This window comes from Haliotis asinina, chromosome 5 (assembly GCF_037392515.1).
Source record: "Haliotis asinina isolate JCU_RB_2024 chromosome 5, JCU_Hal_asi_v2, whole genome shotgun sequence".
Classification (NCBI taxonomy): Eukaryota; Metazoa; Mollusca; class Gastropoda; order Lepetellida; family Haliotidae; genus Haliotis; species Haliotis asinina.
In genome coordinates this window covers 57334227-57542436 of record NC_090284.1, presented here as the reverse complement: position 1 = coordinate 57542436, position 208210 = coordinate 57334227, and the positions used below count along the sequence as shown (strand labels likewise).

Sequence of the window (208210 nt, the reverse complement as noted above, 5' to 3'; positions counted from 1 at the left end):
AACATTTGGGTATTATACTTCAAATACAAAAACCCGATTCAGTTGCCTTGGTTACAAAGACAACGTATTCAACATGTAATTCTGTCATTAAGAAGCAAAACAACGTGAACCCAAAACTACTTTGAGTCGGAAGCATAGTAAAACAATTTGGACATCAATTGTGTTTGAAGACACGTGATTATGAAAAACGGCCTCATTATGAGGCCAATTGTGGTCCAGTCATCAGCCGAATTTCCCAATAACATTCGTTGCCAGAACGTGAAAACATAACACTGTAAAGCCCTTTACAAACATGTCCCTTGTTCAGATACCTTGGGGATCGTTTTACTGCAAACGCACCACCTCGATCGAACTACTGATATAAAGGCCAAAGTACATAGATACCATATTTGCTAAAGAAAATATTCATAAAAATAGATTTTGCATTTTCACACTGGGGCAAGCGAAGTATGTTCATATATGCAATGGAGGACAGATGAATGTGAATCTATTTTATATTTTTTGTTTTTAAACATTAAAATAATGTTGTTAAACATAACTTTTTATTCAACCATCGCACATTTTCGAAACCGTGTAAGCGACATGTCTTTATTGTAGGCAGAATGATAATGACACAACGTCTAGAGCTTTACCGCAGGGGCGGTGGGGTAGTGAGTGAGTGAGTGAGTTTAGTTTTACGCCACACTCAGCAATATTCCAGCTATGTGGTGGCGGTCTGTAGATAATCGAGTCTGGACCAGACAATCCAGTGATCAACAACATGAGCATCGATCTGCGCAATTGGGAACCGATGACATGTGTTAGCCAAGTCAGCGAGCCTGACCACCCGATCCCGTTAGTCGCCTCTTACGACAAGCAAAGTCGCCGTTTATGGCAAGCATGGGTTTGCTGAAGGCCTATTCTACCCCGGGACCTTCACGGGTCGCGGTGGGGTAGCATAGTGGTTAAAGCGTTCGTTCTTGACGCCGAAGACCCGGATTGGATTCTTCCCAATGGGTGTAATGTGTGAAGGTCTTTTCTGCTGTCCCCTGCCGAGATATTGCTTGAATATTGCTAAAAGCGGCGTAAAACTGAACTCACGCATTGAAAAACTAGCTAAAGTTTATTCATTGACCTTAATTATCGAGCCATGGTATTCATATATTAAAGAAACGAATAATGAATTCTAGTAGAAGTGTTATTAACATATTCTGAGGGAACAAAAAATAAGTCATCACATGAGAGCGCAAGGGTTCCTTTATGTTTTTTTCAAGGTTTCTTCACACACATTGTATCGCATAGTTTGTGAAGAATCTTGGACAAAAAAGGAACACTTGTGCTTTCATGTGATCCCTCATTTTTTCCCCCGGTATATAACTCATCTACAATCAGTAACTGTAACGACTACAGAAACACGAATGTTACATTGACGATTCAGATTGCTTTGCCATGACAATATTAATAGTGAGGCATTGTACAATGTTCTGAAAACAGATCATACATTTGCAGTTTGGTTCTGACAGCAACACATCTTTGGTATGCCATAGTATGGCTGCTTTGTAACAGAAGCTCTGATCGTTTATAAGCACCGATTTGCCAACTAGGTCACAATTGTAGCAGAAAATGTGGTATTTGTTTTCAGACATGATGTATAGGATAGGTGTATTCAAAATATCAACACCATCGAAAAATCAGTCGGGAAAGATGTCTTATTTAGGGCACATAAAACAAATAGGGATGGAAATTATTTGAAGTGAAACGTAAATGTCAGTGAAAAAAACATTTATTCGCACGTGAGCATGTTTTGCAATACCGGTATACACTCCACACACAACTTTCATCAAAAGCAGGCCGAGGTGAAAATGTGAGACACCGACACATACCTTCGGTAGTGACCAGCATCGCACACATGCATGTTCACATTCGACTATCATAGTAATTAATATAACTGCTTTGGTGTCAGCGATCCTGGCATAACGTAATCAGACTTCCTACTGAAGTAGCCATGATTGTCACTGGTTGCCAAGTTCAGGATATAAACCGTTATAGTTGCCAGGGTCATTAATACCACATGGTTAAAAACTCTTTTAATCTGTTTTAAATAGCGCGATATCTCAATACATGTTAGACTAATATCAAATTGTTATACCAACTTGATATATCCAAACATCTTACCTCTCTCCATGAGGACAGACTCCGAGTGAAGATCGCAGATTTTAGCTAGGTTGGAGTGTTTTATAGAGACGGCGCCTGGGTAGACATGTTTGATCACATGCTTGATTGCCGGGCCTCCGGTGGGAGGGGTCTGTGGTACTGTGGGTTTCAATTCACCAGTGGGTGTACAGTGCTGCAGTGCAGACACACAGACCGCTAACCAAACACAAGGGTAAACAAGGATCTACACTCGACACACGTCGGGAACCACACCACACATTAACCCTCCCTCCCGGTTGACATCTCCACATTTTCTTCATTCATTCCACAGCGTAAAAGTTCGCGGTCGTCCGGCATAGTGTATAGGGCAAGGATTTGTATCGCAGTGTCTGTATATATTTACTTAATGACATCTGAGTAAACAAGAAAAATGCAATAGTGTCTACTGTTAAAAACAATAGCTTTTCTTGTGTATATTAAAGTGTATGCACTTCTTTACATTTGCTTTGCATCGAGTAGACAAGTATTCATATAGGAAATGAACTCTTCCCTTGGACACTTAATGTAGAAAGCTATGTCAAATCTTTAATGAATAACAAAAGTGACATTGGAATTTAAAATAGAAATGGTTTTGTTACGATATCTAATTAATTAAGCAGATAGACTGATGTTTGAAGCTTTCTCACCTCGATGGTTCGGGTTTGGTTTTCCAAATGGCTAAAATGTGTATAAAGCAATATGTGTCCTTCTTGTCACAAGCTTGGTTATTGCCAATGCAGTAGCAATCCCACCACTCTTATCAACTTGTGCAACAGGTAGGTAAGTGGATGGCTCGATATTTTACCAAGGGTTCATCCTTATGTGGAGATTTGAACTTCACTCTGGCCATCGGTTATATAACAGTGCACTACTGCATTCTGGCGTGATCCCTGCTCGAGGCCATCTGTCTGTTCACTTACATAGAGGGCGAGGGCTCAAACCATTTGTGACAATGATCTGCCATTCACATATATTCATTTCAAAATGTGTTTAATATGAATCTTGACTGTTAATAGAAGATCCGCAATTCTTGACTGAAAGCACGAGTGTGCAATTTTTACTCTGCAGAAGAAGTGGTATGGATTTGTTAACATTTCACAAATGCTATGTAAATGTAAGGAAATTTGTTTGATCTCCAGCAGTCGTCCAAAATTGGATAAAGCGAGGACATTGTCAGCTGGTGTGTCAACTTTCACTAAGATTCGTGATGAAGATGGGTTTCCGTGAAGATATGAAGTGACATTCTGTTACCTACGTTACTAAATATACCGAACTTACTCATACTCGATGTCGTGCTTCCTGTTTCGAGAACGAATCTTGCAGGACATCTATTTTACACCAACTAACACGATTTGATGAGTCACAGAATAAATACTTTGACCTGTATTTGTATAATAGCTTTCTCGAGGTATTCTAGGGATATCTGTAAACAGATATATGTATCTGAGAGATTAAAATTCCAAACTGGGCTCAGTGTTTGTTGTTTAGCGCCACACAGAGCACCTGGCTATATGGCATCGTGGCGGGCAGACAGAAGTACGCAGGACCAAAGTTCCATAGACAAAAGCCTCTCGAACAAAAGTTCTTTGGGGCAAAAGCCCCATTCTCAATGTGGACTGAGTAGGAAATTGGTCTTAAGAAGGGTAATCAAGAAATTGGGTTTGAGAGGGATTAACTAATTGGGTTTGAGAGGGATTAACTAATTTGGTTTGAGAAGGATTAACTAATTGGGTTTGAGAAGGATTAACTAATTGAGTCTGAGAAGGATTAACTAATTGGGTTTGAGAAGGTGGCCTTAAGGAGGAAGGTGATCTTGACTTTGGTAATCCAAAGGATGATAGACTTAAATCATAATGTAAAAACTGTTCCAGAGTTTCTCGTGAATGTTGGACACGCTGTAAGACTGGGATAAGATGTGACTGGGATATGTCACATATATTATCATATGGAACTTTTGTCAGAGATGTCTGCGGCTTTTGTCCGAGAAGCTTTTGTCTGTGGGGCTTCGCTCCTGTGGTGTTTTTATTAATCGAGTCCGGCCCAGATCTTCGTAGTTGGGATCCGCTGCCAATTCTAACCCGGATCTTCACGTTTAAGGGCTGACTAACTTCCGATATGTTGCTTCAGAAAACTGCGGTTATACCGATCTCAAATGAACCACTCGATTTAATACGTCAAAACCGTACTTTGCCATACGCATTTCACTATTATATACAGTACGGGGCAGCGAATGAATATGCTGCAGCAGAGCCTTGCAGCAGAACAGAACAAGACAAAACATGTATTGTGACCAGTGCGGGATAGGCATGATAATCAAGAATACATAGTATGGGGGAATGGTCAGCTTGAAAGATTGCACAGAGTTGATGATGGTATTACAAAATATAAATAGTTTTGTAAACCCTTATTTGATTACAGTTAAATAAATCTTTAAATATTAACATCTTTTCAAACAAAAAAGGTTAAAAACGGGGCATGTATACTTTTTTTCAAATGACGAGAAATGAAAATGAGAAAGGGCAGAGACGAATGAAATGGAATTCGTCCTATTTTGGCTATATATTCTGTGCCACCTAATTCTATACGTAAACTATGACAGGATGTTCTAAACAAGAGCCAAGAAAAAAGTGATACATGCCAAACAGTTTTCAACGAGACGCTCAGATTTGAATATGCGATAAATTCTACCTGAGGAAGAATTCGAACTCCCTGTTTGAGTTCCTGTATCATGTAACCACGAGGCGATGATAGATTTAAGTACATTTGGTACATTGACAGTTGGTTGACTTAGCCGGTACAATCTCTAGCCAGTTTCAGTGAAAACTGCTTCCGCGGATCCTGTCCCATGTTTTATTGCTATGGTTTATATAGTCTTCATTGTAGAACATATATAGAAATCGTGACATCTTAGGTCTTTTTATACCAGATGGAGAGAGTTTACAATAAAACTTTGAATTTATTTAATTAGGGGTATACTCCCAAGATCTCCATACAACATGTAAAGTGGTGTGCTTCTCTTGACGGGATGTAAGTTGCGACAAATAGTTAACATGAACAGGTTCGATTAATTTACAGTTAAAACCCAAGCCATATACCAGAATTGGTGTAGCCATGACATCGTAGCGATATAATTGCATTTATTGACAGGTGATGGGTTCGACTTTTACGCAGTACGAAATATATTTGCCTTGATGACAGATTCAAAATAACGTTTTAAAATGATTATTGTTTGTAAAATGGCTTGAAATATATTTATAATCACTGCATATGCCATGGGTGAGCACTGTCATAGTAACTGTTGGTTTTTCCTCTCTTTTTGTATCACCAATAATTACGACTTATGTTTTACTGGTGTTGATAACTAATTCCCATGTTTTACTGTAAGAGAAAAATACTGTAATAATACTGTATCATCGACGTACATAGATCAACTAATACTGTATCATCGACGTAAATAGGTCAACTAATACTATATCATCGACGCACATAGGGCAATTAATACTGTATCATCGACATACATAGGGCAGTTAATACTGTATCATCGACATACATAGATCAACTAATACTGTATCATCGACGTACATAGATCAACTAATACTGTATCATCGACGTAAATAGGTCAACTAATACTATATCATCGACGCACATAGATCAACTAATACTGTATCATCGACGTACATAGATCAACTAATACTGTATCATCGACGTACATAGATCAACTAATACTGTATCATCGACGCACATAGATCAACTAATACTGTATCATCGACGTACATAGATCAACTAATACTGTATCATCGACGTACATAGATCAACTAATACTATATCATCGACGTACATAGATCAACTAATACTGTATCATCGACGTAAATAGGTCAACTGATACTATATCATCGACGCACATAGGGCAATTAATACTGTATCATCGACGCACATAGATCAACTAATACTGTATCATCGACGTAAATAGATCAACTAATACTGTATCATCGACGTACATAGATCAACTAATACTGTATCATCGACGTAAATAGGTCAACTAATACTATATCATCGACGCACATAGGGCAGTTAATACTGTATCATCGACATACATAGGGCAGTTAATACTGTATCATCGACATACATAGATCAACTAATACTGTATCATCGACGTACATAGATCAACTAATACTATATCATCGACGTAAATAGGTCAACTAATACTGTATCATCGACGTACATAGATCAACTAATACTGTATCATCGACGTACATAGATCAACTAATACTGTATCATCGACGTACATAAATCAACTAATACTGTATCATCGACGTAAATAGGTCAACTGATACTATATCATCGACGCACATAGGGCAATTAATACTTTATCATCGACGCACATAGATCAACTAATACTGTATCATCGACGCACATAGATCAACTAATACTGTATCATCGACGTACATAGATCAACTAATACTGTATCATCGACGTACATAGATCAACTAATACTGTATCATCGACGTACATAGATCAACTAATACTGTATCATCGACGTAAATAGGTCAACTGACACTATATCATCGACGCACATAGGGCTATTAATACTTTATCATCGACGCACATAGATCAACTAATACTGTATCATCGACGTACATAGATCAACTAATACTGTATCATCGACGTAAATAGGTCAACTAATACTGTATCATCGACGCACATAGATCAACTAATACTGTATCATCGACGTAAATAGGTCAACTGATACTGTATCATAGATCAACTAATACTGTATCATCGACGTACATAGATCAACTAGTACTGTATCATCGACGTAAAGAAACATATGGACATTTCTAGAACTCCGTCGAGTGACTCAACGAAAGGACTTAAGCAATTCTGAAAATGCAGATACTGTTCCAAATCATTATAGAAATAAGGAGAATTGCATTGGTATAGAATGACCCCTTGTCGGACACCAATAAGGCAGGGTAATGTCATCGTACAATAATTCGAATGAATGTGCCATCACTGCCTTGTGGTAATAATCTGTTTCCATAAAGTAAACATTGTCAAAAACTTTCGGTAAATAACTAAACCACAATACAGTTGTTTCTTTCTCTTTTAAAGTAGATTAATAATATTTTTCAGCATAATCGTTTACCATTATGTTGGGAACTGAGGAAAGTTATAACATCTACTGGTTGGGGACTCCGGAGGCATCTTTACTTCCATTATCCTTCTTGATTGGACGGATGTTACTATTCAACCATTCAGGGAAAATCTCTCAGAGTGAATGAAATAGCGGATTAAATCAGCCTAACATACAAAGATAAATAAGCAGGCGTCAGTGATTTAATATCCTATCAAAAAAACCCAAAACCACATAGACGAAAAATCTGTTGCGAAAAAGTAGCATTTTCAAGCATGTATAACTCGTCCACAAATAGATTTTAGTGCCTGGAGCTTTACACCAGATTAGTAATGTCTATACAACCAAGTGGATGTTGAGCGCGATGGTGACGACGTCGCAAGACCTCGACGTCGGGTTTCCTGGCTCTCAGACCAATTTCTTTCAACTTGTTCCGTAAAGTTTGACTGGGTATGAAGAACAAGTTGGCGGTTGGGTAGCCTTGTGGTCAAAGCATGCCCTCATCACGCCAAAGGCCCGTGTTGGATTCCCCACATGGGTTCAATGTGTGAAGCCCATTTCTGGTGTGTCCCCTGCTGTGATATTGATGGAATTTGCTAAAAGCTGCATAAATCGCTCTCTCGCTCCCTCCATCCATCTCTCCCTTACAAGTAAATAATTTGTTGTGGCCTTACGAAGTATCACATCCCAGCTAATCTCAGACAGCAATAGCTCAAATGACTTGTCCCGTAATACCAGTTATAAATCACTAAATCGAAGAAGTCAAGCCAAACAGGAAATTGTTTGGAAGTACATAAGATTTATGATAATGTCTCAGAAGTTATCAGCTACTGTGGAGAAGCTGTGAGTATGATCCCTGGTTCAGTGATGCCTGGATGTTGTGTGTCAGAATATGATCTGATTGGATGGCATACTGGTACTTCCAAATTTGTCACTGTAGTGGGTCTGGCACTTTGATGGAATTGAGTAGGTCACTTTAGAGTTTGGTATTTGTTCTTTCTGTCACGTTCATTTAGCATAATGCTGAGGCTTATTTCAAAAGATTGTTTGAGCATTTTGAAATAGCGTCAAGATTGCAAATCTATTTTTGGTAATCAATTTTTTTTTCTTTTTGGTGTGCAAAGTCTTCATGATTATGATCTGAAAGTGTCGGGAAGATAAATATAGCATGTTGTTTTATAAGCTTGCACAGTATGTAGTTTGGATTTGGTATCAGAAGTTGCGACATATGCTGACATTCTGTCACAGTTTAGTGTTACTTGCACAGGTAAAATAGGTCCAAGTATGTTTTTATATCACAATATTTATATGTGTACTCTATTTTTTCACTGATGTTTTTATTCATGTTTTTCAGAAAGCTCATAATGTTGGCCATGGTAGGAGCACCCTTCATTTAAAGAGAGGTATGTATATTGTCATTATGGCTCCTGAAAGGGGTAGAATGACTAACCTGTGAGGATTCAACACCAGATTGATTTCGATCAAATGCTTGTTTTCTTAGTATTATTCAGTTACAGAATGTCTCTCTACCACTCACCTTCTTTGAACACACCTCAATCCATCAACTGCCCTCATCTTAAAAAAACAACCTTCATCTTCACACACCCCCACCTTCATCTTCAAACACCTTCACCCTCATCTTCTAGAGGACACCCCAACCCTCCTCTTGAAAACATCTACACTCTCTTCTTATAGAGAACAAACACACCTTCATCTCCAGAAAACCCCCACCCTCATCTTCACACATCCTACCCCTGTCTTTGAACACAAGTTACTTATCTTCAAACACACCCACCCTCACATTCCCCCACAACCTAACCTCATCAAAACACCCCTTCACCCTCCTCTTCCATCATCCCAATCCTCTTCTTCAAACATCCCAGCCCTCATCTTCACACAGTCTCACCCTCATCTTCAAACACCCCACCCTCATCCTCACAAAGAACAAACACTTCATCAAGTGTCCTCAATTCTGATCATCTTCAAGAACATTATCCTTCATCACAAACCCCAACCACATACTCCACACGCACATTTGTCTGTATTATGCTTAACGTAAGACGCAACTAACGGGATTGTGTGGTCAGGCTCGCTGACTTGTGCTGACATGTTATTGTGTCCCATTTACGTAGATCAATGCTCATGCTTTTGATCATTGGATTGTCTGGTTCAGACTCGATTATTTTCAGACTGCCGCTATAGAGCTGGAACTTTGCTGAGTACAGTGTTAAATAACAAACCAGCATACACAAACACATCCACACCCAACCCTTTAAGTTCTGATACTTGAATGGAATAGAACTGTAGTTGTTACTCTCTTGATGACCTTTTGTCTTCTAGCTGCTTTTAATGGTATATTTCGAACATTTATGAGATCGTAATTTCTGGTGTTTTTCATCAACTACAAAATTACTTTGGCAAATGCTATTTTGTATGCTACATTACTGTTTATCCAGTAAGAACCTTTTCATTTCCATATGAGCATTTTCTCATTTCAAGATTGAATAGCCAATACTCTAGAATGTTTTTGAACATTTCTTCAAATTCTCATCCATAACTAATCCTAAGACAATCACAACAACCCAGACTGAATGCACAGTTCATGCATATGAATTGAGATGGTGTGGTGGTCTTATTTGAAGAATAATGCTCTCCACATCCAACCATTTCTTAGCAAGTCGATTTTTCATGAAATGTTTAGAATGGTAATAACATTCTAAAAGGGTACAACTGAACAAATTTTAAGATGGCTAAATGCGAGCTATCTTCAAATACTGGATATCATCAAAATTGATCAATCGTAATAATTTTGATGAGGTCTGCTTGAAATGTTAACATAGAAAATCTTATATTTGTTCTCATGTCATTTACTGTTGGAAGTCTACTGTTTGGCTACATTTATTGGAAATGTCCAGTCCGAATCCTGAATGTTGTAGAATTCATCCAGATCTTCTCTCTCTTTCCTTACTTGATTTCATTTGGCATCTTTGTCTCTTTTGTCCTTGATAAGGTTCTTGTTTGACCATGTTACAAGTATGGGTGTCTCTGCAGTGTCAGGCTGCAACTGTCCAGAGGGCCAGGTGTGTGTGGAGGGCTCTGCCACCAGGAAGCCGCTGTGTGTCAACAGACACTTCTTGAAACAAGGGTGAGTTCTCTACAGTAAACATCACATCCACAGGGAGTGGCATTAGACATGTAACACCAGCAGCTTCATACTGGGGGATTTCAGGATCTTTACAAGTGTTAGATTTGCAGCATCATGTTTTTTCAAGGTGTTTCTGAGGATTAGACGAAACCAAATACATAATGTGTCAGTATCAATTAATCATTGGGGATTTCTTTGTTTGCTTTGTGAGCGGGTTAGCTAAGATCACAATGATTGTTTTCACTTGTTTCACTGATTTTTATAGATGTTGGTCACTAAAAATATGCAGAAGATTTTGAGGATGACAAAACTTTATGGATGATCAACTGCATTTTTACAATAGCAACATTTCAGTATAGCTGCCCCGTGATTCCCCAGTATTATTTGAAAATGGTATAACGGCATTGCAAACTCCTGTCTGCCCAACCGTCCAGGACGGTCTGTTTTAAAAAGTTGCACGCCCAGTGGTCTTGGACGAATCTGACATAGAGTGTAATGACTAAAGCCTTGATTGAAACAGAATTGAAAACATTAAGCAGTTTCCCTCCTCTTATTTACCTTCTTATTGTTTTATTAATCCAGAAAATCCTGGACTGACAACTTTCCAACTGGTCAGGTAACTTTTGAGAGTTAGCAAACCAGTTGTCTGGCTGAAATTTTGGGGAGTTTACAACACTGGGTATAAGACGTTGTACCGAAACATTGCTATTGCGAAAATGGAAGTTGATCACCTATAAAGTTTTGTCATCCCCATACCACCAGCTTCTGAAATGCCGGGGACACCTGCAGTTTATGGGTCCCTGCCTTTGTGCAGCGCGTCTTACATAAAAGAAAAGCACGCGAGAGCGGGCTGATCTCTGGTGTGAGGCATTTTAGACGAATTTAGAGGTCATTTTCATGTTTACTGGCAAAAACTTAATTTACAACTTCCTCTGAAAGACGAGATTTTTAAACACGAATTTTAGCACTGCTCCAATCGTTAGTAATCAAAGGGAAATCCTCATGACGTTCCTTTTCTCAGATTGGTCAAATGTGGACGCACGTGTCGAATGTTCCAAATAAGGTAGTGGGTTACTAGGAATGCCACAACTTGAATGAGATGGGATATGAGCATGTGACAGTAAATCATAGTAAGGAATTTGTGAATGCAGAGGATGGTGCGTGCACTAATAAAACTGAGAGTACGTGGAGAGTGGTGAAAGCGTCCCTGCCCAGGTATGGAACAGCGAAAGGATTGTATCATGGTTATTTTGTGGAGTTCATCATGAGGTAAAAATATTTACGTTGTTCTGATGATAATTTTGTTACAAAAAAACCCCACACATACTTTAAAATGAATGAAATTGAAAATAAAGAAAATGGTGTTCAGGATTCGGATGAATGTAATGCAAGCGGAGATTTGTAAACAAAAAAAATGGCGTCAGCGTTACTGCTCGCTTCAATGTAAATATGGATTCTGCGTATGCCTGTCACCTACACTTTCGGGGACCTGTAAAGTGCAGCTGACCCAAATGCCGCTCAAACAAAGGAAAGCATTTGTCGCTTCATTACTCGTATAGTTCTACAAGGTTATATGCTTAAATCAGTACTTGATTTATTATGTGTCATTCACATTGACTATAAACATTTGTCATCTTACTTGTATGGTTCCCGAAGTGATAAAGTTTTAGCTTTCTTTCTATAAATCAGCATTCATAGCTGAAAATTCTGTAAACAGGGGTTGTTGTGTAGATTGGTGGTTGTTCAGTTTACATTTTGTGACAAGGATCCAGTCACTCTCCATATTGGTGCAAGGTGTGAATCCAATTTCATGTGTTCCATGCAGTTATATAGCTAGAATACTGGTAAAAGAGGCATAAACCGGAACTCACTCACCCTTGTTGAGCCTGCCCATTCAAGCAATTCATTTCCTTCTCTACTGCACAGCAGACATGAATGTCTGGATTATAATATTGGCCTTTTCTAACACATGCTTGTCACAAGAAGCGACTAATGGGATCGGATGGTCAGGCTTGTAGACTTGGCTGACACATGTCATTGGCTTCCAGTTTTTTATTTCTGGATTGTCTTTTCCAGACTCAATTATTTTACAGACCATTGCCATATAGCTGGAATATTGCTGAGTGCCACCTTAAACTAACCTCACTCACTCTGCTGCAGAGAGAGGCTGTTCAGAGACTTCCAGAGACACCATCCAGACATTAATTATATGGGGGACAACGAACTAAACACCATGAGGTCTAGCCCCATATTGAGAAACCTCACGATGTCCACATCAACGTCCATGCCAAACATGAGGCTCAACACCCCAGCAACATGCAGCAGGACGCCCAGCACTCAGTGAGCAGGCATGAAGAGATGCAGCATCCCCACAGCATGTACCCTAGCAACAAGCACCACGAGATTAAACATGTCAGCGACAAACATCACAATGAAGTTCATGATAAGGTACGTATCCATATCTCTTTGTTTTACAAGATATTTTATGGTTTTAAGCATCTATATTCTTTCCCATGCAAAATTTCGGGATCATTACACATCACTTCATCGGGTGAATTGACTGTTGACACTATGATCAGTCCCTCCTGGATTCTGCGATTGTGCGGTTGCAGAAAAAATCACACAATTTACCTTTCCATGCAGACAAACGTCTGGTCCGTGAAATATGCATTTTCTTGCAGAATCCGTGGAGATTTTGTCACTTTTCTGCCGTGGAATTTGCTTATTTTAAAATTTGATTGAAAACTGACTGACAACTGAAATGAAAAGTAGAGTTAATGTCAAAAGTAGGATCGGTTTTGCATAAAATGAACTGACATATGTACTGTGACAACATTTTCAAAATAATCATGATTAAAGATACTTTATTAATGAAGTAAGTTTTAGGCATCTTTCAAATATTACAATATATCAATCTGACACTGCAACTACGTTCTCAAAATCGATTATTCTGAAAATTGAGATTATTTCAGATTTAGTTTAAATATGGACGTTAAATATAAAGACGTTGGTGCTTTGTCATCAAACTTACTCAAGATGCGATGTGTACTGTCGACTTAACTTTATATCTGTGTTTGAGACTTCAGCTATGAAGGCCTGTACCCATGCTTGCCATAAAAGGCGACTATGCTTGTCTTAAGAGGCGACTAACAGGATCTGGTGGTCAAGCTGGCTGACTTGGTTGACACATGTCATTGGTTCCCAATTGCACAGCTCGAAGCTCATGCTGTTGATCACTGGATTGTCTGGTCCAGACTCGACTGCCGCCATACAGCTGGAATATTGCTGAGTGTGGCGTAAAACTAAACTCACCCTCCCACTCAACCATAAAGGTCTGTATGATGTTTTTACTGTTTTTCCTAAATGTTTTAAAAGCAGAATTTTTAGCAGAATATTGAAAAATAAAGTGCAGAATTTGCTTAACTTTGACGCAGGATTCTTAAAAATGATGCTATGACACTTTGATGCAATAGTGTTGACGTCATAGTGTCAACTGTCACTGTACCTGATGAAGGGATCTGTAATGATACCAAAACTTTGCATTAGAAAGAATCTAGAAGCATAGATCCATCAAATATCTAGTTGCTGCTAAAAGACATCTCAAAAGTCTGAACGGTTTTAATTTGAAAGCCCACTGACGAAAAGGCCCATATTTTATTTTGCCCTAAAAGGCCCTTGTTTCAATTTGCCTTGGAAAAAGTTCTACTTATGGCTTACAGAGTGGGTTAGGAGGCTGACTGTATGTGCTGGAGATTAGGTGCCAGACTCTGAGGCCAGAATCTGTGTTTTAATGAGAAAGTCTAATCCCAAATATAGCGTATGCTTCCATGAAAAGGTAAAAAATACTTTCACAATGTCTAGATATGGCCTTCAAACTGATTCTGTTCTGAATGTCCTAATTTTTATCTACTGTCTTGATACCTCTTCTGTTATTAATAAATCAATTTTCAAGTGAACTTCAATTACCATTTTCTCCAGGATAGCTTCATGACATTTCGACCATGAAATGGTATTTTAAATTCCTTTGATATTAGACCATGGTATGACTGTCAGTATGGACCTATCCCTATGAACAATTAAGTAAGGAAGTGTGCAGGAGTAACACTGGCCTTTGGTTCGTCTGGGTCAGGAATTAATTTACCAAGCATTGCCACCAAAGACTGAAAGTGACTGCATGAAAGCACATTTGTTCAGTCACATGGTATGTATAAACATTTTGATTGATTGTTTCAGAGTCATCACATTCTGGAACATCATCAGAGAACTGGCAGCATGAACCATCATGCTCATCACAAGAAGGTTGCAGGTACTCTTTCCTTTACATCCTGGTTAGAATTTCTCCAAGAGACGATTCACAGGATTGAGTGGCGTTTTGACTTGGTTGATGCATGTTGCAATCCCATTTGTGTAGATCAATGTCCGTAATGTCATTTTCTGGATTGGCTTGTCCAGACTTGATTATTTACTGACCCCCTTGAATATTGCTGAGTGTGGGATTTAAGGTATGTCAGGCACAAAACACATTTTAGTGAAGCTGAGAAACATATGTCATTTTTTATATTAACTGTCTGACAGGTTATATGTAAATCTAATGGTTAATGATTGTCTGTAGTTAGTGTCTGTTCAAACAGTGGATCAGTTATGTCATCTTGATCAACCCGTGATGATCTTGGTTGGAATTGATCTTCTGTAACCCATACTTGTCATTAGAGTTGTATAAGGGGATGGACTTGTCAGACTCTCTGGTCTGGTTGACACCTTTCATCGTCGTATCCCAGTTGCTTAGATCGATGCTCAAGTTTGTTGATCACTGGGATGTCTGGTTCAGACTCCATTGTTTAGAGACAACTGCCACAGAGCTGGAATATTGCTGAGAATGGTGTTAAATCAAAAGTCACACACACACATTCGTCGAAATGGATAATGTCCATTGTATATTTGGCTGATAAAACTGAAGTGTACCTGCCTACTCAGCTCTACTTTCATTGAAATGGATTATGTCCGTTGTATATTTGGCTGATAAAACTGAAGTGTACCTGCCTACTCAACTCATGATTGATCATTCATAATGATGTCTGCTCAAGATCACAATATTGTATGAAATATTGACTACCATTGTATGTAATATTGTGGAGTATGTATTCAAGATCAAATAAATTGACAAGTCTTCTGTAACTCCTCGTCAGCATCTGCCTCGAAATCTAATATAGTAGTCAAAAGCAGTTAAATAAGTGCCGAAGATCATGGTTTGATTCCCCACATGGCTTCAGTGTGTAAAGCCCATTTCTTGTCATCCCTGTCATGTTGCTAGAATATTGCAAAAGGCTATGAAAAACTAAACTAAACTCACTCTCTCACTTGTGATATTGTTGTACCTACTGAGAACAACACTATACAGCAAGCAAGTCCATTACATATCCACCTTATTCAGATTAAAGCCTTCACGAAGCTCTCTGGTAGTGCGCCAAGAGTTGATGTACCTCTGCTCCAGACTCTTCCAAAATGTTTGTAAATCTCATTAAGAATCTTAATTGCTTTTGTGTTTAGTGCATTGATTTCTTTTAACTTTCCTCCAATTTCCTCCAATTCAAATGGACTGATAATGCTATTTTGACCAAATATGTGCCCTGGTGACATTGTACAAAGTGATTTTAGCACTACGGTGACCACAACTCTCATACCAGAAGGTTGTCATAGTGCTGAGGAGTATGGTGGAGTAGCCTTGTGGTTAAGGCATTCTCGCATTATGCTTAAGACCCGGGTTAGAGTCCCCTCACAATGGAACCCATTGCTGATGTCTGCAGCCAAGATATTTGCTGGAATATGCCATGATATTGGCTGATCATGTAGCCTCTTACACCAATGGTGTGGATTGTTTCTCGCAATATTAGTCACTGGATTATCTGGTCCAGACAGGGTCATTTAGTGTCCCGTCATGGTGCTGGATTATGATAACTTTGGTTTTTAGCAAGAAGTGAGTAAAGAATCATAGCCTTGGCCTTTGTAGTGAATTAAACTGTTGTTTCAGTGTGCACCCAGGATGACTTTAGCGACATGCGTCAGCGTCTCACAGGATGGTTCCGCTTGCTTCATGCTGAGGACAAGGAGCATCGTCGTAATCACCATGGCAACCATCACAAGAAACATCACCACCTCTCTGTCAAGAAGGAGCTTAGAGATCACCATGGTCTGCAGATTTTGCTCAAGCATTGCTGGATAGTTTCCATGGTTACTGGCACTTCACTCAAATCTGTTAAATATATCATGTATGATAATCAGGGCATGTTAGCCTCGTCTTCGATACTTGGTTTTAAAGACCTGTGAAGATCTAGGTTAGAATTGGTCTTTCAGCAACCCATGCTTGTTGTAAGAGGCACCTAATGGGATGAGGTGGTTATTCTCGCTGACTCGGTTGACACTTCATTGATCACTGCACTGTCTGGTCCAGATTTGATTATCTACAGGCGCCATATGCCCGGAATGTTTCAGAGTGAAGGGTTACACAACAACCTAACTTCAAACAGGTTTTAAAGGACATGATACTGTTTTTGTACTGTATGCTACAAATACTTCATATGATTTAATGCAGGTTTGAACATTTGCTGGAGAATACCAATAAGTTTTGACCCTGTGAAATGAAACTGTATTTTGTTGATACTGAATTGCCTGCTTGACTGGTCTCTCTATGCATGGAAGTAGCTATGGGTCAAAGGGAGGCTACTGGGAAAATATCTTGACAGAGAGGAACTCACGTATCAACTGGGGTCAGTCAGTGTGATAGGCTGTTTTGAATGTTTGTTATACCTGACTTCTTTTTTTTTACTTGGTGTTAGGGGAGCCTTGTGGTTAAAGCATCTGCTTGTCAATCCAAAGACTAGGTTCAGTGGGTATAGTGTGTGAAGCCCGGCCGTTTCTGATGTCAGTTCTGTTTTGTGGAATATTGCTAAAAGTGGCATATAACCATACTCGGGGGTTCAAAAATATTTTGAAAAGGCACTTGCCACAGGGCAAGTGACTTCAAGAAAGTAACTTGTCCTGACACATTGTCCTGACACTTGCCCTGATTTTATGACACAATGCGTGATGTTAATGTTTACTGGACTATTTATCGAAGAGTGATAATTTCACTCTCTACTAGCTCTACTTTATTGTTATTGCAAACTTTAATAGCTTCTTTATGAGCAGATATGAAATGAAATGCAAGATGATTTGTAGTTTGAAACCATAAGTGGAAATTATCTAGTAGTCCACAGACTACCATTATTTGATTGCCCGAAATGAAAACTGACCAGTCCTGGGCGTCGGGCGATGGGATTGTTTAACCTCTGCATACTCACGCATTGATGCTCGTGTTGTTGATCACTGGAATGTCTGGTCCAGACTCGATTATTTACAGACCGCCTCCATATAGCTGGAATATTGCTGACAGCGGCGTAAAACTAAACTCACTCACTCACGCACTCAATTCTACTTGATGCATCATGTACCGAGTCCCCTATATTTAAAGTTTAATGTTTGTATTGATGTAGGGGATGTTTCCCTTTTCTGCCCCCCGATGGAAAATGCAAGGCCCAGCCCTCTGTAATGTGGAAGTTGCGCACTCTGGATCTGGACAACGACCACCACCTCACCAACGCTGAACTCGCCGAGATGGAAAACAATGGACGGGAGCCATGTCTGCGACCATTCCTCGAGTCCTGCGACACAGACAGAGATTCCAGACTTTCTGGCCATGAGTGGAGATGCTGTTTTGCTGATGCCAGTGAGTACAATTCCGATGCATTAATGGAAGGGAATTCTTTGCTGGTTGCAAGTTATTCAAGCCTGATGTATTCCAATACAAGTGTCTCTTATAATTCTTGGCACATTGCAGTGCGTGTAGGTGTTCTGCCATGTCTGATCTGCTCCCAGTATTTAGTAGCTGAACAAGACATTTGTTGAAGTCTTGTCCAGGAGATGTTGTTCATTTCTATTATGTACCAAGGGAGGTAACTTCTCAGATAGATGTTTTTATATGTACATCAGTACTGTACACAATGCAAACTAATTTGTTAAACAAATGGGATTTGAAACTTGAAATCTGGATAATACACTTGATAAGTCTATTATTTTTCTCAACTCCTAATTTCAAAAGGGACTCTATTGACTTGGTAAACCTCTTGCCATGTCAAGTGCAAAATATGTTGGATGACTATTTATAACAACTAGATTGATTTAGAAATGTTTTAGTCCACATTGTGCAGACGGACAGTCTCAACTGTCATAGAAGCGTGATCTATTACCTCATGACATAACATTCCTGTGTTAATTCCCTTTTATTTCAGATGTTATGTCTGCTTCACTGTGTATCTTGTATGTCAACAAAGCTTCAATTTTTTTGTCTACCTCCTAATTGGTATTTCTTTCCTGTATGCTCATGACTAGAACTGGTCTTCAGTAACACATGCTTGTCATAAGAGGCAACTGATGAGATCGGGTGATCAGACTTGCTGACTTGGTTGACACATGCCATCATATCACAACTATGTAGAATGATGCTCATGATGCTGATCACTGGATTGTCTGGTCCAGACTTGATTCTATACAGTCCACCACCATATAACTGGGATATTGCTGAGAACAACATAAGACTAAACTCACTCACTCCATCACTCAGTCACTCACCTTTGTGTTTAATACTAGCTGTGTTTCTTACAATTCAAATGCCTGCTGCTGTGTTTCCAGTTGTTCCTTGCTATGCTAAACTTCGAGAAGTACAGAGGAACCACCAACTGGAGACAGGTGAGTAGACTTTGGAGATCTCAGTGTTTACACTCATCAATTTGGACAATCCTAACTATGAATTGAGCATACAGTTTCACACACATATTTATTTTTATTTGTGTTAAAGTAAAGTCTTGCTTTACAAAGGTGATCTCTTATGAGTGATATTTTAACATAGGGCAATTTTCATGTTCAACTTTCATGAGCCTATGTGGCTTAGGTATTCTACGTAGAGTAAGGCGAATTATCACTCCTGTTTTCCATATTAAGATGTCACAAAATAGGTGCACATGTTATCTATGCAGTTCTATATACTTAGACGCATGAAGATCTTCAGCAACCTATTTGGGGCATAACAGGTGACTAACGGGATCGGGTGGTTGCTGTCTTGTTAAACACATGTCATTCATTACATACCGATTGCGTAGATTGACGCTCATGGTGTAAATCACTGGATTGTCTGATACTGACTTGAGTATTTACAGACCGGTGCGCTATGATTGCTGATTGCATTTTCTCAGTTGCATAGATCAATGCTCATGCTGTTGATCACTGGATTGCCTGGTTCACCTGGAATGTTTCTGAGTGCTACGCTGTACAACAAACCAACCAACCAAACCTGTCTCCATGCTGTCATTTAAGATATCACTGCCTAATATAAATAGTAGACACGTGAGTGTGTGTCATGGATAGTTATTTGGGTTGTTTCAGCGGCTTACATACCCCGCTGTGACCGTGAGGGATACTTTGAGAAGGAGCAGTGTCATGGCCGCACCATGGAGACAAGGACTTGCTGGTGTGTCGACCTCAATGGAAATGAAGTCCCGAAGACGAGAGCTCGAGTCAGGGCACATTGTGGTATGTGGAGTTTGTGACTCTCAGCACATTGTGAAATGTCCAGTAATCTCACATCCATGACGTGGGTAAAACTACAATGCAGAGTATGTCGAATCAGAATAATTGCTTACACCAAGAACCCTGGAAGGTGCACATTAGAATTGATCTTCAATAACCCATGCTTGTTGTAATGGGTCACAATCAGGATTGGGTCATCAGGCTCAGTATATCCGTTGAATATATCCTTATGAGAACTCAAGAGAATACGTTTGAATCCAGAGAATATTTTTTACCTCATTGTTTGAAATTGCTTCTTATGAAACTGGCAGATCCTTTTGCATCTTTTAATGTCTTAACAACGAAAAATGGTGTTTAATTTGCCATAACAGCATAACATTTTAGTCCAGTTTGATATCATTTTTACTTGAACTGATTTGGTATCTACCTAATTCACCGTAATTCATAAAATCTGATAGTAATAACTGTTTTAACTATAATTAATATAAAAAAAAATTCATTAACCTTTGACTGCTCTTTTAGATCAGTGTCATATGGCAGGCCTTGAGCAAGTACTGATGTTGACTTGTCTGCCCCATATCTCTGATGATCTATTACATTATTTCTGTATTTATCCATGTTCTTTATTGGAAACAGTAAATTAATTACTGATTATTAATTATTGGTTGATGCTCTAAGTTTTGGTTGATGCTGTAATCATTGGCTGATGCTCCTATCATTGGTTGATGCTCTAATCATTGGTTAATGCTTTGGTTTGCTTTTCAGAAAAGGTTGATGTCCTTGGTCACATGAAGAAGCACTTAGCAGCTTGGGGAGATGTACAGTTATAATATCAGAAGTTAAATGTACTATGATGTATTGGTGAAGATAGCACTAGTTCAGCAGAATCTACCATGTGTTTTAGACACCAAACAGGAACTAAATGGAAAGTTAAAGGTCACACGCTACTTGAAGATGTCCACCCACATCAGCCCAAACCGAAGGAATTGTGATTCACACAGCATGACTGCTTGACACATTCAAGTTGAAGACAGTCTGAAGTATGAAGTCTAACAGGCAGTGATAATTCTTTGCCAGAACCTCTGAAGCTTCATGTTAAATATTAGTGTGAATGCATATAACTAGACAGTTAGTTTTCTTCTTAATTATGCTACCCAAACTGTATCCTACTGTAGCTGATCTGTCATATCATGATTAAAAACTATTGTAGTATGAAGTAGTTTTTCAGTAGTATGTTTTTGTAAAAAATATGAATGGTTAATCAGTTAAGAACATTGTCTGTCACATTTTTGTTGTTACCTGTTTTTGACTCTTACAGGTTAGTTTGATACAAAAGATGGAACTTAAACAAATATTGACCTTTCTATACAGAATTTTTTAATGGATATATTTTAAACTCCAAGCAGGCCCCTCCTGTTGTGTGTGTCCCACGCATTGACAGCATTTGTTGGTATGTCTATGCAATGTTGTTGTTTTTTCTATGTACTTGCTGCTGATTTTGTCAAGTGGCAACAATTAATGTTTTTCACATTTTATTTTCCCCAAAAATAATCTTGTACAAGAATTTGTTGTTGGGGACAGGTTAGTAAGTTTTGGGTGTGTGATATTTCATTTTTCAGATCGTATAGACAGTGAAATTAGTTGAGAACTCTTTTCACCTGTACATATTGGAATCACAATATACACATTGGAATCAGTTGTACCACGAGTAGAATCTTTTTGTAATCTATTACAGTATGGCATAGTTGCAACACGGTGCTTCTCTGTGCAGGCTCATGTGTTTAATATGTGTGACGGTACCACAGACTTTGGACATCATGCATCGTAAAGAAGGAAAGATAATTGTATGTGTACATCTATGGAGATATTAGCACAATGTGTTTCAAGATATTTCATACAAAGTCACAGCTGTGTCTTGTGTTGAAAAAGAATGTTTTGGATGAATAATGTCACACAGTTATGATGATCATCGAGATAGGACTCATGATTATGATCATAAATATGCTTTACTCTTGTATGGTTGGCACTCTTCCTGTTTTAGAAAACTTTCATGTACTTTCATTAACTTTCTGTGTTAGTATCTAATTTGTCTTGTTCTGTGAAACTGATGTATGAGTGCAAATAACATTTGTATAACCAATGAGCTGTGTTGAAGGGTGATGCACTCATACTTAGATATACATAAGTACGTTTTTTGAGATGGTATCTACTTGTTTTGTAAAGGTGAAGATTTGTTCTGGTTCCTGACAAGTCCATCAACAACCATTTTCAGTAACCTCTTGACAAATTGTATTTTCATGGTACCTTTGCAGGTTTAATTCTTTATGAAATACTGCCATACACTGGTAACTGTCTGGCTCCTGATCCACAAAGTGTTCTTCGTCCTACAATTATTCGTAAGCAATTGGTAAACTGTAGAGTTACGACAGGTGGTAATAATACGACTGCTTTGTGGATACGGTCCCTGAACTGTATCTAATTTCAAACCCATGTTTTGGAACCTTGACATTTCTTAGGTTGTGAGATCACCTGATTTCATCACTGAATATAGCGATAGACCATATCTGTACCTCTTTGTCTATTTTGTTCTCTTTGACTTGAGTAAAACAAATGTGTTTCTGTTTAGATGTACTGTTGGTTGTGACAAATATTAGAGTGCCAGGGTATATGTACTTGGCTTCTTTTCAAGTTTTAAATATGATAAAAAAAAGTATTTTACCATTTTTAGCCTTTTTAGCAATTCATGGATGAAATCCATTGTTTTTAGAAGCAGTGCACAGTTTCTTTGTCTGGATACTGTGGAGGTTTGTTTTTCTGAACCAGTATTTTAATATTTTAGGATACTTTTTAGAAATATGAAAACAGTGATTTGCATCACAATTATAAACCCTGTCACTCTGTAGAAGGTGCTCGTCTTGTTAATAATTGTTGATAGGTCATGCACAGTGAGTTTGTTATTATTTCTGATGATATTTTGATGTAAAGTGATCAAGTTCGCTACTGCAACATGCCTTTTATTAGAATCAACAAATATTGAACACGACAATAGTTTGAAGCTTAACATTCTGTACATACAATTGTCACTGTTACATACTAATTAATTTTATTATTTGATTTTGAACATATTGGAGATGCTTGTTACATTTTGAAGAAACTTAAGTGCTATGTGAAATATATATAATTGTTACATGAATATTTTGTGCATTTCTTGAGTTCTAAAACTGTGTTGCAGACCTCACACCTATCATTCCCGTTCAGAACACAGATCTTCCAACTCTTATTCATCATGTTTTTTTGCCTTCCTTTACATTAGAAATAAATAAACGTTTTCTTCTAATATGCTTTGGTTGAAATTCTTCACATTTATCTGCTCAGTGGGAATGTACTGTTTCACTAGTTGAAAAGTAACATAAAACAGGTAGCGGATCTGTCCTGCATAGATCTCTTATATCTGGGTCCCGTTTCACAAAGCTGTCATAAGCCTAAGATCTCAGAACTTTTGTCGTAGCATTTTTACCTCCAGTACTGTAACATAGGAAGTAGGAATGCTACAAGAAAAGTTATGAGATCTTAGGCCTACGAGAGCTTTGCGAAACGGGACCCTGGCTTCTATGTTTGCGTTCCCAGTGATACCAGGTGTCCAGGAACCCATGACTGGAGGCATATCTTGTCCAAATGAATAGCATCCAAACAGTGAATATCGATGCTCATGCTGTTGTTCATTGGATTGTCTTGTCCAGACCCAGTTATTTACAACCGCCATGTAAGTGGAATATTGCTGAGAGAGGCGTATTAGGCTTAGCTGACTTGCTCACTCTGGATGACAGAATGTGGCCTGGATCCCATATCCAGGGCCTAGATTTTCGAAGCTCTGTTAGCCATAAATTATGTTAATGTAGGGCACTTACGAATAGCTTAGTGCTAAGAGAGCTTCGAAAATGTAGGCCACGAACTCTAGTGTTTGTTCCCAACAGATATTCATTGTGATGCCAGGTATCTAGTATTCCACAGGCATATTTTGTCTGCCCATGAGAACCTGTGCAGGTCCGCAGAAACCGATGGTCGTAAAAGGCGACTATTGACAGTGTCAGGTTGTCAGGCTCGCTGACGACGTGTCATTGTAGCCCAACTGTCTATATCAATATGTTGATGATGCTGAACACTAGATGCTGTCTCCTCCAGATTTTACTATTTACAGATCCTGCCATATTTTCGAAGTGCAGCTCTAAACAATATACACACATGAACAAAGGACATTCCGAATGACACAAGGATCATTCAATGATATCTACAGTGCGACATTTGTTAAAGGCCGAAGACCATGTTCCATTTCCGAGCATGAGTACAATGTGTGAAGCCTATTTCTGGTGTCCATTCCAATAATATTGCTTAGAGGTTTAAAAGATTTGTTATTGTGAATCTGCTTTCCAAGTTGCGTAAGTTGGCCGAGTTCTGATACTCATTAGCTGTAGGCGTGCCTCTTGTGTGAACTGATCATATAAATGATTTTACAGCATCTTCATATATTTCACCAATCATTCCTCACGTTCATAGACAACAGACACAGAAATAAAGCAAACCATTTATTCAAATGAGGGAAAATTGCATATCTACAAGTTATCTACAGTGAATGGATGATCCTTTGGGCACATTGATTTCTCCGAGCTGCTTCCATGTACACGAAAAGGTGTAGCGAAACTTTGATTTCTCATCACAACACATTTGAGAAATTTGACGTTATGCATATTTCACTTTATAACTTATACATGGTCAATGTGGAATAAGTAACTATCTTGCATGGAATTTTTCGGGAAACAAGATCATTTCAGTATGTGCTGTGAAAGGAAAGGGTGAACAATTCAGAATATATGAAAATTAAAAACATTTTTGGTACATTCGTCACGGATAGATCGGGCTAGGATCGTGAAGAAGAAGCAGGTTCAAGTTGTGACAGACATAGTGAGTGGTGCAAGAGGGTGCGAGCCAATCTCTGAGAGAGAGGTGAAGTGCAAAAAGAGAGTGTAGCACCTCCTGTGCCCGAATCGGGATATGGGGATGGTAAAACACGAGGACCAAAAATCCCTCCTTCTCCAGCGTACCAACAGTGCCAAACTGCCTGCCCTAAACAGGAAATGGAGAAATCGTGTTGGGCTGATGAGGGTTAATGGTCAGGACATCCTGAAGATGACTCCTAGACGATCGTGATGCGGACATCAGCTGTAGATGACCTTCGTCCTCCATCCTGAAATAGAATTGATATGATTCATATGTTTATATGTATCTCATAATATACAGTATATGTTAGTATTTGTCTTGATATAGCTGTAAAATTGTTGAATTAACATTGACATTTCAAATAAGTCTCCAGTGTTCTTAAGTTAACAATCACCTCCATCTATATACAGGTCATGACCTCCGGCGGACACATCTTCTATGCGTTTATTTATCTATAAGTACTGGAGAAAATAGATATAGAATATTTATTTTCATTTCCTGACATGTGTCCCCCTTTATGAAAAAAATATTTCCTTTCTCATAAGCGTCCTCTTCTTCTGAAGCAGGAAACATTTGATTTACAAATGCTCAATACAAGCATTAAGAACGTTGTGAGATGAAATAGGGATCAACCTGGTGTTCAAGATTATAGTATTTTTTTGTTTTATTTAGCCCCTTCGATAACTTCCGAGCCAACCATTCCTTGTTTCCATTTCCTTTTAAACCACCATAACAAGAGCCATTTTTCCAAGTCTTTCAGAATGATCTGTCCCGAGGTTCGAACCACTGTCCTTTGGACTGGCGCTCTGTTCACAAGTTTCCGATAACAGTTAGAGATGTGTGTGATTATACAGGCCAACAGGCGTTTTTGATTGTGTTATTTTCAGTAGTGACTATGGTTTGACCCGCTTATGACAATATTCCAGCAATATTACAACAGGGAGATCAGAAATGTGTTTCACATACTGCATCCATGTGGGGAATTAATATAACAACCAAATCCATTAGCTCAGTTGCCAAGAAAATGTGAATGAACATTAAGGATCTGAACGTATTTTACACTACTTCTTGTTCATTCATGCTTATATTTGAGCGAAATAACAACAACAACAGAAAAAAGAGGGGAAATCGACTTGCCAGAAATACATTTGGGTAGGGGTATTGTCCCGGTGAGGAAATGGTAGGACTGAACCCTGATTATATCTAACCCTAAATGGGCATTCAGCGACACTAGCGTGTGAACTGTGTATTCCATTTATTGTTTATCTTCTCAGTTATCCTGTCTAATTCGTCATTTTCACCACAGTAATGAAGAACAGATGAACAGATAGTCAATTCCTCACGACTCTATCTCAAATTCGGGTTAAATGTAGTACTCTGTGCTTACCGTTGCAGTTACTGTTAGTACCACGGCTGCCTGTCCTGACAGTCCAAGCAGGGATCTGGTTGTAACAATAGTGCCAGTTCTCCCGTCTATACTGAAGACTTGAGTGCCGACTGGGTTATTCGACTAAGAAACAAAAAATAAACGGTAAATCTAAATGTAAGTGTACCTCCTCATCAAGAACAACCTTCCGTCAATACACCTCAGCCCACCCTCAGCCTAATACTCATCAACCTCCCCCAATACACCTCGGCATACCCTCAGCCTAATACTCATCAACCTCCCCCAATACACCTCGGCATACCCTCAGCCTAATACTCATCAACCTCCCCCAATACACCTCGGCATACCCTCAGCCTAATACTCATCAACCTCCCCCAATACACCTCGGCATACCCTCAGCCTAATACTCATCAACCTATAATCAATACACATAAGTCTACCCTCAGTGCATCCTACTACTTATTGACCCACCCTCAATACAACTCAGTTTACGCTCAATACCCATCAATGTACCTTCAAATGAGAGAAAGAGAGAGTGAATTAAGTTTGATGCAGCTTTTAGCAGTATTTCAGCACTAGAAATGGGCTTCACACACTGAACAGATATGAGGTATCGAACCTAACATTTGGTAAGACGGGGCTATTCTTCTAACCACTTGGCTACACTACCGATCCTTACCTAAGAGGCAGGTCAATTCATCCTCAATGCACATCAACCTACCCCTACTCAATACACATTAGTTACCCTCGATACACATATCCTACCCTCATTCAGAACATATTAGTCTACCTTCAATACTCATATCCTACCTTCAATCAGAACATATTAGTCTATCCTCAATAGTCATATCTTATCCTCACTCAATACACATCAACCTACCTTCAATACACATACGCCTACCATCGTCCAATACACATCAGCCTACCCTCAATGCACGTACACCTACCGTCGCCCAAAACACATCAACCTACCCTCAATACACATACACCTACTGTCGCCCAATACTCATCAACCTACATTCAATACACATACGGCTACCGCCGCCCAATACACATCAACCTACATTAAATACAAGTACACCTACTGTCGCCCAATACACATCAACCTACATTCAATACAAGTACACCTACCGTCATGCTGTATGTGATTTCACCGAAGAGTCCGGAGTCTGCATCTAAAGCCGACACTTGGATCAACCGGGAGTTGACTGGCGAACTCTGAAAGGGTCATCATATACAGTGCACAACCAGACAGTGACCATCAAGATACGAGGGGTACACATACTGGGGTTTGTTTTCGTGTTGAATTAAACATATATTAACATATCATTATATTAGTATTATTATCATGAATTAAACATAATATTCTATTAAGTGAAAATAATGTGGATTAACCAATTCCAAACAACGCCAAAATGCATATTTACAGATTCCTGTACAGTGACACGTGTAGAGGGTTACACAAGTTTGTATCACGGGAAACGTGTTTGTGATAAACTGAAGTTAAAAGTCGGATTCGAGCCCACGACCACGACTCGCAGAATCAGAGATGTACGGACAGATAAAGGATCTGTCACCTCCCATTAATATATATTAGTGCAAGTTTTGACAGGTACTGACACAAAAAGGATATACCACCCAGCATAGAGCTACTTTAGTACAATTTTAGGCAAGTACTGACACGTAAACGATATACCAAGAAAACTACGTCTAGAACAAACACGAACTTACGGATATCACGAACTTACGGATATCACGAACTGAAGGTTGTAATGAACGTTGTTGGTATGGTCATTTGCTGTGTACTTGAGACGAAATGCGTCAAGAACTTCTATTATAAAGAACTATAATTAATGACTCCTTTCAGTTCTTTATACCTGTGCTTTACTGTACAACCGATTATTAAAGTCAGCCAGGTTAATTTTGTTTTTATTTTGTTTTATATTTATTCGAGATTCCAAACTGATTTTTGTTCTCTTCTTTCACTCTTAAGCTGTTGTTGGAATAGTACAGCGCCCTCTTCCTCGGGTGCTTCTATTATACAACTGGGGTTGCGTTTATGTATTTGTTTGGCTCAAATGCCACATTATTCTTGATGAATTTCACCAGACGTGGACGGATGTTCTCAACAATGAAACGTACACAGACTAACAATGTCTAGCGATGAAACCTGCTCTGTACATAGACTAACAATGTCTAGCAATGAAACCTGCATAGACTAACAATGTCTAGCGATGAAACCTGCTCTGTACATATAGTAACAATGTCTAGCGATGAAACCTGCTCTGTACATAGACTAACAATATCTAGCGATGAAACCTGCTCTGTACATAGACTAACAATGTCTAGCGATGAAACCTGCTCTGTACATAGACTAACAATGTCTAGCGATGAAACCTGCTCTGTACATAGACTAACAATGTCTAGCGATGAAACCTGCTCTGTACATAGACTAACAATGTCTAGCGATGAAACCTGCTCTGTACATAGACTAACAATGTCTAGCGATGAAACCTGCACTGTACATAGACTAACAATGTCTAGCGATGAAACCTCCTGAAGATGCAAATGCTAACGATGTCTTACTTCTTGAACAGTTGCCGTGTATGTAGTCTGGGGAAACACTGGTCTGTTGTCGTTCATGTCCTCCACGGTAATCATGACAGTTGCAGTGGTCTGAAACACCAAGGGCATTAATTTGCTGTGTTGCTCATAAGCCTGATCCAAAGTCTCGGTCCACAAAGCGTTCGTAACGTTACGACATGTCGTAAGTCTGTAGATTATCACAGTCTTCCGAATATCGTAGCGCTAAGAACGTTTCGTCGTGGATCGGGATCACTAAACGCTTCCACGACACGAAAACTATCTCCGTGTTTATTATGGGGAACGGTTGGGTAGCCAAGTAGTTGAAGAGGTCGCTCGTCACTCCGAAAACCTGGGTTCGATTCCCCACATGGGTACAATGTGTGAAGCCAATTTCCGGTACCCTTAACCGTGATATTGTTGGAAAATTCCTAAAACTGGCATAAGGAAACTAGGGATCGAACGCTTAAGCCACTAGGCTACCCTACCAACCCTTTGCCACACAATTGTTGCAGATTTTAGTGTTAGTATTTGTATGTTCATAGTATCTATATGTATACGTGTATTTGTAATCACACTAACAATTAAGAGTTAACACAATACGAGGTATCAGTTATAAAGAAAACACTCATACAAAAAGTCGACATTTCAGCTGCAGATCAGGAGCCTATATCACATGATTAGGAATCATTGGCGATATAGGAAGTGTGACTACTTTCAGGTCGAAACCATAGTAAATTGAACAATGCGAGGTTTTGCACACACTCGCATGAAAGATCTCACGCACTGACAAGCGAACAAATACACAAACATACCGTTATACCATTGGTCAGTCAGAAAGGTATACACACACACAAACACACACACACGCACACGCACAGACACACGCACGCACGCACGCACACACTCACACACACAAACCAATAGGCATACAAGCACTCAAACAAACACAGGCAGGGGGAGTTTACCTCAGCTGCACCATCACTGGCTATCAACAGCACAGTGTTGTTCTCACGGTCCTGGAACAATGAAAGATTATGTCACGTCACAAAATATAATTTTAACACGATTTTAAACACGATCACGATGTGATCAAGTTTTATATTATCTGAACGGACAATGCCCACATCGGTAAAAATATGATAATTACTTCTTATACATCGATGATGAATATACTCAACAAAAATGTGTCACACCATGCATCGTAGCATTATGTTACATCTTAAGAAGCAAAACTGAATTATTCCATGGCACAAAAATTCAGAGAAGATATAAATCTTCCTCGGTCTTTAAAAAGAATTAAAGAAAGAAAAATTATAATTACCCTCTCGCGATCGAACACTGTGTTGATGAGCAAGTAAACAGTGATGTAGTTATTAACCACTTGACCAGTGGTCACGGCTCTAATCAGGCTTGCGCCATTCGAAGCTGTGTCGCCCGCAACGCGCATAGTTAGACCCTGGGGACCATCGAGGTCCGAGGCCCGAATCATGCCGAGGAAGGAACCTAAAAAACACAGTATTTCAGTCGGTAGGAAAAAAGAGGCAACAAACGGGATGGGGTGCTCAGGCTAGAAAAATTTGTTGAAGCATGACATCGTATCACAACTGCGCTGCTTACGACATCAGTCATTGAATAGTTTGGTCCAGGCGGGTCAAATAGCTGGAAAAATGCGGCGTTAGACAACAAACAAACAATATTCAAGAATATACATTTGTACTTTTGAAGATTTCAGACTCGATTATTTTCGGAGCGCCGTCAAACAGCTGGAATATTGCAGAGTACGGCGTTAAACAAAGAAACGAACAAACAAACAAACATCGTTCATCGCGGCGCTTTACTACTGATGCTAATAATTAACAAACAAGGTAAAGGTTACGTACGAATACCAAATAGTCAGTCCTTTACGTTAACTCTACGCAAGGACATTTTATCTTATGTTACAAGCGGGCCTCATAGTGACCAGTTGGTTAAAGTTTTCGCTCGTCACGCTGAAGACCCGGGTTCGATTCCTCACATGGGCAAAATGTGTGACATCCATTTCTGGAGTCTCCAGTCGTGACATTGATGGAACATTGCCAAAAACGGCGTAAAACTAAACTCACTCACTGATTCGTGCAACAGATACTTACCGTTAACGTTGTTTTCCATGACGGTGAAGGACATGTCCTGTTGAGAGAAAGTCGGCGGCACGTTGTTCGCAACTGTAACACATTCAATCCGTTGTAACATATCAACTGAAAAGACGCTCAGTAAACTCAAACCTATCCATGGAATACAAGAAGGCACGCTGTTGGGAACACTGTGATAAAGATGCGACAAGGTAACAATGTTCCTCGTACTATTCCGTACTTAAATGATGACGTGTCCTACAAGTTCAGTGAATTCATGAATTTGGTAAATACAGCCCTCGGGTGAATAGTATGTCAGGAATAGAGACATTTGAAATGACCTCTGATGACGGTGCCAGCTAAGCTGTGCACCTGACAATCTCAGAACCAGTCGGAATCATTTATTGTCAATCTGAATGGCGATTTTGAATATTATGTGATGATTTCAACCTTAAAGTTGAAATGAATACAGTACAAATATTCGTAACAAATATTACGGCTTTAACAGCAAAGAAAAGATGCTTTGCAAGTGAGATACTATGTCAACACACACACGCACGCACACACACACGCACGCACACACACACGCACTCGCACACACACACACACTATATTTCACTTAAGGTAACAAGAACATGGAATACATTTTAATAAAATGCTGAACATATTGATAAAAGCTTTAATTGACTTCAAACGACGACGACAATGCTGTTGTTGTTGTTGTTGCTGCTGCTGCTGCTGCTGCTGCTGCTGCTGCTGATGATGATGCTGATGCTGATGATGATTACCTGTTACTGGACTTGACTGTATCGCTATCCTCACCAAAACCGACGCATTCAGTGAGAGTGGCACACCATTGTCCTGAAACATATGTTTATAACAGAATTTCAGGTCATGCTGCAGGATTCAGGTCTAAGGGGTATCTTTGTGGGATCCGATTATGCTACTTCTGCTGCTGTACGCCGATGATCTTAATTTATTTGATGATACTGTCATAGGATTGCTGAGAAAGATAAATATTTTACATAACTACTGTAGCTCTTGGGGTCTTTTAGCAGAAAGTGGTAGATCAAATATTTATGTGGATTACTACCAAAGGTGCATCATGTATTGGTGTAAATTGTTAAGGGTGTCTGAGGATCGTTACCCCAAACAGTGTTATTTACTTATAAAGAAATTAGATTCATCTGGTCGAATGACTTGGGCGACATCGGTTAAATATCTTTTAAATGCTCAGGGCTTCGGGTATGTATGGTATAATCAGGATGTTGGTGATATTCCCCATTTCATTTCCCTTTTTAGGAAAAGACTTCTTGATTGTGATATGCAACGCATTCTCGGTAATATCAGAGTATCTGTCCATTCAAGATATCTTAAAGAAGTTAAGTCCTTGTTAAATACTGAATATTATGTCTCTTCCATCAGTCAAATAGCTATCAGAAGACATGTATGTTTGCTCAGACTACATGCACTTCCTTTGAGATGTAATATTCGAGATAATAATTTTGATAAGATATGTAAAATGTGTGACTGTGGCTCGAAAGAAGATGAAATTCACTTCATGTTTGAATGCAAAGCATATGATTTTATTAGGATAGGTATTTTCCATATTCTAGGATTGATAGCATACAGACTAAATATTTTTGTTTCATAAGTAGTACTTGTATCCACACACTTTCTAACGGTTCTAAATATATTAAAGAAGCCCTTACTTTTAGAAATTCCATTACATCCTCTGCTACAAGTTAGCATAATTCCGTCTATGTAATTTGCTACTCATTATGTTGTAAATTGTTTTCCTTATTGTACATGGGCCAACGGCCTACAAAATCGAAATAAAGAAACTAAAACTGAAACTGAAACATTACTTAACTTTACTTAACAGGTTTTGTTGTTTGACACACAGGTGCATATCACATGGTACTCGGGTAGGGTCTATACACTTGTATGTCTTTCTAACACCATTTCTAAGCGATACGAGCCCCTGTGGTGCAGTTTCGCTATTTTACTTACAGGTAGATAGTTTCCTCTGTAATTTTGCATTAGTAAACAATACGCTATTCAATTTTCAGTTTTGAATTGCTGACCCTAAGATCACTGTTAAATAACTGATTATAAAGTAATACTTCCTATTTTTTATAGTTGCATTTGAGATCACATCATCTTTTTTTGTTTTACGAAATGAATTTTCGTAGTCAATCAAACAGAATACCAAAATGACATCATAAATGTTGTCCAAACTCTTATGTCTTTTAATTCTTTGGATAGACTTGCCGAAACAAGGTTATGACAAAAACACTTTGTAAATTGTTTTTCTTTTTTTTAATCACATCGATTCATTTAAGGGCAAACATGGTGAAATGATTCAATAAATACAGCCTTGGCAGTACATACCCTTGCCTCTACCCTCAGAGTGACTATCTGACCATCGGCGAGAGAACTCAGTGAATTCACAACAGAGATGACCCCTGTGTTCTGGTCGACACTGAAATAGCCAGGTGCTGTCGATGACTGAAACATACGTGCGTGTGAAACTATTCAATATTTTGACAATAAGATTGCATCATATGCCCTGTACAAGTTTTCAAGACAGCGAAACTAGCAATCGCAGTCCAAACATCACCTAGTCTATAATCATTTGAATCACTTGAAGTACGACAACAACTGAATATGTGTTAAGTTTGTTCTCCAAGGCACAGACAGACAAAGACCAAAGACAATCGGTGAAATTAGATATAACTTTCTATATTGTATACTCTATATCATTTTATGGAAATGACTATCCAATTAACTTCGACCGTATTAATGCAGCCAGTCTAATTCATTTACACTACCGTCCGGTAAACACTCATCAAGTTTCATACGTACGACTCTATTTTTCCAGTCGCCCCCACCCACCTCTGTAAACACCAGCTCTCCCTATGGTACTCACCTGGATAGAGTACTGAACAGTGCCGTTGTTTTGCTGGTCTGGGTCAGTGGCGGACACGGTCAGCACGGACGTTCCGACATTAACAGACTGAAAAATGCACAGTTTTCAGTTTGCCCATGGCATATCACCAGTTGTATCATCAGTTTGATCATGGCATGTGAGTGAGTGAGGTGAATTTTACGCCGCTCTCAGCAATATTCCAGCTATATGTCGGGGGTCTGTAAATAATCGAATCTGGACCAGATGAACCAATGATCAACAGCATGGGCATCGATCAACGCAATCGAGTGAGCCTGAGCACACAATCCTGTTCGTCTCTTTAAAAAAGCAAGGAATACTGAAGATCATTTCTAAACCAGATCTTCACGGGTTCTCATAGGTGAAGACCCAGAACACAATGTATGGTGCTGATAAACTGAGAAACAAAGCAGGGATACGAACCCACAAAGGCGTGCCAAAGGATGTAGCCCTACCACTCGTATCTCGCCATTTCGAAACAGTTAACGTAACACGTAATTATCATAAAGTGATAATTCCATACTTATGATCATTAACTTAACTTAAATTGCTCTATTAGCTCGATATTTTTGTTGATTTAAATAACAAAATGACGAATATGTAATACGAAACTGGACCATTTCATCTTAAAATACCAGGAAACTTTTACTGCAAGATAATTATACTCCCCAAGCTCCCATATAGTCGTTTCATATTTACGTAATTCATTTACATAATTCATGTGCCTGAATCTCCCACACATGCTTTGGTTTCTACAGCCATCTATTAGAAAGACCATACCTTTGAAACACTAGATTACACAAATACCTAGTCTCTGAAATGAACACATTCACAATTCCCAAATTATCTTTAAAAATGATAAAACTTAGGAGAGAACTTTTCTCCATTTTCGGAATCTGCAACTGTGATGATCTGAATTACGACTGACTCGCCAGACACTTACTTTGGACACGGTGGAAGAGTATGAAGACGATGTGAAGGTTGGGGGGTTGTCGTTAACGTCGTCGATGACGATGGTAACCGTTGATGTAACCTTAAAACAGCAAGCACACATTTCAATGAATGGCGGATACACATAACACTTTCGTAGTGATGAGCGGTACTAGAACCATTGGTCAAAAGGGGCTAGAATATCTCTAGAAGCTGGGTAAAGCTGAACTTACACATTCAGTATAACGTCAACGCACGGGAACCCATACCAAACTTCAACGTTGCGCTCTGGCGATTCTAAACCTTACAACATCGTGCAGGTACAGCGACAACGAATGGAATGGTTAGTGCTAGTTGAGTCTGATCGCTGCCGTTAAGCCTTTGAAACCTTCCACCTGACTGCTTAGAACGTATCGTTCTAATATGTGAAGCAATCAGTATGGAACTACATCGAACATACGGTTGGGGTTAAGGCGGGTACTTACTGAGTTTTGGCCGTCAAAGGCAACGATCTTGAACACCTTAGTCTGGTCCTGAAATAAGAACAGCCAATCAATAGCCTCACTGATCAGTGGAATTAGCAACTAAAGTACTAGTCAATATTTTTTAAAGGTCGATGGAAAAATCAGATGTGGGGATTTTTTCACGAAGCAACCTTAACTAAGATTAACCTTAACTCCCATTCTTTAACATCGCACTAAGGTTGCCTTAGTGACCCAGGATCACCTTAGTGCTTTGTGAAAGGTAGTTCTGCTGTAGAACTGACGATATGAAGAGGTACATATTAAAAACTAAACGCTAAAAGATTCTGTTAAATACATTTTATGGTTAATAAATTAAAAAATAAAACACTTACAATTTCTCGATTGAGGAATGTATTGAGGGTTATCCTGGCTAGTACAATTGTTCCGTTTCCGGCCGTACCCCCAATCTGGACGGTATCGAATGACTCTCGGTCAGGCAATGACAAGGTCAGCCTGTTAGGGCCATCTGAGTCCGAGGCTCCGACAATAAACAGGACACTCCCTGACAAGCAGATTACACGGGATCAATACACATAAATTATTCTACTAATTTCAATGAAATACCCGGAGTAAAGAGTGTTTGAAATAACTTTGAAATAGCAATTCTCTTTTCATTTCAGGTTATTAATTAACGTAACTCTATCTTGATTTACCTAGGCTGATACGTGAGACGTGAATATGGATAATATGCATTATCTAAAACCCATGACGCTGAGCAGTACGGTTTGAGTATATGCAGTATCTTGCTCCTCATTAATTAGGTTCCGTTAACAACAATATTGAAACAGTTAAACTTGAAAAAAGATTTGTAGATAATTTTGCACGAGACAGTAACTTCGAAAATTTTAAACTGCTTTTAGCTAATTCATATCTCTGTGACATCATTAAAGGTTATCCACAATGTTTCAGTAACTCATGAACGCTTTAAGCCATTTGATACTGTTGAATCCTGGGAAAATGCACTCTTTACCTTATAAGCATTATGAAAATGCTTAACATACCTATTGGGGTATTTTCTGGGATATTGATGCTTGAGGGAACTCCTCGAAGAACAGGACTCTGATTTTCGTCATCTGTAACAACATTGTGATAAATCGGGTGACTTTCTCAAGTGTGGAAACTAAGGCTTTCAGTTAAAATGTAACGCTCAAGGCTTAAGACATAAGCTAAAAAATATGGCAGACATGTGGATGTTTAGTGTTACTGATGGCCAAGGCAGTTCCTCATTTTGACGTGTACCATTTGTTCCAAAGTCATTTTTTTCAGGTGAACGATTTCCCTTGTTTCATAGAATTATGGAGAGGATATTGTCGCTATTAAATAACAAATGCCCTAGAAACAATACAAGAGGAACGTGCACACGATGTATGTTAGTATTAAGTATTCATATACACACCACCGACTACTCTGATGGTCACATTGACTGCTGACGATCGGGGTGGGATTCCATTGTCCTGGAGATAATAACACAAAATATAATACGTGAAGTTACAACAGTCATATACACTCTAGGAAATATTAAGAGTTGACACCGTTCTCTTAGCCTGTGGTACATTGTTTGTCGTTGATTTCATTTGGTACTAGTTCCTAAATTTGACGAAAATAAACGAACAGTTTCAGGTATTTTGCCTTCCCTGAACAATTAAGGATACAGTTGGTTTGACATTTTATACCGTATTGACCTTGAAGTATCAGCCGCCGAGTGCTTGCCACCAAATAAGTCAGGACTCGCAAGATTTAGAAATATAATCCTTGACATCAAATGTGTCAGCCTTAAATGATTAATTAAATATAATCCTTGACACCAAATATGTCAGGTTTTAATGATCAAAAACATATAATCCTTTACATCAAATATGTCAAGCTTCAATGATTAAATAAGAAAAAGATCGTTGATATTAACTGTCAAGATTTATTGATGACAGAAATATAATCCTAAACATCATATATGTCAGCGTTCCTTGATTGAAGTAATACTATCATTTATATCAAACAGTCAGCCATCATCACCGAGAGTTACAGAGTACTCTGTTGTTTGCTTAAAACAAACAGAATCCTTAAACTCGAAAGTGTCAGCACTTAGTAATTAAACAGAAAGAATCACTGATATCAAATGTTTGAGATCGTTAAGGCAATAGACACTTAACATTAAAACGATATTACACATTTAAAGTAAAACAAAAACGTCACATATTTAACGAGTTTTCTATTTACAACTCACCGTGGCTATGATTGTGAAATTCACAGTACTTCCAGCCAGGTTAGCAAGTGAGGCCACTTGGACGATTCGGCCACTGGAACGCTCTGCTTGGAAGGCCCCTGACAAGTCTTGGCCTGTAGTCGCCTGGGGAAAAACACATTACTTGTGACATTCTTGGGAAACGATGGAGCAAGTTCAAAAGAAGTGATACGGATATTCAGTGAAATCATGTTTGTATTTTTTCCCTCTTAATCGCGAGAATATTAAATAATCTACGGAAGGATAACAAGATATGGATGCACTATGATACAGTGAGAATGACATTTTTGTGAAATAACAGCAGGGGCAGATAGAGAAGGCCGAAGGAAGTTAATGCGGATATTCAGACAGTTTATGTTTTTAAAAGTCTTGGCTTTATCACGAGAGTATTGAACAATATAAGGACGGATAACTACATGGATGCACACCATCTGAGATTGACGTCTCGGCGGTGGTTATAACATCCTTTCAAGCGAGTGATGACCACATGTTGATGACAAATAACCTCTTTGAGATGCTAAAAATGACCTGTTCGATTTACTAATGGTAGAAACCGTAACAACACGATAACGTATGTTATGAATATTACGTGTAAGTTTATAATAAGTGTGTTCCAGCTTCCCGTTTACATCGTTATAATTTAAATCACTACTGTTTGTAGGTTATTCGGCTATATGTGCTTACATACGCACATGGGTTATGTTTTCATTTGTTGAACTAAAAGAAACCAGTGCTTTAGAAGGTATTCAAAGAGTTATATCTCCAGATCAGGCCGCGAACCAAGTGGATGGGAGTATAAACTATGACTTACTTGTTTCCTGTAGGTCACTTGTCCATTGGTGCCAATGTCATCATCCCTTGCCGTGGTCTGAAGGATTATGCTGCCCACTTGATTACTCTGCACAGAACACAAATCTGTATAAAGTGGACTCCGGTTAATCTTGACGGTAATATCACATAACTAACAATGATTATTCAAGTTTCGATTAAAGAAAGTTGATACGTGATAAAGTCCCTTACGAATCGATCATTAATATTGTTTGCACATTTGTGCAGCTCCAGACATTGTCTAGCTATAATGTCTGGAAAAAAACATCTTTTCGATTGTGACGGTGCTTAATACAGTGCTCGTTACATGTCGATTCAGAAATATTGATTAATGCAGGTGTACATGGAGCTGAATATATTTCTATTCTGCTGATGATGTAAACTATATCAGATTTGTCGGTGTATTATCACATCAATGTGAAAAAATAGCATCGCATATGGAATCACTCTGTTTACAATGAAGATGTCGGAGCCTTCAAACAGTATAAAGAGAGAGTGAGTCAATGTATGCCGTTGCGAGGAATACACATTGTAACCATGTGGGGAATCGAACCGTTCGTCAAGACGAGCGAACACTATAACCTTTAGGCTACCACACTACCCCTGAGGAGAGAATGCAGGCTTACAGCTGGCACGCTGGCACTGTACTGTCGCTGGCTGAAGAGTGGGGCGTTGTCGTTGACATCTTGCACCTGAACTGACACCGTTGCAGTAGCCTAAAAAACAACCAACAGGAAGAGTGAATTGACATTTGAATCTCGATAGAGTACCTTAGAAAGTTTTGTGGAGAAATAATCTGACGGGGACCCTAGATGTTTTCCATGCTCTGGAAATCAATGATCAGCGGATCCTACCGCAGCTAAGCACTAAAAATAAGGAACACTGAAACTCTATAGTAATCCGCGTAACCCAGCATTTTCAGTTGGCATCCAGGTAGTTCCCTGTAATTGCATTGTGCTTTCCATGAAAACTGAAACTGCATCATTTCCGAATGGCTTCCATTGTGATTCATTACCAACTACCCCGAGAAGGATTCAGCTGGTTTCTACTATGTTTTAGTCTACTACAGGCTTCATCCTTGCTTCCACCTGCAAGTTTCCTGGTTTTCATGAAGCTGAAACTTTACCTGCTCCACTAGAAAAGAATTGTTTCATACATCACACATACCTAATCAGGTATCTTCTACAACGGCCGCCTTTCTCAACCAGTGCGTATAGTGGCTGTCTATTTCGAACACCTGGCGTTAACACTGGCATTTAGTGATCCAGCCCAATCGTTTCCAATACACACTACCATGATCATATTACTGGTCCCACCCGTCTATCCTTTCTTGCCCAATAATGCGTTAATCCATAGTGCAATTTTAGTCACGTTCAGTGAAGCTTTGTCAAGTGATAAGTTCGATGCAACTATCCTAGTATGCTTGTGTACTGTTACTACCTGCAGACGTCCATCACTGGCAACAACTAGCAAGAGGTAGCTTGGTATCTGAAATATATATTTACAAAATAAAAGTGACATTAGGGGAATATTTTGCACATTATTTAATCAATGTAACGTAATTCAAACATATTTAGCAAATCCATGCTTCCTCCATTATGGCAGAATGCATGTTTATTTTGCTATCCAGTCAGGCGAGTTCATGAGTATGAGTCCACTTTCCAAAGATAGGGCAACATGCACGTGCAAATCATTGACATTATTGACAAATGTGCCATTTGTAACAGAATGCATCGGAGGTAAAGAACGTAACTATGACATTTCAACGGCATGAGGTCTTTTCCCATACTCCTTAGTTCGTAAAGCATTAGCTTGTAGATATTTACAATTAACTTTAGGAAATGGTGTGGACAACAGCTTGCCCTTCAATGGTGATGCCGAGTATACATTCACTATAATTCCAGAGCACATTAAATGTAACATCGTCATCTCACCATTTCTCTGTCCAAGGGTCTCGTTGTTATTATGGAAATACTACTTCCGCCATCGATGACAGTGGCTTGTTGAAGAGCGAATAATGAACTGACGTTTCTTTCCAGGGTGAATGTTATGCCACCATCGGGATCGCGAGCTGATAAGCTGGTTAATATGGTGTCTGAAAGGAATGAGTTGTATCAGAAGATCATACAAACGCAGATAAATTGTTTAAAATACATCACATACATCTAGTAAAATAGAACAACATTTGTAACAAAATGGAAGCATATTTAAGGCTGTTCATCAAGAGATAATTTACAATGTACAATGTGTAAGCAGTATGGCTGTTTTTAATAGATGTACATCAGATGTTTCCTTAGATTCCACACACGAAATGACAAAATGACAGTATTATGTATTCCCATATATCATAGTCAATTATTTCAGTTAAATCATGCATGTCTGCGCCGAGAAATAGCGCCAGCATCTCATCGTCCTCGAGTATATCTATTTTCATGTATATATCTCCATCAAGTTTATCAATCAGACTGGAGAAGAAATTGTTTCTGTCGGACATAAAACATTCACAGTGTAGGATGATATGGTTGTCATAGTCAAAGCAATGTCGATTACAGTGGTTACCTTCTTTTGATATTTTTGCTCTTAATCCGTATTAGGATACGTTGATAATCGTTACCAGAACACAGTGGTAGAATGGCTTGTCGGACTCTTACCAAACTAATAACTGACTAGAACAATACACATAGAAAAGCTGTCGCTACATGTATGATTGTAACATCCATAGGTTCATGTTTGTATGATTAGTTTTTCCTTTCAGGTGTACCATACATTGACTAAATGCACTGTTCATTGCATGATTCCCACTACGTTATGTGTCTGTGTGTCTAAGAATCACTAGGTGCTGGTGACAGTATATCTTCGCGAAATGATGAGCGTATCCTGTCCCCCTGGTACCCGTCATATATACATATACAGGTAAGTCAGCTGTTCACCATAAAAGTGTGGGGGATATAGGATTAGTGTACATGGATAATAAACATGCATAGGAAAGTATTAGCAAACCTTTATGATGGGCAAGGTGAAAATGGACTTATTTAACATTTAATTTTACAGTATCTATCTTTCTGCATAAGAAATTACATCGGACATAAATTTTGTCACTATCTACATAAGAAATTACTTCGGACAATAATATTTGTCACTAATGCGTCAGTTTTGGAACTCATATTTAAAGCGAAAGGTGGTATCCGCCATTTCAGGTGACAATCAAGCAAACCAGCAAGCCCGATTCTCTTAGTCGCTCCTCGCGACAATCAAGGGTTGCTGAATATCAATTCTTCACGGTGGGCAGGGCGAAGTCATAACTGCTCTTCGACACATTTGCGTTTTATCGCTGTTAGGAAGACTAGACAAATGCATCATCGTGGGTCATGTGTAACAAGGCTGCCAGGGAAGACCTGTCTAGTTAATCAAAGAGGCCCTGCTTTTGATGTAGTTATTTGCTAGTATTTTGCTATTGGACAACACATACTGGCAGGCTGGTTTTCAAACACGGTGACGAAGACTTGGGATCTGTCAAACACTGGCCCTGTGTTACCTCCGTCATCTGGAACAAATCAACGAACAAGACATGACTAAAACAACTGAAGGTAGGTAGAGAATAGGAATGTCTCAATATTATGGTATTGGTGTTGAATCTGATTTAAATGAACAGTTTAGGTTTTCGTTATGACTTATGGAGTAAATTTAGGTAAAACACGTATTTCGTTAAACATGTGCGATTAATCAATATCATTTTCCATTATATATGAAGTATATTCTAAAAAGGTTCTTATTCGGCGATCAAACTGACTTTATCACTACTGTGGTTTCTAGGGCGCAGATAGGATGGGATGTTGGCATGTTAGATCGTTATCCTCATTTTGACCATATGTGCCAGTGTGATTTTTTCAGGTGAGCAATTTCCTTAGTTTTAAATATTGGAGATACCATTGAAACAACACAAGAGGAATTTGTGCACGTTGTTTTTTATGAATACGTTTTAACATACACACCAGGGAGTACTCTGATTGTCACATTGGCTGATGACGTTAGAGATGGAGTTCCACTGTCCTGGAGATAACACAACATATTATACTTGAATGTTTCAACAGTCATATGCACTGTAAGAAATATTAACAGTTAACCTCAATTATTCTGTAAGCATATTTAACACTGTTTTCACTTTGTTGATTTCATTTCATTTCACAAAAAGGGGTTACATGCATTTTGCCTTCATCGAATAATTACGGAATAATCCTTTAACATCAGTTATGTTAGTTTTGGTGTTTGAAGTAAAACAATTCTTTACATCAATCAGGTTAGCAATCGTCAGTGAATCTTACCCAATCTTTGACAGCCTCCATTGATTAAAACACATGGTATCTTAACATGCAACATAACAGCCGTCAATGTCTGGAGCAATATAACCCTCGATACCCTTCATTGGTTCAAGTAATTCAATCCGTACCATAAAATGTTGTAATTACACATTGAATCTTACCCAATCTTTTAATCAATTAATCACAAGATGTGAAGGGGCACCATCTGTATATTAGGATGTAGAGGCGTGTCCTGTCTCAACGTATATTAACTACTCACTATCGCCATGACTGTGAAATTTATTGTCCTCCCTGCCAGGTTAGCAAGTGAGGCCACTTGGACGATTCGACCACTGGAACCCTTTACTTCAAAGACCGATGACAAGTCTTGGGCTGTAGTCGCCTGAGGAAAACACATTACTTGTGATATTCTTGGGAAACGATGGAGCAAGTTGAAAAGAATTGATACGGATATTCAGTGAATTCATGTTTGTATTTTTTTCCCTTTTAATCGCGAGAATATTAAATAATCTACGGAAGGATAACAAGATATGGATGCACATGTTCTTTGATACAGTGATAGTTTCAGTTCTAACACCTTTCTCAAGCAAGTGATTGCCATGTCTCTATGATGACAACCAATAACCTCTTTGAGAACTTGTGAGAATAATCTAGTGGATTTACTAAATTTAGGGTTGAGTTGAATTGGGCTTTACCTCACATCGGCATTATTCCAGCTAAATTTAGAAACCTTATTGATGTCAAGATGCGTTCTATGACTCATACGTCTAAGTTAATAATGAGACTATATGAATTCCCACTTTCCGATTTGCATATTTAAATCACAATTGTAGATTGATGGAATAGCAGTAGATGGAAGAATAGACTATGGTTTACTTGTTTTCTGTAGGTCACTTGTCCATTGTTGCCAACGTCAAGATCCGTTGCTGTGGTCTGAAGGATCGTACTACCCACTTGATAACTCTGCACAGAACACAAATCTGTATATAGTGGACTCCTGTTAATCTAGACGGAATCCTGCATATGCGTCCCGAATAAAGAAAGTTGACACGGTAATGTGTGGAACGATCATTTCGCTCTGTGAAGATGCTTAAAGAAATACTCGTATAAAGTCTTTTCTGGAAAAACGGGATTTAATAGCGAGAGCAGACACCTGCAGCTAAATATATTCTTTTTTCTGCTGATGATTGCATCAAGTGATGTAATATATATCATAGATGCACATATGTTAAATGAACGCTAACAGCATTAGAAAAACATATTTGTTCGTATACACATGCTAGCAAATTGAAACGTATTCAAATGACATCACAATCAGTTAGTTCACACTACAATAAAGATGGCAAACCGTCATCAGAAAGAGAACATACTCACAGCTGGAATACTGGAACTATAAAGTCCCTGGCTGAAGAATGGGGCGTTGTCATTAACATCTTGTACCTCAACTGTCACCGTAGCGGTGTCCTGGAAAACGTCCAACAAGAGGTGTGAATTAACGTTAAGGAAGATTATTCCGAGACGAGAACCTTAGATGTTTTCCATGAACACATACGTTGCGTTTACAACCTGAGGATGGTAATCAGGAACCGAATCCATGATCAGCATGATACATATCATGGAGCACAAACTCCTTTTCCGTGAACACCATTACTGACTTTAATTAAATACTTTCCACAGCTGTTGATTCCTAACACCAAAAAGTGTACTCCTTTAACTGTCGTTTCATATTTGCTTTCGTTCCCACTCAATACATACCCCTACCACTATGATACTATCATTACTACACTTGGACTTGCTTGTCTATCCCTTATTTGCCCTAAAACGTGTTCCTCCTTAAGACTCACTGCATTTTTAGTCACGTTTAGACTCGCTGTGCTCGCTTTAGCTAACCTATCTATTTGTACACTTCCTACCTGCGCACGTCCACCACTGGCGACAACTAGCAAGAGGTAGGCTGGTGTCTGAAACATAGTGACAAAACAAAAGCTAAGGCAAGGGATTTTGCTTGCATGCTCGTTAATTAACAATTCACAAGTATTCACCAAATACATGCTTCTGACAATATTATAAAAACGAGTCAGTGAGTGAGTATGGTTTTACGCCACTTTTAGCTATATTCCACTTATAGCAAGGCAGGGGACACCAGAAATGGGTTATACACCCATGTGGGGAATCGAACCCGAGTCTTCGGTGTGACGAGCTAAAGCTTTAACATCTAGGCTACTCCGCCACCACGCAGAAACGAATGTTGCGGGTTTGTTATCCATGTATTCAGGGTTTGTTCACTAACGCTTGTTTAGTGATGATGAGATGTTTATTCAGTATAATCCCAGAGCTAAAGGGTTTGGTCGGTTTGATCTATAACGCCGCGCCCAGCAATATTCCAGCTATATGACAGCGGCCGGGTCTTAACCTGACAATCCACTGATCAACAGTATGAGTGTCGATATAGGGCTCTGGGATACGATGACACGTGTCAACTGAGTCAGTGATCCTGACCACCCGATACCCTTAGTCGCCTCCTATGACATGCATGGGTTACTGAAGATCAATTCTAACCCGGTTCTTTACGGATAACACGCGAAAGGGTAACAGCGCCTACACACCACTTCTCTGTCCAGGGGTCTTGTTGTTATTATAGGAATGCTACTTCCGCCATTGATATCAGTGGGTTGTTGAAGAGCGAAGAATGAATTTGCATCTTCCGCCATGACGAATGATATGCCACCATCGGGATCACGAGCTGATAAGCTTGTTATGAATGTGTCTGTAATGGAAACAAGGCTATACATTAAAGTTTTGTAACCATTGTAACTCGTTGCATATGGAAACGTTGATTACCTGCAGAGATTGCGAGTTGCTTGACGGTCTCTTAGCCAAAGATACGGGTAGAACTATACACATGGAATAAGTAACCCTAAACCTATTATTTTTAACCTAGATATAGCCAATTATATCCACGTTATATCTATGCTTCCATGATTATTTTGACCTTTTGGGCGCACCTACAGATCCTGAAGCATATATATCCAAGAAAGTCCTCGCAAGTCTAGGAAATGTGGCAAGTCTAGATTTCCTTCGCTTTCATTATATTATCCTTTCTTTACTATGAACTTTTTTCAGTAAAATATGTTTATTTCAGAGATTAGTTGTTAGTCTAGGGCGCACCATACATTTACTAAACATATATATAGTCCATTGTGATTCCGACATCATTATGAGATTGTGTGTCTATGAATCACTATCCGCAAGTGAAGGTACATCTTCGTGATATGATGGCCGTGTCCTGTCCCCCTGCCATCCGTCTACATGAACAGATAAATTAATTGTTTGCCTTAACACGTGGAGACATGGTACAAGTCTCAATACAGAATTACATCGGGCATAACTTTTGTCACTTGTGTATCAAATTTGGAATTGATATTTAAAAAAAGTCACTATTTAGGAAAACGTATCTACTCATCACTAGTGGACAATGCTTACTGGCAGGCTGGTTTTCAAAAACGGTGACGACGACTTGGGATCTGTCAAACACTGGCCCTGTGTTATTTCCGTCATCTGGAACAAATCAACGAACAAGACATGACCAAAACAACTGAAGGCAGGTAGAGAATAGGAATGTCTCAATATTATGGTATTGGTATTGAATGTGATTTAAATGAACAGTTTAGGTTTTCGTTGCCGCTGTTCACTGACAAATATCATGGATGGGTTCACGGCTTCAAACGCACTTAACACATTTATATATGGAGTAGTATAAGTAACCATTACTTATACTACTTATGAAGTTAATTTAGGCAAAACACGTATTTCGTTAAACATGTGCGATTCATCAATATCATTTTCCATTATATATAAACTAAGTATATTCTAACAGGTTCTAATTCGGCAATCGAACTGACGTTATCACTACTGTGGTTTCTAGGGTGGAGATAGGATGGGATGTTTTGACACACATTTTGACGTGTACCATATGTGCCAATGTGATTTTTTCAGGTGAGCAATTTCCTTAGTTTTAAATATTGGAGATACCATTGAAACAACACAAGAGGAATTTGTGCACGTTGTGTTTTATGAATACGTTTTAACATACACACCAGGGAGTACTCTGATCGTCACATTGGCTGATGACGTTAGAGATGGAGTTCCACTGTCCTGGAGATAACACAACATATTATACTTGAATGTTTCAACAGTCATATGCACTGTAAGAAATATTAACAGTTAACCTCAATTATTCTGTAAGCATATTTTACTCTGTTTACACTGCGTTTTCACTTCATTTCATCTCACAAAAAGGGATTACATGCATTTTGCCTTCATCGAATAATTATGGAATAATCCTTTAACACCAGTTATGTTAGTTTTGGTGTTTGAAGTAAAACAATTCTTTACATCAATCAGGTTAGCAATCGTCAGTGAATCTTACCCAATCTTTTAATCAATTAATCACAAGATGTGAAGGGGCACCATCTGTATATTAGGATGTAGAGGCGTGTCCTGTCTCAACGTATATGAACTACTCACTATTGCCATGACTGTGAAATTTATTGTCCTCCCTGCCAGGTTAGCAAGTGAGGCCACTTGGACGATTCGACCACTGGAACGCTCTACTTCAAAGACCGATGACAAGTCTTGGGCTGTAGTCGCCTGGGGGAAACACATTACTTGTGATATTCTTGGGAAACGATGGAGTTGAAAAGAATTGATACGGATATTCAGTGAATTCATGTTTGTATTTTTTCCCTTTTAATCGCGAGAATATTAAATAATCTACGGAAGGATAACAAGATATGGATGCACATGTTCTTTGATACAGTGATAGTTTCAGTTCTAACACCTTTATCAAGCAAGTGATTGCCATGTCTCTATGATGACAACCAATAACCTCTTTGAGAACTTGTGAGAATAATCTAGTGGATTTACTAAATTTAGGGTTGAGTTGAATTGGGCTTTACCTCACATCGGCATTATTCCAGCTAAATTTAGAAACCTTATTGATGTCAAGATGCGTTCTATGACTCATACGTCTAAGCTAACAATGAGACTATATGAATTCCCACTTTCCTATTTGCATATTTAAATCACAATGGTAGATTGATGGAATAGCAGTAGATGGAAGAATAGACTATGATTTACTTGTTTTCTGTAGGTCACTTGTCCATTGTTGCCAACGTCAAGATCCGTTGCTGTGGTTTGAAGGATCGTACTACCCACTTGATAACTCTGCACAGAATACAAATCTGTATATAGTGGACTCCTGTTAATCTAGACGGAATCCTGCATATGCGTCCCGAATAAAGAAAGTTGACACGGTAATGTGTGGAACGATCATTTCGCTCTGTGAAGATGCTTAATGAAATACTCGTATAAAGTCTTTTCTGGAAAAACGGGATTTAATAGCGAGAGCAGACACCTGCAGCTAAATATATTCTTTTTTCTGCTGATGATTGCATCAAGTGATGTAAAATATATCATAGATGCACATATGTTAAATGAACGCTAACAGCATTAGAAAAACATATTTGTTCGTATACACATGCTAGCAAATTGAAACGTATTCAAATGACATCACAATCAGTTAGTTCACACTACAATAAAGATGGCAAACCGTCATCAGAAAGAGAACATACTCACAGCTGGAATACTGGAACTATAAAGTCCCTGGCTGAAGAATGGGGCGTTGTCATTAACATCTTGTACCTCAACTGTCACCGTAGCGGTGTCCTGGAAAACGTCCAACAAGAGGTGTGAATTAACGTTAAGGAAGATTATTCCGAGACGAGAACCTTAGATGTTTTCCATGAACACATACGTTGCGTTTACAACCTGAGGATGGTAATCAGGAACCGAATCCATGATCAGCATGATACATATCATGGAGCACAAACTCCTTTTCCGTGAACACCATTACTGACTTTAATTAAATACTTTCCACAACTGTTGATTCCTAACACCAAAAAGTGTACTCGTTTAACTGTCGTTTCATATTTGCTTTCGTTCTCACTCAATACATACCCCTACCACTATGATACTATCATTACTACACTTGGACTTGCTTGTCTATCCCTTATTTGCCCTAAAACGTGTTCCTCCTTAAGACTCACTGCATTTTTAGTCACGTTTAGACTCGCTGTGCTCGCTTTAGCTAACCTATCTATTTGTACACTTCCTACCTGCGCACGTCCATCACTGGCGACAATTAGCAAGAGGTAGGCTGGTGTCTGAAACATAGTGACAAAACAAAAGCTAAGGCAAGGGATTTTTCTTGCATGCTCGTTAATTAACAATTCACAAGTATTCACCAAATACATGCTTCTGCCAATATTATGAAAACGAGTCAGTGAGTGAGTATGATTTTACGCCACTTTTAGCAATATTCCACTTATAGCAAGGCAGGGGACACCAGAAATGGGTTATACACCCATGTGGGGAATCGAACCCGAGTCTTCGGTGTGACGAGCTAAAACTTTAACCTCTAGGCTACTCCGCCACCACGCAGAAACGAATGTTGCGGGTTTGTTATCCATGTATTCAGGGTTTGTTCACTAACGCTTATTTAGTGATGATGAGATGTTTATTCAGTATAATCCCAGAGCTAAAGGGTTTGGTCGGTGTGATCTATAACGCCGCGGCCAGCAATATTCCAGCTATATGACAGCGGCCGGGTCTTAACCTGACAATCCACTGATCAACAGTATGAGTGTCGATATAGGGCTCTGGGATACGATGACACGTGTCAACTGAGTCAGTGATCCTGACCACCCGATACCCTTAGTCGCCTCCTATGACATGCATGGGTTACTGAAGATCAATTCTAACCCGGTTCTTTAAGGATAACACGCGAAAGGGTAACAGCGCCTACACACCACTTCTCTGTCCAGGGGTCTTGTTGTTATTATGGGAATGTTACTTCCGCCATTGATATCAGTGGGTTGTTGAAGAGCGAAGAATGAATTTGCATCTTCCGCCATGACGAATGATATGCCACCATCGGGATCACGAGCTGTTAAGCTTGTTATGAATGTGTCTGTAAGGGAAACAAGGCTATACATTAAAGTTTTGTAACCATTGTAACTCGTTGCATATGGAAACGTTGACTACCTGCAGAGATTGCGAGTTGCTTGACGGTCTCTTAGCCAAAGATACGGGTAGAACTATACACATGGAATAAGTAACGCTAAACCTATTATTTTTAACCTAGATATAGCCAATTATATCCACGTTATATCTATGCTTCCATGATTATTTTGACCTTTTGGGCGCACCTACAGATCCTGAAGCATATATATCCAAGAAAGTCCTCGCAAGTCTAGGAAATGTGGCAAGTCTAGATTTCCTTCGCTTTCATTATATTATCCTTTCTTTACTATGAACTTTTTTCAGTAAAATATGTTTATTTCAGAGATTAGTTGTTAGTCTAGGGCGCACCATACATTTACTAAACATATATATAGTCCATTGTGATTCCGACATCATTATGAGATTGTGTGTCTATGAATCACTATCCGCAAGTGAAGGTACATCTTCGTGATATGATGGCCGTGTCCTGTCCCCCTGCCATCCGTCTACATGAACAGATAAATTAATTGTTTGCCTTAACACGTGGAGACATGGTACAAGTCTCAATACAGAATTACATCGGGCATAACTTTTGTCACTAGTGTATCAAATTTGGAATTGATATTTAAAAAAAGTCACTATTTAGGAAAACGTATCTACTCATCACTAGTGGACAATGCTTACTGGCAGGCTGGTTTTCAAAAACGGTGACGACGACTTGGGATCTGTCAAACACTGGCCCTGTGTTATTTCCGTCATCTGGAACAAATCAACGAACAAGACATGACCAAAACAACTGAAGGCAGGTAGAGAATAGGAATGTCTCAATATTATGGCATTGGTATTGAATCTGATTTAAATGAACAGTTTAGGTTTTCGTTGCCGCTGTTCACTGACAAATATCATGGATGGGTTCACGGCTTCAAACGCACTTAACACATTTATATATGGAGTAGTATAAGTAACCATTACTTATACTACTTATGAAGTTAATTTAGGCAAAACACGTATTTCGTTAAACATGTGCGATTAATCAATATCATTTTCCATTATATATAAACTAAGTATATTCTAACAGGTTCTAATTCGGCAATCGAACTGACGTTATCACTACTGTGGTTTCTAGGGTGGAGATAGGATGGGATGTTGGAATGTTAGATCGTTATCCTCATTTTGACGTGTACCATATGTGCCAATGTGATTTTTTCAGGTGAGCAATTTCCTTAGTTTTAAATATTGGAGATACCATTGAAACAACACAAGAGGAATTTGTGCACGTTGTGTTTTATGAATACGTTTTAACATACACACCAGGGAGTACTCTGATCGTCACATTGGCTGATGACGTTAGAGATGGAGTTCCACTGTCCTGGAGATAACACAACATATTATACTTGAATGTTTCAACAGTCATATGCACTGTAAGAAGTATTAACAGTTAACCTCAGTTATTCTGTAAGCATATTTTACTCTGTTTACACTGCGTTTTCACTTCATTTCATTTCACAAAAAGGGATTACATGCATTTTGCCTTCATCGAATAATTACGGAATAATCCTTTAACATCAGTTATGTTAGTTTTGGTGTTTGAAGTAAAACAATTCTTTACATCAATCAGGTTAGCAATCGTCAGTGAATCTTACCCAATCTTTGACAGCCTCCATTGATTAAAACACATGGTATCTTAACATGCAACATAACAGCCGTCAATGTCTGGAGCAATATAACCCTTGATACCCTTCATTGGTTCAAGTAATTCAATCCGTACCATAAAATGTTATAATTACACATTGAATCTTACCCAATCTTTTAATCAATTAATCACAAGATGTGAAGGGGCACCATCTGTATATTAGGATGTAGAGGCGTGTCCTGTCTCAACGTATATGAACTACTCACTATTGCCATGACTGTGAAATTTATTGTCCTCCCTGCCAGGTTAGCAAGTGAGGCCACTTGGACGATTCGACCACTGGAACGCTCTACTTCAAAGACCGATGACAAGTCTTGGGCTGTAGTCGCCTGGGGGAAACACATTACTTGTGATATTCTTGGGAAACGATGGAGTTGAAAAGAATTGATACGGATATTCAGTGAATTCATGTTTGTATTTTTTCCCTTTTAATCGCGAGAATATTAAATAATCTACGGAAGGATAACAAGATATGGATGCACATGTTCTTTGATACAGTGATAGTTTCATTTCTAACACCTTTATCAAGCAAGTGATTGCCATGTCTCTATGATGACAACCAATAACCTCTTTGAGAACTTGTGAGAATAATCTAGTGGATTTACTAAATTTAGGGTTGAGTTGAATTGGGCTTTACCTCACATCGGCATTATTCCAGCTAAATTTAGAAACCTTATTGATGTCAAGATGCGTTCTATGACTCATACGTCTAAGCTAATAATGAGACTATATGAATTCCCACTTTCCTATTTGCATATTTAAATCACAATGGTAGATTGATGGAATAGCAGTAGATGGAAGAATAGACTATGATTTACTTGTTTTCTGTAGGTCACTTGTCCATTGTTGCCAACGTCAAGATCCGTTGCTGTGGTTTGAAGGATCGTACTACCCACTTGATAACTCTGCACAGAATACAAATCTGTATATAGTGGACTCCTGTTAATCTAGACGGAATCCTGCATATGCGTCCCGAATAAAGAAAGTTGACACGGTAATGTGTGGAACGATCATTTCGCTCTGTGAAGATGCTTAAAGAAATACTCGTATAAAGTCTTTTCTGGAAAAACGGGATTTAATAGCGAGAGCAGACACCTGCAGCTAAATATATTCTTTTTTCTGCTGATGATTGCATCAAGTGATGTAAAATATATCATAGATGCACATATGTTAAATGAACGCTAACAGCATTAGAAAAACATATTTGTTCATATACACATGCTAGCAAATTGAAACGTATTCAAATGACATCACAATCAGTTAGTTCACACTACAATAAAGATGGCAAACCGTCATCAGAAAGAGAACATACTCACAGCTGGAATACTGGAACTATAAAGTCCCTGGCTGAAGAATGGGGCGTTGTCATTAACATCTTGTACCTCAACTGTCACCGTAGCGGTGTCCTGGAAAACGTCCAACAAGAGGTGTGAATTAACGTTAAGGAAGATTATTCCGAGACGAGAACCTTAGATGTTTTCCATGAACACATACGTTGCGTTTACAACCTGAGGATGGTAATCAGGAACCGAATCCATGATCAGCATGATACATATCATGGAGCACAAACTCCTTTTCCGTGAACACCATTACCGACTTTAATTAAATACTTTCCACAACTGTTGATTCCTAACACCAAAAAGTGTACTCCTTTAACTGTCGTTTCATATTTGCTTTCGTTCTCACTCAATACATACCCCTACCACTATGATACTATCATTACTACACTTGGACTTGCTTGTCTATCCCTTATTTGCCCTAAAACGTGTTCCTCCTTAAGACTCACTGCATTTTTAGTCACGTTTAGACTCGCTGTGCTCGCTTTAGCTAACCTATCTATTTGTACACTTCCTACCTGCGCACGTCCACCACTGGCGACAACTAGCAAGAGGTAGGCTGGTGTCTGAAACATAGTGACAAAACAAAAGCTAAGGCAAGGGATTTTGCTTGCATGCTCGTTAATTAACAATTCACAAGTATTCACCAAATACATGCTTCTGACAATATTATAAAAACGAGTCAGTGAGTGAGTATGGTTTTACGCCACTTTTAGCAATATTCCACTTATAGCAAGGCAGGGGACACCAGAAATGGGTTATACACCCATGTGGGGAATCGAACCCGAGTCTTCGGTGTGACGAGCTAAAGCTTTAACCTCTAGGCTACTCCGCCACCACGCAGAAACGAATGTTGCGGGTTTGTTATCCATGTATTCAGGGTTTGTTCACTAACGCTTGTTTAGTGATGATGAGATGTTTATTCAGTATAATCCCAGAGCTAAAGGGTTTGGTCGGTTTGATCTATAACGCCGCGCCCAGCAATATTCCAGCTATATGACATCGGCCGGGTCTTAACCTGACAATCCACTGATCAACAGTATGAGTGTCGATATAGGGCTCTGGGATACGATGACACGTGTCAACTGAGTCAGTGATCCTGACCACCCGATACCCTTAGTCGCCTCCTATGACATGCATGGGTTACTGAAGATCAATTCTAACCCGGTTCTTTACGGATAACACGCGAAAGGGTAACAGCGCCTACACACCACTTCTCTGTCCAGGGGTCTTGTTGTTATTATAGGAATGCTACTTCCGCCATTGATATCAGTGGGTTGTTGAAGAGCGAAGAATGAATTTGCATCTTCCGCCATGACGAATGATATGCCACCATCGGGATCACGAGCTGATAAGCTTGTTATGAATGTGTCTGTAAGGGAAACAAGGCTATACATTAAAGTTTTGTAACCATTGTAACTCGTTGCATATGGAAACGTTGACTACCTGCAGAGATTGCGAGTTGCTTGACGGTCTCTTAGCCAAAGATACGGGTAGAACTATACACATGGAATAAGTAACGCTAAACCTATTATTTTTAACCTAGATATAGCCAATTATATCCACGTTATATCTATGCTTCCATGATTATTTTGACCTTTTGGGCGCACCTACAGATCCTGAAGCATATATATCCAAGAAAGTCCTCGCAAGTCTAGGAAACGTGGCAAGTCTAGATTTCCTTCCCTTTCATTATATTATCCTTTCTTTACTATGAACTTTTTTCAGTAAAATATGTTTATTTCAGAGATTAGTTGTTAGTCTAGGGCGCACCATACATTTACTAAACATATATATAGTCCATTGTGATTCCGACATCATTTTGAGATTGTGTGTCTATGAATCACTATCCGCAAATGAAGGTACATCTTCGTGATATGATGGCCGTGTTCTGTCCCCCTGCCATCCGTCTACATGAACAGATAAATTAATTGTTTGCCTTAACACGTGGAGACATGGTACAAGTCTCAATACAGAATTACATCGGGCATAACTTTTGTCACTAGTGTATCAAATTTGGAATTGATATTTAAAATAAGTCACTATTTAGGAAAACGTATCTACTCATCACTAGTGGACAATGCTTACTGGCAGGCTGGTTTTCAAAAACGGTGACGACGACTTGGGATCTGTCAAACACTGGCCCTGTGTTATTTCCGTCATCTGGAACAAATCAACGAACAAGACATGACCAAAACAACTGAAGGCAGGTAGAGAATAGGAATGTCTCAATATTATGGTATTGGTATTGAATCTGATTTAAATGAACAGTTTAGGTTTTCGTTGCCGCTGTTCACTGACAAATATCATGGATGGGTTCACGGCTTCAAACGCACTTAACACATTTATATATGGAGTAGTATAAGTAACCATTACTTATACTACTTATGAAGTTAATTTAGGCAAAACACGTATTTCGTTAAACATGTGCGATTCATCAATATCATTTTCCATTATATATAAACTAAGTATATTCTAACAGGTTCTAATTCGGCAATCGAACTGACGTTATCACTACTGTGGTTTCTAGGGTGGAGATAGGATGGGATGTTTTGACACACATTTTGACGTGTACCATATGTGCCAATGTGATTTTTTCAGGTGAGCAATTTCCTTAGTTTTAAATATTGGAGATACCATTGAAACAACACAAGAGGAATTTGTGCACGTTGTGTTTTATGAATACGTTTTAACATACACACCAGGGAGTACTCTGATCGTCACATTGGCTGATGACGTTAGAGATGGAGTTCCACTGTCCTGGAGATAACACAACATATTATACTTGAATGTTTCAACAGTCATATGCACTGTAAGAAATATTAACAGTTAACCTCAATTATTCTGTAAGCATATTTTACTCTGTTTACACTGCGTTTTCACTTCACTTCATCTTACAAAAAGGGACTACATGCATTTTGCCTTCATCGAATAATTACGGAATAATCCTTTAACACCAGTTATGTTAGTTTTGGTGTTTGAAGTAAAACAATTCTTTACATCAATCAGGTTAGCAATCGTCAGTGAATCTTACCCAATCTTTGACAGCCTCCATTGATTAAAACACATGGTATCTTAACATGCAACATAACAGCCGTCAATGTCTGGAGCAATATAACCCTCGATACCCTTCATTGGTTCAAGTAATTCAATCCGTACCATAAAATGTTATAATTACACATTGAATCTTACCCAATCTTTTAATCAATTAATCACAAGATGTGAAGGGGCACCATCTGTATATTAGGATGTAGAGGCGTGTCCTGTCTCAACGTATATGAACTACTCACTATTGCCATGACTGTGAAATTTATTGTCCTCCCTGCCAGGTTAGCAAGTGAGGCCACTTGGACGATTCGACCACTGGAACGCTCTACTTCAAAGACCGATGACAAGTCTTGGGCTGTAGTCGCCTGGGGGAAACACATTACTTGTGATATTCTTGGGAAACGATGGAGTTGAAAAGAATTGATACGGATATTCAGTGAATTCATGTTTGTATTTTTTCCCTTTTAATCGCGAGAATATTAAATAATCTACGGAAGGATAACAAGATATGGATGCACATGTTCTTTGATACAGTGATAGTTTCATTTCTAACACCTTTATCAAGCAAGTGATTGCCATGTCTCTATGATGACAACCAATAACCTCTTTGAGAACTTGTGAGAATAATCTAGTGGATTTACTAAATTTAGGGTTGAGTTGAATTGGGCTTTACCTCACATCGGCATTATTCCAGCTAAATTTAGAAACCTTATTGATGTCAAGATGCGTTCTATGACTCATACGTCTAAGCTAATAATGAGACTATATGAATTCCCACTTTCCTATTTGCATATTTAAATCACAATGGTAGATTGATGGAATAGCAGTAGATGGAAGAATAGACTATGATTTACTTGTTTTCTGTAGGTCACTTGTCCATTGTTGCCAACGTCAAGATCCGTTGCTGTGGTTTGAAGGATCGTACTACCCACTTGATAACTCTGCACAGAATACAAATCTGTATATAGTGGACTCCTGTTAATCTAGACGGAATCCTGCATATGCGTCCCGAATAAAGAAAGTTGACACGGTAATGTGTGGAACGATCATTTCGCGCTGTGAATATGCTTAATGAAATACTCGTATAAAGTCTTTTCTGGAAAAACGGGATTTAATAGCGAGAGCAGACACCTGCAGCTAAATATATTCTTTTTTCTGCTGATGATTGCATCAATTGATGTAAAATATATCATAGATGCACATATGTTAAATGAACGCTAACAGCATTAGAAAAACATATTTGTTCATATACACATGCTAGCAAATTGAAACGTATTCAAATGACATCACAATCAGTTAGTTCACACTACAATAAAGATGGCAAACCGTCATCAGAAAGAGAACATACTCACAGCTGGAATACTGGAACTATAAAGTCCCTGGCTGAAGAATGGGGCGTTGTCATTAACATCTTGTACCTCAACTGTCACCGTAGCGGTGTCCTGGAAAACGTCCAACAAGAGGTGTGAATTAACGTTAAGGAAGATTATTCCGAGACGAGAACCTTAGATGTTTTCCATGAACACATACGTTGCGTTTACAACCTGAGGATGGTAATCAGGAACCGAATCCATGATCAGCATGATACATATCATGGAGCACAAACTCCTTTTCCGTGAACACCATTACCGACTTTAATTAAATACTTTCCACAACTGTTGATTCCTAACACCAAAAAGTGTACTCCTTTAACTGTCGTTTCATATTTGCTTTCGTTCTCACTCAATACATACCCCTACCACTATGATACTATCATTACTACACTTGGACTTGCTTGTCTATCCCTTATTTGCCCTAAAACGTGTTCCTCCTTAAGACTCACTGCATTTTTAGTCACGTTTAGACTCGCTGTGCTCGCTTTAGCTAACCTATCTATTTGTACACTTCCTACCTGCGCACGTCCATCACTGGCGACAACTAGCAAGAGGTAGGCTGGTGTCTGAAACATAGTGACAAAACAAAAGCTAAGGCAAGGGATTTTTCTTGCATGCTCGTTAATTAACAATTCACAAGTATTCACCAAATACATGCTTCTGCCAATATTATGAAAACGAGTCAGTGAGTGAGTATGGTTTTACGCCACTTTTAGCAATATTCCACTTATAGCAAGGCGGGAGACACCAGAAATGGGTTATACACCCATGTGGGGAATCGAACCGAGTCTTCGGCGTGACGAGCTAAAGCTTTAACCTCTAGGCTACTCCGCCACCACGCAGAAACGAATAATGCGGGTTTGTTATCCATGTATTCAGGTTGTGTTCACTAACGCTTGTTTAGTGATGATGAGATGTTTATTCAGTATAATCCCAGAGCTAAAGGGTTTGGTCGGTTTGATCTATAACGCCGCGCCCAGCAATATTCCAGCTATATGACAGCGGCCGGGTCTTAACCTGACAAACCACTGATCAACAGTATGAGTGTCGATATAGGGCTCTGGGATACGATGACACGTGTCAACTGAGTCAGTGATCCTGACCACCCGATACCCTTAGTCGCCTCCTATGGCATGCATGGGTTACTGAAGATCAATTCTAACCCGGTTCTTTAAGGATAACACGCGAAAGGGTAACAGCGCCTACACACCACTTCTCTGTCCAGGGGTCTTGTTGTTATTATAGGAATGCTACTTCCGCCATTGATATCAGTGGGTTGTTGAAGAGCGAAGAATGAATTTGCATCCTCCGCCATGACGAATGATATGCCACCATCGGGATCACGAGCTGTTAAGCTTGTTATGAATGTGTCTGTAAGGGAAACAAGGCTATACATTAAAGTTTTGTAACCATTGTAACTCGTTGCATATGGAAACGTTGATTACCTGCAGAGATTGCGAGTTGCTTGACGGTCTCTTAGCCAAAGATACGGGTAGAACTATACACATGGAATAAGTAACGCTAAACCTATTATTTTTAACCTAGATATAGCCAATTATATCCACGTTATATCTATGCTTCCATGATTATTTTGACCTTTTGGGCGCACTTACAGATCCTGAAGCATATATATTCAAGAAAGTCCACGCAAGTCTAGGAAATGTGGCAAGTCTAGATTTCCTTCGCTTTCATTATATTATCCTTTCTTTACTATGAACTTTTTTTCAGTAAAATATGTTTATTTCAGAGATTAGTTGTTAGTCTAGGGCGCACCATACATTTACTAAACATATATATAGTCCATTGTGATTCCGACATCATTATGAGATTGTGTGTCTATGAATCACTATCCGCAAGTGAAGGTACATCTTCGTGATATGATGGCTGTGTCCTGTCCCCCTGCCATCCGTCTACATGAACAGATAAATCAATTGTTTGCCTTAACGCGTGGAGATATGATACAAGTCTCAATACAGAAGTACATCGGGCATAACTTTTGTCACTTGTGTATCAAATTTGGAATTGATATTTAAAAAGTCACTATTTTAGGAAAACGTATCTACTCATCACTAGTGGACAAAGCTTACTGGCAGGCTGGTTTTCAAAAACGGTGACGAGGACTTGGGATCTGTCAAACACTGGCCCTGTGTTACTTCCGTCATCTGGAACAATTCAACGAACTCGAACTGACTAAACAACTGAAAGCAGGTAGATAATAGGAATGTTTCAGTATTATGATCCTGGTGTTGAATCTGATTTAAATGAACAGTTTAGGTTTTCGTTGCAGCTATTCATTGACAAATGTCATGGATGGGTTCCTAGGTTCGAACGCACTTAACACATTTACATATGGAGTAAATTTAGGTAAAACATGTATTACGTTAAACACGTGTCATTAATCAATATCATTCTGCATTAGGTATGAACTATATGCTAAAACGTTCTAATTCGATCAATCTGACTTTATGACTGCTTCTGTTTCCAAGGTGCAGTTAGGGTGGAATGTTGGAATGATGGATCGTGACGTGTATGAAGCTGTAATGCTTACCTGGTTGTCCCGTTATTTGGATTTCCACAAGAACAGAGGAACTGAGTGATGGTGTGCCGTTATCCTGAACAGAGAGTTGAGCAACTTTATTTCAGACTGTGTTTAATCTCTCATGGTATTACTGCCTTTAAATGATTGTAGTAGAAGAAGTGAAGAAAATAACATTTAGGAAAAACAGCCCAATGTCATATTTGTTTTTATTTCTTATCGTATAGTTCTTCTATTTGCCTAAACCAAAATGATACAATATCACACATGCTCATATGCAAATTTTACATTAACCCATATATGCATAGGGTCTTAAGTTTTCATCAAATTTCGTGAACTGGTTTATTTTATTTTTGGCACGCACTGAAAGTGATGAACTGTCATTGTACCATTAAATAACCTTTCCTACACTTTTTTACACTGCAAAAGTGCACCCCCAAAATGGGACAATACAGATAAGGTAACTTAAATTGGGGAATTTATCAGGCTTGGGTGAGGTAACCTTTCGTGTCTTACAATTTATTCTGTCCATTTGAAAACTTTCATGGAATAAAAAGAAACTGACTTTATGTGAATCAGTGAGTATTAACAAATTGAAACCTGAACATTTCTTGGGCATTCTTGATCTCATAAAATGACGTCACAGTTGATGAATGCATCCTTAAGTCATCTTCTGTCCCTGACAGATGAAAACCATGGTTACAGAGTTATTTTGCAGTGTAAGGTAGGTGCATTCATACACACATATGGAGTAAATGAGGGCCTTGGGTAAGCATTTCTTGGTATGTCACACTAAATCATGTAAATCTGTACTTGTGTTTCATACATGAACCACATTGTATGTCAGTTAGTAGATTATTGGTTTCAAAGTGCCAAACTAATTAATTACTGACCATGTGTTCCATGGTTCTGCAAACGCAGCTAGTTAGTGAAATTTCTCAATAAGTTGATGGGTTGGTAGCGTCAAATCCTGGTTACGGAACTGGAACAATTATAGCATCACGCCCCGAAGAAGACAATTCCACTCACGTCCAAATACTATAAAAATATTTCAGAGGGTTTCTAAATACGAGTCTGTAAGTGTTTCAGGAGTTGACACTATATGTTATAAGTCACCACTGCAGCATCTTGAGCAGGTTTAAGAGATTCATGAAGCTCATGAATAGAAAACATTTCATTATAATCTTCCACTGCAGAAGACTTAGGAATGCATTCATCAACTATGATTTTTAGATCCTCAGAAAACATTTCATGGAATCAAGAATTCCCATGAAACATTCAGGTTTCAATTTATAAATGCACATAATAACATATAAAAGCCAGTAAGGTTGCATTCCATGGAGCATTTGAATTAAAAGAGTCAATCTTAAGATTAAGAGTTTGATCTGCCACCACCTGAGCCTAACATATTACCTAATTTAAACTAATTTATCGGCGTATTGTCCCATTTTTTGGGACGGTACTTTAGTTGGAAACTGAGTTTGGAAAACAATGCAAATAATTTTCATTTTACTTTCCTATTTCAACAACGAAGGTTTCAAAAGCATTCTGGTGAATTTACATAGTTAAATCATAGACCAATAAAACTGCGATCTGTAAATAATCGAGTCTGGACTAGAAAATCCAGTGATCAACAGCACGAGCATCGATATACGGCACTGGGATATAATACATGTGCTAACCAAGTCAGCAGGCCTGACCATCGCCAATAGCCTCTTACGACAACCATGTGTTGTTCAGGGTCGATTCTGACCCGGATTTTCACGGGTCAGCGGTGAGTGCAAAGCGTAACAGCATTGTACCTGAGCTAGAACTACTATATTCCGAACTGTATTCGCCGAGAGTGAAAGAGTGCTCAAGGTTGTGATCATCCCAGTGTTGGCGTTGATAGTAAATTCAGTTGATGTCTGAAATGATATGAAAATATCACACAATCCCCGGACCTAATCGATAATATACAGTCATCCAATTATGCACACATATCACATACAAAATAATATCATTTCAGATATCGCAATGTCCTATGTTATCTTTAGGTGTTATCGATATGTTATTTACTGAATATGAAACCCAATAGTATAATAAGCCGGATACAAATCAAAATAACGATACATTTCGCGTGTTATGTAATTTAAATGTCAAAAGTGGTAGAATCAGGGTTTTGTAGTTTTACAGCATGTCTTAGGACATGAAACAGCATACCTGTTGAAGCATGTAGGACACCTGGCCAGCTCTCCCGATGTCGGAATCTGTAGCACTTACTAAAGCAACCATACTCCCTACAGGAGAGCCCTGTACCAAAATATATGACATGTACACGTGTTATAATCTCTAGTTTTTTTTCTTATTTCAGGGATTACAACAGCTACATCGTACAGTTCGTAGCCAATAAACATTCAAGTAGTCACGGTGCTGTAGTTGTGCAAACTACCCCGAATTGTGAGTGAGTGGGAATAGTTTCAGTAATATTCGGGCATTATTAGGACGAGGAACACCATGTCCAGAAATCTTCTTCCCAAACTCTACTCATGAGGGGGAGATACGAGTCTTCTAAGTGACGAGAGGGCACTTCAACCACGAGGCTACTCAAGCGCCCATTATCCCAAGATAAATCAAACAGAGTATCAAGTTTGTTAGCCAGTATTAAACTGATGTCGTTTAAAACTTGGCACAAGGTGCCTTTGTGTCTTTTACTCATCCGTTTGGGTAAGCATAAAGCATTAAGCACACAAACGGAAAATGGGTACCCGGTGGGATATGGCATATGCCAGTTTACTTCTAGGGCATCACAGGCAGTTTGATTGTGACTTCAGCGCCGTTGAGCACAACATGGTGGAAACAAATATACAATCCATACAAATCCACCATTATCATTGTTATTATTATTATCATTTTGTAAACATACCGACGCTATAGTTGCTGTGTATCTTGGGCTCTGGAATACTGGGCTGTTATCATTGACGTCAACGACCTGAATGGCGACGGTGCAGGTTGCGCTGATAAGCTGTTCGAGAAAGTGACAAAATTATTTGTATTTAAGGCCACAAGACCCATAGTGCTGTATATACAATACATAAACAAATCGCTGCTTCTGCAGTTGTATAATTGTATATGAAAGTTTATCAAAGACGATTTCTTTCCAAATACGATACCTTGTTTTTATTTATTGATGATATAAGCTGGTATAATTTAACAGAAAGACCGCTCTAATAATATGGCAGCAAAAAAACGTTTCTCTCCTGCTGGACATTCAAAGAGGAAGTGAAACCCGTCGTCAGTGAAATGTGAATACAACTTTTACAGTGAAAAGTAGTGTGGTTTAAACTTATGCCATGTATATAATACACAGTCACTCAATTGATCCTGAGAAGAAATAATAGTATCTCAGTCACGCCTTTAAATATAATTGCAAAATATTGGAGTAAGTCTGTACATAATGTTTTTGTGTCATGTTTTATTCACAAAGGAGATTCTAATATAAATATTCATATGAACTTACTGGTGGAGATTTGGTGGTTGCAATGACTACCACAGTCTTGCTGGATGATACCTGAAAATATTAAAACCTTGATGATTATTGTAACCATTTAAAGGATAAATAAATAAATAAATAAATAAATAAATAAATAAATAAATAAATAAATAAATAAATAAATAAATAAATAAATAAATAAATAAATAAATAAATAAATAAATAAATAAATAAATACGTACCTCTCTATCCAACGTTTGATTGAGTCTAAGCGATATGTAGGTGACGTCGTTGTTAATAGTGAAGTCCTCCGCATATACCGTATATGTGGGGTCTCGGAGGGACAATGTCCTGCCTACCAATCTCTGGTTAACATCAACCAAGGCCAGCTGGGCCAAGAAGGAGCCTAAACAGTAATACACGCTCACTGAGAACGGAATTCATGAGTTACCAATTGATCGACAGCGAATCAAGGAGTGCAAACAACCGAAAGAGGTTTATACATTAGGTCGACGGTACACATTAAAGGCTGTCTTATTTAATGAAGACTGGAATAGTTAAATAGTTAGATAGTTAATAATAGATTATTTTCATATAAATGAGAACTTCGCCACGGTGTCATCCCTACCCCTCTGAGTGGTCTCCATGATCGACGTTGAGTACACACTTGGCTGGAACCTCAAGGATGAATTGACCGGTGTTACTGGAAATAACATGAACTCACAGAGGTAAAAAAGTAAGCTTTCAGTGCATTTTCAGATAATGCTTCGTATACTTTCCTCTTCGAAGTCTTGAAGTGGCCTTTGAAAAAATATTCTTATTGGCTAAATTACAATGTTTCTGATTTAAAAGATAACACACTCCGGATGTCACGTTATCCGTGTTAAGAGTACGACAACGGGTTAGGTACCAAGCATATGCTATTTGTTGGGTGTTCAGGACTTTCATGAAAAATATGAATCGGGACATGTCAGGTTCTACAAAACAAAAGGACCCGTGAAGGTCCGGGGAGAAAAGATCTTCCGCAAACCCATGCTTGCCACAAAAGTCGACTATACTTGTTGTAAGAGGCGACTAACGGGATCGGGTGGTAGGGCTCGCTGACTTGGTTACCAAATGCGCAGATCGATGCTCACACTATTGATCACCTGGTTGTCAATTATTTACAGACCACTGACATACAGATGGAATATTGCGGAGTATGGCGTCACTCACTCACTAAACAAAAGCATGTACGATATGTTTCCTTGAGCGGAAGAAACAAATAATGTTCGGGTCTTCCTTTCGGAAACCTACATCCGTCTCTGACAAAAGTTGTCAACAGCGGTTATATCGAACTACGGTTATATCGAAATCCTAACGGGCCACTACAGTTAGTTATACAACATTTGTTCGTTATATCCATTTCCACTATAAAAACATCAAGAGACCAAAATTACTTCGTTATATCCATACGTTGGTTGAAGGCATGTTCGTTATAAACATAGTCAAATATACCAGGTTATTCTATAGAGGTGTACATGTAATGATGTAAAAGCAACGTCTAAATTACCTGAGTTGATGAGTCTGATGATGATGATTGCAGTTGATATTAGCCTTGGCATTCCATTATCCTGCATAGAAAATACAAGACAGTAAATGAGGTGATGTTCTTTTTTCCGTACAAAGTTAATATGTTGGGAAGTATTAAGAAATCAACATTAATGAACCAGTTGACGGTATATCCTAAAGCTGGAGATACTGTACAATGACGTTACCGTAAACAGTTGGAGACATACCGACGCCTGAATGTTGAGTGTCACGGTGTCGGCGGGGATGGTGGCGAGAGAACCATTAACGGATAACACGCCCGAGGTCCTGTTCAAGTAGAACCGATCTGAGCCAGGTGTTCCACCCTGTTATGTAAAATACACACAAAAAATCTCCTAGTTTGATTAATAAACTCCTTAACTCTTTTGATTCAAAACTTGCATATACTCAATAACACTGCAGAATGAAAAACGGACATGGATGTTACAACTAGTCATATTAATCTATAGGCGGTTTGGTAACTCAAACATTTATTATCTGATTTGATTAAAACTGGCGATGCGGGCTTTTGCTAATGCTTAAACTTGAAATTAAAGAAAACAACAATGAAACCAACAACGTGGTATTGATATGTCTGTTACAATCAAATCTGTCAAACCAGTCAGTTGACTTAATGGCTGAAATTTTCAAAAGCCAGTCAGTTTGGTAGCCGTCAGTCATTTGGTCAAATTACTAGTAAATTGATCAGTCATTGGTCAAATTACTAAAATGACCAGTCATTTCGTGACAAGACTAAAAGTTTCAGTCATTTGGTCAAATTACTGAAACATTAGAGGTGGCTAGACTGATTGCCTGAACAGTTTAAGTCAGTCCCTGAAGGTATATGTTTTGAATGCTGTCAGAAGTCAACACTGAAACTTCAGTACCCATATCTATTGCTGTTGGAGCCGAGTCTTTATCAGGAGGTCAGGGTTTTGTAAAGTGTAACTATACTGGTAGCAAGAGATGATATGATATGAAGAAAGACCAAGAAATACCAATGCTTTAAGAAGTCTTCTTGGCAACAACCAGTGTAATTCAAATGACTGTTCGTTTTAGACATTTGACCAAATGACTGATCAGATTGACAGATTGACTATAGCATATCTGACTTTATTAGAATCACATAAGATGTTTAATGAAAGTATAGTAATAACGAAGTTCTATACTATGTATATATTGCTGAGTCTACAGATTTTGACAGTTTTTTTTCACTCACATTATTACTGTAGGATATGTTTCCGTTCTGCCCAGCGTCCAAATCCGTGGCATTGACTGTCAATATCCTTGTACCAACTGGAGCTGCCTGTAACACGGAAATGTACTCTGTGCCACGGACACATTGTCCCCAAATTCAAATTTACGAAAGTCCAGGAACATGCAAACTTAATACACGAACGTGTTTTGCGACGACTTATTTCTCTGAAAAAGCAATATCCCTGGTTCTCCTTATTGGACTCTAGTAACAGTAAATACCGGATGTACTTCCATTTGCACCCTACTAACACAATCCTGGTCAGACAAAGATTATTATGAAAACACATGCTGAATGTGCTGAACATTTAACATCTCTCATCATATTTCTACCCAGACATACTTATCACGTCAAGTGAAAAAGAAGATTATCAGTTATTGGAAGGAAAAGCAAACTGCCTGGTATCTTGTAGGTAACGACAGTCGTTCCTTTTTACCACCGTTCTATATACATATATACCTTAGTCATCACTACACACGCCTAGCTAAAGGCACAGAAGTAGTGAGTGTTTGAGTTCAGTTTCACGCGGGGCTTTTAACAACATTCCAGCAATATTACGACGAGGGACACCAGGGATGGGCTTCACACGCTATGCCCATACGGGGAATCGAACCAGGGTCTCGGTCGTGACGAGCGACCGCTTTAACCACTAGGCTACCCATTGCCCAAAGTACAGAAGTAATCCACTCATTGATATGTTTAAAAAAGCAAACTACCAAATGTTTCTCTGATGTCTCAATTAAATAAAATACCTTCCACTAGACACTAATACTTCACGCCGTCATAACAAATGCAACAATCAATGTTTGTATGACTCCAGTGTGTATTCTAATCCGTTCGATTTCATTTTAGACCCATGAATTTCTCACCAACACATAATCGAATTGCACAAAAAAAAACATATTTTGCAGTCACAAATCGACAGACCAACTATGATGATTTAACTCATGATTTAGGATATCAGAACAAAAAAAAGTTGTTTAACAAACGAGCATTATATTTTGTTGTCGCTTTTAGATATTTTTTACGATGGAATCCCAATTAATGGTAAAACAGCCAAGTAATCAATAAGCGTGTATAGTAAAAGTTCAATTCCATACGTGCAACTCGGACACCTACCAAATGAAATCCACCGGACTGTACCTCCACGTGCCATTGCTGCTAGTTTTAAATACGTTCTTCCACTGTTGCACATTTTATCTTACTGGCTGCGGTTGTACCTCCACGTGCCATTGCTGCTAGTTTTAAATACGTTCTTCCACTGTTGCACATTTTATCTTACTGGCTGCGGTTGTACCTCCACGTGCCATTGCTGCTAGTTTTACCTACGTTCTTCCACTGTTGCACATTTTATCTTACTGGCTGCGGTTGTACCTCCACGTGCCATTGCTGCTAGTTTTACCTACGTTCTTCCACTGTTGCACATTTTATCTTACTGGCTGCGGTTGTACCTCCACGTGCCATTGCTGCTAGTTTTACCTACGTTCTTCCACTGTTGCACATTTTATCTTACTGGCTGCGGTTGTACCTCCACGTGCCATTGCTGCTAGTTTTAAATACGTTCTTCCACTGTTGCACATTTTATCTTACTGGCTGCGGTTGTACCTCCACGTGCCATTGCTGCTAGTTTTACCTACGTTCTTCCACTGTTGCACATTTTACCTTACTGACTACGGTTGTCCTGCGGGAGGTGAAACGTGGGGGGTTGTCGTTGACGTCAGTTATGTTGAGAATCAACTTTCTCGAAATCTGAAATTACATTGAACATAAGTCATTTTTAGGATTATATACCTTTTGCGTATTTAAACACTTTTCCAGCACTACGGATCAATTTCACGAAAATGTAATATATAAAAGCAATATTTTTTCAGTTCGGTTAGTAATTAGTATTGAAAGCGTGGCTATATATGTTATCGACTAGCTATGTTCTATCATTGTATGTAACTACTACAAAGCATAAACTATCAAAATATTCTTTCTATAAACCTCTTAGAATCTTTGAGGAACTTTAACGTGATCAGTTATGAAACTTAAATCAATACAATCTCATTAACAGATCACGGCCACGTTGGTGCCTTAATTACACATTTGTGGTTTACCGTCCAAAGTGGATTTGGGAATACCCCAAGTAAAATTACATTAATGTAATTATTTCGAACATACAAGTATACCTGTTCAAATGTTTTGCTGCTTTGTACAATGCCACACTCAGCAATATTCCTGCTATACGGGATAGGGCAGTAAGTAACCTTGTCAGAACAAGACAAATCAAGGTCAACATCATGAGCACAGATCTCATGTCATGCTGGGTTACGCTGACATGTGTCACTCAAGTCAACGAGGGTGGTTTGAGTCGAGGTTTAGACCGGATCTTCGCTGGTCTTTGTACGTTGTACCTACCTGGTATGCCCTGTCCGAGACGTAAATCGTGAACTCCAGTCTGTCAGCCTGAAACATACAAGCTAGAAATCACACCTGAGAATATGGTGAAAAAACAAGCACAAGACATTCATATGTTTTGGTTTCGATTCTTTTGGTTTATTGCGAAACCTATTTGCGTCTTCTGGTATTTGACACAGTGTTCTATTCCTGATTGTAACATCCAGGCCATTCAAACAGCAAACGTAACCCTGACGTGAAACGGTCACTGGTAACCAAAACGTTTGAGGTGACGCTATTTACTATATAGAGATTCCTCCCTTGGATATGATTACGGTTCTGGTCCCAACGCAGTAGCAAACGCCTGTGATATGAATCATTTCGGGTATTCTTTCCATATTAATCTGACGTTATGTGATGTCTGTTGAGTACTGCTCAAAGCCTTTTTAAATTGCACTCATTCACCTAATCCTTTAACATATGAAACAAAGGCATGTGTCAAGCAGCATTAATGTTGTGCCTTCGTCCTTGTGGGCAGAAACTTTGTGAACGATTACCACTGTCTCCTGTAACACAACCAGAAAATGATAACAGTAAAATACCCTCTCCCTGTCCAGCGAGCGGCTAAGAGTCACGGTTAAGGTGCCAGAGGACCCGTTCATAGACAGTCTCAGAGATATTGTCCCCGTTGTGTCAGTTGATGACACTGATGCAGATCCTGTCACTGACCGCACGTTCATCCTTAGAAGCTGCGTCCCTGGATGAGAACAGGCAATGAAAAACTGACATATACCTTCTAATCGCTTGAACACTGAATAGTCGCGTACAGCAACAGACATTGTTATTTCAACAACGATCATTGAGTTGAGTTTTACGCCGTTTCACACTGAAGGCTACGTTACCTTACATAGTATACGGAATAGCAGGTTTATTGCTTGACGCCCCACTCAGCAATATTACAGCTATATGACGGCGGTGTGTAACTAATGGAGTCTGGACCAGACAATCCAGCGACTGTCATCAAGATCTGAGCAACTGGGATACAATGACATGTGCCAAACAACTGAGCGAGTCTGATCCCGTTAGTCTCCTCTTATGACAAACATGGTTTAGATCAATTCTAACCCGAAGCTTCAGGGGTAGTTGAATTTTACGCATTCTAGTGTCAAAATTCATGTTATGTAACTTTAAACCTTCATTTATAAAGTGGTCGTACCTATCGGTGCATCCTCCCTGATGCTGACTGTTGTGGAATTGACGGTAGATGTTCCACCAGCTATAAGAAATATGTGTAAGCACAGTAAATTAGCAAGAATCTTTGACACAATATATAATACTTATTAAGAGACGCTCCAAAAGCAAACGATCCATTCTGGACCAGACAATCCAGTGTTTATCACCATGAGAGACGTATTTATGAATTACGATGAAACAGTGACGATACGCGGTGTCAGTATAGACATAATCAAGTCTAGTCTAGTCACTTGTTCACTAGGCCGGGAACGTTTGGTTTAAGTGAATAAATGAAAAGCAAATAATACGAACTTAAAATATTCTACTGATGCTGTTTACAGGAAGTTGTCTTTTTTTCTATCATCGTTCCGTCCTGAATCCTGTGCAATTTTAGTAAGGATAAGACAAAACACAAGAACCTGGGGGATGTTAATAGTCATATCAGTGACAGCGGATCCTGATACGGCTGTGGGACGCAAATGATACTTGAGTTCAATGAATAGCAGGGTTAAATCACAATATCAAAATTAAGTAGGCTTAAGTAACTTACTATTTTCACAGTTCACACCAGAGAATCCTTGAGAACAAAGACAGCTGTAGGCTCCATTGCCTCTGTCAATACAAGATCCACCATTGAAGCAGAGGTTGTTTCTACAGACATTGCTTGTGTTCCCTGGACAAAGAAAGTAGATTTGAATCGCACATAGACACGTTGTGAAAGAAATAGATGAAACCCACTTTTAGCAAGGCATAAGGCCAGATGTTATAGATAGTCGTTTTCAACATATCATATGATAACGAACTGAATTCTTTAACACGATGTCTTTTGAATAAAGGTATCTAAATAGGACTGAACAAGGAGCCATTAATTGAGAAGGTACCTTTGCACCCTTAACTCTGACTATGACATATAGATAGTACTTAAAATAACTGATAAGTAAATGAATTATGTACGGGGAGGTGTAAGTATCATCACCATAGCAACTAGGCACGATGCTCTTGGTATTTTATATACAATTATAGTTAATTGTTGCCCCCTATGTATTTTAACATACAGAGAGGTACTTCCGAAGATAATCACTTGAAGCTTCTGCACTGCTTATTCCGAAGCTCATTTCATATATCCCAAACATGAGACATTGCTAAAAACGGGGTAAAACATGACACAGTCACTTTCGTTTGTTCGTCACGCCAAAGACCCAGGTTCGATTTCCCACATGGGTACTATGTGTGAGGCCCATCTTCTGGTGTCCCCTGCCGTGATATCCCTGGAATATTGCTAAAAGCGGCGTAAAACCAAACTCACTCATTCACTTTCATTTGTCCTCCGATGTATTCAAAATGTCTCTAAAGATTCTATTGACACCTTACATGGATCAGTGATACTTACTCGTAGCACAGTTATAGCCTGAGTACCCATAGGGACAGAAGCATCTGTAAGAGTTGTTGACTCCCCTCACACACGATCCGCCATTCAGGCAAGGATTACTCAAACATCCAAAAGTGGAGTTTCCTGCAAAGACGAAATTAAAAGTGACAAGGATTTTAACATAAACTTTTCAGCCAACGCAACTTTTCTCAACTAATGCATTCGCGAAGAAAATGCTGAGTCGGAAGTACAAGTGGGATTGAGGAACAAAATATAATCACGTTCAGGAATATGCAATGGACAATGTTTAGTCCCAAGCCACAATTTCCATAAAATGTGTGTACCACTGGCATAATACTAAATATATTCACCAGAAAGGTATGTCCTAAGACGGGAACTTAGTGTTTCAATAGACCCATTCAGAAGCCCATTTTAGGTGTCTCCAAGCTGTGATGTTGCTGAAATCGTCACAAAACATTACGCACTCACTTTCTTTCGTCCTCCAATGACCGTCTATATGAAAGTTCATTTACTTTTCAAATTGATACCATACATGGATCAGTGATACTTACTCGTAGCACAGTTATAGCCTGAGTACCCATAGGGACAGAAGCATCTGTAAGAGTTGTTGACTCCCCTCACACACGATCCGCCATTCAGGCAAGGATTACTCAAACATCCAAAAGTAGAGTTTCCTGCAAAGACGAAATTAAAAGTGACAAGGATTTTAACATAAACGTTTCAGCCAACGCAACTTTTCTCAACTAATGCACTCGCGAAGAAAATGCTGAGTCGGAAGTACAAGTGGGATTGAGGAACAAAATATAATCACGTTCAGGAATATGCAATGGACAATGTTTAGTCCCAAGCCACAATTTCCATAAAATGTGTGTACCACTGGCATAATACTAAATATATTCACCAGAAAGGTATGTCCTAAGACGGGAACTTAGTGTTTCAATAGACCCATTCAGAAGCCCATTTTAGGTGTCTCCAAGCTGTGATGTTGCTGAAATCGTCACAAAACATTACGCACTCACTTTCTTTCGTCCTCCAATGACCGTCTATATGAAAGTTCATTTACTTTTCAAATTGATACCATACATGGATCAGTGATACTTACTCGTAGCACAGTTATAGCCTGAGTACCCATAGGGACAGAAGCATCTGTAAGAGTTGTTGACTCCCCTCACACACGATCCGCCATTCAGGCAAGGATTACTCAAACATCCAAAAGTAGAGTTTCCTGCAAAGACGAAATTAAAAGTGACAAGGATTTTAACATAAACGTTTCAGCCAACGCAACTTTTCTCAACTAATGCACTCGCGAAGAAAATGCTGAGTCGGAAGTACAAGTGGGATTGAGGAACAAAATATAATCACGTTCAGGAATATGCAATGGACAATGTTTAGTCCCAAGCCACAATTTCCATAAAATGTGTGTACCACTGGCATAACACTAAATATATTCACCAGAAAGGTATGTCCTAAGACGGGAACTTAGTGTTTCTATAGACCCATTCAGAAGCCCATTTTAGGTGTCTCCAAGCTGTGGTGTTGCTGAAATCGTCACAAAACATTACGCACTCATTTTCTTTCGTCTTCCAATGACCGTCTATATGAAAGATCATTTACTTTTCTTTCGTCCTCCAATGACCGTCTATATGAAAGTTCATTTACTTTTCAAACTGATACCATACATGGATCAGTGATACTTACTCGTAGCACAGTTATAGCCTGAGTACCCATAGGGACAGAAGCATCTGTAAGAGTTGTTGACTCCCCTCACACACGATCCGCCATTCAGGCAAGGATTACTCAAACATCCAAAAGTGGAGTTTCCTGCAAAGACGAAATTAAAAGTGACAAGGATTTTAACATACACTTTTCAGGCAGCTCGTAGAATTTAAGAAACGTTCCAAGATTGGAGAGCTCATTTCAAGGGAAACACTTCACCATGAAGATGAAGGAAATGTGAACTTACTGTATGTACAGTTAACTCCCGTGAACCCTGGACTGCATACACACGTGTAATTTCTGCTGCCTACTCTGACACAACGTCCGCCGTTCAGGCAGGTGCTCTTTTCACATGGATTGCTTATGTTCCCTGAAATAGAAACATCCTCGCTATAGGTATATAGATAACATTCTTTCTCGACTAATGCATTCGCGAAGAAATTGCTGAGTCGGAAGTACAAGTGGGACTGAGAAACAAAATATAATCACGTTCAGGAATATGCAATGGACAATGTTTAGTCCTAAGCCACAGTTTCCATAAAATGTGTGTACCACTGGCATAGTACTAATTATATTCACCAGAAAGGTATGTCCTAAGACAGGAACTTAGTGTTTCAATAGACCCATTCAGAAGCCCATTTTAGGTGTCTCCAAGCTGTGATGTTGCTGAAATCGTCACAAAACATTACGCACTCACTTTCTTTCGTCTTCCAATGACCGTCTATATGAAAGTTCATTTACTTTTCTTTCGTCCTCCAATGACCGTCTATATGAAAGTTCATTTACTTTTCAAACTGATATCATACATGGATCAGTGATACTTACTCGTAGCACAGTTATAGCCTGAGTACCCATAGGGACAGAAGCATCTGTAAGAGTTGTTGACTCCCCTCACACACGATCCGCCATTCAGGCAAGGATTACTCAAACATCCAAAAGTGGAGTTTCCTGCAAAGACGAAATTGAAAGTGACAAGGATTTTAACATACACTTTTCAGGCAGCTCGTAGAATTTAAGAAACGTTCCAAGATTGGAGAGCTCATTTCAAGGGAAACACTCCACTATGAAGATGAGGAAAATGTGAACTTACTGTATGTACAGTTAACTCCCGTGAACCCTGGACTGCATACACACGTGTAATTTCTGCTGCCTACTCTGACACAACGTCCGCCGTTCAGGCAGGTGCTCTTTTCACATGGATTGCTTATGTTCCCTGAAATAGAAACATCCTCCTCATAGTTTTACAGGGATACACAGTTTTGGGAACAAAAGCTGAAACCGACAGTGAAAAGGGAATATAGTGTTTTCGAAATAAGGATTACTTTTTGACGAATGTTAGGTTAGAAGTACGAGCAGGAATGAGACACACGACAACCAAATGTTGAGGACAACTGAACTGAAAAGGTCTAACAACTTCAATATAGTTATTATAATAACATAAATATTATTAACATAATACTAATTTCCACAGGGGCTTTTATTCAATATTAGTGCCTAAAACTGAAAACGACATATTTTTGTTTTGGGATCGCGGGAATGGCAATAGTATTTTTGTAAATAAATCTTTAAGGCAGCAGAAGCCTTAAGGAACTTTATTAAATTTTTAATAGCGCTTTTACTACCGAACAACAATAAAACTATCATTATGGTAGCATTTATTTTTTGTGGAACATATTTACAAAAAGGAGGGTCACGTTATGTGTCTTTTCTACTTCTAAGTATTCGAACAATTTATCCATATTCTGTGTAAACTGATACCGTATCTATTTGTATCACTCATACTTGACTCTGGCACAGTTGAAGCTTTTGTGTCCATGGACTCATTTTGACAGTGATATTCATTCGTTCGTATAATCAAATAATGGGGGATGTATGTATCTCTATGCTCTTTCGTTGGCGTTCCCCGTATAGATATTGTTGATCATATATTAGAACAAGGATGTTTTCGTAAATGCCACAAAGGCTTAGTTAACAAAATAAAAAGACATTTTGTGATTACGCCAGACTTGTTGCATAGCTGTACACCATTGTTCAGAACACTTGCTACATCAAGCAACAGGCATGTTCACACGAAGATTATTTCATTCAGCTTCATAAGCCGTCGATAAATAGTTGTTTCGCAAAGCATTCGAAACATTTAAACAAAGGTTTCTTTGGAATCTTAATCAACACATAGTCACTTGTTTGGAGAACCATATTCAAACAACCTGCCAGAATGACTATTTACACAAATTACGCACCCTCGTTGATTTTGCCAGGGAAATTACTGCGAAACTGGACACCTAGGTTTACTTTAGCCGAGTTTCTTCTGATAAAGGCTGTGTTTTTTTCATTAGCTTTATGCACTGCACAATCCTGTCTTTTTTCAGTCTTCAGAGAAATACTGCTGAGAATACTAATGGCAGCATATCGCAGTGTAATCCTCAATGCCGGCCGTGGCTGAGAATAGATTTAACGCGTGAAAGGAATGCAGGAATTAACTACGGCTCGACACACACGTGTCAGAATTGTGTTTTCCCTCTGAGAGTTGAATTTACGTGTGTGCCACTGGGAGTATCTGGCAGGTTATTGCTCCTTAGTCAGATCAACAGAACAAGTCGCCATTAGCCGCATTGGTAATATATAAGTCTTTAAGTCCTAATATATAAGAACACTGGTATAAACTAGCTACTAGGTTTCTACTCAAACTGCAACAGTTCCAGCGTACCCGGAATGTAGACAATGTCAGAATACATACACTTATTATGTAACATGGAAGATATTTCAAAGAAAGATAATTCATAATATCTAAAGCACTTGATGCGTGAAGGTCCGTGGGGTAGTCTAGTGGTTAAAGGATTGGTTCATAACGCCGAAGACCCTGGTTCGATTCCCCACTTACAGTATGTGAAACCCATTTCTGGTGTTCCCTCGCTGGGATATTGCTCGACCATTGCTGAAAGCGGTGAAAAACCATACTCACTCACTCATGATGTGTGAAAGTAGGGGGGTGCGTGTACTTCTTCCCATCCCAGGAACAGAATCAGAAACTGATTCATGTAAACAAATGAATCTGATATTTTTCAATTCCTATAAAAACTGTCATATGTGCATAGTGTATAATTAGAAACAAACTTTTACCATTAGATGTACGAAACAGCACTGAGACGTTGGCTGTTGCTCTCAGTCCTCCCCCATCCTGCAAACAAAAGAAAATATGCAAGGGCATTGTAATCACATCATAATGGTAATCATGACAAAATAATAATAATAATGATAATTTATGAAGCGCATATTATTGGCAGTATTTGCATGAGATAGTCAGCAATATTCAACAACAGGAAACAAAGGAAAATGTTATCACGTATGAGTTAATAAAGAACAACAGTTCGGATTGTTTTTGAAGTTTCCGGATTGAAAGTTATGACAATTGTGAACATGAGTTGCCTACCACTGCTGTGACAATGAGCGTCACATTTCGGTTTCCTTGTAGAGGTCTCTTCAAGTAGAGAGAACCATCGACGTTATTTAAACTGAATAATGTCTCCATGGATGAATTCACAGCCTGTAGAGAAACAAACGGTTATACAAACACTGCGATGAAAAGAAATACTAAAACTTTGTTCGATATTTCACTAATATATTAATTATTTGTACTAGATCATGTTTGATTTAGTAGATTAATATTCTGTTCATGTGAACATGATTCTGATGGAACATTTGTCTTAAAGGAAGACTCATTAAGCAATACACTAGTCGTTTTTCGAAAAAGTCAAGAAAAATTCAGAAATTAAAGGGAGAGAGGGAAGAATATGGTAATATTACCCCATATAATATTATATTAGCGCTGTCAAGATTAATCATTATATAATGTAGAGTTCTCTGCATCCCAAATGTGCATTTGGAAAGAACAGTAGAGGTCAGGATGGGTCGCTAAAGAGGAATATCCCGAACCCTCAGCATTTGTGTCTGTGGTGTGTATTTTGTGGTGGGCATATGTTTCGGGAGGGTAGAAGAACTGTGTGTGTGGGGGGGTGGGGGGTTGGGAGTGGGGGTGGGGGGGGGGAGGAAAGGATGTGTGGTCGAGATAGGGGAGATAACCGCTGTGCTGTTTGTAGCGATGATGGGTATGTGGAAGGTGTTGTATATTCAAATAGAATACCTACCCTGAATGAATATGTAACACGGCCGTTATTGCCAGAGTCCCTGTCGATTGCCACAACAGAACCAATCTTCAAACCAGGAAATGAGGGCTGAAACACAATATAGTCATGCTTACGTACAACAAACATCTTGATAAATCATTGTAAGAAGAGGCTAGTTTGATTTATGCGTAATGTGATTTAAACTCTTATAACAGTCGTTGCTCAAAAACCGCCAGAGTGCTGAAAAGACCATAGGCAGGTTTTAGGGGAACATCTATTGATCATGTCCCACATTTTGATCACAATATTGCTTTTTAAAACTCACATTTACAGACTTACATGAAATCCACCCCGATGGGTACATCGTGGACTGATTATTCTCAGGCGCTGACAATTCACATCAATTGCATTAGACAGTTTTGCCAAAACAATAGACTTCACAAAGTCAGAAACTCACGTTGCGAACAACGAATGTCCATCCCCTTTGGGTGAAGGTCGATGGGTTGTTTCCTGAACGTAGAATGTTCACGAAGACCGTTGCGGTTGACTGAACAATAAGAATGTTATAATAATCATAATTCCCAACTGTGTTATTGAGGAAAAACGACAACAAACATGTTAGGCTGGTATGACGACTGCGAAACACATTACACGTAACATTTCTGATGACGCAGCAAAAGAAAAACTATGACTTTCTTCAAGAAATTACAAATAATATCCGTCAATTAAACGTTAAACAGTTTCACGAAAGGTCCAACCTGTATGTGCAAGGTATTCACATGCTTCGCAGAAAATAAAAACAATAGAAATTTATATTGAAAATACCAAGCATACCAACGATGCGATTCAACATACATCTATACCCATTCATGTATGACTTGATACAAAAAAAATTACATATGCAGCCTGCATGAAGGTATTTTCCAGGGAATATTCACGTTATTCACCATGCAACACAATTCAAATACTTTTACATGGGGGTGAAACGGTGCGCGTTTACCACGGTGTAGTGCGTATTGTGGTACAACACCCTCGTTTCGCTACGGTTCGGGGCGATATATGAGATACTATCATAATGCAGAACACTGACATTAAGAGCCAAACCTATCCTGTTAAATTGTATTTGGTCTAAAACAACAATTATGGCGCAAAATATGTTAGCTGTCATACCGTCGCCAGACCATCATTCGCAGTTACTAACAGGACTTGAGGTGATGCCTGTGAAACAAAAAACAAACAGTGTGAATATTTCGAAAAATAACGAAATAACTGTTACCTGTACTATAAGATAGTGTACCAAGGGACTATAACTATAAAATGTCAAAACACTTATCGATGCTGGATTTGATCATTGTGTGAACTGATGCATCTCGTCCTGTAAACTGAATAGCTACAGGCAATCATAACATCTGGGCTTTTGTAACAATGAGACGTATGTTGGGACAAACTCCTTATCAAAATTGGATAATTCTATGCAACGTCCTCTTATCTCAGACCCGTAATCAAGACATACGTGACATCATGACGAGATCGTTTAAAGTAGGTAAATTTTTGACAACGTGAAGACTATGGATTTTCTGTTGATGGAACAAAATCGCTTTCAAAGCCATGTTTCGTTTCTTACCGGTTCACTGTCAAATGACTGACGAAGGAAGAGGCCTACACGACGACTCGATGAATTTTGACGTGATGTAAATCTCAGGTCGAAGAGTCCTGTGTTTCGTAGGTCCCGCATATTAAAAACGATTTCTCTGGGCCCATCGTAATCAATAGCACTCAGTCGTCCAATTTCAGAACCTAGTTAAAAGGAATTGTTTCATGTTGAGACGTTTTCAAAATATATAATCATATATGCTTACATCGGCATCTGTTAGACAATAGAAAACTGGTTCCTGCCTCTTACCGTTATGCTTGCACAAATACCATACAGAAAGGCGTACACAATGTTCCACAGAGCTACGAACGGTACTCATAGACATGTCTCCATATATGATGTTTATGAGATCGTGGTGCTCAGATCACTTTGTAAAACAGACTCAGTTAGGAAGTGAGTATGGTTTTACGCCGCTTTTAGCAATATCCCAGCAAAATCACGGCGGGGTACATAGGGTTGAGGAATTCAGTGAAGGGTTGTTGGTGCTGGGGTGCGCAACCACAACCTCCACCCTCTACTACCCCCAAACACCTCTCCCCCGACCAAAACTAGTCACTCTCCCCCCCCTCTCTCTCTCTCTCTCTCTCTCTCACACACACACACACACACACACACACACACACACAGCCTCACATCGACTTTAGTGATATTACTATCACTGTATGTTAGATATACCTATAAATGGAACACACATCAATCGGTATTTCATCATAGTTGCATAACTGTGTTTTGACTTGTTTCAGTGTGGTTTTGTCTGACGAGAAATGTTTAATGGTGTGATTTTTTTTTTGCCTAATCCAATTTTCGACTGTGAATGTTCTTCCACCTGTCAGCTAATACAGTTAGTAGATGTCACACGTCACAGATAATGTCGTTTAATCCACTCAGTCCCGTTAAAATATTTGTGTTTGCCTTTACCACGTGTACAGACTTAAGTACTTACCGGCTGGCAGGTTCCCGCTTACTGTGAAGGAAGTTGGGCCCGTGAACACAGGGGGCTTGTTGATAACTGGCACTGAACGAAATATGTGTATATTTCACAAATCATTTTATCAGTATGTGCATACAGGGCTGGATAAATTGATCGATTATCGGAGATTTTGACTGTTGGAAGGGTTATTTATGATAATCGATATGAAAACTGTTTCATCGATAACATATACATTAACTGTTGAGATAGAAAAAGGTTTTAATTTGTTCACACAACGTACGCATTTAGAACTTTATCCATGGTCTGTTTCTTTATTACATTTATGTTCAGAACGCTGTTGTCTTGATACTCCATGCAATAACCTATCACCACTCACAAGTCATATTTATTATCTATTTCAGATTTTTTTGTATTTTTGCTTAAAGTTGCGTCTCCGATACTTATCATATAATCGATTAATTATTTGTGAGATTATGTGGAGAGGAAAAAGACACCACAGGTTGAAGGACGCAGCTAGAGTTAGATGCAGTGTGAGAGGTGGGAAGATGCAGTGAGAGAGGTGGGAAGATGCAGTGAGAGCATTCAAGGGAGGAAGATGCAGCAATAATATCAGATGCAGGAAGATACAAGAAGCAATATTACAGGTAAATAAATAAATAAGTAAATAAATAAATAAATAAATAAATAAATAAATGAATAAATAAACAAGAAGAAAATACAGGAGAATCCCGAGCAGCAAAGCAGGAGGTGGAAGAAGTACTTGACAAATGACAGATAAAGTAAATTGCATAAAAAAATTCGATAATCCTAACTCCCTCCTAAATGAGAGTGTGTTTAGTTTTACGCCGCACTCAGCAATATTCCAGCTGTATGTCTGGACCAGACAACCCAGTGATCAGCAGCATGAGCATCGTGTCAACCAAGTCAGTGAACCTGACCACCCGATCTCGTTAGTCGCCTCTTACGACAAGCATAGAAGCCTTTTGTGGCAAACACCTGCTAAAAGTGCACAGGCCAGTGAGAAGTAAATAATGAATATGGGGACTTTACCTGGAGTAGTTCGTATCGTTTCGCTGGAATTAAAGATGCTAGGTGGTAGCTGACTGTACACTAGAAAAATGAAAAGGATAAATGTACTAAGTTATACTTTCATTTATTGCTTCTTACACGGATATATAGTATGTAGAATGACGTATTACACCCATATATAGAATGATAGATAACAGAGATATTTAGAATCGTGAGTTACCCTCTTGTGTAGAATCGTATATTACACCCATATTTAGAATCGTGCATTACACCGATGTATAGAATGATGTTTTACACAGATATATAGAATGATCGATAACACCGATATTTAGAATCGTGAATTATACTGATATATTGAATCATGTACATGTATTACACCTCCACAGAATCGTATTCAGCAGTCAGCATCAGCAGATACAATATTATGACTCCGACCCACCTGCATTGAAGAGGAGGCAGAACAGACGCAAGCGGGAGATCGATCCGGGTGCCGGGCTTTGTTTTGTGTAAAGCTGTGAATATTACCAAGCATACCAATACATGGCAAACAGTCATTACCCGAAACGTTTATTTTCTAGAAAAATAATTTAATCGGGTCCATAATCTAACAAAAGTCGTCAAGTTAGAAAGAAATTGAAAGCACATAGAATCAGCAACTCTCACTGACTGGTATATAACAACAATATACAATATATGAGTATGATTTTACGCCGCGTTTGCTTCATTCCAACAATTTCAAAGGGGAACACCTGAAACAGGACGGTGTTTCTTTGGACTCTTTGTACTCCTGAGGGGTTCAACCCCGAGCAGCAAACACTTTAATCACTATGCTGTCCCACTGAGTAGATAGGGGCTCTATTAGTAATTGCTGTCTGATCTGGGATCGATATATAACTTACTGTTGCATGGTTTTAGAGTTCTAATCTTGGTGGACACCAGTACTTACATCACATATAGTATTTGTCAGCAGCTGAAGGTTGGATGCGATAGTCTGGACATTAGGTGGATCTGAAGACAAACAACGTGAGTACAATGCATTGCATAATTACCGTTAGAAAGTAACATGCGGTTTTTAATGTATACGATATTGTTGATTATATGTGATATGACAAGAGATTCATATCTATCTTCTTTGTCCAGATATGTAGCTTCCGGTGATCCTTCACTTTCAGGTATGACCTCTACTGACCAGGATAGAGAGAAATGGACATTATGTCCATACGATTGGGCTTTCTATCCAATAAGAAGGTAATAATATAATGCGCACATCAGCTCGTGATATTCAAACGATCACCAGAACATCCTGAACCGACAAAGGGACGCAACTTAACATTGAAAATTGTAGCTTCTTACTCAACAGGGATATCCATATCTCTGCAACATTACAAACATCATGTGTAGTGTTACTAAGGCAACATAAACAGCGACAGTTTCTGTCTGAATTTGTCTGACATAGGAAGGTTCATAGTGTAAGTGAGGCAACCTACTTGAAATGAGCCCGGTGGTGTTGAGTCCAGCGAGGATAGGGGACACAGGGTTGATCACCTGCAGGGTTATGGTGGCAGTGGTCTGAGGTCAGGTGAAAAGCAAGCTCAGAGTTAATACACAGCACTAAAATAGCACCAAGTCAGTATAAATGGGTTACTGACGTGGACTTAATATCATTTGAAATAAATAAATAAATAAATAAATAAATAAATAAATAAATAAATAAATAAATAAATAAATAAATAAATAAATAATCTTCTTTGAGGTGTAATATATTATTCATATGCATGGATGAAAAGTCACGTTAATAAGTAACCTTACTTGCAATGGAGTGCTGAGCTACTACTAGGATATATCGTTGTCCCATGTATTATTTTACATCACTTGAAAACCATTTAGATGCGACTGAAAGTGAGAAAGTGTGTAACAAGATGACTACTGACCCTTGCACTTCCATCTGATGCCACGATGTACAATGATTTGATCGAAGGTGGCTGAAAGACGACATACCGCTTATAAATGTGTATACAATATCACAGAGGAGAATGCGAGATTTAGCAAATTGACAGCATATGGATGAAACTGTATTTTTAAGCTTGAAGAATGAGGGAACACGTGCTCTTATAAAACGTTATATACATAGAGAAGACTAAACTATGTCCCGTGTAATACCATATTTATGAACCGAGTGAATGGTTTGGTATCTAACGAAAGGAAGCGACTCAGATAGCGATACCATTCACGAGTTTCGTAAATGCTGTGTCACATGGCACATAGTTTAGTATTATGTTTATTACGCACTCAGCATTAGCAAAATAATATCGATAAAGTACTTCTTTCCTCAGACTCCAACGAGTGTGGTGACTCCGAGAGTCAAGCAAGGTCTAATACTACTGTGACAGAGGTATTAGTATTGTGACGTCATAACTTTGACGTCGTACATACGACATCACGCGATGGTATTACACAATGTGAAACAACTTTGTAAAATTATTAAACAGTGATAACTTCAACGGGTGAGTAATAAATATCTTTAAAGACGAGAGGCGAATACATTTACGTGAACTTGATTGAATAGACTTCTTTTGGAAAAAGAATAGTCACGTATGTAACAAAACTGATCACACGTGAAGCAGCATGCCTGTGTTGACTATCTTCCGAGGATTTAATCGAAAAGGTGGATTTAATCGAAACAGCAAACATTTTGTCAAATCGTTAAGTCGCCGAAACTGCCAAACAAAGTTCAAACTACAACTATATCAGGTACATCAGCATTTATTCCGTGTAAGTGATTGTGCAGTATCACTGCAATACCGTGGCTCGTAACACCAGAAATGGGCGTCTCATGCTGTACCCAGTTGAGGAAATGAACTCATATCTGAATGTTTGGAGATTGTATGCAGGATATAGGAATGCTTGTTGTACCTCTGCCGCCAGGCTGGAACTAAGCATAACTCGTCTGGATGAGCTCAAGCCGGGCACAGTCTTTAGCTGCACCAGCTGCCTGGTGGCAAAGTCGGAGATGTAGATGTTAACAGGTGATGGGCCATCGGTGTCGACGACGTTCAACGTTGTAAGGGCCGTAGTACCTGGAGATGTGATGTGGCAGATATGTTAAAGCAATCTTCGACACAATTTAGTGACGTTATGCATTTCGTACACACCCAGATATAGTAGCCCAGATCTGAAGGGACTCTCAAGACAGATATTCATCCTATTGGTCCACTGCACTTTCGCCATCAGTTATGTTATATTGTTAAAGCCGCTCTCAGCAATATTAAGTCCATCTATATGACGACAGCCATGAAACGACTGAGTCGTCACCAGACAAATCCCAGTCACTGACATGGTGAACCACTACCTGTACAATTAGTGTACACTGGCGCGTGCATCAACCAATAAAAAAGTGGTGACTATGGGAAACTGAACGCACTTATTAGCGATACGGATTGGTTGTCACTGTTAGTGACTGTTCTAATATTGACGATGCTTGCTGTGCATTTTACGAACGTTTAATGATTATACCAAACAATGTCTTCCTTCTAGAATTGTGATGCTAAGACGTAAAGACAAACCATGGTATGATTCAAATATTAGACGTGGAAGTAGGAACAGAACACAGAATAAGTCTGATATATTTGAAATACAAAAACAACAACAAGTTATGCAAAAGTACATGTTAATTCTAATCTTGATGAGTTTTTATTCGAACTTTATGGAGATAATGAAGTTATTGAGATATCCGACATAATCAAATGTCTACTTCTCAAGAAAGCAGCTGGACCAGATCAGATTAGTCATAAGTTACTTAGAAAAGCTGCCCAATACTGTGCATATTATTTAAAATGTCACCTAATTCATCGATATATCCTAGCTAATGGAAATATGCAAATGTTATACCCCCATTCAAGAAGCATGGTCACTCAGTTGTATCAAATTATCGCCCTATTTCACTTATAAGTTGTGTTCGGAAGCTGTTTGAAAGACTTGTATTTAGACATATTTACAATTACTTCGTGTCAGATGATTTGTTATGTAAATATCAATGTAGATTCCGGAGAGGCCACTCTACTGTACAACTTGTTGAAATTTATAACCAAATCTGTAGTCCCTTGATAACAAAGAACACTATTGTAAGGCCTTTTGCGATGTGTCTAATGACTTTGATAGAGTTTGGCATAGAGGACTTATGATTAAATTGGAGAGGTACGGAGTACATGGAAAGTTACTTGATTTGGTAGTTATGTAAGTAGTTCATGACTCGTTCTCTAAACCATTCGTTTTAAAAGCAGGAGTTCCACAGGGATCAGGTTTTGTCCCTTTCTTTTCAGTGTGTACGGTAAATAAGATAGCAGATAAACTACATTGTATACCTCAGATTTTGCTGACGACACGACAATGGGAGCTTTGTCAAAAAACAGTTGATGGAAAGAATAGTGAATGAAACTTTAGAAATATTATGTAATTGGGCAAAGGACTGGCAAATTTCCAATCAGGACGAACGGAAGCTATACTGTTTACGATGAAAGGTGGCCAAACAGACATTACTTTGAAACTTGACAATTGTCATGTAAATCTAGTTGACTTTCATAAACATTTGGGACTAACCTTTTCATGTAACTGAGGTTGGCGCCATCATATTGAAAGTATTGTTAACAAGACTTCTAAAATGACTGGAGCATGTCAAAAGTTAAAGTTTCTCCTGAAGAGAACAACATTGTGAAACGTAGATACTGTATTCATAAGACCACATTTCGAGTACGCATCCAAAGTCTGGGACTGGTGCTCTATTGAAGAATCTAGTAGATTAGAAAAGTTACAACTTGAAGCGGCCTGTACAGTTACTGATCTCTCGAGATATGCTTCTTCTAGATCATTATACTTTAAAACGGGATGGGAGTGAAAAAATATCGTTATTTAATAAGATACATACAGGCCTTACTCCAAGACTTCTTAACGATTTACTCCCTCCTGTAGTAGGTAATCGGACGAACTCCGAATTAAGAAGCTCCAGTAATTACCCCCACCCTGCACAAGACTACTATATTCGGCATTATCCTTTTTTCCATCAACAACTAAACTATGGAATAACATCCCCTTAGCTATCAGAAACTGTAACACTGCTGTGTCTTTTAAAACTGCAATTCAATTTATTTAGAATTAATGTTAGAAACGCTGCACATTGTCAGTGTGGCCATAATTGTGAAAATGCTTTTCACTATTTTCTTGAATGTCCATAATATATGATTCAAAGAGAACCAATGTTAACTTCTGTAAATACATTGTGAATCGTACAGAATGCATTGATATTATTCTCATCTTAAATGGCAATGCAGTTCTCTCGCTTAGTGAAAACCAGAATGTTCTTAAATCTGTACATATGTACATCACTATCACAAAACGATTTAAATAACTCTCTGCATATCCTTACCCTTTGTCTGCCTCTTGTAGAACTTTGTTGTAATATACTGTTGTAACTATAGGGAGAAGCATTTCCAAACGAATGGAATTGATTGTCACATTTTCCCTAAATTTCTCTTCATTGTCTCTTTCCCTCTTGGCTTCATCATTTGTATTTTATCAGTCTTGTAAATCCAATGTCTCATACGTTTTTTGAATGGTATATTATGAATAGCTAAAGATGCCACACAAGCTTACTACTGATTACAATAAGACTGCAATGATGCTAAAACCCAGGACATTTACAACTTATATGGCATGTGGACGAGGCTTTGCTTTCCCATAATATGTTTGAGGATGGCTCAAAGATATTTACATAAAGCAACCTAAACGTGAGAGATAAATGGCGTAAGTACCTCTTCATAAATAAACACTTGCAAGATGACACACAGTTTAACAATACAACCACATCCGTACATACTATCACTGTGTACTATGTTTGACCAGGACAAGCTGATGTTGTCTCGAGACCTGTGAAGCAAACAGGAGAACCTCTCGCTCTGCATAGGTCATTCAATCATCTAGGCTATGTAAGTTTGTTTAAGTGTGGGTGTCTAACCAGGGACGTATGTCCTGATTGTTTGGGTCTTGTGTTAGCCTTCACACAGTGCATGATACAGCATTTACATGGGTTGTGGACGCGCGTTGACATTGTCCACATTCTTTGATACCGACAAGTAGTTGCTTAACTCACAGGAATAAGAGGTTGATTACAAGACGGTGATGCATATGTACATACAACATTTACATAGGTATGTGAACATTCTTCAATACGGCTATGCAGATATGTGACTGACATACATATGCATATAATGAAACGGAAAAACTGCAGTTTACAACCATTCGATACACATTTTGCGAAGTGCTATTCAAAAGGGCCAAGGAGTGCCACGATTTGCGTTTATGGTGAGTGCGTGAAGATAATTTTAGCAGCATCTGAACCAGAATTCCCACGATGTACCAATCCCGGGGAACACTTCAAATTCTTTCACAAGGAAGGTTACTCTACATTACATAGTTCTCTGAATGTCTGGTTGTTAAAAGCCGCACACAACAACATTCCAGCTATATGGCGGCGGTCTGTAAATAATTGAGTCTGGACCAGACAATCCAGTGATCAACATCATAAGCATGGATTTACGCAATAGGGATACGATGACATATCTCAACCAGGTCAGCGAGTCTGACCACCTGACCCCGTTACGACAAGCACTGTCGCCTTTTATGGCAAGCATAGGTTGCTGAAGGCCTATTCTACCCCGGGACCTTCACGGGTCTCAGCGCTATGAACATACCTGGTGTGGCGTATGGCGCTATATAAATGGACATATTACTATCATTATTAACAATTCGGAATTATCTCCGAACTAATGTGTATTCTAACAACCAAACAAGAACAACACCAGCCTCTCTGTTTGGATGCTTCAGCCATAGGAATCCTGTTTTAATTGCATTTTAATATTCATAGACGTCATTAAGGCAGCGATTGCCATTTGAATGAGGCGACGATGTCGTAGTTGAATGCCATGGCATTTCTAAACATGGTTCCGTTTGAATTCAAAGGTGCACGTGATAGCTCTATTGTTCTGCCATGTACTCAATATTTCGCAGGCAAATGTTATCAGTTTGTATTTCACATGTACTTAGATCCATCTTTTCTTCCCAAATCGATACACGTAAGCCCCTCAAGAACACTTTCCTGTTGTACATGTTGACCGACCTGGAAACATGCCCTGCTGTGACCTTTGTCATATAGAAGCAATATACGTATATAAGTGATCGCATGTCGGTAGTCGATGACGCAGTTTTGTTAATAGTTGTTATTGATGCCGTATATATTTTATAACTATGTCTGTGTTATACTGCATCATCCGACCCTGTTAGTCGCCTGTTACGACATGCAAGGGGTACCAAAGATGAATTCAAAACTGGTTCTCCTCGGGTATATAGGAAATGGAGCACTTGAAACTTAACATTGGGCTTACGTAGGAAGTTATGCACAGTGAAATGATTGCAATAATGAACGTATGTCAAGACAGATTTAATTATATTTACAAAAGACTTCATAGACTATTCTATGAATAACCTGTTTTTGTGATTAACTTAAGAGTTAAATGTTTTAATAAATAACTTGCCATTAGTAGAGGAAGGTGATCTGTCTGTACTTTAAGTCAATAGGACACAGTTTAATTTGCATATTTGAGACTCCGGTGAAGAATAAGTACTTGTCGACCAGTATCAGGCGACTACGCTGACAATGAGAGTGAATGGGGGTCGAAGTATGGCGCAAGATATCCATATATGTATATGTGTGTAAATGCTCTCCAGAGGGAAGGCCTTCCTCCGTACTATCAGCACGCGGGGTCAAAGCTGGGTCATAGAGTAGATGCTGTAATACAACTAGTACACTGTATGACATTGTCTCAAGACTTTCACCATTGACATGTATTTACCGACAGGTGCTGTTTTGACCACTCGAACCGCCAGCTGACCAGTGAACCTCGGTGCCTGATTTCTGAGCTGGCCTGCAACATAAAAACGCCATTATCATTAGCAATGGTGACCTACTATGAACATTTACCCCTTGAAACCAAGGATAAAAAAGCATGCACAAGAATGAAACATTACGTCTAACGCTGCATTACGATGACTAGTAACATGCGTTGGCTATCCCGCATGACCGAATGTTACTTTTCCAACAGTTGCTGATCTTCACGTATACCAAGTTTGTGATTTGTTTTGGTTTTGGTTTTTTTTGTCAAGTGTTGCCAGCTCTCCAATCAGGCAGGTTATCTAAAATGGATTATGTCTTCAGTCCCGATGAGTTTAGACAGCTTCCACTGTATAGGGGAACGCCATCCACAACATTCCATTTGAAAGAAGAGGGAAACAAGTTGTCGTCTAAACATTGAAAAGTTCAATTTGGTCGTGCGAATCGTGTCGTGGTGGTGTTTCGCTGAACTAAATCGTTCTACGAGACACGAGATAAGCAATAACGGTATTGATTTCACGCCACGGCCAGCATGTATTGCACGTGCTTAATCGCCAATCTAAACGTAGCAACCAAGTGCATTCGTCTAGATTACTTGCCCCGCCAGCTTGTGACAAACACGTTTACTGCACTGGCACATCTAATACTTGTCAAGCAGTAGTATTCTTTCTTAGTGTTTCTAAACCTTCACGTTCTTTCACAATTCTGCTTTACATAGTATACAGAATAGTTGGTTTTCGAAAGCCAAATTCAGAAAGTTTCCAAAATATGGCGGCGTTCTGTTAATAATCCCATGTGGATCAGGCAGTCCAGTGGTCAACAGCATGAGCATCGATCTACGCATGTAGCATACGATAACATGTGTCAGCCACGTGAGCAGGCCTGAACACACGATCTTCTTAAAACAAACATGGGTTGCTGAAAACAAACTCGAACCAGGATTCTCGCGAGCTCATATGACTACATACCTCAACTATATGATAACAAGCAAGGGTGCTGCATGATAATAACTATAAACATTTGACTCTGTACCCTCCAGATGTCCTTTCACGTCTCAAATGATTGCGATATGTGTACGAGTGAGTGAGTTTAGTTTTACGCCGCCCTCAGCAATATTCCAGCTATATGGCGGCGGTCTGTAAATAATCGAGTCTAGACCAGACAATCCAGTGATCAACAACATGAGCATCGATGTACGCAATTGGGAACCGATGACATGTGTCAACCAAGTCAGCGAGCCTGACCACCCGATCCCGTTAGTCGCCTCTTACGACAAGCAAAGTCGCCTTTTATGGGAAGCATGGGTTGTAGAAGGCCTATTCTACCCGGGACCTTCAGGTGTCGACATGTGTACGACTTAACGTAGACGTCGACCATGCCACATTCACGCCTACCGTGAGCTAAAACCACGATGTAGTTACGTACATTCAAACAAACAGGTACATCTTAACGATGACTTTTTCCGTGAAGGTAAATATCTAATTAATTGGCTAACTCCTTGTAAAGCTGGCATGCTGGCGGAATTACAACAGCCTTTATTCCGGCCACGTCCGCCTCTACACCTGCACTCTACATGTGAAGCGGGTGTGAAAGGAATGCACTGTCATTGGCTAACATGCACACAAAAAACATGAAAGTTTTGACTGGTGATATTAAAGGAAGAGAACTAAGCACGTTTTGTGGTCTTAGGAATGATTTGTGAAAGTGATCGTTCTCCTTTGTTTCGTTTAACCCGTACTGTCTCACCTGACGCAAGATGAAAGCAGATCAAAAGGGTCGCCGCCCAGGTAACCGCGTACCGTCGCATGTCAATACGACCTGAAAAGGTTGAACGTAAATAAAACCATGCCGAGATATAATACAACTTATATCACATGACGTATCGTTCGTTCTTTCTAAATTGGGTCATGTCGTGACGCTTTTTTGACACAGTGCTGATCATTTCATTGTATAATCAGTTACAAAATATATAACTGTTTTCTGTGTTACACGGGTTTTGAAGTCTACAAGCCCATAAACAAACATGAGAAACTGCAAATACCCCAAATGGGTGAAATTACGACAGATCGAGTGAGTATATATTTTCTTAATATAACAACATATTCCATCAAATCATCCTCAGCTGACTGAAAATACAGCATGTCTACAAGTACTTTTTGAATACAATGTAAGTGAAAGTGGTGTCTCATTAACTAAAACATCATCAATACTTTCAGATGTAAAACAGGTTACTTTCGTGTAACTCCTAATGCGTATTTTGAAATGAAACAAAGAGCACACCACTTCAGGTAGTAGAAATGTTCACCAACATTTGGGTATTATACTTCAAATACAAAAACCCGATTCAGTTGACTAGGTTACAAAGACAACGCATTCAACATGTAATTCTGTCATTAAGAGGCAAAACAACGTGAACCCAAAACTACTTTGAGTCGAAAGCATAGTAAACAATTTGGACATCAATTGGGGATCGTTTTACTGTAAACGCACCACCTCGATCGAAAGACTCATATAAAGACCAAAGTACATAGATACCATATTTGCTAAAGAGAATGTTCATAAAAACATATTTTGCATTTTCACACTGGGGCAAGCGAAGTATGTTTATATATGCAATGGAGGACAGATGAATGTGAATCGAGTCTGTATTTTATGTTTTTAAACATTAAAAAATGTTGTTAAACATGAGTGTTTATTCAACCATCGCACATTTTCGAAACCATGTAAGCGACAAGTTTTTACTGTAGGCAGAATGAAAATGCCACAATGTCTAGCGCTTTACGATCACAAAACACAACGCGCAAATCGCAGTACATCTACATATTTTCAACGTTGTGTTGAATGTCAACACAGAATGGGTACCCACCAAGCCATATTAAGGCTTTAATGGGAAACATTTCTATGGGTAATGGGGCGTGTGAGAGGAAACAAAAAGAAAAAGGTTTCGTTGTAGTTCTCAGTTTTGAAAAACACAATGTACTCAAAGTAAATAGTCATGTCTGGTAAGGCTTCAGGTAATAATGGACTCTACACGCAACTACTCGTGTCCATATGGGCGTGTCGGTGTCGTAAGAGAGTGCTCAAATATGCTACGCTTGTGAACTAACCGCTGTTTGAGGAAACAGAGAAACTGCTTTCACTGGGATACAACTTCATTAGACGATTTAGACTTCTGAAGCATCTCCTCCGCTTAGCAAGATTGCTGCTGTGCTGTGTGGGGCAACACTATCTCTGTGCATCTGGTATCAGTTACTGAGCTTAACCCTTTCGGGAACATCTTGCATGGCGTCATCCCCCATTAGGAGTACATTAAATAATGCATTTACACCGGTATTCTCTGCTGGAAATGCTCAATGGAACCACTGTTCCAACTGTTGATATGTCATCATTTTGTATGTGTGTTTATTTATACGGATGGTACATGCATACATGTATATACAAATACATTCATACATACAAGCATGCATGAACGCACACTTACATACATACATACATACATACATACATACATACATACATACATACATACATACATACATACATACATACATACATACATACATACATACATACTAACAAATTCTGTGGGTAACATACATTGGAATACTTTATGGAACAAGTAAATCCATGAATTATAGTAAGATCCCCTATCTCAGCTGCATCCTAGCACAACTAAGGAATGTTAGCTAGACCATCAGATTCAAACTTCAATGTGTACTATGTTACGTTGATCTCATCCACGTGCACCACTTAAGACTAACTATGTACGGCATAGTTAACGTGTTGGCAGAACCAGCTAGGGATTACACAGGGAACACACTTCCAAGCAGAGCGAAAGGGTAATTGCACATATTTATGAGTGCAGTGAAGGCTATGTTTAGTCTTGGCCTTGGCAAAACATCAGCAGCATTTTCATAAAAGGTTTTACATACTCTTCTCTCTACTTCTTTTCGGTATACGTTAAATTGGAATTGCAAACAAATCATGAAGAGGGGATGATAACATTGTTTATTGAAACGTGTACAAGTGACTCCATTGTTCACAAAAGTGCAGTTCATTTAGGAGAGTTACATCCCTCTGGTCCCCACAAAACCTTTAATAGTGAGTTGAAATCCTTGTTCCATCAAAGAGGTAAGCAGAGGAGAGGAGAGGAGACCACATCACTTGTGTCGTTCATACCACATTGGACTGACACGACATAATTTAACTTGAAAATTGTTCAAATCATCGCCAAACAACGTAACCTAGAGCAAAATAGCTGGAGCGGTGGGGTAGCCTAGTGGTTAAAGCGTTCGTTCTTGAAGACCCGGGTTGGATTCTTCCAAATGGGTGTAATGTGTGAGGGTCTTTTCTGCTGTCCCCTGCCGAGATATTGCTTGAATAGTGCTAAAAGCGGCCTAAAACTGAACTCACTCATTGAAAAAGTAACTACAGTTTACTCATTGGCTTTAATTATCGAACCATGGTATTCATATATTAAAGAAACGAATAATGAATTCTAGTAGAAGTGTTATTAACATATTCTGAGGGAACAAAAACTAAGGCATCACATGAGAGCACAATGGTTCCTTTATGTTTTTTTCAAGGTTTCTTCACACATTGTATAGCATAGTTTGTGAAGAATCTTGGACAAAAATGGAACCCTTGTGCTGTCATGTGATCCCTCATTTTTTCCCTGGGTATATAACTCATCTACAATCAGTAACTGTAACGACTACAGAAACACGAATGTTACATTGACAATTCAGACTGCTTTGCCATGACAATATTAATAGTGACGCACTAAACAGATCATACATTTGCAGTTTGGTTCTGACAGCAACACATCTTTGGTATGCCATAGCATGGCTGCTTTGTAACAGAAGCACTGATTGTTTATAAGCACCGATTTGCCAACTAGGTCACAATTGTAGCAGAAAAGTAAATGCCAGTGAAAACAGCATTTATTCGCACATGAGCATGTTTTGCAATACCGGTATACAACTTTCATCAAAAGCAGGTCGAGGTGGAAGCGTGAGACACCGACACATACCTTCGGTAGTGGCCAGCATAATACACATGCATGTTCACATTCGACTATCATAGTAATTAATTGCTTTGATGTCAATGATCCTGGCATAACGTAATCAGACTTTTGGTTTGAAATCCTAGTTTGAACCTCTTGAAAGTTAAAATGACTTCGTTCTTGAAAATGAGGTACATAATGAGGAATGACTACCTTCTAGGCTTGATTGTATATCTCACCAGAATAGTGGCATTCACGACTTAAAATTCGTGATCATCCCTTTGCCGTACGGCCTCCTACTGAAGTTGCCATGATTGTCATTGGTTGCCAAGTTCAGGATATAAACCGTTATAGTTGCCAGGGTCATAAATACCACATGGTTAAATATCTCCTTTGACCTGTTTTAGATAGCGTGATATCACGATGTATGTTAGACTAATATCAAATTGTTATACCAACTTGATATATCCAAACATCTTACCTTTCTCCATGAGGACAGACTCCGAGTGAAGATCGCAGATTTTAGGTTGGAGTGTTTTATAGAGACGACGCCTGGGTAGACCTGTTTGATCACATACTTGATTGCATATTAACGGACCTCCGGTGGGAGGGGTCTGGGGTACTGTGGGTTTCAATTCACCAACGGATATACAGTGCTGCAATGCAAACACACAGACCGCTAACCGAACACAAGGGTAAACAAAGATCTACACTAGACACACGTCGGGAACCACACCACACATTAACCCTCCCTCCCGGTTCACATCTCCACATTTTCCTCATTCATTCTACAGCGTAAAAGTTCGCGGTCGTCCGGCACAGTGTATAGGGCAATGATTTGTATCGCAGTGTCTGTGTATATTTACTTAATGCCACCAACCGTCACATCTGAGTATACTAGAAAATGTAACAGTGTCTACTGTTAAAAACAATAGCTTTTCTTGTGTACGAATTAAATTGTATGCACTTCTTTGCATTTGCTTTGCGTCGAGTAGATAAGTATTCATATAGGAAATGAACTGTTCCCTTGAACATTTATTATAGTAAACTATGTCATATCGTTAATGAGTAACAAAAGTAAGATTGGAATTTAAAATAGGAATGGGTTTATATTACGATTTCTCATTAATTAAGCAGATAGACTGATGTTTGAAGCTTTCTCACTTTGATGGTTCGGGTTTGGTTTTCCAAATGGCTAAAATGTGTATAAAGCAGTATGTGTCCTTCTTGTTACAATGCGTGATTATTGCCAATGCAGTAGAAATCCCATCACTCTTGTGCTTGCAGGTAGGTAAGCGGATCGCGCGATTTTGTACCAAGGTTACATCCTTATGTGGAGATTTGAACTTCATTCTGGCCATCGGTTATATAACGGTGCACTACAACATTCTGGCGTGATCCCTGCTCGAGGCCGTCTGTCTGCTCGTGGTTCATTTCCGTAGCGGGCGACAGCTCAAAATATTTGTGACAATGATCTGTCATTCACATATATTCATTTCAGAATATATTTAATATAAATCTTGACTGTTAATAGTAGATCCTTACTTTAACCTGTGCAGTTGTGTATATCCGATTATATACCAGTTTGCTAAATAGTGCAGCATGTTCTGAATCAGCACTGCCAGGAAGACCTTAACGTAAATGAGTAATGCAGCGCAAACGTTTACATATTCACCTATTTAAAAATCTATATTGTCCCATCGGAAAACTCAATCTGTATATAGGGACATTATGGGAATTTCGCAATTCTTGACGGGAAGCATGATACTGGATAAAAGAAGACGTTTCATATTTGACGAAAGTCTAGCCTGACTTGCGGTTGTTTGCGAAGTCAGGGAGCTACACAAAAGGTCTGTTTACCTGTAAATGGAATAGTCACGACTTTACATGTGAATCTCAAGCCCCTACCCCCCACCTCCGGGCTGACTCCTCACTTTCAAACATTATAGTTGATAGCACACGTTTGAGTATGCAATTTTTGCTCTGCAGAAGAAGTGGTATGGATTTGTTAACATTTCACAGATGCTATGTAAATGTAAGGAAATTTGTTTGATCTCCAGCAGTGGTCCAAAATTGGATAAAGCGAGGACATTGTCAGCTGGTGTGTCAACTTTCACAAAGATTCGTGATGAAGATGGGTTTCCGTGAAGATATGAAGTGACATTCTTTTACCTACGTTACTAAATATACCGAACTTACTCATACTTGATGTCGTACTTCCTGTTTCGAGAACGAATCTTGAAGGACAACTAACACGATTTGATAAGTCATAGAATAAATACTTTGACCTGTATTTGCATAATAGCTTTCTCGAGGTATTCCAGGGATATCTGTAAACAGATATATGTATCTCAGAGATTAAAACCCAAAACTGGGCTCAGTGTTTGTTGTTTGGCTCCACACAGAGCAACTGGCTATATGACATCGTGGTGGACAGACAGAGGTACGCAGGACCAAAGTCCCATAGACAAAAACCTCTCGAACAAAAGTTCTTTGGGGCAAAAACCCTATTCTCAACGTGGAGTGTGTAGGGAGTTGGTCTTGAGAAGGGTAATCAAGAAATTGGGTTTGAGAAGGATGAACTAAGATACTTAAGTGATGCTTTTACAAGGTGGACTTAAGGAGGAAGGTGATCTTGACATTAGTAATCCAAAGGTTGATGGACGTAAAACATAATGTAAAAACTGTTCCAGAGTTTCTCGAGAATGTTGGACACACTGTGAGACTGGGATACGATGTGACTGGGATATGACCATTTTGATACTAGAATGTAAATAAGGTTTGCACATAATTTATCATATGGGGGCTTTAGTCTGAGATGTCTGCGGCTTTTGTCCGAGAAGCTTTTGTCTGTGGGGCTTCGCTCCTGTGGAGCTTATATTAATCGAGTCCGGCCCAGTTGGGATCCCCTGCCGAAGATCAGTTCTAACCCGGATCTTCACCTTTAAGGGCTGATGCAGTCGAACTAATTTCCCAGAAAACTGCGGTTATACCAAACTCAAATGAACCTCTCGTTTTAATTCGTTAAAACCGTACTTTACCATACGCATTTCACTAAAATATACAGTACGGGGCAGGGAATGAATATGCTGCAGCAGAGCCTTGCAGCAGACCAGAGCAAGACAAAACATTTATTGTGACCATTGCGGGATAAGCATGATAATCAAGAATACATAGTATGGGGGAATGGTCAGCTTGATGATGGTATTACAGAATATAAATAGTTTTCTAAACCCTTATTTGTTTACAGTTAAATAATTGTTTAAATATTAACATTTTTCTGACAAAAAAAGTTTAAAAAGGGGCGTGTATAGTTTTGTTTAAGTAACTTTTAGAGAAAGAGCAGAAGCAAATGAAATGGAATTCGTCCTATTGTGGCTATACATGTATTTTTTTTTGGGGGGGAGGGGGGGGATTCCGTGCCACCTAATTCTATCCTTAAACGATGACAGGAAGTTCTAAACAAGAGGAACATAAAAGCCAAGAAAAATGTGATACGTGCCAGACAGTTTTCAAGGAGACGCTCAGATTTGAATATGCGATAAACCGTACCTCGGGAAGAATTCGAACTTTCCGTTTGAGTTGCTGTATCATGTAACCACGAGGAGATAATAGGTTGAAGTACATTGAGAAAGACAGTTTGTTGACTTAACCGGTACAGTCTATAGCCAGTTTCATTGAAAACTACTTCCGCGGATCCTGTCCCATGTTTTTATATGGTCTGCTATGGTCTTCATTGTATAACATATACAGAGACTGTGGCGTCTTTAGCTCTTTTTATACCAGAGGGATAGAGTTTGCAATACGACGTTGAATAGAATTAATTTGGGGTACCCTTCCAAGGTCTCCATATAACATGTCGAGCGGCCTACTTCTCTTGACAGGATGTAATTTGCATGAACAGATTCGATGAATTTACAGATTTATACCATGACATCGTAGCGATATAATTGCATTTAATTACAGGTGATGGATTCGATTTTTACGCAGCACGAAATACATCTGCCTTCATGGCAGATTAAAAATAAAGTTTTAAAATGATTATTGTTTGTAAAATGGATTCAAATATATTTAAAATCACTGCCTATGCCATGGATGTGCACTGTCATAGTAACTGTTGGCTTTTATCTCTTTTTATATCGCCGATAATTACGACTTAGGTTTTGCTGGTGTTGATAACTAATTCCATGTTTTACTGTAAGAGAAAATAGGTCAGCTAATACTGTATCATCGACGTACATAGGTCAACTAATACCGCATCATTGACGCACATAGGGCAACTAATACTGTATCATCGACGCACATAGGCCAAATAATACTGTATCAGCGACGCACATAGGCCAAATAATACTGTATCATCGACGTTAAGAAACATATGGATATTTCGAAAAGTCCGTCGAGTGACTCAACGAAAGGACTAGAGCAATTCTGAAAATGCAGATACTGTTCCAAATCATTATAGAAATAAGGAGAATTGTATTGGTATAGAATGACCCCTTGTCGGACACCAATAAGGCAGTGTAATGTCATCGTACAATAATTCGAATGAATGTCCCATCACTAACTTGTGGTAATAATCTGTTTCCATAAAGTAAACATTGTCAAAAACTTTCGGTAAATAACCAAACTACAATAAATTTGTTTCTTTCTGTTTCAAAGTAGATTAATAATTGCACAGCCTCTAAACATATGACCATTAGTAGTAGCCGTTTCCAAAACCTGATTGTAACTCTGATAAAATATTAGTTCTTTCAGCATAATCGTTTACCATTATCTTGGGAACTGAGGAAAGTTATAACATCTACTGGTTGGGGACTCCGGGGGCATCTTTACTTCCATTATCCTTTTTGACTGGACGGATGTTACTATTTAGAAAATCTCTCAGAGTGAATGAAATAGCGGATTAAATCAGCCTAACATACAAAGATAAATAAGCAGGCGTCAGTGATTTAATATCCTATCAAAAAACCCCAAGACCACATAGACGAAAAATCTGTTGCGAAAAAGTAGTAATTTCAAGCATGTATAACTCGTCCACAAATAGATTTTAGTGCCTGGAGCTTTACACCAGATTAGTAATGTCTATACAACCAAGTGTATGTTGAGAGCGATGGTGACGACGTAGCACGACCTCGACGTTGGGTTTCCTGGCTCTCAGACCAATTTCTTTCAAACTGTTCCGTAAAGTGTGACTGGATATCCTCTAAAGTCCAGGCTATCTTGCCCGTTGCAAATCACGCACCTGTAGTACCCGGATGTATCGCTCTTGGTCTGTGTATAACTCGAGGTTGGCCTGTACAGGGACGGTCATTCGTTATAGATGTTTGGTTGGAACGAGCTGCAAGCCATGGTATCTTGCTCATGCTAACATTCAGACGCCTGGCAGCAGAAGATTGGTAATTTCCAGCATTCTTTCCATACATTCTTTCCATGGCGATGTTCCGTGTCGTAGAGTCAAGTCGTGACGTGATGTTTTGACCTTGAAACTCCTTCAAAACGAATGCCAATTTCATAAAGTAATCTGGAATTTGTAAATGCTCTTGCACAATTTCAACTGGAAAGTGATTTATGTTGCTTTTACTTGTGCAATTGTGTAAAATCAACACCTTTGTTATATATTTTGGCGATTCTTTGAACACAATAGATAATTAGTAGATTTTCATTTGTACAAATGCGTTTCGTTTTTTGATAGTATATATTCTTAATGTTTACAGTTCACTGAAATATGTAAATATATTTATAATGCTATCCCTACAACGTGTCTTACTTTTTATGAGCAGACGTATGGAATATGCAACTTCATGTTAACCTACGTCAAAGATCAAAATATTATTGCAATCAGTTAAAATACGTCAAAGGGATCACCGTGGGTATGGTTTGTCAAGTTTTTCAAATAATCAAAACGATTATTGAGAGAGGCAAATTTGCGTCGGGATCTTTCTGACGTAACATTTTCTAAAATGAAAGTGTCACTTTTACGTATATGTTGTATGTCGTAAGAATAGACGTTTACTTAATTAAATGCTGCATTGGTAGCATAGGCAAGCATATACGGTGTTTGGTACTAAAGTGAATACTGCATTATGTAAAAAAAATACCATATCAGAATGTTTCTGCTTTGAACATGTCATCGTGTTTTATAATGCGATAAAGTTTGGCATGTAATGCAATTAAAATACGTAATCAACATCATCATGATTATCATCATGCAGACAGGAAAAGCACTGGAAGCTGGAATTTTCTTAGCGATCCTTACATGTTGCACATTCACCGATCACCTCAAACAACGTACATTGTAGACAACACTGTAGCCAGCACGGTAGATGACATTGTAGATAACATTGTAGACAACACTGTAGACAACACTATAGATAACATTGTGAACAACATTGTAGACAACACTATAGATAACATTGTAGACAACACTGTAGACAACACTGACTGTAGACACCACTCTAAGGAACATGTACAGGAAAGCTATATCAGCCATGCAAAAGTGATAAAACGACGGCGACACAATGTAGACGTTTTTGAGCAATACTTTTACAGCGAAGGGAAATCATCAGGAGTGTTAGTGTTTGTGAATGAGTAATTCCTTAAAAGCAACGTTTACAGTATTTCAGATATATCATAGTGTCAACTGGGCAAGGAATCCTGATTTTTTCCCGAATCGTACGCTTCAACATAAGGTGAATGTCAGATTCGAACTTGCATTTACAATCATCTAATGAATAACAGGGTTCACCGAACGTTTGAATGGGGAACGTGCATCGTAACAAAGGATTAAGACATATAATCATTTACTCTGGGAGTAAGACTGGCTGTATGATCTCATAGCTGCCCCTGTTGTCACGATATTCTAGATGAACGCTTAAGATAGATTGGGGACATGCACGACTGGATGTATCATTTCATAGATGTCCCTGTAGTGTCCCTGTGTTGTGAATCACGAAATTGTAGCTGAGACCTTAAGATAGATTTCTGTGTATTAAGGACATACACAACTGCATGTGTCATCTCATAGACGCCATTGCTGTGGTGTTCTGAATCACGACATGTAGCCCAGGCGTTGTCTCTAAGGGTCTCAATACCCGATAGTTTGACGACTGACTCATGTTTATATTTCGTTATGATATAGCTGCCCTAGTACTCATCTGGCAGCGTGACATATTACAATAGCCTCCATTATCCCAGTTTACTATGTCAACATCGACACTTTCGTCACACCCACGATTGAGGAGGAAGCGAATGACCCCTGTTCATTGAGTAAACAATCCCGTGAGTTCCTCTTCGTGTGGATTATTGGGGGAAAAAAGTATTCCAGACTTCTTATTTCATGTAAATTGGATTCCAATAGTATTTTAGCATAAATCTTCTTTTAAAAGTCTTGGCCTGTTAAGGCTCCCAAGAGAGTGTGGTTGAGGGGTAATCATTAAACTCACACGCATTTTGACAGCTACTGGGAATTAACTGGTCGTAACCAGAACATTGTTGAAGTGACAGATTAGTGTTTGCGTTTGACTACACTTGAATCAACTTGTCATAACCAGGATATTGTCATAGTGACAGATCCGTGTTTACAACTGACAACAATTGAATCAACTGGTCCTAACCAGGATATTGTTGAAGTGACAGATCCATGTTTGCAAGTGACTACCCTTGAACCAACTGGTCCTAACTAGGATATTGTTGAAGTGACAGATCCGTGTTTACAAGTGACTAAGCTTGAGTTACCTGGTCGTGACCACTGTTGAAGTGACAGACCCATACTACAGTTGACTATACGTGAATCGACTGGTCGTAACCAGGACATTGTTCAAAGCGTCATCATAGGTTCTGATCCTGAAAATTTATCGTCATTCGTGTTGACTTATTGTGGCCATATATCTGTAGTTGCATTATTTCATGGATTATCAACATGCAAAATATAGGTACAGATTATAGCATTCTTCATATTTCAGTTCTTCATTTTTCTCTCAGTGTGTCCAACATTTACAAGCACGAAGAGACTGTTATGTTAGAGGCTATTATGTACACATATGTCTAATGATTCTTTGCAAGAGCTACCTGAAGCTCTCGTAAAATTCACTGACCGCCGTCGGCAATCTCATTTGAGAGCTTTGTTTGCGATGGTGCAACTTCGAGAATGCTGTCTTTTCAAGTACTGCATCTCTGTCAATATCTCTTGGATTTGTTCTCTCTGGTAGTCGCGTAAATTGTACGCAATGCGTACCCCCAGAAGAACATTTTGTTTCCCGAGTCTGTCATTTATTACAGCCGTTCATTGAGTGACTCTCGAGAGTTTGAAACTATTGCTTTGTGGATACTGTCTCCTTGACAAAATTACTGACAACTTTATTTCTTGATCCAGGGGCATATGTTAATAAACATGGTGAGTAGATGTTTGAGCAATTCGGCATTCAGACTGAACCTTCGTCTGACGTCATGGTTGTGGAGGGATCTACAGTCTCTCTTTGCCTGAAAACACACAAATAGATAAATAAATTACATCATGTATGTGGCGGCATATATACATACGTATACAAATACATAATTATATGCATTATATATACGCAAGCACGCAAGCACGCACGCACGCACGCACGCACGCACACACATGAATGCATACATACATACATACATACATACATACATACATACATACATACATACATACATACATACATGCATACATGCATACATACATACATGCATACAGAGTGGTCGAAAAGATGGCAAATCCCATCTGAATTACGTCAATGAACAGTAGTTCAACAGGACTCCATCAGAATGTCCTGAAAGATAGATTCGGATCATACCGTATCGCTTAAACTGTTTTGATGCTGTTCTTGTCGTACGTGATATATCTCCCTTCCTCGTGCTTTGAGGATTAGTATGTGCCGATCAAACATTTTGAGCCGCCATTAAAGGATGTTTATACACAGTTTTCCCTTGTTGAATTTTCCATTTAGGTGTTTGTTTTGAATAGGTTTCAGTACGGTTTGTGTCCATCAGCTGGTGGGATATATTCTAGTTCGCCATCAACGAAACAAAAGACCCTAGACAACAAAGAAATTGTGTCAAATGAAATCAGTGAACAGTGATGTGTTGAAATTACATGTAGTGAACTGATATATCTGGTTTCAGACATGTTACAACTCCCCAGCTGTAGCTGTTTCTCAAATATGCTAGTTTAAACAAAATATTGCAATTTCACCTAAAATGAAAACGTCATTATATGGCATCAAGAGCCCCATGATATCAGGCATCAAATTTTCAATCGTATCTTCATGGAAAACTCTCATTAATTCAACAACCCATAGGAGAAATATGCACAATTTCTACTTAACATGAAATATTAGTCATATGTGGCGTTGTATCGACATGCTGCCAGATTCCTTGGAGTCACACCAAGTCAGTCTCTGTGATAAGACACGGCTCCCTACACGATCGCCGATAGTATTTCAGAGTACATGTCTGTTTTCGTTTTAGTTATGGGAGTTTTCATATTCTTTATTCAAAACACATACGATATATATAAAATATTTCCACACTTGACTATTTACTTCGATATATAATGATAAAAGCAGACAGTGCTTGGATGATGTCCATAGAAAACACACTGTTTTCCCCATGGCATGTGTTTGTTTCCCGAATATTGCTCTTGAAATAAGCTATGTATCATCCTTTTGAAATCTCTTTGAGATTAAGTCGATAAATCGGATTTATTAGATTACAAAGTCTCTCCATCATTTTCACGATGCTTGAGTTTATTTATGTGTCATTTATTCTCATGGCGCCTAAACTGCCAACACATACCATGCTAGTTCAGGTAAAAAATCTAGCCATGTTAAAAATAACTCTGCGATCTATTGTATAGCTCAGATGTAAAGGGCATTGTAAACAATAATTATTACGACATGGCTTTGTGCATGTTCATGTCTCAAACGAGTTACTGTCATGTTCGATTAAGTTCTCAGAATAACAACACATTATCGAATATGAACCTTCTACTTACATATGAACACATCTCCGAAACAAAGTCTTCTGATATTCTCCTTGTGCGTTCGAACGACTTCATCTCTTAAACATGCACAAATCTTCTGATAACCTCATTTAAAAGACTTTAAAATGTTCATATTATCTCACATTTTACACAATATGCCACAGGGGACATTCTTAAAAAATGTTGCAATGTCGGCCATTGTTAACAAACAAGGGGTGTCTTCTTCTGTTAAAAGCGATGTGAGAAGATGCCTAGTCACTCCCTATATATCTTTGTTTGTTGTTTATTAATTTATTAATTTATCATTGCAATACTCAGACTCAGGCCCGTTTTTCATAGATGATGACCTAAAGTACAATAAAAAACCATTGTGATTTGTTATACAAGCGCAAGATGTACATTACAAACATTAAACATGTTAGTTAAATAGATTGCTGCAGTTTATAAAAAGTAGCTTCATGCTTGAACAGTATGCTTGCTTTGCTAAAGTATAACATGCTTTTGAAAAATTATTTGTACAGTAAAAGACAAATTCAAATATTTTAATGAGAAACTGTTTTAATGGGCTCTCTATTTAATGACCATCTTTTGTGGTTTAATAACTTTCCACCATTTTTGACAACAGCTTTGTTCATTATTTACAGTTAATGCCCATTTAACACAATAATGAGATAATTGTAATGCTTCAGTTCTTTCAAGACATTACGGTTATCGACATGCCACGTTTGGAGAATTCTGTTTACAATCCTTAGACATTACAAATCCTGATTAGCTAATTACACATCGTAAATTATATTGCAGTATCGTAAAACAATCCTGGTTGTTAGACGATTCGAAAATAAGTTCAGTTGATTTCTTGACGATGAAACATAAAGTATTTTTGTTTATGGTATGCCAGTTATAATTGTTTTCTGTTGCTACACGTCATGTCAATTACTCCGATTCTTAAGCAGTGATATCTTCCAAGAATATATATTTAAATGTTTGAGAAGGTCATCTTTCATTTTCTTTCTTTGGCCAGGCCTGTGAAGCTATACATAAGAGGTACAGGGCGTCATATAACGGACATACAAGGTTAAACAACGAGAAATGTACGCACGTTTTAAACTCAAGATTCCTAGCATCACAGATAATGCCTCAAGAATACTCTGTTGTGCTTTACTTTACTATCCAGATGGTGAGGGGGCTTGTGCGTTTACATTTAACGACTCTTTGGTGTTATGTAGCGACGAGTAGAAGAAATGTATTCTGGAGTTTCTAATTATTTACATTTATCAGAAAAAGTTTCGTTCTGCAGAAATGTTACCTAGACTCTGAGACACAATGATATTGTATTGCCAAACATATTTCTTTGAAAAAAGGAAGAAAACTTAGTTTTATGAACATTGGGTTTTCATTATTTACGACATCCATATAACTGCGTAAAACACAACATAACACAACACGGGCGCATGCGAAAAGAAATGAAAATGCGCATCTAAAGAACAGATTACTACTTTACTGAAAACATATGCAAGTATATTTCCATGCAGGTACATGTGCATTTTCCAAAATGTGTCAGCAAACTGAACTTTGAAGGATGATTTTTAAGATGTTTTCTGATGATAAAAAATAAATTAATCACGTTCTTATTGGATTCAGTAGAAAGATAAAGCAGCTGGAATTCTGATTGATTGATTTGTGTGGAAGCACACTGGCAGTAGTGTCTATTGCTGAAGGCAGACCACCACAGGGGAGGCGTTTAGGGAACATCTTTACCATTTACGCTAATGGCTTTCTATACCACCTGCGTTGCATAAGCGAATAAATAATAAAATTAAAAACAAGGACTGTCTTCAGGAACTTTTGGACTATGGCAATGACGATCACTTTTCCAAAAAACAAAATTGAATTATACCATATTCCAAAAACAACACACCATCAATTACCAAGCGAATAGCTTTCAATGCGGGTTGTTCGATCTGTGCTATGTGATATCGATTGACATCACGGGTATATGTATGGATGTTTTCATAGGGCTTCGGCACCTCCTCCGGTTCAATCAGCATCACAATGTTTTCTCTTCTTTTTCTTTCTACCCTGGTCCAAAGTGCAGCATCGCAGACCAGGATGGTTCTGACAACAACAGGTAAGCATGTTATCTCAGCGCCGTTTTTTGTTAAACATGAACAAGTAAAAAGTATCTAATTGTGCACGTTATAGCGTTAGTATTACTTCTCATGCACACCTCTGTCTTCACTTCTGAACATCTTAAACGTTTGTGAGACTATTTCATTGGATAATGTAATATTTGTTCTTAAAATTGTGTTTTTAGGTTTTTTTACATATATAATTTTCGTATCATTGGGACAGTAATGACGTCAGTAACAGGTTTGACATCGACATGTATCTATTGAACGCAATGGACTGTAAGTGCATGTACACAGACGTCGACCCTGCAGACAACGGAGGTCGATAAGTCAATGTCTGCGAGGTGTCTATGTGGAAACCATTAAACAGTTCCACCAACCATATTTCTAGTCATCATCGAGATGTGTCCAGTACTCAAGACATGGCAATTTCAACCTTCCACATTTTAACATGTTTAGGTTTATTCATATTTTGAACAATAGAAATATCATTCTGACAAAGGAGAGAATTATCATGCGAGAACTGTTGGTGTTTATATGTCATGATGCGTCGATGTTCGTTATGCATTGTAGCAAGAACTTAGGCAGTAGGTTTTTAGATCAAGAAAAATAATGTGCATGCTATAACTAATAATAAGATGATGTTTGAATTCAAATGTAAATACAACCGTGTTTATTAGTAGCATGGAACCTGTTACAGCTCTGTATATGTGTTTGTGCTGGTAGAAAGTGAAAGAAAGAAATAGAGATAAAAGCAATATTTGAGCGTGAAATGAATGATAAGTGTTGAAGCTCGATTGAGATAGGGACCGTTCACCATTTGCAGGGCAGGGCCCCCCACTCAGTGGAGGGAGTGGGGAGTCGGGTTAGAGAGAAGGGAGGGAGATGATTTTATGAGGAAGTAGCACCCCCAAAATTTATGTACAATCAATAACACTTCCTCCCCATACCCGCGGCAGAACATGTGTACAAAATTGATGGCATCACTTTAAATTTCATTCCACCACCCCACAACACCCCATAAGTCCCGGTGCCTAAGGAAATAAAAGATTTGAATTTGAATGTAGCTATAATTAAAGTCCACATGTACATTACCGTTACTGTCGGATCGTAAAATCTACAGAGAATTCACGTCAAGCGTGAACAACACATAAATGACGTATCTCCAAACGTCCATGCATGAAACACGCAAACGCAGAAAAATATTCCGATACAGTTCTTAATGAACAGACACATTAACGAATGCAGGTACCGGTAGAATAGAGGAAGTCGATACCTCATGTTGTCTGAATGTATGGTAAATAGAAATGTGTAATTTATCGATTGTAGATAAGTTCCGTGAAACAGTTGGGGGTGCAGGGAAAACTGACAAAGCATCATTGAAGTTCAATAAATAAGATTCCGGTTTACCTCACATTTTTTGGTCTAAATAAAAGCACGCTTTGATTAAATGGAAATTTCATGTATTGGCGATTTACTGATCCACGGGGAGTTTTTATGATGCACGTGCAGATAATGTAATGCGTTTCTCATACTTTTTATGCGATGCACGTGCAACAATTGTAACGAGTCAGTGAATGAACAGTACAAATAGTTTCAATCAGTTAATTGACTCCAAGGTTGTTATCATCATTTTTTCTGCGATTCAACATGGATGTCACTAGCATTGAAGGCGTGGATTTATCTGAATGAAACCATTAATTTACGATTATCCAGTCCAACCTTACGTACAATGTGCGAAAACCATTTCTGGTGTCTCCCGTCATGAATTTGCTGCAATATTGCTAAAAGCGGCGTAAAACTCTTTCACTCACTCTTTCTGAGAAGAAAACTGACAAAACCATTTCCATTAGCCTAAGACAGTTCTGCTGAACGTCGGCCATTGTATGGCGATACTAACTGTAGTAGTGACGATTCAAGGTGTGCGTATCCTGTTAAAGACAGTCACAAACACATGCAAAGGCAAATGTACCTTTTTTTCGCTGAAAGAGTACTACTACTGGAACACGTGGTACAACTCACATTTCGGAATCACTGTTGATGTGCTAATCGTGTCATTAACTTCACCGCCAAATAAGTAAACGTAGACACGAACGTCTTGACCTGCTTGAACAGTGCTCGAAGTGAGGAAGAGGCTTGTTGTTTGACGCCGCACTCAGCAGTATTCCAGCTATATGCTATATAATAGTAGAGTCTTGTCCCGACATTTCAGTGATCCGAATTGGGGATAGGATGACATTTGTCAGCCAAATCATGGAGTCTGACCAGGTTAGTACCTTATTATGACTATCATGGACTGTTGAAGACCAATTCTAGGCCGAATCGTCACGAGTTCAAGAAAAGGTTTCACTAATGGAAAGTTCAAGTCATTCCTTATGCTTACATATAACATGAATAATTTTTCCGAAATGCCATTTCCATGATCAGAAAAGGCTTGTGTTAGGGGGGTGTTTTCTGTCATTTATTTTTTTTACAAACGTTAATATATCTGCGCGGCGTCATGTCAGGAAAAGAAATTTTACATTTTCAGACAGAAAGCCAGATGAAGTTGTGTGCAAGGAAAGTACTATTCCGATAGTGTCCAGCATTATTGACCGCGAGGGCATGGACACAGTGTTCGTTATATACGAAGATGAAGAGGGTAAGTATGATGCTTGTACTTCTTGACAAGTATTAGATGAGCCACGATCTGACAAATGACCCCTATTTCCTTATATGGCAACGCCCTCCAGAACATCGCTCCACGAGACACGTGTTAAACAGTAACGGTATTGATTTCACGCCACGGTCAGCATGTATTGCACGTGCTTAATCGCCATTCTACCTGTAGCAACCAAGTGTATTCGGCCAGATTATTTGCCATGAGTGCTTGTCACAAACGCGTTCACTGCGCTGGCTCATCTAATACTTGTCACGCAGTAGTTGAGTTTGGAAATGGACAGTTGTTGCAATAATCTTGAACATTGATACAACTGAAATGTATTAATTCTTTGTCATATTGTTTGTCCTTTCACGCATGGTAAGTCGATTAGTGTTTTGTAACTCATTCTTAAGTACGTAAATATGTACAATATAGTATTCGGTCGTGTTGTCTGTAGACTATGTACTATTGTGTGTATTACTTCTGGGGCTAATGGGTCCATGTTTTGACGATACATCAATCCAAGACGTTTTGTATCCACTGACGATGTTTCGGTCAGATGACTACATGCATGTGTGTGTATGTGTGGCTGCTTGTACTAGCCCAAACTTAAGCTGGTTTTAGAGTGCCAACTCACCGAGATACTATACCGCAGTTTAGGATAAGTATCCACTCAAACACCCGAGTGACTCCGAGACGACCAGTCCTTGTTCTACCCATTAATGCCTAGGGAGTGGACTGACCAATAAGTACCATATTTTAACACTTTTTTGTATGACGCGGCCAGGAATTGAACCCGCGACCATCCGCTCTACGACAGGACGCTCTGACCACTACACCACTGAGGCGGTTTCTGAAGCAATGACAGGACAAGGATAGTGTGATGTGTTCTAATGTGATGTGATGTGACGTGATGACGTGAGGTGATCGTATTTTAACATAACATACCGCAACGTTATCGGTGGCAGCATCTTAATATGTATTTTGTATGTATTTTGTTGTGTCATGAATACGCAGATGTTTCTCTGTGCAAAACACATATTCCAGTGTTCTGATGCCGCATTTATAGAGTGTGACGGAAGCATTTCTTTCAATTGAATTAATGAAAATTTCTTGTGTAACAGATTCCTCCCGTTAGAATGCAAATAATAAACACGATCACCCTTTGTACTAATGCTGGTCTTCATGATGTGCTCTCGTGAACAGCTCTGCTTATCATTATCTTTCAGACGTGTGTGTCAATAGCCTGATTGACAGCATATCTCACCATACACAAATTCAATATACGCAGCAAGAGGCCTTCGGTAAACAGTTAACCTCAGTCATTAGCGAACTGGTCCAGAAGGAAAACATCGACGTAATGCGACGCACCCTCAACTTCGTCATACTTTGTTCTTCCCGGTGCATTCAATACTCCCTGGCTACAGTAAGCCTCACTTTGCACGTTTCTATGTTGAAACATGATGGGTGTTTATAGGCTCTTGTTTGATGCAAGAGCACTGTTCAAATGGTTTGTTTGTTATTGTGTATGTACATTATGTCTCAGCACATATACAAATACTGTACTGTAAGTTGTTTTATTCTTATTGAACAACATTTACCCTCCACGGATCAGTCTGGCTGCAGGAATCATTGTTAATAATCGTTTTGGATATGATTCTGGTATCTTTCTGAAAATCGAACTGTAATGCATGAGACTGTTTCAGTAAAGACTTATGAAGACCTCCTTTCATGGAAAGGTACAAATTACTTTCCTCATTATTGGATATGATTGTTTAATCGAACTGTCATGTATGGAATTATACCATAATGACATACGAAGTGCTCATTTTATGCAAAAGCACACGTTGTTTCCCTCATTAGTGAAACGTCGGCTAATATCGTATCTCTGAAATGAGTACATTTCACATAAAAACCTTTATAGAACAAAGTGTTAAATTCTCTTGATATGATGCCACTGCAAGAGCGGAGAGGCTTGAAAGTGGATAACTCGTTACTGCACTAGATATATTTTGTTCAGGGTGCGTGTGACACTGGGGATGTGTTACGTTATCGTATGCTGTCCATAATGGACACGGATTACAATCATTGAATGGGTAAATGTGCAACACATGAAACAAAGGGCATCTGTATTTTTTGTAGGGACATGAGGTTGACCTGAAGGTCGGGAGGAAGTCTGTATTGAGGCATTTCTCCAAGTGGATCGCGCTTTCCAGTGATGACACGCCCATCTTGGTTCAAAACCAAACATTTGATAACATTGTGCTGCTCTCACAAAGCAAGGCAAGTTAACCAAGAGGAGACCCTTTGCATAGGTTTTACCAAATACTCGTCCTAATTTGATAGTGGTGTATTCATTTTACATGTGTATTTAATGATCAATGGAAGCTATTGTCTGAGACATAACAATCAATAAACTGATCACTATGACACTTAAGTGCTCCTGGCGTCATACAATACACACAGCAGATTCACGGTCGCTGTTGGGGTACATGTGATCGTTCTACCTCTATATACATTGTCTCAGTTAATGTGAAGCGATGTGTGCGCATTGTACACGCAAATCACTTTATGCACGATTAAATATGTTCATTCTATTTTCATCCCGTGCATGGCAAGGCAACCTGTAAAGACGCGTTTAACAATGAAGTAAGAGGAAAATACAAGTCCTAACCATTATAAACTCGTCATTGGAAGATCTAAACATGTTCTCATTCTGAACCTTCATTAGGTTTAATCTAGCCAAAACGTAAATACTAAACAGAAGCTTTTACTGTTACAAATGAGGCTAGATGGAAAAACGATGAAAGGTAGCCCTGAAAGTACAATATTGTTATTGTTCATGTGATAGGTTCTAAGAAATATTAATAACAAATATGCCCTTTGTGATTAGAATGCTTTTAGTGTGTTTACAAACAACAATGTGTTAACTTAGCACATGGTATCATATTTAGATATGTGATAACTCACGTGGACATACCATGAAATCGGCACTGTGATTACACTGTAAGTTCTTTGTTGATATCTGTGTTAGTCGTTATTGGGAGGTTATCTTTTGAAGTCACAACAGAGGGTAGACTGAGAATTTGAACTATCTTTCGAAAACGTTTAGTCACACAAATGGGGAATGTGCATTGATACCGTTACTTCACTCGAGTGATTTAACTCAGATAGGGAGGAGTTGTTGAAAATGTACATGATAAGAACGCAGTGTGAGTCTATTCAAATAAATGATACATTTACATGATTGGATGATTATGACATGATTATCTGGATTATAAGAACTCTAAGGACTCTGGTACCTTTCTAGGTAGAGGCAATAGGTCCTTAGCAATCCAAGCTTGTTCTAAGAGGTTACTAACGGAATCTGGTGGTCAGACTCGTTGCCTTGGTTGACACATGTCTCAGCATCCCAACTGCGTAGATCGATGTTCATGCTGTTGACCACTGGACTGTCGGGTGCAGACTCGATTATTTACAGATCACCTCCATATAGCCGGGATATTGTTATGTGCGGCTTTAATCAACCAGGCATTCAGTCTACAATGCAACCCCCGTGATCAATATGTGAGGAGAGAATGCTTTGTTGTAATGGTTAGAGAAATGTTCTGACTTCTTTCTTAACTACAGTGGAAGCTGTCTAAACCGTCACTTATTGGTACTGAAGAAATAGTCCGGTTTAGGCAACGAGCCGGATAATAATTGTACAGGCCACGGACGAGACTTAGACTTTACGCCAGTGTTGGCAACTTGTCGAATTGAAACACACTGTTCATTTAGAACATAGACCACTTATGACGTAAGGGGACAAGGAAAGGATATTTTAGTTCTGTTGGGATGAAGCTTATCGTTAAAGGAAACTTGTCCTCTTCTATCTAACATCTAGATATCGTTTACTTTGCTTCGTATAGAATTCAACGAAAAGGGAGTTGTCAACGTTAATGTGGGCGGCAGGAGGCCGGTGGTGGGATGTTCTGGACAGTGGAAACACCATCAACATAAGCAGCATCACATTGTTCCCTAACATGGCATTTGGTCTCAATGGAAGAAAACTCCTGGTTGTTTCCCTGGAGGTATGCCCATTGGTCTTCTTATTAGCTAACAGGCTCATAATTATAACAATAATAATCATCCCGCTGTATGGTTCCGACTATGTATTTAAACCACAATCAAATAGTTCGCGTATCAAGTGTTTGCGTGAAGGTGACGGTATTCTCCCTCGTCCATAACAAACACATGTTTGGGAAAGGCATGTCAACAAAAATATGTTGAGTACAGATTAACTGAAAATATGGGATTGGTCACTATGGGAAGTGACACGGAAATGTTTTAATCTATAGTCTACGGCACCAATTCCCTACCCCTCTATGAGTGTTCTCAGCGAGTTGTCAAAAACCCAGGTTCGAATCCTAAGTTTGATACAATGAGTGAAGTCCATTTCCGGTGTCCAACCTTGATATTGCTGGAATATTGCTACAAGTGGCTAAAAACACACTCGCTCACCTTAGTTATCGGGGTTTGTTTCTGCAGTGGAAACCATATAGCTTGAAGGTCAGAGACACCGGCAATATCTCCTACACCGGGATCTCAGATGAGTTTATGGAGCACCTGTCGACTCGCTTTAATTTCAGGTAAACCATGTTTGATCTGTGTGTTTCTCTTTCGTTGCACAACACACCACGTAGCAGTGTCCCAGTGATGTAAGGAATGGTTATAAATAATACAGTTCAAACTATGACTGGTTATTACAGCCTGCCTATCACCCTATCTAGTTACGACGCCATCAAACATGTCAGCAAGTCAGACAGCCCGAGTCGACTCGTGCGACATCCTCGAATGCTGATGGACTGTTCTGTCAGATAAACCTTGCCACGAAGCGCACTTTTGCTTATTTATTTTTTTCTTTTCCTTTGAATTATACTGCTTTGATGTTGTGGCATCTTTATCCTAACAATTATAAGAATTCAAGTAGACATTTCCTTGCAGATGTTTCAGTTTACTATGAGCAAAATATACTGAGTCGAAAAAGAAACGTCACAAAATGTAATTTTTAAAAATAATGAATAATTTTTCTCTGATGATACATCTATGTATCCGAAATGGGATCCCTATTTTTCGATTCTAGAAAAACGTTAGCAAAACCCACTCAAACCCTTCCATTCGTCGTGCAAATGGCGTTAGTGCCAAATCAGGTTTTGCACGTGCAGTCGATCTCGTGATCTTCGCCGCGAAGTTTTCTTCATTTTCACATGTTTGCGTTGGCCTCAAGAATTGAAAGAAACTTTTTTAAACCACAGTTCTAGTGGTACTTTAAATGCCATGATTGTCAAATGTGCAACGTGAACGTGCCGTTGGCGGGAAGATCAGTTATTGGGATGCAATGGGATGCAGTCGTCGTACTGTGTATGAATTGCGAGGTCGTCTACAACAAACTGGCACCACTTCTGATCGCCCAAGGTAGGGTCGTCCACGTGTGACGTCACGAGCAGAAGACCGTAAAATCGTCCTACGTCACCTACGTGACAGATTTCTGCCGGCTACACGAACCAGGGCTGAGATGTTTAGAGGTCGACTGTCCTCACAGACCATTCGAAATCGTTTGCGGGCTGCCAATCTCCATTCTGGAGGTCCATATCGTGTGCCAATACTGACACCTTTTTCATCAACGTCAGCGTCTGCTGTGGGCCCAACGTCACCCCCGATGGACAAAGAGAGACTGGAATCGAGTCGTCTTTAGCGATGAATCCAGGTTCACCCTCAGATTCGCGGACGGCAGGCATGGAGTCTGGAGGCGACGTTGTGAACGGTATGCCCTCTGTTGTGTACAGGAAGTCGACAGATTCGGGGACGGAAGTTGCATGTTGTGGGGTGCTTTCTGCGGGAACAAGCGTTCCCGACTTCTGGTCATCCGTGGCGGCCCATGGCCCAGTTCTACAGTTCCAGCATGATAATGCTCGACGATGGTGACACGAAATTTCCTTGAAAACGCTCGAATCAGTGTCATGGACATCGAGGTCCCCTGACCTTAACCCAATACAGCACGTTTGGGATGCACTTGGGAAAAGTCTTCGTGGTGTTAGGAACCAATTCAACCTCAGAATTTGCAGGAGCATGGCGCTGCCTTGCAAGGGCAATGGTGCAGAATCCCCAACCATGTGTTCACAAGCATCAATGAGTCGATGAGGAGACGGTATTTGGCAGTGGTGAGAATTTGAACTGAGAAATTTCGAATGTTTATTCTTGTGACTTGACATTCTGTATACTCATGTTCTGGAACGACTGTGTAGCCTAATGGAACTGATTGTGGTACTGTCAGTGTATCGAGTACATCACACAGATCTCAGCAATGAAATGATAACAATTTAACCATTTTACCATCACTTGTTCTCTTATAGTGCCGTAAAGAAAGAATGTGAAGTTTCTTTTTTGACTCGGTATACGTTCTGGGGCCAGATTTTCGAAGCTCTTTTAGCGCTAAGACAGTCATACATTAACGTTAACTTACGACTACCTCAGCGCTAAGCTTCGAAAGTCTAGGTCCTGTTGTCATCCACCCGTGACTCACGTGCTATTCCCCTTTACCGTCCTAAGGACCCATGGTCGTGGGTTCGAATCCATGTACTCTTTAATTGTGTGATGTTTGTAAGCACTATTCCCGTGCTCGTGGATTTCACCAAATGGTAAACACGTATACACATCTCACCCACTGCAACAAGTGTCCCTGTCTTTGGTTGCTAGTTACCAGTATGTGGAGCCTTCAGATGGCCAATGGGGAGAGAAAATGGATAACGGAAGTTACACTGGCATTGTGGGAACACTCCAGAGAGAGGTAAGTTTGTGCAGTACTCACGGATAGCAACTTGTCCAAATAGAAAATGGCCAGCTGATGTGCTCAAGTCTCCATTCAGAGTTACGTCTCTTTGGAGACATATGATTCAGCCCCCACCCTTCTTGTTTCGAGGCTTGTTGGCACCATTATCGTTTGTTATGTCAACAAAATTACGATCTTCTTCACTGGCGGCTTTCTCTTACATTGAAGTTAATACGCCATCACATCAACGAAACACTGTGCGCCGTTAAAAACACCTCATTCACTCACGCTGAGATCGTTGTACTGTAAAGTGGAAGATATATTATATTCTGTTGTTTACCCCCAACTCACATACCTCAATTTATATAAGTGAGTTTGTAAATGTTATACACGCCAGTTCTCAACATAGAACACATTAAATAAAAACATGTGATAGAAACTGTGCTGACAGCGTAGAGGTACAAGGACTTCAGTTGAAGCAGGGTATAATCTACAACAGGGACAGTTCACTCGCTTGCTTTCCTTACCATTTGTACCAGGGATAATCTACAACAGGGATAGGTCACTCGCATGCTTTCTTTACCATTTGTAGTAATTAGTGTGTGCCTCGTCATGCTCCAACGCACACCGCGACTTGGCTCGTTCCCAGCGTAACTTCAGCAGTGTTTAACAGAACTTAAGTCAGTTTATTGTATCAGTCGGAATATTACAATAAGTGAGTGAGTGAGTTATAGTAAGAATTATATGTGAATGGATGAAAGAAATGAAGAAAAAGAATAAAAGAAAGAAGTACATATGTGAATGAATGAAAGAATAAATGATACACCGCAGAAGTATCGCGAGAACACATGTGTTAACATCAGTTGCCCTTTTAAAAAAATCTACTTTGATACATTTATGTATACTTTGATAATAAATTCAGGTATCTTTTTGCATGTGGGGAATGGAATGGACATTAACAAAATGTTAGTGACACTAGCACACACCCTTAAAAAACCAAGAAAGTGTAAAACTGTCACAAAGCGTTGTAAACACGTTTACAGTTTTGTCAAATAATAAGATCAACAAGAAAGAAATAAATTATGGAACTATAATCCCCAAACATCAAAAGCATCAAAGGCGGATCAGATCAAATCGATGATATGTCATAGTTTTCACTCACATCACATACACCCCAACATTTTGTTTTAGATTATGAAAAACTATCACCATTACTTGCAAACACATTTCAACTGATAGATTATTCCGCTCATAAGGATTAAACGTGTTTGTGAAAGATGTTTTTATATATAGTATTCCCTGGTTGAAGGAACTAGTACTGTGTTCCCCTATAAGAAATAGCTGTGTAATTCGATATATAATAATATTCGATAATGGTACCACATTTCATTATACGTGATGCTTTTATGTGATTTTGACAGCGAGCATTAATTCTCACCTAAGATCTGAGATACATCGTGTACTGTATGCAGCTTCTCGTGTTTTGTCACAGGTTCGCATTTAAGCATGTCCCATACATCTGGACACGAGGCGTATGATGCATCCTACCACACAGTTTAGTCGAAATGTAGTCCCTACACGCAGCACATACTCTCGCGGATGTAAATATGGCGATTACAAAATCGGGAATGCGAAGCGGAATGGGGTTCTAATAATACAAACGCTACACATCTGACATCTTTATATCGCATACAATGACATTTAGTTTCGTTCGTATATGTTATTAAGATGGAGTACTAGACTTCGTAGTTCACGTCAGAATTAAACTAAACTCCTGAAGTACACATCTGATATGCCAAACACACACATACAGTGTTTAACTTGTAAACCACAGTCGACTGAAATTGAAAATGATTCACTTTTCAAAATGTTTAAGTAGATGTTTGGAAAGTAATCCCAAAGCACAAGAGTCTCCTTTCACGAAGCAACTTTTACTTTGATTAACCTTAACTCCCATACGTTAACATTGCACTAAGGTATCTTAGTGACTTATGATCACCTTAGTGCTTTGTGAAAGGAGGCTCAGGTGTATACTTTCCTCTATGAGTAAGTTTATTTTGGTTTTCAATTTCAGGAGGCTGATATATGCTCTGTTCCGTATGCCTACAGCGTTGAACGGGCCAAGGTGATGCAGTTCACTTACTTCATGCATTCCGGATTCACAACAGTTATGTACAAGAAATCGGAAGATGCAAATAAAACGTGGAAAGTGTTATTAGCCTGTTTCAAATGGGAGGTTTACATCGTCGGGGGAATTGTTCTGTCTGTCGTGGGTTTAATGCATGTGTTTCTCATTCGATCAACTCCTTATCCGTCCAAGATTCTAGCTGCAGAGAAGAAGACCTCTATGGTAGCTGGCTTCACAATGAGCATCACGGCACCACTGGCGCAATGTAGGTAACTCCTGATTTCCCGTGTAATCCAAGAGTGAGTGAGTGTGGTTTTACGCCACTTTTAGCAATATTTCCACCAATATCACCGCTGGGACACCAGAAATGGGCAGCCCACTTTGTCTCCATGTAAGTAATTCCCGACTCTTTGTGTAAACATAGAGTAGGTGGATATATTGTATAGCGCCGTTTTAGACATATTCTAACAATAGCACGGCGGGGACCCCAGACATGGACAATATGACGAGCGAATGCATGAACCACCAGGCTACTTTCAAAAACGTAAACCAAGAGATGTGTTCTGCATTCAGTTCACTCTGTTATTGTTTAAGCAAAATTGAAGCAACAAAAGAATTTCACTGTATCCTTCCCTTGAATGCCGAATTCATTTGGTACTTCGTTGTAGTAATTCTTTATCTTGAATAACATTGAATCACGTATAATGTAAACAATTACCCATCATTTGCGAATGCAAATCGATGGAAGGGAGATAACTCTAAATAGGCTTTTCTTGTCCTCTGCAAAATCTAGCCATGGCTACAAAAAGTTGGTACAAAACGTTTTATACCAGTGCTTCAAACAAATGAAAATTTACATTAAGGTGTATTTAGATACATGCGTTGTGTACTGATCCCCCGGGGCCCATATTCCCCTCGTGACCACTGAACAAGTTATAATGTCAAGTGTAAGGATATACGTATACGATTTTAACATTTCATCTACTCCATCTGTATTCGTCGACTACCACCAGAGACCATATAATACGGTCTCTGCTACCACATTCAGCCTATACTCAGTCAAAGTAATGATCATCCTGTATTCAGCTTCCGCTCAACCCCCGGTGTTTGACTCCGGGAGAATGCTGTTCAGCTGCTGGTGGTTGTTCTGCCTCATCATGGCGGCTGTGTACCGTGGTAACCTAATGGCCTTCCTGACGGTCTCTAGGACGTTCGTCCCCTTCCGTAGTATTGAGGAGCTGGCTAACCAAGACGAGTACGACGTCGGGTCAAGCCCGGGCACCTATCACAGTCTGGCCATACAGGTAACAACACACCGAAACAGCTTCATACGTAACTCAAGTTACTAAGTTACGCTTGTTTGTATATGTAGTTTGCTAAGCAAACACGCAGCTGGGCCTAGGTTTACGAAGCTCTCTTAGTGTTAAGATAGTCATAAGTGCCATACATTAGCATGAACCTACGACTGTCTTAGCGCCAAGAGAGCATCGAAAGTCTAGGCCGTGATCTGGAGGTCGGGAGGAGTATCAATTCATAACATAGTAGAAGAGTTTAATGTCAAATAAGATGTCACGCAAGCACACCGCACATACCATATGCATGGTATTTTCTCACAAGCTAGAGTCCATAATGCAAAACACCGGGTGCCATCATTGGTCTAGTCAAATAACACTGTCATTTATGCATAAAATTTGTTTCGGTGGATGACCGGCCCTGGATATTCTTTGGTGTTTACCTATAAAACAAACTATTTTTAACTTGTAATTTATTTATTTATTTATTTATTTATTTATTTATTTATTTATTTATTTATTTATTTATTTATTTGTTTGTTTGTTTGTTTGTTTGTTTGTTTGTTTGTTTGTTTTTGTGTTGTTTTGTTTTGGTTGTTGTTCCGTTGTATTACTTCCTTATCAGTACACATACAGTCAGTTCTAAATTGCAATTTTCTATTTTCAGTCATCAAACCAAACTGTTATGAAAAAGTTATGGAAGAAAATAGAGAAAACGCGACAGGAAAGCCCAGAAAACAGGGATGCCGAACACCAGTTTCAGCTACAAAGACTGCATAAAGGTTACTACGCCCTCCTCGAAACAAGCACGATTGCTGATAACATCATGAGTGAGACTTGTTCTTTGGCCAGGATGAGGGAAGGCTTCCTGCCATCTACCGGTGGAATGACCTTCCCCCTGTATTCCCCACTGGCACGGCTCTTCTACCTGGAGTAAGTGTACTGTCGTTTACAATACCGCTCTGTCCATATTCCCCACTGGCACGGCTCTTCTACCTGGAGTTAGTGTACTGTCGTTTACAATACCGCTCTGTCCGTTTTCCCCACTGACACGGCTCTTCTACCTGGAGTAAGTGTACTGTCGTTTACAATACCGCTCTGTCCGTATTCCCCGCTGGCACGGCTCTTCTACCTGGAGTAAACGTACTGTCGTTTACAATACCCCTCTGTCCGTATTCCCCACTGGCACGGCTCTTCTACCTGGAGTATGTGTACTGTCGTTTACAATACCCCTCTGTCCGTATTCCCCACTGACACGGCTCTTCTACCTGGAGTAAGTGTACTGTCGTTTACAATACCCCTCTGTCCATATTCCCCACTGGCACGGCTCTTCTACCTGGAGTAAGTGTACTGTCGTTTACAATACCGCTCTGTCCATATTCCCCACTGGCACGGCTCTTCTACCTGGAGTTAGTGTACTGTCGTTTACAATACCGCTCTGTCCGTATTCCCCACTGACACGGCTCTTCTACCTGGAGTAAGTGTACTGTCGTTTACAATACCGCTCTGTCCGTATTCCCCGCTGGCACGGCTCTTCTACCTGGAGTAAACGTACTGTCGTTTACAATACCCCTCTGTCCGTATTCCCCACTGGCACGGCTCTTCTACCTGGAGTATGTGTACTGTCGTTTACAATACCCCTCTGTCCGTATTCCCCACTGACACGGCTCTTCTACCTGGAGTAAGTGTACTGTCGTTTACAATACCCCTCTGTCCATATTCCCCACTGTCACGGCTCTTCTACCTGGAGTAAGTGTACTGTCGTTTACAATACCCCTCTGTCCATATTCCCCACTGTCACGGCTCTTCTACCTGGAGTAAGTGTACTGTCGTTTACAATACCCCTCTGTCCATATTCCCCACTGACACGGCTCTTCTACCTGGAGTAAGTGTACTGTTGTTTACAATACCGCTCTGTCCGTATTCCTCCACTGGCACAGCTCTTCTACCTGGAGTAAGTGTACTGTCGTTTACAACGTATTCTGTCCATAGTCCCACTGTCACGGCTCTTCTACCTGGAGTAAGTATAATGTTGTTTTCGAGCTGGACAAAAGGCTATGTAGGCAACCGATGTGTTATGCTTGCTTACAGATGTACTTTGCTCATTTTAATCAAATGCCCAGTTGATCAAGCTGTCTGGTGAAATATCGATACATTACGATATTGTACATTTACTCTCTACCTTTCAAATTCCACTGCCCCTTATGCGATTCCCCACGTGGGTGCAGTGTGTAAAGCTCACTTCTGGTGTCCCCCGTGGTTATATTGCGGGTATATTGCTAAAAGCAGTGTAGAACAAAACTTCTTGAACATTTGGAGAATCTAATGCCAAATATGATGTCACACCACCACATCGCAAGCACAAAGTTCATGGAAGTGCATGCGCGCATATGCTCACACAAAGCGCCGTGGTAGCCTTGCCATGTTCCATGAAATCAGCCACTTATGAAGACAGGCGTTGGTCTGGTGGTACTAGTGGTGTTCCGACTAATTGAAATAATCAAAGATTGGTTGCAGTGACCAAACGATCAAGCAAACGATCACATTTTCTCACAATCGAACACAAACGGTTTTGGAAACTTCTGTTTTAGTCTTTGAAACACTTGACGGTGGAACATACCTTCGAAGTTGTTAGGGCCTGAAAAAGTGTCTGTTTCTAAGAAAACACACTTCGCTAACTGAAAAGTTATGACTGAATATTCTTGAAGACTCCAGGACGTTTATGTTCATGATATATAAGTCATCCCTTTAAAGTAACAGTTTGTTACATTATGTTATACGTATGTTATACTTACTTAATAGCACCTGGATAGGGAAATCTGAAAAATGTCGCTAACCATTTTTTTTATCATTGTTCGTTGGTCAGTTATGACATTTCAACCAATTCCCAACACTAGTTGGTACAACTGCGCTTGAAGATGGCCATTGGTTGGAACAACTGCTTGGTCCTTGGTCCTGATTTTGGTTGACAGTGTTTATTTTTGCGTTTACGAGTGGAGGAATGCATGTCATCTCAATGATCTTTTCAGCTTTTCCTGTTGACAAATGGTTACGTCTCTTTTACTGTTGACCATATAGTGTGTGAGTGAGTTAAGATTTAGGCTGCAATATTCCAGCTATCTGGATTCGGTTTGTAAATAATTGAGTCTGGACCAGACAATCCAGTCATCAACAGAATGAACATCGACTGTTTCAGACTGATGACGGTGATGGAGACAGGGCTTGAGAGGAAGTGGTATAGTAAGTGGGTTCCAAGCCAGGACTCATGTCCCGACGACTCTATAACAGTGGGGGTGTCAGCCCTCCGTATCCAAGAGTACTACAGTGCGCTGGCTGCATGCGTTGTGGGCATTGGAGCGGCTGTTCTTGTTCTGTTAGGAGAGACGTATATGTTTGAGTTAATACCACGTAGCCATTCGAAACGCTCAAGAGACAAGGGACCTGGTTAATTCCACGTTTTGTTTCTGATTACAATAGAAAACTACACTACGAAAGAAGTCGTGAATAAAAAGAAAATTATTTTGACATGCTTGTTTATTTGTTTGGTATTTACAGTACCGTAATATTGCGATTCGCAGTGCTGTATGTATGTACGGAAACATTATACATATGAGTATGCGAGTATTGCTTTACGCCGCTTTTAGCAATACTCCAGCACTTTCAAGGCGGAACACCAGAAATAGGCTTCACATATTGTACCCAAGTGTTTACGTTTAATGACCCAGCCTATTTCGTAAAATTACAAATGGTTTAAATATGAAATCACTGAACTAATACCATGACACAGGTGCATCTTTCGCCAATGAAATTGTGTTTTTGTCTCTTATTTGCTTGAGGATTCCCTGAAAATAGCTAAAACGTACATTTAAACTTAAACGACCCTGTCACACAACTCCAAAGTTACTCTCGTGTTACCATGTTACATGAGAGTTGATATCCATGTTGTTTTGTCTTTTTTGCTGGTTCTTTTTATCTTTGTTTTTGGTTTTGTTGTTACATGCATTACGTATGGCATATAAGGCAATATATATCACATACAGATATAAAGATACATAGAATATCGTGACATGTTGTATAAAGGATGTGTACGACTGACGAATTAAGGCTAGCAGGAGTGAATGCAATGAGAAGAGAATGGAAATATCAAATGATATTTTATGAGCGCTTCAGTACTCAGTCATACAAAAAAACAGATAAAATGTTTTCCACTTCCTTGTATAGGGATTTAACTTATTATTTTCCCGGCTATATACTTTTCGGTTGTACATACGTTTTTAGTAGTCTGAGAAATCTCTGAAAGGCGAGCGCATGCTGTTGAATATTTGAAACGTGAATGAATCATTTGGATAGAAGTATATGTATACTCCACGCATGAAAGTGAATGTTGTAGAGGATACATTACACTGGAGGTGGGTATTTAGAAATTGTTCTATATTCTGCAAAAGTTTTTAACTAAATCACAGTTAAAAATTATATGCCACATGTCTTCTGATGTACTAGTATTTTTACAGAGGTTACATGTGCCAGTATTCACTAGCTTCATCATCAGGAGTTCTTTCGTTAAACTATTCTGTAAATAAATCTGCATTGGAAATCTCACAGCTCACAATCGCTTGCACATTTCCTGTAGTATCTGAATACATTTCTCCAAATCATATCTATGCTTCATATAATCTATAACATGGACACCGACACCTTTCAACCTTTCCTATGTTGAGATTTTAATGGATTTGTTGATCAGTTTGATGTATGTGCGTATCGTTCCATCCCTGTGACGGTGCTGTTTATAATATCCACCATTGGTTCACTCGATAACTTATTTATAACTGAAATACTGCTGAGAGAGTGCCGCTTTGAATAAAAAAAAGAACAAAAATAAATAAATAAATAAATAAATAAATAAATAAATAAATAAATAAATAAATAAATCGTTAAGCACTTCAACATTCCGTCATACATACATACATACATCACTCATGTCACTCACTCACTCACTCACTCTTTACACAATGAGGTTTCCACGTATGCACTGCCAAACGAAAGTGTATAGTCTGGTTCATAATTATTGAGAATTTTTCTTCTTACTTTGAGCTATCTTAACACCTCAACTGATTCACTGATACTTAACACTAAGTAATGGTATAAGGGAGGTAACTCATCTTGGCCTACTGAGTATAGTACAATTAGAGTTACCTCCCCTGAATTTGTAGCAGACATCATTTTCCTCAGCACTGTCAACAATGTCTGCTGAAGATAAAAGAAGGTTGATTTTTGAGTTGTGTAATCAAGGAATTGATGATGTAAATACATTGGCAGAGAGAACAGGAACTCCTCTTTCTACTGTGTATAGGATTAGGAAGAATTTTGAAGAGGGAAAGGATTTTGGGCACCAGAAAGGAGCAGGGAGGTCCAGAAAATTGGACTTCTCAGATCGCGTCCGGCTGGGAATTTTAGCGTCTAAAAAGCAAAGGGCAAGCATCTCCAACATCAGGTATGAAATGATAGAAAGGGGATCAACAGTTGTATCAAAATCTACAGTTAGAAGAAATTTGATTGATCTTGGATGGGAGAAAAAGACTGGAATTCCTTCTCCTCTCATGAAACAAGAACATAAAGACAGGCGTGTTGAGTGGTGTTTGGCACATGAAAACTTTGACTGGGAAAATGTGATTTTTACTGATGAAAGCTCAATATGGGTATATCCCAATAATGTGAAAATATGGACAAAGTCTGCGTCAGCACCGTTGTATCGACGACCTAAATACAGCCCAAAGTTTCATGTATGGGGAGGGATATCCTTATTAGGAACGACCCCGCTGTGTGTGTTTGAGGGAAATCTGACAAGTCAACGCTACACTAACATATTAGATAATTTTCTCCTTCCATGTGCACATGTGTTTTATGGAAATGACTGGATTTTGCAGCAAGATAATGATCTTAAACACACCGCAAAACATGCCAAGCAGTGGTTTCAGGAGAACAATGTGACTGCATTACCATTTCCTGCATATAGTCCTGACTTAAATCCCATTGAGGACATTTGGGGGATGATGAAGGAATGTGTGAATCAAAAGGGGTTGACAAAAATTGAAGACATGAAGAGAGAAGTGGTCCGATACTGGGACAGCATAACTCACGAGACACTAACCTCTCTGATAGGAAGTATGCCTACCCGTCTTAGACTGTGCCGTGAAGCTCAAGGAGACTTGATAAAATATTAAATTGTTACCTACACAACATGAAAAGGTCAGTTCACTTTCACAATACATTCAATTTTATCTGATTTGTTCTAGTTTAATAATATGAAATGCTTTAGCTATTCTCAATAATTTTGAACCATACTGTATATCTGTTATGACTACGCCTACAAACTACAACTGCACATGATAACTGACTTGTCATTTCATGTGTTTGTTATGGGTACTACCGTTGAGGTGTGATCCGCAAACGCTGACCCCGATCACTAGTAATGATAATGCGCTTACTAAATATATATACTGGTTCCAGCTTGTGTGGAAATGGCATTACGGTCGAAGCAGGCTTAAGATCAAATACGAGCATTACCTGTGTCATAACATACCCTTCAGGGTCTTTAAAGATGCAGAAATATACACACCCAGTAATGGTATTAAGTTTTGTAAGGTCTTCGTCAGCTGATACAGATTTTACATGGCATTATGCGGTATATTTTCACCGTAGAAATTATGTCAATTCAGTTTGACAAAGAACGAGATTAGCGTACGGAAGAGTAAAGGATCAGACACTGAAGTGTAAAGGATCAGACACTGTTTGGCTAGTTGTTTTACGCCGCACTCAGCAGTATTCAAGCTATATGGAAGCAGTCCGTGAAACCTCGAGTTCGGACCAGACAAAACAGCTTGAGCATCGTTATACGCAGCTGGTATACAATTTCATTTGTCAGCCAAGTCAGTGAACCCGACCACCCGATCATGTTAGTCCCCTCTTACTGCAAGACTGGGTTGCAGAAGATCAATTCTGACCCGGATCTTCACGGGTCATCTGTGCCTACCGGTATATGACCTTTAATTCGATTTGGTAAAGAACGAGGTCAGCTTAGGAAAGAGTAAACAGTTTGACATGGTCGTTGTTCATTTACCTGTGATTAGTGAGTTTGGTTGGAACTATGGTTGTAGGGAGCTTAAAGCAACAATGAAGACCGTTTATTGATCTTGTCGCAGTCTGTGAATAAATATAAAAGCGTTTCTCCGAGTTCACCAGAATGCTTTCGTTATTACCTGACGTAACTATAGTCTGGTTCATAATTATTGAGAATTTTTCTTCTTACTTTGAGCTATCCTAACACCTCAACTGATTCACTGATACTTAAAACTAAGTAATGGTATAAAGGAGGTAACTCATCTTGGCCTACTGAGTATAGTACAATTAGAGTTACCTCCCCTGAATTTGTAGCAGACGTCATTTTCCTCAGCACTGTCAACAATGTCTGCTGAAGATAAAAGAAGGTTGATTTTTGAGTTGTGTAATCAAGGAATTGATGATGTAAATACATTGGCAGAGAGAACAGGAACTCCTCTTTCTACTGTGTATAGGATTAGGAAGAATTTTAAAGAGGGAAAGGATTTTGGGCACCAGAAAGGAGCAGAAGGACCCAGAAAATTGGACTTCTCAGATCGCGTCCGGCTGGGAATTTTAGCATCTAAAAAGCAAAGGGCAAGCATCTCCAACATCAGGTATAAAATGATAGAAAGGGGATCAACAGTTGTATCAAAATCTACAGTTAGAAGAAATTTGATTGATTTTGGATGGGAGAAAAAGACTGGAATTCCTTCTCCTCTCATGAAACAAGAACATAAAGACAGGCGTGTTGAGTGGTGTTTGGCACATGAAAACTTTGACTGGGAAAATGTGAATTTTACTGATGAAAGCTCAATATGGGTATATCCCAATAATGTGAAAATATGGACAAAGTCTGCGTCAGCACCGTTGTATCGACGACCTAAATACAGCCCAAAGTTTCATGTATGGGGAGGGATATCCTTATTAGGAACGACCCCGCTGTGTGTGTTTGAGGGAAATCTGACAAGTCAACGCTACACTAACATATTAGATAATTTTCTCCTTCCAAGTGCACATGTGTTTTATGGAAATGACTGGATTTTGCAGCAAGATAATGATCCTAAACACACCGCAAAACATGCCAAGCAGTGGTTTCAGGAGAAAAATGTGACTGCATTACCATTTCCTACATATAGTCCTGACTTAAATCCCATTGAAAACATTTGGGGGATGATGAAGGAATGTGTGAATCAAAAGGGGTTGACAAAAATTGAAGACATGAAGAGAGAAGTGGTCCGATACTGGGACAGCATAACTCACGAGACACTAACCTCTCTGATAGGAAGTATGCCTACCCGTCTTAGACTGTGCCGTGAAGCTCAAGGAGACTTGATAAAATATTAAATTGTTACCTACACAACATGAAAAGGTCAGTTCACTTTCACAATACATTCAATTTTATCTGATTTGTTATCGTTTAATAATATGAAATGCTTTAGCTATTCTCAATAATTTTGAACCATACTGTATATAGTTTACCACAGGCGTACGACGGTCGTATCGCTACGAACGTCTTGTGAATCTGGGCCCTGCGCATCGCTCCACAAACCGTCCGTTACGTTACGAGCTGTCGCAACTCTATAGTTCATCATAGGTTTGTCGAATGTCACAGCGCTACGAACGTTTCGAAAATAAGGGCCCATGACCCTACGCACCTGCGCAGAAAGGGCTGGGTGGAAAAGAAAATGAAATATCTTGAGTGCTGCGAAACAGTCAATAAGACATATAGTTATCTCAGTTCTAATGTTTATTTCTTAACCATATGTTTTTTGCGGATCAGTGAATTCATTCCGCACGAATGAAACGGGGATCTGATATACACAGCCCCAATGCAGCCCAACACATCAAATCCTGTTGTTTACACATGATGGTATAGATGAGAACCTTGAAATGAAATATGTTATTAACATACAAAGCAGAGGGGTAGGATTATCAACCTCGTGTCATTAACACTGAAGCTGTGTTCCTCACGTCAGGTATCAGCTATTATGGGCAGCACATAAACCATATCAAAGTAAGCACGCAGGTCGCAGAGTGGGCAGTGCGTTATCAATCATTACACGACTGAGCGTGATATTCACATGTTTAAGACACGCTAGATTACACTCGGCTTGAACAATACGTCGGTTATTCGTGAGCCTGATATTAGCCGGCGATATATTATTAGCGAGAAGATAATCTTGTGTAGGTTTGAAAGTCAGTAAATGGTTCGTCCACGCCTCATCGAACACTCGCTGTGATCCCGTTGTCATGGGATTAGTGCGAGATCTACCCAGAGTCGAAACGAATCACAGCAACAAGTCGGAGTAAGGTGGTACTCGAGGAAAACATGCCATGGCCTCCTGAAGACCTTCATCGTAATTAATTGACGGTGAAGAAGACTGCGATCAGGTGTCGTCTGCTTAATGATCCGAGCAGATACGAGATCAGGAGGGTCTGTAGCCAGTTTGTGGACAAATTACTTTAGTTTCATTACAGACGACGTTCCAAAGAAGGCATACGGAGCGGAACACATGCGTGAACTGTTGCCGAGATACTCTTTGTGTATTTGCCTGTAAGTGGAGTTGTCAAAGTGGGAAGTGTGGAATGTCGGAACCAACATCACAGTGTACGAAATGAGGATAGAAACCTAACCCCATATCGGCAGCGATGACAGCCGGGTCAGTTTTCACCTCCTCCCTCACCCCAGGGATCTATGTCCCGAGATGGAATCGGTACACTCCATGTGGGCTGAGAGAAACCCGGGAGGTGAAATCTTCCTACAGCTACACAGACACTTCAGGAGTTACATCCCCGCTTCGTATTCTCGGTGCTACCAGCAATGTTAACGGCAGAAGGGTACAGTCAAGCTTCGCCCCCACCATCTCAATGAAAGCTGATTCCAGAGATTTTACAAGTTTGACTCTGAAAGCCATCTATTCCAAAAGTAATAAGAAGAGTATAGAACCTCTACCACTTCGCCCTGCAATGACACGCGCCAAGCAAGTACCCGGGCGTTACTTTCCGAAGGCAATCTTGACAGATGAGCACAAGATGGCAATAGCATGCGCTAAGCCTACGAAACCAATTCCGGTAAGGAAGGAATCGTTTCCTCCTATTAAAGGTTTAGACTTTATGAAGACGTCCCTCTCTCTTCTACCACCTCAGTCCAGAACGTCTCACAATGCGTCCTTCAACCCCAAGATTGCACATACGCGGAAAAGTCTGAGGATGTTCCCAGAGGTCCCGACAGAGGTGTTCGCCATCAGTTTTCCAGGAGATGCAAAGCAGGAATATGATCCTAAAAGTGAGCTCCATAGCGACTATTACTCCATTACAAGAGTAAACGTCAATTCGGCAAAAGAAGGCCACGCAGCCAAGAATCAAGCTAAAGCACAGTCATCATCCTCGAATGACTTCCGTGTCGTACTCAGAGGTCACCGGAAGCTACTCCATGATCGTGGGGATGAGAAGGATGATGATGAAGAAGAACTGGATGTCGATCACGATGATCACGATGAAACATCAAAGAAAGAGTCTGAAGCCGGTTTGCCTCAAATATAGGAACAACGGGAACACGAGCTTGACAGAACTTTGTGCATCCTGAGTCCTGGCGCAGGATTCTAATGTCTTGCAAGTCACTACTGATCTGACGTGTGCACTGCACTGGACCTTTAGGAGCAGAGGCAAATTCGGGCACGTGGATGTTTTGATATATCAAAAACGATAGATGTTATTAGTTATTCGTTGTTCTGTGGCGATAACCTTGCTGAACATGCGAGTTGTGCAGTCAGTGTTTTAACCAGAGAAGATCACTTTGATTATCCGGGCATTTATCCGCTTCAAGTGTCATTCCGTCTACTTTCTGAACTTCATTGTATTTTATCATTAAAGTGTTGAAAGCCCCTTGAATTCCAGATGCAATACAACCGATATTTAGAACTGTTTTTAAAGAATAATTGTGGGAATATGTTATTTTATCGCATTTGTTCCTTCACGAACCTGCGTGTTTTGCATCTTGAAATGTGATGTGGGACTATAACGTCTGAGGTATGATTTCACCTGTAATAGTGCTTGATCTCTAAGTGTGTTAAGAGATCAGTCGGTCAGATAGCGGATTTCATTACTGGGAACTTCTCCGATGACAGAACCACTTCACACAGGGTTGCCTTAAGGCATGTTCGTGTGCCTGTTGATAGTTGTTGATAATTAGTACCTGCACATAGCAGTGTCTTCCGGTAATCTGTGATTACCTGATATGTTCGACGAGAGACTACACGCTCGAAATGAGCATAGATGCAAATCGCACTCACGCACTTGATAGGCATGTAAGTAACGTATTGTGGTTTGCCTGGTTTGTTCTGCAGGCGCCAGTGTGAAAGTAGAGTCAGTCATTGATATTCTCACATCTGTATACATCCCCGGAAAATATCAGTGAGTCAGTATAACGCCGGCTTAAACATTATTTTAATAGGTGAGCACGATGAATGGACGTTGTAGTGAAGGACGTTGGTGTAAGTCACTTAAGCATGTGTATAAATAATGCCGACATATTTTATCATAATCAGGTTGAATCTAATAGTCGAACCTACGATCAACGGATCCTGTCACAGTTACGAGCCGCAACCATTACAGCGTTCTTGGGATTCTATATGCTTGGTTGTGCCACATCACACCTTGGACTCAGTTCAAGTCTCTTCGAAAGAAGGCTACGATTTCATTTGAACGATGGTTGCTGGCTGTTTGGAACTCACTCACTCAATATTTGTGATTTATTTACATGAATTCATCTAGTTCATTGGAAGATCTTTCATAATTTCGACTTTTTTCGTTAAAACGTGAAAGGAGTTCACAATAAGAATGACAGTAGCTTGGATACCATTTGTGCTCATATAGCATGGTGAAGAACGGTGTAGATGTTGCAAGGTCAGAGTTTGAACAAACATGGCTGCTGACTAAATAATCGATTCAACATGTTGTCTGTCATCATTCATGCATGAAATCTATTGTTATTCATTTTTCTGAGCAAGTTTGGTTTCGTTAGCATAAGTCCACAACCAATTGCCATGTCCGTGGGTTTTCTTGTGTCAAATGCCATTTCCGTTTGCAACGTCGGGTGTGGGGAAGCATATAATGTAGATCTCATTACAGTCACTTTGGTGGACAATAAAATATGCAGTCTTCTGAATTTCGTTTCTTTGCACATGTGTCAACAAACCAACTTGCAGATTTCGTCCTAATACTTCAATGTTTAAACGAAAGACGTTTAGCAGCCCGGATGAATGTTGCTGTGTGTGACCATCAAAAAGTACTCAAGACTCAATTACCGTTACCTTGGTGCAAAAAAAACCCAACTGTTAGTTCAAGTTTTGACCTGCTTGATCTACTCACCTGCACAGCGTGGAAACCACTGACGACTGATTTAAATCTCCGACGTGAAACAAATATACTACCGGAATAAAAGTAACTGTGCATTATCTAAAGTTATGCTATTTTAATGCAAAGGGATAATGACATGATTTGTAGTGTTTTCCTTAATCACTATTTAACTGTTGACAGGACAATATCAAAATGTGTATCATTTGACAAGGGCATCGTGACACGCCCTTGAAGACATGTGATGTCAAAAGTCTATTGACAGATTCAGTATCGTGTGTGTCCATTATTGGCGTTGATGCAGGCTTGAAAACGACCACGCATAGACGACACTAAGCGACTGATAAAGTTTGGGGGTTTGATTCAACGCTTGACCGAATTCCAAACAGATAAACATTGAATTTCCCTGAGATGTATGGTAACCTTGATGATTGATTGTGGGTTTTTGCTCATGCTATCAGCATCTCGTTTGTAAGGACGGAAATAGGCCATTTGGGGCAATTTGATAGCCTTGTGGTTCGTCACGTTGAAGACCTAGGCTCGATTCCTCACATGAGTATAAAACTGTGAAGACTATTTCTGATGTTCCCCGGCTTGCTATAACCGGACTATCGCTAAAAGCGGTGTAAAACTAAATTCAATGACGTCATGGACATTAAACGTGCTGTTCTGTTGTCTTATGATCGCGACGTCCATCGATTTGTTTACATTGAAACAGAAAATCACATAACAACAATAAATTCAAGATATGTTTGTATTTATTTTCTTACAAACTGATGATGGCAATTTTGGGGGTCTCTCTTCTCTTATTGTGTAATGTTAAGGCACTCTTTCTTTCGCCCCCTGTGATCTTTCATGACACTTGCAGATCAGACAGATACATCGTTGTATCAAGAGATACAGATACAAGACATATACACTACACATCACACTTTCTCAGTTTGAAATGAATAATATCTCATAGCATGGTGAGGCAATGAACAAGTATAGCATATATGTATATGAACAAACTCCAAGTATAACTTAAAGTATGAACAGGTGCGAGATTTAAGACAAAAGATTATATTTTGAATGAACAATTAAGACATATCTGAGATGAATTGGTGTGTGTTATTTGCCTCAGGTGAAAACTTCAATGACAAATAGGAAACGGTTCAATAAGGACAGGCCTCAAAACGTACTGAAATATATAAGCACATCTTTAAAGATAGAACACTAAATATACACTACATTTACTCATGAATTATACCCTTTCCACTTAGATAGCTTCATTAAATTACAACATGTGTCTTCATAAACAAAATAAATATAATCGTCTCTATCTCTAAATCACTGAAAGGCTGACAACGATGGGTTGCGGTGGTGATGAAGACGAAAAATGAAAACTTCATCAACAAAGTGTAAAGCAACAATGAAACGTATAAACAAATTCTGCTTAATGCATGGTTATACGATAGAACATATATAGGTATAACAGACATACAAACAACAGCAATGCCAGCAGTTATACACTGTCTTTTACAAATACACAATAAACTTAATACTGCATGGAGCATAAATACAAGTACATAGTTTTGGCGTAGATATACATATATGTAAACAAAAAGTAATACAAAGCAAAATGCACAAACACTCAAGATATCGGTCTTTCAAAGTGGAAAACTAAATATTAATGCTCTTTAGGTTATTGCTAGTAGTTTGAGGCAAAGCTACAACCCGGGTGTCTTCCATAAAGTTCAAAAATACGGAATTCAATATCAGTATTTAACACCCCTGAAAAAATCACGTCTCGTGGAAACGGTGAACTTGAACTATATTAGAATTATCCTGCCAATATAAAACGCGAAACAGTAAATCGTAAGATAATAAAAATTACCCGTGATAGCTTTAAGACATGACAATCATCACGTAGGCATCGGCTGATCAAAAAACTTCCAAAATTCGTCGTCCTTTTCAAACTTTTCTGGCATTGGCGCTGGTGCTGGTGCCGGTGGTGGGGTAATTGGCGGCGTCTTGAACTCGATTACTTCTAACGGCGTGGCAGGCTTCTCAACAACAGGTTCTGGTTTTTTGGGCTTTGGCCTCGGTTTTAGTTTTTGTTGTGTAGGCTTTTCAGGAACGGGTCGAGTGGCACTCCGATCCCAGTTTACAACTGCCTTAGGCAAACTTGCTAGATACTCGTCCCACTGTTTTCCCATGCGCTGTCGTAATACATTGTGTTCTGCCCATTTACCTGAAAAGATGTTGGGATACACAGATCAACACAGTGTTTACATACCGTAAAGAGAAAATAACCAGTATCACTTTTTCAAATATTTTCATGGTGAAACAAAGACAATGTAATGCAAATATCATGTTTATATAAAAAACAAACTATAGATTTAGCTTTTGTATTTTGGAATATACAATTTCATTGAATCGAATCGGTCAGTTTGAACTGGATGACGAGCTGGAAAGGATGTACATAATCACAGACTTGTTGATTATTTCCGGGCAAAAAAGAGCAGTGTTAAAGTGTCAGTATTGTCTTATTCATGGAACTACTCGTGAAGTTAGGGGGAAAAGCAATCATGTGTGCAAGCGAAAGCGCATGTTAAAATGAAAATGACAAAGGTATAATTCTCATGTCATCAATAAAGAAATTTTGTTAAAACCATTATTTTTCTTTTTTTAAAATTCTTTTTACTATTAAAGCTGATTAAAGATGAGATATAATGACTTTTATTTACCACAAAGAGACTTTCAAAATCATACAGTTCTGTAATTTACTCCGTCTTTCCCCCTTCCAAAGCTTTACGATCCCAGGCCCTCTTCATTCTCTCTCTCAGCACGTTGTGTTCAGCCCACTTACCTAGAACAAACCAGAAACACGTGCAGCAACACCACACAAAATGCGAAGGAAAGACATGCACAGCAAATGGCGGAACACAACGTCAAATCGGAACACAGCGTCAGACCAGAGCACAGCGTCAGGGTTCGTCAAAAAACTCATAAGATGAGAAGGTTGCAGAAAACGAGTCAAAGCAGTTTTACATGAATTGTCATAGATGCACCATGGCAAGTACATGTATTTCGATCGCACGTCTCATATACACTATGCTGGACTCATTACTTCCTCAATTACCAAATTTACTTGTTTATGTTAACATTTCTTCAAATACGTCATTGTGAATTGAATCACACGGTTAGGTCGTAAGGTAGAGATTGCGGGTGGATGTCTTGCAATGACAGCTCAGTGATGTCAGTGTTTTTACTACACGTGGTGGTGTTAGTGATACAACAGAAAGAAGAGTGCAGGAGGCTGGCAGCAAAGCGAAAGGAAGAAACATTACATAATGCAGGATCAGGCCTCTAATATGAGAAGGATTATCCTAAACATTGTATAACATTAGTCATAAGAAATATGTTGTTTTCAAATAATTAAATAACGATTAGTCCCGAATTCAACGCTCCAGTTATGTTACAGCTGGGTAGAGATCAGAACAAACTTAAACACTATGACAAGGTAAGCTTTGTCACAACAATTTGATTACTATGACAATGAAATTTTCGATTATCTCCCTTTAAATGTTACAATGACTCACAGGGATTTTATAGGAAACCGTCCATACTTGCAATGGAGTTTAAGCTTAAGTCCCTTTGTCATTGTGGGTTGGGGCACGTGTCCCACGACAATCTAAATATGTACCTTTGTTCAATATCTGTCACATTAGAATTCCAATTTACCACATAAAATATATACGATCATCATTTCTTGCAAATCGTTCGTAAATAACACTGCATTACTTCCGGCATAGTGTTTTAGCGTATTATTGATGTCAACTCAATCAATTTCTGATATCTAAGAAGGTTGGGATACGCCGTATACTCACTGAGCTCATCCCTTTGGTAACGGTACTCCTCTGGGTCCTGGTATCGCTGATTGAAGACGTTGTCATTGTACACAGTTTTTGTTGTACTAATTTTATACCCCGAAGTATAACCAGGAAAGACATTCTGCCGGGTTGCATTACTGAGGAGATCGTACTCGGGGTTGTCATTCTTCTTGAACACTCCAGGCTGTTCAGGACGCCGATTTTGTACAGGAGCCTCCAGTTCTTTGTAACGAGCCATGCTGGCTGCCACAGTTGCTGCGTCTGAAAACAAGGCATCGCATACCGCACTGCCGTACTTGTGTCTGATATTGGCAGGAATCGCTATGACACTGCGGGGCGCTGGCTGACTTGCCCCAGCCGTCTGTATCTCAAGGTCGTTCGTAATGTTGGTCCTTTGTTGAGATCTCTTCCTGAAACTGCTGTTCTGATTTGTATCATTACCTTGCTGGGTCGTGAACTCCATCCCCGGATAAAGTATGTCACCCATTTGGCTATAGGAATGCACTTTAGATTTTCGGCCATACTTGTCTCTGTTGTAACTCCCTGTAGCTGTGAGTCCACCAACATTCACGTCTTTGGCATGTTCGATGTCCCTCTCCGTAAACCACTTGTGTTCCTTGTCCGTTTGACCCCTCCTTGAAGCTGACGTCATGGATGTATTTTTTAGGTCAGGGCTAAACGCCAGAGCCTTTTCCTCTGCGGACTTCAGGTCGTTCTGACTCTTCCGAGCGACCTCCTTCTGGTGCTCAAAGTCAGCACGTTTGCGGAGAAGGATATCATTATCTGGATAGAAAACATAAAACAGTCTGCAGGTGATACCCTGATACTGTACCCGTCGGTACAGGCAAAGATAAGAAACGTGTTAAGTTTTGGCATGTCATATAGAACGTTTACCAGATTGGGATATAGATAGTTTTGAGAAAACATTCTGGGCAAGTGGTGATCGTCGATCTATGGCCCTATTGTTCTCACGGCAGCACACAGTAAAATCAGATAACACACAGACCCTACTGGTTCTTCGAGGTGATTAGCCCGCTCTAACATGACACGTCTTGTTTTCGTTTTACCGTACCAGAATGTTAAAGAATTAAATTAAGAAGTTTTGTTTCATTTGAGGTGAAACGGGGTTTAATGTCACGCTCATCATAAGTTCAGCGTGCATGCATACGTGTGTGCGTCGCTGCTTGTTCAAGTCCGGCCCTAGCTGCACCATCCCAATGTTATACCATACCTCAGTTTAACACGGGGATACCCCTACTCAGACACAGTATCACTGATGTGGCCCTTTAGTTTCAAACGCCAAGTAAGGCAACAAGAATCACATTTAAAAGTCGTTCGGTGTGTCGTGGCCAGGGGTTGATAGAACATGCATTGGGCTCTCTGTGCATTTCATTACACCATAACCGCGGCCTCGCATTATCACTTTAATTAATTTATCATTGTGGTGCTTCCGTCATCCAAAACATTATAACATGTATATGATAAAACATGATTGACATATGTGTACAACAAAAGAGTTACTTAGTACACTGTGGGTAATGTAAAAGTTCCGCTAGTTATACCTTGCCGGACGTTGGTGTTTGCAGTGACGGCTTCAGCCGGGAGCTGATGCTGCACCTCGCCATTCTTCATCTCAAGGGACGTTCCGAACAGCGAGTTCTTGGGCATGGCCTCTGTACGCCGGGGCTTGTACACTGCGTTAACATCGGTGGATTGTTGTGTGGCCACTGCGGCCATCTTGACTGCTTAACACGCCCACAGGAGTGTACCTGGTAATACAACAAATACGTTAATATCGAAACCATTGACACGCACTTCATTACAGACCATCAGCTTGAGTGTTTATATCCGTGAAAATATATTTATGACGTTCGATGTAAATTAGAAGTCATAAATGTAATATCATTGGTGACAATTAATGCACGACCTCCTCAGTAAAGAAACGTGACCACATGTACTTCATAGTGCCATTAGTATATCGTGAAAGGTCAAATATTACTTGCCGTTAGTCAGTATGGGAAAACGACTGTTCCGGCAACAAAGGAATCGTGGTGCTGCGTTGCGAGTTTAACAGTTATTGATTAGTAATGACTAATGATCTATTGATTGTACGAGGGACAACATGGCGAAATTACCGAAAGACTTGCCTTACGTTTCATCTGATAATTTATGTGTAAATGTCTTTCGTATTCTTCCTTTGTTTTGTGAAAGTATGGGTGACAGAAGATATTGTGGCTATTGTCTGGAATTACCATGCTTGTCTTACATGCTTAATAGTGATCATCTTCATTTATCGTTCGATTGATTGATTGGTTGGTTGGTTGGTTGATTGATTGGTTGGTTGGTTGGTTGGTTGGTTGGTTGGTAGATAGGTTGGTTGGTTGGTTGGTTGGTTGGCTGAGACTCATGCCCACTCAGCAATATTACAGCTATAAAAAGAGTCTGAACCAGACAATCCACTGATCAGGAACATGCGCATCGATCTACTCGATCGATGACATGTGAACGCATGCAAGCCTAAACCACCCGATCCCTTTATCCACCTAGCTCTTACGACAAGAACTTGTTTTAAAATAAAATAACAAAAATATTACATTTGTGGCATACAGTACCATATACCTTTGAAGATAGGCCAGATAATGTTCACAGAGATCTTTTGGGGGCAACTCAAGTTTACATGTGACTGTTTTGGTGGAAAATGTTTGTCGATGTTTCTGTCTCCTATTGGTGTTTGTTTAATGTACCTATTAACAAGTTAATTAGATGATAAAGAACGCCTGAAATACATTTGACGCAGGTCGTAAGTAGTGACAGACCAAAATATCATTTTCAGATCGAGATATAATATCTTGGGTTCGAACCCATGATCAGCGGATCGCGGTTACACGATAGACAGGGTGGATACAGCTTTTTGAGAAAGGGTTGGTGCACACTTCATTTTCACCCGAGTTTCAATGGTCATTTAACAAAATTTCAGGGACTAAAGCCAATTTTTGTATGCAATAGAACGACAGTGAATAAGAATTGTTTACATTTGGCCATATCTACTCGACAGTGCAATACGAAGCGAGTCAACTTATCCACGTATGTTTAAGCTGTATTATGCGCATCAATGAGTGTCGTTTTAACTCCACATAGACAAATCTTTCAATAGGACGCTCGTTACACTAAAGGAGAAAGTGACACCAACTTTTCAAAGTTTCAAATGGTTGTCACCTACCGTAAGAAATGGGCCCGTCAGTATCCATGCACGCTATCAAGGAACTAGGACAGTATTGATGACGTAGTACGCCAGCGCAGCATCTGTGACGTAGTTCACAGTAGAACGTCGAGTGGTGCATGCAAGGTGAGGTTTCGTAAGTGTCTGCATGTCATACCCAATGTATTAAGTCAGTCACAGTCAATGTGTATCATGTTGACAGTAACAATTATAACTACACATCAAAACTTTGATACAGATTTGAAATTTTAGGAATTGTTTCAGCACCACATCACCAAAACGACCCATCATTCACCTGAAATCGCCAGTACCAAATGAGTTCTATTTTCCTTGCACCCGCACCCCACCTTTTGGTAACAATTAGGACAAATTTCCTGGAGTGTCATTTTCTTAAGCTGGGTATGCCTGTCAGTACGGCAAGATACAGTAGTTTAGGAAACGTGTTAAAACTAACTCATGAGATGAGGAATATATATTCAGACAGGGTTAATCTACAGAGATAGGTCACTCCCTTGCTTTCTTTACCATTTCTACTTTCAGACATTTTAGTTTACATTAATAATTATTTCAGATATCAATTGCAAGTGGAGAATGGCATGGACGTTAACAAAATGTTAACTGATACTGTCACACATCCGTCAAAAACAGATAGTGTATGATTATCACAAAGCGTTATTTATAAACACCATTCCAGTTTTGTCATATAATAAGATCAACAAGAAATATTAAAATCAACAAGAAAGAAGAATGTTACAGAACTATAACCCTCAAACATCACAAGCATCAATGGCGGATTAAATCAGATCGTCATATTTTTCACACACATCACATATGCTCCAACAATTTTTCTAAAATCATAAAACTATCACTATTGCTTGCAAACACCTTTCACCTGATCGAATATGTGCTTCATAAAATTTAAAGGTGTATGTAAAAGATATTTTAGAATAATAACTAGAAACACTCGGACAACATAGTGTAGTATTTCAATGGCTGATCAGATCAAATCGGCAATATGTCACATTTTTCACACAGCTCAAATACACCCTAACATGTTTTTTTTTAAATGATGAAACTATCACTATTATTTGCCAACACATTTCACCTAATAGTTTATTCCCCTCATTAGAATGAAAGGTGTATGTGAAAGATGTTTTTGAATCAATAACTAGGAACACTCAAACAACATGTAGTATTTCAATGGTGGATCAGAACAGATTGGTGATGTGTCATATTTTTCTCACTGTAACCATTTTTTAAAATCATAAAACTGTCACTATTACTTGCAAATACCTTTCAACTAAAGGTATGTTTCCCTTCTAAAAGTTAAACGAATGTGTGAAATAAGTTTTTATCAACTTAATTTAGTCTATCTTTGTGGTGAATTGAGAGTGGAAGCCAGTGAGCTATAACATACCAAGTTGAAACTTTACTACAAATCTGCTGTCCCAATACAGACACTAATAACAAGTATTTGATTTGGACTGAAGTGACAACATAGTTAACTTATCTTCTACACATAGGTCTTCAGTTGTCACAACACTCAGCAAATGTAATCAGCTGTTGAAAGTAAACCGTGCTCAATCTTAAATACTAAGCTGCCGCCATATTGTCTACACTGGTCACGTGATGAGGCGAGACAAATGTTCAGTGGCTTTACAGGGAGTTTCTTGTCCCTTCCCATATAGGCTCCCTGATTCTGATGATAAGATGTGACTAGAATGAAATTTAGGGAAAGGCAGTCTAAGTAAACTTAGTCTCAGTGTATTTCGTTACACTCCACCACAGAGTCTAACTAAACCTAGTAGAAGGTCGCGTCAGGTAACCTTTGAGCGACCAATGACCGTCCAGTCAATAGCGAGACGGTTAAATAGATTTAACCAATCCGACAACAGCTACTATTTAGGGATCGGAGCGACTTTCGACACAGATCTCTCCACAAACAAAAATCCGCATATAACACAGTTATTTGACCTGCAGTATATACGCTTTTGGGTTTCTGTTGGTTACCATTAGCTAGTATATCCTCAAGATAACATCCTTGGATATTGCCAAAAACACAATTTTCAGCGATTGTTTACTCACCATTGTCATGGCTGTACGTACGTTATGTGCATCACCCGGAAGCGAGTGTACTGTAAACAGCATTCGGAATCATTCGGGTACGAACCTTTTCGAGATAAAAAGTTCAAAAGTTATGTGCGAATGTGCACTTACACGACTTAGTAAGCTGTGTTCTGATTGGTCAGTCTCAAAGGTTACCTGACGCGACCTCCCATAAGGTTTTGTTAGACTCAGTAGTGGAGTGTAACGAAAAGTACTGAGGATAAGTTTACTTAGACTGAGGGAAAGGATACGAGGTGATGAAGTCCAATGTTTGCTTTGTCACACAGAATTGATATTACTACACCATTTTAAAGTCTGCCCTTCGTTAAAATAAACCCACAAACACAAATTAATGTTCTCTGAATCTGATCATCTGTCTGTTCAGGTTTTATTATGGCAAGCCGACAAATACTCCGAAGATTGATTCCTGTGGTTACAAGCAGTGTGAGATGTCACCACTGTCTCCGCGTCCCGCAGCCCTTCCTTTCTCACCAGTCACATGTCACCAGGGTCACAACTTCGCCGGTCAGGTCACTTGCAGCCAGTGCAAAGTTCCAATGTATCAACATTCAAGATGATGATGACTTCCAGCAGCGGGTCTTAGACAGCAAGACACCGGTGGTCGTTGACTTCCATGCAACGTGAGACATATTACTATTAAACCACCAACAAAACCACTGGCAGATCCATAGGGCAGGGTGTTTCAGAGGTTTGGACCTACCCCCTTCCCTTTCTTTCTCTCTTTGTTTCCACTATAAGATGTGTACATGTAAAATCAAATCACAAGTGCTGAGACAGCTTCAAAAGTAGAATGTTAACTGTCATGTTTACTACTTTTACTGCATCATGAAAATGTATTGATTTTTGAGGATGTTTTGGTATTTTGGATTAACAAGGTTGAAAGTTTACTATTATTTTCTATGACGTTACTGTTTTGATTTCAGTCCAAAAAAGATTTAGCCATCAAGAAAATTATGAGTACATTTTTCTTTTCTGATAACGACATGTTATTCCCATCAGTCAAATCCATAGACTGAAAAGTGAGAAAACTATTGCTCTACTTATTATGTTTTATTAATGGAAAGAACTAAGCTTCAGACACGGTAGAAGAACTGTCAGCAATGCTCAGTATTGATACAAATTGAGCTGCTGCTCTCATAATAACAAATTCAGGTCAAAATGTCTCTGCTATGCTGCATAAATATATGTTATGTGTAGCTGATTTTCCAATAATAAATGGACCAAAACGTGACAAACAATCCTGCTATTGACTCTGTTCCAGGTGGTGTGGGCCCTGTAAGGTCCTGGCACCAAGGTTAGAGTCTCTCATTGCTGGCAAAGAAGGCAAAGTGATTCTAGCAAAGGTTGATATAGACAACAATGCAGAACTGGCTATGAGGTTTGGGGTAGGTATGCCTGGACTAACAGCAGACATACACTTCATTCAGTGTGTAAAATAGTCTCGGGTTGTGTCACAATATTTTGTGATGTATAATAAACAAAGCCTATTAATGGGTAATTCAGAGTTAGGAGTGAAGAGACACTGATGCTGTTTTTGCTTTGGAGATAAAAGCTAGCAGCAGTAAATATTGTTACCAGTATTCCATGATGTTTCAGCATAGCAGGAATAGACATCTGTTCGTCTCAATCATGTCATTGATTGAAAATTGAAATTGAAAGTCCATAAATTGAATATTATCTGTTAGTTGCTTGGTTTAAAGAAATTGACATCAATAAATTTTTGCCTTTTCCCAGTAGATATTTTATATATCATCATTGTTGGGTGTATTTCCAGGTAACATCCGTGCCAACAGTGGTGGGTATAAGGAATGGACAGTCACAGGGAAAGTTTATAGGATTACAGGAGGACGACATTATTGACTCTTTTGTTGAAAGACTCATCAACTAATGATGTAGATCTATATTTTGTGTACTTAATTACAAACATTTAACATCCAAGACATATTCAAGATTTCAGCATTATACATGTCAAAGAGCATGTATTTTGAGGAAAATATTACCAACATGTTTGGATATGAAATTTACAATGAATCTTTGTGTCTTCACTAAATTGTCCTATATAAATATACAGTTATGTAGCTTAAATAAAACGACACTGCATGTGATTGTAGTAATGAGAGCAATATCAGATAATCAGATAACCCCCCCAAAATTGTTATGTGTCCATGGTGTATGATGTGTTCATGGTTGCTTTGATTGAGCTGTACATAATAAAGTAGATTCTAACTCTTTGAACTTGTTTTGGTGTTGTGAAGTTACAAGACATGGCATTTGCTGTTTCACAGTGATGTTGCCAAAGCCTTGTTCCATTATCAAACTGAAAACTAGAGATTTGTGTGTCTTCATAATCCATTTAGCAGTATTCCAGCTATTGGACCATGGCCTTTCACAAATTGAGTTTGGACAAGAAAAAAATAATTAGCCAGGTCTCCTTGACAAACCATTTCATAAGTCACATCTTCTGCAAAGCTTACAGTTACTGGGGCTATCTTAGTTCATATGTCCATGATTCAGTGACATTCACACAATTTTATGCTCTACTTTGTGTCAAAGGTGAATGAGCATTTAGCAGTACTTCACCAATACCACAGGACATAGTGGAATGACCCACTTGGTTCATATAAAGTTTGTGTCACAATGGCTGATAACAGGTAAATAGGTAATCAAAGACATGACAATGGGTTATATACAAGATTGTTTATTTGTGCTATCTGACATGCAGGACTTCAATACAATAGGATCCCACTTTCTGTTGAGTGACAGGTGTACATTTCTTCTTGAACTGTGACAGGACTGCTTCCAGGGTGGCCAGTTGGTTGCAGAACTCCACCTGTCAATCACACACAATACATGTCACTTCCATTGTTTCAGTTTTGTTCATTATTGAATGTCTCACTCAGCAATTTATCAGTGAAAGTTGACCTTCAACTGTGCATACTTGTTAAAAGTGGCCATAGGCTTGGTTGACATGTCATCACAACCCAGACTGTAGCTCTTGAGATCAATCATTGGATTGTCTTGTCCATTATTTACAACCACAGTCTCATAACTTGAGTTTGGTGTTAAACAATAAACAAACGATCCAGCCTTTGAAAGATTCCTGGTAAACAATCAAGTGATAGATTGTTGTGAGCAATGAACACTGAACAATACCACTGATTTAGAATGACGTGTCATCAACTGACTCACAAAGATGACTACCAGCATCCGAAATTAACATTGGTCCTTAGGTCCAGTGCTGACTGAAAACCACTCTGATGCACACCTTTTGTTTTCTGCAGGTCCTTATGACTGACAGGTTTTTCATCCCCAATAATAAAGACTAGTCAGTCACTATAGTTAAGTTAAACTCTTTCACTCAGTTTGTTAGTTTTTACATTTATTGTTGGCTATATATCACTGATATTGCAGCTAAAATATGTTAATATGTTCAGGGTTAAGGACAAAGCATGTAAAATATATCAGCTCTTACAACTGGCACAGTTTGCCCTAGACCAGTTTTAAACTGTTACTCCCAAGGGGTGTCACTTCATACAGTATAACACCCTATGTACTAATTATTACCTGGCTATTGAGATGAAAATACAGACATGAAGCAGGAAAACCTGACACATCTCAAAAGACAGTTCTTTAAACTTTGTTGTTTTACATTGCTGTCAGCAATATATTGTACAATACTGTTGACGAGCAGAATTTTCAGGACCATAAAAAAGGAAGTCTGTAGATGGGGGCTGGCTTTCACTTTTGTCAAACTTTTTTTTCTGGGGGTAAGAAAATCTCCTAGTGTTGATTCTCACTTCCCACATCGCATGGGACTTTCGGTGAGCTGAGACAGCTGAGTCGGAATGTCATGTATGTACACTGTGATCCAGTGATCATTTGCCATTATTGTTTGCAAACACATCCACAACTAATAACTAAATCCATGATGAATCTATTCTCAGTGTGACTGAGAAAATAAGTCATGCACTTAAGTGTACACTACATCTTACTAAGATGTTTAGAATAAAAAAGACCGAGCATCAACTACTCATCAGCAGGGTGGGTAATATTTCCCCCTGGTACATTTTCTCCTAACCTTTGGACCAATGATTTAAGTGTACCCACCCCTTCTCCAAAATCGCGGATTTACCCCTGTGCAGTATTTACATTTCAGTCTATTCTCTTCGATAACTGCCAATAAAGCTAATAAGTAAAGACCTGTTACTAAATTTGGGAAGATCTGCATGGAATATTAAATACCTGATCTCCAACAGCTTCATGGAGGTTGCCTAGCAACATTCTGGCATCAGGGGAGACAATCAGTTGTGTGACATGTGCATCAATCAACAATGATATCCAATCAATGACCTGAAACAGTTTTACCAGTATCATGATGCTGTTTCGATACTGTCACATTACATACAGTCTTTTATCCTACTTTTACAAAATCAAACAGCAAGAAAGCTCATAATACAAAATTATGGAACTGGACTGTGAACATATGCCACCAACAAAGGGATTGTCTTAAAGCTACAAGTTACCAGTAATAAAGGAACAGAATCTATGTTCACCTTGCTGAGAGCCGGAACACCAGTTCTGTGGTCACCAGCCATAGGAAGCATCTTGAGGAGGTAGTACAGGTATTCCAGCACTGTCTGCAAGTGTTTATATATGTGTCAATTTGATGTGGGATGAAAGCCTGATATGTTGAATATTTTAGACAATTACAACTTGAAATAAAAACAGTAAGGAGCTGACATTATTGGTGACAAACCCAGAAAATATAAGTAAATAGGGATAATCTGGGAGACTGAGTACACAATTATATCTTTTGGTGAGTGACATGATCCTTTACAGCAAACTGTGCTGCCCCTTACAAGAAGATGGGCGCAGTTGTGAGGGGATTATCATCACTTAGAAAAGGATTATATTACTATTATATCTCAACATGTCAAACTATGGGAAGTAATCCTGCAAAGTATACTGTTCCACTACGAACTGTGCTCCCTTTCAAGTTGTATGTTGTAAATCTTATCTCCATCACTGTAGAGGTGATATAGCTGTTGAGAGTGAGTGAATGAGTGAGTTTAGTTTTATGGCACACTCAGCAATATTCCAGCTATATGGCGGCGGTCTGTAAATAATCAAGTCTTGACCAGACACTCCAGTGATCAACAACATGAGCATCAATCTGCACAAAGGGGAACTGATGATGTGTCAACCAAGTCAGCAAACTTCACACATTGTATCCATGTGGGGAATCAAACTTGGGTCTTTGGCATGACAAGCAACAGCCTTAAACAGTAGGCTACCCCACCGCATCTCAACTTGAAAAACTACTGCCATCTTAAAGGAGTTAACCTACTACATGAAACCCTTAAACTATTCCTCAGATCACCAGAGGCTTGAGACAGGGTTCAGCTGTACTTACCAAAACATTCTTAAAGGGCAGCTTCCTGAGAGAGTCTACCAAAAACACATCATTAAATGGCAGACAGAAGAGACGGTTTCTGGATCTGATTAAGGATAAACCTTTAAATTGTTTCAAATCTCTGCTAGATAATGATGGATTCAAAACACTCATATTTTTCTGTTAATTAACTGTTTTGATAAAAGCATCCACATTAAAACCATGATCTTTCCTGAATCTGAGCTACAAACATTTGCAGTGAGTTGGGAAACACTATTGACCAGGAAATACACCTTTTCATTATAAATACCATATAATTTTTTTTTATCATTGCTATCAGCAGAATGAGAGTGGAACTACCAAAGTAGGCACATAAGTACATTAAATGTGTTCCTTATCATGTTAATTTGAAATCATTATTAAAACTTGTGTTCCTCAGAATCATTCCACAAACTGATCATATCAATATGACCGGTATATGTATATTTAAGTACTGCAGAGAATGAGTGATATAATATGAATGAGTTTAGTTTTACACCGCACTCAACAATATTCCAGCTATATGGAGGCTGTCGGTAAATAATCAAGTCTGGAGCAGACAATCCAGAAATCAACACCATGAGCATTGATCTGCACATTTGGGAACCGATGACGTGTCAACCAAGTCAGTGACCACCTGATCCCGTTAGTCGCCTCTTACGACAAGCATAGTCGCCTTTTAAGGCAATCATGGGTTGCTGAAGGCCTATTCTACCCCAGAACCTGATGGGTTAGTGAGTGATTTAAGTTATATGCTGCTGTTCATGATATACCACTTATGCGGGCAACAAGTTAGTGACACATTCAGTTTTGTTGAAATGATCATGAAATGTGCACAAAATATTAATTCCCTTAAAGGCACACTGATTGATTTTCAAATTAAACTTGCGCACAAATGTTGATGATGAAAGACAACCAATTCTCAACAGCAGTTCTGAGTTGTCACTTTTGTACAGAAGGATACAGTAGCACAGCCTTGGAGCTGCAGATGGGGCATGTCACATCCTGGGATTTCTCCAACATGTCGTCTGTGATGGAGATGCTGTTACATTCCTCTGTACATTCTTCATCTGATATACTGAAAAGGTAGTGTATCCATAAGTAAGAATATTTCACATGCTGAAAATTGAATTTTGAGTGAGTTTAGTTTTATGAAGTATTCTGGTAATATCACAGCAGAAATGCCAAACATGGGTATCGCACGTTGCAAATGGAATTGAACCTGGGTCTTCAACATGCCAAGCAAACACTTTAACCACTAGGCTACCCCAACCACAGAGATGGCTCACTGTGTCATTAAAATAACTTATCAAGAGTTATTCCCCTTGGAGTTGTTCTTCATGAAAATTCAGATTTCTAAGCAGTTGACTAAAAACACAATGGCATTAGAAGTAAATAGTGTAGAACTTGTAAAACCTAGAAAGCCTGTGTTTCCACTTACTCTAGGTAACAAGAGAGGCTTTTGACCAGAGAGTCTTCGGCCACATCTGGTGTGACACTGAATGACTGATGCATCAGGAGGATGTCCTTGTGGTCAGCCAGAGCTCGGTACAGGGCGGGCTGGTCACTGCAACACAGCGGAACTACCACATCATCTACTACCACAAGAAAACATGTCTTTTATTGTGTCAAAGTCAATGTTTGTTAAAGGCTGAAACCTATAACTCCATTGCCATCTATGCAGTTATAAATAGCATATAGAACGGGTAGTCAAATTACAAAAAGAGAAGAAAGCATAACATTGTGATTTTAACTTAATATATTCTAAGGTTGTGGTCGGATGATAGGCATGGCACAGCCCTTATCATTCTGTCATAACTAACCCTCTAACCATCCACTTCTGTAGAGAGGATGTCACTTGTGTCTACTGTTCCTGGATATCTGATTCACTATCAAGCAACCCTAGCTTCAGTACCTCTTACAGGTATTAATAGTCATGTAAAATAGGTCAGACTAGGAACTGTGTTACTGTATGTCTGGCAAAATGTATGCACATGCATATATCAAGCATTCTGATCATGCATACACTAATGTTGCTTGAAAGTTATTCTGTATTCACACAAATCGGGGGATTGAATGCATGGTCAGACAGAAAGATAAACATATGTGACTTGTAGTGTAACAGTGGAGTAAATGAAAGTTATCAACCAAAAATCATATGACTGGTCACAAAGGTCCAGGTAGTAGTGTAGGCACCCAGGTCCTGCTCAGTATACTACCAATCTGGGTATCTCAGTTATTCCTCTTGGCAATTAGAGGAACAGCATGGCAAAACTATCCATAAAAATAACAATATAATTGACATAGGGCATTCTAAATGCAAATGGTCTTTAGAAGCTTATCAGCCCATTAGCAAATTCATTCAGATGAATCTTACTTAATGCAAGGTGCTGTTACCTGTTACAGATGAGTCTGTGTTTCATGGGCTGCTTGAGAAGCCATGCTATCTGATAATGAGTCTATATTCCATGAGCTGCTTGAGAAGCCATGCTATCTGTTAATAAGTCTATGTTTCATGAGCTGCTTGAGAAGCCATGCTTTCTATTAATGAGTCTATATTCCATGAGCTGCTTGAAAAGCTATGCTGTGTGTCAATGAGTCTATGTTTCATGAGCTGCTTGAGAAGCCATGCTATCTGTTAATAAGTCTATGTTTCATGAGCTGCTTGAGAAGCCATGCTATCTGGGGATGCTATGTCGCCTGACAGAGATGAGACTGTGTTCTGAGCTGCTAGGGAGATGTCGCCTCTTACAGATGAGAGTGGGTTCTACAAGGTGCTGCTGGCGCTATGTTACCTGATAGAGGTAAGTCTGTGTTCAGTGAGCTCCTAGTGTTGCTATCTTACCTGTTAGAGATGAGCCTGTGTTCTATGAGTTGCTGTATTTCAGCTCGAGGCCAGAAGGTTGTGAGGGAGAAGCATGTTTGACACAGCTGGGACATGTGAGAGCTGAGGATCCACTGACGGTTGATTGGTTGGGATAACAGGTCCATCAATTTCCCAAACTCATTCTCAAACTGCTCTCTCAATTTTGTCTGCAGCCCAGAAAACAAAACACACTCCACACAGTACTCTTTTTGTCACAGTTACTTCATGTTGAGCATGTAATATCTCACATCACAATATAATCATCTGTCCCTGTCCTGTTTCTCTGTTGTGTAACACTAAAGTCAGGATTATGCCATTCTTGACTGGAATCAAGAACAACACTACAAGTAGGTCAGCATTGCAATCAATCTAGTCTGGACCACAAAATCATGTGATTGATATCATGAGCATCTGCCTATACAATGATGACATGCATTAAGTGAATGATTCTGAACTCTTTCATGACACGGGGGCAGTGTGGTAGCCTCGTCATGCCGAAGACCCGGTTTTAATTCCCCACATAGGTACAATGTTTGAAAGCCATTTCTGAGGTCCCCTGCCATGATATTGCTAGAATATTGCTAAAAGCAGCATAAGACTAAACTCACTCATTCACTCACTCACTCACTCACACACAAGGGTTGCTGACAGCACCATCACATCCAGTAAGAAGTGGTTGGTGTGTTAGTTCAACAAGTCTAAGACACAACTGGTTTCCACAATGGATTGTAGTGTGTGAAGCCCATTCCTACAGGAATATTGACAAACCTGATCCTGACTGGGATGTATTTATGAAGTGACAGATTGAGTAAAGTTCTAATTTCAAAGAAGCTGAGCCATGGATGACCCAGTCACCAAAGGCTGTGCAGAGTTGCCTCCCTATCATTTGTTGGAGGATCCCGAGGAGGCATCCATATTGTTTTGTTACTAACTTATCTCAATGCACTGCTGAAAAAAAAATATTCAGAAACTGGGTCCACTTGCACAAAATGATCTTAGCGCTACAAGACTGTAATTCCCATTCTCCAACATAGGCGCTAAGATTACTCATGGCGCTAAGATTGCTTTGTGCAAGTAGGCCCTAATCAATTGTTCTCTGCATAATCCACCAGCAAACATGAGTTCAGAATTTGAAAAATTCACCTGCAAAGTCTGCAAGGAAATTCTGTGTTGTTTTTTCACTGGAAGACAAATATTCAGGCAGGCGATTGGGTATGACAGAGAAAAGACTGGAGAAAAACACTGATACAAATACATAATCGTTTCTTACCTTTGTCTTGTCAATAAGACTTGTGAACAGATTCTCAATCTCCCGATTTGCTGCACCCTTCTGAAAACACAATGTCCAAACTGACTTTGAGGATACCTGTTTACAGCGAATAGAACCTGTAGTCTTGCTTAAATCAAATTGTTGATGTTTTTCAACTATTTCATTTCTAACACTTTTATCACTTTAATAAGGAACTTTAGTTCTTTTTGTGTCAGTAGTTTGACTTTTGATTGTTAGTTGAATTCAATATTGCTTTGGGATGACATTTGTCTTTTAAATCAAATATAACAATTATTTATGTGACACAATAAATCTCACCTGGGCTGGCTTCTGATTGGTGGACCAACTGACAACACCATCAGCCAAGTTCGTAACCTTTCCAGAGTCCTTGACCTTGTCTCTCTGACCCAGTAGCCTAGCAACTGTTGATGGCTCACACTTATAAGGGAAGGCATACAGTGTTTTGTTGCAGGCAAGGAATAAGTGCCCATAATGACAGAACAGCTGCAATCATAAGACATCCTCATAACAACCAAATAAATACAACATCACTGACCATGGATTACCATCACAGAGTACTTATTTGTTGTCAGGAGGTGTAAATGGAGGTAAATAAGTCTCTGTTACCATACATCTATCTCACCTTAGGATTTGTCAGGATTGGTTCTGGGAATGGTTGCCATGACTGCATGGCCTGGAATTTCACATTGTAGATGCCAAGTCCGACTGAAACATTCAAACGAACTGCTTTGAGTGCAATAATCAAACGCATGTGATTCCATAATGTTGAGTGGGTGAGTGGGTGAGTGGGTGAGTGGGTGAGTGGGTGGGTGAGTGGGTGAGTGGGTGGGTGAGGGAGTGAGTGAGTGAGTGGGTGGGTGGGTGGGAGTGAGTGAGTGAGTGAGCCTAAGAGAACAAAGGCTCTGAATGTCACCTCCAGTCTCACACCACCTCCACCCCAATCGCAAGCTCCACCTCTAGCCCCACCTCCACCCCTAGCATAAATTCCAGTCTCACCCTTCCTTATCACCCACCCCCAGCCTCACCTCAACCCATACCCCTCTCCTCCTCCACCACTGACTTACCTGTAGTGTTGTTCTTGATGCCAGCCACGGCAATGTGGGTGTGGTCCAGGTAGATCATGCAGGAGCCTGCCTGGACACCTGAGATGGTGGCCACCTCCTGACTGTCATCCATATTAGATGACCCAGCCAGTGGCAGGTCCAGCAGTCGGCCATCTTGCCCTGGAATGTAAGAAATGACAATAATGTGCTGACACTGTTTCATGATAAACAAAAGCATGCATGACATACATGCAGTAAACTGAATAGCTTTTGAGGGAGAAAAATATATCCCAAAATAACGGCCTACACTACACATCAACTGACAATCATTTTGTTGGAACAATAGATCCTGTTGAAATAGGGATCAAATCCAATTAATTTTGTATTCATTACAAATACTGACTGAAATTTGGTGCTGAAAACTGAAATCTAAAAATGACTTTTAGCCCATGACCCTCCAAAGAATAAAGCCTTACACAGTGACAGGAGACTGGGCTCCGTCTTCAAAGAGAGGCAACAGCTGAGTAGGTTGTTGGCCGACAGGGACAGGGGCGTGGTCTTCAGGCTCCAGCACTCCGCATCAGACAGATAGGTGTGACGGTGGACACTCACTAACTCATCCTGAAATACACGAGAGACTTTGAATTCTTACGAGTGCCATCTGTATTTACCACTCTGTTGTATTCAGTTTGGACATATTTCAAAATATATCTCCTGTGTTGTTCAAACTGTCTATTGGGAAACATTATTCATATACACTGTGCTGACCTGTTACACATCACTGTATGTGAGTAGCGTGAGTGAGGTTGGTTTTATGTCACTTTTAGCAATATTCCAGCAACATCATGGTGGGGGACACCAGAAATCGGCATCACACATTGTACCCATGTGGGGAATCAAACCCAGATATTCGGCGTGATGAGAAAACACTTTAAATACTTGGCTACTACACTGCACTGCCTTTACATCATGACTTTGGGCACATTGCAAGGTGCTTACATGTGAAGCATCTTTATATCACAAATCTGTTTACTCTTGAACTCTGTTTACATCACAAATTGGAAGGAAGAAATGTGAGTCATCTTTACATTACACCGTATAAGTGAGTGAGTTCAGTTCTATGCCACACTCAGCAATATTTCAGCTATATGGCAGTGGTCTGTAAATAATCGAGTATGGACAAGACAATCCAGTGATCAACAGTACGAGCACCAATCTGCACAAATGGGAACCTATGACATGTGTCAACCAAGTCTGCAAACCTGACCATGCGATCCCGAGTCGCCTCTTACGACAAGCCTATTCTTCACCTATTCTTCACGGGTCACAGCCATAGAAAACAAAATCTAGGTCCCTGTTGACATAGATTATGTTGTAAAGGATGTAGATAATATTACAGGAAGTTCTTTCCAGTACATCAATGACTATGATTGAGTCATTATCATGACAAACTTTAGCACCCACCTGTGTCTTAGTAACCAGAATGACACACACATTGCCAGCAAAAACATAAGACTGGCACCATAAGATGACTTCCCCCTTGGCCAGTGTCCCCGTGCCACAGCTGTCCTTGATGTTAGCCTGGAAGTCTATGCGTCCGTTCTCACACACCACGATAGGGTAGAAGTCAGTCTCCACCAGGATCCGCAAGATGCCAGTACCGATCTGAAAGACACATAATCAGCGGCATGTCTGTGAGGATTCTGTGTTCTGTAGTATCACAGTTTCAGTGTAGTGGTGGGAATGAGGCAGTTCATATTCCCCATTCATTAAATGAATGAAAAGTCAAAAGAATTATGTTTAAACATTTGATACACAAAAACCCAAACAAAACAATACACACTATGCTTCAAAGTGAATTTCTTCCCAATAATGGAAGCAATCTAATTAGTAATTTGTAACTCCCGGTTTGAGCTCTATATAGACGTCTTTGTCCCTCAGCAGTACGTCTATCAATTCTGACAATGTTGAGCTGATTAGCCCGATCGTCAACTATGATCACAAAATGCGATTTTGAAAACCACACGCACATATACATAGCGACAGGTGTATTCAGACATGCTATCCCAAGCTAAAAATTTGTGTTAAAAATTTCACTTGCCCAACAGCAAAAATGGTGACAAAATTTTCGAAATCCCAAACAAATCAGATGAATTGGCCAAGTGAATTTTGTCAGACACCAACACTGAAAATAGGAACTTGAGTCTTTTGTTATTAGCAAATGTTTTGGCCAGTGTTGTCTGGAGTTACCACAAACATATTACCTACTACCATCTGCTACCTATGTAAATACTAGTACTACTAGCCCTAATAATAGCGATATGTTCAGCATATTTACTGAACTTATCAGGGATCAACATCAGATGATAACAATCATCACCTTGGGAACATTATTCAGCTACATAAAATCCACAACTTACATGTTTCTTCTTTGCTTTATCAAAATTTGTTGAATCTGAGGTCCATGACTTCAATTGCTGAAAAGGAATCAAACTGTTGTTTAACTGTTGTAGACAGACTGAGGTCATTACTGAAAGCAGTTCAACTTAATGGTGTATTAACAATATTCCAGCAATCTATCGCTGATCATATGAGAGTCACATAATATCAATAATCAATACATAACACTGATCATTTGCTCAAAACAAAGGATTGATCTACCATGCTCAGAAAAAAATGCTTGGAATGTGTACAGTACATTCTTCGCTAGTGATTTCCTGAGTTTCATGTGAGAATTTCGGGCAGCAATGAGTTGCTGGCATTTGAGTACTTTGACTATGATCTGTCAAGAAATGAACTGCTGAAAATATTAAGTTTATGTTCTGACCTGTTTGTTCTGAACTGTGAGATACTCTTCCTTGGTGGGGCTCCATACTGTTGGACAGGTGATTTGGATGCCGTGACGCAGTGACCAACTCTTAGTCAGCTTTTGGTCAGACAACTGCAATAGCAATGAAAAACTCTGCATTATGCAAAATGGCCAAACGTAGCACATGTTATATATGTTGGATGACATTTTCTCAGTAAAGTAGAGATTCTAGGATTGTTGCGGGTTGAGTCCTAGGTCCTCAGTCATGTACCTAATCATCAGCATACAAAGTCAGCAATCTAACCCACATCCAGTGTGTGGGCTCCTATGACAGTGTAACTTGGCACAGCTCCCATGGCCTATAGCCACAAAAGCACATTGTCATTTAGAAAGTGATGTATGGTGATCAGAATTTTTATACCCCTACTAGTTTATTGAATGTAAATTTAGGGTGAAGTATGCATGTCAGTTTGTAATTTTTTATTGGGGGGTGGTGGGGGTGGTGGGGGGTTGTGTGTAGGCAGATCTCCAATGCATTTGGAATTACACTTTCTCAGGTAAGTACAGAATCTCATACTTTTGCGGGTTGTGTCCTATATGGGAATTGACAGATAATCGCAAAGACTTGGGACCAAATTTCATTCTCTATGCCTGTTTAGCGTAATTCCAGTATTGAGTACCTTAGATGATAGAATCGTTGCAGAATGGCATAACTATATTAACATGATAATAAGAACCAATGGGTAAGAGTTCCTCCTGTTCACCCATCCCCCAAAATACTAGAATTATTAACATTGATTAACAAAGCCTAACACAACAATTACTAGAGAACTCAGAAAAATAACTAAAAGCCCCAAAATCAAGTACAGTACGTAGGTATAAAATACTTAGTGTTACCTCTGTTAATCTGTGGAAGAATGAATATGGGGGAACAGAAGGAACTCTTTCCAATCAATGGCTTATATTTGGGTTCAGGCTAAAACGTCAACACAGTAAAACGGCACCTGGCGAAAAAGTCACCATTTGGACGATAAATAGATAATAAATGTGTTTATCCTGCCGACAGTGATTGGAAAGTGAAAACATCGCACCCTTCGATATTTTGAGTACATTTACTCAACTGGATTCACTCAAACTCAGTGTCAAAATGAAACTGTATTTTAAACTCAGAAATGTACCCATTACACATCATTCATTACAATGTCTCACGACTGTATGCAATAACACTGTCTGATAACTTGATTTTTCTTAAAAATAAATAAAATGAAATAAAACATGTAAATAAAATATTAAAACAATAAAGTCAACATAAAAATACTTTTACATACAGTAGCCGTTCTCGCCAATATGGTGCCATTTTCGCCGTTTAGGTGCCGTTCTGTTGTGGTGCCGTTTTAGCTATAACCCCTTACATTGATTGATATGTATATCTATTGCCATGTAAACCATATCGCAGATACTAGATGGCTCGTAACATGCATTATGTTTTTTATTAATACAAGTTACTATCTGCCTTGACACAGACCCGATGATTGTCAAGATCATGGAACGACTGTCATAAAAACGTTGTACATGCTAACATAACCTCATGAAATATGTCCTACAGCAGACATATGGCATTAGCCTACAATTTTAAGAACCATGCAGGCCAGTAAGTGCTAGTATTATTATTATTTCAACTTTTCTTTAATGTGCTTCAGTGACAATTAGTATACAAACTGGTTGACATCTTGATAGAGCACATAACACAATCTGTATTTATTGCACAGTTCGATGCACGAAAATAAGGGTCGCTTGCGTCCAAACACACGTGGATATCGTTTCCCAGTGTTTACATTGCTCATTATCAATATACATGCACAGCAACCAACCTTATATTCATTTATGAAGCCGGTCTTCGACGTTATTATCACTGCATTGGGTTTTTCTCCCCTTTCTACCCCAATTAGTGCGGATTCTTCTGACAATTTAGCAAGAGCAAATCCATCTGCGAGCGCAGCCATATTGTTATTCCGCACTGAATAGAAACCCGTTTATCCATTCCTATCAGTGTGTTGTGTCCACCTTTATGTACGTTTATTTAACCATAACGCCAAGATCACGCTGACTAACCCTTTATCTCTAAGTATATATATGTAAATTTGATCGAAGCAACAATTCTATTCAAACTGAAAGGAACAAGTGAAGGGAGAGTCGGGGCTTTACGCCGCTTTTCGTAATATTCCAGCAAATTTACGACGGGGACACAAGAAATTGACTTCACATGTTATACTCATGCGGGGAATCGAACAAAGCGCTTCGACGTGGCGAGCGGACACTTTAACCAGTAGGCTACCCCGGTCACCGCTCCGATGAATGTTGAAGTAAACTGTGCCTGTGATAGGCATTTGTTTGTATCAGAGACCATATCGGTACATGGTCCCTGTTTGTATTAAATGAGCAATATACACGTGGCTCTTCGATCCTACTTGTAAATTTAGAAAGAGTGACACCTGCAATACACATGTGTCCTTATGTGCACTTTGTGTGAAAGGAAACATATTTCCTTGATAAAACTCATAATAAAGGCAGTAATAAATCTAAAAGAAATTTCCTTGTCATAAGAAGCGACTAACGGGATCGGGTGGTCAGGCTTGCTGACTTGATTGACACATGTCATCGGTTCCCAGATTGGTGCTCATGCTGTTGATCACTGGATTGAGGTCCAGACTCGATTACATACAGACCACTGCCATATAGCTGGAATATTGCTGAGTAAACTCACTCACTCACTCACTCACTCACTCACACACTCACTCACGGAAATTATTATCAGTCCGCTCATGTTAAATGAAACTTTCTCTTTGTGGAGGGTTGTCAGTGAGGTGCTTTGGGTTATTTTCATTCCTTTGTTTCGGATTCGGGGACTGAGAATATGTTATGTAAGTTATCTCCTTGCTTTTTGTCTTTTCCTGCAGTATGCTTGAAGCTGGCTTGGGAAATGTGCACCACGTTCTGCAACATGTACGCACGTCTTTCCTCAACCAGGATTTACATTTGGGAGCAACCATTTTCAAACTGGGTGACGGGGTTGAAGTTTGAGTTAAGCACTTAGAAAAAAATACATTTATGAACTCAACTTATTTTCGTCTAGTATCAACATGTATACAATTGTTATGCATCTAGCTATGTGTATTTTGAGTCACTATAATGTAGCACAGTCTTTTGAAAATCAAGGGAAAATACACAAGGTGAAAGTTTAAATAAACGCAGTTTTAAATTCAAATTTCACTTCATGTTTTAAAACAGACATATAGAAAAAATTCCCATATATCGCCTTTCCAACAATGTGAGGCAAGCAAATACTGAATATGCAGTAAATCATGCTCATATTTGGCATGATCACCCCCACCCCCTGAAAAGCAAATGGTTGCTCCCTAAGTCTTCAAGTACATATACCCAAAAGTATACTGACGTCATTCAATACACTGCTTTTTGGGGTGATCGAAGGGAGGCGTTCTTATCTCAATGTGGTTCTACAGTCGGCTCCCAGTTAGGTACCCACTGTATATACTGGACTAGGTATCGACGAGCAAGGACTGCCCGAGGGGTTTGCAAAGCAAGGGACCCGAAAAAGATCTAAGAAGGCATGGGCCTGCCAAGAAGACGTTCTCAAAGTCCCCCAGGGACAGTTTTCACTGCAAAGACATGGGAACACAGCCACAACAGAAAACTAGGTAGGCAAGTTTATAAAACAATCATCTGAAGGACGCATAAAACGCATGTTCACGTTGATGCCTTTTGTATACCGAGCATCCTTTTCCCCATAACATACAGCCATGTAGAAAATGGTAGGTGCAGAAGAGGACATGTTAGTGCGGTTATTTCACCAGCAGCTAGTTATGGTATTCATCGTACACATGACCTCATGCTTGCAGAAATTATTCGAAATTAACGTTATCATTATTGTGTGAAGTAATTCCTTTACCGCACATCACTTTCATAGAATGTACATATTAGTACATTTTTAACTCGCATATTATACCATAACTGTTGCTCCGTGCATGGATATTTAAACATTTTATACACTCACATCATAGGAAACACATCTTGTCCGGGTTCGATTCCCCACATTCCGCCCAATTCGGAAGTCCACCGCTATGGTATTGCTGAACTTTGGCGTTAAACCATACTCTTTCATACTCTCACACTCTCTCACTGTATTTCAACAACTCTACCTATGTGAGAAGTGTGATTTATGATGCTTATAAAGGACTCATTTCTTTCAGACTTAGCCGCCGTATAATCTTGATTTTGGCGTCCGTCCTACCCACTTCTGCTGTTCCGGTGATCGAAGGGAGTCGTTACACGGGAAGACAACAGAGAACCAGGTAGCCAAGCGTTTTAAACATAAAGACAGGCCTGTGCACCATTACGTATATAGCAATGTGGAAATATTTGGGTGTAAGGGATCACAAGTTCGTCTTATTTCACCGGCTCCAAATAAGGTTATTCTTTGTATGCATGTTTCGCTTAAACTATTCGAAATTGATATTGCTTCCATCATACTTTCTGTTACGAGAATATTATAGTTTTGATGTTTGTACTGTGGACTATATGTAGTTAATAAAATCGGGGCGGTGGTTCAGACCATTGGTTAACACGTTCGTTCGTTCGTCATGCCAAAGGCCCGGGTTCGATGTCTGATGTCCGCCGCCGTGATGTAACACTTATCACATAAAACCTAGACTTGAAAACAATAATATGCCAATGATACACAACTACATTTGGACGCGTCTGAAAAGCCTCGATGGTACATTTAATTCTATCCGATGTTAGGACTAAAATAAACACAGCGACAGGTAGTAACATAACTTACGCTAATGGCCCCAATCGTGGCTGACACAGTGGAGACTAACAGTATATGAACTCTGAATGTTTCTCATAAAGAACGTATTGATAGATTACTCGCTAGCTGGTTAGTTATCAAAACTCTAGCAATTTCAGCACCATTAATATCTTCCCTACACTTCCTAACTCGCCTAATTGAGTCAGTTATGAACGCGATAAAATAATCTAATTATGTAATTACAAAAATGACAAGGATGGAGGCATCAGAATGATTGATATAGGATGTTTTATCAATAAGCTTTAAAAAAATTGAAATTATCATCATTGAAACCTTCGAACATTTATCATTGGTGCATGTTTTGATTAGTACCAGCGTTAGACATGTCGGCGTATAGACCCAACCCTATTACTATATAAAACGAACTTGAAGTAATGACGAAACAACCTCCTCCGTCTCCTCCTCTTAAATCAAAGTTAAATTCACCCTGTAAATACTTGTAACGTCCTACTTGATTTCCCTACACAATAAGCCATATTTAATCACAATCGGAGCATTATTTCAAAAGTTATACGTCATGACTCACCGAAAACAGCCACCTCGTCAATTCCAAGCCCAAATCACGGATCATCCAAGACAGCGGAAACTCACCTTTTAAATTCGTACATTAATGCCAGTCACGTTGACAACACCATTGTAGGGCTAATTTCGATCGGCAGCAGCATTCCACGGGTCTGAAAACGTATTGCAAGATTTACATATCGTTTCCTCGACAGTGAGCAGACATTTTCTCCCAAATCATCGGCAATCATACTCACTTGGCAGCCATGGAGGACACCGACAGTCACGTGACATGAGCAGTAAATTGGTTAGAATAATTCTAGAGGTTAAATATTTATTAATATGGTTTTCTAAAAATGAATCCATATCAAAAGCATTTCTGTAACCTCTAAAATGTTCTTACCAATTTATTGTTCCGTACATCATCCAAAATAGAAGGAATATTGCAAAGTTCATATTTCGCTCCCTTTAGAAAACACAAAAACATTGCTTGTGAGTGTGTCTTGTATGTCTTGACGTTGTTGAGCATGCGTTTTGTGCAAAGTGTGAACGTTTTCTTTTTCACCTTTATGAAGCGAAATGCATTAAATTATTAATGTTATTCAAGGCACAAGTTTGAATAACGAGTAAGTGAGTATGCTTTTATCAAGATTCCAACGACATCACAACCGGGCCACCCGATTGATTAAAAAATGAAATATGCTGTAAATACATGTACATTATTTGTATTTTCTCACATCACGTTCCAGGTCGACCGTATTTTGACGTACTGGTTGAACTCTTGTCTCACGTTAACATTGGTGCTGACATCGGGCATGACACCTTCAACGGCTTGCGACAACGTCGACTTCACCGTCTTTCCCATCTTCTACGACTGCTCCTTTCGGACATCACCAGTCAGTTATGTTATTCATATGTGTATTTTGTTCAGGTTAAGGTGTTATTGAGCTGGACAGCCGTTATAATATCCATATGTGTATTTTTGAGAGGTTTGCCTTAGGCTTTCAGTGGACTTCATTCATATTCATAGATGTATTTTAATGGGCTGCATTGCAGATTTGATAAGATATGTGTATTTTCATTGGCTTCAGAGCTGATGACATATTCACATGAATATTCATTGACTGTAAATCTGTTCCAACACTGAAATTGGAATGTTGGAATTGAACATTTTAAAAAAGAAAACGAATTGCTCAAAGCGTTCGACAATGTATAGGAAATAGGCCATTTGAATAAATTATTTACATTTTGAATCCATGGACTTTAACAAAATATTGTACTGACACGCTTCCTAAAACGCCATAATTGTCTAAATATACTGTGGCGATGTGTCTATTTTCCACGTCTGCCTTCAGTGGAGGTAATGTTGCATACATTGCAAGAACACGGATCCAGAGTTTTTAACAAAAATGTTATTTCTAGTTTCACGCGTCGTGTATCAGCTATATATACCTTTGACTGTTTTCATATGTACATGTAATATACACTCATATACTGTGCGGTAACAAGCGTGTTGAGCCCATATAATATTCATATATGTACTTTTGGTAGATTAGAGTTAAGGTTAGATTAGATTGAAGATTCCGACGACTTTTAGCAATAAGTGTTCTATATAACATTTATAAGTATATTTACAATGGTTGCAGAGCCGATATAATACCCACATGTGAATTTTCGTTGATTTCAGGGCCGATATAATACCCCTATGTGAATTGTCCTTGGCTTCAGAGCCGATATAATATCCATATGTGTATTATCCTTTTACTTCAGAGCCGATATAATATCCTTGTGTGTATTATCCTTCTACTTCAGTGCCGATATAATATCCTTGTGTGTATTATCCTTGGCTTCAGAGCCGATATAATATCCGTATGTTTATTTTCCTTGGCTTCAGAGCCGATATAATATCCATATGTGTATTATCCTTTTACTTCAGAGCCGATATAATATCCTTGTGTGTATTATCCTTTTACTTCAGAGCAGATATAATATCCTTGTGTGTATTATCCTTGGCTTCAGAGCCGATATAATATCCGTATGTGTATTATCCATGACTTCAGAGCCGATATAATATCCGTATGTGTTAAGGTTAGATTAGATTGAAGATTCCGACGACTTTTAGCAATAAGTGTTCTATATAACATTTATAAGTATATTTACAATGGTTGCAGAGCCGATATAATACCCACATGTGAATTTTCGTTGATTTCAGGGCCGATATAATACCCCTATGTGAATTGTCCTTGGCTTCAGAGCCGATATAATATCCATATGTGTATTATCCTTTTACTTCAGAGCCGATATAATATCCTTGTGTGTATTATCCTTTTACTTCAGAGCCGATATAATATCCGTATGTGTATTATCCTTGGCTTCAGAGCCGATATAATATCCGTATGTTTATTTTCCTTGGCTTCAGAGCCGGTATAATATCCATATGTGTATTATCCTTTTACTTCAGAGCCGATATAATATCCTTGTGTGTATTATCCTTTTACTTCAGAGCAGATATAATATCCTTGTGTGTATTATCCTTGGCTTCAGAGCCGATATAATATCCGTATGTGTATTATCCATGACTTCAGAGCCGATATAATATCCGTATGTGTATTATCCTTGGCTTCAGAGCCGATATAATATCCGTATGTGTATTATCCTTGGCTTCAGAGCCGATATAATATCCGTATGTGTATTATCCATGACTTCAGAGCCGATATAATATCCGTATGTGTATTATCCTTGGCTTCAGAGCCGATATAATATCCATATGTGTATTATCCTTTTACTTCAGAGCCGATATAATATCCTTGTGTGTATTATCCTTTTACTTCAGAGCAGATATAATATCCTTGTGTGTATTATCCTTGGCTTCAGAGCCGATATAATATCCGTATGTGTATTATCCATGACTTCAGAGCCGATATAATATCCGTATGTGTATTATCCATAACTTCAGAGCCGATATAATATCCGTATGTTTATTTTCCTTGGCTTCAGAGCCGATATAATATCCGTATGTGTCTTATCCTTGGCTTCAGAGCCGATATAATATCCTTGTGTGTATTATCCTTTTACTTCAGAGCCGATATAATATCCGTATGTGTATTATCCTTGGCTTCAGAGCCGATATAATATCCGTATGTGTATTATCCATGACTTCAGAGTCGATATAATATCCGTATGTTTATTTTCCTTGGCTTCAGAGCCGATATAATATCCGTATGTGTATCATCCTTGGCTTCAGAGCCGATATAATATCCGTATGTTTATTTTCCTTGGCTTCACAGTCGATATAATACTATAATGTTATCATGTATGTATGTCTCATTCCCAACCTTATTTCGTAGTTCCTTAAAAAGTGATCAATTGTTATCTGAACAATAGTTAGGGTGTTATGGTCAGCAGACCCTGTATGTTATTTATATACGTGTATTGTGTCCGAGTTAGGGTTTAGTGAACTGCATAGTCGGTATAATATTCATATTGTGTTTTTTTTTTTATGAGAAGAGAGTTAGGGTATTCATGGACTGCAGGGCCGTTATGATAATTGTATGTGTAATTTTGAAATGTTAGTGTTAGGGTTTTAATGGGCTGTATTCATACTGATGTGTTATTTTAATGGGCTTCAGAGCCCGATAAAATATATATGTTAATGTGAATATTAACATTCATCGACTGTAGATCGTTACAATGCTAGGATAGGAATGCTGAAGTTGAAAAATTAAAAAGGCGTAATTGTGGCTGCTTAATTGTCTATACATACTTCCTTTCAAACGTTTAGACTCGCTAGTGTAAGTTTAGCCACTTACTTCAGGCAACTGTTCTAAACTACATTTTGAAAAATATTCTGTACTGTTTAAAAGTACTGTTTGTACATGTTTTACATGCACGATATTCACGGTGTTTGTACATGCTTTTCAGCTATTCGATGCATGATCATGGTCCAGTTCATCTGCATATGTTTCCAGTTGGTCCCCTTAAGTTAGTGGAGAAATTAGTCTTCGATGTAACCGTACATATAGGCGTGTAGTGAGTATTTTAAACGAGTTTAGACTTTTGGAAGGAAGTACATGTTGGGTCTGTGTGTCCATTTCTGTGGGTGCTACTGTAAACCTTGCAGTAGTGCTGCATACGCTGAACAAAACGGTTCCAGAGCTTTATATAAAAACATATTTTTATTTCTGGTGTTCCATGTTGGCATCAGATACCATCTTTTCATATTACGTGTAATACTATACACGCGTATATTGTGTGGTAACAGACGTGATGAGTCGATATGATATTTACATATGTATTTTTGTTAGATCAGGGTTAGGTTTAGGTTGAGGATTTTATTTAGGATTTACATGGACTGCAGAGCCGAAATAATATGCATGTCTATATTTTCATTCGCTGGTGATTCGTGTAACGTTGGTGCTGGCCGATATGATATTCATGATTATTTTTATTGATTTAGGTTTAGGAGTTAATAGGCTTCAAAAGCGATACAATATCCCCATGTGTATTTACATTGGGTGAGAGTTAGGTTTAGGGTGTTAATGGTCTGCAGAGCCGAATATACATTCATATGCTGATGTGTGTAACCTTGGTGCTGACATAGGGTGTGACACTTTCAACGACTCTCAACAACGTCAACTTCGTCAACCTCACCGTCTTTATCATCTTTTGCGGTTTCTCCGTCGTCCTTATCTGACCGATCATCGTTCAGGACTTTGGCATGTTCCTACTGGGATACCCAGGGTGTGTACATTTTGTCTTGAGCTGAGGATAGGTGTCAAGAACAGTTCATAATGTGACATCTCCCAATCAGTTTGCTTCCTGTATGTACACGTCAATCTGTTGCTGGAGATCAATTCCAACTCGGATCTTCACAACTTAATGTGTGACGACTGTTTTGGCGTTCGTCGCCCATCTTCACTGACACACTGACGTCATTCAGTGCACTGTTTCTTCGGGGTGATCGAAGGGATTCGTTCTTGTCCTATGGTGGTTCCACAGTCGGTTCCCGGTTAGGTAGACGCCGACTGTACTAGCGATTTACGTGCTAGGGACCTGGCCAGCCTGTCGGGGTGGGCTGTTTCAGAAACAGCCGAGCTAGTTAGGGTTGCCACACTCGTGGTCAGCATCCGCTGGTGGTAAGTCGGCACATTACTGGTAGGTTTAGGGGATAGGATAGATAGGAACTCAATATGGGATACCTTAATTATAGGACTAACCCACCATTATTAGTTCCCCAGTAGGTAGTTCCTAGACAGCGAATCCTGTCCTTATCACCTTGGGTGGTGGTGTCCTGGGTGGCGTCAGTCAGTGTAGATGGGGGATGCAACGTTCAAATAGTCGTCACGCATTACGCCGTGAAGATACGGTTAGAGTTGGTCTTCAGTAACAGACCAGCGAGTACATGCAGGAATCAACAAACTGACTGGGGGATGCCCTATTTTAACCTTTTAGGTGCCTACACTCAGCACAAAATGACAGAATGTGCACATTCCGGATGGAAAATGTCATTTTCCTGGGCGATCATCGGTGAGATAAAGTCGTTGGAGTAGCCATAGAAGATGACAGAGACGATGAGGTTGACGTTGACGGGGTCACTGAAAGTTTCACATCCCATATCAACACCAGTGTTTACGTAGAAGGGGATTGAACATAACCTGTAAATTTTAGGGCATAGGACAGAAGACAAAGTCGAATGAATTGCTATCTCAAGACAATAGTTAGGGTTTTAAGTGAGTGAGGTTAGCTTTACGCCGCTTTTTAACAATATTCCAGCAATATCACGGCGGGGGACACCAGAAAATGGGCTTCACACATTGTACCCATGTGGGGAATCGAACCCGGGTCTTCTGCGTGACGAGTGAACGCTTTAACCACTAGGCTACCCCACCGCCCCGTTAGGGTTTTAAAGGCAGCAGAGTCGATATATTATTCATAATTATGTGTGTATTTTCATTGGTTGGAGATCCGATACAACACTGTAAATCTCATTCTCGAAAACATTTCAAAGTCACATTATCAAACGGTTGCATAGGAAGTGAACCATTGTTATCTGAAAACTGTAGTTGGGGTTTGAATGGGCAGCAGACCTAATATAACATTCATATGTGTATTTTCTTCGGGTTAGGGTTAGGGACAGCAGAGTTGTTATAATATTCCTATGTGTATTTTGTCAGGATTTGTGTTATGATGGGCTGCAGAACCGTAAAAGTATTCATGTATTTATTTTGTAAGTGTTAGGGTGTTAATGGGCTGCATTCAAATTCACATGTGTATTTTATTGGGCCCCAGATCCGACAAAATACTAGTATTCAGATTTTTATTTCTTTGACTGTAGATATGTTACAATAACAGAACTGGTATACAAGAATATTGAAAATTCAAAAAAAGAAAACGGATGGTCGAATTGAAAATATACAGAGAATATGCCTGTGGAATAAATAAAGTTACATACATGGGTTTTAGCAAAATATCTATACTGACTCGCTTTCCAAAAGGTTATAATTGTTTACTTGTCTGTATATGTTGTGGCAATGTGTCCATTTTCCATGTCTGATACTGAAGTCCCTTTAGTAGAGATAGTGCTACATACGTTGAGGGAACTCAGTTCCAAAGTTTTTTACAAACATGTATTTATCTCTAGTTTTACGTGTCGGTCTTCGGCCGTTTTCATATTATGTACGTGTAATATACACTCATATATTGTGGTAACAAGCGTGATGAGTGAATATAATATTCATATATGTATTTCTGTTAGATTAGGATTATGGTTAGTTTAGGTTGAGGATTTTCATTGGCTGGAGAGCCGAGATAATATTCTTGAGTATTTTTATTGAGTTAGGTTTAGGGTTTAATAGGCTTCCAAGGCGATATAACATCCATATGTGTATTCTCATTGGGTTTTAATGGATGCAGAGCCGAAATAATATTCATGTGTATTTTTCATGTAACTGAAAACTGTAGTTAGGGTTTCAATGGACAGCAAGCCTGATATAACATTTGTCTGTGCATTTTGTTTTGGGCTCAGGCTTTAGTAGGCTGCTGACCCCATGTAATAGTCATATGTGTATTATGTTCGGGTAGGGGTTCTAGTGGGCTGCAGAGTCGTTATAATATTCACATTGTATATTTGGATTAGTTTTGGGTTTCAGTGTACTGCATTTATATTCTTAAATGTACCGTAATGGGCTGCAGAGCCGATTTAATATTCACATGTCTATTTTCATGAGCTCCAGAACCGCCAAAAATATTCATGTGTTTGTTTCACTGACAGTAGATACGTTACAATACCAGAATTGAAAATAATTATTTAAAAAAAACAGAAAACGGAGGGCCGAATTGCTTAAAGAGTTTGTCAGTATATAGAGAGTATGGTTGTGGAATATATAAAGTTACATTTGGAATCCATGGGATTTAGTGAAATATTTATACTGACTCGCTTTCTAAAAAGCCATAATTGTGAGTGCTTATCTGTCAATATATGTTGTGGCAATGTGTCCATTTTCCATGTTTGCTACTGAAAACCCTTTAGTAGAGGTAGTGCTGCTTACGTTGAGGGAACTCAGTTCCAGAGCTTTTTACAAACATGTATTTATCTCTAGTTTTACGTTGTCGGGCTTCAGTTAACTTCGGCCGTTTTCATATGTACGTGTAATATACACTCATATATTTTGTGGTAACAGTCGTGATGAGTGAATATAATAGTCATATATGTGTTTTTGTTTGATTAGGGTTAGTTTAGGTTGAGGATCTTCATTGGCTGGAAAGCCGATATAATATTTATGAGCATTTTAATTTAGTTAGGGTTAGGTCCAAGGTTGAATAGGCTTCAAATATATATAATAATTATCCATATGTGTATTTTCATAGGGTGAGGATTAGGTTTAGGGTTTTATGGGCTGCAAAGTCAAAAAGATATTCATGTGTATCTTTTCATGTGCTGGTGTGTGTAACCTTGGTGCTGACATAGGGTGTGACACTTTCAACGACTCTCAACAACGTCAACTTCGTCAACCTCACCGTCTTTCTGGTCTTCTGTGGTTTCTCCATCTCCCTTATCTGACCGATCATCGTTCAGGACTTTGGCATGTTCCTACTGGGATACCCAGGGTGTGTACATTTTGTCTTGAGCTGAGGGTAGGTGTCAAGAACAGTTCATAATGTGACATCTCCCAATCAGTTTGCTTCCTGTATGTACACGTCAATCTGTTGCTGGAGATCAATTCCAACTCGGATCTTCACGACTTAATGTGTGACGACTGTTTTGGCGTTCGTCGCCCATCTTCACTGACACACTGACGTCATTCAGTGCACTGTTTCTTCGGGGTGATCGAAGGGATTCGTTCTTGTCCTATGGTGGTTCCACAGTCGGTTCCCGGTTAGGTAGACGCCGACTGTACTAGGGATTTACGTGCTAGGGACCTGGCCAGCCTGTCGGGGTGGGCTGTTTCAGAAACAGCCGAGCTAGTTAGGGTTGCCACACTCGTGGTCAGCATCCGCCGGAGGTAAGTCGGCACATTACTGGTAGGTTTAGGGAATAGGATAGATAGGAACTCAATATGGGATACCTTAATTATAGGACTAACCCACCATTATTAGTTCCCCAGTAGGTAGTTCCTAGACAGCGAATCCTGTCCTTATCACCTTGGGTGGTGGTGTCCTGGGTGGCGTCAGTCAGTTTGTCAGTGTAGATGGGGGATGCAACGTTCAAATAGTCGTCACGCATTAAGCCGTGAAGATACGGTTAGAGTTGGTCTTCAGTAACAGACTAGCGAGTACATGCAGGAATCAATAGACTGAGTGGGAGATGTCCTGATATTAACGGGGTTTTTCGCACCTACGTACCATCAGCACGAAATGACAAAATGTACACATCCCGGATATTCCGGCTGGAAAAATGCCACTGTCCTCAGCGATCATCTGTCGAATAAGGACGATGGAGCAACCACAAAAGAGAAAGACAATGAGGTTGACGCGGTTGACGTTGTTTGGAGTCACTGAAAGTTTCACATCTCATATCAACACTTGTGTTCACGTCGAGGGCTATTGAACATAACCAGTAAATTTTAGGGAAATGGATAAACAATATTCGGAATCCATTGTTATACCTAAACTAAAGTTAGGGCTTTAATGGGCAGCGTCCCGGGTGTTATATTATTTATATTGGGTTATGATTTTAATAGGTTTCAGAAACGTTATAATTTTCAGGTGTGTATTTTCATGGGATACATAACCCTGCAATAGTCATATATTATGTGTATTTCGATTATCTAAGGATTGAGGTTTTAAAGGGCCGCCGAGCAGATTCAATATATGTGTATTCCCTAAGCTTCTGAGCCGTATTTATGAATGTAGTTGAATGGTCTGCATAAGCAATATGATATTCGTATGTGTATATTCATGGTCTTCAGAACCTAACTGATATTCACCTATGCGGTTTAGTGGGCTGCAAAGTCGGTATATTATTCATAATCTGTATATGTCTATTGTCATGATCGTCAGAGCCTTTAAACTATTCATGTACGTTGTTTAATGGGTCGTAGATTCGATCTGATATTGATGTATGTGTATTTCCATTGGCTGCAGAGCAGATATAACATTCATGTGTGTATTTTGATTGCCTCAGAGCAGATATAACATTCATATGTGTATTTTGATTGCCTCAGAGCAGATATAACATTCATATGACTGTGTATTTCCATTGGCTGCAGAGCAGATATAACATTCATATGTGTATTTTCATTGGCTGCAGAGCAGATATAATATTCATGTGTATGTTTTCATTGGCTGCAGATACGATATAACACTATAAGTCTCGTTCACAACATTTCGTAGTGGAATTATCAAACCATTGTATACAAAAGGTGAGCCATTGTTATCTGAAAACTATAGATAGGGTTTCAATGAGCAGCAAGCCTGATATAACTTTTCTCTTTGCATTTTGTTTGGGCTAGGGCGTTAGTGGACAGCAGACCTGATATAACATTCATATGTGTATTATGTTCGGATAAGGGTTTTAGTGGACAGCAGACCTGATATAACATTCATATGTGTGTTATGTTCGGGTAAGGGTTTTAGTGGGCTGCAGAACAGTTATAATATTCCGACTGTATATCTTAATGGGTTAGTGATTTAATGGGCTGCATTAATATTCATACATGTGCTTCAATGGTCTTCAGAGCCAATTTAATATTCACATGTGTATTTGCATGGGCTCTAGAGCCGACAAAATATTCGTATGTTTATTCCATCGACAACAGATACCAAAACAATACCAGAACTGGTATACAAGAATATTGAAAAGTTTGAAAAGAAAACGGATTTGTCGAATTGCTTAAAGCGTTTAAGAGTATACAGAGAGTAGGTTTGTGGAATACAAGTTGCATTTGGAATCCATGCATTTTAGTAATATATATGTACTGGCTCGCTTTCTAAAAGGTCATGATTGTGAATGTTTACTTGTCTATATATTTTGTGGCAATGAGTCCATTTTCCATGTCTGATACTGTAAAGGTAGTGTTGTATACGTTGAGGGAACCTAGTTCCAGAGCTTTTTACAAGTATGTTTTTATCTCTAGTTTTACGTGTCGGTCTTCGGCCGTTTTCATATGTACGTGTAATATACACTCATATATTTTGTGGTAACAGGAGTGATGAATGGATATAATATTCATATGTGTATTTTTGTTAGATTGGGGTTAGTATAGGTTGAGGATTTTCATCAGCTGCAGAGCCTATATGATATTCATGATTATTTTTATTGAGTTAGGTTTAGGTTTAGGATTTACTAGGCTTCAAATGCGATACAATATCTATATGTGTATTTACATTGGGTGAGGGTAAGGTTTAGGGTGTTAATGGTCTGCAGAGCCGAATATATATTGATGTGTATCTTTTCATATGCTGATGTGTGTAATCATGGTGCTGGCATCGGTTGTGACACTTTCAACGACTCTCAACGTCAACTTCGTCAACCTCACCGTCTTTATCATCTTTTGCGGTTTCTCCGTCGTCCTTATCTGACCGATCATCGTTCAGGACTTTGGCATGTTCCTACTGGGATACCCAGGGTGTGTACATTTTGTCTTGAGCTGAGGGTAGGTGTCAAGAACAGTTCATAATGTGACATCTCCCAATCAGTTTGCTTCCTGTATGTACACGTCAATCTGTTGCTGGAGATCAATTCCAACTCGGACCTTCACGACTGAATGTGTGACTACTGTTTTGGCGTTCGTCGCCCATCTTCACTGACACACTGACGTCATTCAGTGCACTGTTTCTTCGGGGTGATCGAAGGGATTCGTTCTTGTCCTATGGTGGTTCCACAGTCGGTTCCCGGTTAGGTAGACGCCGACTGTACTAGGGATTTACGTGCTAGGGACCTGGCCAGCCTGTCGGGGTGGGCTGTTTCAGAAACAGCCGAGCTAGTTAGGGTTGCCACACTCGTGGTCAGCATCCGCCGGAGGTAAGTCGGCACATTACTGGTAGGTTTAGGGAATAGGATAGATAGGAACTCAATATGGGATACCTTAATTATAGGACTAACCCACCATTATTAGTTCCCCAGTAGGTAGTTCCTAGACAGCGAATCCTGTCCTTATCACCTTGGGTGGTGGTGTCCTGGGTGGCGTCAGTCAGTGTGTCAGTGTAGATGGGGGATGCAACGTTCAAATAGTCGTCACGCATTAAGCCGTGAAGATACGGTTAGAGTTGGTCTTCAGTAACAGACCAGCGAGTCCAAACTGACTGGGAGATGTTCTATTATTAACCTTTTTTGGTGCCTAACATCAGCACAAAATGACAAAATCTGCACATCCCGGATATTCCGGATGGAAAATGCCATTTTCCCGGGCGATCATCGGTCGGATAAGGTGTTTGGAGCAGCCACAGAAGATGACAAAGACAATGAGGTTGACGAGGTTGACGTTGTTTGGGGTCACTGAAAGTTTCACATCCCATATCAACACCAGTGTTTACGTGGTGGGCGTAGGATAGACGACAAAAATCGGAATCATTGTTTATTGTATGACAATTGCTATCTGAAAGCAATAGGGTTTTAATAGGCTTCAGAGCCGATATATCATTCATGTGCGTGTATTTTCATTGGTTGCAGATCCGATAATAACACCGTAAATCTCATTCTCGAAAACATTTTAAAGTGAAATTGTCAAACTGTTTCATAGGAAGTGAGCCGTTGTTGTCTGCAGATCCGATGTAACAGTCATATGTGTGTTATGTTCGAGTACTGGTTTTAGTGGTCAGCAGAACCGTAATAATATTCATATGTCACAGTGTGTTTTGTCAGGATTTGTGTTTTAATGGGCTGCAGAGCGGTTAGAGTAAGTGTTAGGGTTTTAATGGGCTGCATTCAAATTCACATGTCTATTTTAATGGGCTGCAGAGATAATTTAATATTTATATGTGTATTTTCATGGACTCCAGACCCGACAAAATATTCCTATGTATATTTCGTTTACTGTACATCGTTACAAGACTGTAATGGGAATGCTAGATTTTATTTTTTTTAAAAAGGACACGGATTGTCGAAATGTTCAAAGCTCTGGTCTGTGTATAACGAGTAGGACTGTGGACTAAATTAGTTACATTATAACATTAGACGATGAATCCATGTTTTTAACAAAATCTAAAAGGTCACAATTGTGAGTACTTAACTGTCTATATATTTTGTGGCAATGTGTCGACTTTCCTTGTCTGCTACTGTAAACCCTCCAGTAGATGTGGGGCTGCATACGTTGAGGAAACAAAATGTTTTTATCTCGGGCATCAGCTACCTTCGTCCGTTTTCACATGTACGTGTATTGTGTGGTAACAGGCGTGATGCCGGCGGTTTGTAGCAATACGTCTTCTTTGTGTGAGTGGAAATAGACCTTAGTTTGTTTGTTGAGATTTGGGTATTGCATCATGTTTGAAATGATGACGATATAAAGACTGAGTACCGCACTTGTGCTTGTTTTTATGGGACAGTTAAGCTTGTGACCACCGTTTCTCCAACGTGTCCAGTCATCCTGGACAATCCTTAGGATACTAGTATATCTCTCAAGGAATATTTCTCAAGAACACGAAGCAGAATACATGCACTCCACCTTCTTCACGTCAGGTAGTTTTTTAAATAACGGGGTAGTATACAAACATTACACATTCAAGCATTTTTTTCAACATTGACAAAGGAACGGTCACAAACGAAACTTAACACACAATAAACGTGATGTATTTGCACAAACACGAAAATCCGCATTGAATCAAAAGGGAATCGTGGTTTGTCTTCGGACCAGTATTTACATGTGGAAACAAACATACAAACAAAAAAAACCAACAAAAACGTCTTTGGGGAGCTTTGATATAAACGCAGTAAAATTGAAGTAATTATATTACACTGAGAATAAGCGAGTGAGTTGAGTTTTACGTCGCACTCCGGAATATCCCAACTATATGGCGGCGGTCTGGACCAGACAATCCAGTGATCAATAGCATGAACATCGCTCTGCATAATTGGGAACCGATGACGTATCAACAAAGTCAGAGAGCCTGGGCCTATATTTTCAAAGCTATCTTGGCGCTAAGATCGTTGTATGTTAATGTATGGAACATACGACCATCGTAACGATAAGAGACCTTCGAAAATCTAGGCCCTGCCCACCCGATCCCGTTAGTTGCCTCTTACGAAAAGCATGGGTGACAAAGAAAATATATGTATTGCTTTTATATTGCTTTAATATTATGTCTATTTGATTTTTTCAGTTATTATTGAACGTTTATCACCTTAACATTTTTTCCTTTTCTTTTTTTTACTAAACAAAAAATGGTTGCTTGAGGTTTAATCCCCTTCATTATGCAGAGCATTCTATTATTTCAAAATATATGAATCCAATAGATACATATTTTGCATGGTAAATAACATTTTTGATGTTGTATATCTACTTATATTTATAAGTCAAAATCGATTGATATGTCGGTAGCAAACCAATCATATTTGTTGGACAAATGAGTCAACATGTCATGTCAAACGTTCATTGGTGAGCTGGAGACTAGAGTTTACTACAAGACTAAGGTTTATATGCGAGTGTTATGTCCTTGTTCTTGAGAAACTCCTAGCAGAGATTCTTCCATGGACGTCTAGGACACGAACAATGACGATACCTAAACGTAACCGAAGGGGTGCGTGTAACACCAATTAAGACGAATATTCGTTTCGGTGCGTTCTTCTACTGCTGCAGTTTCAAAATTCATAAAATGATTGTAGCTGTTTCAAGGCAAGGTGTTCACGTGAAGAAAGTGTGTGTATATCGCTTTCAATATGCATTTGAGATATAGGCCAGAAACCCTGTCTCGCCTATACATCGTACAGGTGTTACGCTAACTGACAAACATACAGATGCACACAAAATAAAAACAATTACGTTAGATGATAGACCCAGGTAATACGACCCCGAAACAAAGAAAGTAGTTTCAGTTTTAGTTTGACATAACTCGTACCAGGGACACTAGAAGACGGAGTGGTCTATCCCCGAAAAGCCTCTTAGGTTATGCTTCGTGACCAGTTTAGAAAATATGGCATCATCATTTTAACGATAGAGCCTGAATTTATTTTCAAGAGCTGATTACGTTTCGCTGAGTGTTGTGAGAATTGAAAACCAACATGTAGAAGGCAAGTCACCTATTCTGCCACATAATTGTTTCAGTGTTACTACCCATTCATTGTAAAATTTGGAAGATAATTTAGAAACTGACAAAAAAATAAATACCTAGTGTTATTCGGACAGTTGCCGAACGTTTCCGACTAATGTAATAAACTGGCTGACGTAATGCCAAAGCTCAACCGTTGCTCTGGCGACGAACCAAGTACCTGTGTGCGGTGGAGCACTACGAGACACGCACCAATTAGAACAGGTGGAAGAGAAAGCAAGCGAGTGACCTATCCCTACTGCAGATTATCTCTTCTATCCCTAAGTGTCAATGACTGTCGAACTGAACATAAGAGAAACGATCTTATGAAAGCTAATGGATTTGTGTCATGATACATGACAGTGTAAGCATATACGTACAGTAATCAGTACCTAAAAAGATTATTGTTTAATAACAAGGTTGATGTTCGACACCTATACGTATCCTTGTGCAAATCGAAAGCTTTAATGTCACTGACGCATTTCTGTCACCACTGTGCACCTAATACTATCCTATATGAGGTTTGAACGCGAGGGACAAATTCAGTTGTGCGTTCTTACGTCAAGTACGTGAATGTCACCAGTGTGTGCACAAGGTCTACACAGATGAGGTAACACACGTATGTGACGTCCTTGTTGTTAGGGTTGAAAACAAGTAAGTCGGGATGATGGTCTCCAGAACTATTATCATAATAGACATCACCTACCAATTGACTGGTAGTTATAACCAAAGAAAGGCCTCAAACATTCACGAAAGTCTGTTTACTGTTGACGCAGATAACCGTAATTTCAATATGAAATGTGATTTTCAGCCGCACTTTCAGTCCTTGCTGCCTGAATAGTTTTATGTCCATAATCTGGCTCATGTACTCAGTAGATTGACTGTCTCAAAGCTTTCTCCATCTTTGTTGTCTCTCCAGGTACTCAGCCCATCTATCTGTGTATTCCTACACGTGGTGTAAATATACACATCATTCCCCGTGTGAAATACCATGTTCAGAGCCCCATGGTGTTCCTGGTGCATTTGCAACTCCGTCATATTGACTTTGACTTCAGCTTGAGTTCTCCTAATTCACCAAGTAAGTCTTCTCTTATTCCCTTCTGGCATCTCCTTTAGACTTTCTTTTCATTGCGGCAGCTACATTTGCTTTGACCCTTGTGAAGTCTGCCTTCCACGCAGGTGCGTTTGTTGTCAGTGATAGATCATACATCCGCAGGACAAATCGTTGACACGGATAGTTGTTGAAAATCTGAACATACACCTCTGTAGTATAGGTTTATTTGTTCAGGAAGCTGACTGTTATAGTTGACAGCGTAGCACCTGTAATTTTCGAAATCAGAATCAGAATCGCGTTCATGTATACTAAGCAACAAAAGAAACACCAGTTTGGAATTGTCCTTCGCCTAAACGTATAACTGTCAACTCATTTAATTTTTATTGTATATTTTTTGCAACATCTCAAACTGTACCTGAGGAAAGACACTCCTTCCCGAACGCGACCTGACCTTGGAGATAGTTCGGTGTTCTCGATATTGTTCATGCAAACTCATGATTCACGTGCTGTTCACCAGTTTCCTGTGGTTGAAACATTCTCATTACAACGTCAGCAGGGTGATGCGGCAGCTCAATGCGGCAGGAACCAAGCGCAAAGAAGACTTGCAGCTGGCCGAACTCCACATCCCTCTGCCAAGTACTTCTAGCTCAACGTTCGGACCATATACAGGCTCAAGAAACGACAGGACCTTCATGTCGTGGGACATCATGAACTGAAGCCCTTCAAGCAGGCATCAAAACAGCACGCCAGACAATTGGAACACACGGAAGACTAATCAGTAGATACAGTACGCCGATGCCTTAACATTGAGTTCCTATTGCCGTAGACCTTACCGTGAATCTACCCTTACCCCTCGTCATCAGCGTCAACGTCTACAGTTTGCCCCACAACACCAACCCTGGCGATACAGGCATTGGAGACCTGTTCTGCTCATAGATGAGAGTCGGTGTTGAGTATCAACTGCAGATGGCAGAACAAGGATATGGTCACGACGTGGCCAGCGTTACGCAGACCAGTGTGTTATGTATAGACAAATGGAAGATATGGATTGTTGATCCGTGCATGAATGATCAGTAAACAATGGTGACATATAACAAGGGAACTGACAGTAAAAAATGTAAGCCAAGAATGTAATGGTGGTTATCCTTGTCACAGAGTATTTAAAAGTAGTCATTTATTTCAACGGAATCACACTCGGTTTCTGGAATTAGTGTTAGATTATTGTGTGGCAAGTTAAAGGATCAATTACAAAAATGCAACAGAATTTCAAAGCATGTGCAACTTGTTTCTATAAGACTAAAACAAATGGCGATAAAGCCTCATGTTGGACTAGGTCATACGCAGGCAAGATGCCATGTGCAAACAGGGAAGAAATGTGCGAAATATCGCTTTCTCACTCTTACGCTTACTCACTCTATTGCTTTGTCTATCATTTTTTGCTTTCTCACTTTCTCGCTCTATAACTTTCGTGCCTTCTTATATCACCTTCTTGCCTTCTTATATCGCTTTCTCGCTTTTTCGCGTAATGATATAGCTTTCTCATCCCGGTGCTATTGCTCGATCGTTTCTTGCAATTGCTTTCTCGTCTTACGTTACCGCTTTTTTTTCTCTCATTATCGGATCCTCCTCTCGTCTTTATCGCTTTCCTGTGCTGTGTTATCACTTTCTCGTCTCATAATATCCTTGTCTCGTGATATCGCTTTCTCGCCCCCGAATTTAAAGGCAAGAAAGCGATAGCACTAATAGGCCACCATATATAATCATTCGGATTCCTACACATAGTCACATCACTCCTGTTCTTAAACAGCTACACTGACTCCCCATGAAGGAAAAAAGTGACTACAAAATCCTCTGTTTGACCAACATGGTCCTTCACGGTCTGGTTCCCCTATATCTCTCTGATCTGCTCACACTTTACTCAAACAAACGCTGCCTTCGATCATCTAACCAAGAGTTTCTGCTTCTACCAAACTTCAGGCATAAAACTTTTGGAAACCCGACTTTTTCATTCACTCCCATGCTATCTGAAAGATTCTGAGAGTATTGCCACTTTCAAGTCAGAACTCAAAATATTCCTGTTTTCAATGTATTGTTGGCAATTCTTTTTGGAACGCGTGCATAGTATTTTTGTAGAAATGTCGGATGCTCCTTTGATGTTTTCTGTGCTTTGAGCATGTCTGCTGACGTGGAAAAGGCGCATAAATATCTTTCTAATATATAGGAGTGTTAGAGAATGAAACAGTAAAGAAAGCGAAATGAAACCCATCTTTACTGTGAAGGCACGTTGTCGATCATATCATGCTTACATGACTACTGGTGTAGGACACATAGCGTGATGTCTGGTTTCAGTATTTAACATCACATTTTCGTGGACTTGTACACGGCGTCATCCAAATTGTTCCCGATTTAGTTTTGTGAGATCAGACTCCCAGGACATTTTTCTTGGTTCGGATGTAGCAGCCTTCATGTGTTGCCTCGTCAATTCCACTGGACCATGAAGCTGAAATTCATTTTCCTAGTTGTCTCATTATGGAAAAAAATAAAAAAATTAACGAGACTGTACATATAGCTAATATCAACACACTGCACATCAATGTATGTATGTGTATTTGTATAATGTTGCTGTGCAGTGTGCTGATAATACTAGTAGTTGTTACGATATTGAATAATGACATAACCGTTATGAAACCAGGTGGGCAAAGTGCAAGGGGCCTAATCTTGATTGGCGTTGATTAGATAGCTTATACATCACTTACACGTTACTCATCGTCGAGTGTACCAGTCACCTTTATTGCGTGTTACCTGGAAGAGACCGGAATACAGGTGAGCTGATTTCAAGGCATCTAGTAGATGCAAGACTCTTACACATTCCGTGTGAATAACTCGTATATATTCAGAATATCGATAGCATGAACTAAGATTTGAGGCATGTTGCTTTGAATACTTATCTAGTTTTGCCAACACACAAAATTTCAAAGGAAGACAGACCGAAAGTAGGAATTGTTTGGACGGAGGTTTTAGAAATGAAATGTACCGATGGTAGTATTTATGTCATGTGTTTTAGAAATATCCGGTATTCTGGTAAACAAACCCATTTGTTAATCTGTCAACATTGAAAACTTACACTATGACGATATATTCTTCCGAAAAACCAGACCAGTGGTGACACTGATATTTGAAATTTCAAGTGTTTTTTCAAGTCAGTTTGATATTTGTGCCTGTCTAATGCCGGTTTGCGTACATGGAAAGAATGCACGGCATAAAAACGTATTTTCGGTATAGGTTCTTAATGCACGTATACATTTATAAGTGTCAACTTGCTGTAAAATGTCAAGGAGAAACGTGGTTCACAGCAAACGCATGCACTTCTGAGGAATCTCGAGCAGGAATATTGACTATGTCTGGTCGTTTTATTTCAGACGGTCCCAAAGGTGTCACAACAACTGCAAGTGCAAGTACGGTGCCTGGTTTGAGGGGAGTGTCGGTATAAAGCATTTGTAAAAGTTCATGAGAACCTGGACTTCTAATTGAAAATGATTTTCACAGAATCGTGTCGGCCACGTTAACCAATATCGTGGTTGGACTGTCATGATATGGGAACCCTGCATACACGCAGAAATCTCAAAATTGTAACTCCTTCAGATCAACTTACCTACGACATGTCTTCGGTACAGAGACGAAATCTTATTTATTTACATGGTTCCGATCACTGACACCAAGAGGGAGTTTTTCCAGCAAGATAATGCAAGGCTTTACACAGCACGTTCCATTAATTCAGAATTTTCAGAATAAGAACAGTACAGTGCTTACATGGCCTTTCAAATGACCCCACCTGAACCCAGCATTTGCACGATGACCTCGAAAATCAACGTCAAGAAGAATTTCAAGAGGAATTGGTCGAATTCAAAGACTTACTCATTTTATGCCTCAACGGTGTAGACTAGTTTTGAGCTGCGATGGTGGCCAGAACAGATATTGACTAAGAACAGAAGTCTTCACGTATTGAACTTTTGTTTATAAGGTGTACATGTGTTAGCAGATATTCAATCTTTCGCAATGTACATTTGGCTGCAATTAATCCAGAATTACATGACTGTTATCTCACTTTAAAGTTAGCTAATGAAATTCATGAAAATACACCTGTGGGGTTCCTTTTTGGGAGTGTGTATGCTGGGGTTGATCCACCCACTGGCTTTATCCTACAGGAGAAGGAGTTTATTATTACGACAAGCGTAATGAAGGAAGGTTTTGTTACACTTAAGTGTGTCATTTTTCCAATGATTATTTCAGCCTGAATTAGTACCAGTCGTTAAGGAATGATCAAGACGGGTTTCTTTCTAAACGATCCAATTGAACACTGAGACGTTATCCCAGCTACCCTAATACAGTGCAAGTGTGACTCGATTATGAGCAGTGTGTAACCTGGCTGTGCATCGTCCTAACCCGGATGTGATTCTTGTTTTGCAGATGGCGACGTCCCGGGAGGAGAAAGTGACGGAATTCCTGACCTGTGTGATCTGCAAGGATCTGTACACAGACCCTTGTACACTGAGCTGTGATCACACATTCTGCAGGAAATGTGTCTCCTCATACATCCAAGCAAGACCAGATGCTGTACAGTCTAAGACCATCCCCTGTCCCTGCTGTCGACAAGACACCAAGGTCCCCGACCCCACCAGGCCGGTGGAGGATTGGGCGGGGCAGATCAAAGTCAGCATCATTATACAGGGGCTGATTGACACACAGAAACCTTCTGCAAGTTCTGCAGGTGCGACAGCCTTTGCAAATATATTTGACACACTGATTATTATGTATTCACCTAATGCTAACCTAGTGTGTAATGTAAAACCCCTAAAGTACTGAAGGTGCGACAACCTTTGCAAATTTAACTGACATACTGATTATTATGTATTCACCTAATGCTAACATAGTGTGTAATGTAAAACCCCTAAAGCACTGAAGGTGCGACAGCCTTTGCAAATTTAACTGACATACTGATTATTATGTAGTAACCTAATGCTAACTTAGTGTGTAATGTAAGCCCCCTAAAGCACTGAAGGTGCGACAACCTTTGCAAATTTAACTGACATACTGATTGTTATGTATTCACCTAATGCTAACTTAGTGTGTAATGTAAAACCCCTAAAGCACTGAAGGTGTGACAACCTTTGCAAATTTAACTGACATACTGATTATTATGTAGTAACCTAATGCTAACATAGTGTGTAATGTAAAACCCCTAAAGTACTGAAGGTGCGACAACCTTTGCAAATTTAACTGACATACTGATTGTTATGTATTCACCTAATGCTAACTTAGTGTGTAATGTAAAACCCCTAAAGCACTGAAGGTGTGACAACCTTTGCAAATTTAACTGACATACTGATTATTATGTAGTAACCTAATGCTAACCTAGTGTGTAATGTAAAACCCCTAAAGCACTGAAGGTGTGACAACCTTTGCAAATTTAACTGACATACTGATTATTATGTAGTAACCTAATGCTAACTTAGTGTGTAATGTAAAACCCCTAAAGTACTGAAGGTGTGACAACCTTTGCAAATTTAACTGACATACTGATTATTATGTATTCACCTAATGCTAACTTAGTGTGTAATGTAAAACCCCTAAAGCACTGAAGGTGCGACAGCCTTTGCAAATTTAACTGATATACTGAATATTATGTATTCACCTAATGCTAACATAGTGTGTAATGTAAAACCCCTAAAGTACTGAAGGTGCGACAGCCTTTTTGAATATTGATTGGCATACAGGTTATTATCACTCACGTGTGTGAATTGTGTGATAAGGACACAAAGCCCTTGGAAATAGATGTACATGTAATTTGTCTAAAATAGACAAATGGTACAACTTGTAAGGAATACTTGTATATCTTCAGGGTATCCGCTGTTAGGGGATCGTAAGGATATCACTCTATCTATGCCTTAAAATAGTCATCATTGTACCTAGACTTGTCAATCTCAACTTAAGAGAAGCGACAAAACCCTTTCCACATCCATCAGGAATATCTAGACTGAAAACAAAGTCGATTGTGCAGGCTTATGAATATATCATACCAAATATGTATCCACTTTCAGGTACTGATTGGTTTTGCTGGGTGTGTGAGAAGTTAGGGGAGATAACTCCAGGAACCTTTTGGTGTTCTGAGTGTGATGTAATCCTCTGCGAGAGATGTGTCAAGATGCATCATGCCAGTCCAGCATCACATGACCATGAAATATCTGACCTTTCAGGAGAGGAAGGGGCCAAGAGAAGACGCATGGTTGTATGTCGGGAACACAAGGGGGAGATCATAAAGTTCGTATGTAAAGATTGTGATAAAGTCGCTTGTCCTACATGCTGCATTATTTACCACAGGAAATGTGAGTCTGTTGTTACCATGGAGTCACTGAAGCCAACCATAAAGTTCCATCTGAGAAAGAGCGTGCATGTATTGTCAAAGAAAATAGACAGAAAACAAACGCTGGTTAAAAAAGCACGCAAGAAAATGAGAGGAATGGAGAAAAGTAAAGCAACTCTAAAAGGTCACATCAAATCTGCTGTTAAGAGAGTCATCGCCAACATCAAACACAAAGAAAAACAGCTGATAAAGGAAGTCAAAGATATTACAGACAAACAGACACGACAACTTAAGGCTGATATTATACAAGAAGAGATCAAGATGCAGATGTACAGACAACATTATGAGTTCATGGACCAGGCCTTGGCATCCGACTGTGGGATGGACCTGTATGACGCGTATCAGGTCTGGGAGTCTGGAGCTTTAGAGATGGAGGATGTCAGGGATACAGAGGCAGCAGACACCAGGAGAATAGATGACATCACCTTTACAGTAGACACTGACGAGGTTCTGAAGGCCCTTGATAACCTGCGTTTGGGGAAGATTGACATCACATACCTAGATCAGGGACAAAATCTACCATCTCTAGTACTGGTTGACACGATAGATGTTAGGGCGTTTTTTGAGGACACGGACCCTCTTCTACTTGATGTGATAGTCCTGGTTGTAGATGGTGTACAGACATTCGTTGTTACGGACTATAATAACATGTATGTGAAATCTTTTTTCACAAGACATTCATGCCTTATGCTTCCCCTGGGTAACTCTCCATATGGCATGACACAGTTGAATGAGAAGCAGGTGATGGTTGCTGTCCCAGAGTCCCGTCAGATTGTAACAGTAGAAGTGACACCTGTCCCGGTGCTGCTCTCAACCATCACAACATGTACCGGATATTACAATCTGGCTGTTCTGAATCCATCATCTCTAGCAGCAGGTACTAGAAATTGTGTTGATATCCTGGACATGGCTGGACACGTGTTGAGGTCAGTCACCACATACAATGATGACCAGCTGTTTACCTATCCCTGGTACATGTGTGTCAACAACAAGGGTAACATACTCGTGTCTGACTACTGGAAGAAGTCTGTGACATGTCTGACGTCAGAGGGGGATGTTGTGTGGAGGTACATACCCACCGGAGACAGAACACTCATCAACCCTCGTGGTATCACAACTACCAGCACAGGAGACCTCCTGCTTGTAGACAGGGACAAGGTGGTGCAGCTGACCGAGTCGGGGGAGTTTGTCAGAGACTATCGAGACATCTTTGGTTATCTACGGGGATTGTATGTAGACAGGCATGGCACAATGTATGTCTGTGACCAAACCCAGATACTGGAATTCCAGTTCATGTAGTCATACAACCAAAGGTCAGTAAAATATGAGTTACACTATAACAGATCAGAACAGATATAAATATTTTGATGAGATTGGATAGGGTTTGGATTTGATGACTGATCGTAGAAATACATTCCACATGAGAACAGAATGGGTTTTTTTCAGTGACTGACTCCAGGTACTCATAGACAGGGCGTCTACCAGCGAGTGAAGTCCGTGATTTCAAGACGTGGTACTCGTTTCCATGCCTGTTGTTCATTGAGGTGATAAAGCAAGGATAGCATGGTGTCAATGGGCAATGATATTGCTATCCATAGTTATCTGAGATGCGGTATCTCGTCAGATTCACAGAACGTCCAAAATATTAGGAACCGTGGGATGGTAGCTTTGCGTGCCCCAGGTCGGGTGTCCAGGTGGGCAGTGAGTAGTATATCGATGACATACCTTAGCCCTTGCTAAAGATATGTACTGGGCACAGATCGAAGATGGAGTGCGGTAAGTCAGGTATATTCTAACAAAAGCAGGTGATTCTAAACAACAAATGGATGGATGAATACTTTGATTAGGAATTTGATTTCAAACACCTGGGATATTAAACTAAGTTGGAATTCCTGCAGTTACACCCCCAGCTTGACTATGAAAATTGCCTCTTTGGTTACCAAATTATGAAGCTATTACTAACCACAGGATTAAATATTGGAAAATAAAGAAACAGTTACGGTGCAATGATTGACATTTAATGTTAACTTCGGTTTAAAAAGAGAACGAAAGATACAGTTGGACATTAATTGGGTCTGTAACTGTTAAAGCAGTGTTATGAATGCCTGTTAGAAATGGCCGGATGAGTGGGTTAGATGGGTGACTTTGTGTGCTGTTGAGTAGGAATCTTAGATTGATGGTATTCAACATGGAAAGGTACTAGAATCTGTATGTGTAATGTGGATGTGTAATGTGAAATGTAATTATATATGTTACATCAATTCTTAATGATCACAGGTCAAAAGGTTTGTGTGGGAAGTCAGGTAGTCCAACCAGATCACGGCTGCTACTTAGGGATCGGAGGGACGTACAAAATATTAAGGTCACTGACACAGATCTCTCCACAAACAAAACCTGATGAAGGGTAAGACGTAGCCCAGACATGTCGTGTTGTCAACATTAAAAAAGTTGTAAATCCATACCATTTGTTGCCATGCTCCTATATTAGTTGTCTTCCTTACAGTAAAGGTAAAAGAACCCGCCTGTTTCCGGCATACAGAAGCGTGTTGGGGTCCGTTGTTAATAGCCTGTGATATCATGATTTTTTGTCTGAATTTGAAATGTAAGATATATGTGAAACTGTAAAGGTGAAAGAATGAGTTTAAGTTTACAGCAACAGAAATATTTTTAAAGTAAAACAAGCATCGCTTCCTATTGTAGTGGTCTCCCTCGCTGGTATGAACCAGCCTGTTTACAGCACTTACAACAAAGCCATTTCCTTTAATTAGTTAAGGTTAGTCCTTTCGAATTGCCTGTATTTTCTTAGGTATAGCAAAAGAAATTCACACGAAGTCAGCTAGGTCCCCACAATTTTCAAATACTGAACAATTATAATGATGTCAATAGAAAGACGACTGAAATTTTGATTATCAAGTGGAACTAGTCCATGCCATAATTAACGAATCTTGTTACAACGATCCCTGTTGCTGGCATGTTGGGGAAATCAAAACATGGGTAACGGGCCTGGATCCACTACATAGTGCTACGACAGTTGTTAGCCTGTGTTGACGTATGTGAGTTACATGAGGACCCTGATCTGCTGTTTATTACTTATACCTTCTGGTATCTAATGCAATCAAGCCCCGACCCCGTTCACCAGCACGATATGTCGGATCATGTTTACACTACTGTTTCAGATCTTTAAAAAGTACATGTATGTATTTCTCAGTTTTTAAGTCTCTGTTTTGTATTTATATATAGTGTTACTCGGTATTTTGCCGTCTTGAGGTTCAAAATCGTCTTTCAGTCGACTGGTGAAAATAACAATAATGAACCGATATGTTTTATGAGTTTTATGATCGACTGCCCAATCACCCAAGATTGTTTAGATGAAGTTTTAATCGATTGCATGCGATGGTGGCGTAGCGATCGGCTAAGTCGGGTGGAGTACGGGTGGAGTACACGGAAGTGTCTGGCCTTGTCTATATATAATGCTCTGTGGAGCGTTTCAAGTCGGTGGTCATCTCAACTTTTTACATTTTTTAAAAAAAAACCTTTAAGTCTCGCAATGACACGAGGTCCTGTGAGAAAATCCACTTCACTTACTGTTACGAGAGTGTATTTTCCGTGGTTTGAGTTATTATTATTATAGTGGTAGTTGTAATTGGGTCACAATATTTAAGGTTTTAGTGTTAGTTATTATGGGTGACATTTCAAGCAGAGAATTATTTGAGTGACACGCCTCTAAGCCAGTACTTTAAAGTTACCTCCCTTTGAGAAACATAAACACGCGACCACTTCGCTTGTTCTAGAGCTTTCCACGTTAGTTTCGATGGTCCTATGTGCTCGAACTTTCAGGAAATGACTGAATGTATATATAAATGCTAGTCGCCGTTTTGTCGATGGACACGGACAAATTTACTGGAGCATACATCATCAATGTCCGTCAATGCCTGATCTACATAGCCGCTGCCGGACTGCTCGCTGTGTTGCATTCTGCGTAACTGTTTCTGACTATCATATAAACACTTTGGTGAGTTTGCGATATATTTTGTGACCCACCGCCTTGGATTTTGTATCATTTGTACTGTATTCGAAATCAGTATTGTGAAAATGACTTCTGACTTTGTATAACTTGCTGTCTTTGCTTAATAATACAATATTTGAATGTTTTAGACTTGTCTTTGTTCTGTTTTGTTGGTTCACATGGGTTTTCCTACACCTTTGGTCACGGCAAATTTTTAACCGTAACAAAATCCAGAGACCGTTTGTCCGTTGATGACATGAAATTATCATGTTGAACTTAACTTGTAGAAACATTAAACCTAACATATGTATTACTCATAAATCGATGTACTATTTCTTTTTGTTTGGTTTCTTGCTTTTTATTACACGAGCATCATATTTTGTGTGTGTGTTTTTCGGTATTTGTTGTTGCTTGATGTTTTAATCTATTTCAATCAGAAGAAGACCCTGCCATTTCATAAAAAGATCTGAATGTCAGCAGGTTTAAATCCAGGTTTAACGGCGAACACAGAGATGATACTCAACACTCACTTCGGGAGAGATTCTTCCATGGATATTATCAACCGTCATACACAACTACGACAACCTTTAAACAGGAGTCGGAATGCATAAATATGCATAAATACAAGTAGACGTGTCCAAAGTGTTCACCTAATGTACGGAAACTTTCTTCGACCAGCATCAAAATCCCTGAACGTCAATGTCAATGTCAATGTCCATCCCTGTAGTATACGCTCCTACTTTCCCCCAGTTTCCTAAGCAGAGATAGGATCTCTTCAAGGGTAGCCTTCCTTCTCCATTGTATTTTAGATGGCTCTCTAACGAATCCAATTCCCCAAACAGATTTCTACAGCTCATCTCCAATTGCGTTTTTCAGAAATGAGTTAATGCTGACTAAAATAAGTCACTTGTGCCTTATTTCTCTGTTAGTTCTTTGGCACCAGTTGCCATTGTTAAAGACCTTGGCATATTGGAGCTGGTAATGTGTGTCTAAGCATGACTTCAATCCTCGTGGGTTTCACCATATATGTAAACACCTAACATTAGCATTACTCCAGGCTTTCTTCCCATATTCGTCAGACACACTGTGATGTAACTGGCATAATGTACCCAGTTGTGCAAGCCATAACTCACAAATACACAAGTGTAACAGTGTACACGACGATTTTATGTCATGAAGTGAAGTTGTCCACTGTCTCGCGTGTGTTCTCCTGTTCGTAATTCTTCTCATAACTCAATATTAGTCTCTAAACACACCAATAAGTCACACATTGTGTATATACAGTAGTTGGCCATACGTGACTCATCATTAAACTTGCATGTTAATTAACTCTTGCAAAAATAATTTTCATTTTAGTTTAGGTCGGAATTGCTTTCAATACATATCTACCGACTTGGAAATTATCTCATGTACAAACACACAATTTCCATTCAATTTTGCGATGATTACTTCAAAAGCTGCAACTATTTCAAAGCACCATATATTAAACATACCAATCAGGTTGAACATGACTATCTATGGGATAAATTAAAACTAATCAGATGTCACTCGATAAGACGAAAGCTGAAGATGATTTCAAAGATGTTTACACAATATCCAAATAACGTGACTTCTACTCAGTTCATGAAAATTATTCTTGAAACAGTAAATTAGCATGTAAGTCTATGGAAATGTCACTAATGGTGACCCAGCTTATGGCCAACGACTGTACGTTTCCCGTTTAATCCTCCTGCGGATATTTCTTCTGGTGAATAGGCCACAAGTTTATTATATATGTTATATATCTATATTTTATACCTCATGAACATATTCATGTACGACACGATAATTGAGTAACTTATTAAAGGGCATTATATGTTTTTGCACCAGATGTGTTATACATGTATAATCTGTTAACAAGTGATCAAGTTGTGTTGTTTACATTGATACCTGAAGTAAAAGAGGACAGCAGCCACTTCACTCTGGTTTACGTTGAACGACAAGAAATGAATGTACATCAGAAACACAGATAATGAGCTGCCCCTTAACACTAAAATGTGTTTATAAAACAACAGCTTACCAATATTGGACTGTGTCGATATCTCACTTTGTTATAGTATTCATCCTGAATTCGACCCATAAACCTACGTCATCATCTGTTCAGGTTGATTATAGATCGTCTTTAGCGTTTCCTCAGTTACCTCCCTTGTGTGGTACGCAGAAGAGACAGGTGGACTGGTGACTGGTGACTGGTGGCATATTTCAAGGCATCCAGGAGATAGAAGTCAGTCTTACACATTCCTTGTGAATAATTCGCATATATTTACACCGGTTATGTCGTGATCTAAGGTACATTGTCTAAACTGCTTATTTAGTTTTGTTTACACTCGAAATTTCAAAGGAAGAGAAACCGAAAGTAGGAACGGTTGAACCCGTGGTTTTCAATTGAAATACAGTGCACAATTCAGACCGGCCTGGGACCGACAAAGAAGTCTGAATTAGACAACAGGCCGAGTTGCACACAAATTTCCTACATCGATACCTGAAGGGAGGTTGTAGAACTGACGTTGTGTTGATTGGAAGACATTTTACTGTAACATTGCTGCAGAATGAAATAAGAATTTAGATCACTATTTGTGACAATTACTGTTTGGAATTAGGTTTAGGCGCCCTTTACAATCCTTAGGGTTGGGGTTTGAGGTTAGGTTATGCACCCTTTACGATCGTTAGGGTTAGATTTTGGGTTAAGAGTTAGGCACCCTTTCCGATCATTAAGGAGCGCTAATTAATCTGAAAAAAAACTGCGCCTGGCAAAGTGCAGTACTCCCCTGTAAAGCTACCCATTTCCAACCGTGTTCGCGAATCGAAGTTTGATTTATAGTGATGCAGTGAAAATATATATGTGTTCTCTAGGTCCTCGGTAGGTAGGTAGATAAGGCTTTAGGGCGACCTTGGGCCTTAGGAAACAAACCTATATATGCGCCCACCACTTAACAGTTAAATTTTTGTCCAGTTAAATTACGTCGTACTAAGTCTTATCTGTTTTAACGAGGAAGTCAAATAAAGCGCTTTGTATGAAGGTCATCGTAAAAAATGTTAATAGTTACCTCCCTTGTTTCGTCACTTTGTGGCGACGTGTCATTTTACTGACATTCAGGTAAACAAGTTCATTTGTCAATTAGCTTGCTTAATTTAAAGCTTGCACGATAAAGATATGTTGGCTTGGTCAGTGAAGGAATTTCTTACCTCACTCATATTGTCACTATGAGGAAGTATGACTTTTACCTGTACTTGGTGTTACCGGATGGATAACAGTTACCAGTGACAGGAAGCTTTGGGCATTTTAGATTTTCATAAGTAACGCATGTTCATTTCAAATTCATTACTGTCACTTCACGGTACATCAGTTGCTATGCATGGCAAGGACAAGCCTGCATTTACAGTGTTCCCAGAAATTATTGAGAAAATCTTTGTTTTTTTCTAATGATGCTAAGATTGGAAAAAGGGCTTTCACTATGCACTAAGCATACTAAATAAGGGAGACAACTCTTGAAGGCTTAGAAGGCAGCTCATTACGTCAAGAGTTATCTCCCTTGTCTGAGCAGACGGCTTCCTGTGTTGACATGGCAGAATTTACAGCAAGAGAGAAAAGAAAGCTCATTCTAGATGATTTTGAAAGGGGTGAGGCTGATGCTAAAGTGTTAGCTTGTAGACATGGTATTCCTCTGTCTACAGTATACAGAACTTTGCAGAATATTCAAACAGGAACCGGGATAGAGCACAAAGCAGGGGCATTTCGGCCTAGGAAATTCAGTGTTGTGGATCACCGAAGACTTGGGCAGATTGTGAGTAGGGGCAAATTGAAAAGTGTTGAGAACATCAGAAATGAAATGATTAGCAGAGGAAGTCCTCAGGCATGCAATGAAACAGTTAGGCAGGAATTACAGAGACTTAATTGGGTGAAAAAACGTGGAAATCCCTCGCCGTTGATGAAAGATGCACAAAAGGAAAAACGTTTAAACTGGTGTCGGGCTCATGAAAATCAAGATTGGGATAATGTTTTCTTTTCGGATGAAAGTTCTGTTTGGCTTTTCCTTAATTGTGTGAAAATTTGGACCAAAGATACTGTCCAGCGACCAAAACATAGCCCGAAGTTTCACATGTGGGGTGGCATATCGGCTCGCGGAGTGACGCCATTGTGTGTTTTCATGGGAAACTTGACAAAAGAAAGATACGTTGACATTCTAAATGGTCACCTTCTTCCGACAGCACAAACATTGTATGAAGATGATTGGATTTTCCAGCATGATAATGACCCAAAACACACTGCGCGCTACACAAAACAGTGGTTGTCGGGCGAAAATGTTCAAGTTTTAGACTGACCCAGTTACAGCCCAGACCTAAACCCAATTGAGAACGTGTGGGGAGTCATGAAAGACAGAATAAACCAAAAGGGACTGAGAAATATTGAAGATATGAAGGCCGAGGTGGTCCAATATTGGGATACCCTGTCACACGATTACCTACAAACTTTGATGGGTAGTGTGCCTAGGCGTATTCAGGCATGCATTGCTGAGCGAGGAGGTCTAACAAAGTACTAAAACAAGACTGAGACTGTAAAAGGATGATGTTTTAACATGTTTATGTAAGTAAAACGCCAGAAGTTAATAAACGTAATGAGTTACATGACGAAACATGATTCTCAATAATTTCTGGGAATACTATATAGCAGTAGTTTGTCGTCATAGTAACTATACGTTAAGGATGAAGGGCTTTGTTAAAACAATATAGGTCAGAAACACCGTGTATGGCGCTATCCCAATGCATGTAGAGCATTGTGTTTTTCAGTCTTTTTCTGTGTCATTGTTTATTTACTAATCAACACCGTTTTATAAATTTAACTAACCATTGATCGACGAGAGGCTTCCCAGCAACTCAGTAATGAGCAATACGTGACCTGCCCTTCATTGTATCCCGGATGTGATTCTTGTTTTGCAGATGGCATCCCGGGAGGAGAAAGTGACGGAATTCCTGACCTGTGTGGTCTGCCAGGAACTGTACACAAAACCGTGCACTTTGAGATGTGATCACACATTCTGCAGGAAATGTGTCACTTCATATATCCAAACAAGACCAGATGCTGCACAGTCCAAGACCATCCCCTGTCCCTGCTGTCGACAAGATACCAAGGTCCCCCACCCCAGCAGACCGGTGGAGGAGTGGGCGGGGCAGATTAAACCCAGCATCATTATACAGGGGCTGATTGACACACAGAAACCTTCTGCAAGTTCTGCAGGTGCGACAGCCTTTGCAAATATAATTGACATACTGATTTATATTGTATTCACCTAATGCTAACATTGTGTGTAATGTAAAGCCCGTAAAGTACTGCAAGTTCCTTTGCAAATATCGATTGACATACAGTATATCATCAGTCACGTGTGTGAATTGTATGATAAGCCCCCAAAACCCTTGGAAATAGATGTACATGTAATTTGTCTAAAATAGTCTACAAATGGTACAACGTGTAAGGAATACTTGTATATCTTCAGGGTATCCGGTGTCAGGGGATCTTAACGATATAATTATCAATTCTTGAGAGAACCCTTTCCACATCCATCAGGAATATCTAGACCGAAAGCAAAGTCGATTGTGCAGGCTTATGAAAATATCATTGTGACTTGTGAAATTACCAAATATGTGTCCACTTTCAGGTACTAATTCGTTTTGCTGGGTGTGTGATGAGTTAGGGGAGATAACTCCAGGAACCTTTTGGTGTTCTGAGTGTGAAGTACCTCTCTGCAAGAGATGTGCCAAGATGCATCGTGCAAATCCAGCATCACGTGACCATGAAGTGTGTGACCTTTCAGGAGAGGAGAAGGTCAAGAGAAGACGCAAGGCTGTATGTCGGGAACACAATGGGGAGGTTATAAAGTTCGTATGTAAAGACTGTCACAAAGCTGTGTGTCAGACATGCTGCATTATTTACCACAGGAAATGTGAGTCTGTCGTTACCATGGAGTCACTGAAGCCAACCATGAAGTTCCATCTGAGAAAGAGCGTGCATGTATTGTCAAAGAAAATAGACAGAAAACTAACGCTGGTTAAAAAAGCACGCAAGAAAATGAGAGGAATAGAGAAAACTGAAGTAGCAGTGGAAGGTCACATTAAATCTGCTGTTAAGAGAGTCATCGCCAAGATCAAACACAAAGAAAAACAGCTGATAGATGAAGTCAAGGATATTACAGACAAACAAACACGGCAACTTAAGGCTGATATTATACAAGAAGAGATCAAGATGCAGATATACAGACAACATTATGAGTTCATGGACCAGGCCTTGTTATCGGACAGAAAGGTGAACCTGTATGACGCGTATCAGACCTGGCAGTCTGGAGCTGTAGAGATGGAGGATGTCAGGGATACAAAGGCAGCAGACACCAGGAGAATAGATGCCATCCTCTTTACACCAGATACTGACGAGGTCCTGAAGGCCCTTGATAACCTGCAGTTGGGGAAGATTGACATCACATACCAGGATCAGGGCACATGTCTGCCATCTCCAGTGCTGGTTCACACGATAGATACGAGGGTGGCGGGTGATGAGGGAGGTCCTGTTCTTCTTAATGTGATAGTCCTGGTTGTTGATGGTGCACAGACATGTGTTGTTACAGACTTCAATAACAAGTGTGTGAAATGTTTCTTCACAAGAAATAATGAAGCATATCATAGTAAACTTCCCCTGGGTAACTCTCCAAACGGGATGACACAGTTGAATGAGAAGCGGGTGATGGTTGCTGTCCCAGAGTCCCGTCAGATCGTAACAGTAGAAGTGACCCCTGTCCCGGTGCTGCTCTCAACCATCACAACATGTACCGGATACTGCAATCTGGCTGTTCTGAATCCATCATCTCTAGCAGCAGGTACTTGGGGATATGTTGATATCCTGGACATGGCTGGACACGTGTTGAGGTCAGTCACCACAAACAATGATGACCAGCTGTTTACCTATCCCTGGTACATGTGTGTCAACAACAAGGGTAACATACTCGTGTCTGACTACTGGAAGAAGTCTGTGACATGTCTGACGTCAGAGGGGGATGTTGTGTGGAGGTACATACCCACGGGAGAGAGAACACTCATCAACCCTCGTGGTATCACAACTACCAGCACAGGAGACATCGTGCTTGCAGACAGGGACAAGGTGGTGCAGCTGACCGAGTCGGGGGAGTTTGTCAGAGACTATCGAGACACCGTTGGGTATCCACGGGGATTGTATGTAGACAGACATGACACGATGTATGTCTGTGACCAAACCCAAATACTGGAATTCCAGTTCATGTAGTCATACAACCAAGCGTCAGTAAAATATGAGTTACACTATAACAGATCAGAACAGATATAAATATTTTGATGAGATTGGATAGGGTTTGGATTTGATGACTGATCGTAGAAATACATTCCACATGGCAACAGGACGTTTTTGTTCAGTGACTGACTCCAGGTACTCGTAGACAGGGCGTCTACCAGCGAGTGAAGTCCGTGATTTCAAGACGTGGTACTCGTTTCCATGCCTGTTGTTCATTGAGGTGATAAAGCAAGGATAGCATGGTGTCAATGGGCAATGTATCCATGGTTAACTGAGATGCGGTATCTCGTCAGATTGATAGAACGTTCACCATATCAGGAAACGTAGAATGGTAGCTTTGCTTGCCCATCCATATGAATTGATGAATACTTTGATGAGGAATTTGATTTCAACCACCTGGGACATCAAACTGTTAAAGAATTCCTGCAGTTACACCCCGAGCTTGATAACGAAAAACAGCCACTTATTACAAATTATTATGCAGCTATAACTAATCTCAGAGTTAAATTCTGAAAACTAAAGAAACAGTGACAACCTTTGATATTTACTTTATTAACTGGGTCTGTAACGGTTACATCAGTGTTATGAATACTTGTCAGAAAGGGCTGGATGAGTGGGTTAGATGGCTGTCTTTGAGTGCTGGTATGTAGGAATCTCAGAATGATGGTATTCCTGGATGGTATTCAACCTGCCACACTCAGCAATATTGCAGCTACATCGATCTGCACACTTGGAAACAGATGACATTAATCAAGTTAGGGAGTCTGACCACCCGATATTGTTAGTCGCCTCTTACGACAAGCATAGTCGCCTTTTATATCATAAAGGCCTATTCCACCCCGGACCTTCACGGGTCACCTGGTATGTAATGGGGATGTGTAATCTGAAATGAAATATGGGTTACATCAACTCTTGATGATCACAGATCAAAGGGTTAGTGTGGAAAGTCAGGTATATTCTACTTCACTTCCACAGAGGGAACCATATTGACGTCAGTTGTTGATAACTATCATAAATGTGGTCTGTCATAATAGAGCCCATTCATGTTTGAGTGAGTGAGTGAGTGAGTTCAGTTTTACGCTGCTTTTAGCAATATTCCAGCGATATCACGGCGGTAGACACCAGAAAATGGGCCTCACACATTGTACCCATGTGGGGAATCGAACCCGGGTCTTCGGCGTGACGAGCGAACGTTTTGACCACTAGGCTACCCACCGCCCCCATTCATGTTTGAGATATACGTGAATCTGTAAAGGAGTTAAACAAGCACCCCTTGATATTGTAGTTATCTCCCTTGAAATGAAGAAGCCGACTATTTCCAACATACGGAAGTGTGTCGACGTCAATTGTAAATAGCCTGTCATATCATAACATGGGTTTTTTTACGTCTGAAATTTGTTTAAAAGATATATATGTGAAACTGTAAAGGTGAGTGAGTTCAGTTTTACAGCAGTAGAAACTTTAAAAAATGTTAAACAAGCATCCCTTCCTACTGTAGTTGTCTCCCTTGCGTGTATGAACCCGCCTGTTTCCAGTACACACAACAAAGGCCATTACCTTCAAATGGAATGTTGGCCCTTTCGAATTATCTCTATTTTATTTGGTGTTGGAAAAGAAATTCATAAAAAGTCAGCTAGGCTCCTACAATTTTCAAATACTGAACAATTATAATGATGTCAATAGAAAGACGACTGAAAATGACGTGGAACTAGTCCACGGCAAATTCTGCTAATGTTGTTACAATGATACCTGTTGCTGGCATGTTGGGGAGATCAAAACAGGTAACGGACCTGGATCCACTTGCACAAAACGATCATAGTGCTACATATGTGAGCCTGTGTTGGCGTATGTGAGTCATGATGACCTCAGCGCTGAGGTCGCTTTGTACAAGCGGACCCTGATCTGCTGTTAATTACTTATTCCTTCAGGTATGTATTACAATCAAGCCAAGGCCCCCTTCACCGGCAAGATCTGTCGGGTCATAATTACATGTATGTAATTACATGTATATATTTGTCAAGGTTTCAAATCTCTGTTATGCGTAAGTGGCAGACAGAAAGGAAGATCACAGTCATGTTCTTTTACATCACTCAGAACTGTACTAAAGGAACAAAACACGTTAGAAGGTTTACATAATGATTGTTGTATATTAATTATATTTGTTATCATTATGTTGTTTGTGTGGGATTAACGGTAATGATATATCAGCAATGTACAGAAATGTCCTGAATATAGAAATATTGTAAATATTCTTGAGTTTGTTGTAATGTGGTTTTAAATGGTGGATTTTATAATTATGATATTTCTTGTTAGCCATATTCTAGGGTACGATGTTTGTGCACGTTAGTAGGAACAACATGTACTAATTTTGATTGCTTGTTCAAGCTGGAAGGTGTATTTTGTTACATTAAATATATGATTCAGCATTATGGGTTTGCACTGTGTTGGGGAATTAACAAAACAGTGTCACGAAAGGTACTATACTTACAATATTGCAAATATTCTTGTGTTTATTGAAATAGTTGAACTTACATATTTTTTTCTGATATTTCATGTTACTCACGTTGAAGCATTCAGTATTGAGTATACACTCTTTGAACTTAGGTTACCTGTGCAAGTTGGGGGGAATAACCTGTATCAGTTTAGATTACCTATACAAGTTGAAAAAAACATCACTTTTGTTAATTAAGATTACCTGTACAAGTTGAAAGAAATTGACTGAGAATACCAATGTGAGTGAGTTTACTTTTCCGCCACACTCAGCAATATTCCAGCTATATGGCGTCTGTCTGTAAATAATCGAGTCCGGATCAACAACTTGAGCATCGATCTGCGTATTTGGGAACCGATGACATGTGTCAACCAAGTCAGCTAATCTGACCACCCGATCCCGTTAGTCGCGTATTACGATGGATCGAGAAAGCCCGAACCATTAGAATACTGTTAAAACCATGCATATGTATAGGACATATATTAGCTTAGATTTGCATTGTGTATTTAGTCAAAGTGAGACTATACTATGTTGGAAGACTACGCATAACGGGGATAACCCTGTAATGCTTACTTTGGTTGAAATAGGACAGAAAATCCACTTCATCTATCCAGAGACTGTTTGTCCTTCAGTGACATGAAATTATCAAATTTGCTGTCGTAAGAGACGTGACGAAGTTGCAATAACTAGACACCAACTGCCCATAATTCAATTCAAAAGAGCTACATCAGAGTATTTGACTGTATCAGGCACACATGAGACTATCTAAGCCTATGCCGGATGGTAGAAACATTAAACCTAACCTGTATTACTCATAAATCATTTTAATATTTCTTTTTTTTTTCTTTGAGTTTGTGCTGTTTTTTATTAAAGGAGCATCATATATTTGTGAGTTTTTTAGATGGTTGGTTGATGTTTTAATCCATTTCACTCAGCAGAGGATCCTGTAATTTCATATAAACATCTGAAATGTCAACATCATGTGGACGATCAGACATCCTCATAATGACTGAGGGTCGACTAGCCAGCAGGTAAATATCCTTTACTAAAAGGTAAACACACAGATGATAGACAGCACATAATGTCATACGGTACCTAGCTGACAACACCACAAGACTAAGGCAGATGTGTGTGTAAAATCACATAGTATTATTTGACCTGAGATCTTGAAAAACACTCACTTCAGCAGAGAATCTTACATGGATATTATCTAGTACTGCAGACTTGTCTGTACTTCTCTCGTCATACACAGCTGGACAATCTTTAAAAAGGAGTTGGAATTCTATGTTGAAATACAAGTAGGCGCGTCAAAATTGTTTACCGAATCCAGTAACTTTCTTGGACCAGCAACAAAAAATCCCTTCTCCCAAAAAAACTTCCCTAACATCTGTCAATGTCCATCCCTGCAGTATAAGTTCCTACATTCCCCGAGCCTCCTTCTTCAAGGGTAGCTTTCCTCCTCGGTTCTAGATATCCCTCGAACGAATCTAATTCCCCAAACAACTCATCTCCAGTTGTGCTTTAACTATAGAAAAAGCCACTTGTACCATACGTTTCTGTCGTTTCTTTGGCTTTAGTTGCCGTTGTACAGAGACTTGGCGTTTGGAGATGATCACTTGTTTCTAAGCATGACCTCAGTCCTCATGGGTTTCACCAAATATGTATACACCAAAGACCAGAGCACCAGAGCATTACTTCAGGCTTCTTCCAACATTCATCAGACACACTGTGACATAACTGACATAATGTCCCCGACATGTCGATATGACGCCATGACGAGTCTTCTGGTGTATTGTTCTCCTGTTCGTAATGCCTCTCACCACTCAAATAAATAAATAAATAAATAAATAAATAAATAAATAAATAAATAAATAAATAAAAAAATAAATAAATAAATAAATAAATAAATAAATAAATAAATAAATAAATAAATAAATACTGTTTAAAAACGCATAGAATGTTTCCAGGGTTAGCTAATGTAATCACAGCAAGACGGGGTTTTCATATTTTTTAAAATACATTGGAGAAATGGCAAGACGCCCTGTCCTACCTATACTTCGTGCACAAGTTACACTTACTAACAAGCATCCAGACGCAGACAGAAATGCAAATGGAAACAATCATATTATTTGCAGAAAGATATGACCCTGATATGGGGAGAGTAGTTCTTGTTTATAGGTTTGTCTAACCTGCAATGCGACAGTTGTTTTGAAAAAATGAAAGGTCTATATGTTTTCACAATCTACTGCCATTTCAGCATGTAACCTGCTTTGCTTATTTTCCGAGATACAACTTGTTTTCATAGACGATTCTGTCAAAATCGCTTGTTGTCATAATGTTGATAATAGTTCTTGTAGTTCAGTTTCAAACAATGTCATGCAAAATAGTTTTATTCATGATTCAAAAACATATTAACTATGAGCAGGAACTAGTTTTGATCTATGAACTTGATAAAACAAATACAAATCTAACTGATTCTCAAACTGACTTTAGACCGTGAAGCCACGATTTTAAGAAATGGCGGCGCCTTGTCACGAACGTCCGCCAGTCTGAGTGTAAATGCTATTACGATTGTTTTCAGTCAGTTACAATATCTAAAAAATATGTTGGACTGATGAACAATTGGAAATTTTACAAACACTCGTAGTGTGTAAAATGAAATAATAACTTCATTAGTAATCATAGTAGATGTTGTGATTTTGGTATCTTTATGATGATATCCGGAAGTTTCTTCCTGGTCCGACCACACGACACCCAACTACAAGCGGACATAAAAAGAGAAAATAAATAGCATTATCAACTATGACTTGGTTAAATCAGTTAGATCAGTTTATGCTGTAATGTGAAACTGAAAGTTCTGAAAGTAGAGGCCTTTGGCCAGGTTCCCAACTTCAAAATATCTGTGACAGAAGCACCTTTGGCAAATGGCTTGGCTCCTCTAACAGAATGAACTTTGTAGTGTGAAATGTCAATACCTGCCTCACTTATAAGGTTTGTCACTCATCTTGCAATACTTGGGGACGGAGCCGGTTTATGCGGTTTCGCATAGGTCAAGAGAGGGCCAAACCTACCTTCATCTCTCCAATGTTCTGTGCATCCTAAATACACTCTAAGGCACTGAACTACACGGAGTGCAGGGTCCTTCTGACAGGCACTGAAACTCTAGGAATGAGGTTTAATGGTTTAATCAACGTAAATTCTACTTCAGTGCCCCTGTCTACCATGTGTATGACATCCAGAGAAGATAATTCTGAAGGCCTACTGGCAGAGTCGCATTGCCAACTTCTCAGAAAGGTTTTGTCTGACAAATAAGTATTATCTTTCAATTTTTTCAAATCTTGCAGTACCAAATCTACATCCCAGGCCACGGAGTATTTGGGCTGGAGAGGATTCTGATTGAAAGTCCCTGACATTAATTTCCTGACCAGTGAGTGCGGACCCACATTATAGTCCTCGATAGTGGGGTGAAAAGCAAAACTGATTTAGCTGTGTTTATGGTCCTGTTATTGATTATTCTCGTGGTACAAGTGAGTGAGAAAGTCTAAGACAGACTCCACAGAGGCTGAAAAGGGATCAAAAACTCGTTGGTTGCACCAGCCAGTCCACCCATTCTAGAAAGCATTGTGAGCGCGTTGTGTGCCAGGCCACCATTATCAAGAGCACAGCTGTGCAGTCGCCTCCGAAGTTCCTGTCTTGATGTTATGCCGGAAACTGCCCTTACACCAGAGTGTTGTTTTCTATCAGTGGCTGCGGCAGGTTTTGTGGGGAGTTTAACAGATCTCTCGACTGTGGGAGGAGGATTGGCTCTATGACTGCCATCTCCAAGAGGAGTGGATAACAGGACTGACCTTGGCACACAGGAGTAATGGTGACCGGCTCTGCTATGTCCTTCCTTATTTCCCACAGACACCTGCCTATCAGTGAGAATGGGGAAAGGCGTAAGGAATCCCATGGTTCCAATTCACTAGAAACACGTCTGTTGATAGTGGAAGAGGACCTGGCCTCCTGCTACAGAAAGGCTCCATAGGAAAGTGAGTCTCGAAGCAAAAAAGGTCCACTGAGAAGGGACCCAGTATTAGCGGCATTGAGCAAAGATGACAGGACTGAGCATCCAACCGCTCGTGCCGTTGAAGGGGGGAAACCCACAGTCCATATGAATGTTCTTTACCCCTGGCAGATAGACTGCAGTCAGGTACAGACGGTTCTTTACAGACTGGAGAATTACATCTGGATGAACTGCTTCCCATTGAAATTGGTGGGACTGGTTATCCACCACTTCCGTTCCTCCAAACAATCCAAACGCAGGGTGATCATTGACTCGTACCTCGGGGAACGCAAAAGTTCCCTGCTCGGTTGCTGGTATGGTTGCTCTCATTGAATCTGACAGTTTTCCTACCAAACTTGCCAGTTGTCGAATCGTTACCTGTTTCTTTCTCACCATGTGCGGACAGGATGCTACAATGGTCTTTACCTTTCCCCCTGGTATGATCAAGGTACGATCCACTGTATCTATCTGAAACCCCAGGAAAGTGATCGACTGGGTTGGTGACAGAACTGACTTCTTCCAATTTATTACCAAGCCTAGGGATGGGAGAAGAAACAGGAGGGTGTTCCTGTGTCGACTCAGCAGGATCGGCGATTCTGCTATACACATGATATCATCCAGGTTTATGATCAAGCGGATGCCTGCTCGCCGGGCCAAACTTATTGCTGGATGAAGAAGTTTTGTAAATGCTTTTGGACGCTAGGGCAAGTCCAAATGGCCTGCATCGGAACTGATACAGAACACCTTTCTAATAGAAGCAGAGTAACTTTTCCAAGTAGGGTACCAATAAGCATCCTTCAGATCCAACATGCAAAGGTAGTCACTGAGCGGATCAAGTCCCTTAGCAGGTGAAGTGTTTGGATGGAATGTGAGCGTTCAGGGACTTGAGATTGTTGATTGGCCTCCCATAGCGAGACTCTGCTAGCTTTAAATATGGCCTACTTCCGGATGAGGATAGCAATATCACATCTACTATGTTTATGACGTGAAATAGAATTTTGCATGACACTGCTTACGACATAACAATTTTATTCTTGGAAGCGAGGTGGGTGTCAGTATCAGTGTCACTTCGACCACAACCTCACTTCCGAGGAAGAAATCGTTATGTTACAAGTTGTTTCATGCAAAATGCGTTTGGTCATCAATCATTTTCTACAACTAGTAAGTGGCTTTAATTTTGTTGCCTCAATGAAAACAAATCTTAACAGCATCTCCATCTTGGAAGCGAGGTAGGTGTCGTACCATCCAATTCAATACGTATCGGCTTCCAAAACGCTCGCTTCGTACTCAAAAACAACACACTTAGCACGAACTCAGGTGCCCGGTGGAAATCTGTTCATGGTGACACCATCACCCGACACCTTGGAGCATTTGAGGGCAGCACAACGACTGTCTTTTTTGAAGTCCGAAACTCAGCAAATTGACGAGCTTCTTACACATTTTATATGTACAACTGAAAATCCTTCCTCACATTACGTCACTGCAGGGCTCTGGCCAGAGTTACATAATCTGTATGTGGTTTCGTTGGCGAACGAGAGTGGCAGACGACTATTTGACAACTTTTAATCTCTCGGTATTATTGAAAAACGTTTTCATAGATTGGATTCAATGTGTTACGAGAGTGTTTTAAAGTGTTTTGAGTTGTTAATAATTATAATTGTGGTAGTTGTAATTGGGTCACAATATTTAAGGTTTTAGTGTTAGTTATTATGGGTCACATTTCCTACAGAGAATCATTTAAGCGGCACGCCTCCAAGGCAGTAATTTGGAGTTATCTGCCCTTGGCTTTCTATTTGTTGACTTCCGGGAGATTGTTCTAGGGCATTCCACGTTATTGACGATGGTCGTTTGGGCTCGAACTTTCAGGAAATGACTGAATGTATATATAAATGCTAGTTGACGTGTTGTCAACAGACACGGTTACACACATTTACTGGAGTACCTCTTTCTGCATCCATCAACGCTTGATCTACAGAACCGCTGCCTGACCGCTCACTGTGTTACATTCTGCATAACTGTTTCTCACTCTCGCACTAAGACATTGCTGAGTTTGCTGTATATTTTGTGACCCATGGCCTTAGATTTTGTCTCATTTGTATTGTACTTGAAATCGGTATGGTTAAATTGACTTGTGACTTTGTATGACTTGCTCTCTTTGCTTAATAACACAATATTGGAATGTTTTAGACTTGTCTTTGTTCTTTTTTTGCTGGTTCACAGTAGATTTCTTACACCTTTTGTCACGGCAAATTTTTAACCATAACAAGTGTTCCGTTTAAGACTAAACATAAGTTTTCATATGTAATGGTTGAAAGAGTACAAAAAATGTGAGGTTATTCGTTCTTTAAAGGTTTTGTAAATCACTCCACATACGTAAATAACAAGGGAGGGTCCTGGATTTTTTAGTAGCGGAGTGTTCTCGTTAAGGTTTGATATTCCTTCCGGGATGTTTTCAAAGGCAAGAGCGCTAACTGCCTGGTACATAGTTCATATCAAAGATTCAGGATTTCAGGCTCTTACGAACGTCTGTATACAGTTCTCCGTGGTACAAATAGGACGCAAATAGGAGTTCTTTCAGCAGCCGCAGCCGCAGCCGCAGCCGCAGTCTCACTTGTCGAGTGCGGCTTCAAGACAGACACCTTCCATTAGAACGGTAACATGCCATCCATCCATCTATACATGCATCCATTCATCCATAACATACATACATACATGCATACACACGGGCCATACACGCACAGACACATCTGGCCGTCTGTATACATACCTGCATTCATGCATGCTTAGACACATGTCTAACATCCTGGTAAACAAGCTCATCTGTAAAATTTGTCAACATGTAAAACGTATTGTATGTTGGCACGGCCCGTAGAGAAACGTTCATAGTCTCCGCCCTGGTATTGAGGGTCATTAGATCCAGGGTTTTCTCTTCCAAAATACCTGATAAGTTTCCATTTTCGCTGCAGAAGCATATGTCGCTTAAACAGGTTCAAAATATATTTTTTTAAAAACCACCACAGTCTTACCAGCTTCTAATATTTTCCGATTGTCTTTCGTGCCCTCGGGCCATAAATAATGTGGTATGTGAACATCCACTATTAAATGAAATTATTGAAGTGTATAATAAACTTGTTTCTGGCTAATATCACATGGTCTTCTGAGGGCTACCCAGTCATGTTGGAATTCAGAGTAATACTAGAACTGCTGCTACAGCAGCACTCGACAAATCTGAGACACCACTTCAGATTCCATACGGTGCCATATCAGACATATCATGCAAAGGAAGTGGTACATGTATCAATCAATTACAAGCAATAAAAACCGAAAATCGGTTACACCTGCTTGGGCTGTCAGTACAGATTTGATGAGGTCATATTACGACCATGCCGTATCGGATACAGCAGATTTACAAATGAATATTTATTGAAAGGGGAAGATCTTCCATTTTGTGTCCTTTGTAATGAGACAATCACGGTCAATCACGTTTTGCTTGACTGTGTCGAATTTTCTCTTACACGGGATACTTATTACAAAGTTTCACATTTAAAGCACATTTTTAACGCTATCTCATCTATTTACAGGGCTTTACATGAGATAGGATTGTTTGGTTATTATTCAATGGATGTGTTTTAACTGTGCTTGGTGTAATCAAAACATATTACTATATTGCTATTTAATGGAGTTTGAGTATCGAAAATACATTGCCCCTCTGATGACTGCATGATAGTATAATAGTATCTGCTATCTCAGTCGACGATGCCTCGAAATCCTCTTACACCAGAATTATATAAACAACTCGCCAGGATGGCAAATGTTGATCACTCCAATAGAAAACAACCGGATTTTTGTCTGATGTATAATCTATGGAGAGCATTGTATACCACTACGAGTGTCTGAAGTGATGGTTTTATTCCTGTTGGTGATATATGCAGGAGACTGAAATACTGCGAGTCCCAATAAACCCCATTTAGGTGGCCTAGCATTCGATTTTGGTGGTCCATAGCCCGTGTTTCAATGTTAATATATGTCATAGTGACTTGCAGTTTTAGAATTTGTATTGATTAGTTTTAGACCTGAATGTTGCGATACATTGCAAATATTTCACTGTCCATCGTAACAGATATTTATCATTTACCGACTTTGTTCTCGTCACTATATGGCTGAAATATCGCCGATGTGATGTTACCGTTCATCTCACTCACTCAGTGGTCTTGTCACTTTGAGCAGACGAGTTATTGTTTAAAATCCAGTTTTTTATGCTTCGATATGTTCCTTTTAACCGGGACACACCCCACCTTGGTATAATTGTTTTTTTACACCGCATTCAGCAATATTCCAGCTGTATAGCGAGTCAGTAAATACGCGAGTCTTGACCACACAATCCAGTGATCAACAACATGAGCATCGACCTACGCAACTGGGATATGATCACATGTGTCACTGGATCCCGTTAGTCGCCTCTTAAAACAGGCACGGTTTGCTGAAGACCAATTCTAACCCGGTCCCTAACGCACTATACCACACATTTCACAAGAGTTGCTGAATTAGGAACAGTTTTTGACCTGGCTCTGCATCATTCCAACCCGGATGTGATTTGCTTTGCAGATGGCGACGTTAAGGGAGGAGAAAGTGATGGAATTTCTGATCTGTGTGAACTGTAAACAGATCCGTGTACACTGAGGTGTCATCACACATTCTGCAGGAAATGTGTCACGTCATACATCCAAACAAGATCAGATGCTGTACAGTCCAAGACCATCCCTGCCCCTGCTGTCGGCAAAATACCAAGGTTCCTCAAGCCAGCAGGCCAGTGGAGGAGTGGACGGGGCAGATCAAACCCAGCATCATTATACAGGGGCTGATTGACACACAGAAACTTTCTACAGGCACTGCAGGTGCGACAAGGCTGTCTAAACTAGTCTACAAGTGGTATAACTTACGAGGAGTTTTTGTAATGACAGATATACATGGTTGGCACTAGTGATCAATACTGTTCAGCCGGTAGCATAATTGTATACGATGAATCTACAGGCATGGCCCGCATCAACCATGTTAGTAAATTGTACTCAGGTCCTCAGCCTGATTATCCAACACTTTACCTTGTACCCACCACTATATTTATGTTAAAACGATTTAACATGGGTTTCTCAATCTTCAAATTATGAAAATATTTTATATGCCAAATGTGAAGTGTTCCTCTGCAAAAAATCGTGCAATTCCAGCATGACCATAAAATGTGTGACCTTTCAGGAGCGGTGAAGGTCAAGAGAAGACACAAGGCTTCATGTCCAGAACACAATGGTGAGATTATAACGTTCGTCTGTACAGACTGTCACAAAGCCTTGTGTCCCACATGCTGTGCAAGTTATCACAGGAATTGTGAGTCTGTCGTTACCATGGAGTCATTGATGCCAAACATGAGGTTCTGTTTGAGAGAGAGCGTGAAAGTATTGTCAAAAGAAATACATCGAAAACAAACGCTAGTTCTGAAAACGCATACGAAAATTAGAGGAATAGAGGTAACTATCAGACAAAAGAAAAATCACCTGAGGAATGACGTCATGGACATTACAGACAAACAAACACGGCAACTTAAAGCACATGTTACACAACAAGGGATCGAGATGCAGATGTACAGACAACATTGTGAGTTCACTGACCAGGCCTTGGTATCGGACTGTGAGATGGACCTGTATGAGGCGTATCAGGTCTGGGAGTCTGGAGTTGTAGAAATGAAGGATGTCAGGGATACAGAGGCAGTAAGACACCCGGAGAATGGATAACATCACCTTTACACCAGATACTGACCACTTCCTGATCATACGTACATTTCACTACAATGCACAGACAACACTGTGAGTTCATTGACCAGGCCTTGGTATCGGACTGTGAGATGGAGCTGTATGTAGCTCGTGTACAGACATGTGTTATTACGGATTATAATAACAGGTATGTGAAATGTTTCTTCTCAAGATATAATCATTCATGCCACAGTAAGGTCCCTCTAGATACCACTCCGCGTGAGATGACAGTTGAATGAGAAGCAGGTGATGGTTGCTGCCCCTATATCCCGTCAGATCGTAACAGTAGAAGTGACACCTAGCCTGTTGCTGCTCTCGCCCATTAATACCGAATTAGTACCGAATACTGCAGTTTGGCTGTTCTGAATCCTTCCTGTTTTGCAGCAGGTGGTAGGGGCTGTGTTGATATCCTGTCTATGGCTGGGCACGTGTTGAGGTCAGTCACAAGACACAATGCTAGCTTACTGTTAGATCACCCCGCCTACCTGTGTCAACAACAACAAGTCGTGTCTGACTGGGGGAAGACGTATGTGACATGTCTGGCGTTTGGGGGTGACGTTGTGTGGAGATCTGCTCCAGTCGGATGGAATCACGAGTACCAGCACAAGGGACATTTCTACTCTGGACGGTGTCGCTGGCAAAGTGATACAGCTGACAGAGTCGGGGGATTATCATCGAGTCATGGCTGCTTATCCATGGGGATTGTATGTAAACAGAAATGACACAATGTATGTATGTGACGAATCTCAAACACTGAAATTCAGCATCATGCAATCATAGATCCCAGCATCACGAAAGTATGTTTGAACTTGTATCACCAGAAATAGGTTCAATGTCATTACACAATACACCTCGGCTCCGCAAATTCTCTTCAGTGACTGCCTCCAGACATCTGTGGACAGAGCGTCTTCCTGAGAAACACGTCAGTGATCTGATGCATCATACTAAGACATGATACTTCATGTTGCCTTGCCTGTTTAGCACTGAGTGGTCACAAAATTATGGAACCATAATTAAACCCAGGGTTAAATTCTGAAATTGCACATGCTGAAAGAAAAGAAATAGTCACAATGTAATGAATGTGTGCATGAACAGTACTATTTACAAAGGGGTGGATGAGTGGGTTAGATGTCTTACTTTATGTTCTGGTGATTCCCATATGGAATTCAACCCCAAAATGTAATAGAATTTGTATGAGTAATGAGAATGTATAATCTGAAATGTAACATATGTTACATCAGTTCTTAATGATCACAGATCGAAAGGTTAGTCATGTATATGTGATACTTCCCCCTACATACGCAAACATATTAATGTCCTTTTCGTAACATAACACAATTACGTTTAAGATACATGCAACTCTGTAAAGAAGTTAAACAAACATCTCCTCCTATTGTAGTGACGCAGAGTGGTTGGCTATGCTTGTCGTAAGAGGCGACTAACGGGATCGGGTGGTCAGGCTCGCTGACTTGGTTGACACATGCCGTCGGTTCCCAGTCGTGCAGTTCGATGATCATGTTGTTGATCACTGGATTGTCTGGTCCAGGCTCGATTATTTACAGACCGCCGTCATATAGCTGGAAAATTGCTGAGTGCGGCATAAAACTAAACTCACTCAGAGTGGTTCTGTCACGTGTGGTCTACAGTCATGAGGTTTTAAGTCTAGTGGTGGATCAGTGGATAAGTGGTTTGATAAGAAGTGTAGGGATATGAAGGTTATCAAGGTCAGTGTGCTGGGTGAGTTTAGAGTGGGAACAAGGCTGTTCTGCTGGACTATTGTAAACTGAGGAATGGTTATAGATCGTTATGTTGAAGGAAGCAGGAAGCGTATGAGGAGTCTTGTATTCGTCAGCTGGCTGATAATGCTGGGGATAGTAAGTCATTTTGGAGAAAGCTTCGTAATATAACTACTAAAGTGAATGTTGAGACTTCGGACACAAAGACTAGTAATGAAAATTGGTTCAATTACTTGCACTAAGACGCTTGTGGCAAAAGCCAGTAAAGCCTTATCATCATCGTAGATGTGTTACCTTTTGGTGTAAACTATTATTGTAGTAAGAATGTCTTCTGATCGTTATCCCAAACAATGTCAAAACTATATCCTTAGACTGGATTGTGTTGGTAGGATTACGTGTGTTTCTCAAATACGAAAGCTCTTAAATCAGTATGGATTTCGTTATGTTTGGCTTTCCCAAGATATCGGAAATGTGCAATTATTTTTATTATTATATAAGCAGAGATTAATTGATTGTTCAAAGCAAAATATCAGTAGCTATATCTTGGAATCATCCAGTCTTGTATATTCTAAATATATTCAATCATCATTGCTGCTCGATAATCACAATATGAGAATGAACGATGAAATATTAAGTGGAAGGAAACTGTGAGCTCAGATGTAATTTGTAAGATGAGTTCCACTTCCTATTTGAATGTGATAAATATGCAACACCACGAAAGACATATTTATCAAATCAGCATTTAAATGTAGATCTTCTTTATAATGACAACACAAATGTCTGCCTATTGTCATTAAGCAAGGTATCATTTACATTGCTCTTGTACATGGGCCAGTGGCCTACAAACTGTAATAAAACTTCTTCCCTACATTACAACAGTCATTCCCTCAACTGGAATGTCAGCCCTGTCAAACCAAGTGTATTTTCTGTGCTGTTGCAAAATAAAATCACAAGAAGTCAAGTCCCCACAATTTTCAAATATTAAACTATTGTAATGAAGTCAATCGTCAGATGTTTGAAAATATATTCATCAAGTGACAACTAGTTGATGCAAAATTTAGCAAATGATGTTACAATGATTCCTGCTACTGCCATGTTGTGGGAATCCAATGAACAGTTGACAAGGATCTGATCTGCTGTTTATTACACATTCCTTCAGGTATGTATTGTAATCAATCACAGGCCACATCCACCAGCAATGCCTGTCTACACTGCTGTTTCAGAACACCAGATAATATGTATTTGTCACTTATTCAAATCTTGTGATCAGCAAACTATTTTGTTTTCTATATTATTTATATTATTCAGGTTTTTTTGTGGCTCTTGGTGTCGGCAGTAAATTATTGTTATTCATTCAGCATGTTGTTTTCAATCCTTACAGTCTCGAAATGGTCAACCCATGTTGTGATGATATAAATTGACATATCAGAAATAACAC

General features: G+C 39.4%; 9 protein-coding genes and 1 pseudogene across 12 annotated transcripts; 7 read left to right on the top strand and 3 right to left on the bottom strand.

The window, feature by feature from the left end:
• The first annotated feature begins 8173 nt into the window (after positions 1–8173).
• Positions 8174–21222, top strand: LOC137283925 (proteoglycan Cow-like). Its single transcript, XM_067815599.1, is given in 11 exon segments — positions 8174–8245; positions 8661–8709; positions 10358–10451; positions 12612–12657; positions 12660–12899; positions 14685–14757; positions 16480–16636; positions 18005–18213; positions 19176–19232; positions 19926–20072; positions 20835–21222. Coding segments are annotated over 11 exon segments (1209 nt in total). The 3' UTR covers positions 20900–21222.
• A 3417-nt stretch (positions 21223–24639) lies between these two features.
• Positions 24640–94349, bottom strand: LOC137284916 (protein dachsous-like). 2 transcript variants are annotated; one of them, XM_067816963.1, is made up of 87 exons: positions 94162–94349; positions 90422–90493; positions 88638–88709; positions 83650–83813; positions 82668–82718; positions 82224–82305; positions 81683–81744; positions 81176–81248; positions 80758–80817; positions 79720–79791; positions 78747–78919; positions 78293–78340; positions 77580–77669; positions 77144–77230; positions 76429–76542; positions 76119–76176; positions 74089–74211; positions 73824–73946; positions 73246–73368; positions 72981–73103; positions 72385–72507; positions 71834–71956; positions 71283–71405; positions 70443–70565; positions 69876–69935; positions 69262–69416; positions 68681–68728; positions 67943–68029; positions 66245–66331; positions 65235–65351; positions 65009–65069; positions 64085–64159; positions 63699–63862; positions 63484–63534; positions 62890–62988; positions 62187–62276; positions 61787–61891; positions 59997–60060; positions 59536–59610; positions 58659–58819; positions 57967–58014; positions 57428–57517; positions 56930–57016; positions 56318–56440; positions 55730–55787; positions 55116–55190; positions 54239–54399; positions 53546–53593; positions 53007–53096; positions 52509–52595; positions 51897–52019; positions 51309–51366; positions 50682–50756; positions 49805–49965; positions 49112–49159; positions 48573–48662; positions 48075–48161; positions 47463–47585; positions 47033–47090; positions 46419–46493; positions 45542–45702; positions 44849–44896; positions 44310–44399; positions 43812–43898; positions 43195–43317; positions 42609–42666; positions 42086–42160; positions 40551–40711; positions 40057–40104; positions 39243–39332; positions 38600–38686; positions 37771–37893; positions 36946–37003; positions 36551–36622; positions 35882–36051; positions 35511–35558; positions 35039–35128; positions 34078–34164; positions 33540–33656; positions 31934–32006; positions 31167–31238; positions 30359–30540; positions 30003–30053; positions 29038–29127; positions 27583–27669; positions 26452–26574; positions 24640–25311 (listed from the first exon to the last, which is right to left on the bottom strand). In XM_067816963.1, exons 1-87 carry the CDS (start codon positions 94169–94171, stop codon positions 25261–25263), a joined length of 8058 nt encoding a protein of 2685 aa, XP_067673064.1. In that variant the 5' UTR covers positions 94172–94349; the 3' UTR covers positions 24640–25260. The 2 variants fall into 2 exon arrangements, with proteins under 2 accessions (XP_067673064.1, XP_067673065.1); XM_067816964.1 differs by lacking the exon at positions 73246–73368.
• Positions 94350–105737: 11388 nt separating this feature from the next.
• On the top strand, positions 105738–122136 carry LOC137283923 (probable glutamate receptor). The gene is made up of 11 exons (XM_067815598.1): positions 105738–105814; positions 108346–108456; positions 109686–109882; positions 110599–110739; positions 112368–112529; positions 112987–113087; positions 115195–115285; positions 117342–117660; positions 118482–118699; positions 119355–119620; positions 121884–122136. Exons 1-11 carry the CDS (start codon positions 105739–105741, stop codon positions 122134–122136), a joined length of 1935 nt encoding a protein of 644 aa, XP_067671699.1. The 5' UTR covers position 105738.
• A 6298-nt stretch (positions 122137–128434) lies between these two features.
• LOC137283318 (uncharacterized) lies at positions 128435–129328 on the top strand. Its single transcript, XM_067814771.1, has one exon. The coding sequence runs from the start codon at positions 128435–128437 to the stop codon at positions 129326–129328; it is 894 nt and encodes a 297-aa protein (XP_067670872.1).
• A 2552-nt stretch (positions 129329–131880) lies between these two features.
• LOC137284915 (uncharacterized) lies at positions 131881–138281 on the bottom strand. 2 transcript variants are annotated; one of them, XM_067816962.1, is made up of 5 exons: positions 138236–138281; positions 136578–136784; positions 135013–135798; positions 133870–133991; positions 131881–133373 (listed from the first exon to the last, which is right to left on the bottom strand). In XM_067816962.1, the coding sequence occupies exons 2-4, from the start codon at positions 136750–136752 to the stop codon at positions 133906–133908; spliced, it is 1047 nt and encodes a 348-aa protein (XP_067673063.1). In that variant the 5' UTR covers positions 136753–136784; positions 138236–138281; the 3' UTR covers positions 131881–133373; positions 133870–133905. The 2 variants fall into 2 exon arrangements, with proteins under 2 accessions (XP_067673063.1, XP_067673062.1); XM_067816961.1 differs by lacking the exon at positions 133870–133991 and having other exon boundaries at positions 138236–138265.
• A 15-nt stretch (positions 138282–138296) lies between these two features.
• LOC137284914 (thioredoxin C-1-like) lies at positions 138297–142593 on the top strand. Its single transcript, XM_067816960.1, has 4 exons — positions 138297–138361; positions 140727–140982; positions 141624–141747; positions 142137–142593. The coding sequence occupies exons 1-4, from the start codon at positions 138355–138357 to the stop codon at positions 142248–142250; spliced, it is 501 nt and encodes a 166-aa protein (XP_067673061.1). The 5' UTR covers positions 138297–138354; the 3' UTR covers positions 142251–142593.
• A 451-nt stretch (positions 142594–143044) lies between these two features.
• LOC137284913 (nucleolar protein 11-like) lies at positions 143045–155863 on the bottom strand. Its single transcript, XM_067816959.1, has 16 exons — positions 155674–155863; positions 153821–153934; positions 153414–153470; positions 152458–152658; positions 151470–151614; positions 151015–151173; positions 150573–150655; positions 150248–150433; positions 149930–149989; positions 148639–148826; positions 147235–147360; positions 146758–146871; positions 145776–145854; positions 144916–144999; positions 144605–144712; positions 143045–143192 (listed from the first exon to the last, which is right to left on the bottom strand). Exons 1-16 carry the CDS (start codon positions 155803–155805, stop codon positions 143070–143072), a joined length of 1959 nt encoding a protein of 652 aa, XP_067673060.1. The 5' UTR covers positions 155806–155863; the 3' UTR covers positions 143045–143069.
• A 21841-nt stretch (positions 155864–177704) lies between these two features.
• LOC137283625 (tripartite motif-containing protein 2-like) lies at positions 177705–182775 on the top strand. 2 transcript variants are annotated; one of them, XM_067815219.1, is made up of 4 exons: positions 177705–177747; positions 178344–178923; positions 179392–179692; positions 181023–182775. In XM_067815219.1, exons 3-4 carry the CDS (start codon positions 179392–179394, stop codon positions 182642–182644), a joined length of 1923 nt encoding a protein of 640 aa, XP_067671320.1. In that variant the 5' UTR covers positions 177705–177747; positions 178344–178923; the 3' UTR covers positions 182645–182775. The 2 variants fall into 2 exon arrangements, with proteins under 2 accessions (XP_067671320.1, XP_067671319.1); XM_067815218.1 differs by lacking the exons at positions 177705–177747; positions 178344–178923 and having other exon boundaries at positions 179374–179692; positions 181023–182768.
• A 4750-nt stretch (positions 182776–187525) lies between these two features.
• Positions 187526–193243, top strand: LOC137284907 (tripartite motif-containing protein 2-like). Its single transcript, XM_067816951.1, has 3 exons — positions 187526–187614; positions 190329–190626; positions 191045–193243. The coding sequence occupies exons 2-3, from the start codon at positions 190329–190331 to the stop codon at positions 192673–192675; spliced, it is 1929 nt and encodes a 642-aa protein (XP_067673052.1). The 5' UTR covers positions 187526–187614; the 3' UTR covers positions 192676–193243.
• An 11025-nt stretch (positions 193244–204268) lies between these two features.
• Positions 204269–205816, top strand: LOC137283241 (uncharacterized; annotated as a pseudogene).
• The last annotated feature ends 2394 nt before the right edge of the window (positions 205817–208210 follow it).

What these genes read in the sequence shown, in the direction of transcription:
- LOC137284916 (XM_067816963.1), bottom strand. An exon ending in CATCAGATGGAAGTGCAAGG is followed by an intron (nt 82,306 to 82,667) that starts GTCAGTAGTCAT and finishes ACCTGACCTCAG; the next exon opens with ACCACTGCCACCATAACCCT. An exon ending in CGAATGATGGTCTGGCGACG is followed by an intron (nt 77,670 to 78,292) that starts GTATGACAGCTA and finishes CTTATTGTTCAG; the next exon opens with TCAACCGCAACGGTCTTCGT.
- LOC137283923 (XM_067815598.1), top strand. Translation starts at nt 105,739, where the DNA reads ATGTTTTCTCTTCTTTTTCTTTCTACCCTGGTCCAAAGTGCAGCATCG. An exon ending in GATGGTTCTGACAACAACAG is followed by an intron (nt 105,815 to 108,345) that starts GTAAGCATGTTA and finishes TTACATTTTCAG; the next exon opens with ACAGAAAGCCAGATGAAGTT. An exon ending in GCACGGCTCTTCTACCTGGA is followed by an intron (nt 119,621 to 121,883) that starts GTAAGTGTACTG and finishes CGACTGTTTCAG; the next exon opens with ACTGATGACGGTGATGGAGA.
- LOC137283318 (XM_067814771.1), top strand. Translation starts at nt 128,435, where the DNA reads ATGACAGCCGGGTCAGTTTTCACCTCCTCCCTCACCCCAGGGATCTAT.
- LOC137284915 (XM_067816961.1), bottom strand. Translation starts at nt 136,752, where the DNA reads ATGGCCGCAGTGGCCACACAACAATCCACCGATGTTAACGCAGTGTAC. An exon ending in AAACACCAACGTCCGGCAAG is followed by an intron (nt 135,799 to 136,577) that starts GTATAACTAGCG and finishes TTTTCTATCCAG; the next exon opens with ATAATGATATCCTTCTCCGC. An exon ending in TTACCAAAGGGATGAGCTCA is followed by an intron (nt 133,374 to 135,012) that starts GTGAGTATACGG and finishes ACATCTTTTCAG; the next exon opens with GTAAATGGGCAGAACACAAT.
- LOC137284914 (XM_067816960.1), top strand. An exon ending in GTCGTTGACTTCCATGCAAC is followed by an intron (nt 140,983 to 141,623) that starts GTGAGACATATT and finishes ACTCTGTTCCAG; the next exon opens with GTGGTGTGGGCCCTGTAAGG. An exon ending in AACTGGCTATGAGGTTTGGG is followed by an intron (nt 141,748 to 142,136) that starts GTAGGTATGCCT and finishes GTGTATTTCCAG; the next exon opens with GTAACATCCGTGCCAACAGT.
- LOC137284913 (XM_067816959.1), bottom strand. Translation starts at nt 155,805, where the DNA reads ATGGCTGCGCTCGCAGATGGATTTGCTCTTGCTAAATTGTCAGAAGAA. An exon ending in TGCCCTTTAAGAATGTTTTG is followed by an intron (nt 145,000 to 145,775) that starts GTAAGTACAGCT and finishes AAACACTTGCAG; the next exon opens with ACAGTGCTGGAATACCTGTA. An exon ending in GTGTTCCGGCTCTCAGCAAG is followed by an intron (nt 144,713 to 144,915) that starts GTGAACATAGAT and finishes AAACTGTTTCAG; the next exon opens with GTCATTGATTGGATATCATT.
- LOC137283625 (XM_067815219.1), top strand. Translation starts at nt 179,392, where the DNA reads ATGGCGACGTCCCGGGAGGAGAAAGTGACGGAATTCCTGACCTGTGTG. An exon ending in ACCTTCTGCAAGTTCTGCAG is followed by an intron (nt 179,693 to 181,022) that starts GTGCGACAGCCT and finishes ATCCACTTTCAG; the next exon opens with GTACTGATTGGTTTTGCTGG.
- LOC137284907 (XM_067816951.1), top strand. Translation starts at nt 190,329, where the DNA reads ATGGCATCCCGGGAGGAGAAAGTGACGGAATTCCTGACCTGTGTGGTC. An exon ending in ACCTTCTGCAAGTTCTGCAG is followed by an intron (nt 190,627 to 191,044) that starts GTGCGACAGCCT and finishes GTCCACTTTCAG; the next exon opens with GTACTAATTCGTTTTGCTGG.